This window comes from Mustela lutreola, chromosome 12 (genome assembly GCF_030435805.1).
Source record: "Mustela lutreola isolate mMusLut2 chromosome 12, mMusLut2.pri, whole genome shotgun sequence".
Lineage (NCBI taxonomy): Eukaryota > Metazoa > Chordata > Mammalia > Carnivora > Mustelidae > Mustela > Mustela lutreola.
The window spans coordinates 4,474,393-4,694,788 of NC_081301.1; the positions used below are offsets into that span (position 1 = coordinate 4,474,393).

At 54.0% G+C, this 220,396-nt stretch overlaps 4 protein-coding genes and 1 long non-coding RNA gene across 26 annotated transcripts; 3 read left to right on the forward strand and 2 right to left on the reverse strand.

Annotated features, from left to right (window-relative positions):
- Window positions 1-23,039: 23,039 nt before the first annotated feature.
- RAPGEF1 (Rap guanine nucleotide exchange factor 1) lies at window positions 23,040-157,890 on the forward strand. Of its 18 annotated transcripts, none has more exons than XM_059142361.1 (27): window positions 23,040-23,279; window positions 91,472-91,611; window positions 92,205-92,318; window positions 96,915-97,093; window positions 101,444-101,600; window positions 113,132-113,220; window positions 113,901-114,053; window positions 114,512-114,635; window positions 115,033-115,216; window positions 116,336-116,827; window positions 122,023-122,222; window positions 124,355-124,513; window positions 137,676-137,948; window positions 138,762-138,854; window positions 140,551-140,636; window positions 143,571-143,682; window positions 145,463-145,538; window positions 147,829-147,914; window positions 149,688-149,779; window positions 150,670-150,855; window positions 151,526-151,610; window positions 151,763-151,857; window positions 153,098-153,176; window positions 153,270-153,371; window positions 154,504-154,601; window positions 155,368-155,496; window positions 155,792-157,890. In XM_059142361.1, the coding sequence occupies exons 1-27, from the start codon at window positions 23,219-23,221 to the stop codon at window positions 155,940-155,942; spliced, it is 3,795 nt and encodes a 1,264-aa protein (XP_058998344.1). In that variant the 5' UTR covers window positions 23,040-23,218; the 3' UTR covers window positions 155,943-157,890. The 18 variants fall into 18 exon arrangements, with proteins under 18 accessions (XP_058998344.1, XP_058998350.1, XP_058998358.1 ...); XM_059142359.1 differs by lacking the exon at window positions 23,040-23,279 and adding an exon at window positions 45,757-46,164; XM_059142360.1 differs by lacking the exon at window positions 23,040-23,279 and adding an exon at window positions 45,757-46,164 and having other exon boundaries at window positions 124,358-124,513.
- A 14,709-nt stretch (window positions 157,891-172,599) lies between these two features.
- PRRT1B (proline rich transmembrane protein 1B) lies at window positions 172,600-188,364 on the reverse strand. Its single transcript, XM_059141571.1, has 4 exons — window positions 188,254-188,364; window positions 176,682-177,142; window positions 175,751-175,897; window positions 172,600-174,827 (listed from the first exon to the last, which is right to left on the reverse strand). The coding sequence occupies exons 1-4, from the start codon at window positions 188,261-188,263 to the stop codon at window positions 174,678-174,680; spliced, it is 768 nt and encodes a 255-aa protein (XP_058997554.1). The 5' UTR covers window positions 188,264-188,364; the 3' UTR covers window positions 172,600-174,677.
- On the forward strand, window positions 177,357-180,531 carry LOC131812274 (uncharacterized). The gene is made up of 4 exons (XR_009346297.1): window positions 177,357-178,043; window positions 178,207-179,173; window positions 179,386-179,461; window positions 179,976-180,531. It is a non-coding gene; the product is annotated as an uncharacterized LOC131812274 (long non-coding RNA).
- Window positions 188,365-194,794: 6,430 nt separating the features above from the next.
- Window positions 194,795-200,455, forward strand: UCK1 (uridine-cytidine kinase 1). Of its 3 annotated transcripts, none has more exons than XM_059141569.1 (7): window positions 194,796-195,005; window positions 195,365-195,524; window positions 196,293-196,389; window positions 196,593-196,735; window positions 196,815-196,977; window positions 198,618-198,666; window positions 199,171-199,310. In XM_059141569.1, the coding sequence occupies exons 1-6, from the start codon at window positions 194,898-194,900 to the stop codon at window positions 198,637-198,639; spliced, it is 693 nt and encodes a 230-aa protein (XP_058997552.1). In that variant the 5' UTR covers window positions 194,796-194,897; the 3' UTR covers window positions 198,640-198,666; window positions 199,171-199,310. The 3 variants fall into 3 exon arrangements, with proteins under 3 accessions (XP_058997553.1, XP_058997552.1, XP_058997550.1); XM_059141567.1 differs by having other exon boundaries at window positions 194,801-195,005; window positions 196,815-196,909; window positions 199,171-200,455; XM_059141570.1 differs by lacking the exon at window positions 196,815-196,977 and having other exon boundaries at window positions 194,795-195,005; window positions 199,171-200,455.
- POMT1 (protein O-mannosyltransferase 1) lies at window positions 200,451-217,281 on the reverse strand. 3 transcript variants are annotated; one of them, XM_059141564.1, is made up of 20 exons: window positions 217,103-217,281; window positions 216,129-216,280; window positions 214,806-214,912; window positions 214,214-214,264; window positions 213,568-213,714; window positions 212,923-213,034; window positions 212,248-212,313; window positions 212,067-212,160; window positions 211,685-211,840; window positions 210,353-210,483; window positions 209,890-209,985; window positions 208,375-208,467; window positions 206,760-206,856; window positions 205,162-205,254; window positions 204,724-204,844; window positions 204,294-204,391; window positions 203,546-203,659; window positions 202,760-202,886; window positions 201,659-201,836; window positions 200,451-201,215 (listed from the first exon to the last, which is right to left on the reverse strand). In XM_059141564.1, exons 2-20 carry the CDS (start codon window positions 216,248-216,250, stop codon window positions 201,041-201,043), a joined length of 2,178 nt encoding a protein of 725 aa, XP_058997547.1. In that variant the 5' UTR covers window positions 216,251-216,280; window positions 217,103-217,281; the 3' UTR covers window positions 200,451-201,040. The 3 variants fall into 3 exon arrangements, with proteins under 3 accessions (XP_058997547.1, XP_058997548.1, XP_058997549.1); XM_059141565.1 differs by lacking the exon at window positions 217,103-217,281 and having other exon boundaries at window positions 215,653-216,280; XM_059141566.1 differs by lacking the exons at window positions 214,214-214,264; window positions 214,806-214,912; window positions 216,129-216,280; window positions 217,103-217,281 and having other exon boundaries at window positions 212,923-213,014; window positions 213,568-213,699.
- Window positions 217,282-220,396: the final 3,115 nt, after the last annotated feature.

The following is a 220,396-nucleotide window of genomic DNA, read 5'->3' on the forward strand; positions in this document are numbered from 1 at the left end:
AAACTGGAAAGAGCATTTGCTTCAACCTCCTCCTCCTCCTCTTCTTTTGAAGCTCGGGCAGAGACGCACCCAGGCCGACAAGCTGGTCTGTGCCCACGGTACCCGGGAGCAGGTTTCCCGGGCCAGAGCCACATGTCTCACAATCCTGCCGGCCAGAGACAACACGGCCCCGTCCGTCACCTGCCACGGGCGACAGAGAAGGGGTGAGCAGAGCCTTCCCCTGCCACTCGTGCTGGCTCCCCGCAGCTGCTGGCTTCCAAACCTCATTTTTGTGACCTCGCTTTGGAGCATCGACTGTATTCCCTGCTGGCCTTCCTGTTTGTTACTCGGGCTTTTGTTCCGACGAGCCCTCCCCGAGGCAGCCTGGGTCACCTTCACATCCCGCCGGCCCTGCCAGAAGGTCTCCTGGCCACAGAGAAAAGCAGGGAAGAAAGGAAGGACCCTGGGGAGACCCCAATCGATAGGGGTCTTTCTTCCGGCCCTGCGGCAGCCCAGCAGCGGGCCTGGCTTCTGGGCAGAGGTGGGGAGGGGCTCGAACACCTCTGTGCACCTGGGACTCTGCAGGCCGAGGGGTGAAAGAGCCGGGCCCTGCAGTCGAGCCGAGCCAGGGCCCTGGAAATTTCCGCAGTGGCCAAGTGGGAGGGTCACAATGCCATGGGCCAGCGTCTGAAGGCCGGGGTGCCGGCCTCCGAGTCCTGTGTTGTACCCGACCAGGGCCCTCGGGGTAAAGCCACGCCCCTGCTACACCAGGCAGCGAATGGGCCCCAGTGGAGGCTATGAGCTCTGGAGTCAGACAAGCCTGGTGACATTCGGGGACAAGCTGCCACTCCACCCCGGTCCAGTGACCTCATCTGCAGAATGGGGCTGATAACAGTGCTTCCTCCGAGGCTGCGGGAGGAAGGAATCGAACGATAAGGTACTCGGCGCTTGGTGAGATCCACTGCTGTGGTTACCACAATCAATACAATGTCCAACGTGACTGCCGCCCCACGCACACCCCACCCTCCGGTCCTGAACTTCCCTCTGCTCGCAGAAGCTGCCACGGCCTCTCACACATCCAGGCTCACGCACGTGCTGTGGAATACTCTCCCTGCTCCTCTTACCCGGCCTCTGGGTCTCAATGTCGCCTGCTCCAGGAAGCTCTCCTGGGTTAGATGCTCTTGCTTTCGGCCCCGCCGTGTGCCCCGTGGCGCCTGTGATTCCTGCTTCTCAACGCTTCTCATGAGGGACTCATCGGTGTGGTTATCGGTCTCTCCCCAGGGCTGTGAGCTCCCCACGGGTGGGCGCATCTGTCTTGCGTGCCCCTGTAGCTCTGGCACCAGGTGCCCGAATGAATGACGTTGCGGATCACAAATGAATAAACTTGGCCGAGTGCGGAACTCCATCCCCGGTGTCGGGGCTGATTATGACCCAGGAGGGGCCCAAGAAAGTCCCTGATGCCTCGGGGAAGGGGTTGACAGCGATGGCTTATGTGCTTCAAGTTTTCAGGGGAAGGTGAGCTATTTCCTGGGAGAGTAGGTTGTTTCCCATGAGGCTCAAGAAGCTGCATCAGCCCCAGGGAAGGAGAGAGCTCTGAGCCCAGCACAGCGGGAGTCAAGTCCCACTTCCTCACCTCCTCCCTCAAGGTGGATGGGCTCCCCTGGCCAGGGAGGACTTTGGAGGGAATTAACTGATGCTCTAGTATCCAGCACAGCGTCTGCCGTGGAGCAGGTGATCAATTTTTTAAAAGCAACAATTGTTAATTTTTTAAAAGACACTGTAAATCAAAACCGAGCATTACATCTTCTCCTTAGACGTTTTTTTGCCGACCCCCAATACGCAGTTCATAATTCCTTCCCACGACTTTATCTGCAAAATAATGTGCTCAATTTATAATTTATTGGGAGTTTTTTCCCCCTGAGACAGACATCTTCAAGTTTTGATCTAAAGAATACAATCGACAAAATTAATATTTAAATCCAGAAAACTCCAACTTTGGTGACTGATCTCGGGGATTTGAATTGACAGCAAGATTCTTAGGCCTTCTGCGTTCTGCATGAGGCACTGGATTTTATATGACTCTTCCGGGCCAAGGAGGACAGGAAGACCGCCCCTCCGCGTTGCCCGCGGCTGGAGTGCTTGGCATGGAAGGGCGCAGTTAGTAATTAATGCGGGATGACAGCCGGGAGCCAGGATGGTCGTGGGCAAATGGGGAGCTCTGGTCCCCGTCTCGATGGCTGTCATCCCAGAAGAGTCCCGCCTTCTCCCCAGAGAGCCCCACTGGCCTCAGAATACTCTCTTACCCCAGGCACCTTCTAGCCCCGCTAGACAGGATGGCGCACGTGGTCCTCCGTTCTGCCCGTGTTGTTCGAAGCATGTCCCCAGAACGTGGCCTACAGCGATGCCTGGCCCGTGGTCGTGCTCAACGGATGCACGTTGGATAAGTGAGTGACTGAGAGTGGACTCGTGAGATGAAGCCTTACGCCAAACCTGCCGAAAACGGCGAGTTTGGTCTTACAGCTCTCATCACTTCTGGGGTGCCCGCGTGGCTCCGCCGGTTGAGCCCCCAACTGTTGGTCTCAGCTCCGGTCATGATCTCAGGGTCCTGGGATCGAGCTCCGCGTCGGGCTCCGTGCTGAGCCCAGCGTCTGCTTCCCCCTCTGCCCCTTCTCTCGCTCTCTCGTGCGCTCTCTCTAAAATAACCAAATCTTTACAAAATAAAAAATGAAAAAAAATAGAGTCATCGTTGCCTCTGACCCACGTGGTATCAGTATTTTCGCTCTCGGGTTTTCGTCCATTTCAAACGTATTTATGAAAACTGAGGTTTAAAAACAACAAACTCACAACAGCCAAGGGGGTCCTTCCGCGGATGCGCGGACAGACAGACTGTGGTCGGTCCAGCCCATGGAGCGTGCCCCGGGGCCACAGGGCGATGAAAGTGGGGTGCACATGACGGGGCGATGACGCCCACCCGGGAGGAGTACGGGTGATCGGACTCCAACCGCATGACATTCCGGAACGACGGCTCTGCGCGGACACGGAGACTCCTGGTGGCCAGGACGAGGGAAGAGGGGGACGAATTAGGGCAGGGAGACTGCTCTGAAGGATGTTATCAGGGTGGATTCGTGTCACTACACATTTGTCCAGACTCAGAGAATGTGCAGCGGCGAGAGTGACCCCTGATGTAGAGGATGGACTCCGGGCGATAATGACGTGTCACTGTCACTTCATCAATAGGACACATGTCCCTGCCACTCCAGAGGGGCACGTCCACAGTGGGGGAGGCGTGTGTGCGTGTGTGCGTGTGTGTGTGTGTGAGAGAGAGAGAGAGAGAGAGAGAGAGGGAGAAGGAGACGGGGTGTATGGGAAATCTCTGTACTTTCTGCTCAGTTTGGCTGCGAACCGAAAACCACTCTCGATAGAAAATAAACTCTAGGTTTTTTTAAAACGCAGTTCTTATTCTTATTTTCTAGCCAAAATAGGAAGGAGTAAGAACTCTTACTCCATCTGAACAGAGTACCTACGTCCCCTGCAGTTTGGGGGAAAGTGCTCCCCTGACCAGGGTGCCCTGCTGCTGTCCCGTTCCTCTGTGAAAGTGCTTCTCCCCCTTGAAAAATGAAGCATTTTTGGCTTCGTTCCCGTTCCGTGCCGTGGGTCCCCTCCCCCATCACAGCACGGATATTCGTCTAAGTGTGATATGTTTGTTTACTAGTTCTTCTAACAGCTTTGTTGGGGAATAATTGACATAGGCATATTTTAAGTGTTCCCTTTGATAACTTTCTGCGCCTGGGAAACCATCGCTACCAACAAGACAGCCAGCGCACCTGTTAGGGGTGAACCATGTCCTCCGAAAAGTCCTATGTTGGGAGTCCGAACCCCTGGGACCTCAGAATGTCACCACGTTTGGAGACCGAGGCTTTACGGAGGGGATTCCGTTAAAATGAGGTCACCAGGGTGGGTTGCAATGACAGGACTGGTGTCTTCATAAGGAGAGAAACTCAAGACACAGACACCGCCGAGGGATGACGGGTGACAGTATGGAGACACAGGGGGACGGCGTCACCCGGGTGCCCAGGCGAGGGGCCTTGGGGGAACCACTTCGTTGTTCAAGCCACCCAGGCTGTGGTGCTGAATTACAAATGGCCCAGCAAATGAATACAACAAAGCCCCCCACCCCGCCGCTGTGCCCCTTTGTGGTCCCTCTCAGGCCTCAACATCCCCAGAGAACCACTGACCTGCTCTCTGTCCCTCGGAGTTGTTATGTTATGTGTGTCAGTGGCTCATTCCCTTTCCTTGCTACGCGAATGTCCAGTGGACTGATACGCCATCTTTTGTAAATTCCCGACAGCCAAAACCTGGGAGAAAGTCCGGACGTCCACTAACAGATGAGTGGATATCTCTTTCCCACTTGGAGTGGACACTCTGTGAGAGCAGGACTTCGCCTATAGCTGTACCCACAGCATCCAGGAACCCGTGCCTGGCACAGAGTGGGCCCTCAATAAACAGTGGTTGTATTAAGGATTGAAAGGTTCATTGCCACGGACGGGGCAAGGCCAGACCCTGCAGCCAGGCGGATCCCTCTCCCCAGAACACAGTGGCAGCTGCTCCATCTCTAGCCACAACCTCCTTCTCCAGGTGGCAGCTCCTTGTCCCGCGTTCCCCCTGCCCACCGGTGTCCCCCCTACTCTGGGAGGACCTAGTCCTGGGTCAGATACAGGATTTACCTCCTGGGAAGCTTTCCTGGCAGTTTCTGCCCAGGAAGATTTCCCCTTCACCCCTGCCCTACCTCTGGGTCCGGTGGCTCAGTCAGCCCACTGGCTGACATTCTTATCTATTCAACGAACTTTCGCGGGACACCTATTGTGGGCACTGCCCTGGGGGGCTGGGGAGCAGACAGACATGGAGCTCATGGTCGGGGGGAAAACTAAATTAAATGGATACTGTATCCATCCCCCACTTAGATCTGCTATCCTGTGCCATGAAGGGCAGGGGTCCTGGGGGAGAAGCAGATCGTGGTGGAGGGACTTAGTTTCCTTTGGGGGCTGTCTGAGGGGTGGCATAAGGTTTGGGGAGAGACCAGACGCTATGGGACAGAGTTGGGGGGGAGGACTATACGCGTGTGCGGGGCTGGGAGGGTACAAGAGGTTGGCCCACTGTCGTGGCTGCGGGAGGGTCTGTGTGTGTGTGAGCACCGTGAGCATAGCAAAGGGCCACCAGGGAGGGCCAGGACAAAGATGGGGATTTTGTTCTAATAACCGCCTTCTCTCCTGGGTGACGCTGCACTCCTCAGCTGTGCCCAGAGCGGAGGCCCTGTCTCTGTCCAGCCCGGATTCCCTTTCGCGTGTTGGGACCGTTGATTTCCTTATGCCTGCCGTGACCCCAAGGCACCCACCACTACGTAGTCCACGTTGGGCCAATAATGGACATTTCTAGATGGATGGGTTGCTGATGTGGATTGATCGTCTCATTCTTATGCCAGGGAAGGGGAGACTTTTCGGGGAAGGGCGCAGTGTCCTTCAGGGCCAGTGGCGTCCGAAGAAGTTCCCACAGAGGGAGTGAGGCTCGCCTTCGGGGCTGGGCTGGCAGAGAGTTGACTTACAGGCAAAGTGCTGTTTCTGGCCGCCCCACTCTCTTCCCGCTGGAATAGGCGCTATTCAAAATGTTCCCGGTGCCAGGGTACAGTCTCACCCTCTGTGTCATACACCTTGAGAGTGGCTTAAAGTGGGGAATTTCTTCCTCTGCATTCAAAGGAGAGGGTTGGAAGCGTGGACCAGAAAAGGATCATGAAAACAACGTGCGTGTCTCTACGATGCTCACTCTCCTTTGTGTCGTGGGAGCGGCTCCTTCCGGTCTCGCTTGTTAATAACACATTCTCTCCCAGCACACCCCGGTGCCCCGTCCCCGAAACGGCATAGGGTCGCCTCGCTGCTGTGCTCTTTGAGAAATACCGTGGCTCTGGGCTAGGGAAGCGGTCGGTAATGTCACGGGGTGACCGTGTGGGCAGCTCCCCAGGGACAGGCAAGGCTGCCGCCCCAGAATGAGAAGAGACTTACGGAGAACCGGGGGTGCCAGAGCCAGATGTCGGAGTGGGGACTGCCTGAGACTCGAGAAAGGAAGTCTTAGGGTTAACGACAACAACAACAAGAAATCTGCACCTGATCGGGAAGAGGTAAATTGAACTTAATAGCTAAAAATACAAACAGCCTCAAGAAAGGTTTTCATAAAATATTTAAAACAAGAAGGGACCTCAGAAATGATGTAGTCTTGTGGTTTTCAACATTTGTTTGGCTAATTTTAGCATCAGGCATCTTTTTATAGAATAAAACACACAAAGCCCATGAGAGCTGCTTTGGAAGAAGTCGGGGAGAGGGCTTGAGACCACGGGACCCCATGGCCGCTGACCCTGACCCCCAAGGCCAGAAAGCACTGGTGTTCTTCTAGTCTCTCACACTCCAGGGGAAGAAGCGCAGGTTGGGGGGGTGAAGGGAGCCCCCCTGTGATGACATAGACATCACCGCTCTCCAGCATGGTGACGGCAGGTACAAAGGGCACCTTGGAGGAAGGGCTTCAGGCCTTCCAAGTGGCCGCTGAGCGTTGCCCTGCGACCCTGAGGGGGGCTCTGTGGCCAGACTGCCTGAAGTGGGGTAGGGGAACCCCAACCTGGCTCCCGAAACTGGGACGGATTGTCTTGCCTCTCCGTTTCCTCTCTGTCCAGTGGGGGTGATGACGGTGCCCACCGCGGAGGGCGACGGTGTGAAGGGAGGGCTCAGGGCACGCGGAGCCAAGAGCAGGACACCCAGCACGTGCTCAAGGGCCGACCCCTGGCCACAGGTGTCACTTTGGCCATCCTTCCCTTCTTCGGCTTCTCAGGGGCCAGCTGTGACGATCATATTGGAGAGAACGCTTCGGAAGCACCTGCCAGGTGTCCGGCACAATCTGTCACAGTTAGTGTCACAGCATTAGTGTCACCACCGCTAATGTCATTACGAGAACTCTCCAGTGACCCACAAACTGGGTGAGGCCTTATTGCCATTTTATAGGTGTGGAAACTGAGGCACAGGGGGTTGAATGGTTTTCCCCAAGTCTCAAAGGTGGTGAGTGAAAGAAGCCAAGTGGTCCTTGGACAGCCTCCCCAGGGCTCGGCCCACCACACCAGGGTCTGAGGTGGCAGGAAGAGTGGGCTCCGAGGGGTGAGAATGGAGATGGGCTGGCCCGTGTCCCCTCCGGTCCCTGCACACCACGGTGGGGCCGGCTGCACTGTCCTTCTGCAGGACTGTGCTGCCCTCTAGTGGCTTCACGTGCACGACTCTGGCCAGCAGAGGGGAGTCCAGAGGAGCGAAGGTCCCCGCTCATCCCGTCCTGGAGCTGGGGGCATGTGACCCAGCACTGTTGGGGGGGGGCACACAAAGACCCCGCTCAGAACCGATGTCAGCCACTGCCAGTGTGCAGCCTCCACGAGCTTGCTAGATGCTGGGACGGGTGGGGCTAGAAATCGGGCTGGGTCAAGGAGCGGCATGGCATCTTTGTTTAGGCGCCTGAGCTCAGGTGTGCAGGTGTGCAGGTGTGCGTGCGTGCGTGCGTGCGTGTGTGTGTGTGTGTCTGTGTGTCTGTGCCATGTAATGGCAGCGTAACAACGTGGGAAGGAAAACAGACAGCATTTCAGCCCACACCCTGCCCCTCCTCCCCTGCTGATTGAAATCAACACCGCAGTGGCGTTTCGGGAAATACTGGAACTCCTCCAGGTGTATCGTTCACAGCTGCCTGCATCGTCACCACACATTCCTGCGTCGTCACCACACATTCCAAAGCCAAGAGACCGGCAGGAGTGTGCATTGATACAACTACTTGGGGGAAATGCTTAAAAGTAGCGACACACACACACACTTGTGTCCACTGCAAGACGGACACAAGGATGTTCACGGCTGTTTTCGTGGGGGTACCCCACCCCCGGAAGCACCATGCACGTCTGTCAACAGCAGAACGGATGAGCAGGTTGCAGTCGCCGACTTTTCAGATGGCTGAGTCCCGCCCAGTAGCGAGGAACTTCGTGCAGAACAGAAGTGAATCAGAGCAATGGAAAGACCCAAACTTACTATTTCATCAAGTTCAAAGCCAGGCTAAGCGAATCTCTAGTGGGGGAGGTCAAAACAGTGACTTCCCTGGGGGACGGGAGGGTCTGATTAGAAGAGACACAAAGTGGGGGGGAGATGTTCACTAAAAATGTTCTAGCTTTTGTTCTGGACAGTGGCTGCGTAGGTGTACACACATGGAAAATTTCATCAAGCTGTACACTTAAGATTATCCTGCTTTAGGGGCACCTGGGTGGCTCAGTGGGTCAGGCCTCTGCCTTCAGCTCAGGTCATGATCTCAGGGTCCTGGGATAGAACCCTGCATCGGGATCTCTGCTCAGCAGGGAGCCTGCTTCCCCTCTCTGCCTGCCTCTCTGCCTACTTGTGATCTCTGTCTGTCAAATAAATAAATAAAGATCTTTAAAAGATCTTTATTGTATGTCTGTTAAACCTTAAAAACAATCTAGAAAGAAAATAAAGCCAAGATAGACTACAGGACAAGAGGGGTGGCAGGCTTGCTGGTCACTAGAACAGCAGAGTGGTTGTGGCCAGGACTCCGAGGACAAGTGGACCTGGTGACCATCGTGGGGCCTCACTGAGATAATTTGCATGCAGTGCGGGCCCAGAGAAGATCCCAAGCAGCTTGGCTTTTATTTGTTGTTTTCAAAACGCCGAGGATTCTCTGAGATGTCTTCTTTTCTTGAAATGTACTTAGCTGTTTTCCTAGTTCAGAGCTGTGGCAGGGGATTGTGTCTTCTTTGGTTGCCTCCCCCTTTTTTCTGCGTATCTGTATTTTTACATTTATTTCTACCATGAAAGCGTTATAGATTTTGTAATATGAAGAAGAGCAATAAAAGCTATTTTAATTAAAGGAAAAAAGCTGTGAGTGCAGATTCTGGTGTGTGCGTTTTGCAGAAACGTTTTGCTACATTTGGTAGCAAAGCCAGACTGAGAAGTTACAGTCGTCGGGGTGGGGGGGGCAGACATGGGGACTTGGAGCCTTTTGTCTAGAACTGCTCCTGCCTGCTTGGTCTGTCTAGAAGCAACCTTTGTATCGATACACCAGCAAAACCATAGCGTGACATCATGACTCACCACGCTATGTCATCCCTCCGGTGTTCACTCAACCAAGTAACTCTCCCTCCCTTGACTTTGTAACAAGTTAGCAGGCTCAGAGCAACTTCAGTGACAGTGGCTTAGACGGCCATGGGTGGGAGTCGGGAGCTCCGCCTTCCGGTCCGGCCTTTCCCTTGAGCAGGTTGTACTCTGCCAATCACTTCCTTTTGGCTTCCCTTTGTCTGGCCTTTCCTGCAAAGGCATTGAATTAGAGTATAAATATTTTCTCCCTGTCTCGTGTGAGCAGTCACTATTTTTATACTGATTATACATTCAAGGACACAGGTTTAAGAGTATTTAAATAACTTGACCCAAGCCATCCGACCTGTAACTGACAACACAGGGAGTCAGTGACCAGAAGGAAGTCCTCCATCACCCAGCTGATGCTTCCTCTGGCCCTGACTGTAGGGGTTCCCTTATTCTGCTGTTCTGCATGTGGTGGATGAAGGAAAAAAATCACCTTTTCCCGTCTAGGAAATGAGAGATTGCATAGTTTCTTTTTCCGAGCAGCAAAACTTAGGATAGAAAGGATTTCAAGAAAGCTTCTCAGATAAAGATGAAAGGAAATGTCATATCAAAACTAGGAAAGGCTGATCTTTTTTTAAGTCTAAAGCATTGACTTTTTGTTCTTAAAAAAAAAAAAAAAAAAAAGGCCGTCTAGGTGATGAGTTGATGTATTTGCCTCTCGGGAATTTGGTGAATAAGGAAGGCGTGTCTTTGTTTCTCATTCTGACAGCCTGGACTGTATGTAATAGAGAGGTTAGATTGTCCAGGGTTTTCACTGGCTGTGCCCTTTCTTCACTTAAAGTGTGGATGAGCGAAGAGAGAAAAGGATTGTTCAAGCCAGAGGACGAACCTGTCAGGGAAAGGTAAATTGATACACTCTTTCTCAAGAACAATATGGCAACATGTATCAACATTTCATATATGCATATTTCCTGACCCAGAAATGTCACTTCTGACAAAGATCCATACACCAGGACGCTCACAATAACGTGGCTCCTAACGATGACAATTAGAAAAGATGTGAGCTCTAACAATGTGGAATGGGTCCGATGAAACACGCACCCAGGGAAAGACGGCACAACTTTTATAAACAAAGATGCAGAAACTGATAATGGTGGTTCTCCCAGGGAGGGTGGCAAACCTACCTTCCATTCCTGAATACTTTAGGGATTTTTTAAAAAGTCTTATTTTGAGATCGTTGTAGATTTACACGCAGTTGTAAGAAAAATAGGAAGAGATGCCTAGTACCCTCTACCCAATGGTAACATCTTGGTAAAACCATATTGTTTTGCAACATCTTAACCATGATATTGACATTGACACAGTCAAGATACAGACATTCCTTTTGTAGCAACCATGGGTTGCTTGTTCTTTTGCTAATGTTGAGTGTGGAGAATACTGTGTGTATTCTAGATACTAGTCATTTATCAGATACGTGGTATCTGTAGCTGGTCTTTTCAATCTCTTAAAAGAGCCTTTAGAGCCAAGTGCTTTTTTCCCTCTTTCCCCTTCAACTGTTACACTTTTACGTTTAAGTCTGACCTATTGCAAGCTCATTTTTGTATAAGCAATGAGACTTAAGGCCTTCCTATTTTTGCCTGCGGGTGACTGGTTGCTTCAAGAACTTTTGTTAAAGAGGCTCTTTCCTTCTCTCAATTCTTCTGTGCTTTTGCTGAGCCTGGGTTGGTCATACTCTCAGGGATCTATCTCTGAGTTCTCTAGTCATATGTGCTATCTATCAAAAATTAATTTTAAAACTGCATTGCTTATATGGCTCCATATGCCCATACACATAGAGTAGGAAAAAAAAAAGTCTATTTAATAGAATCTGCTTTTTTGGTCAAACTTTTTTTTTTTTTTAAAGAGTGCATTTATACATGTGCATGAGGTCAATTCATAGGAGAGACCCTAAAATAGTGTTTTCCAAACTGCATTCCTGGGGACCCTCTGAAGGGCTTTAAGGCGGAAACTGGTTAAAGCAAAGCCAAGGGGCACCTGGGTGGCTCAGTGGATTAAGCCTCTGCCTTCAGCTCAGGTCATGGTCTCAGGGTCCTGGGATCGAGCCCTGCATTGGGCTCTCTGCTGAGTAGGGAGCCTGCTTCCTCCTCTCTCTCTATGCCTGCCTCTCTGCCTACTTGTGATCTCTCTGTCAAATAAATAAGTAAAATCTTAAAAAAAAAAAAAAAAAAAGCTGAATTTAGCAACTTTACCCTGCTGGTGAGCTATGATCTTTGGAAAGCAAAATGCAGCTCTTCCTGGGGACGTTTGACTGTGGAATCGCCATTTTCCCCTATGGAGCTTCTCACAGGGCTCATGTTCAAAGGGTTTACCTTTGGGAAACTGGTTTGAAAGGCTTATCTGCCAAAACATTAACAGTGGTTATCGCAGAAATTGCAAGATTTAGAGTGGTGTTTCCTTTTTCCTTTCTCCTTCTAACTTCTGTTAACTAAAAAAAAAAATTTTTTTTACAACAAACAGGTGTTCATTTGATAAATGAAAAGGGTGATAAAGATGTTTGGGGGTGTGTGTGGAGGGGGCCAAGCAGGTACCAGAGGACTAGAACGGAGAGGCAGATAGGAGCCAGACGCAGGAAAGAAAGCCAGGCTGGCAAGGATCCCTGGACAGCACCGCCAGTTCACCGACGGGAGGGAAGGAGAGAGATGGGGGCCGGAATTCCCACGGGCCTCCCCAGGGCTGCCTGGTGATGGTGGGCGTCGTCATGCCTCACACTCCCAGCGTGTCCTTGGGAAGACCTTGCTGTGCAGACAAGAGAGGAGCAGGGGCTGCTGGGAAGAGCAGATCCCGATGCCACCCACTTGGGGGAGGGGGCGAGAGTAGGAAGGCTAGCGGCTGTTCCATCTCTGAGACTTTGTAGAATAGTATTTTGATGAAGTCAGTTTGAAGAAGAGACTCCTGCTAATTATATCCACAGACCATTCTTTTTTCAATTTTTGCATTTATTTATTTTTACCCTGCCTTGTTCTGGGCAGGGGAAAAAATAACCTCAATTAAGAATGGCTCACAGGTTTCATAAAATAAGATAAGAGCAGAAAATTAAACACAGACGGGAGAAGAGAGCAGAGCAAGGATGGTGCCAAGCAGAGCAACAGGTGTTCTCGGCTCACTTCTCCTTATCCAGCAGAGCAAGATGGCCCCATGGACTTCCTTACCTGAGCTGGGGTTGTCAGAGACCACCGCACGTCCAAGGCCAACTCTGCAAGACGTACCTATTGAGTGAATATGCATTTGACATGAAAACACCAAAACTGCTTCAGGTTTGCACCAGGGACTCCCAGGCTGTGGAATTTCTGAGTGGACAGAGCTGAGGTTTCCCAGCATTGAGATCTGTATGGCTTGGAGACCAGGGTGTCCTAGGAGGAGAGTTTGGAGAGGGATAAAATCAATCCTCAGAAGGTGACTTGCCCTCATACCCATTAAAATGGCTATTACCGGGGCACCTGGGTGGCTCAGTCATTAAGCGTCTGCCTTCAGCTCAGGTCATGATCACGGGGTCCTGGGATCGAGCCCCACATGGAGCTCCCTGCTTGGTGGAAAGCCTGCTTCTCCCTCTCCCACTCCTGTTGCTTGTGTTCCTGCTCTCGCTGTCTCTCTCTGTCGAATAAATAAATTAAAACCTAAAAAAAAAAAAAAACCCACAGAAAATAACCAGTATTGGCCAAGATGTGGAGAAATTGGAACTCCCATGCCCCACGGTGGGAACGGAAACTGGTCCAGCCACGGTGGGAGGCAATATGGCGGCTCCTCAAACAAGTGTCTATAGAATTTCCATGTGGTTCCGCCATTCCACTTCCGGGTATATAGGTCTTCCTCACCTTATGCTGGGGTCACACTCTGATAAAGACACATAAGTTGAAAATATTGCAAGACGAAAATGCGTGTGATACGCCTCCCCTACCAGACATCGTAGCTTAGCCCGGCCTGCCTTTAACGTGCTCTGAATGCTTACATGAGCCTACAGTTGGGCAAAATCACCTAACACGGGGCCTGTTTTATAGTAAAATGTTGACGATTTCATGTAGTGCACAGAAAAGCGTACTGAAAGTGAAAAGCAGAATGGTTGCGTGGGTACGGAATGGCGGTCCTTGTTATCAGCTGCTGACTGTCATGATTTCAGGACTGACTGGGAGCTGCCCCTGCCCAGCGTCACGATGAGAAAGCATCGCGCTTCATATCACCGGCCCAGGAAAAGATCAAAATTCAAAATTCAAAGCATGGCTCTCTACTGCACGTGCCCTGCTTTCACAGCATGGTAAAGTCAAAAAACAGTAAGTCTAACCATTGTAAGTAGGGAAACATCTGTATACGCTCAAGAATCAAAAGCAGGATCTTGGAGAGATATTTGTACATCTGTGTTCAAAGCAGCACTATTCACAACACCCAAACAGTGGAAGTAACCCAGATGTCCTTCAAAGAATGGACGGATAAGCAAAATGGGAGATACACACATGCACGCACACTAGAATATTATTCAACCTTAAAAAGGAGGGAAATTGGGGTGCCTGAGCGGCTCAGTTGGTTAAGTGTCTGACTTCAGCTTGGGTCATGATCCTGGGGTCCTGGGATCAAGTCCTACGTCGGGCTCCCTGCTCCATGGGGAGTCGGCTTCTCCCTCACCCTCTGCTGCTCCCACCCCTGCTCATGCTCCGGCTCTCTTTCTCTCTCTCAAATGAATAAATTAAAAATCTTAAAAAAAAAAAAAAAGGAGGGGTATTTCTGACACCTGCTATAATGTGGATGAACCTGAGGACATATTGCTAAGTGCAATAAGCCAAACACAAAAAGACATGTACTATATGATTTCCAAGGCACCAAACACCTAGAGAAGTTGAATTCATAGAGAAAGAAAGTAGCCTGCAGAGTGCCGGGTGGGGGGGCTGGGGAAGGATGGGGATGGGGAGTTAGTGTTTAATGGACACAATGTTTCAGTTTTACAAGATGAAAGGGTTCTGGAGAGGGCTGGTGCTGAGGGCTGCCCAGCAACGTGAGTGCGTCCAGACCACTGAGCTGGGCACTTAAGAGTGGTTACGATGGTCAATTTCACGTCCTGTGTATTTTACCACAATTTTAAAATTTAAAGGAAAGAGGAATAACTTGACTTCCAAAAGGAAGCTGTGTGCTGGGAAAGGCGTGCCCACCCGCTGTCCAGAGATGAGGCAGGGAGCATGGGGTGCCGGAGAGGGTAGGTGTTCACTAGGCCCCCCAAAACAGAGGTATCCCAGAAGATAATTTTGTGCCAGCAAGCTCCCTGCCTTTTAGCTGGCTACAGAGAACAAAGATCTCCCTGATCCAAATAGCTCTTGCCCCAGAGACACTCCCCAAGGCATGCACTACCATGCACAAATTCACGTTGGTTTCCTCAACAAGTTTTCACTGAGCACCTATCACGTGCCGGGCCTCGGGCACAGTGCAGATTCACACGAGACACTCTCCCTGTGTGTCTGACATGCGGACCCCCAAAGCAAACAAGAAATTATAACATCGAGATAGTGCCAAGAAGTACACACCATATGATTCCATTATATAACATTCCAGAAAAGGGGTACCTGGGTGGGTCAGTCGGTTAAGCATCTGACTCAGGTCATGAGCTCAGGGTCGTGGGATTAAGTCCTGCATCAGGGTCTGCACTCGGCTTGGATTTTGCATGTCCCTTTCCCTCTGCTCCTCCCAGCTTGCTCTCTCCCTCCCTCTCCCTATCTCTAAAATAAATTAATTAATTAAATCTTTTTTAGAAATCCCAGAAAATACTAAGGAATCTAGAGTAACAGGAAGCAAAACAGTGGTTGCCTGCGGCTTGTGGTAGACGAATGGACCCATGGCCGGGACACAAGAAAACCTTTGGAAGTGATGGAAATGTGGAAATGTTCTATATCTTGATGGGGGGTGGTGATTTCACGGGTGTGTACATCTGTCAAAACCCATCACATTGTACACTTCAAAGGGATGCAGTTTACCATGCACAAATTCTATTTTGTTTGATAAAATATGGTTTTGGCTGAGTGATAAGCTAGGAACTGGTGGCTTTCATTTCAAGTGAGACCTGAAGGGTGAGAAGGGCCATCAGGACAAGGACGGAGGTAGGGGAGGACAGGGGAAGAGTGTCCTCGGCAAAAGGAACAGAATGTGCAAAGGTCCAGTGGTAGCAGGAGACCTAGTGCATCAGGAGAACCCAAGTGGTTGAGGCTGCCCAGAAGGTCCCGCACGAGCCTCGCTGCTTTTGGTGAAGGAGAGCCGAGGTTGAAGATGAGAAGGGCGGTTCTGCTTTGTGCCGAGGCGGGGGTGGCGGGGAGGATGTCCTCCACTGGCCCCATAACTTCTGCTTCCCATCTCTCGGAGGCCAGCTGCCATGTCCATAGTGCATCTTCCAGAAGACCCTATGCTATGAGAAACCCAAGCCACGCGGAGAAGCCCTGGGGAATGAGACGAGCTCTGGAAACAGAGAAGAGGTTACAGGAGAAAGAGAGAGGCCAAGAGAGGGGCCACAGAGGCCCCAGCGTGCTGGAAAAAGCCAACTTGCTCCACCCTGGCTGGTGGTGCCAGGGGCAGGCGTGGGCTGCCGGGGAGAACGCTTCCTGACCACAAAACTCACAGGTTTACACCACTAAGTTTGAAGGTACTTTGCAATTCAGTAATGAGCCAGTGTAGACAGCAGCAGGTGGGCTCATCTTGGGAAACAGGTGGAGGAATGGAGGGAGGGTCCACTCTCCGTCCTGAGAATCATCCCAGAGGCAGGAGAGAAGGGTTCCGAGCTCCGAGCGGTCAGCAGCACTGCCTCTTCTCCATTCCTACTCCCCTATTTCCTTCCAGCTAGCAGAGCTCCCCTGGGAAGGAGACGGGGCCTGAGCTGGTAGGTGAGTTGGGAAGGAAAAAGTGGGTCTGGGGGATGATGCCCTTTCCATCTCTTCCTCTGCAGCAGGCGGCCTCACAAGGCCTAGTCTGTGCTCTCGGCCCACACCACGCTTTAGAGAGCCTGAAGCTCTCCCGCACCTCCTTGCTCTGGCGCTCTGTCCTGTGAAGTCTGGCTGCTTTGGACGCCCCAGACTCACAGCTCTGTCTCCTGGACCTACGCTCTGCCTGGGTACCCCCTCCCTGCAAGGCAGCCTGGAAACTGTCTCCAGGAATTACGCTGGGATGTTTGCAAGGCTCATCCCATTCGTATCCAGCCCGCAAGGGTCACTGTGGTTTCTTCCTTCCCTCCCTGCTTAACCTCGATCACCTTATGGAGTAAGTGCTCGTGTCCTTATTTCTTATCCCCATTTTACAGACGGCAGCATCAACAGACGGCAGGCCCTAGCGCTACCCCCGTTCCACAGGTGAGTAAACGGAGGCCTGGAGAGGTTCAGTGGCTTGTACAAGGTTGCTTAGCAAGTAGCAGGACCAGAACTTGGACCTGGTTGTTTCTTTCTCCAAAGATTTCAAGCACTATACTCTTATTACCTCTCCAAATGCATGCCATAACCAAATGTAATTATTCCAGATCTTTCTCCAGTGCCCAGGTTGTTGTGTTCCCGGATCCTTATCAAAAATTATAGGAAATGGGGCACCTGGGTGGCTCAGTGGGTTAAGCCGCTGCCTTGGGCTCAGGTCATGATCCCAGGGTCCTGGGATCGAGCCCCGCATTGGGGCTCTCTGCTCAGCAGGGAGCCTGCTTCCTCCTCTCTTTCTGCCTGCCTCTCTGCCTGCTTGTGATCTCTGTCAAATAAATAAATAAATAAATTTTTTAAAATGATAGGAAATAAGAGCCCACCCTCCAGAAATACTGGCATGAATGCACACAAGCTATACCAACCTTGATATTCATCACAGTTTATGAGTTTTAAAAAGTGGAAACAACATAAGTGCCCATCAAGAAGGGAGTGATTAAATACCTTTTGACACATCCACACAATTGAATGTATGTTAGAGCTCTTAAAAAGTATCAGAGAGGGGCACCTGGGTGGCTCAGCAGGTTAGGTATTTGACTCTTGATTTCAGCTCGGGTCATGATCTCAGGGTCGTGAGCTCAAGCCCCACGTTGGGCACCATGTTGGGCGTGGACCCTACTTTAAGAACAAAATTATCTGTTAGATTCATCCGTATGGGCATGAAAAGTGTTCAATATATCTAGATGTATATAATTTAATGAAAAATGCAAGTCGTGGACTGCATGCCTCACTACTGAGGCAAATTCATTTCAGCTTTGTCTCTGACTCATGTCATAATCCTTCAATCCTACGCAGGTCTGAGGGCAGGGGCAACACCGTGTCGCAGTTCAGGGCCCCTCCCCTTTCATTGTCACTGTCAGAAAGAGAAGAGAGACCAGAGGATCAGGTGTGGGAGATTTTTATGGGCCGGGCATGGCAGCGGCAATCATTATTTCCACCGCTTTCCACTGCCTGGAGCTTGGACATGAGGCTACCCCTACCTGCAGGGGAAGGCTGGAAGAGCTCGTGCGGCTGTGTGCCCAGCAAATGGGCCTGGCGAGCATTTAGCTAGCCTCTGTCATGCACACTGAGATGCACCAGATAACCCCATTTGTGCAAAAAACCACAAAGGTGCCTGTGGAGGTATTTTTCAAAGGGAAAAGTCTGGAAGGATATACACTAAAACTGTTCCCTCTCCTGAGTAAAGGGGAGACTTTCGCTTTTGTTTTATTTGTCTCTGTTATCTTTTAAATGATAACACGTAATTTTCTGTGATTAACATTTAAAGACTCGTAAAATGATAGTAGATTGCTTTTCTTTAAAAAGGACTTTAAGCCAATGGAGTTTAGAATTCTAAACGTTCACTAGGGGGCAGGAGAGATGCACGTGAGTGTACGCGTGAGCCCGTGCCTGGGCTGTTTGCTAATAACTGTTTACTACATTTCTTGCACAATTTCCTCATTCAACAGGCCATCTGTAACATTCGCCGAATTGTTTAAGGACATGACAGCAGCCAGGCGTCACACTGGCAGGCTTCAGCTGCGGGCTCCACCGTCCCATTTTAACGCAATTCTCAAGGCTGTGGTTACCTTACGTGTCCTCAGAGAAGATGCCTCGGTTTCAGACCAGCTTTGGAGCACTGAGAGCGGGAAATCCGTTCACTGGCCCGAATCCCCACTGGTGAGAGAAAAAGCCAAAGGTAGCACGAAGCCAGTCGGTGTCTGCTCTGCCGGGGTCAGCCTGGGAGATGCCCGTTTAGATGTGGAGTAACGATCAGACATCTGTCCCTGCCTTTCTGAGGATGTCTGTCTGCGGCCATTTCCCCAGTTCCCTGAGCTCTGGCACCAGATCTTAAGATTAAACTCTTTGGAGTCCTGGGGCATGAGGGAGCGTGGGACCCTCATGCTCATATGAACAGATAATCAGAAAATCTCAATGAAAACAAAATCTCTGGTCCTTTAAAGTTACTAAAATATTTGTCTCTTCCATTTGAACGTTCCTAGTGCTCCAAACTGGCACGAATACTCCCGCACCCAGACAGCATGGTGGGCACTGCCTGCTGGAACGTTCGTCCTAGCCAGTCTCATGGGACCTGAGAGGCCCCCAGCCCCAACTCCCTCAAAGCTCCCAAAGACCAGAGCCCCAGTCTTGTTCATCTCCGTTTTCCTCATGAGGCCCAGCACACTGAGGACATATGGCACACACTGAGGACATATCTCTGGGACGGCATGGCACAGGGCGGCATTGCATGGCATCAGACGGGAAGGGGAGAACGGTATGGCATGAGATGGGTGTCATGGTGTCATGGTGTCAGGTGCGACGGAAAGAGGGTACAGCTGCGGTGGGAGGAACAGACAGAGCACCGCGCGAAACACCCGGGTAAGCCGGGTTCGGGAGGTTGTAGCCCAGTGGTGAACACGAGAGTCGGAGCAGGCTGACTGCTTACTAGAGACGGGTCCTTGTGTTACCCACTCAGCCGAGGGGATGGTTAATAATCACCATAGAAGACAGAGAACTGGACCCACAAAGGTAGACCCTAGCAGGTGTGTTTGTACCGTGGAACCCCACCAGCCTGCCCATCCCGACTGGATGGGCGGGGCCCTGACTGGAGCCGGGTCTGTCCACGGGCTGGGGTGGGAGAGAAGGGACGGGGAGGGGTGGGGGGTGGGGGAGCGACTGTGGGAGTGGGGTGCTTCCTGCCCTTCATTCCCACCCATGAGACCCCCCTCCGTGCTTTTCAGTAAACTCCTCTGTTTGCGAAGCCATGATTAAATGGGTACCTGTACCTTGTAAGCGAACACTCGCTGATCTACACCCCTAGCCTCCCAGGATTCCCGTGAGCACCACGGCGGAGCCAGAGCCCACGGCAGCCCAGGCAGCCCTTGCCCCCATCACTCCTCCCGCCACGCGCCCCGTCTCCTCCCTTGACCAGCGGTCAAGATGCCGTGAAAGGATCACCTCCGTCCTAGGCCCCCGCGAATGGACTGCCAACCGTCCCAGCTGAGCCCTGGAGCCAGCAGCCCCGCTTTGCCTGTTTTCTGCCTCAGTCTCCCTGAATTCCTCTTGTCCCAATGGCTAAAGCTTGTCTGCAGCCCCCAAGACGGGAATGAGACCCTTTCGGAAAGGGCTCTGCCTTGGCTAGGCTCTCAGCACATGAGCCAGATATGGTCCCTGGGCCAACGATGTTTCTTCGCGTTCTTTGTCTGATGTTCTGACATCTCAGAGTCTGCCGGCCTGGGAGAAACCGCCCTCCCCGCCAGTTCTCAGAGATGGGAAAGGGGGCACGCCTTTGTGCACCTCTCACACACCCAGCCAGGATTTCCCCTGCCCTAAATCGTCCCAGGGCCAAGCGACTGACCCCCCCCCCCCCCATTTCCCAGAGCCCGCTGGGCTTATTCAACCCTGAACTATAGACTTGGCCCTGCCTTGCCTTTCCTGAAGAAAACACAATAAAGGCTCGGGCCCCACCACACCGCTGCTTCTGCCCCCTGAGCCTCTGGGTGCTCCACACGCGGCCCTGCCTGGGGGGCTAGGCCCCTCCTCTTGGGAAACACGAGGAACACTTTCTTCCAATGGCATGGGCCTCCGCTTGTCACCACCAAGTCCCCTCTGTGAATTAAAATCCCATGGGTACAAATGAGCCTGCCCGCACCTGCGCGGATTCAGTGTCCTAAAGGGGCCAGGCATTAAACAGGTCCCAGAAACTGGAGAACTCCTGCGAGGTATGGTGTGTGGAGGAGAAACACAGGATGTGGCGAGCCTCTCAGCCACCTGAGATGGCACGCCGGTCGTCTGCGGGCTCTGCCCGTCAGCGTGCCTCCTCCCTCCGAGCCCCGCCCCAGGCCCCAGTACTGCTTTGAGCACCGCACCCCTCCTTCCCCTCTGCGGAGGTTGGTTCTACAGCACCCAGTGGGAGCTTTCTTGCACTTGGGCTGTCCCCAGGTCTGGCCAATTTACGTATTCTACCCCCTCCCCTGCGGTCATTGGCCCAGGACGACCCAGGATGAATCTGCCGGGTGCCCAGCTGGGCCACTGTGTGGAGAGAGACCGCCCCCCAGGGAAGAGAGCCAACCCAGAGGAGCAATGCCATGGTTCCAGAGCCTAGAGGTAGCCGTGTGGGTCCTTCCCTGCTTTGCCAGTTCCGGCTTCCCCCAAACTCCCTTTTGGTCCCTGAGCTGGGTTTCCGACACCCAAATCAGGCATCCTGACTAATGCAGAGTGCTGGCCCTGTTGGGAGTGGCTGGAAGGGGTCCCCGTGGAGATGACAGGTGCAGAGGGAAAGGTGAGTAGGAAGCATCCGGGCAGAGGGGAGAGAGAGCGCACTGGGCAGGAAGGGCAGCGTGGGAGAAGGCCCCCAGGTGGGTAGAGCTGGGCTTCTGGAGTTTGCCCGCGTCAGGACCCTATGCGTCTTCTGTTGTAACCGCTCATACCTTTGACGGATCATCTTTGTTAGGCGAGTTCCATCCCTAGAGAAACCTGTCATTTAGAAAATCCCCCTTGCCACTGGATATGTCATGATTTACTGGACAGATTTGGTTTTACACTCATTGGACCCCTGACTGGGCCTACGTATTTGTTCAGTCTCATTCTCTACGTTGCACCTAGGATTTGGGGCCTGAAATCCTGGCCGGTCTCAGCTCAGTCCCCGAGAAGGATCAAAGCGGCGCTGGGAGTGTCGGGAAGGTGGGTGTGGGACCAAAGGCCAGTTTTGCCTGGCGATGCGGCGGCAAGGGGAGCTGGTCGGTGCCACTCTGGCTCAGAGCAGCTGTTCATCAGCTCAAAAAAAGAAAAATGAATTTGTTCGTCTTTGGCTTTGCCTTTGACCCCCCGAGGGCCGAAACTGACAACTCTAGAAACGTGGCTGCCTTCAGGGACAGAATCAGTAAGCCCACCGGAGTAGGCAGGGAGATAGAACTGGGGATCTCTTACAATGTCAGCTACCCTCCTCCCTTTCCCTGGACCTTGCCCCAATCCTGTCCCCATCACGGATTATTTAATTTACCTATGTGGTGGGGGCGGCAGGGGCATGGGGAGAAAACTCGCTGAGTTGGTTTTGTGTTCCACTTTGGGCCAGGGACAGTGAGCAGGGGGCAGAGGAGTGTCCCACACACGAACATCCCTTGTGTCACTAACATTTGTTACTAAGATATACTTGCATTATAGAACTTAACTTTGATGCCCCAAGTTTGAATTCTTTGGAGGAGAGAATGGCCCATGCTTGCTTTCAGAGGACACACAGCACCCAACACAATGCCTAGCCCTACTAGGATCTCCGGTTCTTAAATCAGTGACTTTAAATTAACTAATCACCATGCCAGAAAACATCCACACCAGGGCTTCAGACTGGATGATGCATCAAAATCCCCATCTGGGGGTCAAATGCGTGGGGCAGGCAGGGGTCACTTATCCTAGTGGGCCGGGCCCAAGCCTTGGCATGGAGACTCTGAGGCTTTGGGGACACTGAATCCTGGGTGGGGTCAGGCCTAGGCCGGTGCAGGTGGCTCCTGACCTCAGGCTGTGCTGGGTGTCAGATGGGGAAGAACAGGGGAGGGTCTGGAGCCCCTGAGACGGCAGGGAACAGTGAGTGTGGAGTGGGTCAAGCCTAGGCTTGGCCAGGTGAGCTGCTGAGTCCCAGGTGATGGGAGGGGAGATTGGTCCTATGACTTGGCAGGGTGTGGGCCAGCATGGGGCTCTGTATCCCGGGTGGAGTCAATCACAGGTCCTGGTACGGAGGTGGAATTTGGAAAGGGGCAGTGTGTCCCATGTCAGGGGGTGTGCCAGGCTCTGGGCAAGGGAGGACACAGAACTCTGCGTTGGGGATGTCGGTCCCCCACCCTCGCTTGGAGACCAGGCCAGCAGGGAGTGCTGTGTCTCGGGTAGCAGAGTCAGGGGCTGAGAGGGGACTGCGATTTGGTTGGGGGCGTCATTCCCAGGCTCTGACGAGGAGCTTTCGTCCCGCAGAGGACTCTGAGTCCTGCGTGATGGGGGCAGGGATGTTAGACCCAAGCCCTGACTTGGACACTCTGGGTCGGCAGGGAAAGCTGTGCCTTCCGTGAGATGATCATGTTCCACAGGCAGAGGCCGCTGAGACCTGGTCGGGGTCCATCTCCGGCCTCCGTGCAGGCAGCAAGGAGGGCAGGGTTGCTGGTGCGGGTCAGTTCCCTCGCCCGGGCGTGGAGACTCCGGGCCGACAGGGGGCGCTGCGTCCCAGACCCGGGGCAGGAGGGGCGGCGGGCTCCCGATCGGCTCCGGGCCGGCAGGGGGCGCTGGGCTCGCGGCGGCGTGGCGGGCGCCCGGCAGGTGGCGCTCTGGCCGCGGCCGAGGCGGCCGAAGCGGGCGGCGGCAGCGGCGGCAGCGGCAGCGGCGGCGGCGCTGCGGCCGGCTCGCGGGCCCCGGGGAAGCGGCGGCGGCGGCGGCGGCGGAGGAGGAGGCGGAGCGGCGGCGGCGGCGGGCGGCGGGCGGCGGGAGCAGCGGCCCCGGGCGGGCGGGAGCGCCGCTGGCCGAGCGCACAGGCCGCGGCCCGCGGAGCCCGCCATGCCGGCGCGGGTCTGAGGCGCGGCGAGCCAGGGCCGAGGCGAGCGGCGGCCGCGCCGGCCTGTGGCCCCGCAGCGGCCCGGCCCGGGCCCCATGAGCGGCGGCCTCGGCCTCCGGCGCAGCCCGGAAATGTCCGGCAAGCTCGAGAAAGCAGGTGAGCGCGGGCCGCGGGCGGGGCGGGCCTGGGGGCGCGCGGGCGGCGGGGACGAGCCGCCGCCCAGGCCTGGGGCCCCGCCGCGGCCGCCTCGCCTCGGCGCGCCGGCCTGCTCGCGCTCCCGGGCCGGCGGGGTCGGCGGGGTCGGCGGGGCGGCGGGGCGGCGGGGCGGCGGGGCGGCGGGGCGGCGGGGCGGCGGGGCTCGGTCCCGCGGGGCGGCGGGCGGGAGTCCGGCCGCGCGGCTGCCGTGCCCGGTGGTCCGAGCTGAGCCCGACGAGGTGTCACTTCGGCCGCGCCCGTGTAGCCGGGAGGAGCCCCTGGGCTGGCGGCGGAGGGAGCGGGCGGGATGTGCCTGGGCGCCTTCGGGGCTCGCTCGCCTTCCCCTGCGGCGTCGAGCCGGGCTCCGCAAGCCGGGCCCCGGGGAGCCTGCGGCTTTGGGGGCGAGGACAGCCTCGTCTCTTTGTGTGTTCCTAGAAATCTCGGAGAGCTGCCTTCCGATTACCAGCTCGGAAAGCCCGTGCTGGGAGTGGAGTCCCCAAAGGCTCCGCGAGGGCGGATGCCTCCCGCGGGGCCCGGGGCGTCTCTCGCCGGCGACACCCCGCAGGGTGCATCCCTGGGTCCCGGGAGGCGGGCGGGCGGGCCAGGGCTCCTGGGCCGGGGAGGGGGATGGGGGACACCCGTTGCTTGTCATGGGCGCCGGCTTAGCTCGGCGCCCATGGGGGGCTGCAGGGGGTGGGGGCAGGTGGCATTGGTTTGGGAAGTTGCTCGCGCATCCCAGGTGGAACCGGGATACTCTTCTGAGATGGGCCCCGGGCCGGACTCAGAAGGCGGTGGGGACTTGCCGGCTGTGGTCGGATTCAGCACAGGAAGGAAATTTCTGTTGCCTTTACTGAGGGTTTTCTGTATATCCGGCGCGGTGCTGAGCACCTTATGTGTGTCGCCTGGTAAATCCTTGGAGGTTCTGGGTAGGAGAGGGTTTGAGCCTGGTTTTACGTGCTCCCCGGCAGGGGCAGTGAGTTCCTGCAGGCCACCCAGCGAGAGGGCAGCAGGCCGGCAGCAGGCCGAGGGGCTGGAAGCCTGGCTCCCTTCCTCAGGGGCAGGGCCGAGGGCTTCAGGGCGGGTTCTTGGGTCTTTTTCTCAGCTTTTCGCTCAGGGCCATGCCCGGTGACCACGAGCTGCCTCTCTGCCCACGTGCCAACCCAGAAATATCTTGGGTTAATTTGGGCAGCATTTCTCGGAAACTCCGTGAATAGCATCTCTAAAGGGAACTGTTGGGCAAGTTGGATTATTTAACATATAACGTTAATGGGGTTTTCTTTGATTCTAAGGATACATTTCTTACCAAAAACATGAACGTTGTGGCAAAGTCAAAAGCGAGCTGAAAAGCACCTGTCAATCCCATGAGCCGTTTGGCGCAGCTCCGCGCGCTCGGATGAGACGAGTTTTCATTTGTGTTCCGCCTCACCTGGAGCAGGGAGGCCCGAGGCCAGTGCACTGCAGCAGAGGCTCTCCCGTGGCCTTCTCCGGGCACCTCCTTCTGCCGGGGCTGCAGCAGATGCAAACACCATAAGTGCCTGCTTCAGAGAGGCTTGTCTGAGGCCAGGAGGGCCGGACCTAGCCTAACATCCTACGCCCAGGCCAGCAGAAATGCCCTGTGACAGGGGGCTGGGCCTGGGCACAGGAAAGGGGGGCTTCACTGGCGGGGCAAGGGGGAGGCCCTTTGTGGTTAGGCTCCAAAGAGAGGGTAGGGGGTCCCCGGGTGGAGTGCGGAGAGGGTAGACTCAAAGGAGCTGACCAGGGGCTGTGGGAAACTCAGGAGGCCAACCCACTGGGTGAGAGGCAGCGGGGCAAGCAAGCTCTGAGGCTGGCAAGAAGTCGGTCCTTGTGGTATAAGGCCTTTGGCGGTGATCCACACACAGCGTGGTCAGGGGACAACGTTCCAGGACACTCCTGGAACAAAGGGTACCTCTTCCTGGTGTTTCTGCTGGTCCTTGTAGGTGGATTTCCCTTTGCACTTCAACGAGATTTCTGTTGGAGTTTTCTAGCGGACCTGCTCCTCTTAAGTCACCAGCAGAGTATCTCATTCAAAGGAAAGGTCCTTGGGCGAAGCGGGGACTCCTGTTAGCAAGTGAGCAGTCTCTGGTAAGCTACAGAGCCTGACGCCCAGGAAGCAGTCGTTGTCGGCCTCTGGGCGAGGTTTTCTTGAGTCTGTTCTGCTGCTCTTCAGTACGCGCGGTGCCTGGCTGCGGGAGGGGGCTTCCATGCCACCTTCTGCCGAGTTTCTTAGGAACACAGAAAGGCAACCTCAGTTCATGCTTCCCTGGTCATCTCTGCTCCAGGCCTCACCTGGGATCAAGGCAGTCTGGGTTCCAGATGGCAGCAGAGGGTCAGCTTGCTGGCTGGTTGGGACCTGTCCAGTGAGGCTTAGAGGAAGAGGAGGACCCAGGAAGAAGCCTGGCGTGGAGGTTGATAGTTCAGGGAGCTCCCTGGGGTGAGCTTGTGGGTGGGCCTGGCAAAGAGAAGAGGCTCTTCACTAGGAGCTAAGAGGGACCTGTTTTGAAAGACCACGCTGGCAGGAGATGTGTGTAGCTGCTCCAGAGGCTGCTTTAGAGGAGTCAGTGACTGGTTCTGGTCGCGCACACAGGTACATTTTGTCCGTGCTTCTAAGAGACACGTCGCCTATGCACTACTGATGTTCCCTAGTGTTTCTGGAGCCTAAATGCCTCTTTATTTATTTATTTGACAGAGATCACAAGTAGGCAGAGAGGCAGGCAGAGAGAGAGAGGAGGAAGCAGGCTCCCTGCTGAGCACAGCGCCCCGATGTGAGGCTCCATCCCAGGACCCCAGGATCATGACCTGAGCCTAGGGCAGAGGCCTTAACCCACTGAGCCACCCAGGCGCCCCTTAAATGCCTCTTTAAATGCTGGTGGGTTCAATCCGTAGATGTGTTGTATTCGATCCACACCTGTTGAACAAAGGAGACTTGGTGGTCAGTATTTAAAAATCAGGAAATCACCCCTATATCTCAGATTTTTGGTTCTCTTGAAAAGTTAAAACGCCCTTGTACCTCTGAGGCCTTGTTTCCTACAAGGCCCCGTGGGTGGGGAGGGGATAGGGTGCTCTTCCCACTTGGGCTGTTGACATTTGAGTCTACATCCCCTTCCTTGGAGAAGCCATTTGTGTCTGTTTGCTTTTCCTCTGGACTTTGAAGTCCTTGCCTCATTCCTTCACCGATTCATTCCTCAGTCCCTCCATTCAGCACTAACGGGCTCCATCAGGCTCCGCACCAGGCTCTGGGGATGTGGCATTGAATTCGGCAGACATCACAGTGTAGCCCGGGCACCGGCTCTGGGAGTGGGGAGTCCTGGGGAACTTAGGAACGGTCCCATAGGACTTACGGTGCCGTGCTGGGAGGGGCCAGGGAGCCGGCTCTGTGAGGAACTGAGATTCAAGGTGAGCCTTGGAGGTGGAGTCGAGTTAGCAGGGCCAGGAGGGGTGGGGAAGAGAGCGGCTTCCGTTCTCCTCCCTGAGCTCTTCAGTCTCTTGCTGCTTCGCACATTCATCCCTTCATCAGATACTTCATCCATCATCTCCTGAGGGCCTGGAGTACCCTTGGAGTACAACAGAGATAGCTGCCTCCTGGGCCTTACCTTCTTCTTACGGGGGCAGCCAAAACAGACATCCTGAAGATGGACATTGTGCAGGTGTTTTTGGTTTTTTGTTTTTCTTAGATTCTCTTTCCCTGGCCTGTGTTCCCAGTAGACCTGTCTGTCTAGGAGTTTTATCACTCCGCAAACCCCTGGCCCGTTCGGTCCCCGTGCCCCCGAGCTGTTCACTGGGGCTGATGCGGCAGGCTCACCCGTGCACTGCCGGAGGACAGAATAATTTTGGTGTCTCAGACTCAAGTGTATGTGTTTCAGATATGTGAAGAGGCTTTTATTAAAAAGAAAATTGCCTGCTGACTGCATTCACAGTAACTTTCAGTTGTGTATTTTGTCAGAACAGAGAAAAATGCAGGTACTGTCGCATGAGGCTATAGGCTTTTTCGGCCAAGGAAAGAGTCCTTGCAGATCAGTAGTCACTGTACTTTTTTTTTTTTTTTTTTTAAGAGTTTATTTATTTATTTGACAGAGAGAGATCACAGGTAGGCAGAGAGGCAGGCAGAGAGAGAGGAGGAAGCAGGCTCTGAGATCATGACCTGAGCCGAAGGCAGAGGCTTTAACCCACTGAGCCATCCAGGTGCCCCCAGTAGTCCCTGTATTTTGATCCATTTTAAACTTCTTTCAAATTTAACACTAACCCCCCCCCCCAGCCCAATTAACAGTCTCTGTGGTCAAAATGAATCCAGTCAACAAATACAACGTTTTTATGGCCCCGATCGTCCTTCATTTACTCACACAGGCCACACTTACACGGAGTCCCTCCTTGTTGGCAAACACTGGGACGCCTCAGAGTGGCACAGAGTCCGCAGGAGGCCGGCCCTTCCAGGGTCACAGTCCAAAAGGAACATCAGAATGGGCTCACGCATTTCTGCGGCGTCCCATGGTTTTTGAGAACGCATCGAGAGCGCGCCTCAGTTCCCGCCTTCTTCAGGACCGTCCCGGGGTGGGGTCAGGGCCGGGCATATCCATTCTGCACCTGAGGGCAGCTGAGATCGGGGCGGCCTTGGCCACTTGCAGGGGGTGGCAGCTCCATTGCGGTGAAGTGGGGCGGGGCCTCCGGTCACCTTTCTGCCTTCACGGAGCACCGCTTAGAGCCTCTGTGGTGCTGGACACACAGCAGCTTTCCATCTCGATTCTTTTTTTTAAAATATTTATTTATTTATTTATTGGACAGAGAGATCACAAGTAGGCAGAGAGGCAGGCAGAGAGAGAGAGAGAGAAGCAGACTCCCTGCTGAGCAGAGAGCCCAACGCGGGACTCGATCCCAGGACCCCGAGATCATGACCTGAGCCGAAGGCAGCGGCTTAACCCACTGAGCCACCCAGGCGCCCCTCCATCTCGATTCTTGTTCATGTTTCTGCATTTCTTTTCTGATCTTACCAAAGTGGGGGCCCCTCGGTTAAATGAAGGCAGGCCCAGTGCAGTCTCCAGGGTGCACATCAGACCGACGGTACCGGCAGCATTGGCAGTCCTGTGAGGAGATGAGTAGCACGATGTGGCCGGCGCGGCACAGAATTAGCCACAGGAACCCCAAAGGTTTCCTGGTCTCCTGAGCAGCTGTTGGCAGCGGTGGTTTGAATGGGATTCCTTGCAGCCGACAGACCTGATAGGAGGCCTAGAAAGATGAGTCATGTGTGAGCTTGCAGAAGAATCCTTTCCCAAATTAGCCCGGCTTGGAGAATGTCTTGAGCATGGGGCCGGTCTTACCCCGGGCCAGCTGGATGTGTTCCCCGTTGCCATAATAAGATGACGCACTGTAAAGTGCAGCGGGCCCGGCAGCCCCGCCCGGGAAGCCTCCGGGCGCCGTGCTGCTGGGACAGGTGTTCCTCTACTTTGTCACTCACCTTGCCCCAAAGCCTCTTTTATGGTTAAAAAACAAAACCTGCAGTTTGGGAATTATTAAGGGATCTGTCATCTTCGTTGCTGGCTCTTTGTTCCAGGCCGTTTGACTAAAATCTGAGGCCCGTCATCGTGACCTTGGGGAACCCTTTTCCTTTTCTGGGTCTCATTTTCTCGGTCAGCGCTCGGAAGGGGTGGACTCGAGTTAGTGCTTCCTTGTTTTGCTTGAAAGCAGCAGGTCCTCTTCTGTACATAAGAGGGCCATTAGATAGTGGGTAATGGGGAGCCACTTTGAGGACAGTGAATCCTTCCTGCTCAGCCACGGCCTCCGAGGAGCCTCCTTGGTCCTCCGCCGAACAGTGTGAAAACCCGCCTCCTGCATGTGCGCGGCCTCCTCTACCGAAACCAGCTTCCTCTGGACGCCTGGTGCCGTCTCTTCCTCTGGCAGATCCTGAGTCCCATGGGAAGGCCCCAGATAAGCACTTGGGTAGAATGGTATTGTTCAGCTCATTCAGAAACCAGAGCTTCGCTTTCCTTCCTGAAAGTTAAAAATCAACAGAGAGTCTTGACTTGACTATTAGCTTCTTGAGGAAACGTACCTGTCTGGTCCACCACGGGCTTGCATGGCTGTGCCTGGAATGTAGGAGGTGCTCAGTAACTACTTGCTAGAACGATGAATGAGTTGAGGTGATACTATCCTAGAATGAACTTAGGTCTCTGATTCCAAGTCTCAGAAGTAGTCTTTTTTTTTTTTTTTTTTAAGAGAGGCAAGCAGAGAGAGAGAGAGGGAAGCAGGCTCCCTGCTGAGCAGAGAGCCCAACTCGGGGCTTGATCCCAGGACCCTGAGATCATGACCTGAGCCGAAGGCAAAGGCTTGAACCCACTGAGCCACCCAGGCGCCCCAAGATTTTATTTTTAGATCATCTCCACCCACTGTGGGGCTCGAACTCAACCCCGAGATCAGGAGTCACATGCTCCACCAGCTGAGCCAGCCTGGCATCCCAAAATTACTTTTAAGTGGAGCTTCTTCTGGGCTTTGAGTTTCCAGTTAGGATGTTTCTTGGGGGATTAGTAGGACCAGTAATCTGGCAGGGATCTGCTAATAGTTGGGGGTTTGTGTTAACCATGTACGTCGACGGCTGTTTAACTGTAGTTTCCTCAGAGCTGTCATGGTGGTGCTGAGATCAGAGTCCCAGAACATGGTTGAGAAAGCTCTGCGGTGTGTGGCGAGAGACTGAGCCACACTTGGCTGACTCCTAGACGCGGGTCTGCAGGACACACGGGGCCAAGGTGCTCTCTGGCAGCGTGCTCACCGACCCATCACGACTCCCTCTTCCGTTTACCGGCCCCTGGTTTATGCGGGTCCCGCTCAGCCTGCTGGCCATGGCCAGGCCCCGGTCAGAGGCTCTGTGCCTGCTTGTCTTTGTCACTTGGCCTCTGCATGTTATCTAGGACAGGCCGCCCGCACCGCCCGCACCACCCGCTCTGGTTCCCGAGCCCGCTCCCTGAGGGGGAGGGGAGGTGGGCTGGCCGCGTGTCCCGCTCCCGTCGCTTCTTTGGCATGGGGCTTTGGCAGAGTCTCTCGCGCCCTCTCCTCCTCTGTGGGCGAAGGCGTAGTGGAGAGACTTCCCTGCCGGACTGGAAGTCTGCTATCCGATGGCCACCGGTCCTCTTTCTCCGCATGGTTTTCTTCCAGGCTGTGGTTCAGAAGACAGTGATGGTTCTCTGAACTGGAGCCCTGGCTGGCGGTCCGGATGCATCTTCCTAAAATCCGGGGACTGCCTCTCAGCAGCTCAGACCCTCCGTTCTCAGCGGTTCCTCGCGGGTGACCTTTCCCCTTGTTTTTCACTCGCTTGCTGGCCCCACAGTCCTTTTACTGCCAATTAAGTTTTGCGATCAGGAGACACGGAGGTGTCGAGTGCCGGGTGGCGGGCGCTGCCTCCCAAGCCGGGAGACGAGGGTGTGGCGTTCAGGCATTTGCTTTCTGGCTTTTCAAAAATGTGTGCCATCAGCGTGGGCTTGAGAAACGTGGCCGCGAGCCGCACGCCCCAGTGCTGAGGAAGGCAGCCCGCCCGCGGCCTCCCTGAGCCGGCGACGGACACCGCCTGCCTCGCGGAGAAGGCCCGTGCAGATGTGCCACGGCAGAAGCCCACTGGACCGTGGGACAGGCTGGGTCCCAAGTGCCATGTAGTTGGCCCCAAACAGGCAAACAGAAACTCCAGAACTTGTTTGTTGGCAGTGGCTGTGCTCACTGCTGGCTCTGGATGCCCACGTGTGCCCTCTCCTTCACGCGGCTGCCTGTGCATGGAGAGGGGGTTGTACGTGCGTCGTGGACGGGCTGCCCTCAGCTCCTCCTCTCGGTGATGAACGCGGGTGACAGCAGCAGCTCACTTTCCCTGCGCACTTACCGCGATGCTGGTCCCAGGCTCTGTGCTGCGTGTGTTACACACTCGGTCGCATTTATCCGCAAGGAGGAGCTTCTCATTCTGCAGAGGACACTGAGACACACAGAGCTTTCCTTTTGTGTGTGGGGTCCAGAGGAGGAGAATAGCTGAGATTTGCCCCACGTCCCATGCAGAGTGGGGGCCGCGGCAGGACCTCAGCCCACAGGACTGCTTCCCATTTATCTGTGTTTTCATTGGCTGTGGGGACACGATTCTCCTGACTGCTGTGACTTGGGTAGAAAAGAGCCTCCAAAAAGAAAAGAAAAGAAAAGAGCCTCCACATTTCCAGGGACTCCTGTGCTGCTGAGCCAGTCGCTGCGCCAGAAGGGCCACTAGATAAGGCTGGTGGGGTTGCTGGAAGAGACTGCAGTCCCGGCTTCCGTGCTCCAGCTCCCGAGGGGGCCGGGTAGCCCGGCTTCATGCCGGGTGACCTGGGGCAGCTGGTTTACTCTTCCCGAGCCTCTGGCGCCCCTGATGTAACCGGATTGGGCAGGCGAACCCAGCTGAGAGCAGTTTCCAGTGCTGATGCCATGTGGGCCCCGTCTGCACTGTAAAGGGGGGAGTTGGACATATTGGGTTGTTTTGTCGGTTTTTAGCGATACAGATACTGCGAGGCACTTAACTGTCATCACAATAAAAATTTCATAACCCTTTATAGCTTTCAGAACACTTCTGAAGACGTGAGCATTTTTTGTTTGTTTGCTTTTGTTTTGGGTTTTGTTGTTTATTTGGTTGCGATAGCGTTCTGGGGTCCCTCGTGCTCGTGGACGACAGCCCACAGCTGCCGGATCCGTGTGTGCGGGGCACTGGGCAAAGAGCTCTCCCTTCAGAGAGCGCGTGGGTTTGTTATTCTGTTCTTACAAAGAGCAGAATTGCAGGTATCGTGTCCATTTGCCAGTTGAAGAAAGGGAGACGGCAGGGCGAGAAGTGACTGGCTGAGGTCACGTGCTGAGTGACAGGCTGAGCGGGTTGGGGACTCCGGGTTTCTCGCACTGCTTGTCTTCCCCTCCTCCTCTGCGTGTGCTCCATGGACCTTTAGTGCGGGTCCTCTCCAGGGCCACCAGGAGGCTGGCGTGGGGCCACCCTCTGGGACTTTTGTTTGGCGTCCCCTGGGTCTTTCCAGCCTCTCTGAGAACCGTGCAGGTGTGTCAGCATCTGTCTGCAGGGTTTTGAAGCAGCTTCTGGTTTCTCAGAGGTGGCTTAAAAAGTGAATTTGCAGAAAAGATTGTACGGGAATCTGCTTTGGATGTGTGCAGTGGGGACAGCCCCTTACCTAGAATAGCTCCAACCCGCCGTCCACCCGTCTCGGCGTCAATGGCTCAGTGCTCACTGGGTGCCAAGTCGTCCGCCGGGGCAGTGCGGGGTATTGAGAAGATCAGAGACATCTGTTGCCCGTTAGGGGTTTGACAGTCTGACTGCCACCTGTGCTGTGTGCAGGAGACTTTTGATTTAGGCTTTCGTACTTGTGGGAAGCATTGTGGGCCTGGGCCAGAGGTTGGAAGACCTGCCTCGTGGACCCTGGCTCTGCATGCCAGCCCCGATCGGTGCACCTCTGAGCTCTCAGGCTCCCCACCTGCAGAGAGAGAGAGGCTGGACTCAGTATGGATGGGTGGGGGGAGCCTGGGCCTCCTGGTCCCACACCTGCGGGTTGGCATCTAGCTCTCCCGTAGGGCGGTGGTGGGATCTTAGACAGTCACTTTGCCTGTGTAAGTCTCCGTTCCGTCATCTGTGAAATGAAGACAGACATCAACATGCCTGCCTTACGGTCTTGAGGGAGCATTAGATGAGATGATGGACGTAAAGCATATTAACGGAATCTTGACACGTAAGTGCTAGAGAACATTATTAGCTTTTGTTCTGCCCTAATAGCTCCTTGTGCTTTAAAATGACAGTTTCTTTGAAAAAGGTCATATGTAAGTGACATTCAGACCTCCACGTTCACAGAAGAAGGGGAGGTCTTTGGCTGTTGAGGTATTTCCTCCTAGGGTTTCTCTCTCTCTCTCTCTTTTTTTACATTTGGGGAAGCTGAATTCCAGGGAATAGGTTTTCATAACTAAGAAATAAACCTCCAAAAAGGTCATTCAAGGAGGAGTAGACGGGGTTTCATTTCAGCCGCACGTGGCCCCAGCACATGTGGGTAGATTGAGGAAGATCTGATAATGTTCCTACCTCTGTCTAGAAGGAACAGGCCAGCGTCAGGGGTGGGAGCTTTTCTCGGGGTCAGAGCCCCGCTAATGACCTGCAGGTGTAGCTTTGCTTCATCCCAAGAGACCCCACCTCAGTTTCTCCTTGCAGAGGTGACGCTCAAGGGTCATTAAACCGTCTTCGTTCAGCTTTGAAGGTGAAATGGTCACAGTATGGTGCTCTTGTCTTGGGCCGGTTAAAATGCTGCACGCCATTCAAGGCCCCCTTGTACAAGTCGCTTGCAAATTGTGCCGAATGCCGCAAGCAGGTGATTTCATACCCTTTATTTTTCCTCCTTGATAAATTTTCACAATGAGGATGAATTGAGAAATCCTCGTGTATTGTTCTGAGTCCTCCCTCCCCCGTGTTCCCCTGGGCGCCTGTGACAGGTGAGAGGGAATGTGGGTCGTCTCTGTGCAGGTTTGTCAGCACAGCTCGCTCCCAGCACGGGGCTGTTTACAAAGAGCCCAGAGACCAGTCAACCCTTTTCACTTTCTTTAATCACTGGGTCCTGGAGCTACAGGACCTCTCACTTAATTAGCGTAACCACACTAATCTGTGCTCCTGCCCCAGCTTGTCAGGAGTGCCTTACAAATATTAATTCTCTGAGCTCATCAGAAAACCGAAGGCGCAGATCAAAAGCATCGTTTCCTGCATGATCTCTCCTTGTTTTTTCTATTCATCGGGAGCTGTCTCTATTAATTACCTTAAATGTGCAAGGTTGTAAAATGCAGTTTTTAGATTTGACCAAGATAGTAATTGGGCTGGGGACCTGAAGCACATTCAGCCCTGTGTCGCCGGGAAGCCCCAAGTTCCCTGGCTCCAGCTTGGCAGGTGAAATGCACCTACCAGTGAGGAAATTGTGCGACCGAAACGCTGAAACCTCTGTGGGGAGCACATCACTAGGAACGCCTGGAGCTGTGGCGTCTTTGGGCGATGGAGAGAGAACTGGCCCGAGTTCTCTCTGCCACGCGCCTGCTGTGCCCTGTGGAGCATCCCTTCCTGGAACTTGGAAATGGAGTGGTGATTCCCCAATTTTTTAAGATCATTGAGTCCTGCTAAGGATCTGGCAGAAGGTCTGTAGGCCCGGTCCCAGGGGCAAAAGGGTTGCCCCAGGTTCTACCATGGTTCTACCCGCACTAACTTGCTGCCACTGTAGGAGAAATCATAGCCAGCAGCTGCTCCCCGCCTTGAAGAGCTCATGTGGGGTCTCATGTGTCCAAAGTAATCAGGGCTTAGTTCTTCTGGGGCGGTCAGACCTGGGTTCAGGTGACCATTAATAATGACACAGTCCCAGGGGTTTGTGAGGGTTCCGTGAGATGGTGCCTGTAAGCTGCTTTAGCATAACATCTGTGTGGGTAGGACAAACCCTTTTGCCCTCTGCGCGACAACTTCTTAATTTACATGCAGTTAAACGGGCCTTCTTTTAAAGGGGGTACAGTTTGCCGAGATCCCTCCCCGTCTGTGTAACCACTGCCACGGTCAAGGTTGAGACCCGTTCCATCTTGCTGTCCCTCCGTGGTCAGACCCTCTCCCCCACCCCTGACTGCCAGCAACCATCAGTCTGTTTTACATCTGTATGGTTTTGTTGTTGTTGTTTAAGATTTTATTATTTATTGGACACAGAGAGCACAAACAGGGGGAGCAGTAAGCAGAGGGAGAGGAAGGAGCAGGCTTCCTGACGAGCAAGGCACCTGACGTGGGGCTCAGTCCCAGGATCCCACGATCATGACCCTAGCTGAAAGCAGCCTCCCAACTGACAGAGCCACCCAGGTGCCCCTGCCAGTCCTTTAGTTTTGCCTTTTCCAGAATGTTACATTGTATGTAACTTTGGAGATCAGCTTCTTTTACTCAGTGTAGTGCCTTTGAGATTCATGAAGTTGTTTTCCTCAGTTTATTCCTTTTTATGGCTGAGTAGTATTCTATTGAATGCACATAGTCAGTGTTTATCTACTTAAAATTTGACCTTGATTAACTAGCTCTGTTTTTTGAAAATAGATAAAGATGACATTTGACCCACAAAAATCAAGCAACCCAATTAAAAAACGTGAGTAGATCTCTCCAAAGAAGACACACGAATGGCCAGTGCCAGTAAGCACTTGAAAAGGTGCTCAACATCATCAGTCATGAGGGACCTGTAGATCAAAACCACAGATACCATCTCACACCCACTTTCAAAAGAAAAAAAAAGCAAACAGGAAATAACAAGTGTTGGTGAGGATGTGTAGAAACGAGCCGTTGGGGTGGGCCACCATCCTTCCACATGCACAGCTCCAGAGGCGGACCTCTGACCCTGACTCGGGGACTCCCTGAGACCCCTCCTACCTCGGGTCCAAGGCGCCCTGGCACTCCAGTTTCGTTCTCCATGGGGCATTGTGGCCGCAGAGATAACAGAGACCACACGGAGAGGGGGGGCTCCGAGATGGCGTGGAGGAGAGGTAGGGACCGAGTTACCGACTAGAGCCTCATGAACCCATCCCAGCTCAGGGACAGTCATTGAGGAAAGAAGTTGTCTGGCTCATTCCATCCGAGTGGTTCTTCCTTACCCGAATAGAGTTTATATTGGACATCTCTGTGCGCAACTCCAGATCCTGTCAGGCTTACCTGTCGTCTAATCCGGACATTGCTCCCCAGATCAGTTCTGTCGGGGGGCCAGCCAGCTGCGCACGGTGTTCCCCCGGCCCCTCTCCCGGGCTTCTCTCTACTGCTGCAGCCTGCAAGACCGTAGAAATCTGCCCAGCCTGCACGACCTGGAAGTGCCAGGGACTTACAACTCTTTGAGGCAAACTTCGACCAGCGGAGATGAGCACCAGTGGACAGCTGCCTTCTCTTCCGTCCTCTCCGATCAGAAGTCCAAAGACAGAGTGCCTGCAACTTCTCAGAAGGTCTGTGGGGTTAAGGAACAGATTTTTTTTTTTTAAGTGGAGCCCAATGGGATGGAGGGAATTGAACTCACAACCCTGAGATCAAGACCTGAGCCGAGATCCAGAGTTGGATACTTAACCGACTGAGCCACCCACGCGCCCCAGGAGCAGATCTTTGATCATGCCTCCTTATGCTTCCCTGCGCCTCTTTCCTGCCCTGAGATCACGCTCTTCCACGCTTCAGTAGTGTGTGCGTGTTAAAGAAAGAAAGATATTGGAACCATTGTACACTATTGGTGGGAGTGTAAAACGGTACAGTTGCTATGGAAAACAGTATGGCAATTCCTCAAGAAATTAAAAATAGAATTACCATGTGATCCAACAGTTCTACTTCTGAGTATGTAGCCAAAAGAAATAAAAGGATCTCAGAAAGACATCCGTACACCCAGCTTCACAGCATCCAAAGGTGGAAGCAATGCAGGTGTCCCCTGACGGATAAATAGATACAGTGTGGTGTGTGCACCAGGCAGTATCATCCAGCCTTAGAAAGGAAGGAAAGTCTGACACGTTTCATCACAAATGAACCTTGAGGACATTATAGCCAGATGAAATATGCCAGTCACAAAAGGACAAATTCTGTAGGATTCCAGTAGTACAAGATACCTAAGAGTAATCAAAATTATAGAAACAGGAAGGAAGTGGAATGGTGGTTGCAGGGGCTGGGGGAAGGGAGAATGGGGAATTACTGGTTAACAGTGTTTAAGTTCAGTTTTGTAAGACAAAAAGAATGATGTGGCTGGATGGTGGTGAGAGTATGCAGGAGTGTGATTATACTTATTATCATTGAACCGTGCACTTAAAAATGGTTAAGAAGGGGGAGTGCCTGGGTGGCTCAGTCATTAAGCATCTGCCTTCAGCTCAGGTCCTGATCCCAGGGTAGGGTCCTGATTGGGATCGTGTCCCAAGTCCCGCATCGGGCTCCCTGCTTGGCAGGAAGCCTGCCTGTCCTCTTCCTCTGCCTGCTGCCCCGCTGTGCGCGCGCACACTCACACACACTCACACACTCACACTCACACACACACTCACACTCACACACACACTCACACACACTCACACACACTCTCACACACTCACTCACACACACACACTCACACACACTCACACACACTCACACACACTCTCCATTAAATAAATAAATTAAATCTTTTTTTTTTTTTAAGATTTTATTTATTTGACAGACAGAGATCACAAGTAGGCAGAGAGGCAGGCAGACAGAGAGGAGGACGCAGGCTCCCCGCTGAGCAGGGAGCCCGATGCGGGGCTCGGTCCCAGGATCTCGGGATCATGACCTGAGCTGAAGGCAGAGGCTTTAACCCACTGAGCCACCCAGGTGCCCCAATAAATTAAATTTTAAAAAAATGGTTAAGATGGTAAATTTCATGTTGTGTGTAATTTTGCCACAATTTATAAAAAAATGGCCATGGTTAACATATTTCTCAGTATTTATTTACATAATCATTTAATCTTAAATGTCTTTTTAAATTAAGACGTTAAAACCACTATGGTGTATGACAGCTGTATTACGGGGGCACAGTGCTCATAGTAAAAATGACTTCTTGTTTCATAATCGCATCTGCGCTGGGAGAAACTAGAAATAGTCTGTAAACTGGTGGGACGCCATACTTCGGGCTGCCCTGAGCGCAGCGACTCCTGCAACTGGGCATGTCCCTTGAGGACACCTGTGTGATTATGAGATGTTGGTTCCTATGGGGCAGGCGGCTTTTAAGCCGGGCTGGGTCCTGTACCCACTGAATGTGGGTCTCGTTGCCTTGTACCTGCATCTCTCAGCTGTGCTGGGCTCCTTCAAGGACCCCACAGACAGTACTGTCCAGTGCTGTCCGGGCAACCTCTTGTTCCCTCCCTGTGTCTGTCTGAGTAGACCGCTGCCAAGAGTGGCTGGCGGAAGCCCAGGGAGCCTGAACATCCGCTGGGACCCTGGAGCCTGGTGGGTGCTATAGACCAGCACATGGCGAGTGCTTAGCGCGTGTCAGCCCTTAACGAAGACTCTCACTGCCCATGGCTTCCATCCCCGCCTGCCTGGTTACCACTGTCGCCACGTACTCTGGGCTGACGACACAGATGGCGTCTACTCCAGCACCGTTTGGCAGGTTCCAGGCTCTTGTCCCCTTTCATGAGAGGGTAGCACTGACTTGACGGGGAGGGGAGGGTAATCTATGGAGAAGCAAGGTCAGGGCTTTCTTCAAGAATTTTCAGGCCAGGCAGACTCCATTTGGGAGCTGCCCCTTGAGTTGCTGCGACAGGGTCTCTGGTCCCGTGAGTATCAGTAACGTGTCTCTTTGAATCTGGGTTGATGGGCCGTTACTGTGTTGTTTGGATCCTGTGGCACCAACACCTGTAAGATACATTATTCATTTAATAACACTTCTGAGGGAAACGAAAACTCCCATCAGCAAGGTAGATTATGAAAGAGCACACCCTGGTTTCGGAAGTTAATTTGTGAAGAGATACACATCTGAGATTCAGGGAAATACAATGGGAAGCATTAATTCATTCTTTCAGCTGGTTTCTTGAGCACCTACTGTCTGCCGCCCGTGGTGGTCGATGCTGGGGAATGGTGACAGTAAGCCAGGGCTCCTGCTCTCATGGAGCTCCCTGCAACTGGTCCAGCCTCCGCCCTGCAGTCAGCACTTAGCCTTTGCTCGAAGAGGCAGACTCTGCAGCTAATAAATGTAGCTCTATTCTCGGCTCACGGTTAGCTGTCTGGACACCGGAGGAAAATTACTTTAAGGATCGCTGTGCTCATGTGGACTGTGACAGATGGGGTGACGATCACGCATTCCGGCTTACACCTGCTGTCCTGGCACAGTTATTAATAGCACCCTCCCTGTCACTCCCCAAAGTGTCCTGGTTTGGATGGGAAAACACTGGGGGAGGCCTCATTTACAACTGCTGAGCTCCACATTTGTGTCGGAGAGGGTCTTGGTTTGCAGTGAGAGAGCTATTTCAAAACTAGGGTCTGTTCCAACACAAGATCAAGCTCAGAGAAGCCACAGGAGGGTCAGCTGAATTTGGTTTGGGTCCCATTCTCCCTGTGGCATCTGCCACTTCATATGTTCCAGTCACTCAACTCATGGAAGCATCAAAATCTGGGACAATTTGGTTTAAAAAACAATAAACATGTACATACAACAATCAGAATGTGTTTTCCTTATGAAAATTAGGTTAACCAGATCTTAAATTCATATTCTTTGGAATGGCTAGAAGGGATATCAGTGTTTGTATCAGGCCTTACAGGGAAAGTTGAAAAATAATTATGTAGCAACACTAGTCGAGGTTGAGTTGGAAATTTTGTTTTCTGTGTTGTTATAGAAAGGAGTATAGGGATTGAATTTTTACAAGAAGTTTCATTTTTATTCCAGTAATAGATTTGACATTTAAAGAAAATAGTTGGAAAGACCGGAAGCTTTGCATTCATGGTAAATTGGTAACCCGCAGCCTGTGTGTTAGTAGGCACTGATCACAGAATCCTCTGGGGCCAGGTGGTCCCTGCCTGAGGACCTAGGAGTCCCCAAAATGCTGCCCACCTTTCGTAGTGGGTCTGAGAGTTTAGCACCTGAAAGTGCTGGGCTCTGGCCCCCAGAGTCTGATTCGCTAGGTCTGGAGTTGGGCTGAGAGTTGGTATTCTAACCCGTTCCGCGGTGATAATGCTCTCGCCGGAAGGGTGGGCGAGCAGGGAACGGCCTCTGGGATCACTGCTTACAGCCACGTATGGAGAAGACAGAAGGGGTCTCAGGAATTTGGTCTAAAATGTCCTCAAAATAGGAGGGGCGTGAGGAGGTCAGAGAGAACCTCTGGGCATTGATTCCAGAAGCTGCATGATGCATGATGCATTTAGCCATCTATTTTTTTTTTTTAAAGATTTTATTTATTTATTTGACAGACAGAGATCACAGAGCAGCAGGCAGAGAGAGGAAGAAGCAGGCTCCCTGCTGAGCAGAGAGCCTGATGCGGAGCTCTATCCCAGGACCCTGGGATCATGACCTGAGCCGAAGGCAGAAGCTTTAACCCACTGAGCCACCCAGGCGCCCCGAGTTTAACCATCCTGATGGCTCTGCTGGGAGGCAGTAGTGGCCTCCTGATACAGACGAGCAGCTGAGGCCCAGAAAGGTCTGTGGGGCTTGCCTGGCTGGCATGTGGGAGAGCTAGGCTGAAGCCGCTGCTCAGTAACAAAACCCTTACAAAACAAGGAAGTGTCAAAGGCATCAGAGAGTGAAGACGGTTCGAGTGAACAGCAAGAGAAGGACCAGGATGACACCAGCTTCTACTTGGCAGTCCATGCTTTTGTCCTCTGTATTAGGAGCTAATTCGCTCTGACAAGATGGTGAGAAGATTGGCAATGATGAAGAAACTCTTCGATGAATCTCACGCTAAGTGGATATTGTGCCTCGGAATATTCGCTAATTAATTAGGTTGACGTATTAGTCATCATTAGCAAGATGCTTTAAAACTACACATCTGGAACTTGAAGACCGAATCTAAAAATTTAAATGATGTTTGGAGTCCCCCAGCATTCAGTGTAGGACTGGAACCCAGGGCGGTAGGTGTCTCCAAGCTGCTCCTGACGGCCTCACCGTACATGCGCGTCCTAGTAACGTGAAGACACGCCCATCTCAGCCCTCCTTTCCCGGCGCCTCTCTTCCAAAATCAGTGTGAAATGTTCTAGGGCTGAGTCCTCTGATTTCTTTCTCAGCAGTCTTAGGCCCAGCTCTTTAAATGCCATCTGAATGCTGGTCGTTTCCCATAATGCCTGTTTCCGGCCCCGGACTCTCCCCCGAGCTGCAGACTGCCCACTTACCGTCCTCGCAGGGGTCTCGCAAGCTCCGAGCTCCCGCTTCTCCGCTTCACCCCCTGCCTCAATGGCTCCTCCTGGGGTGCCCGGGACAGTAAATAAGGCCCTTTTTGACCGAGTTGTTCAGGCTCAGCCATCTTGGAGTCGTCCCTGACTCCACCCCCAGCCCGCACCAGGGCACCTGGAAGTCCCCTCGGCTGCCTTTCGATGTGCCTGCCTCCTCCCTGCGGCTCCCTCCGGGCCACCACTGTCTCCCCTGGACCGCTGAGGCCCCTCCTCACTGGCTTCTTGGTTCCCGCTCCTGCCTCACAGCTGTCCAGTCCTTATTCAGCTGCCGGGGCGTTCGTTAGATCAAATCAAGCATGTTCGCAGTTGTTGAATGACTGCCTCTCGCGTGGGGAGGTCAGCCGTGGTCCTTACCAGGGCCGGTGGCACCCTGTCCTCTGGCCCCTGAGCAGGCTTTGAGCTTTCCTTCAAGTGATCCTGGAATATACCAAGTATGCTTCTGCCTCGGGGCCTTTGCACTAGCGGTTCACGGCCCCGGGTAGTGCGGCATGCCTCCTGAGAACCCTTGGTCGGCAGCCGTGTCCAAATGTGGCGTCTGTCATTCGCGGGCTGTGGGCCTTGGAGAGCGGCTCACCCCTCCTCCTAACATCCGTTTTCTCATCGGAAAAGTGGAGCCAGTGTTTGGGTCATGGTGCGTTCCCGACGGGAAGCACTTAGACCCTAAGTGCCGAGGAACCCAGGGCTTTTCTTGTGTGTGTGTCTGTGCCCCGACTCCTTCTGGCTCTTGTTTGCCTGTCACTCACAGGGGCCTGTCCTACCCCGGGGGGCCGAGGTCGCTCTCCTGTCACTGTCTCCTCAGCCCATCCTTTTCTTTCCTTTCTTCTAATGTGTCGCATGTGTTTGCTGCCTTTTGGTGATCTTTTCCCTCATTGGGAGGTGAGCTCCTGTTTCTCCAGGGCCCAGAGGGCGCCTGGCGTATAGCTGAAGCTCACTGGTGTTTGTTGAATGAGTGGTTAAAGGCACATGTTGGGTGTGGGCTCAGCCGCTTACTGGAGAGGGGTGTGCTTCTGGAAGAGCTCAGAAAGCCTGGCCAGGGCTGACTGTCCTGTGCCCACCCAGCTCAGGGTAGAGGCTGGAGAGAGTCAGCTGCTTAGTCAGGGGGTGACTCTGTCTCTGGAAGTCAGGAGCTGTTGAGGGCCGGAGGGAGGGCCGGGAGCCTTTCCGGGGTGAGGGCTTTGCCTCTTCTGCCACTGTCGTGGTCCAAGCAAAGCAGAGTCTGTGGGAGCCCGGTGTAGTTGCCCATCGAGGGTCTGTTGCTTAGCTGGAGAGGAAGGAGGTGAGGGACCGTGCCGGCAAGCAGGAGTGGGTTTGGGTGTGGAATTGAGTCCTTGGCCCAAGTGAAAGCCTCAGAGTGGGGAATGTCAGAGGTGGGAAAGGTCATTTGGGGGCCAGACTCCACAAGGCCTCGAATGCCAGTCCACGCACTTGAGAACTCTGGGACGCATCAAAAGTTTCAGAAGTGTTCTCCATACGTAGTTAGACTTTTCCCAAGTATTCCGTTTATCATGAAATAAGTGGCAGAGAGGAAAATTACTGTTGTTGACTTAAAAAAATAGTTTGTCTCAATTCCCAGCAGAATTATAGAATTAGGGGTGTGGGCTTTTTGCCTTTCATGTCCTGTGGGCTAGATTTTATCCCCGGCCCAGTCCTGACTTTGAAGAACAACAAAAGAACAGCTTCTTGAGAAGGCCGGGTGCTGGTTGAGCAGTCAGGGGTCTGCGTGATGGCCCTTCTTGTGGTTACCCAGCGGGCCCCGCTGAGCTCCTCAGAACCCACGCGGCTGTCTCATGAGGATGCCTTGGAACCAGAGGTTCTGACCCCTTGTATTTTGCAGGTTAGGTTAGCCCTGAAGAAAGGTGGAGCAGCCGACTTGACAGTTCGTTTCTGTGGAATGTCTCTGCCAGGCCTGCTGGGGCAGAAACCAAGCAGCCTTGTTTGGGATACAGTATCAGTATTCAGTGAGGGTTGATACTTTGTCGTTGTTGGCACACCGCTGCCAGAAATAAGACCGTGGCTCGATGTGGAAAAGCACCAGACTGGGAGAGTGATTTGGTTCTTTGCCCGTCTTTGGAAACCTTGGGGAAGTGTCTCCCTGTGTGGATCTCAGTTTCCTCATTTTGGAATGTGAGGGTTGGACTGACTTTGTGCTTCTTAACCTTCGGAAGTCTTTTTGTTTTTGAGAGACAGAACAAGAGCACGATGAGGGTTGGGGCGGGAGGAAGAAAGATCCAAGCGGACTCCCTGCTGAGCGTCACGACCTGAGCCCAAACCAAGAGTCTCACGCTTAACTGACTCTACCACCCAGACGCCCCTTAACCTTTGGGACTCGTTGAGGCTTTGATGAAATCTGTGGACTGAACACTCATGGTTTTGATGAAATCTGTGGACTGAACCAAACTGAACACTCATGGTTTTGCCAACACTTTAGGAACACCCTGAAGCTCATGAGATGACCTATAAGACCCTGCCCCAGCTGACCCCCACTTCTACCTCCCCACATTGGTCTACTTCCATGTACAGTAGGGCCTTTGCAGATGCCGCTGTACCCAAAACACTCTTCACGCCTTTGCTTGGGCATGTCCTGCTGATCCTCTGAGTCTCACCCTTCCCTGACCTCCCAGATTAGATTGGGTTACCCGGCTAGACGTGTGTCCCTTACCCTGAACTTCTCAGCCCTGATCACAGTGGTAACTAAGTGGGCCCTAGCATGTATATCTGGCTCTCTCTAAGTTTGGTGTTGGTAATTACTGGGTGAATCCCCTAGGTCTCTCTGGCCATGACATTCTGTGACTGATCTGTGACTATGTGAGTGTGTCAGAAGAAAATACCAATCTGTGCTTCCCATGACACACGGCACAAGATGTGCCTGTGCCGTGGATGGTTTCCTCTGGGGCTGGGTGGGGAAGGCACTTCAAAGCGGAGCCGAGAGGGCTCAGAAGCCTGGCTCCCAGACTTTGTGCCTTACTGCTCTGGTGGGCCTGACCTTAGGCTGGTCATTCCCCTTTGTTTATGTCCTAGACTGAGCTGGAACTCCCACTTGGAACCTTCCCACAGTGCTCGGCGCTTCCGCATATTGTTGTATTTTTCTCCAGAGAGGAAGTGACCAACACAGACTTTCCTCCTCACAGACAAAGTCCATGCACAAAGCCTTGCATCAGCTGGTGGGCACCTGCCTCTGCCTCCTTGCCGCTTGGGGGAGGTGGCTGTGCACACACAGTACAGCAGTACCTTGCTTTTCCCATGATTTCCCTCAAGAAGTGATCAGTGCCCTGCGGACTCCCCGACTTGGGTCCCTTCTGAACCAGTATGTCGTGTTCGGAGGGGAGTCTCATTCAGAACTTTGGTTGTCACAGTATTACCTCCCTGGTTTAGGCCACTTTCTGCAGTCGAAATGTGATTCTGCTGGTACAGATGTTGTAAATGAAACTTTATTTGCACTAAAGGAATGAGTTGTTTGCTAGAATATTGCAGCAGATCTTACCCTGATAAGGGGAAAAAAAAAATCCCTTGTGAGGGTGAGTAGTTTTTCTTCAACATATCTAGGGCTGGATGTTTACAGATAATAAAATAATAAAACCAGCAAGAGTAACTATTCTTTAAGAATGTCTGCTGTGTGCCGGGCACTTCTTCAATACCCTGTTTAACCTTTAACCTGCCCTCTGAAGCCGGCAGCGTAATTGTACACGTTACATAAGTGAATAAAATGAAGTCCAGAGAGGTTAAGTTCTTGTCCCAAAGTTGCCCAGCTGGGAAGTGCTTGCCGAGATTCAGATCAGGCCAGCTTCCCTCAGGGCCAGCACCTTTCCCCTGCTCTCCCACCTTCTCCTGTCACGAGGAAATGGGTGGTGGCTTTCCCAGCCAGGGATGAACGTGGAGCTAGAGCCAGCTGTCTCACCGGCTCGGTGGCCTTGATTCCCTCCCGCCCCATGGGTGGAATAGGGGAGGAGTCTGGGGGGCCTTGTCCTTCTGTGAGTGATCTGGGCTTGTGGTAGTGATACTTCAAGGAGGAACTGGTAACATGTGGCCAAGTAGGGTCTGCAGCATCCTTGAAGCACTCGTGCGAGTCATGACGTGTCAAATTGGCTGTGCCGTGAGCATCCTACTTCGGGTGGCGTTTCATTGTCGATTCATGTCATCCGGTAGAGTCCCAGGTTGCCTCCCTAATATGTGGACTGGAGATGGTCCCCCACCATATTCCTAACTGTGCTTTCATGAGAAAGTGCAACTCAAATTAGAAACAGTTGATTGACCATTGAACCTTACAAATGACTAGAAATTTACTTGAGAGAACACCGTTGAGGTAAGGACCGTGATTTAGCTGCTTCTCAAGGAGTCATGGCCTCCCAAAATGATTCAAATGTAAACTTTCTGGAGGTAGGTAAAGATAAGTGAACTAGCCTGTTCTTAACAACTCCTCACTAAATCTTGGGAAATGTTTCTCATGGCACACCCCAAACTGGTCCGTTTCTAGCTTTCAGCTCTCTGACCACCTGATTCCCCACTCCTCCCCAAGGAAAGGCAGCACTGAAAGTGTTTGGAAATGCAGTTCATTCTTAGGCGGCCGCTGTGCGGATGAGTAACAGTGTCAGAGGAAGAGCTTCCTAATATAGACGGACGGACGGATGGACGGGGACGGAGACCCACCCGTAGGGCGATAACAAGCCTTTTCTTCTGGCTTCCTCTCGGGAGTGAAGGGAGTTTGGAAGGCAGGAGGCAAGGGCCTCTGTGAGCAGAATTCAGGTTTTTCTTGGAGGGGGTTTGCCAGGGCTTGCTGCTGCTTGCTGATTGGGATGTGGGAGAGAGGAAGCCCCTTCCAGCCGGTGCCTCGGTCCTTACTCTGTTCAGCGAAGACACCTAGGCTCAGAAGGGGCCTTTGAGCTCCTGACTTTAGAATGGGCAATGCTGCTGAGAAACAGAAGCCCCGGAAACGAAGCCATCTGTGCCCCTGGAAGCAAGGTAAGCAGGCCCTGGGCTTCATCTCCAGAAAGAAGGGGGCAGCATTGGGATATTTTGGCTCAGAATCAAAGCTGGAACTGCTTGGGAAACACCTTTCATGCCAGAAAGCTCTGCAGGTCAGCATAGTGTAAAGAAAATGAACAGACAGCTCTCCCAAGGAATAAAATGATTCATACCTCAATGTGATAGCACAGCTTGGCTGAGAATGAAGTGTGGCTGGAGGCTTGTGTTCAGTGCAGCATGTATCTATTGGTTGAAAATTTTAAACTTTAAAAATATCCCAGGGGCTCCTGGGTGGCTCAGTGGGTTAAGCATCTGCCTTTGGCTCAGGTCATGGTCTCAGGGTCCTGGGATTGAGCCCTGTATCAGGCTCTCTGCTTAGCGGGGAGCCTCCTTCCCCGCCCCCCGCCTGCCTCTCTGCCTACTTGTGATCTCTCTCACTGTCAAATAAATAAATAAAATCTTTTAAAAAAGAGAGAGAGAGACAGAGAGAGAGAGAGAGAGAGGGGAAGAAAAATATTCCAAATAAAAATTTTGATATCCAGGAGTCTGAATTTTTTTTAACAGTTCGGTGAGAGGATGTTATTAATAGCTTTTAAATATATAGTGTCTTTCTTCCAAAGAATTCAGAGTCTTTTCTGTACGAAGTCTCATGGTCACCCAGCCTGGATGCCCCTGCTGCTGGCCAGCCTCCACCGACACCCGCTCTGTGTCTCGAGAGGGCTGTGAGTGTCCGTTCTGGAGAGGAGGACGCCAGTGGGACCCTGGGCACTGCCACGGGGCCCTTGCAACTGGGGGCCCATCTAACCGTGTCCCAGGGCAGTTTTGTCTTCCCACGCACCTGGCTGCCTTTTTCATGGTCATTAACCCCTCAGACCGACTTCAGGTCTTGGCTCTTTTACCTCCCGTTGCCACATTTAAAAGTAGAGCTGGCTCTCGACTGGCAGCCAGACAGTTTGATTGCAACTGTATATATGAGTGCGTGTTTACGTGGAAAATACAACCTGGAAGAGAACATAAGGAAATGTTAACTGTCGTTGTCTTTGGCGGTCCAGTTACGGGTAATTTATTTTTCTTTTTGAAAGGGAAAAGTAGGTAGGCTGCTAATTCCATGCCAGGTTCCTGTGCCTGTGACTTTCCATCATTCGTTCTATGTGTCCCGTGTTACTGTGAAACCGGCACTCCCTAGCAGTCTTTGATTGGGTCCTGGTTTGGACGAAACAGTGATAAAGACATTGGGGGATCGTTTAGGAAATTTGATGTGAACTGGGTAGTAGGTGATAATCTGGGGACTGTTGCTAATTTTATTATGTGCGATAATGGTGATGAGTCATGCAGAAGAATGTCCTTCTTTGGATAGTCATGCTGAAGTGTCTAGGGGTGAAGGGTTATACTGTCTGTAATTTTACTCCAAAATGGTTCAGGTGAATGAGTGCATACCTACACACAGAGAAGCAAAATAGGATAAGTTTAACAAGTAATAGATATATGAGGTTTGTTATACTTTCTTCAATGTATTTTTACTAAAGGGGGAACCATTAGAAAAAATGGTTGCTGGCTGCATCATTCTACCATCTCCTTCAGAAGAATGGATCTTAGTAGACATGGTTATTTACGGAGGTGGGTCAGGATCCAGCACTCTAATTCAGTGCCACATGGCTGGTATTTCTTGCCACCAATAAGCAAATCGTCGTAAAAATCTGGCAACTCAGAAGCACCACTTACTATAACAGGCATTTAATGTATTTATTTTCAGGTAGTCTCTGGTTTTCCTTAGAAAAATGTATAAGAGTTAAAACTTCTTGAAATTTCCATTGGAAGCAGCCGAGTTTACAAACAAAACTAGAGCCGGGGTCTGTGTTTTATTTTGCAGTTTGTGCATGTATGTTCACTAGTTCCAGCGAGAGGAGCTGTGGGAGCATGGTGAGTGGTGGTAGCCGGCCCTGCAGCAGGGTCCGCAGTGAGTTGGGGTAAAAGAAGGAGCAGCTCCCTGCCCTGATTTCTATGTCCACATGGATCCCTTTGACCAGGAGTGCGTCTTGGCCGGTGTCGTGTCAGGGTTGGTTGGTTGGTTTGTGCAGGGTTAGACCCGGGGACAGTTTGTCTCCCTGATCCAGGGTCCCGTGGAGCCCTGCCGGGGACCCACAGTCGCAAGGCTGTGAGGCAGTCCTCCGTATTATCTGTTTGTCTCTGTCTTTAAGGGTTGTTGATGTTTTGGAAATAGGATTTTAGAGTGGTATTTAGGAATCAGATTTAGTGCATCCCAGACTCCACAGTGACCTGATCTGTGCACACGCCAGCATGACTGAAATCTCAGTGTGTGACTGATGACTCCAGGCTCCAGGGCAGAACAACATGGTGTCAGTGGCTGCTTTGGGGGCAAGTGAACGGGAAACACATCTTTGCGTTTGATGCAAAGAGCTTAGGCCGCCCCTGACTTCTCCCTCCAGTCTGTTGCCCTGTAGTGGCAGGGGCTTCTGAGAATATAGACTTTAATCAGAGCCAGATATTTGTAATGAGGAAGGTCAAGCCCAGAATACATTCCGAAAGCAAGAAATCGTTATTTCCCCTTTAGGTCATTTACATTTCTGTTTCTAGGTTGTGTGCTTGGGAAGTTGAAAAATTTAAGTGACAGAATACTAGTTCGAGAAACATAAATCTTACCACCTCTGCTAGCTGTCTCCCTCAAGAGCATTTTATACCTGGTAGAGAAATGTCTCTGTAATGACTTTATTAATTTTATGTTTTTAAAACATAAAACAACGAGAGAGTGAACACAAGCAGGGGGCGGGACAGAGGGAGAAGCAGGCTTCCTGCTGAGCAGGGATCCTGAAGTGGGGCTCGGCTCCATGGGATCTTGACCTGAGCTGAAGGCAGATGCTTAACATCTGAGCCACCCAGGCGCCCCTGTAATGACTTTAAACAGTGTGCAGTGTAGTGTGCTCCCTTTGAGGGGACTGGCATTGTGCTCTCTCTTACTCTTACTTTTCTCATTGTTCTTGGAACCCAGAACATAAGGAGAAAACAGTGCTGCTCTTTTTGGTTTTACAATACCAGGTACTTGCAGTGGTTGATAAAGGTGTGAGTCATCTGTAATACCATAGGGCGCTCTAGCAGGCCCCCATACCAAAAAAAAAAAAAAAAAAAAAGAAGAAGAAGAAGAAGAAAGAAAAGGATGGAAGGTAGTCGAAGGCAGGGGCTTCCAGCGTGATCCTGGAACTTCCAGCCAGAGTTCTGCCCCACGCTTGCCGTCCAACCTTGAACATTTTGGATTTTGTAATCCCATTCCCAAACTGTGCCCACCTCCCACGGCTTCTCCAAATGACTGTGTTTTTCTGTGATTTTCTTATAGCCCTCACCACAGGCATTTTTTGTTGATCTGTTTATATGCTTATAGTTCTGTCTTTCACCCCAGCACAGGGCCTGTTGCTTGTTACCTGGGGCCTTCTGTGAGTGCGCTCGGTGACAGAACTCTGTGCTCCCAGGCTGGCTGTGCTACCACGGGTAAAAATGAGGTACGAACGGCAGAGCCTGGTTCTGGTGCATCTCAGGTGCTCACTAAATGCTAGCTACCAACGCTGGCTGGTGTGTGGTGGTTACGTGGACCTGGGAATGTCCTTTCTTCATCCTTCTCTGCTCCAGGGGGAGACATTGGTGTTGAAAATAGGTACATCTTCCTCTGTTCCGCAGCAGTTCTGAATTTACAAAGAGTAAATCTATTGATGATTATTCACGTTTGAAAGATTCACATTTGAAAGGAAAAGATTGCTTCACAAAAGCACTTAAATCATAGCGAACATTTAGATGCTGATTCATTGGCCCAGACACCTGGTGAAACCTTCCATTTAGAGCGAACTTGAACTCTGAAGACACCTACAATCCTGTCCCCTCAGAGCTCCTTCGTTTGTTCTTTTAGAGAATTCATTTGAAGGGTTGCTTACAATGGCTATTTTGGCTCTTGGGAGTATAACACAGGCAGAAGTTTCCTGGGGAATTAAAAATTGCAGGAGTAATTGCAAATCGAATTATCTCCTCCAGAAATCCCAGCAGCTTGGGGCCACAGCAGCCTGGTAAACGGAGATGTTGATGATTTCCATGTTTGTACACAGTTGGGCTTGAGCGCATGAAATTAACACCCTCCTGGAAGAGCTGATGGGGGCTGCCTGGGGAGAAGGAGATTGGCTCGCCGGGGTAGGGAGGGGAAGAGGGAGTCTGGGGTTCGCATGAATTCCTCCCATTCCCTGGTCCCCCTCTGCTGAAGGGGCAAAGACAGCGTTGTTTGGATTCCAGTCGGTGGTGGTGTTGAGACTTGCCACTGCAGAGTCAGGTGGTGAACAAGCACCCAGGGCTGCCGTATGCCTGTGTGCCAGGCAGTTAACACTGATGTCTTTTCTGGCCAAAGCTCAACCTGGCCCACCTCCCACCATCCATTTTCTGGTCTTTATTCCATGGCTTTGGGGCTCCAGGGGTGTCTGGTGTCAGCCTCTCAGCTAGTACACCAGAAAGCACAAGGGCTGGGTGCTGCCCTCGGGCCACCCAGCTCAGTGCCTTTAGCTGAGCCAGGTGAGCCACGTGACTGCTGCTGTTTCCAAACCGGTCTCCTGGTCTCTGTGGGAGATTAATAAGAACTGCTTTGAAGGGCTGTTGAGAGAATTAGATGAGATAATACAGCCTTTAGCGGACAGCAAGCACTTAATGAATGATAGTAATTCTTGTTATTATACATCCACGAATGTGGATCATGGGCCGGGCTCTGTTCCAGCCCCAACTCGCCATGTGAGTTTGCCTGATTCTGCCTGTTTCTGTCTCTCAGTGTAAGAGACCACATGTAGCTGATAGCAGAGGTGCTCGTGAGGTCTGTGAGTCAGTGACCATCTGCACTGGCCAGTGCTGTTCCTGCTGCAGCCACTCTGAGGGTTCAGCGTCTGGAGAAGGCATCAGTCATGCTGAGCACCCGGGACATGGGGGGATTTTTATGGCGTTGAAGTTCTTTGAAAATGATTATTGCAGGGCCCACCATCATTGAATTGTTCCTACTTTAACAAGGGTATTGAACTAATCAGGACCGTCCATTTTCCTGTTCTGCGTATTGTAGTATTGCCATCGTGATTAGGAGCCCGGATGCTGGGGTTGAATCTTTGCTCCTCCACTTGCTGGTTGGCTGATCTTGGGTGGGTGAGTTCGTTAACTTCCAGGCCTCAGTTTTCTTGTAAGTACCGGTAAAGTGCTTAAGACAGCTCCTGGCACATAGTAAGTGTCCCTTAAGTATTTATGACTGGTGTTATTTTTAGGTTACATACAGAAGAATCCCATTTCCTTTTAATTGAAAAGATGGTACTTTATTAAAGATTCGGGAAAATGGACAGACGCAAAGAAGAAAATGCACGTTGAGTGTCTAAATCTAAAGGGCCCAAAACGTAGTGAGGAAGTCGAGTTCGCTGCTACTGTTTGATCTTCTCCAGGGCTGCACATGGTGCGCGTCTTTCAGAGTTGGGATCATGTGCAAGTTGTTTTTTTAATTTCATGCTTCTGTGTGGTCTTCATAGCTACTGTGATGACTGTAACATTTCCATTATGTCAATATTCCATAACTTATTAAACCATTCACCTGCCACTGACTATTGAAATTATTTCCCCTTTTCACTATTATTATAGGTGAGGCAACGATAAGTAGCTTCATTCATATATTTTGTGATTACATTGCATGACTTCCTTAGGAAAGACCCTAGTGTAACATTCCTAAGCCAGGAAGGTAGGAATAGCTTTAAGTCCCTAAGGGACGTATCTGTATTTTCATGAGTGATCAGGTTATCTGTTAGCCACAAGCACATCAGCATTGAATATTATCATTTTAAAATTGTTAATCTTGTAAAACTTACATTTACTAATGTCGTTTTGATGAGTTATCTAATGGCATGAGACTCAGAGATGGGCATGGGCAGTTCAAAACTCAGTATCAGTGTTAAGAATCTGGTTTTGATTTAAGATTCTGTTTTTCTCATAGTCCTTTGCATGGGATTTGGCTCAACCTCATTCAGGTGCTGAGTTTCACAGAAGAGAAGCATGAGATTTTATTTAAGAATAGGCATTTACCATCACAACTTTTTTCTTCTGCCTCCCAGGGAGCAGTGAGTATTAAATAATACCCATATGAAAGGTACAGAGTGAGGCCCCAAGAGTTGTTCACATTGTTGCTGTGATGACTGCCCTTAGTGTGACTAATGAGCAGTTCTTCCTCTCAGCTCCTGTAGGGCTCTCTCCCCTGCCATCCTCCCCAGCTGCTTGCGTGTGACAGGCTGCCAGCTCAGGCGGTGTTCAATTTTTTTTTTTTTTTAAGATTTTTTATTTTTTATTTGAGGGGGATCACAAGTAGGCAGAGAGGCAGGCGGGGGGGGGGGGCAGGCTCCCTGCCGAGCAGAGAGGCCAGTGCAGGGGCCCAATCCCAGGACTCTGCAATTATGACCTGAGCTGAAGGCAGCAGCTTAACCCACTGAGCCACCCAGGCACCCCTCAGGTGTTGTTAAAATCGGCACATTGCTATTAAACAGCGTGCTGCCGACATGGTTTGGATCAACGGATGCAGCATCAGGGCTGGGGTAAATAATCATGGATGAAGGCGATGTCTAAGCCTGTCCCTCAGTGGGGCTTGGCCATGGTTGGATGGGACCTCCTTCAGGTGGCAGGAGGTGGTTCTGAAGCCGCATCTGTTTACCACGCTAATGGAATCACAGATGCCTTGAGCTAGAAGAGAATGATAAAACAATTTCTAAAATGATTCCTTGGTTTAACCAATGAGGAAATTGAGGCTTAGAGAAATGAGGTAACTTGTGTGAAGTCGATGTGGAGTTTGTGGCTAGTGCCCCCTGTGTCGGGATAGTCACAGACTGTGGTATAATATGGATGTGCCAAGGGTACAGAGCGGCGCCATGCATTGTGTGTCTCATGATTGCATATCTTAGGCCTGTGTTCCATATTTCCATGCTGTAAAATATCATAACGTGTTCAATACATTATACATGTGATGCATTGCTGTGTCACATCTATGCACACGATATGCCACAGTAACATTTGTAATAATAACGCGGTGGTACTACGTTGGGATGTAATGTTGCAGTAACGCTGCCGGCTTCCTGTCTAAAAGATCTGTATACATAATGGACTTCCATAAATTGGATTTTGTTAAGCGAACGATCAGATGTAGGAAATGGAGACATAAGTGTGAGGAATTTTTCTCATGAGAAGTGTGGGGTGGTGTTTTGGGTGGGGTAAGAAAAGGGAAGGAAACTTCGCTCTGTCATCAGATGTTTCCAAATTTAGAACAATATCTGTCCCTAGCCTTTGGCTTTTGTGTATGCTTCACCCTGGGAACACGCGTACATTTCCGGGTTCAGCTCCTTTCCCAGCTGTGGGGAAGGTGTCACCATTACCCTGGGTCGGAGCAGCGGCCGGGGCCACAATATATCTAACTCCATTTCGGCAAGTGCTTCTAGGGCCCTTGATTTCAGAAGTCACTTCATACTGAAATCCCAGATGACTATTTCTGGAGGCGTTGTGGACCACAGCTGAAGGGCACCAAGGTCAGGGATGGGTCCGTTTTGCAAAAGGTCACATAGTGACTGTTGTGGACCTTGCAGGGTCAAGAGGCACAATCGGGCCGACTACGGAGGCACTTACATAACCAGCAGGAATGAAACCAGCTCCAAGTGTGGGGACTGGTGTGGGGACCGGTCTTCACCTCGCAGCTGGTAAACAAGCAGCCCAGAACAACCGCCAGGAGGCTGTGGGCTTCGGGCTGCAGGAGAAGTTTGCCAGCCCCTTCTCTGTGGGGTCCTTTTCTGTCTGCAGTCATTATTATGAGTCGAGCTCTGAAATAGGTCACTCATCAGTTAGGAAAAAAAAAAATCTAAGTTTTCAGGCCAGAAGACGACTTAAGTATCATCTTCTGGCTGTCTCATTGTGATAATCGGGATTACTTAGCTGAGCCTTCTGGCTTCTAGTCTAACACAAACACATTCAGGTCTTTATTTTTTTTTTTTTTTTTAAAGGATTTTTTTTTTTTTTAAAGATTTTATTTATTTATTTGACAGAGAGAGATCACAAGTAGGCAGAGAGGCAGGCAGAGAGAGAGGAGGAAGCAGGCTCCCCACTGAGCAGAGAGCCCGATGCGGGACCCGATCCCAGGACCCTGAGATCATGACCTGAGCCGAAGGCAGCGGCTTAACCCACTGAGCCACCCAGGCGCCCATTCAGGTCTTTATTGATAAAAATAGTCGTCCGCATCACTACAGGCATGAGAAGATAGATGACAGGTTTGAAGAACCCGGCGCTATTGAATGTAGATGCCTTAAGTAGGCTTCCTTTACTGGAAAATGGGACACGTATTAAAAAAAACTCCGTTTTCTATAGTCATTCATTCCTTGATTGATGGATGTTTGCTCACTCAACTAGTACTTACGGAATAGGGCCTGCGTCAGGCATAGTTTTAGACACAGGAGAATGCCTGATGAGAAAATGAGAACTCGCTGCCCTCTGGATTTTATAGTATATACATAAACAAGTAAAACGCAGAGTCTCGTTGGATGACAGGCATTATATAGAGAAGGAGGGAAGTGGGTAGGAAGTCCCGGCCAGGGGAGTGGTCCTCCATTCAGGAGGCTGGAGCCAGGGAGGGGAAGCTGCTACTGGGGAGACGGGCAGCAGGTGCAGAGAGCCCGAGGGGAGCACAGGCCGCGCGGCTGGAGTGGAGTTGCCTCAGAGAGTGGGGAGAGCTGAGGTCAGGGAGTAGAAAATCATGTAGGGTGGGCCCTGCCGCAGGCCTGAGCATTCTGTCTGCTGTGAACACTAGGTCACCAGCAGAGCAGATGGGGCACGGGACCAGAGACCAGGAGCTGCGTGTGGAATCATTTGAGATAGTTCGAGCGGAGTTTGAGATGTCTTTAGAGAGCTGAAGGAGATGGCTGTTAGACAGTTGAGTGTAAGCCTCGAGAGGTCAGAAATGCCCAGGCTTGGAGTCTTTGACATAAAGATGTTGTTTAAAGCCGCTCGACTGGAAGAGATTACCAAGGAAGTAAGTGAGAGAGGAGGAGGGGCCGTGCGCTGGAGAGCCCCAAAGCGCTCCAGCATTAGGAGGGTGAGGAGAAAGACCCTCTGGGAAGGTGGGAGGAAATGCTGGAGGTTGTGGTGTCCCAGGAGCCAAGGACAGGAAGTGTGCTAGGACGGAGCAAGGGGGACAGGTCCTGCTGATTGGAGTCCTGTCCCATGAGGACCGAGACTGGACCATGGTGGTCACTGGGAACCTGGACATGAGGACATGAGGACATTAGAAGAGAAGGGGCAGAGAGGAATTAGACACCGAGCACAGCCAGTTCTATACGGGGTTTTGCTGCAAGGGGGAGCCAAGGTGGTAGTGGCTGAACATAGTGGGGCCAAGGGAAAGCTTTTTTTTTTTTGGTAAGATTTTATTTATTTATTTATTTGGAAGAGAGAATGAGAACATGAGCATGGGGCAGGGCAGAGGGAGAGGCAGACCCCCTGCTGAGCCCCCCCCATTCATGACCTAGCGGAAGGCAGATGCTGGGGAGTGAACCACCCAGGCGCCCCCACCAAGGGAAAGCGGTTTTAAAAGGGAAGAATAATGGCATGATTGAATAGTGGCGGGAAAGTCCCCGTGGAGAAGGAGAGCCTGGTGGAGAACTGCTGGGCAAGAGAGAAGTCCCCATGGTCTCAGCTCCTTGTCCTGGAGCTCTGCTCCCACAGGTGGTCAGCATGGACACATCCTCCCGGTATTTAGTGGGTAAAAACGACTGGTTATTTAGTTCATGCTTCTGCAGATGGCGGTTGAGGTCGGGGTTCCTCGTGTGTCTGCAGTCAGCTCTGGGAGGGCTCACGTCTGGGCCTCTGGCAGGCTTGGCCGGGTCACTCGCTGGGCATCCGGCAGGTTTCCTAGGAGGGACATACACAAGGCCTCTTGAGGTCCGGGGTCAGAACTGGCCCAGTGTCACCACCAGCTCCTGTCACTGGTGGAAACAAGTCCTAAGGCCAGTCCAGACTCAAGGATAGGGAAGAGGGACCTCACTTCTTGATGGGAGGTGCCTCAGGTCACGTTGCAAAAAGATGTGGATGCGAGGCAGAGACTCCTTTGGCTCTTGTTTGTGAACAGTCCCCTCCAGCCGTCTGTGAGCAAAGCACGTGCACTGGATCCCCACAGGGTTGGTGTGTGGCGGGTGCACTTCTCTTCCTTTCGCAGGTGGGGAAGTGGCCTCGCTGCGTGTTCAGGATCGCACAGCTACTGAGTGGCAGAGCTGGGGCCCAAACCTTTGTCCTTAGTCTCTCTGATGGCAAAGCCCCTTCCTTCTCTGTTTGCCTTCCTGACAGTGTTGGTTTACCAGAGCAGACGAGAGTGTCAAGTCTTCTCTTTTCTTTTTTGGCAAGGGGGTATTTTTGTAAATGATTATTATCTCAGAACGGACTGAGGGTGGTGGTTATCTTATGGGATTTATGTGTTTACTGTGCGGAGAATAGACTACGTGTTTATTAGAATCTCATTGAGGACACCATGGTGGGCTAAGTTGGTCTTTCATTGACAGGGTTCCTGTCCCCACTCTCAGCTGGACCCTCCATGTCCTTTGACAGTCTTTTCTCTTGTCTTTGGTTCGCTGGCCCTCCTCTTCCTCTTGGCAGCCTGTCTAGACAGTCACCGCTGTCTACAAGGCCTCCTTCAAACCCCCTTTTGCCTCGAGGACTTCTGACTGTATGTCTGCCTTTATCCCTGACTCTTTCTGTCCTTGACATTGGGACCCCAGCCTCTAACCCAGGGTTAGCCGCCTCTGTTCAGGTCCTTCTCCTGCCAGAACAAGTCCTAACCAGTATCTGTCTCCTCACCCCGCTGGACTTCCAGTTCTGAGACCAAACTCCAAAAAAAACAAAACAAATTGCCTCTGCCTCAGGGAACTTGGACTCTGTCACTGGTTGAGTAGCCTTGGGCAGGTCACCGTCCCTCAAGTTCACGAATCTGAGGATCCTGAACAGTCCACTTAGGGAGAAGAGGGTCTGCTTGTGTCTGCGTAGGAAACCCTCCGCCAGGGTGCATTTCTGTGTTCAGTGGCTTCCTGTGTGTCGTGGGTCCCGACCCTGTGTGCGTGTGGGACAGCTGTGCAGCCCACAACAGCCCTTGTCACTCCAGCGCCAGAACTTTGTGGGCTGTGGGGCTGGAGAGGCCGCTCTGCCCGTAGTGCCCTGGGAAAGCTGCTGGACGGGGGGCTGGGCTGGGCGCTGGGGCTGCAATCTCGGAAAAGATGCTGTTTGGTTAGAAAGTAAAAACCACAGTGCAGATATTTTTTTAAAGCTCTCTGGTTAAAGGGAACAGATAAGCGAGTCATTAGATGAAATCAAGCATTTCTAGTCTCTCTGACCTTGCTTATTGGGAGCCTGGGAGCTTTGCCCTTGTTTAAAGCCCCTGGTTAGGATCCCACGGCACAGAGGGGCAGTGGGGCTTCTGTCGGCCTGCTGAGCTCCCAGAGCTGGTGCAGGTGTGCGGGACTGCCGACGCCGAGGGTCTTTCTTCTGATAGACTTTGCTGGGAGAGTAAATAGTCCCGCTACTTACTTATCATGTAACCTCGGGGAAATTACTTAATTTCTGTCCGGTTCGGTATGCTTGTCTGTAAAAGGAAGGCAACTAATGACGCCTGCCCAACAGTGTGAGCGGCGAGGGAGGGAGGACTTGGTGGAGAGCTAGCCCCCCGCACGTCTCCCCTGTGACTGTGCTTACTGTGGAAGACCACGTCTTGTTTACGTGGTAAATCATTTGTTGAAGATTTGTCACACTGCCATGATTACTCTCTGCTTTCAAGACGTGTCCTGTAGCTCTTACTCATTTAGTCGTTCATTCACTGCGTTTGTGTTCATCAAGCACCTACTCACGGCAGGGTGCTGTAGATTATTTTCTTAGTGCTCAGGTTCATTTCTGACATTGTGTACCCAGAGCTATGGCTTGGTGAGTACCTGCGTCAGTAGAATTGATTACCTGCGGGCTAGTTTCTAAGATCAGGGTATAAAAGGGAACATTGTGTCTAGTCAAAATTACCCTTGAAACCCCTTAAATCTGTAATATATCAGGGGGTGATCAAACCTTTTCTCTGCAGAGTCGTATGCGAAATATTGGCTTTGTAGGCCGCACATTGCCCCTATCACGTATTCTTCATTTTCTGAGCCTTCCAGAAACAAGCCTTGGTCTGCATGAACAGCCTGTGGGGGCAGGTTCCAAGACAGCCCAGCGTTGCCTGCTTTGTGGACATACAGGAGCCCAGATGCAGTCCCTCCCCTGCATCTTGTCTTGGGTTGATCTTGTGACCGCGTGACCACGGCAGAGACCGTGCCTGGTGTGTGATTTCTGACTGTGGCTGGGCTCTGACTCCTCGCCTTGGATCCTCTGCTCTGGGGAAGGGCAGCTGCTAGGTGGAAGGGAGAGGCTCAGGGGGTGAGGAGCCCAGGCTCCCTGCTAACAGCACGGGGATGGGTACTGAGCTTGGAAACAGCTCCTCCGGTCCTGGGTAAGGCTTCGGTGACACAGCCCTGGCCAGGACCTGAGCCAGGACCTGCCAGCTCATTGAAATCATCCCGTCTGTGGGTGATTATCAAATCTTCAGCAGTGAAAAGGGAACAGCATTCTTTTTTTTTTTTAAAGATTTTATTTATTTATTTATTTATTTATTTATTTGACAGAGATCACAAGTAGGCAAAGAGGCAGGCAGAGAGAGAAGAGGAAGCAGGCTCCCCGCCGAGCAGAGAGCCCAATGTGGGGCTTGATCCCAGGACCCTGGGATCATGACCTGAGCTGAAGGCAGAGGCTTAACCCACTGAGCCACCCAGGCTACCCCAACAGTGAGGCATTCTAAAGAACGCCTGCTTGCCTGCGAAGGTGATCAATTCAGTCAATCACAAATGCAGTCAGTTCCTCTGGTACTAAGTATCTGTACCAGTTCACCGTGTCACCAAGTCTGTTAAGGAGTGGGAGTGTTCACGTGACCTGAGAGGAAGATGCAGCCGTTCCGGGTGGGCCAGCCGCTGCAGAACAGCACTCACTACCACAGCCCCCCGCCAAGGTCAGCACTGGGGGCTCAGTGTCTAGTTTGATGGCTCGCGCTCTAACACAGCAGTGCGCTTGTCTGTGGAGAGCTTGCGCCCCCCCTCCCCGAATGGCTCCAGATGGCCATGCTCTTTTTCGGTCTCACCCCGAGGACCCTCTGTACTTAATGGCTCTTCCCCGGGCAGCTGGCGGCTGACCTGTGTCCTGTGGCCTGCCTCGGAAAGACGAGCTGTGCCAATTGGTTCTGGCGCAGGAGTTTGATCCAGGCGTTAGACTGTGTGATCACTGGCTGGCACTTGAGCTGAAGAGGCTTTCAGAACTGGAGGCAGGCAACCATGCTCTCGTCCCAAATAATGAGGAGGTAAGGTAGTAGTTCAGGAGCGTCTCGTGCATGTGGTTAACATACTGGTTCGAGCACCGGCTGTGCGCTGGGCCTTGTTTCAGTCACTTAGGTTATGGGCCTCCATCCTCGTGGCCCATGGGTTTCTGGTAGAACAAGAGGAGTCAAGGGCGACCCTACGGGTTTTGGCCTGAGCAGCCGGCTGTAAGGATGGAGCTGCCATCAGCTCATTCAAGGGGCGAGGCAGTGGAGGAAGGCTGGAGGGCAGTTAGCAGTGCCTCCTGGGTATCCGAGTGGAGGTACCGAGTGCATTAGCTAGGCAAAGAAGTCTTGAAAGGAGGGAGATCTGTACTAGAGATACACACTTAGGTGTACTAGAGATACACACTTAGGAGTCTTGGCAGAAAGATTGTTTTTAAAGCTGTAGGATCGAGGAAGCTCCCTCTGGGAGTGGGCTTCTGGGGAGAAGGGAGGCAGGTGCAGAGAGACATCAGCAAGAAAATGAGGCCTGCTGGTTCTCGGGGCCGCCTGCTTTCTTCGTTCCCGGCCTTCCGGACAGCTGGCTGGTTCGCTGTCCTTGGATTCCCAGCAGTCTCCTTGCGTCTTCTTTATCCTAAACCTTTCTTTTTACTTGAACATGTTCATTGGGTTTCTGTTCCTTGCTACGGAGAAGCCGTGGCTAAAATGGTGGTATCATCCCCATTTTCAGGTAGGAAACAGTTTTGGAATTAAATTTACTGAGGGTTATCCCAAGTGGCCTAGCTGGAACGGGTATCCACCCCCCTCCGGCTCCAAAGCTTGTGCAAAGTGTCCTGGGATCCATTGTTCCTGAGCCGTGGGTGGCCGCTGTGTGTGGTGTGTGGTGTCGTGTGAGTGGTTTCAGGTGTCTCCTGCGGATAAGGAGGTGTGGGCGGCGGTGCCCAGCTGGAGAGCTCATTGGCTTGAGCTTGAAATTTCAGGGGTCCCAGTGCAGTGAAAGGAAGCATTGAGCAGGTAGTTCATTGATTAATCTTTTTTCATTTTCAGTCAACAACTATTTCAGTACCTCCTCCGTGTCCGATCCCATTAGGCACAAATCTTTCTGAACCTGAGTTCTTCATCGGGACCACAGAACACAGAACTGAGAAACTGTTCTCAGATCTTCCCGGGGGCGGGCCGGGTCATTCTAGTTGCAGCAGAGAGAGTTCATTCATTACACCCGACAGGTACCTGCCTTAGCGTCTCAGGCTTCATTCTCTCCTGTTAGGGTCCTTAGTTGAGAAAGGCAGAAACCCAAATAGCCCCAAGGTGGTTCAGAATTGTAGATGAGTAACTTCTATGACAGGTCAGAGCCGAGATGTGAAGAGTTAAGTCAGGGTTAACCAGGCAGAGTGAGGGAGGGTGGGTTGGGGACTGTCTAGATGAGGAAACCTTGTGTAAAGGTCCTGAGGCAAAACGGTGGGAGGGGGGAGGAGCCCTCAGTGGGGATGACCAGAGCCTTTGTTGACAAGCTGAAAAGCCATAGAAGTTTTTTTGTGTTTTATTTTATTTATTTATTTATTTATTTATTTTGAAGATTTTACTTATTTGAGAGAGAGCGAGAGCATGAGAATGGGGTGAGGGACAGAGGGAGAAGCAGGCTTCCTGCTGAGCAGGGAGCCCGATGTGGGACTCAGCAACTGAGCCACCCAGGCACCACCAGTGTTTTAAGTGGGCCGCTAGTGCGTGCATTTGTGAAAGCTTGATTGAGGTCGGATGTCAGATTCGTGCTCTAATGAGATTACCCCAGCTTCAGTGGGAGAATGCCCCGGAGCAGCAGGAGCCATCCCGGCAGCTGATGCAGTGTGGACGGGGTGGCCGCGGTGGGCAGGTTCACTGGTATTTGGAGGCGAATGGGCAGGACTTGCTGACAGTGGGGTTCGAAGGACAACAGGAAGTGAGCTGGGTCAGGGATGGCAGCCGGATTTCTAGCTTGTGTTCACGGGTGGCTCAGTGCCTCGAAGTAGGGGAGGAAACCCCCTTGTTTCTTTGGTTTAAATATGAACGGTAAAGTATGGTTCCTTTAGGGCTCTCCCTGTTTTTGTTGACCTTGTTGCAGGTGTGTGCAGGTTAGTTCTCCTTGAAGTTCTTAACTTGTGGGATTTGAGGGGCTGCTCGAGGGAGCAGTTTGGAGGGACAGTGCTCCAAGTCCATGTTGAGAGAGCATCCCTGAGCCTGGCATGACCTCTCTGGGGCAGCTTGTCTATGGGGCTCCGCTCGGGGATAACTGCGCACGTCCTGACCCTCAGAAAGTACCAGAGACCTGGCTGAGGCTCATTATATTTCTTTTTCATGGGCAGTTGGGCTCCTAATGAGAGTGTTTTCTATTAGGAGGTCCCAGGAAACCTCCATTCATGAGTGAGATTTATTGGAAGAACTGCTGTGTCCCGTGCTCCTGTGGGTAACTCATGCTTGCTACAGGCAGCCTCCAGGGTGTTGCCATCCAGTGAATGGGACCCATGGTGCTGCTGTATCAAGGCTGACAAGTTGATTTTTCTATTTATATGAAAATGAACTTCTTTTAAGGCATGTGGGTGGAGACCCTGGATAGGTAGCATGAAGGGCGGGAGGATGGGAGCTCTGCCTTGGCCTTAAGAATTTGCCCACTACAGGGGCGCCTGGGTGGCTCAGTGGATTAAGCCGCTGCCTTCGGCTCAGGTCATGATCTCAGGGTCCTGGGATCGAGTCCTGCATCGGGCTCTCTGCTCAGTGGGGAGCCTGCTTCCTCCTCTCTCTGTCTGCCTCTCTGCCTACTTGTGATCTCTCTCTGTCAAATAAATAAATAAAATCTTTAAAAAAAAAAAAAAAAAGAATTTGCCCACTACATTTACACCTGTCATCCTTGGTCGCCTCCCGGGAGCTGGGCACCTCTGAGTTCTACAGAGGATCACTGGAAGCTGGTGGTACAAATTGGCTAATGTCCTTCCATGTCTCCTTTACTTCTTCCAATTAAGAAAGCGGAAGACCACCGTACACTTAACTCTTGAGACTTTTTTTTAAAAAGATTGATCTTTTGGGACGCCTGGGTCGCTCAGTGGGTTAAGCCTCTGCCTTCGGCTCAGGTCGTGATCTCAGGGTCCTGGGATGGAGCCCCACATCGGAGTCTCTGCTCGGGGGGGAGCCTGCTTCTTCCTCCCCATCTGCCTGCCTCTCTGCCTGCTTGTGATCTCTGTCAAATAAATAAATAAAATCTTTAAAAAAAATAAAGATCAATCTATTGATTTGTCAGAGAGAGTGAGAGAGAGCACGAGCACAAGCAGGGGGAGCGGCAGGCAGAGAGATGAGCAGACTCCCCATTGAGCAAGGAGCTGGATTTGCACCTGGATCCTAGGACCCAGGGATCATGACCTGAGCTGAAGGCAGGCGCTTAACTAACTGAGCTTCCCAGGCGCCCCGAGATGTTTTTTTAAAAAATGAAACCGAAGGGGAATGTACTCAGCTGAGAACGGGCATGAGGGGAGGGTGAAGAGAATTCCCTGGGTAGGTTACTTGATTGGCCACTAAAAAATTGATTATTAATTGAACCCATTGCTTGGGCTTGCCTTCTCCAATTTTCCAGTCTTGCTGAGAAGCCAGTGGTTAATAGTTTGACTTAACGTGTTAAACAAAATCCAGCTGAGTAAATGAAGATCTGATTGGCTTTTTTGAACATTCATGAATTGGGCAGCATCCCATCTAGCAAGTAGAAAGGAGCTCGGAGAAGAGGTGTGAAATGGGGGCGTCTGAGTGGCTCAGGGGGTTGAGCAACTGCCTTCGGCTCAGGTCATGATGGTGGAGTCCCGGGATCGAGTCCCACAGCGGGCTCATCTTGTGAAGCCCGTTTGTGAAGCAAACTCCCCTCTCATGCTTTCTCTCTCTCTCTCTCTCTCTCTCAAATATGTAAATAAAATCTTTAAAAAAAAGAATGTGTGAAATGGAAGGGCTTTATAGGCAGAAGTAGGGCGGGAAGCTATTAGTAAAAGGAAAGAAAGGATCCCTTTGGGTTTGGTCGCCTTCCTTTGGGGGCTGGGTGGGGGTCTGTCATGCAGATTACCTTTCCAGGGCAGATCTGGAAATGCAGACTGAGTGGGTTAATGGTCACGTTCCTGATGTCAGCCCTTGGTTTGCTGTTATGGGGGCCCTTGACTCCATTTGAGGCCTGTTTTCTTTTTCTATCTTCCTTCCTTCCTTTCTTTCTTTTTAAAATAAACTGACTGATTTTATTATTTTTGTATAGTCTTGAACTTCAACAGTTGAAATGTTCAGCTTCTTTTGTATCTTCCTTTGTAGCAGAACCTGCTCCTAGACTAAGTATCGCGTGCCCTTGCAGTGCCATTTAAGCGCCAAGAATGAAGAGTTTCTGGGGGCCGAGAAAGCATGTTATGGGACCCAATCTTCTACTTCATTCAGCAGATATTAATGAGGACTTTCTATGTGTCTAGCACTATGCCGGGCACTGGGGATACAATAGTGAGCAAAATAGACATAGCCAAGCCTCTCACCGCCCAGTGGAAAACAGAGGCCATCAGCCCAACCAGCAGCACAGTGGGATGGTCACAGGATCTCTGGCCCAGTCAGTGACCAGCCCAGGGGGTCAGCAAAGGTGTCCGAGATGAAGCAGTTGCTTAAGCAGTAGGAGCTGAGCAGATCCTAGATGGTCTGGACGGCAGCTTCACAGTGGTTCCAGGGCTGATTTGACAGCGGTCTGCGTCGGTGCCAGGCTGTGTGGTGGAGCTGTACTTGATATAGGCGGAGGGGCTGGGTTTGAATAAATGTACACAAGGCGGTAATTGTGCATAGTCACAATTACTCTTAAAAATCCCAGTGGAAGACTAGCAAAGTCAGTTATCCTTTCAGAACTAAAAGGATGCTGTCTCTTTAGAGCAGGGCTCAGCACCCTTTTCCCCCTCCAAGGCCCCAATGCACTTGGTTCCCTGAATTTGTAAATAAAGTTTTTTGTTTTTGTTTTTTTTTTTTTTTTAAAGATTTTATTTATTTATTTGACAGAGAGAAATCACAAGTAGATGGAGAGGCAGGCAGAGAGAGAGAGAGAAGCAGGCTCCCTGCTGAGCAGAGAGCCCGATGCGGGACTCGATCCCAGGACCCTGAGATCATGACCTGAGCCAAAGGCAGTGGCTTAACCCACTGAGCCACCCAGGCGCCCTGTAAATAAAGTTTTATTGGAACACAGCCACACCCATTTATTCACAAATCAGCTGAACTGTTTTCCTACTAAAATGTCAGAGTCCAGTAGTTTAAAGACTGTGTGCCCCACAAAGCTAAAGATCTTTACTCTCTTGCCTTTTAAAGAAGACATTTGCTGACTCCTCCTTTGAGCAAATGTAAGAATTTGTTTTATATTTAGGCACCATATTCTAAAAAGAAAATTGTTTTCTTTAAACACAGAATCCTGTTAGTGAGGTGAGACTTTCACACCACGGAAGGCGAGAAGGAGCGGCGCAATCAGTCTCCGTGCCTCTCTTGCCCGACTGTCACCCGGGGTCATATGCTTATTAACGGAAGAGAGAGTGACTTGCCCAAAATATTTATCCTTCCCCTCTCCCTTCCTTCCTTCCCGTTCTGCGTGTCCCTCTGTTTTTTCAAGTGCACATAATGGGGTTGGCTGAGGTCAGTGGAATGCATCATATACTCTTCGTACTTCAGGTGGAGGGCTGGTGAAGAAAAGAACAGCGAGATGTTGGTCTTAATTTGCAGACGATGTGGTTCTACTACCGGGAAGCTAAAATGTCCTAGTGATGCAGGAGAGAAAAGTGGGAGAGAGCGAGAACCCAGAACACTGCCTTGCGGCTCTCCACTGCATTGTGCCTGGCGGCGCAGTCTCAGGAGGTCATTGGCCCTACGCTGGGCCAGTATTGTTCACCTCAGCACTGGGAAGGTTTTAGTTTCATTTGCATTGAACTATAAACATGTTTTGATTCGATAGTTGTAGAGAAACTAATCATGTGGCAGGCGGACCTTCAGGTGGCTTCCTCATGTTCCCGCCGTTGTCTGTTGAGCTGAAGGGACCTGTGAGCAGGGCCAACCCAGAGAGTATGGCAGAGGTGATGGGGTGTCACTCCCTAATTGTGTTTTGTTACGTGAGACTCTTGCTAGCAGACACACTCTGGAGACATCGCCCTTTGTGTTGGACAAGTAAGGCGTTCCATGTCGCAGGGAGCTGAGGGTGGCCTCCATCCTCCAACCAGCAAGAAGCCGAGCCCTTACCCTTCTGTCTCCGAGGAAATTAATTCTGCCGGCCACGTGAGGGAGCTTGGACATGGGCCTTCCCTGGTTAAGCACCATGTGAGACCTCAGCCCTGCCAGCACCTTGACCGAAGCCTTGCAGAGGTCCCATTTAAAGGCACATCGTCGGGCCCTGACCCACAGAGAGTGTGACATAATAAATGCACATGTTTTTTGTCACACAGCAATAGAAAAATAGCACAAGGCATAAAGAGTTTACCCCAGTTGTTATTGGTTCATATTCAACATTATAAAAATCCAAGCTAATTCCAGGAATCTGGGGTAGGTTGGGCTTCGCCCCCCACCCCTTGAGAGTTGACCTTAAATCCTTCAGTTATCAGTCACTTGGCCGAAGTGGACTGAGTGGAAGCTTCCATGAAAGTGTCGCACGATGTTTGGTGGGTTGACGGCCGCACCGCAGTGAGCCGGAGAGTACCCGTGTTTGTGGGAAGTGCTCACGGAGGAACTCGAAGGAACACAGCGTGCTCGGTGTGGAACTGACCTCGCATGGTTCCGGAGAACAGGAGTACACGCGCCGTCCGTCCGTCTGCACGGCTGTGTGTCCGTGGTGGTTAGCCCGGGCCGTAGAAGAGCAGTCAGAGAGGTCGAGAAGGTTTTTCCCCGTGCAGTAGAGCGTCTTACCTTTTGCTTTTACTTTTCGTCTCTATACCTCCTGGAGCAAAGGGGGGGGGGGGAGGGCTAAAAGTAGCCCTTGGTGTTTGTTATTTTGTGCCGAAGCAGAAGAGGCCAGCAGAGGGAGGACCCCTGTCTGCTGCGGGTGCTCGTGTGAAAAAGCTTGGTTCTTGGGTAAATGTTTTCTCATTCGCTGCTCACAGCAGCCTGTGTTGTGGGTGTTGTTGCTTGTCGCCTTGCTGCTGGCCGAGGGGGAAAGCTGATCAGCCCGGTTTCCTGAGCTGTAGCGGTCCAGCCGGGCCTCACCTCGAGCTGTTCCCCTTCTAAGGAACTGGCCTCCAGGAAGAGGCCGAACTGCCCGGGAGACGCTGAGCCCGCATCCTGCCTTCCGATGGGCGCTCAGCTCACAGCCCTGGTGAGCCTGTAGGCCTTCGTGCGCCCTGTCTCGTCTGGCCGGCAGATCCCCCGGGGGCTCCTGCCGCTGTTTCCGTGGCGCCGACAAGGGACTGCTGATGAGCCCCTGCTAGCAGGCGCCTTGCTCCTGGCCTGCTGATGGCCGCCCCCTGGCACGAGGTGGGCGCCGCACACCAGCCAGCCCAGCGTGCTCCCGCGAAGCGCACGTGGAGGGTAGGGCCCGTGCTTGTGCCTGGTGCCCCCGAAGTCAGCCCGAGCTGCCACGCTGGTCATCCCTCCTCCTCCATGCAGGTCCGCCTGTCCCCTTCTTGTCCACACCGAGTTCCCCTTTTGGGCCTGCTTCACTGGAGCTTCAAAGCAGGGGGGTGCCCGTTCCAGCATTTGGGGGCCATACCGACTGTGGCTTTCTCGTTCACCCTGTTCTGCCCGTGACCCTCCTCCAGGCTGAAGAGTTCCTGACCTTGTGGTTTGTCGTGAGCCTGCTGGTCTGTTTGGTCTGGCTGCTGCCTTCCTGGACCTCATCCACTTTTCCTTAAGCTGTGGGAAATGGTCCAGCCCCCCTGCAGCCTCCCTCTAATCCTGCCTGCCGGACTGAGCATCAGGCTCCTTGAAGAGGAAGCGGGCTCCTGGTTCTCCCACCCCAGTCCCCCACCTTCTGTAGCTGTGAGGGCTGGCCCCCAGGGGGCCGTCCACTTGGGCTTTCTTCTGCTTGCTGAGGTTCTGGTGGTACCGGAGGGCGCCCCGTTCCTGTGGGCGAAGAGCACGTCGGGCCTGAGTGGCCAGCGCTTTAACCACACCAAGTTCAGGCCTCAGAACTCAATGTCGAGGTGACTGACATCTCACTTCTGCCAAAAATAGGTGGGGAAAGCCCCAGTTATTTTAGTTCTTTAAGGGCGGATTCTATATTTACTTGGGGCTCCTGGAAACAAAAGACAGGATCATATTAATAATTGAGGTTAAACCTAAGAAATGTATTCACAAATAGTATTTGGGCTATTGATTTGTTTAATAGAGAACAGGTATTAAGTGGCTACTTGAAGAGCATTGTAGATCGTGTAAAACCAAGATTGAAGACCAAATTCATGGTGTTACTTTATATCCTCCCTGAAATTTCTTCTGGAGTGTCGTACCAGGGAAAAGTTTCCCTCTTCTGTTGAGTTCATATATTTTCTTTGGAAGGTCAAATTAATTCCTTTTTACCTTTGCTACTAGGAAACTCAGAACCAACTATCCATGGCTCAGTTGCAGTAAATCTTTAGTTTCAAGCTTCTGATTCTCTTCTCTTTTAAACCCTCTTGTTTTGTGGTTAGTGTTGCCTAAAGAAATCCCTGCATGGGGGGGGGGGGTTGCTTTGTCACTTTGTGCCTTAATTCTGTGGTTTGCCTTGGCTGCCCGGCCCCCCTTCTGGGTAGAAGCAGCTGTATGTTATGTCAGTGATGAGGTACATGTTTTAACCAACGTAGACAAGAGCTTGTTGACCTGTGCACTGGGGGAGAACTCTGATGTCCACGTCTCCTCTAAGGAGTCCAGTCCCATGGCACAGTACCGACTGAGGAGGATTTTGTTCGGACCGAGACAGTGTCTGTGGGACCCATAGCGACCGGAGGCTCTCTGCCCAGGTGTGTTAAGGACCGGTGGCTACAGCTACGCCCGGGGCTTGCCTTCTGGCTGCGTTTCCTTTGCCCACCTTGCTCACCGGACAGAGGGGAGAGGAGGAAGATTCTTGGCAGATGCTTTTAGCAGGACCCCTGAGGCGTGACGGAGGAAGCGAAGTTTAGTTCCATTTTTAACGTTAAGGTAGTTTGGTTGCGTCTTTCCTCTTAGGGTAGAGCATTTGCGCTTTTGTTTTTGATTTTGCATTTCCTGTGTGTACCTCCCAAAGCAAAATGGACTGCTAAAAATGTCACTTGGTGTTTTATTTTTTGCCTAGAATAACATTCAAGACTTGTGAACACTGTGAGCCACAAGATAGTTTTAGGAGAAAAGAAATGTTATTTGTGTTTGTATTTCCTTCTAGAAATTTTCCAGTTGATTTTGTATGCTTATTTAATTGGACATATATGGGGGCGCCTGGGTGGCTTAGTCATTAAGCATCTTCCTTCAGCTCAGATCATGATCCCCAGAGTCCTGGTGTTGGACCCTGCATCGGCTCCCTACTCAGTGGGAGGCCTGCTTCTCCCTCTCCCACTCCCCCTGCTTGTGTTCCCTCTCTCGCTGTGTCTCTCTCTGTCAAATAAATAAATGAAATCTTTAAAAAAATGATTGGACGTATATAATCTATTTCTTTCATCAGTAGCAATATAATAATGTTTTATTTGCTGGTACCTTGCATCTCTCCTTGTATGCTGAACAGCCTATTTTTAAAAGTAGAGTAAGTTTTGTAGGAAGACAGTTAGGAAGGTAGCTGGAAAACAGGCCCTGTGCATGTCCATCATCTTCAGAGCTTTCCCATGGGCCTGCCACCAAGTGGGCTTGGGGTTGTGCCCCTGGAGTCCCCAGTGTCTGGCACGGTGTAGACACTTTGTCAATGCTCGTTGGAAAGTGAAGTCAGTAGCAGTACAGGCAGGGAAGGGTTAAAGAAGAATGGCTTTCTGAGACTAAGTAGGTAGGGAAATTAGCCAGGCCAGTGGGTCTCAGACTTAGAGTGTGTCCGAGTCACCTGGAGGGCTGGTGAGAGCGGATGGCCAGCCCCACCTGCAGAGCTTCTGATCCAGCGGGTACGGCCTGGGGCGCAGGAGATCCCGATTCTACCCGTTCCGTAAGTGAGGCCGCTGTTGCCACTGCTGTTTCAGGACGAGACTTTTGAGAACCACTGATCTATGCTTATTGCCCTTCTTTTCCAGAGGAGAAAAGAGGCCAAGAGGAAGTGTGCTTTGTCTGTTTAACCAAACCAGTTAGTGGCAGAACCTACATGAAAAGCCAGCCTCCCACTCCCTAACTTCCAGGAGAGAGGAATGTGTTCTGGTGTCCCTAAATGGGCAAACTGCTGTGGTAACCACATGCTCTGGTTTCTTTCTTGGGAATGAATCCCAGATCGCTGCCCACTTTGGGCCAGGACAAGAGGGGTGGTTCCAGATGTTTGTTATTTAATCCTACAGACATGCTTTGTACCAGCTGCCCGTTTGTGACCAGATGACGTCCACCACCCATCAAAGGAGGTGGTTTGTTTGGAAGCCGATTAAAGCCCTCTCAATGTGGCCAGTTGTGTTTCTGAAGTGTCTTGCCCATCTTGGAGATCTTAGCACAGCCCTCAGGCTTGGTCAGCTGTGGACGGACACACTGCCCCGGGGCCAAGCCAGCCCCTACCCAGCTCATTTCTCCGCAGCATGGTAGGCACCAAGGTTGGGGAGGGAGGTGCGCTCCCGACAGACCCCTGGGCTTCTCAGGATCTCTTCGCCTGGGTGAGACGCTGAGAATCTGGTGGGCAGGCAGCCTTGGAGCGCAAGCTGTTCGGTCTGGACAGAGGGAGGTTATTGTCGGCATTTCCTGCTCACACCTTTATCTTTCATTTCCCATGCGTCGTGCGTACTGTTGGCACCCAGGACCGCGCCTGCACATTCGGATCTCACCTGGAGGAGCTTGCTGTTAAGACAAGGTTAGGGGAGTTCATTTGGTCTCAATGTCACCAGCACACTGGGGAAACGATCTTGTTGGAAGGAGGAGGACTTCAGGGTGGCTGCTTTCTCACCCTGTGGATAGCGTGTTGAGATCTCCTCAGAGCAGGAGAAGGTGTGCTGGGACCCCTGTGCTCTGTCCCCCTCTGTAGAGCGCACTGCCCGGGAGCACCTCTGGGAGGCAGGCGGGCTCCTGGGTCCCGAGGACTCACCCTGCTGGCACAGGCTGGCCTGCCGCCTCTCCCCACTCCCTCCCTCTGCCATACTGACCAGGTCTCCTGACTCACCTCTAGCCAGCTGGGCCAGGGCCTTCCAGACATGCTGGTCCCTCTACCAGAAACACTTTCCCTCAGTCCACATCCCCCACACACCCCCTATAGAAAAGGAAAATCTGGGCAGTTGTCGTGAATCTTTCTGGCTTCAGTTTAAACCAGTTTCCTTGCAGGGTTCATGGTGGTTGCCTGCGTGAAAGATGGCTTCAGAGCACCCTCTCCTGCCTTCCTACTGCCCCCATCAGTGTTCCTGCACTTTGCACGTAAGCGGCTTGCACTAGAAGCCCGGCTCTGTCTGCCTCTGGGGGCACCGAGCTGAGGTCCTTCAGCACTCGATCTCCAGCTGGGTGAGGGGCCTCGGCCTACTCTGGAAGCATTCGGCCCACTTGGGATGGTGTGTTTCGTTCAGGTCTCTTCCCTGGTCCTCCTAAGCCTTGGGGTCATGTCTGCCTGACTCTCCACTGCACCCTGGGCACTGAGCACGAGGGGCTTGAGAAATGCTTTGGGCCCTGTGACCTCGTACAGTCATCCTCACGAGTTTCCCTTTGGTCCAAAGAGAGAGGGAATGGGACAGGATCTTCTTGGTGCACAACAGCCAGCTCAGACCGGACTTGACTTGTAGGAGCCTCTTCACTTGGGGCCATGTGGAGGCCATCCTGGCCCGGGCAGGTGGGACCAGTGCTGGGGACACCGACCTTCACCAGACTGGATGTCATCAAAGGCCTTGCACTTCTCCAAGCTCGGCGACCCCTCAACTGGCAGTTACCTCGCCGCCACGTGCCACTCATGACCACAGCCCTGGAAGGAGAAAAAAATTTGTCCTAAATTAAGTGTGGGGCTCTAGATTTCTTTGTACCGGGGGAGAGGCCTGAGTAGGGGCCCCTTATACTTTGGGGAGTTGGCTCTGGGTCAGCTGTAGAGCACAGAGGTGTGAGCTCAGTCTTCCCAGATTGCCCTCTTTGGGTAAGAGATCAGAATTTAAACCCCAGCAGCGCTCTAGTACATCGGTCGGAAGAGGAGATTTGAGCATTTCAGAGCAGGCCTCTCCGCGGATGGGCTCAGGCTCACCGCCCCCAGGAGTGAGTGTTGACGGCAGAGCGGCCAGCCTGCCGGGGGCAGCCAGGCTGTAACCGAGCTTCAGGACACGCCGTTCTGGGCTAATGTTTTTGTTTTGATGAAAAATTTTAAAACACCGCTCAACCTCCATCACAAAGAATATGAAAATATTATTATAAAGAAACTAAATCTATTTCAGTCCCTGCTTTGTGGTGATACTCAATTTGTAAGGAGAGTTGGAACCAAAATACTTTGAAAGGTCACCTTCAAACATGTGCCGGACTTCTGCAGAGGGTAGACCCGTTTATATTTTCAATCCACTGATTTTCATGCATTTTTCAAGCACAGCCGCTAGCTTTCTGGCAGCTGCGTATTTTTATTATTAAGGCGCCCTTAGTTCTCAGGACACTGGGGCCAGCAGAACAAAACCTTCTTTGGGGGATTTTGGTCAGGGTGGGTACAAAGGGCCCAGGCGTCCTGGAAGAAAATGAAGTGACACGGTTTTCTCCATGGTCATTTGGTGGCTCTTAGACATTTTCAGCTGGACCCCATGAGACTTTCCCCTGCCATTGCTCCTCCTTCCTAAGGAAGGGTTCCACAGACCCCCGCCACAGCCCACGTAACGGGAACCTGTGCTTGGGAATGCTGGGTCCTTGGCAGGTTCCTTGCCTTCCCAGTCGACTTTGTTTTCCTGTCTAGAAAATTCAGGGCTTTCCATCTTAAATATAAAAATATGGTTATCAGCTTAGAATGTGTTTTGAGGACTATAAATACTTTTGTTTTCCATTAAGAAAACCATTAATTCGTGGGTTGGGGTCAGCGTGGAATAAGGACCCAGCAGAGTTCAGGCCAGGTCCCCAGCCTTAATCTTGGACACTCTGACACCTCAGCCCCTCTGCTTCTCGCTTCTGTGTATTTTGTCCAGGTTTGCTTTCTTCCTTTTTTTTTTTTTAAAGAGGGAAAGACTGGTGTGAGCTGGGGCTTGGGGGGAAGAGAGAGAGGAGAGAGAATCTTTTTTTTTTTTTTTTTAAGATTTTATTTATTTATTTGACAGACAGAGATCACAAGTCGGGGCAGAGAGGCAGGCGGAGAGAGGAGGAAGCAGGCTCCCTGCTGAGCAGAGAGCCCGATGCAGGGCTTGATCCCAGGACCCTGGAATCATGACCTGAGCCGAAGCAGAGGCTTTAACCACTGAGCCACCCAGGTGCCCCGGGGAGCGAGAGAATCTTAACCAGGCTCCTGACCTCATGACCCTAAGATCATGACCAGAGCCAAAATTGAGAGTCGGATACTTAACCAACTGAGCGACCCAGGCGCCCCGGGTTTGCTTTCTTCTGATTGCAAATATGACTGTGTATAGTTGCCTTGTGTATGCTTTTGGCAGACACCGTGCCATTGACCCACTCTCTTCCCGCGTGAGAATCATTGCCTTAGAGCAATGGCTTGAGGACAGAAACCACGTTTTTCCAGCACAAAGTAGATGCTAAGCAAATACTGTAGCCAGGTATAAATATGCATGGCCTAAAGCAGAAGGGAAAGCAATGAGTGATCACTTTGGTCCCACTTCTGGATGAAGTTTGTTGTCCGAAGCACTCACGCACACAGTAGGTCTTGAGAAATACTGACCGGCTTACCTGCACTCTGGGCCTTGTACTAAAGAGACGCGTTTCGGCCAAATATCTTCGCTTGGGGTGGCTGGTTAGTTGGAAGTCGGTGACTGGGATCGGTGACTAGGGCCGTCCCTTCCCCTCAACCCCATGGCTTGGCTCAGGCAGTCCTGTTCCAGGCACAGTGTTTCTAGCCTCTCTCCCCATCAGAAGGGGCTTGTCCGGAGGAATGTTTTGATGTGAAATTTGAACTTCCCTGTTGGAGTCCAAGGACCCACCTGCCCGTCACTTTGCGCACTAGGCTCTGCTGATTTTGCAGCTTGCCCATCTTCCGCTCAAGATTTGGAATTTCGTCACAGTTTCTCCCCCCTGCCCCGCCCCCCCAGTCCTCTGTTCCCCTGGAGGACTAGTTAAAACCCGGGTCCTGGGTCCCTCCCCCGGAGGTCTTGATTCATGAGGTCTGGGTTGGGGGTTGGGATGGAACTGGCATGCTGACCAGCACCAGCTCATGCCAGTGCTGCTGGTGGGACCCAGACCCTTCCCTCCCCTGCCCTCCCCTTCACCCTCAGTTGGGGAAAGGATTAAGACACCGTTTGGTCAGAGAATTGATTCATAGGACCTCAAAGTGAAATTGAATTTCAGTCGAAATCGAATTTTTAGATTTTTGATACATTTGTGTATGTGATTATAGTATTTCTTACTGTGGTTGGTGGTCAAGAGAGGCCAGAAAGCCACCGATCGCCTCCACCTTGGAAACGGCCCACCTGCTGGCGCTATGCCCATGCATGGTCCTTGGTTCCAGACCCAGAGCAGGACGCTCAGCCAGGGTCCTTGTGACTCTGGGAAAGGACTGGATTTGTGGTCTCGATTGCCCCTACAGGCCCCTCCCCTGCAGCAGTTCCTCATTGTCCTAGTGAGAAAATCCTCTGTGCCACACTTCCCAAGGAGAAGGGTCTTCAGGTGAGTGGTAATGGAAATAAATTGCATGAAGGTGATATTTAGCCTTAGTCCCTTCTGATCAATTCTGTTCTGTTTCATGTTTTAATCCACAGAATTGGTTTGGGGACCTGATACTATGTCCGTGTGAGCAGGAGGAATAGACCAGGCGTCGCCCACTAACCCTTTCTGCTGGGGCTCACTCGGTTCCGTCTGTCAGAGATGCTGAGATGCCTGTCTTACCCAAGGCAACCCCGTCTCTTCACACGTTTCGTGGTCCTTTCCCGTAATGTCTGCTTGGCTTACAGCCTTGGGGCTTTCTTCATGAACTTTCCCATATCTTTCTGGAAGGAAATGCTTTATTTCTTCAGCATTTGACTTGCTCTGCTGCGTGTTGGAGCGCTGGGTGTATGGCTTTACTTCTCGGTTAGCTTATAAACCGTGCAAGGGCAGGCTCTGCTTTCCCGTTCAGCCACGGACCGGGCCAGGTCTTCTGTGGCACCAAATGCCCAGCATGTGGCTGGCGGAAGGAGCTCAGCCAAGTTGTGCTGCATTGTATCAGGGGCCGCAGGGCCCAGATTCGGTTTCTAAGCTTGTTTAACTGAGGAAGTGTATTCTGATTCCGAGGAACGGAGTTGGAGAACATGAGTCTCTGCTTTCTTCGTTCTCCAGTGTGTGTGGCCTGTGCTTATTCTTGCTCCTTGGCGTGCTGAGACAGAGACCGCCTCCTGTGGAAAGATTCGGTCCTCTACAAAGAACTTCAGTTCTAGGGGATGCAAAGGCTACAGCTGCCCAGAGAGAACAAGGGAAAACTAGGTTCCCTCTTGAAAAATGTACATAGTGTCCTGCTCTGAGGATTCCAGAATGAAGCATCTGGGTTTTTCATAAAGGTACTCTTTGAGGTGGGTGGTTTTCTGGAGGGTTCTAACAAGAGAGAGACTTCGGAGAGAGTTAAAGGATGTTACTTGGCTGAGTGTAAGACCCAGGAAGGGAGATGGCCAGCCCCTGAAGAACTGTCTTTTAGAAGCACACATTGTGACGCCGGTTTGTTATTAGTCATAGACTGTAAAGGTATAAATTCATGAGAACTGGGAGGCCTTTTTGACTTTGGAAAGCCCCTTATTAATGCTTCCTAGCCAAACGGCAACTCCAGCTGTCACTCAACTACACTTTCTTCCGCAACCTGTTGTTTTTGGAGTTGTTTAAAAAGAGCATCTGGGTTCCAGCTATAATCCACCTCCCGAGTTGAGAGGCTCAGACTGTCACTTTGGCCTCCCCCGTGGGCTAAGAGACTGCTTGAGATCTCACCAGCAGGCGTATTTTTAGCCCGGGAGCTAGCACGGCAAGGAAGTCTTTGATGTGCTGCTGCCGTGAGTGAGCCATCTTGGTCTTGGACTTTTCCAGAAGGGTGTGATTCACTTTTATAAGCAGTACTGGCCTGAAAGTCTTGTCTTCTACTCTTGTTTTGACCTGCTTACCCGTGCATCAAAGTTGTGAACACATCTAATAAACAGCGTATTGGCTGGGCTTTCATTTTGAAAGGAGGAAGAGGGAGCCTACCCTGAGATGCGAGGTCTGAGTGGGAGGCTGGGGTGGGGGCAGGGCCGCAGTGCGCGCAGCCAGGCCTAGAGCTGGTTTCTTAGAAGTGAGCCCTGACCTGGAGACAACAGGCTGTTCGTTCAGGGGACAGAGTGTGCGTGAGTCGGCCTTCCCCCGAGCCCGTATTCTGCTTGACCCACCTTTAGGGTATTTCTCCCTTCCACCCGAGAAGACTGTGGCTGGCATGTAAGCTGGGCTCAGACCCAGAGTGTCTCTCCTCTCAGCCTCAGTTTCCCTACCAGGAAACTGAGAGTCACCATGAGAATTGAATGCGTAAGGCCTATGAGGTGCCTGGGGTGGTGCTGGACACGGTCCCTGCTGTCGTTATGTGGTCACTTGGTACCTAATGCGTTCTGCACGTGGAGCTGGTACATCTGACTGGAGGTGAATTGGTTTGGATGTCAGGCTCTAAGCCGGTGAAATTCTGGCTTTGACCAAACCAGCGTGTCTTCTGACTTTAGTCCCAGAGTGTCAAGGGCCCTCAGAGCCTCTCGTGGGTGGTGAGACCTCCTGTGGCTGCAGGTTTCGAAGAGAACAGCTGGGTGTCCCCGGTCCTGGAGTGGGCTTTTTTTCCTGGCCCTCTGCATGTGTTTACTTATGACTCTGAAGTTGTCTCATGAAGAGGAGAAATGTGTGGGAGAGGTTGGTTGATACATCTTCAGCCATTACGGAGGAAGGAGCCCGGGACTGGCCTGGTTCAGGATGACTGGGTCCCAGGATGGGGGCACCTCCAATCCCAGGGCCTCCGCCGCCTCCTTGGTAGGCAGACTCCGGATCCTTTCCGGTGCTCACGGTGCAACGCCAAGAGCCCCGCCACTCACCTGGTACCTGCCCGGGTGCCACCTTGGCCGTGACTGTGGAGGAATGGGATTGATCAGCACTTGCTTCTGAAAGTGAAGAGCACAGTGTGTGTCTGGACCATCATACATAATCAATATTTCTGCCAGAACAGGCCTCCTGCCCCAAACATCTTTGTGAGACAGGAACAAGGGGTCAGGGTCCAGGAAGAAACTCGTGTTGAAGAACAGCTGAGAAGACCCTTTCCTTGTTTTGCTCCAGAGAAAAATTCGCTGCCCCTGGTTGGGTGAGACTAAAGGCTCCCCCTCCCTCACCCCCTGCCCTTTCTGCCCTCCACCCATGTGACTGGGAAGCCAGAAGTTTGCTTTGGAGAACTGGTCATTTTCAGATCCCTCTGTGGTCCGCAGAGACTCCTGTGGCCATTTCCAAGTCGGCACCTGTTTGCTGACTCTGATGCTTTTTGTGGGTCCCTGCATGAAAGGAAGCCTGGAGTTGTTCCTGTAAGCCGAGCCCAGCCCTTCCTCCTGCCCTGAAGAGCAGGCAGGGCTGTCTTTCAAGGCCGCTGGGCCTCAGAGCCCTTCCACAGCCCCCCACCCCACCCCCACCGCCCGTCCTCCTGCCGAATGGCTCTGCAAGCGGCTTGAGCAGCTGAAAAGCCGCTGCGTTTGCTGGTCAAGTCTCCTTTGTGGGACTCCTCATCTGTGTCCTGACGGAGGACTTTTCCCAGCGCCCCCCACCCCTACCCCCCCCCCCCCCGCGCCGGGATTAGGAGGTGCTCCGTGGAGGGAGGAGCTGTGTCTTGGTCTTTCTTGACCCTGGCTCTTTGCACATATTTGGCGTGTAGAGATGGAGGGAGTGCATGAGGGATGGGTGAACGGGATGCCCAGGGGCTGCTGTGGGCTGTGGGGGGGCACCCTGTTTCCCCAGGTGACAGGGGAGGGGACGGACTCTCCAGGCGGCCCTTGGCCTTTCACTTTCTTCCTTCTCTGCCCAGTAAGCACCTCTTACAGTATCCCAGGGGCTGCTGGGGCCCGTGGCTCGCCTCTCCTTCCCCTGCTGCCTGGGAAAGAAAGAAAGAACATACTTGCTGACAAATGAAAATTTTTTTCCTCTGGAGGTCCAGAAGGTAGCCTGACAAATAATGGGTTCTTTGGATCCCTGAGCAGGGCCAAGTGCACTGAGGCCGGCCCAGGCACCTCAGCCTGCACTGTTGCGGGGCCCCTGCCTGAGCCCCGTCACCGTGGCCCAGCCCCAAATACACGGGCCTTCCTGCCCCAACTTGGGCTGCTTTGCTGGTGACATGATGTGAAAAAATATGCTGTGAGGCCCTGGAGGAGCATTGTTTGAATTCTGAACTGGCACCGGTCCCAACGTGCAAGTTCCTCTGAGGGACAGAGGCGGCTCCAGACAGCTCCACCCCAGGGACAGAGGTCAGGGCGGACTCCGCTTCTTCCTGTGGTCGTGAGCCTGGACCGTGCTCTGCTTTGGCCCTGTCTGCTTTCTGCTGGTGCGGGGTGGGGTGGGGGGGGCTCACTCAGAATGCACCGTTACTCCGCCCCGGCTCCGTCCCCCACTCCCCACTCTCTCTTGCTCTCTGTGACTCTCATCTCTAGAAATAAAACTCTGGAGAAAGGGACAAATTTGCATCTAGGGATGTCTATAGAGTCTGTGGCTTTAAGAATCTCTAGGCCACTCTATCTGTCAAATAAATAAAATCTTAAAAAAAAAGAAAGAAAGAGGAAGGAAGGAAGGAAAGAAGAAAGGAAGAAACAAAGGAAGGAAGGAAGAAAGAAAAGAAAAAAGAATCTCTAGGCCATTGGCTTTAAGAATCTCTAGGCCACTTTATCTGTCAAATAAAGAAATAAAATCTTAAAAATAAAGAAAGAAAGGAAGGAAAGAAAGAAAAGAAAGAAAGAAAAGAAAGAATCTATCTCTAGGCCATTGCCAAACGGTGATGAGAAAAAAATACTTTCTTGGGAGGAGACGTTGAGGCCTCCCTGGGCGGGCTGACCTTGAACACTCACCACAGGAGCCAGCGCGCTGGGGTTGCCTCGGCTGTGCTGTGTGCTGTGGCTGTGCTGTGTGCTGTGCGTGCTGCCTGTGGGGTTGGGGGATGGTGCTGGGGCCCTGGGACTTGGTTTCCTCATGTGTCTAAGGGCAGTGAAAGCCCTTTCCTTGCAGTGTTAGTGTGAGGGTAGGGGTGACCGCGGGCTCCCTGCACAGTGCTCGGCCTATAGCGGTTGTTTGAAGCGAGAGCTGCTGATGGCGCCTCACCAGGAGAGAAGCAGTTCTCAAGCTGGAGGCTCCGCTTTCCTCTCCTCTGGAATACTTGTCGATATTTGATGAATGTTTGCTAAAAGGAGTAAGTCTTGGGGAAACTTCCGTGTGTGGATTTGTTCGGATCCCTCTGCGACGGTGTGCGCGAGGGACTGTGGGCCTCTGAAGGGCTTTGCTTTTTTCTCTGAGGGAGAAGAGATGCTGCAGGAGGGCTTTGGGCAGCGAGGCGGTGGAACAGGACTTGACCCTTTACAGGGTCGCCCTGGTTACTGGGTGGAAAAGACTAGAAAGGCAAGGAGCAGGGGTTCTTGGACAGCTGTGGTGGCGGGTTAGGCACAGAGTGGCTGTGGTTTGGGTCAGGGTGTCAGTGCTGCCACTCGCTGCAGTGGTGAGACTTGGGATGGACGGCTGAGGCAGGATGGATGTGCGGAGTTGGCTGCAGGACTGGAAGGTGGGTGTGAGCCAAAGAACAGAGTCAGAAATTTTGACCTGAGCCGCTGGGAGGGTAAACTTTCCTGTTTCACCAGGATGTAGTGGCAGCAGGTTTGGGAGGGAGTCTCGGGCAAAGTTTTGTGCTTGTGCTGCCTGATCTTGACATCCAGGACAATGAACAGGAGCTTGTGTGTAGGAAGAGACCACTCTCACCTCCAAGGTGCCGACCTCTTCTCTGCGCCGGGCTCTGGGGTTCCCATCTGGCTTCCTGGCGTCCTGTGTCTTCTCTGTGCCACCGGTGTGCTCACGTGGATGCCTCCAGCCTCCATCTGCCTCCTTGACTCAGACTCCTCCATCCAACTGGTGAAACCAAGTTCCCTGGGGTCTCTGCAGAGGAGAGTTCCTCTGTCTCCATCCAGGGCCTGATCCAGATGAGAGGCTCAGGTATTTGTCAAGCTTGAATATTGTCTATTTCTTAGACTAACCTCATGTATAGGTGCTGTTATTATCTTACAAAATACATTGATTCAACTCTTGGTTAAAAGCGAACTGTAGGACACAGATGTATGTACATTTAGTTCTTTGAATTTTCCATACAATAAGGGAAAGGAAATTAGAAAACACGTATTTACTGGTGATTTAAGATCATAAAAATATTTGTATAGGTTCTTTTATTATTTTTATGAAGATGAAACGGAAACTTCCTAAGATATCCGTAGATTCTTCCTGAGATATGTGGTGTCGAGTTACTTGGGGAGACACTAATTCTGGGTTAAACATGTTTGTTTGTTCCAGCGACTAGGATTTCCTTGAATTGTTACATGATCTGTCAATCTGACCCATGTAAAGATCAAATGGACCCTTTTAAAACAACTTTAGATCCTTGTGTCTACTTTCTTCCAGGTTTTTATTGATGTGTACCAGGAGTCAGGAAGGTACATCTGGCATGCAGCTTCAAGACTTTTCACAAGTCTAACACAAGAATGCAAGCAGCTCCGGTCAAGAAATAGACTAGGGCGCCTGGGGGGCTCAGCTGGTTAAGCATTCGACTTTTGGTTTCAGCTCAGGTCACTATCTCAGGGTTGTTGGATCAAGCCCTACGTCAGGTTCCAAGCTCAGCGCGGGGTCTCCCTGAGATTCTCTCTCCCTCTGCCCTTCCACGTGTACACGCGTGTGCAGTCTCTCTCTAAAAAAAAATAAAAAATCTTAAAAAAAAAAAAACAAAAAAAGAAATAGGCCATAGCTCCCTCCTGCCCCCTGCAGCTTACTCCCCCACCCCAAGCCTAACTGCTATCTTCACTTCTAAAATCATAGATTAATTTGGCTTGTTTTTGTATTTGTATAAATGGAATCATACAAAAATGTACTTTTTTGTGTGTGTCTTCTTTCTACATTTATAGGAAGCACCCGTGTTTCTGTGTGTAGGTGTAGGTTACGCGTTCTTACTGCTGCATAGTGTTCCACACGTGCAGGGGTCTGTGTCGGCGGGCATTCGGGTCTTGCTGCTTTGCATATTCCGGTACCTGTCTTCTGGTGACTTCACAAGGGCACACACCTGGGAGTGGGATGGTGGGGCCCCCAGGGAAATGGGTGTCAGATGCCTTCCAGATTCTCTGTCTCCGCGGCGGCGGTGCACACCGCCCTTTGCTCGCCATCCTCCTTAGTGCTTAACGTTCTCCATTTCCTATTTTCTACTTTGATCTATTTATCTATTCTGTTTGATCTTTTTATGCATTCGAGTGTGTGTGTAATGGTATCGCTTTGTGGTTTTAATTGATTGTTTCTTGGTGCCTGTTGGAGTGGAGCACTTTGTCATCTGTCTCTTGGCCGTTTGGACATCATCTTCTGTGACGTGTCCGTTCCATGCTGAGTCTATTTTTCATCCTTACCGGGTATGTAAGAGAACCAGAACCAGTGGCTCTGTCAGATCTGAGCCCACATCCAAGGTGGAGCTTGGTCTCTTCCATCAGTAGCGGGCCCGGCCTCCTCTTGCACCCTGGCCCTTCTGCTTCTGCCCCGAGCCTCTCTCTTTGGCTCAGTCCCTGCTGGTCTGCCCCCAGCTCAGGCATCTGGAAGGTATCTTACCTTTGACCTAACAATTCCATTTCTAGGGGCCCGTCTCATTATTGCAGGTGCCTAGAAAGGAAACATGAGCGTGTTCATCAATTTAGCATTGTTTCATCAATTTAGCATAACTTGAAGCAAAAGTTAAAAAACCATCAGCCAGGAGTCTGGTTAAATAGGTTTCAGCAGAACATTGTTCAACATTAGCTGTGCTCATGGGAAAAAATGCCCACAACATATTAAGTTGAAAAATATTTCAGCTCTGCCATATGGAGAGTTATGAGGGATTTTTCACTTTCTGTGTTATGTATTCGGTGTTTTTTGCAAGGCTTGGATTTTTTTTTTAATTGTATCTATTTATTTGACAGAGAGATAGAGATCACAAGTAGGCAGAGCAGCAGACAGAGAGAGAGAGGAAAGCAGGCTCCCCAACGAGCAGAGAGCCCGACGCGGGGCTTGATTCCAGTACCCTGAGATCATGACCTGAGCTGAACACAAAGGTTTAACTCAGGCGCCCCAGGGCTTGGATTTTTATAACAAGTTTTTTAAATTTTGTTGCTGGGGGATAAAATGATCTATGTACTGCTTCCAGCATCAGCCACCGCAGCTCAGAGTTACCTGTAGATCGCCTGAACGCCTGGGTGATACGAGCGACTTTCATGGCAGAAAGGCGGGTTTTGGTGTTGCAAGACTCCAAATAGTATTTTCCCTCTGTTTGAACATGAATAGTTCTATAGTAAGTAAGACAGAGGATCTTTTAATATGGAAATTGTTGGAAAAAATGAAACATCAGGTTGCTCCTAGGCTGTGGCTGTTTTTAGCTCAGGGTTGGCAGGGGTCTGGCCACGAGATCAGATAACAGTAATGGCCTCCATTTACTGAGCATTTGCTATAGGTCATGTCCATGGCTACGTGCTTGTCATAGAGGATCCTGTTCAGCCCTGAGGTTATGCTTTTCTGTAGGTGAGGAACCTGTGGCTTGGAGAGATACACAGTTTGCCCGTGTCTGCTCCTGAGCTTGGGTTAGAACAGAGACGGCCAGACCCCAGAGCCCCTGTGTTGCCTGCCGTGGCCACTCAGCCCAAACTCTTGGCTTTAGCTTTTCTTTAGTCTGTAACATTTTAAATAAGTAATAATCTAAAATGATAGCTTTAAAAAAGTTCTTCCGGGGCCCCTGGGTGGCTCAGTGGGTTAAAGCCTCTGCCTTCGGCTCAGGTCATGATCCCAGGGTCCTGGGATTGAGCCCCGCATCTCTCTGCTCGGCAGGGAGCCTGCTTCCTCCTCTCTCTGCCTGCCTCTCTGCCTACTTGTGATCTCTGTCTGTCAAATAAATAAATAAAACCTTTAAATAAATAAAAAAGTTCTTCCTGGGGCGCCTAGCTGGCTTAGTCCGTAGAGCATATGATTCTTGATCTTGGGGTTGTGAGCTCGATCCCCATGTTGGGTGTAGAGATTACTTAAAAAAATAAAAGTCTTTAGGGGCGCCTGGGTGGCTCAGTGGGTTAAGCCTCTGCCTTCTGCTCAAGTCATGGTCTCAGGGTCCTGGGATCAAGCCTTGCATTGGGCTCTCTGCTCAGTGGGGAGCCTGCTTCCTCCTCTCTCTGCCTGCCTCTCTGCCTACTTGTGATCTCTGTCTGTCAAATAAATAAAATCTTTAAAAAGAAAAAGTCTTAAAAAAGTTCTTTCTAATGTCCTCAAGCCACTTCTCCACTATAGTTGTTCTTTTTACATGTTTGGAAAATGGGGGAGTGTGGCTTGGGTAGGTAGTTTTAGAGGGAACTCGTGTAAGCGGACACATGGAGGTCCTTCCTGGTTGTGCCACGGTTCTGAACCCAGTACGCTGTAGGGAACAAGAAATTGATAGCCACGCTGTTTCTCAAGATCAGTTGCAGTAATTTTGGAACTGCCTCAAAGTGTTACCCACCCTGACCCTGACGTTGTGTTCCCTTATGTGGCTGATATTTAGAGACTGCCCTTATCCAGAGTGAAATTAAGCCGTGACAGAAACCGCTGCTAAGTTGGGATCCCAGCTGCTGCCACAAGTGACATTGGAAACGCCAGTTGATATGTACATGTGTAGGCACCAGGCAGAGACTGTTGTTAGCCTTGACTGAGGAGCAAATTGAAAACCTGTGAATGAAATATTGGTCCCTGGCAGACTGCTCAGGAAAAAATTGGTGAGACTTTCGGGGCTTGGGGGTTTGTTGAGATTTGCTTCTGTGAGCAGGCTGCACGCCTCTCTTCCAGCCTATGCTTCCTCTGACGTTCGTCTGACAGCTGGGTCAGCGTCCTGCCGTGGTTGCCCAAGAAAGTGCCTGCTCTTAGTAACACCGTGGCCGTTTATACAGAAATCATGAGGCTACGTAAGCCACCCTTCCTCTGGAAGAAATGACTAGCAGATTAGTCACTGGGAGTTTCTGACCTTTCCGTGCTGTAAATGCCGCAATGAACAGTGGTCTGAGGCTCTGTTCTCTTAAATTTTCTCAGTGACCTTTGAAGCTGCTCTCAAAGATTTGATAAAGTACCATAAAATAGCAGCTTATGGCGTTTCCTTCTTGAGTGGAGGAGGGTTTTTTGTTTCCTTTGGTGAAGTAAGGCCGTAAAGAAAGCAGACCAGTCTGGCAGTCCCACGTGTTGGTGGGGATAAGGAGCAGCTGGGACCTTGATAGTGGAACTGCAAAGTGGCGAAGCCATTTAGAAAATCATTTGGCAAAATCCACAAAATTAAATACAGTATATACTCTGTAGTTAAGCAGTCTGTTCACAGAGAGCGCTTGCATGTGTTCCAGGAGCAGGTATGAGAATGTTCATAGCAGTGTTGTTTCTAGAAGCTGGAAACAGCCCCGTGTCCATGGAAAGTGAAAGCGTGTACATATATTCCAGTGTGCTTAGATTCAGACCTACCTCTGAGTGAAAAAGCAAAAACATGAGAATATGTACAGTATATTTCCATTTATGTAAAATTCACAAAGCTGTAAATTAAGCTATACTTATAAACTGTCAAAAAAAGTAAGTGCTGATAAACACAAAAATCAGAATCGTGGGGAGGAGGGGGTGCCTGGGGGCTCAGTTAGATGAGCAGCCAGCTCTTGGTTTCCACTCCGCTCATGATCTTAGGGTCATGGGATTAAGTCCTGCACTGAGCTCCATGCTTACGGCGGAGTCTGCTTGGGACTCATTCTCTCTTTCTCACTCTCTCTCACAAGTAAGTTAATCTTTAAAAAAAAAAAAATCAGAGTCACAGTTACCCGTTTTGGGGTCGAAAGGTGTGATCATGAAGGGGCATGTGGTAGCATCAGTGGACTTGAAAACTTTCTGCTTCTAGAGCCATGTTGTCTGATACAGCAGCCACCATCTCAAGTACTCAGTAGACATAGGGGCCATCATGTGGGACGGTGCGGATACAGAACATTTCCATCATTGCTGAAAGTTCTGTTTGATAGAGGCCAGGTCAGTGGATGGATGCGTTTAATTCTAAGGGCTGTGTGTGTGGACTTTTTCAAAATTTTGTTTTAATTTCAGTATGAGAAGATCTCTAAAAACGCACGTGTACAAAATCGGAAGTGTAACTAAGTAAGAAGTCAGGGACTAATAAGAGAGTGGTTGATGAAGCGACATGAGACCCCCGCAGTGTGGGAGCTTGGCTTTGGCCTCTCGGCCAGGTGATTGATACACTTGAGGGACTCAAGAAGAGGGACAGGAAGTGGGTGTGTGCACGTGTGCGTGTCTGGTGCCGTTGGCAAGATTACCCTAGCAGAGACGTCACCCGTTGCTTCCTCCCGCCCTGCCAGCTCCGGTCATTATAGTACTCTGTCAGCTCGCAGATGCAGTTTGCGTGACCTTGCAGGCCACCCGAAATCTGTGTTGTTGACCCATTGTTTCAAGGAAAAGATGACAAGCAGCCTCCCAGTCAGAATCTGTCCTAGTTAGTGCTGTCTTCTATTTCCAGAGTTGAGGAGGTCCGTCACCATTACGAAGAACCAGCTTTCTCCACTTGATTTAACACCTTGAGTGTTAAAGGTCCGTCTTTCTAGGCTATTAAATACTCCCAGGAGAGACATTTATTGGTGGATGCAGTTCTTTCTTGAAATGCTGATAGGGATTGCCAGCTGTGCCTCAAGACGGACTAGAATTTCAGGCTGAGGTTGAGAAAGTGCTGTAAGACACTTCTTGCCTCCAGGAGGTGCCCTTGATTGCTTTTGGGTCCTGATCAGGGCTGGCTCTGTGAGTGCAGGAACCTGAGAGGTTTTTAGGGGCCCACCGTGCGTTGCTGTTCTGCCCGGTTGTGATGGCACGTGGTGAATCTGGCCTGTTCATACAGCAGCTCAGGGTCGCAGACGGGCAAAGCGGAAGTTGGCTCGGGCAGCCCAGGTCTCTGGAGGTCTTTGACCGGTGGAGAAACCATGCATCCTGCCTAGACTTCCCCATTTGTGTCTGCTTTTCTGGGTCTGCTTTCAGTCTTAGTTGCATGGGTGGAAGTCCCACGGATTAGGACATTACCATCGCCCCTGGCTCGGGAACCGGCCTGGTTAGCACTGTGACAGTAGGGACATTGAGGCAGGCAGTGGAGACGTGCAGCCACAGAGGGAAACAGATTGAGACTTCTGGCCCATGCTAGAGGAAGAGGAGGATGGCATTTCTAAGGCCCTCAATTACTTAGAGTTGTTAAGTTAAAAAAGTTCAATGCTGCAGAATAACCTGATTGCTACGGGAGATGAGAATTCATCTTAAGTTTGGTCAGCCTCGCTGCCCCTTCCAGGTAGTCCCGTCTGGCCAGCTCCCAGCACGGAGGCACCATGTGCCCGGTACCTGGGTAAGACCCTCCCAGGCAGTGCCTCGCTTATTCTACATCACGTTGGCCATCTCAAGGACAGGGCCATCAGCCTTGTTTTCCAGAAAAAGGAACCTAAGACTTGGAAGGTGATTTTGAAGTATTTTAACCCAGATAGTCTGACTTGAGAGCTTACCCTTTTAACTCCTGCGTGTATGATCGGACCGGTGACATCATTCTGAAGTATGAAGAAGGAGGCACAGACTGTATGGGGGGCGCACCTGCTTGGGGAGAAGAGGCAAGGTACAGGAGGACGGCGGAGCCGCACCATGCCGGTCCCTGCTGTGACTCCCAGGGATGACTGTGACGTGTAAGGGCAGCTGCCGAGAACCCCTCCTTACACTGTACTGAGCTGTTCCGTGTGCGGGGAGAGGTGCACCAGCTTCCTGTGGATCTCTCTACACCTTTGGGGTCCAAGAAGGGCTTCCTGCCAGCAGACAGCTGCAAAACCGTGTTTGGCTTGCCCGCATATGAACGAAGGTCAGGCTCTGGCTTTTCTCTTTGGTCCAGAGTGCAGTGGGCTTCTAGATAGTTGGTAAAGAGCAGGTAGTTTACCTGATCCTGCCTGCCACCTGGAAAGTCTTTGTCTCTCTGAAGCCACAGGCAGTAACAGACATGGTGACAGACCTGTAGCACAAGGTCCTATGTCATTTATTTGGAAGGGTGTTTTAATAGTAAACCGTTGGAAAAATGGAAAGGGGGGGGGGTGCCTGGGACACCTGGGTGGCTCAGTCAGTTAAGCATCTGCCTTTGGCTCAGGTCATGATCCCAGGGTCCTCAGATCAAGTCCCACATGGGGTTCTCTGCTTGGTGGGGAGTCTGCTTCTCCTTCTCCATCTGCTTGTGTGCTTGCTCGGTCTCTCTCTCTCTCTCTCTCTGATGTTTAAGTAAAATCTTTAAAATAAAAAAGGGCGGTGCCTTGTAGTTTTAAAACTACAAAGCATTTATTTTTCTATTGCACAGGATCATGTTCTGTCCCCTAATTTTCAACTACTTTCAAATATTTTCTGTGAATTTCAGGTAGTATCAAAAGAAGTGGTCTGGGGCGCCTGGGTGGCTCAGTGGGTTAAGCCGCTGCCTTCGGCCCAGGTCATGATCTCAGGGTCCTGGGATCGAGTCCCGCATCGGGCTCTCTGCTCAGCAGGGAGCCTGCTTCCCTCTCTCTCTCTGCCTGCCTCTCCGACTACTTGTGATTTCTCTCTGTCAAATAAATAAATAAAATCTAAAAAAAAAAAAATTAAAAAAAAAAAAAAAAAAAGAAGCGGTCTGTTTTGTGGGATAGTTCCTGATTGGTTGGTTGAATGTTTACTGAGCATCTTCTATGGGCCTGGTACCATGTTAGCACGGGGGATGCAGGCATGCACAGCTATGGTCCTCAGGTGAGTTTGCATTCTTGTGAGGAGACAGGCACATAAATAAATCACTTAATAAGATGGTTTCAGACCTGGACAGCACTGAGGTAAATGGTGAGGTGAAGGAAGTACTCAGTGGGTTTTTGCTTTTTATAAAAACAGCTTCATTGAGATATAATTCACATATACAGTTGGCTCAAAGTGTGGAATTACGTGTGTGTGTGTGTGTGTGTGTAGTAATTTACTGGGGTTTGGTACAACTGTCACCAGATTCTAATTTTAGAACATTTATGTCTGCCCCAGAAGAAAACTCATTAGCAACCTCTCTCCTTCCCTCTCCCATTCCCTCATTCTTAGCCACGAACCTACTTTCTGTCCCTATAAATTTGCCTATTCTGGACATTTCAAATCAATGGAAGATCCTTCAAGTGGTCTTTTGTGACTGGCTTCTCTCACTTTGCATAATTTTATCAAATTTGTCTATGTTGTAGCAGGTCTCACTCAGGATTTCATTTCTTTTTATTGCCAGGCAATACTCTGTTGTATGGGTATGCCACATTTTATGTGTTTGTTCATGGACATTTGAGTTATTTCCATCTGTCGAATCTTATGAGTAATGCTCCTGTGACCTTTTGTGTACGAATCACGTGGATGTGTATTTTCATTTCTCTTGGGCATGTGCCTAGGAATAGAATTGCTGGGTCGTCCGGTAACCGTGTTTGATCTTATGAGGAACTGCCAGATATTTTCCACAGCTGCTGCCCCATTTTACATTTCCAGCAGGAGTGTAGGAGGGTTCCAGCTCCCCAGCCATCACACGCTTGGTTACTACGTGTCTTTTACTCTGCACCGTGGGTTTGAAGGAGTAACTTGTGTCGGTTTCGGCATTTCCCTGATTTCTAATGATGTTGAGCATCTTTTTGTATGGTCATTCCTCATTTGTGTATCTTATTCGGAGAAATGGTTTTTGAGTCCCTGGGTCATTTTTAATTGGATTATTTGTCTTTTGTTGTTGAATTGTAAGAGTTGTTTGTTTTCTCTATGCAGGGCCTTATCAGGTGTAGGAGTGCAAACATCTTCTCCCATTCTGTAGTTTGTCTGTTCATTTTCTTGTGGTATCATTTGCAGCACAAATGTTTTAATTGATAGGTAATATCCTGTTAGTTTCAGGTGTACAACTTAATGATTTGATATTCGTAGGTGCAAAACAGCGACCCAGTAAGTCTAGTTTAAATTTTACCTTTCAGTGAAGTCCAATTCATTTGATTTTTCTTTTGTCACTTGTGCTTTTGGCATTCTAAGAAACCATCACCAAATCAAAGGTCACAAAAAGTTTATCCCTAGGTTTTATTCTAAAAGTTAATAGTTTTAACACTTACATTCAGGTCTTTGATCCAATTTGAATTAATTTTTGTATATGGTGTGAGGTAAGAGCCCAGATTCGTTCTCGTTCTTTTGTATGTGAAATGTCCAGTTGTGCCTGCATCACTTGTTGAAAAGAACATTCATTCCTCCATTGGATAGCCTGCATCCTTGTTAAGAATTGATTGGCCGTAGACACGTGGCCAATTTATTCTGGACTCTCAATTCTATTCCATTCTATATGCCTGTCCTTATGTGAGTACCATGCTATCTTGATTACTATAACTTCTGAATAGGAAGTTTTAAAGTCAGGAAGATGAGTCTTCTCATTTTATTCTTTTTTCCACATTGTTTTGGCTATTCTGTGTCTCTTATATTTCCATGCTTATTTTAGGATTAGATTATCATTTTCTGCAAAAAGCCATCTGGGATTCTCCAAGGGATTATATTGAATCTGTAGATCAGTTTGGGGAATATTGACATTTTAATATTAGTCTTAATTTGTGAACGCGGTATGCTTTTGCATTTATTTAGATTGTCTTTCTTTCCACCACGTTTTATAGTTTTTAGTGTGCATCTTGCACTTTTTGTGTTAAATTTATGCCTAGCATTTTATTCTTTCTTTTTTCTTCAAGATTTTATTTATTTATTTATTTGACAAACAGAGATCTCAAATAGGCAGAGGGGCAGGCAGAGAGAGAGAGAGAAGAGGAAGCAGGCTCTCTGCTGAGCAGAGAGCCCCATGTGGGGCTCGATCACAGGACCCTGGGATCATGACCTGAGCTGAAGACAGAGGCTTTAACCCACTGAGCCACCCAGGTGCCCCTAAGTATTTTATTCTTTTTGATGATATTGTCAGCGGGAACTCTTTGTTTTTGTTTTGTTTTTGTCAAAGTGTAATTGATACACAGTGTTACACTGGTTGCAGGTGTAGGACACAGTAAGCCAGCATCTCCACATGTTAGGCTGGGCTTACCACAAGTGTAGCTACTATCTGTCCCTGGACAGCGCTGGTACAATATCATTGTTATGTTCCCTATGCTGTACTTCTAACTCCAATGATTTATTCGCTCCGTAACTGGAAACCTGTGTCTCCCACTCCCTTTCTCCCATTTTGTCCGTCTTCCCAACCCCTTCCCTCTGCAACCATCATTTCCCTGTAGTATAAATGGAAGCTTTTTTGAAGATCTTATTTTATTTTATTTGTTTATTTATTTTTGAAAGACCCTTGAGAGAGTGTTTAAAAATTTTATTTGACTGAGAGAGTGTGTGTACACAAGCAAGGGGAGCAGCAGAGGAAGAGGGGGAAGCAGGCTCCCCATGGAGCAAGGAACCCAATGCAGGCTCGATCCCAGGACTCTGGGATCATGACTGAGCCGAAGGCAGACTCTTAACTGACTGAGCCACCCAGGCACCCCAAGATCTTATTTATTTATTTTAGAGAGAGAGGGAGAAAGAGAACCCCGTGTAGACTCCACACTGTGTGGGGAGCCTTCCATGGGGCTCTGTCTCACGACCCTGAAGATCATGACCTGAGCCAAAATCAAGAGTTGGGCACTTAACCAGCTGAGCTACTCAGGTGCCCCTAAATGGAAGCTTGGTAAAATTTCATTTTGGAACATTCATTTCTACTGTACAGAAACCCAACAGACTTTTGTATATTGATCCTGTGGTTTATTAGTGCTAATAGTTTTTTAGTGAATTGCTTGGGATTTTCCATACACAGGGTCATCTACAAATAGTTTTATGTCCTCCTTCCCAAGCTAGACGACTTTTGTTAGGTACTGGAGTACGATACTGAGTAAGAATGGTGAGAATGGGCACGCTGGGCTTGTTCCTGACCTTGGAGAGAAACCGTCCAGTCTCGCACTCTGTTCCGGGGGTTTGGGCACCTCAGTGCTGTTTCAGTCTCTAGTGCCGACTCTGAGGCCGTGCCTGTGACACTTGCTGCTGTTCCCTAAACCAACAGAAACGAGGACGTTGACTCAAAACCTCAAAAGGAGGTTGACTCAAAAATGTATGACTTTCATTCCAGTTCATACATTCTGCACATCCATGATTCTGCTTTGGTATTCTTGCTTCTTAGCCAGTTCCCTTAGACTCAGCTCATCAGACAGAGTAAAGAGGATGCTAGAATACTGGCAGATTCTTTTTCCATAGCCATTCTGACTGCCTTTGACTTCCACAATTCTGAACAGCCTAATTTAGATGGAAATTGCAGAAATTAAAACACGTGAGCAGAAGTGTTTCAGTCGATCCGTCTTTCCTTTCCTTTGTAACTAAACAGCCAGGGAAGAAGATTTGTCTAGGGACGATGCTCATTTCTGCGGAAGGTCCGCGGAGCACAGCTTCTTCCTACCCTGCTTCTAACCATTCACCCCTCCTTGTTTCCAGACTCCCAGCGCTCCCATCTCTCCTCCTTCACCATGAAGCTGAAGGACAAATTCCACTCGCCCAAAATCAAGAGGACGCCGTCCAAGAAGGGAAAACCAGCCGAGGCGTCTGTGAAAACCCCGGAGAAGCCCGTGAGCAAAGTAAGCCGACTCTCTCTAGGTGTTCCTCCCGGCCTTCGCCTCCTTCGAGCAGTAGGAGTTTGTGCTGTTTTTAAGTTCATTCCCTGGGGATTCAGCTTTCCGTGCCAAACACCTGCTCCATACCTACTCCACAGCGTTCGTGCTGCCAGGCAGGGACGGCCAGCGTCCTTGCGCAGTGTGAGCCTGTAGGATGGTGACTGTTTGTCCTGTTAATCAGAGTCGAGCTCAGTCGGCTAGAACAGTTCCCCTCTTCCAGATGTGTCATCCTCTGGGCACGTAAAACAGCTCGGCCCACCGTGTCTACACCCCGTGGTGCTGCCTCCCTGCCCCAGATGGCCCCGTGTTGCCCTACACACGCACACTTAGAGGGAGGCGTGTGACGTCCAGAACATCCTTCATTAGGCTTCAGGGCCCATGCTCTGAAACATGCCAAATTCTTAAAGCCCGGCCAAGGATGTCCTCAAGCACTGGCAACCTGAGCAGGGCTGGCTGGGCCGGCCGTGTCGGAACAGCGGTAGACGTTCACCTCCCCCCCCTGCAGCCTCAAATGGCCATTTCAAGCTCTGTAGGAATCCAGGTTTCCTCTCTTCCAGGAGGCAACAGACAGATTTCTACCAGAGGGCTACCCTCTCCCCTTGGATCTGGAGCAGCAGGCAGTAGAATTTATGTCCACCAGTGCTGTGGCTTCCAGGTCTCAGAGGCAGAAGGTCAGTGTGACGCTAAGAACAATTGGGTTTGCCTTGCCTTCTACTGCAGAATCCTGGGCCGTGGTTTTGGGGCTGGAAGGAAAAAGCTACTGCAATATCCTTGTGTTCAGTTGGGTGGCAGCTGTGGGCTTCACTGTTCAGGAAACAGTCCAAGGGGCCTTGGGTGAAATGAAGTTTATCCAAGCCCCTGTGGTCTTTGGAGAGAGCTCAGCATTCCGTGACGAAAGCTTGGGGGTCCTTTCTGGGGTTGTTTGGGTATACTGCTTGGGTCCGGCGGGTTCTGGGGGAGGTGGGTGAGTCTCAGCTCTTCAGACCCGCTCTTCTTTCCTTGAGCTGCTCAGGGAATGGGACTCATTAGGGAGGAGCGTCTGCTGGGACAGGCGCCGGGTTACACATGTGCGAGACTGTGTGCGGTGAGAACGCACAGAACCAAGTACTGAGAACCGGGGACACCTTTTGTGCTGCTAACATTTGTCCAGACTTGCCTGAGCCCCCCTGCTCGGTGCTTTGCACTTACTCTCTCACTGAACACTCACAGCGACCCTGGGAGGTGGAAACTTACCTTGCAGAAGTGGAAACCGAGGCTGTAGAGGTAGGAAGCCTTAGCCACTGTCGCGCAGGAAGAGGTAGTGGAGCTGAGGTGAGCTCGGGCCGCCTGACACCCTCGTCAGTGCTGGCGGGGCACCGCGCTTCCTCTTTATGAGAGCCGGAATTGATGTTGGGATGTCCTACAAATCCAGATGGCGACTCACACACGAAACAGAGAAGCAGAATTAACCGTAGTAATGTAAAATAAAAGGAAGCCCATAGACAAATGCATCCAAACACTCCGGTGCATGTCACACCTGCACTTGGACACCGCTGGCAGATGCTGCCCCATTACGTAGACACGTAGGCCTTGACTCGTGGAGTGTACCTATATTTTTGTTTTTGTTTTGACCAGAATATCGTAAAATTCTAGTTAAAAGTGGAGAACATTGAAGTCTGAAGTCCAAAAGTCTCTTGTTGAATAACCTTTTTCCCAAAGGAGGCTGAAGAAGGTCAAGTGTTGGTTGTGTGACAGATTGATGAAACCCTGGACCGCAGCAGAGTAGGAAAGTAGAACACTTGGTGTGCAGCACAGTCATTTTCTGGTTCAGTCTGTTCAGCAACCTCTTGGAGCTGAGTTTGGTTAAAAAACAAACCAAAAACAACAACCCCAAGCAGTGTCCTTGGCTGGGTAGAGTAGCGCTGGCAGCCCGGGGTAGAGCGGCTGTGTCCTGCTGGTCCCCTCTGATAAGAGACTGTCACTCCACTCCGTTCTTGGAGCGGTTCCCCCTTTCTGCATCTCTCCAAGAGATGGCACAGGGGCACGTGAGTATGAAAGTGTCCTTCACCCAGGGTGAGTTCCTGCAAATCCCAGGGGACATTGGCAGTGTCTAGAGACATTTTTGGTTGTCAGCACTAGGCTGGTAAAGCAGGTGCTGCTGGGTCTGGTGGGTAGAAGCCGGGGATGCTGGTGAACATCCCACACAGTCCAGCCCCCTGCAGCAGTGGGTTATCCCCTGCAAGATATCCATAATGCTGCGGCTGAGAGCCCGTCCTGTGGCAGGGGCTGTAGGTACAATCTTCACCCGGGGAAGAGAGTTCCTCCAGTTGTTGGTTGTCATCCTTTAAGAAGGGTTGAATCAACCTGTTCTGCCCCAAGTCAGCTGCCCAGGACTGTGAGTACACACCTGATTAGCAGAAGCCCACAGGCAGAAGTGGAAGTGTTGGCGAGTCTGCCAACACGTGTGAACTTACAAGATGCTGTTGGAGAAATCTGAAAATACTTTTGTCACTGGCTCTCATCATTATTGATTACTTACTAGCTCTCTTACCTCTTAGAGAATATCTCCATTTATGTTCTCATTTTAATCCCAGTTTATATGCATGGCATTCTGTGTTGATTTTATTTTTACTTTTTTTAAACTAGATTCTACACCCAATGTGGGGCTTGAACTCATGACCCTGAGATCATGAGTCACATGCCCTACTGCCCGGGCCAGCTGGGCGCCCCAGCATTCCCTGTTTAAATACCGGGGAACTGCAGCTCAGGAGGTCACAGATTCGGATTCATCTGCAGCTTCCCGGGGGTCTCTCATTGCCCAGGCCCTGTCCTGGGTGATTCTACACGCTGTCCTGTTTACTCCTCACTGTAACTATGTGCAAAAGCTTCTTTATTGCTCATATACAGAGTCTGGGCTCTGGCCCAAGTTTTCTCCATCAAAATCTGGTTTTATTTTATGAACTACTTCCACGTGCTTTCTCACTCACTGCCCCACATCAGGCTCTGTAGGTCACCCAGGTTAGGGATTAGCCTCCCTGTTTTGCAGATGAGCCTGAAGCCAGTGGACCTCAAGCCCAGTGGTGGCTTCGGGTCTAGGCCCTCCCCCAGCACCATGACCCTCAGGCAGTTGCCGGGTTTGTGGACGGACAGTGGCGTCATCCCCCAGAGCAGGAGGGGATGCCCCGGTACAGCCAGGTGACATCAGCGGAGCCAAGGCTTTGGGTTCCCAGCTCTAGCACGAGCTCCGTCCGGGAGTCTCCCTGTAAACTCTCTGACCGCTGGCTGCGTTTGCGAGGCGCGGAGCTGTTCAGAAGCAGAGGGGCTGCGGGCAGACCCTGCTCGGAGGCCGATCGTTCTGGGAGCACAGCTGGCTGGATGCCCAGCGGGTGGGACCTGACGCTGCTAAGTTGTCAGCTCCCTTAGCAGGAGTGCGGCGCAGGCTGGCGCTTCAGTGGCTCATTTGATCTCTGCAAAGCACCGGAAGATTCTTTGTGCTCAGAAGTGCCCTCCTGCCCCTTTTGGGTGCCCCCATCTCCAGGTCAGCCCCTTTCTCCCTGGCAAACCTGACGACACATTTTCTCATGATGTTTGCTGCCTCCTCCTCATCTTTCACCATCCCTGGCCGCGGACATGTCCTGCTGTGCTGAGATGGGCAGGGCTGAGGCCAGGGCCCTCTAGCTAGACTGGCCAGCCGGGGTTTCAGTCACACTGCTGTCTGGGTGTGATTCCTTCATAGTCACGTCCTTCCCGGCCCCGGCGGGCAGTGGCAGAGCAGAAAGCTCCTATCTCCATGAGGTCCGTGAGGTGGGAAACAAGAGCCTGAATTCTTGGAAACATACAGTGAATAAATGTGTCCGATTGTTAAAAAAAGAAAAAAAGGAGAAAAGGTGAGGGTAAAGTGGCCAGTGATGGGGGTGGGGAAGGGGTGCCCCTCCCCTTAGAAAACATCATCCTTGGGGTCTACAGACCACCTTTGGGGAAGTACCCTACTGAGGGTGGAAGTTGCCTCAACGAAGAAGCTGTTTACTTCTTGATCCCATTTGTCTATTTGTCTTTTGATATTCCCATTCATTAAACATGGCAACTTAAATAAATTTACACTGACATTCCCCATCGTTTAAGAAGAGAGCTAGTGTTCCGAATCATAATTACTTCTTGTTATATGTGACTCATCTATTTACAGATTATTGTTTAAATCAGCTTTTTCTAGGATGTTCTTCTTGCCCTTAGTTGCTTTTATTAATGTAGTCACTGGACGCCAAAGAGCCCACAGGTGGCAGTTTTCCTCCTATACAGCCGTCGTAATTTGCACTGAGCATGTAACCCGTTTCACTCGGCTAGGGCTTCTGTTTTCTAGACGGCCCTGATCTCCCTTCCCTGCCAGCCAGCCGGGACCTGGGTTGCTGACATTAGGGCCAATAGAGAGGGAGGCTGGGGAAAGGAACCGAGGTGCGTGTGTGCCCACTGACTGTGGACTCGAGGTATCCTGTAGTCGTAGAGAAAAGATTTGGGCATGAGAATTTGAATGCTGGTTAGCGTAGGGCTCTGTATGTGGTTTTCCTCTTCGCTGGGCTTTCTGCAGGAGCAGAGGGGCCGAGTGCTGTTCGCGTCTGCCGCCCGGGCAGTGCCTGTGTCACCGCCGCCTGCTCAGACTCCTTTGCCTTTTCACCTCAGCGCGTCCGCCCCTTCTAACCCCGGGCTTTCTAGACCCTTTGAGAGAGCCGCGTCATGTCCTCGAGAGGGGGCTGTCTCTTTGGGTTGAATGTGGGACTCCAGTGAGGGGTCCTGGGAAGACGGGTTTTGAACACAAATGCCTCTGCCCATCTTGCATCGTCCCTCAGGTCTTTGAAAGGCCTGGGACCTCTGGATTTGATTTACTGGATAGATAAGCACCGGGAGGAGCTCTAACTGTTGGTTCTCTAAGCTTCTACAGCTGTGAGCAAATTAGTCCTCCCTACACGTAATGAGATGAGTGGCGATATCTCAGTGAGGTAGAGCAGGAGAAGCCATTTTTAAGACCTCAGGCCATGTCAGTCTGTACTGGGGAGGGAATGCAGGAGGATCTCGGTGAACTTTCTTGGGGCAAGCTCCCTTTTCCTTCCTTCAAGCCTAGCCTCTGTATCCTGATTGCAATCCTTAGAAGGTGATTTGGCTTGGTTTCTGCAGCAAGAAGCCTTTTCTGTTTGCACCAGTGTCAAGCTAGTTTATAGGAAATCATACTTTATTTTTCTCAAAATAGCTCCCTTTAATCTCTCTCCTCCCTCCTTATGCTTAACATTTCCTTTCAGAACCTGAGCTGGCTGGAAGAGAAAGAGAAGGAAGTTGTTAGTGCCTTGCGCTACTTTAAGACTATTGTGGACAAAATGGCTATTGATAAGAAGGTCCTGGAGATGCTTCCAGGGTCAGCCAGCAAGGTGCTGGAGGCCATCTTACCGCTGGTGCAGAGCGATCCTCGAACTCAGCACAGGTAAGTTGTGCCAAAGTCCTTGGCTGTGTCAGAGCGAGGGAGGCCTACGGGCGTCTTGGTGTGGGGACACTTCAAACTCCAGGCTTCTGGGGATTGGGGAGAATGTTGGGAGGGAAAGGGGGCCCTCTCCCCGCCCTCCACAGCTATGACTTGATGCTCTCCCAAGGTTGAGGTGGTTGTGGCTCATGAGGCCTTGACACTGAGGGAGATCTCTTGCCTTGGGAGGGATGTAGCCGCAGGTAAGTGTGTGGTGGTTTCTTTGCCTCGCGTCATTGGCAGTAATCACGCTGAGACTTGGACACAACACATAGCTAGTACCCTTCCTTGGGTTTATGGGAGCATGAAATCTTACTAATACCTAGCCTGGTAGAAACCTCGACTGCTTAGCTGCTTAGGCCAAAAGAGAGAAGAATCCCATTTGAGCATGGATTCATGAGACATTCCATTGTGTCAAGCTAGGATCTCCTAGACAGCGCCCGGAGCCCCTGGAAGCCAGGTGTGTGGCGTGGAGTCTGCCTTCTTCCCAGGGAGCTTTCGTGGAGGAACGCTTCTCCTGCTAGAGGGCATTTTCCTCTTAAAGGCTGGGAGCAGCTTGCTCCCGTCTCTGTTGTTAGGAAAGGAATATTAAATGTGATCGTATGTGAGAGCCTCACAGGCGCTTTTCCTTTGAGAGGCTGTCAGATGCCTGCTGGCTTTGTTTCTTTTCTGGTACCTGCTCAGGATCAACGCATCTCTGTTTTCAGCTCCTTGAGATGGTTTCCTGTTCATAGAGCCCAGTGAGACTGAGCTTTTATGAACCCCTTTCAGAACTTGGTAGTTTCTTCTTCTGGGAGATAGTGCAAACAGTGTCTTTATTTCCAAGAAGCTCTCTGCCCTGGGGCTTCGGCCCTGGGGTCCCAGCTGCCCCCTGCAGATTATACTCCTCGGGCCAGCTGGTGGCAGAGAAAACATTGGTATGGCTTTGCCTTCCTGCTATTCTCACTTCTCCAGGCCTTGCTGCTGTCCCCGAGGAGGAGCCTGAGGGTCTCGGCATGCCCTGCTCAGTTGCCACACACACACACACACACACACACACACACAGTGCTTTGTGTGCTGGCCTCCAGACAGAGGACTGTGTCTCCCTGGTAGTGAGCCCTGTGCCCAGCTCATAGAGGGCCCCACACGGCTCTCCTCTGAGGCAGTAGATGGCTTTGCTTTCTATGCCCTGTTCTCCTGCACCTCTACCCGTGAGGTGGTCCCTACCACGGGAGAGTTAGAATCCTGTGGAAAAAATCAACTTTCCCACAGGTGATAAGGTGCTAATTTTATGGTACCAAATGGAAGGTCTGTTGGGATTTGAAAGAGGGAGAGTTAGAGGAGAGCCCGTGGTCCAGTGGAACTTGCCAGAGCAGGAGATGCTGGGGCAGGGCCTGAAGGAAAGGTAGGAATTGGACAGGCCTTCGGGGCAGGGGAGCAGGAAAGGCAAGGGCCTGAGGATGATGGGCACAGGTAGGAGACACGGCAGTCGTGTAGCGCACAGCATGGCCACTCTGGGGCCTGACGAAGGGGCTGTGGGCAATCGGGGCTCAGGCGTTGAGCCTCTCCGGGGGGGTCGAGCGAACCGTGCTGAGCGTGTGCGGTTGCTGGGGCTGTTGCTCCGGGACCCGGGCGGTTCCCTTCTGGACGCGCCAACACGGGAGAAATGGATCAAGCGATGGCACGCTGGTTTGGAGGCTTTTTTTTTTTTTTTTGTCTATGGGGATTTTTGTAGGTATTTTGTAATTGACGAACTAGCAATAAAATGTCTAGAACCGTTTCCTAGAGGGAAGCAAACGCCTGGATGTGGCGTGATAAGCGAGGACTTTCCTCAGGTAGTCCTGGGCTGATCCCACTTCCAGGACTTTTCCTCCTGAAATTCTTGTAAAACCAACTGATATTTTTCTTGGTCGCCTTGATAGCTTCTCTTCGAAGTTTCCTCTTCGATTTCTTCCATCCTGTCATTCCTCTCAGTGCAGTTTATAACCTGAGAACGTGCTTTCCTGGCTTCTTCCCCGAGCTTTCTCCGTGGGGCGGGTCCTAGCTGGCAGGGTCTCGGTCGCCCTCCCCTAGGGCGCTGGGACAGTGGTGGACCAACCTTGGAACAGGCCCCTGGGCCGCTGAGTGAGAGCAGCGCCCGGAGGCTTCTCCCGCGCGGTGGGGCGTCCGGATCGGTGCTGGCCTTCAGTGTGCGTGGCTCCGCTCTGTTTCCGAAGTAGACTGGCCGCGGGTCCACTGGACATGGTCACAGTCCAGGACCCCCCTTTCTGAGTATCTTAGCCCCTAACACAGGAATATTCTGCTTCCAAGGTAACACAGTTGCCAGATTCGTCAGATGCTTTCAGGGAAGTGTTGCCATTCGGTGCAGCTAGAAGTTGTTACGGAAGAGTGTCTCTCTGCCTCCTTTTCGGCTTATCCTGGCCAGTAGTTCAGCAGTGTGGTTGGTGCTTTGGTGGGATTCCCCCAGGGGCGCTTTGGCAGAAGGCGGCAGTCTTTGTTCACAGAGCCCTCACCTGGCCCTGCCTGAAGCGAGGAGGAGTGCTGGCTGTGCACGCGCGCGCACACGCACACACACACACACACACACACCCCACCCCCGCAGGATGCTGCCACCTCACGTCCCACCCCAGGGAAGACTGAGTTCTCGTCTCCCTCCCACCACCCTCCTTCCCAAGAGAGTGGGTCCAGCAAACACTTGTTACTCCTGTTATTCTGTGAGGCAGCCAAGCCCCGGCTCTCTCGGGCCCTTTGGTAAACTGTTCTCGGTCCTGATGGGACCCGAGGAGCTGCCTTTCATTCTTTCTGGCTGTTGGGTTTCTCCTGTTGGAACATGCACCGAGTGGAATGCGGGGCCAGATAGAAGTTGTCGTTTGATACTGACCTCGCCAGAGCCTTGTTCGGTTCAGGTTTTTGTTTGAAATAGCTTTGTTTTTACAACCTGTTTGGGGTTTTTTGGTTTTGGGTTTGTTTTTTGTGGGTTTTTTTTTTTTTTTTGAGATTTTATTTATTTATTTGAGAGTGTAAGCACGGGGGGGGGTAGGAGGTGGGCAGGGAAGAGGAGAAGCAGGGAGCCCGACGCGGGGCTGGACCCCAGGACCCTGGGACCATGACCGGAGCCGAAGGCAGAAGCTTGACCTGCTGAGCCACCTGCGTGCACTTTTAGAACCTTTTAGAACCTGTTTTAATCATATCTTACAATATTGTATCTTTTTCTCAAAATTCTGTCTTTGGCTTCTAAATGTCTACCTCATTCTTTTTCTCCCCCTGCTGCTTTTTTAAGTGGAGAAAGGGGCCTCCCCCAAATCTTCCATAGTTTTGCTCTTCCTCTCTTATAATATATAATATTTAAAATGGAAAAATAATCCTTTCCATATTCCTAGAGAAAATTATCTTTAGTTACCTAAAAATGTGTAGGAGATCTGGGGTGCCTGGGTGGCTCAGTTGTTAAGCGTCTGCCTTTGGCTCAGGTCATGATCCCAGGGTTCTGGGGTCAAGCCCCACAATGGACTCCCTGCTCGGCGGGGAGCCTGCTTCTCCCTCTCCCGCCCCCCCTGCTTGTGTTCCCTCTCTCGCTGTGTCTCTCTGTGTCAAGTAAATAAAAACTTTAAAAAAATGCGTAGGAGATCTAAAAAGTCTACATTGGGGCCTCCCCTCCCCAATCATTGAGGCGTCCAGGAGTCTCCGGGCCCTGCGCTCCATGTGAGGGCTAATCGCAGTGTGCAGTCGACGCCTCCCCCACCACGGGCCTCCTCGCCTCTCATCTGCCGTCTTGAAACGCTCTTAGTGCGCTGCTCTGGTGTGTCTGCCGCAGAGTAACTGCAGGGGTGATGGGGCTGAGCCCGGTGAGGGAGTTCTAGTGACGTACAGACCTGTCGGAGCTCGCGTCTAGAGGCCGCTGCAGTAACGGATCCTGCCTGTGGGCTCCCTGTGACACATTTAACGTGTTAGTCTGATGGAAAACAAGACTCCTACAGTGCTTTGACCAGTGATTAGCCGCGAGGAGGAGCGGAGGAGGGGGCGCTCTTTGACAGAGACCGGACTCTCTTGGGGTGTGAAGTTTGAAGTACAAAAACTCATGGTCGAATTTTCATATGTTCCATTTGGGAAGTGAAAAAATTTTATAACAGACTAGAACATCAAGCTCCGTATGGCATTTGTGGGATGTAAGGGCCTAGGTCCCCGGGGGTAGGGGGTGTTACTAAAAAGGGGGTGTGGCTCTTAAAGACAGATGGAGAAACATGCCCTCGTCCCCGAGAAACTGGATTAAACAGTTGCTTCAGGTGAGGGTTGCTTTAGACGTTTAATTTTCTTTACAAACTCTTCTCTGCCCCCCAGCTCAGCCCTCTCCTCCTGCCATAGCCGAGTGTACCAAAGTCTCGCCAACCTCATCCGTTGGTCTGACCAAGTGATGCTAGAAGGTGTGAACTCAGAAGATAAAGAGGCGGTGACAACCGTGAAGGGAGTCATCAAGGCTGTGCTGGACGGAGTAAAGGTAGGATGCAAGCGCCGGGTAGCCTCCCTGCTGGCGTCTGTCACACAAGACCTTGTTCCCGAACCGAACACCTTGGAACCACATCTCCCTGCATCTCCGGTGTGGGTGTACTGCTCTGTCCCATAGCCGTTCACTTCTCTCTGGTACAGATGGCTCACACAGCAATGTAAGTGCTAATGGAGTGCTCGTCTCCATAGCTGGAAAGGCTGCCGGAAGCAGTCAGACTTTATTGAGCACATATTAAATCTTCAGTGAGTCTTTATATTACAGCTCTGGCTGTGCGTGCTTGCTGGCTAGACAAAAGGCAGAGGAAATTGTTTTTGCAAAATTCTCAGCAAGTCAGTCACTATCTTTTCATGTTATAAGAACTTCTGGGATTCTTGTTAGAAAAGCGGGAGTAAGAAGTGAAACTGTCTGGATTTGAAATCCTTGATGCAGTTTGTGACTTTACTAGCCAGGGAAGTCAGAAACAGCATGGTGGGAAATTGTGAATTACAGTTAAGGTGGGAGGTGAAGGCCGGAGAGGGTCTGGAATTGGGGTCCGTGGGACAAACTCTGATTTAGAGATAATAAGTCCTAGTGGGTGAGGAGCAAGGCAGGATATTAAGCATGAAGTGGGTGAGGGCCTTTGGGTCAGGATTAGGGCTGTGAGCAGTGGGAAAGTAGAGACCCTGCTATCTTGTGAGGCCATATTATGTAGTGGAAAGAGAGCTAGTCTAGGGCCTGGCTGGGTTTGAATCCCAAGTTCACTCCTTACTAGTCTGTGAAGTTGAGCGATTTACTCAAAGACTTGTACCTTAATTAACTCGTCTATAAAATGGGTATAATAATAGTGCCTTATATCCTAGGGTTGTGGGAAGTATTAAATTAGTTTCTACATATAAAGCTTTTAGAACAAAGACTGGCACACACTAAGCACTCAGACTGTAACTGCTTTCTTTTTTTTTTTTTTCTTTTTACTAATTTTGTGGTGCTGAGTGTATGCTTTAGAAACAAATCTCTTGGCGTGGGGGAATTAAAAAAAAAAAGTAGCCGTGTCATCCTCCTTTCTACACCCTTCAGTCCCAAACTGTAGCTGAGGTCCGTAAGAAGTGCTTTCTCCGCCCAACCCTGCTATCAGATTCCCGAAAGCTGCCTCCTCTGGTTCTGGAGCGTGGACTAGGGGCCCCACACATGGTAAAAACGGTAGAGGAAAGGCTAAGAAAGCATTGCTTAATGTTTCGAATTGCTCCAGAGTGAACCGTGTCAACTGGGGAGGTCTTGGTGGCTCCCTGCCTCCAGCTCTAGGGAAGGAGCTGCCACGTCAGCTGGGAGCGTCATGGAGTTCACCTAGAGGGAGGCTTGATTGGGTGGCAGCAAGTCTCCTCTGATGGCTCCAGGCCCTCTTCTTTCCCCGAGGTTTATGAGGTCCCACGTCGTCTGTTTTGGCCAGTGAGACTTCAGGGTATAGCCCATTGTGGCTGTTGTGCAAGACCTTTGTCACCGTCCAGATTTTGGAGTGCATTCAGACATAGTGATCCACGGAATCTTCCCCGCAGCTCTCGGAGGCCGGCAGGGCAGAAGGAGACGTGACCTGGGTCCATGCTTCCTCAGAGTCTGTAGAGATCTGGCTCGCCCAGCCCTGGCTCTTCCTGTCCAGGCTTCTGGAAATGCTGTTATTGAAAGTTGTTGTTCTGCAGGTGACATGGTTCCGGTTTCCTACTGCCGCATGATAATGAGATGTGCAGAACCAGTCAGAATGCCCGAAACAGAGGAGGTGGAGTTTCCGTGTGTAGAGCTTTGTCACGTTCCCACGTCAGTTTCTGTTATGGAATCATTAAACCACCACAGTGTCCATTGAAAGACATGTCTAAAAGACACATTCCTGATTTCTTAAATTAACCAATGAGAGCAGGAGAGAGAGAAACTGACAGATTGTGAACGCATCTGTGTCTGGAAACAAGTAACTTTTCCTCAGTTGTTTTTAAAATACTTAACCCAGAAGGAAGACTCTGTAGGTGATGAGCTCTGTGAATTCAGTTCCGTTTCATTTACTCAGGAAGCATTTATCGAAAACCGCCTGTGCGCAGGCCGTGTGATGGCGTTGGGCATGTAGTGGTAAAACGGGTGCAGTCCCGGCCCTGACGCCGCGTCTGTCGGAAGAGGGGAGGGGGCAGCAGAGGTCGTAATCTGGGATTGTAACTAGGATGAGTGTTATAAAAGCAAAAATGGCACAGGGTCTTACTTGGCTTTTGGGGAGACCTTCCTTTTTTAGGGTGGTCAGTGACTCTTCCCAGAGGGAGAGACAGGCCAAAGGCAGAGGGCTGTGCAGGAGTCGGCTTAGTCCTGGAGGCTTTAGGGGTTCAGATCAGTTCAGGCCACAGCGACAGTCCAGACACTGTGCTGTTGGCGTGCGTTGCCGGGGCCTCATAGTACCGGCAGCGGACACTTTTTCCCTCCTCACGCTCATGACCATTCTGAACGTGGGCCTCTTTCCCCTTCACAGGCGTGGGAGCAGGCTCGGGCCGACAGTGGTCAGGGGCAAGGTCCTGCCTCATGCCGGGGCCTGCTGGACCCCAGGCCCTGGGCTCTCCCCATCACCCTCGGCTGCCTCCCACGTGCCCTGCCTCCACACTGGCTGGCCTTCGGCTTCTCTGCCGGTGTCCCATCAGGCTGAGCACACCGTATAAGCCTGTGTCCTGGTGCTGTGAGAGCCTCAGTTGGCTGGGAGGGTCAGGGCCCTGCAGAAACGAAACAGATTTCTGAGGATGTCTTTATCCTACTTGTAGAAGTGCTGGCACGTTCCTTTAAACTGAGTCACCGCCTTTTAAGTAACTCATTCAGTTGGTAAATGGAATCCTTTTTTTTTTTTAAAGGTTAAATAAGTGTTTTACAGGATTACTTTGTTTAGTTTACTATTTATATTATTTATTACATATTATTATATTTATGTTATATAGTATATTTAGTTTATTGTTTAAATGTCACTTGTTAGCCCTGTAAGCTTGGGCAAGATACTTCTGTGAGTTTCCGGTAGGTTTTTAAATATTTACCCTGAAGAACTAAAGAAGGATTGAGTAAGACAGTGTACATCAAGTAGCTGGTAAGTGCGAGGTGTCCAGTGAACGGTGGTGAGTACTGTTAGCCGTGGAAACGATAGTACCCAGGATGGCTCACGTTTACCAGTTCTTCACAGTGGGTGTGGCTCTTCTCCACGCGTCTCACGTCAAGAGGCAGAGCCGTTATTATCCGACCTAGCCCAGGCAGGTGCTCTGCTCGCGGCCCGGGGCTCAGAGAGGATGGTGACTCCCCGAGGAAGCAAGGTGAAGGCCCGAGCTTTCCCTGGCACTGGCTGTTGGGAGCCGAGCTCCTCAGACTCCAGCAGGAGACCCGGGTCTTCCTTTTGCAGCCAGCGCCCCAGCTCTCCCTACCTTTGCCATCTGTCAGCTTCTCCTCTCTTCTCTGGAGCACAGTCTCTTACCCACCGCCCTGCGCTCCCCTTTGTCCTCTCTGCAGACCTCCCAGGGACGTCGGTTCTCAGACGGAGGGCCTCTTCCCCTGACCTCCAGCTCCCCCCAACACACACACCACTTACGCTCACACTTTTTTTTTTTAACCCTTCTAATGCTGACAGCCTTGGAGGAAAATGTGGAACACCTGCAGTTCCGCCGTCTAATTGTCACTCCCAAAACTGGACTTGTGTACCACGCCAGACTCCCTTCGCATATGTTAACCTTAAAAAATAAAAATTATTTTACTAGCAGAATGGGTTTAGTTGAGAAGAGCAGAGAATTGCAGTTTGGGACATGCAAGCTATGGCAAAACCACAGGCAAGTCCAACAAAGAAAGGAGGGAGCGTGGCTTTATGGACAGGACTTTGGGAGCGGCTGTCCTGGACCGAAGTCCCCTGGAGAAGCAGGACTTCAGGGCAAGGGCGGTTCCTCACTGGCTGAGCTGCTGGGGTAGTGGATTTCTCTTCGGAGAAGCGTCCGTCCTTCCCTGTTGAGTCTGTAGCCATGATTCCCTCCTGTGGCGGGGGCCTCTGCTGGGGTCTCTGAGTGATGGTTCTTCCTGAAATCGTTGGCAGTGGTGTGGTTCCCCTTTCTAGCCAGCCAGCTCCACTTCAGTGAGGTTTCTCTGTATTAGAATTTTCACCTACAACAGGAATACTTCAAAAGAAATATTTTTCTGACTGTATCAGTTAGGATTAGGTTTGACTACAAGAAAATCCAAAATAATTCTGGTTTTTAAAAGATAAAACTGTGTTTCTCCTTCGTGTACAAAATGTTCACAGTCTGCTAAGTAGTCTGAGGTTAAATAACATTTTCATACGATGATCAGGGATGTGGTCCTCTCCTCTCTTGCTTTCTTGCCTGCCATCCTTAGCACGTGGATTCCACCTCGTGGTCCAGAATGACTGCTCAGTCTCCATCCATCATGACTATATTCCAGCCAACGAGGAGGAAGAGAGAGTAAGGTGTGTCTTCTCCATTTAAGGGTGCTTCCTCAAAGGCCTTAGGAAATTCACTCACATTTTATTGACCAGAATTTGGTGACATGTCCGGCTGAAATTCTGTTAATAAGGAAGAACAGGTAGCAGGGGCAACTAGCTGTCACTACCACACTGACATCTCAAATAAGCCATCTCTTTTATTCCTCATTCAGCCCATTTTACATTTTTTGATGAAAAACTACAAGCATTTGCAGAGGAAAAGACAGGACAGTGAAGGCCCGTCCCAGAGCTTCCACAGTTGTCTGCTCACGGCCAGTCTTCTGTACCTCAGCCCACTCCCCTGCGCCATGGGAAGCAAATCCCAGCTGTCTGTCCTTACGTCTGTAAATGCCTTCGTGTGTAGCTCCAGGCCAAGGCAGGCTCTTCTGCGAGGGGCCAGGTAGTACATATTTGAAGCCTCTCAGGCTACAGTGATTTCTGCTGTATTTTGGTCTCTGTTACACATTCTTTGGTGTTTGTTCATTTTGACTTTTTAAAGATTTTGTTTATTTGAGAGAGAGAGAGAGAATGTGCAGGGGGAGGGGCAGAGGGCAAGGGCCAAAAGCAGACTCCCTGCCAAGTGTGGCGCCTGAAAGGGGTGGGGTGGGGGGCTGTGATCCCGGACTCAGACCATGACTCGAGCCAAAATCAAGAGCCAGACCCTTAACCAGCTGAGCCACCCAGGCCCCCCCTTAAAGCGTTCTTACCTTGAGGGCCTCACAGGAAGCAAGCCCTGAGCTGGACCTGGCCTGCACACAGCATGTAGTTTCCTATGTAGTAAAGCTCGCGCACATCAGGTGCCTGGATGGCACAGGTGGTGAAGCGGGTGGTGAAGCCTCTGCCTTGGGCTCTGGTCATAATCCCAGGGTCCTGGGATAAAGTCCCGCATTGGGCTCCCTGCTCAGTGGGGAGCCTGCTTCTCCCTCTCCCTGTTCCTCTGTGCTCTCTCAAATAAATAAATAAAATCTTTTAGAAAAAAATAAAGCTCATATACTTACTAGTTTATTAAAATGTGTCTAAAGATCCCTTTTCTCTTTGTTTTTGTCCTTGTAACTTAACTTATTTTTAGAAGGGTTTGGTTGCTGCTGCTGAAAGTCTCCCACATTCTGGGTTGTGCTGGTGGCACCTGTGCCGTGTTGTTCAGCATGTGCCTCTGTCCCTAGAACTGAGGCTGAATCAGATTCAGGTTTTCGTATTTTGAATCCTTCCTAGGCCTCCCTGCATCTCCATCAGAAGGCATCTTTCCCTTTTCAATGTTAGCAGCCATTGATGGTTATCGTCTAGATCCATTAATTGATTAGGAGTTGCAAAATGATGACTTTCTAATTCTTTGTGCCGTTAATCCATCATCACTCAGCTGGGACACACTTAAATGGCAGACTTCCTGTGTCAATTTGTAGTTATTCTGAGTTCTAATTCTCAGAGGAAAGGCAGGATCAGACCTCAGTTCCTTCCCTTATTTACCAGTTATCAAAATAGTGAGTGTTTCTAGCATCCTTTTTTTTTTTTTTAAGATTTTATTTATTTATTTGACAGACAGAAATCACAAGTAGGCAGAGAGGCAGGCAACGGGAGAGGGGGAAGCAGGCTCCCTGCCGAGCAGAGAGCCCGATGTGGGGCTCGATCCCAGGACCCTGAGATCATGATCTGAGCTGAAGGCAGAGGCTTTAACCCACTGAGCCACCCAGGTGCCCTCCTAGCATCCTTTAACACAACCAGTCAACCGAGCTTTTTCAGATACGATCTTGAACTCATGGCTGTGCCTGTGCTGGTCGTGCTCCAGTCCACTGTGGTTGTCACTCTTCCTGGTGCCCAGGCCTCATCTTGGGCCGCTGAAGACATCTTCGGGCTGTTTCCTGAGTTCCCTGTGGCATGACCCTAGAGGTCTTTGAGAGTTTTCTTACATTTTCATATGAAAAGATATTCGAGGCTCCTCTGATAGTTATTTTCTTTGGGCGTGGCGGTGGCGCAGGAAATGCCTTATTGAGATCTCATTCCCAGACCATAGAATTCGCTCACTTACAATGTACAATACAGTGATTTTGGGAGGGGTATGTTCACAGTTTGTACAACCATCACCGTAATCAATTTTACATGTTTATCCCCTCAGGAAGGAACCTCATATCCTTTATGTTCTCCCCAGACCCGCTCTCCATTCCTTGCCGTCCCCCCGGCCTTGGGTAGCCTCTGGACTACTTTCTGTCTCTGTAGATTTGCCTGTCAAGGGAGTCGGATCCTCTGTGGCCTTGTGTGACTAGCTCCTGTCTGTGTTATGGTTTCAGAGTTCACCCATGTGAGAGCGTGTGTTCTTTTTATTGCCAAATAATACCCCATTGTGTGGCTGTCCCACGTCTTGTTTATTTGTGGACATCTGGATGGCTGTGTTGTTTCTACCTTTTGGTGATAAGGAGTAATGCTACCACGAGCACTCCCGTACCCGGCTTTTTGTGGATGTGTATCATCCTTTCCCTTGGTTACACACCTCGGAGCACAGTCACCAGGTGACACGGTGACTCCCGCGTTGCTTCCTGTGTCTTCTAAAGCAGCTGCGTCAGCTCTCTGCCCCGCCAGCAGTATCTGCGGGTTCCAGCGGCTCCAGCTTCTCCGCATCCTCTTGGTTCCCGCTTGTCCCTTGATGTGGCCGTCTCGGTGGGCTTGAAGTGGGACCGCACGGTGGCTTTGATCTGCAGTTCCCTGGCTAATGATGTTGGGTCTGTTTCGTGTGCTTCTTGGTCATTTATATATCTCTCTGGAGAAATGTCTGCTCAAATCCTTTGAGATTCAGTTTTTCATTGGCTTATCTTTTTATTATTGAGTTATAAGTCATCTTGTCCATTTCTTACACAGACCTGGAGTCAGCCATTCCTTGAAGGAGCTGGGGTGCCCTTTGCTGGGCGATGGAGGTGGAGACCTCCATCTGTTCTCATTGCTGCTGCCTGGTCACATGGTTTCTCTGAGACAAAACATCTGGAGATTTTACTGGTACTTCCAACTCACCTTCACAACCACCGGGGTTTTCACTTACCCTCATCAACACGGTGTCTTCATTTTCTTTCCTCTCACACTGAATTTGAGGTCTCCTCTGGCTGCCTCGTCTTTAGACTGTTTGAGGAATGCCAGCCAGTGCCTTGTGGCTGGACTGAACCCCTGAGAGCCGACACCAGGAGTCACTGACCACCCAGCCCCCGCGTGCACCTTGCCTGCGGAGGACCGCCTGTTCCTGACTGCATGGGCGAGGGAGGACACTGGTTTGGCTCTGTTGCTGCCTCACACCCCTCACACCTAGGATGTGGGTGGAAAGGTCCCTTTTTGTCAGCATAAAAAACCTGGACACCCTGTGATTGCATTCTGCTGCTTCAGTGCAGGAAGTCCCGCTGGTGGCGCTTCCAGTGGACTCAGTGAAGGACTTGTCCTAGAGCAAGCTCATCAGTAGAGGCCCCGTGTCATGACCTGAACCTAGAGTTCTCGCAGAGCCAGAGAGTGATGGAGGATAGACAACAAGGGGACAGGGTGAGGGTGACAGCGAGAGGACAGGGTCAGCACAGCAGGCCACTGATGGCAGGGTGGCACTTTTTGGTGACAGCATATGGAAACTTGGAGGGCATCAGCCACGGTCTGGTGTCCTCATGGTGGGGGCAGCACGGCAGTGAGTCGTACGATGTGAGCGGTGCCCATGGGCACGTCTCCTAAGGAGCCCTTTTGTGTGCGGCCTGTGTCTGCTCTGGCCGGCAGGAGCCCTGTCTTAGTGCCAGAGAGAAGACGGGAGCAGCTGGGATCGATCACTCCTCTCTTCCGCGGGCACCGCAGCTCATACTTGGAATTGATGAAGGTCATTTGAGATAGAAGCAGCCCTGTGATCAGTTTCAGCGTGAATAAAATAAGCACCAAAGTAGGTACGATACACTTAGAAAGACATCTCTGCAAATGCCTTTTGGCTTTTGAAAACCACTTTTCAGTGACTGGGTAGCCGTCTGCTTCCAGTCACCGGCTATGGACACAGTTTGGTACCGCCTTCCCCGTCCTTTCAAACCGTGCCTCACGAGGACTGCAAAGTCTGACATCCTGCTCAGAAATTCTGCCATTAGCTTGAGGTGTCAGGCTCTTGCCAAGTAACGGACGGTCAGCTTTGAGTGTGAGCTTAGGGTCGTTGCCCCAGGAGCCAGGGACGTGCACCTTCTTAGGGCTGTCCTTTGTCTCACTGTTCGGCCCGGAAGGTTGGTGGGGTAGAAAGGCTGCCTGCGCCTTCCGCATCCTCTGCAGGCCGAGGCCAGCAAACCGGAGTGAGGGAGCTCCTGCCATCCGTGTCGTCCTCTTGGAACTCGGGTGCGCGCCTGCACATTCGTGCCCGTCATTCCGGGGCTCTTGTGCCATTGCTTATTAGTGGACTTCACACAGCTGCCTCCCCAGAAAGATGACATTCTAATTATAATTGTTTGTGAATCAATGAAGAATTAGTGGAATTTTTTTCCTACATCAGCAGATGCAAGTATGCAGGCTTCTCCCTGTTCTCTCGCCCTGTTTGTGGAGAAGAGGGAGAGCGGACGCGCGTCTTTCGGGACTCGGGCCTGGCCCTGCGAGCCCTCTGACTCTGTGATCTCGGCCGTGCAGCCCGCCGACGAGCCGCCTCTCCCGTCCTCTCGCTGCCTGCTCGCTCCTCGGCGCGCCGTCTGTCCGCCCTCTCTCTGTCCTAGCCTGTCCGTGCTCACCAGCTAGGTAGCTGGTCTTCACCATCCGTGAGATCGCGTTCAGCTCCTAAGTTGTGGTAACAGGAACATTCTTTCTTCCTCCAGCCCTCGACTCTTAGAGCTCTTGCTCCTGTTTCCCCAAGAACGGGCTCCGGCTGTCACAGGCCGGGCCGTGTAGCTTCCAGCCGTGTGTGCCGTTGGCTGCGTTTTTCTTTTTTTAATTAGCATTTCTGAAGTAATACATACTCACTGTAGAACATTGACAAGATGTAAAGAAACAAAACAAGAAAATAAGGGCTGTTTTGGGGTGCCTGGGTGGCTCAATGGATTAAGCTTCTGCCTTCGGCTCAAGTCATGATCTTGGGGTCCTGCAATCAAGCCCCTCGTCAGGCTCTCTGCTCAGCAGGGAGCTTGCTTCCCCCTCTCTCTCTGCCTGCCTCTCTCTCTACTCATGGTTCCTCTCTCTGTCAAATAAATAAATAAAATCTTTTTAAAAAGGGGGGGCTATTTTGGGGTGCCTGGGTGGCTCAGTGGGTTAAGCTTCTGCCTTCAGCTCAGGTCATCACCTTGGGGTCCTGGGATTGAGCGCCGCATCGGGTTCCCCGCTCAGCCAGAGGCCTGCTTCTTCCTCTCCCACTCCCTTGGCTTGTGTTCCTTCTCTGTCAAATAAATAAATAAAATCTTTAAAAAAAAAAAAAAAAAAAAGAACCCTTGCTCTAGGGAGGATATTAACTCTGTTGTTACTGTCTACGTTGTGATTCCTGCGTGTGGCGGTTTGAGTGTAGAGAGGCTTTGCAGGCTGATTTAGAGACATGTTGCCCATTTACGCCCCTTGCTGCCGCCTCCATAACTTCAGCAGCTGGAACCGCCCCCCTCCCCTACACAAGTAGGTCCTATCCAGATGCCCGTCAACGGGAGAGTGGATAAGGAAAGGGAGGTCTGTCCCTGCATTGGAATACAACTCAGCAACAAAAAGGAATGGCGCGCTCGTGCACACACAAACACAGGTCGTCACGCTGAGCAGGAGGGGGAAGGGAATTGTGACACGGAGTAGGGCTGCGGAGGCTGGGGGAAGTGAGGAGGGGCTGTAGCGGGTACAGTGTCTTCTGTCGGGGTGCGAAGTCATAAAAGCAGTGCTGGTGGGCTCAGCCCCATGAGCAGACAAAAAACTGTCGGATTGTCCCCGGTCAGTGGCTGGATTTTAAGGCATGGGAACTGGATTCCATAAGGCTGTTCAGAAACTGATGGGCGCCGAAGAGGACTAGAACTTTTGTTCTAGGCAAGAGTATTCTGAGAAATAGTGAAATTGGGGCACCTGGGTGGCTCAGTGGGTTAAGCCTCTGCCTTTAGCTCAGGTCATGATCTCAGGGTCCTGGGATCGAGCCCCGCATCGGGCTCTGTGCTCAGCAGGGAGCCTGCTTCCCCCCCACCCCCGTGATCTCTCTGTCAAATAAATAAATAAAATCTTAGAAAAAAAAAAAAAAGAAAGAAAGAAAGAGTGGACCGGGGAGAGTGGCGGAAATGCTCAGGATTTGTGATCATCAGAACCTATCACACTGGGGGAAACTGCATTCTAATTGGGGAAAAAAGTAAGTCCTGATCTTTTTTCTTTTATCTTCTATTAAAATATTTTTTCCTGGGCGCGGGGTGGCTCAGGTCACGATCTCAGGGTCCTGGGATCGAGCCCCACATCGGGCTCTCTGCTCAGCTGGGAGCCTGCTTCCCTCTCTCTCTCTGCCTGCCCCTCTGCCTACTTGTGACCTCTCTCTCTCTGTCACATAAATAAATAAAATCTTTAAAAATATATATATTTTTTCCTAAGTCACGTCTCTGCTGGGTGATACACTGTTAATTTTCTGTCCCTCGACAAAGACGCCAGCCGGTCACCCCCGTGCACCAGCTGCCACCATGCCCAGCGGCAGTTCACTTTGGGAAACCACCTTCCCGGTGCCAGAGGTTTGCTCCTCAGCACAGGCGGCGTCCTGCACATTACAGAATGCAGTGATTTTCAAGACCTAAAAAGGAGCTCTCCCCCACCACAAGCTGACTGGGAATTGGGATTTAATTTGTGTATTGAACGTAGTCATTCTGAGACCATGGGGTTCGTCATTTCCCCCTTCCAAGAGGAAGTGGCATTATGCGTTTGAAACTTCTCAACATGCTCTGAAGGTATTTTTGGAGGCTAGGGGACATTTTGGGAAGTCATGCAGCTTACCTAAGTCAAATAGTACTTGCATTTCTAGTATGCGGAAAATGTGTAGGCACGGAAAGAGACTAGGCGGCGGAGGACACACCAGTGACCTACCTTGTGGGGGAAACCAAGCAGCAAGGAGCTTTCTTAGCGCCTCATGACTTCTCTCTTGTGCGGGGTTTAGGAGCTGGTCAGACTTACCATCGAGAAGCAGGGGCATCCGTCTCCAACCAGTCCAGTGAAACCCAGTTCCCCAGCCTGCAAACCCGACGGGTGAGTTCTGACTAAACCCTCCAGTCGCTGGGGAGAGAGTGGGAGCCGGAGTAGGCCGGCTGTTTGAGGCCTGTACTCCTTTCTCGACGACCTTGGGGTGGGCACCCGTATCACTTCAAAGTGTGCATAGCTCACATGCACTTTGAATTGTTGCCTGATTTTGAGGCTAACAGTCCACGTGACTCGGGATACCATGCAAGTGTCACGTGACCCACGCCTGTGCTTTTCTGGAGGAGCTTCCTTTCATCACTGGAGTGAACTTGGAAGGTTTGGGTTTGGGGGATTTGGCTTGAGAGCATTTAGCTTTATCAGGAAGGTAAACTGAGGGCCATGTGGACTGTTTTAAGGCCTTGCAACAGGTTCTAGCATAAGTGCCTAAAAAAATATAAAAGATCAATTTGGAGCATTTGGAGAGCCTTTAGGTCACGTAGTCTGAGGTTTCTTCCTACAGACAAGGAAACTGAGATGCGGTCAGGGGGACTTGGCCAGGCTCCTGCTGTGTGTGTTGGTGATCAAACCAGACTTGAAACCCCGCCTCTGCCATGGAGCTCCAGGCACAGTGTCCAGGGCTCCTGGTCCTCGGCCTGGTGGCTTGCATTATTTCCACGCCCTTCTGCCCCTCCCAGGACCTGTGTGTGCTCTGTAACCTTCTGTGATCCCAGATGTTTCTCATTCTCCAGCCAGTCTGAGCTCCCCCTGACAGATCGAGAGATGGAGATCCTAAACAAGACAACTGGCCTGTCCCAGTCGACCGAGCTTCTCCCAGACTCTACGGATGAGGAGGTTGCACCCCCCAAGCCCCCGTTACCTGGCATTCGGGTGGTTGATAACAGGTAATTTTTATATTTCTGGCACCCTCTGTACCTAAGGCATAATCTGATGAAAAGATGTAGGAGTGAAGGTGGTGCCATGAGGGTGAGAACTTGGAACCCAGCCCCTCGCTCCTTAGAAGCCTTGGAATCTTCATCTTCCTTGGGAAGGCATCTGTGGAGGACGTGAGCCTGGCCGCAGAGCCTTCTCTTGCCACACACTCCAAGAACTCCCAGTGGAGTGCCTTGTAGCCTTAGTACAACTTATGATGGACGGAAAAGAAAGGATTTTTCTAATTTTAGGTTTTTTGGCATTGATAGGTTTATTTTGGCAGCGGTGGAGTGGGACAGGAGGTGGAAGTGTGAGAAGTAGACGGGAAGTGTCTGATAATGAAACATTCCCACGTTCTGCATCCTCACGTCTTCGTAAAGAGCTTTCGTTTGGGTTATCCGGTTTGATCGGATCTCTTGATCTGTTTCAGTCCTCCACCAGCGTTGCCGCCAAAGAAAAGACAGTCGGCTCCATCCCCGACCCGAGTGGCTGTCGTTGCCCCCATGAGTCGAGCCACCAGCGGCTCCAGTTTGCCTGTTGGGATTAATAGGCAGGTAATGTAGCCCTGTCTTGCAAGGCAGAGGAAGGCTTCGGGTTTGGGAGCCCTGATTATGCTGGTCTTCGGCCTCAGCAGGACTGCAGGACCTTGTCGCGGTTCCCTCGTCGGGGAGGGGGCAGGGGTGGAGAGGCTGGAGCTAGGAGTGTCTCCTGAGGGCATCTGAGGAGATGGGCCCCAGGGTGCTTGCTTGCTACACAGACCCAGCACTCAGCAGGGCTCCTTTCTCGGAAGTCACAGACCTGGCTTTTTACTGTTTACATCAAAGATGGGCTGTTGCGTCCGGTTTCGGAGTGTGGCAGTCTCCTCTAACTAAACGTGCTGACCCCTCTCCCCTGGGCCCTGCCACCGTTTCTCAGAAGTGACTTGCGCTTGTCTTTCTTTCTCCACACGAGGATTTTGACGTGGACTGTTACACACAGAGGCGACTCTCAGGAGGCAGCCACTCGTACGGCGGGGAGTCGCCCCGCCTGTCCCCCTGCAGCAGCATAGGCAAGCTCAGCAAGTCGGACGAGCAGCTGTCCTCTCTGGACAGGGACAGCGGCCAGTGCTCCCGGAACACAAGCTGTGAAACACTCGGTGAGCGCCAGGCATCCTGGTCACGCCTCCTTGTCTCATCGTTGCTTGATGGCTGCTTTGGGGTCACACAGGGAGGCCAGGCAGTGGTCGTACTGCCCTGGCCATTTCAGTCAGTCTGCTTCCTTGTCTGCAGAGTGAGGCTACCGACATCCACCTCTCTCAAGGAGGTGAGGCGTTTGAGTGCAATAACCATGTGCCTCAACGGAGGAGATGCTCAGGTGGTAGCCGTCATCACAGTCCATCTGCAGTGTGCAGTCTGGTTCCCTTTGCCCACATGGGAGTCACCTGTGCTCAGAGCTCTGGGTGGTGAAGGGGATGGTGAAGGGGAGAGCCCCTGACGACTTCGGATGGAGGGCGAAGGCAAGCGAGCAGCGCGTGCTGACCTCCTGGTGGGCGTGGGGGGGGCAGGATATCGGGGACGGGGCAGAGGCAAGTCCAGAACCCAGCTGGGCAAGCGGTGTCCGGAGCTGTTTGTGTCCCGTGAGCTTGACGTTCCACTTGGAGAGTTTGTCTTCGAGATCTGTGGCAGGATTTCGATCCAAGGACATTAATGTCAGCATCATTGGGAGGAGTGGTAGACCAGAAACTCAGTGGTAGGAAAGCAGAGGAGTTGTGCGTGTGTGTGGTGGGATAACACGCGAGTCTGAGAAGTCAGTCACGATACACTGATCAACGGACAAAATCCAAGACCACCCACATGGTATTTTCTCAGTTGGGTTTTTTAAAAAAAGAATCCTAGGGGGAAAAAAGACTTTTAAGGAAATACAGTAAAATGTAAACAGATTATAGTTAAATTATGGGATTGTGCATGATTTTTTTTTTTCTATTTTGGCCACATATTCTACAGTGGTCACGCATTTTTCTTTCTTTTTTAAATAAGAAATTAAAAAAATACAGGAAAATACAAAGAACAGGGTAGCAAACAGTCATTTTCCTGCTTGCTTTTATGTGTTCAAGCAGGGAGAAGAATGAGGAATATAAAATACAGGGTAGAGATGAGACAGAAATCGTGTTTGTGTCGCGCACGAGTGAATGGGATCGGATAAAGCAGAGAGCTGGATCGCTGCTTTTTGCAGGGCCCTGTGGCTGACAGTCATGTTTTTCCTGTTGTGAATGCAGATCACTACGATCCGGACTATGAGTTCCTTCAGCAAGACCTCTCTAACGCAGACCAGATACCTCAGCAAGTGGCCTGTAACCTTAGCCCGTTGCCGGAGTCCTTGGGAGAGTCTGGGTCTCCTTTTCCCGGCCATCCTCTTCAGTTGCCTCCAGCACCTCTGGAGGGGCCGTCGGCCGCGGGACAGCAGATGGACATGCCGCCCGCCCTCCCCGAGAAGAAGCGCAGGAGTGCGGCCTCTCAGACCACGGACAGTTCTGGCTGCCGAGTGTCCTATGAGCGGCACCCCTCCCAGTACGACAACATCTCCGAGGACGACCTGCCGAACCCAGCCTCGGTCCCGTCCGTCCCCTTCACGCCCTTTGCTGCTATTCTCCCCTTTCAGCAAGGAGGGTCCTCAGCCTCCGTCGAGTTTGTGGGTGATTTCACTGCTCCTGAGTCAACAGGTGACCCGGAAAAACCGCCTCCTCTACCGGAGAAGAAAAACAAACACAGTAAGCTTTAGTCGAGATGTTGTCAGGAAGCATACTCTGTGACCTAAAATGCGGGCGCGTTTGATCTGAGCATGTAAGCGTGAGGCCAGAATCAAATGAGCGGCCTCATAATTTCATAAAAGATGGGGCCTGTGGTATGTGGACACTTCTGGGAGCCTTGTTTTGTCGGTCCTGGTGATGGTTTGTAGAGCTTGTTAGGCTGACCTCTCTTAGGGCCTCTCTCAGCTCTCAGGCCGCCAAAGAGCCCTGAGTGTCTGGCCTGAACACCCAGCGCCAGAGAAGTCAGTGAGGGTCACAGCTTCAGGACAGCATTACGGCAACATCCGGGTAAAGCGGGACGAACATTTGAATTGAGTTAGAGCTCACCGCGCCCACAGACGGGTTTCCAAGGAGCCCTGAGAGTGTGCAGCGTTGCTGTTCAGAGAGGTCGCTGGTGCGCCCCGCCCTTATCCCGTCCCCTGCCTGCCTTCTGTTTGCAGACAGGGACTGTCACAGAATGAGAACCCGAGGCTGTTTGGTCAGAGCTGCTGAGGACGTTTCTTAGACTGCATATTTGTAATTATGCTGTTACCAGGGTCCGGGGGTGGAGCTGAAATTTTAGATGTTTGTAGTTGGAATATTTTCCGACTGTCGCTTTGCCATCAAATTCCCAAGTAGAGATTGTTTTCCTGCTGGCGTCCAGCTCTCTCTGCCCCGCCCCGTCCCCCATTCCACCGGCCCACTGCTCCATCTGTCTGGCGGACTGGCCGTCACCATTTGGATGTATGTGTGGTCACCTGGGCCACACAGCCCCGGGCTCCCTGGCCTCAGCTGACGCGCCCAGCAGAGAACGTCCACCAACTAGGAACTGACTCTCCTTTCCAGATTCCCAAGTGAGAGCATCTAATTGGCCCCAGCTGGCATGGGGTCCACCCTCGAAGAAGGGGGGAGCGGTTAATGCGGCGGGGACGGCCCCGAGGGCGGCTGGGTGGGCCTTGTCTCCCAGCTCCTTGCTGGGTGTCGCCCAGGCTGCGTCCTGGCCTAGGGTGGTCTCGGCCCCCAGCTGGAGGGAGAGCTGGCTCTGCAGGGCTGGGGAGGTCATTCCCATCTGCCATTCACTTGTGAGAAACAGGGGACCGCCGCTGCTAGCGGGAGACCGCCAGCGGCAGCGCCGGGAATGTTCCCCTCAGTGTCTCTCCCTCTGCGCTGGCAGGCGTCTGGAGAGCTGTTGGCCTTTCCCCTCCACCCCGCTTACCTGGACTCAAGCAGTGTGCCGCCCTGGGTGCACACCCTTTCCTCTCCCCGGAATCCTCTGAACCCAGAACGCAGGGCGCGAGTGATCGTGCACACTGCAGCAGGTGCCTGGTGTGGCCTGGCCATGGAGCCAGGGGCCTCACCTTCTCGGCTTTCAGAGCAGGTGTGGGCCACGGCCCATGTGGGGCTGCGGAGAGGAGCAGGAGGGGAGGTAGCCGCTCTTCCCTTTCCAACAGCCTCAAGTCTCCAGTGGCTAAAAATATTTTCTATTTAGACATCTATTTTTAGGCTTTATCTCTTCCATCACTGTCTGTAGCACTGGTGTCTGCAAACCGAAAAACTACTAAGAGCTTAAGGTGTGGCACGCCCTGGGCTAAAGCTTCACACACCATCGTGTTTAGTCTTCGCTGGCTTCAGGCAGTGATACTAGCGTGGTTCATAGAAGAAACCGGAGCGCAAAGGAACTGAGCCTTGCTGGCGACAGCTGGCAGCTGGGTGGCAGATCTGGGTCTTCCTAGCCCACGGCGGAGGAAGGGATCCAGCCCTCCTTTGTGGAGACCGTGTGGGTTTCAGTAGTAACTTCCAGGCAGCAGGAGGCCTTTTTTTCTGCCCCATGAAAAGACCCCCAAACTTGAGGCCTGGTCCTAGTCTCCAGTCCACTCTTCACTCCCCGTGGGAACCCGTGAGGAGTTCTGTCTTCGGCCTGGTGGAAGACTTGCAAAGTCACTTGGTGGGAAAGGAGGGAGCGAGTCATCATCTCTTGTATTTGGCTGATGCTGGACAAAGGTCAGACGTACACAGTCCTGATATCATAGTGTCCTTCTCCTTTGGGTTGCACTGATGTCCTGAGGGTCCTCTTGCTGAGGGCAGCCCTCCTAGCCCGTTGTGCCCGACCAGCTTCCTGATCGCTGCCCGCAGTCCTCGGTGCCAGCTGGCACGCCAGCCTGCCGAGCTTGCCCGGTGACACCTGCTGCTCTCTTCTCGGAGCTCCCGTGCTACCTTTGAAACGGACCCAGTCTTACTTATTTCTTGAAGGTCGTGAACCTCACTGCTGTCTCTGTGCTTGGGAGCAGGTCCCAGCAAGCGCTTAGACATCCGGAAGGTCAGTTCTTACTGAAACTTCCTGTTTTAGTCAGGAAGTTTAGTCTTTTTAGGGAGCACTCGGTGGGCATTTGGGATCCCCTTCTAAGGCTCGCACCTTCCTCTAGAACCTCATGGTGTCAGTCGTGCAGCACGCCAGAAGAGCATCACGGGGCTCGAGGGGGTGGCGAGCTACACTTGCCTTCAGGCAGCGGTGCCCTCCTGGGCGAGACCACCATTTCCTACCCGCCAGGACAGCCACGCTCTGCTCTGCGCTCACTGGAGTGAAGACTTTCTTATTGATTCTTTGAAATAAAGGAGATACTTTGCACCCTCTCCTCCAGTGAAGGGCACCAGAAAGACACTGCAGAGAAGGGTGTTCCCTGTCTACCTTGACCCCAGCTGAGGGTCTCCAGTTAAGCCCCCAGCCTCAGGCCATGTGAAAATACAGAATGAATCTGTGCGGAATTGTACTGGACACTTTTTCTGGGTGTCCAGCAGGTGCTCCTTCCCAGCACTTGTGACGTGACCCAGGAGGAAGCACCCGGCTCTGGACGGTACCGTCGACCGCCGCCGTTCCTGTGCCGGCCCATACACGCACCGAAGTTCCTTTGCCTCCAAACCTGGGACCCTTTGTCTTCCCAGCTCCCTTCGTCACTAGCTCCCTCCTAGTGTGTGTGCCGCAGCCCTGCAAGGGAACTCCTCAGCCCTCATTCCTCACTCACGGATCAAGTGGTCATAACCGCATTTTCCCTGCAAACACGGACATGTTCGTGCTTATAGGGAGTTCCCTCACTCTCGGACGCTCCCTCCACCTCCAAGACAACGGGAGGGCGGTCCCGCACTTCAGGCCAGCCTTGACCTGGACTTCGCTGTGGGGAGGGTCAGATGTGGGTTCCCGTCCCACAGAGAGAGGGGGATTAGAAAAGGCTTGCTCCCACCCAGCCTCCCGGCTTCATGAGGGGCCAAAGGGCCGGACACAGTCAACTCCGAGCTATCACTTGCCCCGAACCTATAGAGCGTGTAGAAGGGCCTGGCTCTGGAGTTGGGGCTCCCATTGCTAACCCCAGGTGGGAGTGAGGTGCACACTGATGCCCCCATGCAACGGCTGAGGGCTCCGCGCCTGCCTCAGGACAGGGTGCCTGCGAGGCGGGGTCCTTGAGATGTTTTGCCTCCCCGGGCAGTCAAGGCCCCTGCTGGCATCTGTGGCTGGGCTCCCTGGCCGTGAGGGTGCCCGGCTGAGTCAGGGAGCCTGCCCCTGGGCGGCCTTGAAGCTATGGGCAGAGCTACCCCAGGGAAGCAGGAGGGTGGCAAGGGCCAGGCTTTCTGAAAGAGGTTTAGGGGGGAGAGGGTGCACGTGTTTTCCTCACGGGCTGTGCCTTCCACCAGGATGTTCTGTAGCCTCTGGGCTCGAAGGGAGAGCGGGACTTAGTGGCTGTCACTTTATGTTTACCCGGTGGGGGCTTCACAAGACCCACCCAGGGCCATTGCCTGGTTTGGCAAGTCACGTGGTCGGGATAGATGAGGTGTGTTTCGTTCACTCATTCATTCTAGAGATATCTGTGGACCCTGCTGTGTGTCGGGCGCCGGTGGGGCAGCGGCAGACATGGGCCGGCCCTGTCCTCCGGTAGCTTCAACTCTCCAGGAACAGGCAGTGAATCCTGTTTTATCTGCTTTGAACATGTATCCTGAGTCACATCAACCTCACCACCTCCAGCCACACCATAATCTGTCACCTAAACAACCGCATGGCCCCAGAGTTGTTTTCTCAAGACAAAGCAGCTCCAGGCCAGCCTGGAGGGGAACCCTTCGTAGGTTCCCACTGGTATGGCAGCAGGTCGGCCTCGTTGCCCCGTTCCCACGACCTCTCCTGACCCTCCCAAGTGATTGCCTCACTCCTTCCAGTCTCCCCTCTCTGGCTGTGCCCTGCTTTCTGGGCCCCTGGCCCGGCCTTTGCCATTGCCCGGTCTGCAGCCTCAGTGTGGAAGGCCTCAGGTAGCTTCTCCGTGTTCTGGAGCCCCCAGCACCGAACCACTTCACTCTCTGTCCCCAGCATTCACACCTGGTCTGTTTTCTGTCTCCTGGGAGGGGGTGAGCCTCACACGAACAGAAGACTTGCTTGCTGGTCCCGGTGTGATCCCAGCCCCTGAGCTGGTGCCCAACACGTAGGTGCCCGGTAAAATCACATATGTGGGACAGTCCCACAGGTGCCTCAGGACTATGGGAAGGGCTAAGAGGATGCCATGGAGAGACAAGGAGGGGCTGCTGGGCGGACGGTTGGTGCGGAGCCTCTGGGGAAGCCAAGCCACAGGCAGGGGAGAGCCTGCTCGGCAGGACACATGCACCCATCCCTGATTGTTCCCAAGAGGGGAGGAAGACCACGCATCTGGGGTCAGAGGAGTGGGAAGTGGTGCCTAGCCTCGGGTGCGACCACAGGGTGCCAGGAAACCCCAGGGCTTTTGGGGGAGTGTGGGGGGTCCCCACAAGCTTTTAAAAAAACAGACTACTTTTTAAAGCAGTTAAAGAGGTTTTTTGAGTGGTTTTAGGTTCAGGGCACCACTGAGTGGAAAGTACAGAGATTTCCCGCAGGTCCTGGCCTCCCCCATTGTCCCCTCTCCGCCACAGTGCTGTGTGTGAGTCACCCAGCCTGCACCGATGCGTCCCTGTCGGCCAGAGCCACAGCCTGCGTGGGGCTCACCCTTGCTGTGTGGCCGTGGGTTTTGGTTGGGCAGCATGGTGGGGGCGGGGTGCTCTGTGGGCTTGGCCATGGCTTGGCCGGGCAGGGAGGGGCCCTCTTGGGGCTGGCGGGGGGTTCAGCCGTGTGCCCCGCAGCTGCCCCCAGTAATGCTGGGCTGCCCCCCCCCGCCCCGTGTACCCCGCAGTGCTGGCCTACATGCAGCTGCTGGAGGACTACTCGGAGCCGCAGCCGTCCGTGTTCTACCAGACGCCGCAGAACGAGCACATCTACCAGCAGAAGAACAAGCTCCTCATGGAGGTGTACGGTTTCAACGACTCGTTCAGCACCGAGGCCCCGCAGGAGCTGGCGCCGCCCCCCGCCCTGCCCCCCAAGCAGCGGCAGCTGGTAAGCCGCCCTCCGCCGGGGGACCCTCTGCTGCTGGGACCGCGCGGCTTCCCACGCGGGCGCTCTGCTTCCTCCGCCGGGCTCCCCCGACACCCCACCCCGGGAGTGGCGGCGCCTTTCTCTCCCAGAGCAGCCCCGGGCAGCTGGGCCTGGCTGGTGCTCAGAATGTCTGCTTTCTCTGCTGACAGTCTCTTCTATTTTCCCTCTCTTCTCTGGCTCCAATATAGACCTCCCAGAAAGGAGGGACTCAATCAGGGCACAGGGCCTGGTCTGTGTAGGCCCATCTGTGGACTTGATTTACATAATGGCCCAACTACGCGGAGTGACTGACACCCCACCCTGGCCAGGGATGGCCCCGTGGAAACAAGCTCTATTGAAGCACGATGGCCTTACACAGAGCCGTTCTGTGTTCCCGGCGTGGCACCCGAGCTCCTCTGAAAAACCCCCTGTGCGAGGAGCCCCTGTAGGGGCTGTAGGTAACGAAGCCTAAGTCAGCACAGAGGGTGGGCTGTCCTGCCCGGGACAGGCAGATCACGTGTGCCTGCTGCGTCCCTCCGGAACCTTGTCCCTACGGCTCCCAGTTTACCAACCAGGGGGACTGTGGTCAGATGGTCGAGTCCGAGCAACTCACCGGGAGGAGTGCAGAGGGATTCTTGACCCGTTCCGAGCTGTACGTGCCGTCAACGCTCATCGGCCGGGCCAGCCTGGTAGTGTTCCCACTGCAGAGGGGCCTGGCCATCTTTCATCCTTTGTGAGAGGACACAGAGGTGCTGGCCTGCCTTTTCTGACCCTGGGTTACTCCTCAAGCCCCTGCCCCGCCCCAGGGGCCCCTGAGCTTTCCCGCATTTGGTGAGCTCGGGCTGACCGGGCAGAGCCCGGGCCTAGCTGTGTCTCAGGACTTGCACTCAGGGCAAGTCACCCACCTCAGGTCTTCACCCATTCCATGAACACCTGAATATGCCCCAGTATGAATCTACGTGGCTGTGAAAATGTTTCAGAAAACCATCTTTATCATGGAAATAGAAACACCTGCCCCAGGGACCCCGACCTAAAATGTATGGTTGAACAGTCAAATTAGATCTCATTGAGATCTGAAACATCTCAGGTCCTCCTGCCAGTGTCCACAGGTGCCCATCGGTCATCCTCGGACATCTCCGCACCATGGAGCCCCCGGCCTTCACACAGACCCCTAGGGAGCACTCAGAGTCAGAGCCTGAGTCGGGGAGCCCACCGAGCCCCCCCCTTGCTGCAGGGCAGTAGCGAGGGGCCCAGGAGTGGGGCCAACGCCCTTCTGAGCGCCCCCTGTGTCCGCACTGCGGCTTCTCTTTGGCTTTGTGTGGTGCTCCCCATGGCCTCTGTCACACACACCCCCACCCCCCGTTAAGTCAGCTGAGGCTAAGGGAGCCAGAGAGACTTCACTGGAGCCCACCGGCCACGGGAAGTAGAAGATGGGGACCAAGCCCAGCTCTGGCTGCAGCCCGGCGCGGCTCGTGACGTGGGCTGTGCCTGCTGTGTGGCTGCCCTCGCGCGGACACAGACGCAGGAAGGCTTGTGCTCCATTTCACCAGCAAAAATAGTAGTTCTCATTGTGCCCGTTGGCCTGGTGCCGTGTGGCGGGCCTGGCTCTGAGCGCTTTACACACGGACGGGCCTAGACAGTTGTCCCCATTTTGCAGATGCAGAGCCTGAGGCACACGGAGCTTTAAATAATGCCGGAGGCCAAACAGGTCCCAAATGGTGAGACCCAGGTTCAAAGCCAGGCGACCCGGCTCCAGTAGCACCCTCTGTGGAAGCAGGAATAACCCCAGGGTCTGCTCCCCAGGGGAGGATCATGAGGCCCCAAGTCCGTGCCAGAGCTGGATCCCGAGCCCCCCTGGCCTCCCTTCCACATTGCCACCACTTCCAGTGGTAGGACGGTTAGCTTTCTAGATCCCTCGCAGGGGGTGAAGGAGCGCACCCTCTCGTCCGGGTAGACTCAGGCGGGCATCTTGGATTCCTCTGCTGAGCCAAGAAGCCGTCCCTCTCCAGAACGTCCAAGCAGAGTTAGGCAGCAGCCTGTGAGACTGTGTGTGCCCGCCTGACCGTTCTCCGCTTCTCTCCCTCCTTCCCTGTCTTCTCTCGTCCTCTGTCCAGCAGGCCTCCTGTGCTGCTGCTTCCTTCTCCTCTGTCTCCTACTGTGTCCAGCAAACTAAAGTGGCCTTCACCCCCGAGGACAGCAGTGCCACTCAGGGCATCAGTGTGTCCATCTCTAACTCCTTTCTCAGCCGGCACGGCACCTTGCCTGTGCCCTCGGTGAGTCGCTCCCTGCTGTTCTTTGCTTGGCAACGTGAGTGTGAGCGTTCATTTGTCGCCTGTGCCTCCTGACTTGTGTGCCGCTGCCCAGCCCTGACTCTGTCCCCTTGCAGACCCTGCACTAGATGGGAAGGGGCATGCGCAGTTGGTCCTCTGTGGCCCGGGGGACTGTGTGAAGTGGTGGGGTAGGCAGGGTGGGGTTGGGGACCGGGAAACGTTAGTGGGTCGCTCTCAGCATCACCACTCAGGTGTTAGCTGGCAGAAATACTTTGGCCTTTTTACCCTGGTTTCCCATTGGGCTGTGCGTCAGCCCTGTAAGTGTTCTGTATTGAAAGAGAAGTCCTCCTCCCGTAGGAAGCAAGGCCAGGGAGAGCAGGCCTTACCAGGGAAGGGCGGAGTGTGAGTCTGAGTCTACGCGCCTTGCCGGTTAACTTCTGCTGTGTAGTAAGGCACTGCAAACTCTGCGGCTTAAAATGGCAGCAACTGTTTGTCAGTACTTAGGACACAGGCTGGTGGGGTGATGGATGGCCCGTCTGGCTCTAGCTGTCCTCACCGACATCTCTGGGACCTCTGCTGGGACTGCCAGCCGCAGTGGCTGTGGCTGTGCCCCTCTGGACCCACCGGCCTCTGTGAGGCCAGCCCGGGCTTGCTGCGGCCCCAGGAACGGATGGGAGCATGCGGGGGTCTTTGGGCCTAGGCTCAGAACTGGCCCACTGTCTGTCACTTCCTGGCATTCTCTCGCTTGAATCACAAGGCTGATCTGGGATTCCAGGAGTAGGGAACTGGGCTCTGCCACTCGCCGGGAGCTACTGCCCAGTCACCTTGCCGAGGAACATGGCTGCGGGAGGGGAACGGGCGCTGCTGTTTCTGTAAACAGTTTCCTTCCGACACATAGCGGGCACTAACCCTTGGAGAGGCAAGTACTGGTCTGTTACCTTCTGCTGAAATCCGCGTCTGTCCAGACACCCGAACAGCCACGTTCTTCCTTCAGTGTATTGAGATGAGACTGAGCAGCCCGGGAAGAGCTTGGCTGAGGCCGTGTTTGAGTTCTGCTTGAGATCGGCTTTGCCGTTGGGTAGTTTGTTTATGCCTCCTGCCTCCGTTTCATTCCTTTGAGATCACACGTGTCTTTTATTTGGTGATTGTGGGGATTGAGTAAAATCACACAGGAAAGTTTTATTATTACAGCTCTTGCTCTCAGAGTTCTGGGTTCTGGGCTCGGCTCCGTCCTTGTTCTGCACGTGAGAGCTGGGCCATGGGGCTTCATCTGCCTGGACTTCCTTTTCAGAACTCTACAGCCTGGTGACTCAGAGACCTCGCCAAGCTCGGGCTCCCAGTGTGGTGTTGTCCGGTTTCTGTCTTTGGGAACCATCCATCCGTGGCCCAAGTTAAAACAGTCCTGCCTGCAGTGAGGAATGCACTGCTCCTTTGGGAGCTAGGGCCTACCTTTTTAGAGCCCTGAGCAACTGTGCGCTTGCCGTAGAAAGGCTAAACGCCCGTTCCTCCACACTCCTGGCCCTACCCTGGCACACAGACACCCTCTGTTTCCTCAGCAGGCATTTCTGGCAAGCTCCTTTCACAAATCCTGCAAAACTTGGCCTTTACACAATCCAGCTCTTGACTGTTTTTCCCACTCTGAACAGAAAGTAAGTGTGAGTTATCCTAAGAAAGTATCTACAATGTCCCTTTTGAACAGTTTGGGGTTGGAGGGCTGTCAGTGATCAGAACTGTTTGCTACAGAGTTGATGAAAGTTTGAGGGTATTTCAGTGAAGTTGGGGCGTGACTGTGTCATGGTTTTCATCCCTTGGGACGCAGGGGAGAGTCAGGCCACCTTGTGCTGGAAAGACGGCATCCTCCGTCCCAGTGCTGCAGTGCAGCCCCAGGGAGTGAGCTACTGAAGGGCTTGCTTTCTTTTTTTTTTTTTTTAAGATTTTATTTATTTATTTGAGAGAGAGAGAGAGAGAGTATGAGAGGATAGAGGTGAGAGGGAGACGCAGACTCCTTGCCAAGCAGGGAGCCCCATGTGGGACTTGATCCCGGGACTCCAGGATCATGACCTGTGTCAAAGGCAGTTGCTTAACCAACTGAGCCACCCGGGAAGGGGCTTTATTTCTTAAAAGGAAAGTCCCCCAGCCCCCAGAGCTATTAGTAATGGCCTGAATGTTTGGGACATTTGACATCTGATGTGCTGACACCCCAGAGAAGTGGTTTAGTGCCATGCCAGCATATTCTTCGTGTGTTCTCTGCTTGCATTCTGAGATGAGCCCCAGATGGAGGGTTTTGGGTTGTTCTCAGAGCAGCTCTGTATTCCTGAATCTCATCGTTCTGTCCTTCTGGGGCCTGTGTCATCCTTCCAACATGGAATTCTGAAGGGGGGCCCCTTGGGAGTATAGCTGTTGTCAGATGTGATGATGCCTCACCCTCTCGGCGACCTGTTCCTTCTGCTGGGGAAGATTCTAACCATTGAATACCTCCCGGGAACCTCCTGGCTCAGTCAGTCAAGTGTCCGACTCTTGATTTCAGCTTAGGTCATGATCTCAGGGTTGTGGGATCGGGCCTGGCTTCGGGCTCTGTGCTGAGTGTGGTGCCTGCTTAAGATATTCTCTCTCTCTCTCTCTCTCTGTCTGCCCCTCCACCCCCTCGTGCGTGCAGTCACACTCTCTCTTTAAAAAAAAAAAGAAAACAAAACAAAATCTCTTGAATTAGAGCAGGAAAGCTGCATTGACCAAGCTTAATTGAAGTAGGGGCTGAAAACACGTCTTTTTCCGTCATCCCGGAACACCGGGTTACACAGCAAGCACAGGGATTCCCCCCCCCCTCCCCCCGTGCAGGTCGTGTAGCAGGAGGGATCCTGAGGCAGCGTGTGAGTAAGGCCAGGAGAGTCACAGGCTGTCCGTGGGAACACCCTGGGTTGCAGAGCCAGCACAAGGTCAGGCAGAGCTCTGCAGGGGAGGTGGCTGTGGCCTGAAGGACGGTTAGGATTTCAGGTAGGTAAGGGGTAAAGGTCCGGGAGAACGAGTCCGAGATGTTCCACACAAAAACACCTGCCTGGAGGATGGGAGCCAGAAAGCCTAATGTGCATTCTGGAAGGGGCCTCAGGGGTGAGTGCTCGGGGATCAAGGTTATGGGGAGCTGGCTGAAGGGTGGTGCCCCTCGTCAGCCCTTCCGCGTGTCCTCAGGGTCAGCACTCCTTAACTGAAGCAGACCGCTTCCCCAGCCGCTCCCTCCTGTGCATGGCCCTTGAGGGTCAGGCCGAGGGTGCCCCCTGCCCAGCATCTTCCACTGCGTCTGCTCTGCTCTGCTCAGCTGACTCATCCCACGGGTGTTCACTTGCAGTCCGTGGACTGTCTGTCCTGCCCGGCTCATGCCGCATCCCAGGGAAGTGGAGCATCCATGCAGACAGGCGTCCACACCCGACGTGTGGTCTCTGGGCCATTACGCCCTGTTCAGTAAAGTGTTTAGGGAAACTAGGACTGAGTGAGAGCAGGAAAGATGTGGAGAGCCATGGGCAGCCTCCGAGAGGCCCAGGGAGGCTGGGCCCATGTTCCCAGCCTAATCCCATTGGGCCTTGGCCACGTACGTGCCTGGCCCTGGGGGCGCTGGGAGGTGCTTCAGTGATGGGACTTCCTGCAGACGGCTCTCTGCCATGTCCCAAGGGTCCTCTCTTTCTGTCCCCAGACTCTCCTGGTCAGTGCTCCCCCCGGAGCTGCCCCTGCATTCTCCCCGCAGCCCTGCCATGTTGGCTGCCTGCCTTCTGCTTCCACTCCAGGTCCGGTCACTCGGCTGTGAGCCCTCTCCCTCCACACTGAATTCCCACGTGCTGTCTCCTCTCCTTGGTACTTCTTTGGCTTGCATTGGCTCTGCTTCTGAATCCTGGTCTTGTGAATCTAAAAAGAATCTTAAAAGTTGGATGGGGTCTACGTTCACTTTACTCTTGACCAAGGTAGTGAGACTTTCTCCTGGGGGCCTGAGTGGCTCAGCCAGTGAAGCATCTGGGGCTTCAGCTCAGGTCCTGATCCCAGGGCCCTGGGATCCAGCCCCGCGTTAGGCTTTCTGCTCAGTGGGCAGTGTGCTTCTCCTGCTCCCCCTCTGCCCCTCTCCACCTCTGTCTCCCTCTCTCTCTCTCAAATAAAATACTTTTTTACAAGTTAAGAAGAGACAAAGAAAATCTCTCAGTAACCATTAAGGTTGCCAGTGCTGTTCAGGTATTGAAGTGTTGCTGTCGGAGAAATCCCCTTCCTCCATCCCCAGACTGTCTTCTGGTGCATCTTTCTTTGGCTGACGGCAGGTGCAGGTTTGTACTGTCACCGAGAGGTCTGTTCGGGTACTAGGAATCTGTGGAAATACCCTTTACCATCGTGGCCTCCAGAATGATTCTGAATAGGAAAAGCCACTGGAAGACCCAGGTTTTGTGAAGCTTGAACAGGATCCACAGCAACAGTCATTTTTTAAAAACAAAAAAAGCTCTTCAGGGTCAGGAAGTCAAGTGTGTATCATTTTGAGGAGTTCAGTTACCAAGGGCAGTTTGGGGGGGGGGGGTGTCTCTAGAGCTGCCAGTGTCCCATTCTGAGCAGATGGTGACTCTCTAGGTGTGGAACCCAGGTTTTTGGACGGCAGCACGCATGCTGTCACCAGAGCGCCCGTTCGCAGGCGGTGTCTCTGCCATGCCGTCCCCCCACAGTGCCGCAGTGAGGGCCCACTCCCTCAGACCCGGGGTAGCTCCTGAAGGCCCGCTGCTGCATCTGTCCCTCGCGGTGACCAGCAGCTGCCGTGGGGACTGCCGTGGGCGGAAACCCTGGTGTAATGGCCGCGCGGGGAGAGAAGGAGTGAAGGACAGACCGCAGGGCAGGGCGGGGGGAAGAGAACCACCCGGATGCAGCAGTCCTCAGGCTCGGCTTGCTTGGCACAGCACCCTGTGTGTCTTCTGGAAGAAAGAAGGCCCCGCCTTCCTCGCCTCTGTCCCTTGCTTCCTCCTGAGGTCACCTTATCTTTATGGCTCCCTGCCCTGCTTGGAGCTCACTCTCTTGGAGAGAGGAGAGCAGGGGAGTGTCCGTGGACAGCACTTGCCCAGGGAGGGGACTATTTCTCCAAGCTCCAGCTCTCCCCGGGGAGGGGCTTTGTTCCATGGGCCTTCCAGACAGTCGGGCGCGGGGGAGAGAGCCACGCTGCATGGGAGCCTTGGGAGCCAGGGGCGTTCCGGGTCCTGGGAGTTGTAGAGACTTGCGCTCTGCCCCATTTGGGGGGCTCACCACTGAGTGTACTCTGCAGCCACGGGTGCAGCCGTCTCACGAGACTCCGGGCTCCCCGCAGTAGGAAATTAGATCCCACACCCCTAAGCCGTGACAGGAGCAGCACCCTTCTGCTCCCATCCTGCTGATGATTTGTTTCTTCTTCGCCTTCTCCTTCTTCTTTTTCTTCCCCCTTTTTTAAAGATTTTATTTATTTATTTATTTTGAAAGAGAGAGAGCATGAGAGGGGGAGGGCCAGAGGGAGAAGCAGGGAGCCCAATGCGGGGACTCAATCCTGGGATTCCAGGATCATGACCTGAGCTGAAGGCAGGTGCTTAACCAACTGAGCCATGCAGGTACCCCTTTTTCTTTTATTTTTAAGATTTCTTTATTTAGAGAGCACATGTGCAGTTGGGGGGTGAGGGAGAAAGAGACTCTCAAGCAGACCCCGTCAGTGGAGAGCCCTGTGTGGGGCTCGGTCCCACAACCCTTAGACCATGACCTGAGCCAGCTAGGCGCCCTGCATCCTTGTTATTTCTGTGAACGTCTCCACCGTCCACTGAGTTGCCGGAGCAAGGCAATGAGTTATTGTCGTCCCTCCCGTCCACCACGGCCACACGCACACAGCAGGTTTACACGTGACCTGCACGCCCAGGCACCAGGCCCCGCCGCACTTCTGAGTACATGCCCTCAGCTGGTCCTCTGCTCCAGCCTTGTCAGCGCTCCCCTGTCCCCGCCCCCGGCGTGGCCTCTGGCCTCCTTGCTGGCCTTCCTGCTGCCACGCGCCCTTCTCAGCACCAGGCTCCGGTGTCCCCTCAGCGCTGCAGAGCCTTCTGTGGCCTCGCCAGCTCCTTCTGCCCACCTCCATGCCCAGGTCTCCCTACCCCCTGTTCTCCTGGCCCCAACTCCTCAGCACCCCGCACAGACTTGCTTCTGTCTTCCGTCCCGCCCTCCTCATGGCCCAGCTGTGTGGACCTGAGCATGCTGTCCCCAAATCAAGTGGGGTGTCCCCTCCACTTCCTCTTCTTGATGGGAGCCTGGAATTGTCCTGACGTAAAGCATGTAACAGTGTAAGACACACAACTGACGTTTAATAAGAACGGAGGCATTTTAATATATAATCACACTGGGAAAGTGTTTCTTTCTTTCGTAATGTTCACGTTCTTTTTTTCTCAAAGTCGTAAATCCCCTTGAGGGTAAGGACTGGGCTTATGGTGTGCTCATGGCCTCAGTATGCAGCTCAGGGCCGAGCCAGCAAGTGGCAAGCGCTTTGTGACGCCAAACTGACTAGAAGGATCTTAATTCACCCAAAAGGGACCAAGGAGGCACCTAGCTCTCTTCGGCCACCTGTCACCACATCCAACTTCCCCACTTCCCCACATTTCATTACGACAGCATGATGCTGACTCATCCACTTCCAGGCGTCAGACACACTGGTCCCAGACTGGGGCCAAGAACCCAGCTTCTTTCTTGTTTTCCTTCTCTGCTAACCCATAAGGCCGTGGCTGCTGGCTGGCTGGCCCGAGACCAGAGCTCAGAGACCATCAGCCTCGGAGACTCGCAAAGCAGCCACTGTGACTCAGCCATTTCTGCCCCTCATTTTGAAGACTTCTTTCTGCTTTTTTGTTGGTGCTTGTGGTATCTTGGAGGGTCATTGCTCTTGGACCAGCTTTAGACCCAGGACATAGCTGTAGCCCCTTGTGCAGACGTGCTCTGACTCCATCTGTGACAGTCCAGCTGGTCTGGCACCAAAAGGACCTGCCTGGTCCTTGTGAAGGTCCTGTGGTGACATGAACCCTAAGGATGCCGTCCTCACACCCGGACTCTCGCCTGGACCTTCACGGTCCAGGCCACTTGTCACTGCTCAGGGACTGCGTGCTTATCCCCTCTAGCGGTGGGGAAACTGGAGGAGAAGAACCGAACCGTGTCATCCACTCGGAGTCTCAGAGCTGAGATGAAGAAGCCAGATCGCCACTGGGAGGAATGGTGCTCGTCTGATATTTAGGAACTGCGTGATTGCTGGTCAATAGTGGAGACCGGACAAGACGTCTTGAAAAGCCCCTGTGTCGGCTGGACGGCAGGAAGAGGGTTTTCATCCTTCGTGTCGTGACACCTCAGAGTGTAGCTACTGCTCTAAATAGACTTCTGAGAAGGAGTGTAAATCAGAGTCCCCGGCATGCTGGTTAAGTCCAAGTGGAGCAGAAATAGTTCAGTCAGATTTCTAGAACGGAATTTTTTTTTTTTAAAGATTTTATTTATTTATTTGACAGAGAGAAATCACAGGTAGATGGAGAGGCAGGCAGAGAGAGAGAGGGAAGCAGGCTCCCTGCTGAGCAGAGAGCCCGATGCGGGACTCGATCCCAGGACCCTGAGATCATGACCTGAGCCAAAGGCAGCGGCTTAACCCACTGAGCCACCCAGGCGCCCTCTAGAATGGAATTTAAATCATTTTTTAGTCCGTACTAAACGTTTCTGTAAAGAGTCGATGTTCTCAAGGTCAGTATTTAGTGAACGTACAGAGCGTCCTATAATGTGTTGGAGATTTTTGCAAGAATATTACTAGCCATGAAATCATTAGCCCAAAATCTGGTGTTTTCAAGAAGGATCTTGTGATTCAGCTTGCAAAAATATGTCACGTAAGAGGAAATGTAATACGTTTCTTTCTTTCTTTCTTTTTAAGATTTATTTATTTATTTATTTGACAGAGAAACAGAGAGGGAACATAAGCAGGGGAACTGGGAGAGGGAGAAGCAGACCTCCCGCTGAGTGGGGAGCCCGATGCGGGGCTCCATCCCAGGACCCTGGGATTATGATCTGAGCCGAAGGCAGATAGTTAATGACTGAGCCACCTAGGGGTCCCTGCAATATGTTTCTACTTTCACCAGTCCTACTACCTAAAACTCTCCCAAGAAACATTTTGGGTTTGGTGTTTTTTTGTTTGTTTGTTTTACATCCTTTATTGTAAAATAGTAATTAGAATGTTCAAATTGTTTTTAAAAATAGATTCCACCAAGAAGTTTATTCAAAAAGAAGCTATTTTTTGGATCCAGGGTGATGCTGGTGTTGCCTTTCTTTGATGAGATGAATACTGTCCCATCACCCCTCCCAGCAGGTTCAACACAAGTGGCTCTCCTTGCCAGGAGCAGAGAGCGGCCTCTGGGGCAGGTGCTGGTGGCATCAGCCTCAGAATCTGCTGCTTGGCTTTGGAAACTTACCCTTGACGTTATGTGAAACATAGTTGTTATAAATTAACACAAAGACATCAAAGAAGGAAGTTGCTTCTGGGCATAAAGGGCACCCCCGCACCCCCCAGTCAAAGAAGGCTTCAGTAAAGAGGGAGTTGCCTGGGACCGGGGAAGGAGAGAGGAGACACATGGAACACACTTCTTCCAGTGTGCCGCCCAGTGACGAGGGATGTTATTGAGGGTCCTTCCTGGTGACTTTCCTTCTCGTAAGAGCCAGACCAAGTGCGCTTCTCTGCAGAAGATCCATCCCCCAGAGATGGCAGAGGGGCTGTGCAGTGGTTAAAAGCTTGACTTCGTTCCAAGAGAAATCGCTTAGCCCTGTGTCGTGTTGACACTTGCAGTCTCTGGTTTAAGGGGAGCCTGAGCCCAGGACCAGTGCTGAGCTGTGGTTCCCGGTGATACTCTGTGCGGGAAGGAAGCCCAAACCACACTGTAGCAGCAGCCGCCCTGGGGTGTGTTTTCTCACAAATGATGGAGCCAGACGTAAGCCTGCAAACCAGCCGTCCAGTAGCCTGTCTGTGTTGGTAAGCAGCATTCAGAAACACTGAAGTCAGAAGCCTTGCTTGAGCCAAGAGAAGGCAGTAATGGCCAATCTCTGGCAACTTCTGTGCTTCCCAGACACTTTGCGACTGTGAGTCCATTCACTTGAATGATTGCGTCGCCTGTGATCGGGAGGGTTGAAAGCCTCAAAGCTCATAGCTCCAGGCGCGGCCGCTGTAGGCCCGGCAGGGTTGCTGGCCCGTGGCTCTGGCCCACAGCTGCTGGCATGCTCTCTGCCCCCCTCCCGACGGTCACAGGAATTAAACGGAATGACTGTTGGAGTGAGGGATTAGAATTTTGCATTTCAAGGTCTCCACTCCTGCTTTCTTGCCAGCACAGGGCTCGTCCCTAGTCATTTTTCAGGCCAAACCAGAGAGGAGATAACAGTGTCCTTGCAAACCGCCACCTGCCCAGCTCTAGGTGGCTCTGCGTTCTCGTGCGCGCGCTCACAGGTCAGCACACATGTCCTCAGCCATCATTCCTCCACCCAGAAGGCTCACGGCGGTTCGTTCACGTGTCTGTTTGCAAAAGAGCAGATTGCTTGTTCCTGCATCTTCTTTCGGGAGGGCAGGTGTTGTCTCTGCATCCCTGGCTTGCAGACCAAGCCTGAGCTCCCAGCCAGGTCGTAGGAGTCCCACAGAGCTGTAGGGTTACACGGCTGGGGCCTGTCCCGTGCCCAGAGTGTTCCGTGACTAGGACATCCCTTGCCCATCTCCTGGGATCCAGGCTGTGTGTTGTGAGGTGTGGCCCGCTCTGTCACCCTGCTTCTCCATCTTTGTGATAAGGATCCCAATAGCCCTTCGTGTCAATGATGTGAGATGATTCCTGCCAACCCTTAGCCCCTCATCTGACCAGCAGGCATCGTCCTCCCCAGATGGTCCTTGCTGGCACTTGAGCTAATGGTGTGATCGTAACTGACGTTGGGGGCCAGGCAGCCCCTCCTAACTGCTTCTTTCCTGGGAACTTGCTCTGGCACTCCCAGATCTTCTGCAGAAATCTGCAGTCTCCAGCCACGCAGCCTCCCCTCCCCCACTCCCGGTGGTATGGCGTCCTCAGCGTGGTCTCACTCTGGCTATAAATAAAGATTCCCGCCACAGAGAGCAGCAGCTCTGTCAGAAGCACAGCCGGGCACCAGGCAGGTCCCAGAATAAACTCAAGGCGGTGATGCAGGGGCGTTTCTGCTCAGCGGCCCCCTGCCTTTCTCCCTGCCGTGATGAGGAAATGTGGTCTTGGAGGCCGGGAAGTACTTCTCGGGGGAATCTGCAGAGACGGACCTTGTCCACGGTGGTGCGACGATGCGCCTCAACATGGCCCTCCCCTCCCGAGCTGCAGGAGGGGCACTGAGGGTGCTCGGTGGCGCTCAGAGAGCAGTGCCTTGTCTCTCCCCGCTCTGTTGAAGGTATTGTTCAAGCTTGGCTCCTGGCCCAGCAGGACTGCATAGCTGAAATACCGGAGGCTAGGGCTGCAGGGGGTCGGGGGGAAGGGCAGCTGGCCAGGAGGCTTTGTCCTGGCCTCCTCCAAGGTGGCCCGCTGCTCCTCTGGGGCACACATCCTTGGGGCAGCCGTCCTGGGACGTCCGTAGCCTCCCCTACCCCTGCCCCCAGCAGTGTCCCACTGTGGTGGGGACAGCTTGTCCACTGCCCTTCCACCCTCAGAGCCAAGCCACCGCTGTGAGGCAGGCGCTGTTCTGGACACTTCAGTTGCAATCTCAGTCAGTGCGTCCGTGTCCCTTCTTGGGTAGATACGTGGTGGACCCTGTGACCAGCCCAGCCCTGGTGCCTGGAGGGTTCCCAGACTGGGGCTTCAGAAGGCGAAGGGGGAGAGCAGACACCGTCACAGGCTGGCTCTGTGCTGCCACCCTGAGCTCGTCCGGTCAGACCTGATGCACCATGAGATTGCGCAGGCCTAGCTTCTGTAGGCACGTCGGCTGCCGGGTCGCCACAGGGCCTGCTCGAGTGCTGAGTGAGCTCGTGTGGGCCAGGGGCCGTCTGTGAGGAACTCCCGAAAGGACTGGCATCTGCCCTAGTCTGTTCATGCTGTCTGACACAGTCGCACAGATGGGGTGGTTACACACAGCATGGGCCTGGAGGCTGCAGGTCCAAGGTCAGGCCTCCAGCACGGCTGGTGCCCCCTTTCGGTCCCAGTCTTCTCCTTGTGTTCTCACGTGGTGAGTGACATCATCAGCTTCTGAGCCTGGTGGCCCCTGGTCTCCCCACCTCCTAATACCACCATCTGTGGGAGTTAGGATTTCAGCATATGAATTTGGGAGGCACAAACCCTAAGCAACATTGATCTTTAAGTAGTTGGATTTGTGCACGAATCAGCAGAGCACAGCAGCACTACCCTTGAGGTTGCGCAGACTAGAGATCTGAGAGCTGGGCTCCCGAGTGAGACCAGAGCCACTGCCTGAAGCGGCGGTGTGGGCGTCCCTCGGGGTGGCCTCCTGTCCGCTGGCCATTGAGAGAGCCTCACAGTGGGGAACGTTGACCAAGGATTCACTGGAGAGTCCCAGAACCCAAATCCTATATCCCACTGCCATCCCCAGCAAGGCCTACGTTGGGTTGGCCTGGGTGGCCACTGGGAGAGGCCAGTGCAACGTGGCACCTGGCTGGTGAGAGCACAGTGGGCGCTTGGCATCTCCGCCCCCCCACCCCTGTCTGAGAGCTACGGAGCTGGGGTTGCCCACGTGCAGCTCATTCAGAAAGAAAGGATGGACACAGAGCTTCTTACGAGGCAGCTGAACACCCTCAGTGTGTCTCTCAGAACGTGGACAGCTCTCCCCACTGATGTGTTTGGCCATGTACAGGTTAGTCTTGATCTGAGGAGTCAGGTGGAGAAGAAGAATGTGCAGGAGGGAGGAGGCACCCCAGGCAGGTGGCCTGGGTCTGATGGAGACCGGCCGTGCTGGGGGCTTTGATCAGCCCAGCCGGGGAGGGGCCGGGGCCAGGGCCAGCAGCAGGCGGGATGGAGGGGAGCGTGTGCCTGTCACTTGAGTTGTGGCCACTCTCAGTCCAGGGCAAAGTGTAACTTCACAAAACACTTAAGGAGATGAGTGGCTTTAATCTCCTGTTTAAAATTTGATTTCTTTCTCCTTTTCCTTGTCCTGGGTTCCGAAAACCCAGTGGGAAAATGGAGAGAACATCTGAGTGAGCATTTATGTTGAGCTCAGCTCTTGCCAGATTCTGACGTTTACAGCGGGCGGTGGGCCCGGCAAGGACTTCTGATAAAGACCCTCCCACATGTCCCTCTCCCATTAGCCTGTGACAGCATCGGGTTGTCAGGCCCTTTGTCGGAAATGGTGACATCGTCAGGTTCTGAGCCTGGTGGCCCCTGGTCCCAGAGCTCCTCTCTCCCTCCTCCCACAGCGGAGCCCAGGCCCGGACAGCGCTTGTTGACTCTGAGATGCTGCAGTCCACTGTCCCCACCACCACTGCCCCCCAGCCCGACTTCAGACTTGGTTTTGATGAGAGTTTGAGAGAGTGTGGCCTTGCAGCTCTAGGCTGGTATCAGAAGCACTGCAAGACCCTGTCATTTGTTTCAAAAAGAAAAGATTGTATAGGAAAGGACATGAAGTCAGAAATTTTTAGCATTTTGATAATACGGTCCTTCCAACCATTTTTAAGGCCTAATCTTTCCCTCCTCAAAAGCATTTCCAGGCGGGTTATGGTATTTGAAAGGCTGCAGTGTTGGACTTTCAAGGGATAAAACCAAGGAGTTTCATGCAAAAGGTTCAAAATGACTAAATATGACCCAGGTATATGAGTCCACATTCTGAATTTAGCCAGGAGGTTCCTGAAGACGTCGCAGGGTTTGGGTTTGGCAGGTTGGGTTCTCGGACAGGACAGAGTGGGATTGCCGGTGCAGCGTGGGGGCTGGCTTTTCTTTGGGGGTGCCCGCGTCCCACTGTTCAGACATGGAAGATGGCGCTGGTCGGTCCTTGGGCCCTTCTCAAGAGAGGATGTGCCTGGGTTGGGCCACCTTGGCCAGAGGAATGCGGGGGTTGGTTTGGCCTGATCGGTGGTCCTCGTTCGAATCACTGTGCACAGCCCGTGCAGCTCAGCGGAGTTAATCTAATGACTTTTTCTCTCGTCTGTTTTCTTCCTCCTGTCTTCCCGTGTTTGTGTCTGTCTTCCGCTTTGCTTCCGTAGTCTAGATCTGTGTTTAGGTCCTTCTCCCAGGATTGCGTGCCTCACAGCCCGGCTTCCGTTCAGCCTTTCCTTCCGCCTACCTCCTCTTCCTCTCCACACTTCCCCCCCGTCCACCAGTCTCAGAGCTCTGACTTAGCGGGGCCAACGGTAGCCAGTCTGCCTCCCAGCACCGTGGACGGGCCTCTCTCATCTTCTCAGGAGAGCAACTTTCATGGGAACACTGTCTGCCTTCCTTCCGAAACCTCTTTCACTGACTCGCCCCAGACGCCTTCGGTGAGAACTCCGCGCACACCCCCTCCACGTGGGGCTGCCCGTTTTGAGAGACCGGTGTGGCTGTTCCCGCAGCCAGGCCCGTTGCCGGTGCACGCCCCGGTGACAGTGGGGCACGATCCGGGTCCCTGGAAGGTCACAAGGTGCCATAGTAGCTTGTTTCCAGAACAGCAGTGGGAACCTTTTGTACAGAGTTCCTGTAAGGTGGGGAATCTGATTTTCCAAAAACAATTGGTGACCGTTTGGAGACCGTCCTCATAAGGCTGAGACGGAGAGTGCTCCCGCTTTTCTGTGGGGTCATGTGTTAGGGAAAGCTGCCGACGCGCTGGGAAGACAGCTGCCGACGGAGGGCTCTGACAGCGGTCGGGGCCAGTTGCATGTGCGGTTGTGTGTGGTGCTGGTGGAGGGCCTGCTGCCGGGCCGTGTCACTCGTGGGGCCGTGGACGGGCTGGCAGGTGTCGACTGGGCGGTGTGGCCTCTGCCCCCGCGGCCCTCCTCCCGCCGCGCCGGGAAGCCCGCAGGCCCCGCGGCCGCAGTGCCTCCTGGGGGCAGTTTGAATGGCTCTCAACCTCTTTGGAGAAGGTCCTGCAGGAAACTTGTGTTCCCCGTAACGCAGAGGCAAGGGGTGACCGAAGCGCAGCCTTCTCGGGCCTGGGAGAAGCTTCCGGGAGCAGCGAGGGCGGCTGCCGCCATCCGCTCCTCCTCCCCAGCGTCCCGTCCCGCTCAGGGCCGGCCCAGCAGGCCGCTCTCTCTGAGCCGTGCGGGGTGGCTGCAGGCCTGTCACATGTGCATTTCCTCTCATCCTGTCTCCCCCAGAGTGAAAACACCAGTGAGGAGGCTGGTGAGGGTGAATACGTCAATCTGTATTCCTCTGGCCAGAGCAGCGAGGAGCTGGCTCGCTCTCGAGGCGTAAGTAACGTCAGGGCGGCCTCGTGCATGCGGCCGGGCCGGGCCCCGCTCCTGCCTGGCCGGGAGCCTGCATGGCTCCGCGGGGAGAAGACGAGGCTCCCAGAGCAGCTCCCCCCCCCCCGCCGCTTGCGGTACGTGTGGTGCGCTTCAGGCCGGGCCGAGGAGTCTTCTGGACATCCGCAGAGGCAGCATGTTATAGGCCTGGCCACACATCGGTTGCTCTCCGGGGTTTCTTTCTAGCCCGCCCTGCCAGCGTTGAAGTCCGTCTTCTGTCCCCGACTCTCCCACACCGCCAGGGCCCCCGGGCCTTCGCCCCCTCACACTTCCCCCAGCTCGCCCCTTCCCCCCCGACAGGAACGGCTTTCTCAGAAGCTGGGCAGGTCTGGCCGGGAGCCCCCACTGTATCAACACACCTGCCGCCTGAGAGTGTAGAGAAACACCTGGTGTGGCCCCCCCCGGTCGACTTCTGTCCCAGCTCTGTATGGCCGTTCTGCTGAGCGGTCAACTTCCCAGGTTTTGCTGCAGCAAAACGTGAGCAAGTTCAAAAGCTTCCAAAATAATGAGTCCCTTGAGAGGAGGCGCCATGAGGACTCAAGTTTTCCCTGGTGACCAGCTCACAGGGCCAAGCCTGTCTAGTCACTCCTGGTGACACGAAGGCCACCAGGGGCACCCCCACTGGAGATGTTTGCAAGTCCTAGAACTCTGGATTTTCACTCCAGTGTGATTCTGTCCACCGGGGACAGGGACCCAGTCCCTGAAAGCTGCTTCTCCCCTGGTGTTTCCTCCTCCCCGTCTCCTCTGGTGACCTGTGCCCCTATGTCACCCAGGTCAGCCTCCACACAAGGAAGCTGTTCCCTAGCTGGCCTTCCGTGGCTCTCCCTTCACCCGGGACCACGTTCAGTGCTGACTTCTCCGAGGGGAAGGATGATCTCTCTGAGGATGATCTGTGTGTTCTTGCCACCCTGCTTTCTCTTGTGGCCTCAGTGGCAGTCCAGGGGTGCCAGATTGCCGTGTTGTCACCGAGTGGGGTGGGCCCAGATTCCCAGGGCCTGGCCGCTGGAGAAGAGGGGGTTGCAGTCATGCACTTGAGCAGCTAGACCCCTTGGAACCATAACTGGGAGGCACTTGAACCTGGCAGTCCTGAGGACTGGTTTAACTAGGACGTCAGTTGAGGCTTGCTGCACACTGGCAGGGCACACAGGTTTTGGGGGCAGACAACCCTTGGTTTGAATGCAGGCTGCAGCCTTCTAGCCGTGCCTTGGGCAGGGCCTTTGACCTCTCCCAGCCTGTGGCGGGGGTGGGAGGGGCCGCTGTGATGCCAGTGAATGGACAGGGTCTTGGTCAGGGCCAGGCAAGAAGAGGTACTCGAAGCCCTTAGTGCAGTGCCTGGCTGAGCTTGGCTGAGTGGCGGCGACCCTGGCTGTCCTTTCTTCTAAGAGGTGCTTGCGATGGCTTTTCTAGGTTGGCAGCTGACAGAGGTCCTAGGCAGGGGTACCTGTTATGTCCGCAGAGGTGCGATGTGAGGCCGAAGAGGGCCTTCCCCTCCTGTGTCGTTGACTGCACTCACAGTTACCCTGCTCACAGCTTGGATTGCTCTGTAGGAACTTGCACTTGGGGCCGCTTACAGGCGGAATGCTGGGAAGCAGATCCGCCCGGTGTGCGCCACCTGTCACAAACCCAGCACTTCTGTTTTCAGGAATCACCAGCTATGAAAGACGGTCATCCTAGAGATCCGTCGTCGGCCAGCAGCGCGGCGGGGAAGGAGAGCAGAGGCGGCGACAGGTAGGGAGTGGCCGCAGAGTGAGGTTCCCTGAGAGCCGCAGGCTGGGCTGGGGAGGGCGGCCCCCTGCCTGCCAGCACGCCAGGCCTGTGGGAGCTGGCGGGGTACCTCCTTCCCTTTCCTTCTGACTCGCAAAATTCTGCATGTTCAGGGTAGAAAACATGGCAGGTACAGAAATGTGCAGTTCAGCCAGAAAAATCACTAGCAATCGCACCCTTTAAAGCGTCCGTTCTGGCGTGCGTCTGCCTTCCTGATTACGGCTCACATACCGCTGACTCTGCAGATGACTCAGGATAGTCTCCTCAATCCCAGGCCAACCTTCCTTGGCCACTTCCAAGTTCAGGCGCACTAAAGGGGTGTCAGAGACCCCCCACACCCAAAAAATTTTGTGAGTTACTAGATGTGTATATTGTGTTAAACCATTTGAAAGTAAGTTACAGACGTGACAGTCAGCTTCTAACTTCTTCAGTGTGTCTTCTAGAAGATTTTAATTTTCTTGAAAGACTTATTTGAGAGAGAGGGCAAGTGAGCATGTGGGGGTAAGGGAGGGTGGGCAAGAGGGAGAGAGTTAGAATCTCAAGCAGACTCGCTGCCCAGCACAGAGCCCGCCTGACACAGAGCTTGATCTCATGACCCTGAGATCCTAACCTGAGCCGAAATCAAGATCTGGATGCTTAGGGGCGCCTGGGGGCCTCAATCAATTATGGGTCTGCCTTCGGTTCAGGTCATGATCTCAGGGTCCTGGGATCCAGCCCCACATCGGGCTCCCTGCTCAGCGGGGGGTCTGCTTCCCCCTCTCTCTGTACCCCTCCCCTGCTCATGTTCATTCTCACGCTCTCTCTCAAGTAAATATCTTAAAAAACAAAAAAGGAGTTGGACACTTAACTGGCTGAGCCACCCAGGTGCTCCTCCTCCTAAAATATTTTAAAAGTCTACCAGATTATACCATTATCACACCTAAGAAAATTAATAATAAGCTCCCTCGTATCATCTGACATGTAAACCATCTTCCATTTGCCCAACTCTCCCTAAAATTAACTTGTATAGCTTATTTGGGGGGACCAGGATCATTCAGGAGTCAGTACACTTAGTTGTACGTCTCTTTAATCTTTTATAACATTTTTCAGTATTAGCACAAGTCACACTTGACCAGGTTCAGAAATATGGAGTGAGTTTCTCCACATGTAGGACCCACAGACCCTCTCTGCCGTCGGCGACTTCACGAGGACATTGCCTTCTTCGTGAACTGTTACACAAGTTCAAGCTTTTCCTCCCTCTCCAGGCCAAGGTTCAGCTACCTCTGGGTTCTGGGCACAGAGCGAGGCAGTACGCACTTGTCAGGCCTCAGCATAAATGGCTGAAGAGGTGGCGAAAATAAAATGAGATAAATCAAGCGAGAGACAGGAGGAAAAACCAACTCCGCTCATTCTGCAGGGGCTTGCTGGAGAGGGCTGCCTGCCCAGCCTGCTCGTGGCCCCTCCAAGGAGCTACCTGTGTGGAATCCATCTGGTCCGCCTGCCTGGGCTGAGATCTCCCCGTGGATTAAGCAGGGGATGATGGGTTTTCTAGTTGAACACCTAGTAGCAAACGGCATCTGTGCCAAGCAGCAGAAGCCCACGGGTCCTGCCTCCAGCTGCACTGAACCCAAGAGCACCATTTTCCAGAATTGCAGATGGCCCTTGGAAAAAAAAAAAAAAAAAAAAAAAGCAGGAGGAGGAGCACATTCACTGCTCAGAAGCAATTACAAAAATGGTCTCTTTCCACAGAGGCCAGACCGCGGACCTGACACTGAAGGCACACGTAGCAGATGGTTCTTCCCAGGACCGTGTGTGATTTTGCTCTGGGCCATCCTTGTCTTACTGAAGGCACAAATTTTTATGTCTCACATACTTAGGGTTAAAAATGTGGCCCGTGACCATAAGGCCAGCCTGGGCCTCACAGGCTCCATGGTAGAACTCATCAGAATAAAATGGGAATATGAGAGAAGATGCCGGGGCAGGCAGGGCGCCTGCAGACCCAGGGTCTGTCTGCTCCCGGAATGCCCCCTCTCCACCCCATACGTCCCCTCCGCTGGTGGTTCTCTCCTCCTCCTCCCTCACCAGCAAATTCCTGCTCTGCTCAGTGCTGCGGGGCTCGGCTCGGCTGTCCTGCCACAGGGGCCTGTGGTCGTTCACACTGGCCTGGGTCTTCCTGCTCAGGCTGGTGCCCCTGCTGATTGTTTTAAAGTCAGTCTCTCCTGCTACACACCCAGCATCCCAAGGACAAGGGCCGGTCTGCCTGGTTCATGCTTCTGTCCTGCAGGAATGTGGCCTTTGGAAAAGACTTGAGGGAGGACGCTAATAGCCATGTGAGCTCTCTTCCAACCTACTTGCCCTTTTGCTCTTCCTGTCCTTGGATACCCACTGTGCATAGGGTGGCCTTGACAGTGACTGATCCCATCACTTATGTAAATAGCTCAGGGAAACCTTGATCGTTTTTTTCCTTTTCGTTTTTTTTTTTCTTCTTTTTTTTTTTTTTTTAAGTAGGCTCCACGTTGAGCATGGAGCCCCACACAGGACTTGAACTTGTGACCCTGAGATCAAGAACTGAGCTGAGATCAAGAGTCAGATGCTTAACCAATGAGCCCTGTAGGCTCTCCAGGCTCCTGCTTAATCCCTTCTATTGACAGAGCATCCACAGAGAGCAGGAAATGTCCCAAGGTCACACAGGTCATCAGTAGCGGTGTTGGCAGTCCAGTCTGCAGCCCAGCTTCCAGCCCCCACTCAGGCCCCCATGCTGGGTGTGGGGAGCGCCGTGGCCTGCACACGAGAGCTGCAGTTCCAGAAGAACCTGTCAGGAGTAATCGTAAATCGGAGTCTTGCAGAGAGCTACAGCCCCCTGGTGTCCTGGACCCCGGGGCCTGCTGGACTCTTACAACACAAACCACTTCCCTCTAGGGCCTCCAGGTCACCAGATGGTTCAGAGTTGGCGCGGTCAGAGGAGGAAGTGGACGAGCTGTCCCTCATCGACCACAGTGAGATTATGGCCAGGCTGACACTCAAGCAAGAGGTGAGTACAGGCCGTGTGCGGCGCGGTCCGTGTAGGGGAGAGGGGGCTGTGAGGACAGCGTAACCTGGAGGTGTCTCAGAGAGAAGGACCCAAGCAAGGCAGTGACAGGGGAGGTTGGCACCCTCCCCACTTCGTGACCTCTGCACTCAGCATTTATCCTGGGCACGTGGATGGCCTCCTGGAGAGAGTGCGCTGCCCCTTCTCTGACACTTCCGGTCAGTCTTCTTGCAAGTCACGTACGATCTCTAAGCCCCAGAGGACAGGACTCTGGAGGACACTGTAACAGTGGAGCCTGCGTAGGGTGCTCAGCACGGAAGCCGAGTGCAGTGAGCCCTCAGTAGCATAAGCTGCCTTCCCGTCGGTATCAACTGAATCAGCCCCTGTAGTTTTGGTGGGAGCCTCAGACTGATTGAGAAGTCTCGGGCCTGCAGCCGCCTCTGTCCTGTGCCTTGCAAGGAGGACCTGGGCGATTCTGGAAACCAGAGGAACGTCTTGATGTGCTCACCTGACCCGGCCCTGCGGGGTGACTGTGTTTCTGGGCTCTGGCTGCGCGGCGGCGCACACACAGAACAGGCAGGGTGGGGCTGGCGGGTCCCTGGGGCAGCCAGCTTCTCTGCAGAGAGAAGTGACGCTTCGTGACCCTGGCCAGAAAAGTTCTGAACAATTGGGTCATGGGCCGCTGCCCTCAGCCTTAGCTGGAAATCCAAGATGCTCTCGGGACTCTGGAATCCAGGGGTGAAAACATGGACACCCTGGAGAGGCAGGTGCATCTCCGAAATAGAGGGTCTCGGGGGCTCGAGGGGCGGTTTCCATCAGAACCAGAGGTGGAGGGACGCCTGGGTGGCTCAGTTGGTTGGACAACTGCCTTCGGCTCAGGTCATGATCCCGGAGTCCTGGGATCGAGTCCTGCATCGGGCTCCCAGCTCCATGGGGAGTCTGCTTCTCCCTCTGACCTTCTCCTCGCTCATGCTCTCTCTCACTGTCTCTCTCTCAAATAAATAAATAAAATCTTTAAAAAAAAAAAAAAAGAACCAGAGGTGGAGGGGCAGGGGCCGGCTGTCAGGCAGGCCTGCCGGATGACTGCTGTCTCGGGCTTTGGGCAGGTTCATGGGCTAAAGCCTCTGTTTGCCACCTGCAAGTATGACTTTTTCCTTGATTGGCAGAGGGCGGCCGATATCCTGTTAGCAACATCTGGGACAATTAAACATCTTTGTGACGCTTTAAACTCCTTTGCGGGCTCCCTGTACAAGAACCTGTAACACGATAAGCGACTCTTCCTTCCACCTGGGGAAACGGACGGAAGCGTGCGGCGGCTTGCTGCGGTCGTAGGAACACGACCGTGCTCGGGCTTAGCTCTGCCGCCCCTGTGGTCTTGTTGGGAGTGGCTGGTGCGGCTCTGCCTGCCTGCATGGGAGGGTCCCACCGTTCCCAGCGTGAGAACGGCCCTCCTCGTGTCCCTGGCCCCGGCTTGGTGAAGAGGGAGAGATCTGTCGGCGCCGTCGTCCCTCAGCTCCGCTGTGACCCAGCGCAATGTGCCCTGCTGTCTGGCCAGCTCCCAGGATCGTCCACCTCCCAGATGAGCTCTGGTCTGTCCTGTCTTTGGAGTGCAGAGTGGCCTCTGTGCTCGGTCATGCTGCTCCCAGGCAGGGGAGGGCGGGGGCGGTGCGGCCCAGGGTCTCTGCGGTGCCGCGGCTTGGTCGTTCTGTTCCACCTCGGCATTCCGGACCGGAGCCCGACGGCCGGATTCTGCTGCATGCTCTCCTTCGCTTTGTCTTCGCAGGGTGACGACGGGCCAGACGTCCGTGGCGGGTCCGGAGATATCCTACTGGTGCATGCTACTGAGACAGACAGGAAAGGTGCGGCAACGCCCTGGGCAGGGGCCTTGGTCCTTGTTACTGCCCTTGGGGTGGGCTGGCCCCACAGACCTCGGGGGGGGGGGGGGTCAGAACGTGGTCCTGGTGACCCGCAGTCATTGTGCAGAGAGCCTACCCCTGGGGATGGGACCAGCTCTCTCAGGGTACACCCTCCGTGGGTGAAGGCCAATGATGACCCCCCTGGGGCTGCAGAGAGCGAGCTTCAAGGGCAGAGCTCAGCACCTCGGGTAACAACACGTCCCATATTGTTCACCTTCCAGCAGCGTGTAGGTGTAGCTGTTTCTACTTTTCCTGCTGTCTGACCCATTATGTTATTCTAGACACCAGTCAGAGTTTCACTTGTGGCCTCCACGAGGAGACCCCGGCCCGTGTTCTGTCCGGAGCTCAGTCTCAGAACAGTGGTGGCAGTGTCTAGGACAGAGTTCTGACCCCTCAGCACACGGCCACCCCATTCAGCGTCCTGATCCCGTTAGCAGGGCTGGGAAGGCAGGGGACCTAGCGTTGGGCGGACTCCGTGCTAGCAGAGGAGTGCTCACTCCGCATCGGGTCCGGCAGGGAGGGGAGAGGAAGGGCTGTGACCTTGACCTCGAGTGCTGCCTGTCCTAACGTGGGCCCCCTACACACTCCTTTTCCTACTATGTCTTTGAAAGTTAGTAAAAAGGGGATGTGACAACAGTATTAAAGCCAGTTGTGCTAAAAGTTAAAATGCCCCAATCCAGAAACCCTCACCCACCAGTTTTATTTTTATATATGACCATGTCCCATGTTTTTGTAGTAAATTTCCCCAGGTAGAGTACACAGAATGATTTGAGGAATTTTTAAATTACAAAAACAGTACAGAAATGGTCACATTGCAGAAAATTTGAATAATAGGGAAAAAGAAGAAATGACCGAAAATTTGAATAATAGGGAAAAAGAAGAAATGACCCCAACAAACTTACCATAGCCATTATTTTGCCCTTTGGGGCTTCTTCACCCCTGGTTTCTTTGGACTGGGGCAACAGCCCGGTGCTGGGAACTGAGCTCAAAGCCAGGCACGTCCATCCCTTCCCGGCCTCAGCAGACCCTCAGCAGACCTGCCTGTTGGAAGAGGTCCCGGTGGGCAGGGAGAGGCGCAGAGCTGACGGGAGGCCACACGGCACAGGCCATTCAGGAAGCAGCGAGCGTGCTCCAAAGCAGCCCTCGCTCTCCTCCGCAGCACCCCACCCCCATGCCTGCCTGAGCAACAGCCTCAGCTGGGCAAGAGGAACAGCTGTCATTTCCATCCAGAGGGCTCAAGGGGGAGCTGGCTCCATCCTCGGCTCGGGGCACCAAGCTCTGCAGTCCTGTAGGGGCAGCCGGCTGCAGCCCTGGCCAGAGGGAGCCCTGGGGGCAGGGCAGTCCAGAGCCTTCCAGGTGGCCAGCAGTGCCCAGGACAGGAGGTGCTGCTGCCAGCAGGGACCTCCACTTGACTTCAGTCATGGAGAGATATTGAGGCTACAGGGAAACAAAGACCCGTGCACATGGATGGATGGTGGAGGCTGAGGCCCCGGGCCACACTGCACATTCCTTGGGCAGGTGGTTCCCTGTGGACCAGAGACCACCCCGGTGGTTCTCCACTGGATCGCCCACAGCTCAGGGCATGCAGACTTGGATCTGGTCTTCCAGAAGCAGGCCCTGGCCTGTGCTGGGCCCATCTCTGCCTCCTTACCCAGCCCATCTCTGAACAAAAGCCCCAGTGGGTGGTGAGCTGGTGAGTTGAGGGGTCCGGAGAGGAGGGGCCTGAGCAGGATGCTGTCAGGCCATGCTGTGTGTTCCCGGCCCAGGAGCCTCCTTCCCAACACCTGCTCTGCCGGCCAGGCCCACCCCAGCCAGGCCTCGGATGCCGGAGCAGGTGTTGCTTTTGCTTTCATTTGTCCTGGAGGTGACCAGGCAGGCCAGGGCACAGGAGCCAAGATTCAGCTGAGCCTGCGCTGCTCTGCTGGGGAAGCAGGGATCCTCTTGATTCCTCCACTTGGCAAGCTGGGGGATAAGTGAGAGAAGATGGGAGAAGGGGGTCTGTGCCAGAGAAGACCAGCCTTATCTTGGTCTCGCAGTACGTGGAAATTCCCAAGATTTTTGTCCCTGGGTCCTGCCATCTAAAGTATTCCCTGTGATTTAGCTTCGTAATGCTGCGGATGAGTTTGAATTATTTCCTCTGTGCCCACAGTCTTAGGTACATGCAGCAGGCGTGCTGCCCGTCTTTGTCCCCTGCCAGCAGCAGGCGCCACTGATCAGTTGTTCTTTGCTCTAGATTTGGTCCTGTACTGTGAGGCCTTCTTGACCACCTACAGGACCTTCATCACCCCGGAGGAGCTCATCAAGAAGCTGCAGTACAGATATCCTTCCCCGCGGTGGCCCTGCCCTGGCCCCATGCCTCTGCCGGCGCAGAGCCTTCAGAGGCAGCCAGGAGAGAGAGGCCCTAGCTTCGGGGCCTCGGACCAGGCTTTCTCTTGCAGTCCCCTTCCTTGTCTGAGTGCTGAGTGAGAGACGTGTGGTGCCGGGTCATGGGTGTGCTGACGGCAGCTGCCGTCACCAGGGAGTCCTGAAGAGGAGGTCGGAGCAGCTGACTCACCCCAGAGGGAGTGCCAGCACAGGCCCCTGCAGCTTCTGAGCCCCAGGTCACTGAGGTGACGGGTCCCAAGTGTGCAGGGCTTAGGGGAGTCAAGACTCACATGAGCAGCCTCGGGGGAAGGCACAGCCACCCTGCCTGGTGGCAGACCCCGCAGTGGACAGACCGCGTCCCGACAGAATCGGCCCCTACCCCTCAGCCGTCTCTGGCTCGCCCTTTCCAGGGGGACTCTGCAGTAGCGGTAGAGGAAGACCCCGGGCCCTAGGACCCAGTGTCCTGGACTTTCTCTCAAACCTGCTCCTCCTGCAGAGGCTAACCAGAGCCCGGAGGCTAACCAGAGCCCAGAGGCTAACCAGAGCCCCGCCCCCTCCCCGTGTCACAGCCCACGACTGCCATCTGCCGGACAGCTGCTGCTGCTGCTCAGGCCAGGAAGTCCTGAGGGAGGCTGCCTGCCTCCCTTTCCTGTGTGCCCTGAGGCTCGGGTCATGTCTCCCCCACACCCTGTCGTTCCTTTCACTGTCCCTGTGCCCCAGCCCTAGAGGACCTGGTCCCTCAAGATGGAAGGAGACGGTCCTCGCGGCAGAAACATGTTCCTTCGAGCCTCACGCGTTCACTTGCTCCCAGGCCTGGCTCAGCAAGTGACAGTAACTCCCACTTGTTGAGAACTTCTAGTGTTGGGCAGAATGCTAAGCTCGTGCGCGCGGAGGCTTATTGAGCTATGAAACTACTTGCTTTTTTATAAAACCACTAGCACATTACTTATGCTGTTATGGTACTACTTATCACGTGACTCGGGAAGCAGCCTTGGAGAGCCTAAGTGACCCACATGGCAGCTCAGTGGGCGAGGGGCCACCCCATGCCCCCACGCCCCTGAGCTCCAGTCCCGGCACCTGCCCTGCGTAGCTGCTGCAGGCATCCGTGGGGACGTCGCAGCACCAAGGTCCTGGGCACAGCTGCCTAGCGAGCCCTGTGCGGCAGGCTCTGGGGCCAGCGCTGGGAGGCTCCTTCTTGAGCACTTGTGGGTCCCTGGAGAGCGGCAAGGAGAGCCTGGCAGGGCCTGGAGAGTCGACGGTGAACATGAGGGGATGGCGAAAGTCTGCTCCTCCAGGCAGAAACCATGACCTTGGGGAGGAACTGGAGGTGGTTGGGTGCGTGGCTGCTGAGGGGAAGGGGTGTCTGAAGCTCCAGAGAGGACTGGGAGGGAGCTCGGGGCAAGAGTGCAGGAGGCGGCTGTGGGCCACGCACCCCGCCCAGTCGCGTGGAGAGGGTGTTCGGGGCATGTGGATTGTGGCCACCTTTTACCACCCGAGGCCCAGCCAGACGGCCTGCAGCGTCTCAGTAAGTCCCACGGGAAGCTTGGGGGCCCGGGGAGACCTGACGGAAGGGTAGTGGAAGCTGTCCTACGGGCATAGCTCCTGGGGGCAGGGGCCTCGCTCCCAGGACCCCTGCGCATATGCGCCCTGTCAGCGGCAGCGGGGACAAGGTAGCCCCCCCCCAGCCCTGCCTGTGTGAGAATGACTTTCCTTAACCCACACTCCACGTACGAGAAGTTCTCTCCCTTTGCCGACACATTCAAGAAGCGTGTCAGCAAGAACACGTTCTTCGTGCTGGTGCGGGTGGTGGACGAGCTCTGGTGAGTGCTTGTGCCCAGGAGGTGGCAGGGAGCCCGGCAGGCCTGGGGCACCCCAGGGTTTCCCAGCGGGGGTAGGCTTCCTTGCTTAGACTGGGACATCCTGTCCCGTTCATCTGCTTCCCCCAAGCTGTGTGCCCACAGAGGCCCCCCCATGCAGCTCTGGGTCGGGCTTGTGCTTGCCCACCTGAGCAGGACTCTGGAGAAGAATGACCCAGCCACCCAGACCAGGCACGGGCCACACCGATCTCCTCGTGGGGCCATCCCTTGCACGTGCAGCTTAGGCCTGGTCCCCAGCAGCCACAGGGTCAGTGGGCAGGGGCAGCCTCCTGCTCTAACCCAGCACCGCCCACCCTGACTCAGTACTCACTTAACAAGCGCATGTCCAGCTGCTCCGGAGAGCCGGAGAGAAGGAAGCCGCGGGCCCTGCCTTCAAGGCATTTCCGTCCTGCAGAGAGAATGGCCTCCACCCCGGACGGCACCAAAACTGACCACCGAGCACAGAACCGTGCAGAGGGAGTGCAGGAGCGTCCTGCGGGCGGGGGCCTCAATGACTCACCACCCAGGGGACCAGGGGCTGCCTCAGGGTCTGGGCTGGAGTGGGACGGTCTCCCTGACCCAGGCCTGCACGTGGGTGCTGGAGCTTGTCCCATGCCAACAAGCATTTGCTGAGAGTGGCCGTTCTGTGTCACCCGTGGGACCGCTCCCAGTGCTTCTGAGGTGGCCGTCTCCACGCCTTTTCTTGCTCTCTTCCCTGAAGAGGTTTCCAAGCCCTGCTGGTCGCTGCCACATGATCCTTCAGTATTCTGAGGTGGATTGTGGGCGCTGTGGTAGCCGTCCTCTTCCTGGGCAGTGACACAGGGCCCCTCACTGTGTGGCCCTTGGTCCTCTAGCCTTGTGGAGTTGACAGAAGAGATCTTGAAGCTGCTGATGGAGCTGGTCTTCCGCTTGGTGTGCAGCGGGGAGCTCAGCCTGGCCCGCGTGCTCCGGAAGAACATTCTGGACAAGGTGGACCAGAAGAAGCTGCTCAGGTGTGCCAACTCCGACCAGCCCCTGGCAGCCCGGGGCGTAGCCGCCAGGTGAGCCGCCAGCTGTCCTCTTCTGGCAGGAGTGGTGCCTGGTAGCCACCTCCCAGCCCTAGAGCCCCACGTCCTGGTTCTGCCCAGACCCTGTGACAGGAGGTCTTCTGGACAGCCCCGTGGCTTCCCCAGGGCTGGGCTTCTTCTCCAGGGGGTCATGATGGGTGATTTTTTAAATTCCCCTTTTTAACCAGGAAGCGGGGGTGGCACTTACTGGGACAGGAGACAGGTGCATGCATTTCTGCTGTGGTCGGCTCTTGTCTTCCTGGCACTGATGGGCAGCTGTGCGTTCCCAACCGTCCCTACCCCCGCCCGCCCTCTGGGCCCTGCTGAACCTTCCTATGAACCTCCATGACCTACTCCGTTGCCGGTGGCCTGGCCAGCAAGCATTTCAGCCTTCATCCCTGTGACACCGTCTGTCCCCGCTGGGCCCCGGCTGTGGAGTCCGGCCGAGTTCTCGTGCAGCACAGTTGTCTGTGCTAAGCCATGGGACCCACCCAGCAGAGGTGCCATGGTCCCCAGCAAGAGTGCGATCTGGTGCTGCCCTGCTGGGGGCCAGGCTTGGGGCGGCTGCTGGCTCTGGCCGCCCAGCCGTGAGGCCGCAGGACGGCGCCCAGCCGGCTCCGGTCATCCCCGTCCCCACTGCTCATCTCGAGTCTCTGTCTTCTAGGCCAGGGACTTTGCATGACTTTCACAGCCATGAAATAGCCGAGCAGCTGACCCTGCTGGATGCTGAGCTCTTTTATAAAATAGAGGTATGCAGTGAAGTGGGGGGGGGGGGGGCTGGGGGCTGCGGAGAAGGCTGTCCCCTGCCCCGGGATGAGCAGCTGCTGCTGGTCCCTCAGCAGGAGAAACTCGCCAGGAAGCCAGAGGGCTCTAGTTCCATCCAGTCTACTTCCTTTTCCAGATTCCTGAGGTTTTGCTTTGGGCAAAAGAGCAGAATGAGGAGAAGAGCCCAAACTTGACCCAGTTCACAGAGCACTTCAACAACATGTCCTACTGGTAAGAAGGGGTGGCTGTGCGAAGCCCTGGTTCTCTCTGGCAGCACGTCTGGCCGGGTCCCCGTGCTCTCCCTCCCACAGGAGGAGGTGCCCTATTCTTCCCAGCTCCTTCCGAGGCCCTGGGCATTACTTGGGAACTGCAGGCAGCAGAGAGCCCACTGGCTGAGGGGGCGGCTGCAAGGAGTGCCAGGATCGATTGGTAATGTCTGCCATAGGCGGTGGCAGGGACAGGGGTGTCTGCGGTGCCATTCCGCGCTCGTCACTGCCCAGCTCCCCCACTGCCAGGCAGCCTCAGGGCTGAGCCTCACAGGCTGCTGCCTGAAGAGAACAGCAAAGGTGTACGTTCTAGTAATACTTTAATTAGGCCTGAATTCTTAAAGCAAAATGAAGCCAAAGATGTGTTTATACTACAACATGTAACAGAATGGTTAGCTTTTCAAGACGTGACCTGAAGGTGCCCCCTGAGCGGGGGTAGCCACGCAGCCAGCACTGCGCCCACTGCCGGAACATCTATGAGTTGTTAAACGTGGTGAGGACTGCTTGTTGGAGGGGACCTGGGTCATGTCCCACTTTGCCAGCTTTGCTCCGCTCCCCAGCAACGTGAGCTGAGCCGTAGCAAGCCGCCCTGGGAGGCGGTGGTGTGTAGGCAGGCGGACGCTGCACAGAGCCCTGAGTACCGCCTCTGCCATAGCCCTCGGGGACTTCCGAGGAGGTGGCGCAGGGCCCCCCAGAGCCATAGTCCTCAGGGTGTGCCCTGGATCCAAAGACACAGCAGAGGCGGCGCTTGCTCCAGATGCCCTGGCAGTGGCCCCCCGTGAATCCACAGGGTCTCCAGGCCACGGTGAAGTCCTCGTGCGAGGCTGGGCTTGTGGTGGCCGCCGAGGTTCTCAAGGTACCCTCCTAACGCCATGCTCTCGTCTCCTAAGGGAGTCCCAAGGCCATAGGAGGAGCATTTCCAGATCCAAGAGTGCTGGGGTCAGCGCTCATCAGGAAAGTCTACTTGGATGCTCCAAAGTGTCCATCAGCACACATGGCCCAAGGTCCCTGTCACACTGTGTGTGACCTCTCGGCCTGTCCCTGGGATGCTGTGAGCTCCTCGAGAGCACAGATCGGGGGCTGTGCTTGGTGTCTTGGAAGCCCCGGGCATGTGGTGCGGGTGTCTCTCCCTCCTCCAGGACCACCTAGGGGTCTAAAAGGAGACCAGTCAGCTCAGCCAGCTCTTCTGCCCTTTGGTCTTACAGGGTCCGGTCAATAATCATGTTACAAGAAAAAGCCCAGGACCGGGAGCGGCTGCTGTTGAAGTTCATCAAGATCATGAAGGTAGCGGCGGCCGCCATCCCCGGAGTCGGCTCCTTCGGACCCCGCCCAGGAGTCCTGGGCCTGCCTCATGGCCGCCTCTCCCTCTCTCTGCAGCACTTACGGAAGCTGAACAACTTTAACTCCTACCTGGCCATCCTCTCAGCACTGGACTCGGCTCCCATCCGCAGGCTGGAGTGGCAGAAGCAGACCTCGGAGGTGAGTGGCTGGGAGGGAGGCAGGCTGGCCCTGGGGACCCGCCATGGGGGAAGGCACTCAGGTGTCCGCTTGGCCGCCAGCCACCCCGCCGCCCCTTGGCTTGCTGTGGCTTATGTCCGACCTTTGGGTCCAGAGGGGCTGCGTGGTTGGTGCTGGGGTTGTCCCCTCACAGGGTCCTGCTGCCTGGCTGCGGGCCCGTACCTGGGTCCCTGCTTCACTGCTTGCTTCCTTCTGGAGGGGCTGCTCCGGGCTGGCGGCAGCACTCGTCCTTGGGGACATACTGTGAACAGGCCAGACCTATTGATTTCTTTAGGGTAATGCCAAAAGGGCAGGGACGGGTTGGTGTGGCCCATTCGGGCGTCAGGGAGGTCCCTGAGGAAGGGTCAGTCATACCAAGACCGAAACAGGGAGAGTTTTCCGAGAGGGAAGGGAAGCCCCGGGCAGAGGGACAGAAGCGTGTAGAGACTGGCAAGCGCAAGCAGCAGGACAGAGGCCGGCCCGTGTCACTCGGGAGGGGACCTGCTCTGGACCATGAGGGCCTTGGGGAGGCCCGGTGAGGACCTCGATCCTTGTGTGGGGAGGCTCCGTGAGAAGAAAGGCAGAGCCCACGGGGGCTGGATGTCAGCTGGGCCACCCAGGTGTTCCCTCAAGGGGTGACACTAAGGGACAGTTGTAAGTCTGGTTTGGAGAAGTGTGGGACCTTCACCGTGGCTGCCACAGAAACAGCCAGGAGGTCCCGAAGAGGTGACGCATCAGGGTGCAAGGTAGCTAACAGGTGAAGAGGCGAGCGGGGTGGGTGGGCCAGAAGCGCCTGCTGTGTGCGGGGGGCGCTCAGGTCGCCTGCTAAGCCTCGGCAGCTCTGTCTTGAGTGCAGCAAGGAGCCAAGACCGGCTCGGAGCCGGGGATGGCACCGTTCCCTGTGTGCTCGAGAATTCCCCTCGGGTTACAGTGCGGGGCGGCCCCCAGCAGGAGGCCCGGCGCCAGGCCCCGTACACGCCACGGGCAGTGGGGGCTTGGAGCCAGGGTTCTGCAGCGGGTACACACGGGCCTGGGAGCCCGTTCCCACAGTAGGCCCGGTCTCCCTGCAGCCGAGGCAGGCCCCAGGGTCTCACACACGGTCCCTCCCACCCAGGGCCTGGCTGAGTACTGCACACTGATCGACAGCTCGTCCTCCTTCCGTGCCTACCGGGCTGCCCTCTCCGAGGTGGAGCCCCCGTGCATCCCCTACCTGTGAGTAGAGCCCCCCGCAGCTTTGCCCTGCTGGCTGCTCCCCAGGGAGGGGGGGAACCTACCGGGAGAGAGAGAAACCCTCCCTTCAGGGTTTCCAGCTCAGACGTTGGACTTCTGTTTTAAACTGTAACACGGAGGTGTTTTGAACAGAAAGGAAGGGTCCAGTCTCCCGTCTCCCAGCCCACTGATGCTTCCTTCCGGGAACAGGACTTCTCTTCCCCCGCCCTGCCGCCAAGGGTCCTCAGCCTTGGCTTCACCTTACAGTAGCCGGAGGGCTTTATAGTCAGTCACCCAGGAGCCCCGAGAGCGTTTCCCCACGGTGAGCCAAGGCATGGAGGAAACGCGGAAACAGCCCTCGTCACATAAGCTGAAGGCAATAGTGGAAAAAGTCAAAGCTAGACCAGTTTGTCGCCAGAGCCCTTACTAAGCGGGTAGACGCGGGGAACCTCTTCATGAGGGAGCAGAAGACTCCGCAATGGCCTCGGGCGGGGGCTGCTACCGTGCTCTCCCTGGGGGGTGGCGGCTGGGCTCCCAGCTGTGTGTCACCTGGGCCCCATCACTCACCTTACGGCTTCACGTTCTCTCGTGGGCTTTGGGTTTGCTATTTTTTTTCCTGTTCATGTATTAATTTTACGAGGCTCCTCCCATACCCGAGCTGGCTTTCCCACGGACCCAGAGTTTCTGGGTCAGGAGTTCACGCAGGAAGAGACCAACACAGGCCAGACATGCTCTCCGGAGCAGTAACCGGGCCTCTCCGTCCTCCCAGGGGGCTTATCCTGCAGGACCTCACCTTTGTTCACTTGGGCAACCCAGACTATATTGACGGGAAGGTGAATTTTTCCAAACGGTGGCAGCAGTTCAACATTCTGGATAGCATGCGGTGCTTCCAGCAGGCGTGAGTACCGGGGCGCTCGCGCTGGGCCCCCCAAGGCGCGAGGGGGGCGGGGATGAAGGAACACCAGGGTCTGCACCGAGGTGGGGGCTCGCCGCACCCAGGGAGACTGCAGCACGGGGGCCCGAGGAATGGGGGGGTCCCCAGGGCAGCGTGCAGAAGGGCAAGCGGGCTCCTGCCACCAGCCCTCCCTCCGCCTGTGGGGTGCTCGGGTGCCGGGACCATGCGCACGGCCCCTCCAGGAGGCCATGCTGGCCTGCTGGCCCCACGCCGGTCCTGACTGGAGGCCCCCCCACAGGCACTATGATATCCGAAGAAATGAGGACATCATAAACTTCTTCAATGACTTCAGCGACCACTTGGCGGAGGAGGCCCTGTGGGAACTCTCTCTGAAAATCAAACCTAGGAACATCACGAGGAGAAAAACAGACCGGGAGGAGAAGACCTAGGAGCAGGTGCCGTGAGCGAGGAGAGCGCTCGAGAGAGGCTCTGAGGGCTGCCCAGACCGGGAGGGACCTTGGACCTGGCCCCGGGCAGGCTGCACGTGTCCCGGCCCCAGGGCTCAGCCAGCCCTCTGCTGTGCCAGGCAGGAGCCCCAGCAGCTTCCGGCTCCTCTTCTCCACGGGAGCGGACGCCAGGCCCACCGTGGAGCCAGCAGGCAGGTCTCGTTCCTGGTTTGTGAGCCCGTGGTTTGGTTTTGGTTCCGGTTTCTGCTTTCACTTCCGTCTTCCTCACCCCTCCCACCCCCTGGCCTGGGAGCCGCACGGGAGAGCGGCAGGCCAAGGCACACTGGCACTCTCTTCACCCCTCCCTTCCGTTTGAGGCTCCCGAATCGGCTGCAGTGACTAATGAGTGGACGCTGAGAGGTGGGGGCTGTACCCCAGGGACTGTCAGTCGGGTCGGCAGGAAGCAGAGAAGACCCGGGAGGCTCCTTGTACTTTCCTTGCCCTGCTGCTTCATGCAAGATGGTGTGAGCTTTTGACGTGGCCCGGAAAGGTTCACCAGGTGGCCTTTCAGCAGCGCCGGGGCCGGGGCTCCCGTCACGGTACCGGCCCTTCGCCTCCCCGACCGCCCGGCACTTGGGGGAGCTGGGGCAGACGATGGAGCAAGGGAGGGTGGAGGTTTAGCGAGCGGGGCCGGACGTCCTCCCGGGTGAATGAAGTCGGAGAGCGGAGGGGCGGTTCTGTCCGGGGAAGGCCCAGGTCCCTCCTCTGTTGCTTGCTGTGTGCCTTAAACTCCCGTCTCCTGTCTCCCGGCCCCCGGGGGCTCCCTTCCCACCTTGCTCCATCCTGGTGGGGCCCAGGGGTGCCTCTCCGACCTCCCCCCCCCCGGTGCGCAGCGATTCTGCCCGGTTTAGGACGGGGCGGCCGTGGCTCTGGAGGTGCCTGTTGAGGCTGACTGGCCCGGCTCCTACCCCCTGTCCCGGGGACCGCTCGCTCTCCCCGTCTTCCTGGTTGGAAGCCGCACTCACTGGTGAGGTGGACTGTCGGAGGCAGGTCCGCCGGGCGGTCCCCGCACACGGAGGGGCCGCTGTCCCCCTGCCCCTCGGGTCCTGATTGGCTGACTGAGTGCTGGCTTCTCCAAGGCTTCACCTGCCTTCACTTGGTCAAGCAAATGCCAGGGTCGAACTTCTTAAACAACCGTGTCACTTTGAGTCTTTCCTGGGTTCTGAGCAGCTTTCTCCGCTCTCGTTTTGGGGTCCTGGACCTAGAGGGGAGAACGTGTGAAATGCCAGCGGCGCGCCCTCGGGCAGTGCTCTGGCTGCCTCGGGCCCAACGTGTCACTTTCCTATTTAAAGCGTGTGGTCGCTGTTCTTCAGTGCGGGGGCAGGAGTCCCCTCACTGAGGTCGCGTCCTCCCCCTTCCCGTCTTGACCTGCCTAGCCCAGCGCTGCCAGAGGCTGCTGCGTGCGGGGGGCGGCCGCTGCGGCCCAAATACTCATGCCGGGTCGGTCTGCACCTCACACGCCCGTCCGCGGATGGGGATGGGGGCTTTACCTTCCGGCCCCTCCCCTCTGGGAGCCCTGCCAGGCAGAGGGAGGCAGTGTGGGGGACGGGGGTCCCTGCGTGAGGACCGCAGGGGCCGTGTGCGTTTAATTCCTGGCTGGCAGGCTTCCCACCCCGTGCCAGCCACTCATCTGGGCTCTGATCGGTCTGGGGGACCAGTACCCAGTGTTCCCTGTGGGGCAGTGCTGGAGCCAGGGAAGGGCGGCCGCACGCCAGGTCAGAAGGAACCCAACCTTTCAGAAGCACCTCCCTCTCCCCCCACTCCACGCCTCCCCCTATTACATTGTAATATATATGTATCCCCACTAACCTGGCTGATGGTGGTATCTTCCTGCAGACATTTCAAACCTGTAACTTTTATACGAAAGGAGAATAAACACGGATGAAAGCTGCGTCCGCGTGACCATAGAGCTGCCCCCCCCATGGGGGGGCTTCTGCCCTTTGGGGAGGGTGGGACCGAGGCCACCAGCCCATCTGGAATTTTCTCTCCCCGTCTTGTGCCCCGTAAGTGATTAGTGCACGTCCCCTACTGCTCCCCAGCCTGCTGGTCAAAGCTGAAATTTCTAGGGTAGAATTCTGGGGGCACAGAGGTACCTGGAGCTACTTTCCAAAGCCCCTAAGGCAGGGGCTGTGAAGGCATGCCTTCTGTACCATTCTGTGTCCCGCCTGCCCCGAGGCAGCATGCACAGGTTTGGAAACAGCCCCACACGTTCCGGTTTCTGTGCTCTGACGGGGCTACATCTCCTGCTGTGCCGAGCCCTTGGACTTCAACCCAGCCTGTGTGTCACCCCCAGCATCTGAGAGAGAGGCGGTCAGCTGCTGAGTCCTCTACTAGCCGCCAGTACCAAGAACCACCTGGGCTGGCCCCTCTCCTGCAGGTGACCAGGAGGTCACAGGCCGGGTGCAGACATCTGTGCTGAACCTGCCACCCAGAACCGCAGGGCACGCCGCTGCCCTCAGCCTGGAGAAGCACCTGGGTCCCACCGCCACCCCCACACGGCACAAGCAACCTGCGTGCTTAATCCAGCAGCTCAGGAGCAGAGGACCTGGGAGTGACACCTCCCTACCCCCCCCCACCCACGCTCAGACCTCGGATCCGTGTCCGGCCCTGGGAGGGGTGCAGGGGCTCCGCACAGCTCCCTCCAGCAGCGGGAGAGGCAGACCCCGCACATTCCCGGAAACCACCCCTCCTTCGTTAGTTTGTCTTACCCACTAGGGGCGCGTGACTTAGGAACCCAGTCAGGCAGGGCATGGGTCATTCTGGTTCCGCATTTGCTGGGGACACCCTGGAGGAACTTCACCCTTGGCTAAGACGGGCTCCGGTCCTGGGTCTGTAGTGAGAGGCCGTGTGACGCTAGGTAAGTGGCCCCCGCTCTGCTGCCCAGGCTTCCCAGCTGGGGCTGGGGTGGTGACAGCTTTTACCCCCCAGGTCTCTGAAGGCACAGTGAGTTAATACCTGGAACGGGGTCTGGTACGATCACTTCTCCGCGCACACACAGAGGTGTGGGTCCCAAGCACTCCGCAGACCCCTTCCTTCATTCACGCTCTTAACTAAATTACCCCCCACCCCACCGAACCATGACAGCCATGGTAAATGCCACATGAGGAGGTACCTGAACTCCGCTCACAGACCTCCGGTCCACACAGGCTCACCAACAATTCATGCCAAACAAGTCGCTTTAGTCTTAAGCACACGCGCCTGGGAACAAAAAGGGGAACACTTCCCAACTCATCGAGTAGAACATAGTCTTGACATCAAACCCAGACAACCATCCGAGAAAATTACAGGCAAATACTTGCACAAAACTTCTAAAATAATCTTAGCAACCCCAAGCCAGGAGCATATAGAAGTCCATACCCCCTGACCACGCTGGGCTTACCCTTAAATGTAAGGACGGAATGTCAGTGAGCTGGCGACCATTCCAGACCTTCGTGCTCCATAGCTTATCCGGGTGCCCCCACCTGGTGAACCTCTGCTTCCTGGGCACCGGGGAGATGTGCTTCCCAGATCCGCCACAGGGAGGTCCATGAGACCCAAGGGGCGAGACATGTCACTTGGGCCTGGGAACTCGGCATGGGTGCCCCCTTCATGCGCACTCTTTCCCCACCCGGACACACTTCGAGTCCAGATGCTGAGATGGCAGAGCTCTAAACGGAGGGAACCAGACAGGGACCACCCCCACCATCCCCAACTCAACTTCACATAAGAAGTGACCCTGTGCGAGCGAACCCACCGAGATTGCTGGGTTTATAAACGTTCACAACATGGCCTAGCTCCTCCTGAGTGTACCATATGAACAAACTGAAGGAAGAATACATATAATCACCTCGGCCTTTGTTAGAAATGCAACACCCATAATTTTCATTTAAAACTCTTAGAAATCAAAAACTTAATTGATCAAAGTCCCCTTCCAGAAATTCCATGCAAACGTTATACTTAATGTTAAAATACTCAGAGCATTCCCGTTAAAATCAGAACAAACTAAGGACCTGCTGTCACTTTGTCCACCGCTCTCTTGGAGAAGCTAGCCAACGCAGCAGGGAAAAGGAAAAATCGAGATTACTAAGGAAAGCTACCAGGCTGGGCTGGCTGGGACAGTAGAGCGTGTGACTCTCCATCTCACAGTCTTGACTTCAAGTCCCATGTTGGGCTTTTATTTTTTTTTTTTTTAAGATTTTATTTATTTATTTGTTAGAGAGAGAGAGTGGGAGAACACAAGCAGGCAGAGAGGCAGGCAGAGGCAGAGAGAGAAGCAGGCTCCCCACTGAGCAAGGAGCCCGATGCGGGACTCGATCCCAGGACCCTGGGATCATGACCTGAGCCGAAGGTAGTGGCTTAACCAACTGAGCCACCCAGGCATCCCCCATGTTGGGCTTTTAAAAAAAAAAAAAATTAGGGGTGCCTGGGTGGCTTAGTTAAGCATTCAACTCTTGATTTCAGCTCAGGTCATGATCTCAGGGTCTTGAGACTTGAGTCCTTCCCTGGGCTCCATTCCCACACTGGGCATGGAGCCTGCTTGGGATTCTCTCTGCCTGCCCCCCCCACCTCAACTTGTGCCCTGTCTCTCGAAAAAATAATAATAATAAAAGAATCCTCGAAGGTAGGTAGCTGTGCAGTCAGGGGGAAAAAAAAAAATTGAATATGTTCCAATATACAACCAACAACTAAAAACCAATTCTTGAAGGCTCCCACTTATGCTGGCATCATAAGCCTTAAGTGAAACCATTATCCTCCGAAAAAGAGGATGGAGCAATTGTAAACACTTTTGTACCAACATAAGAACCAACACAAGAACACCTTTATACACAGCAAATAGTAATAGACCTAGAGGGGGAAAGGGACAGCAATAGAATAATAGAGGACTTAAGTACGCCGCTCCCATCAGTGGGCAGATCATCCAAACAGAAAATCAACTAGGAACCGTCTGCCTTAAAGGACAGATTAGACTAGATGGACTTGATGGAACATTCCATCCCAAAGCAACAGAATACACATCCCCAAACACACATGGAGACTCCTCCATGGAACATACATGTCAGGCCACAAAACAAGTCTTAAGGATTTTTAAGAAGTCTGACATCACATGAAGCATCTTTCCTAACCAGAATTATATGAAACCAAAAACCAGTTACAAAAAGAAAACTGGACAAGCGTTATGTGGAGAGTGAGCAACCAGTGGGCCAAAGGGGACATCAGAATACCCTGAACAGGGCGCTGGGCGGCTCAGTTGGTTGAGCGACTGCCTTTGGCTCAGGTTGTGATCCTGGACTGCCAGGATGGAGTCCCGTATCCGGCTCCCTGCTCAGCAGGGCGTCTGCTTCTCCCTCTGACTCGCTCCCCTCTCTTGCACTCTCTGTCTCTCATTCTCTCTCTCTCAAATAAAATCTTAAAGAAAAGAAAATTCTTTGAACAGGGCACTGGGTGGCTCAGTCAGTTAAGTGTCTGCCTTTGGCTCAAGTCATGATCCTGGAGGAGCCCCAGGATCAAGTCCCTTGCTGGGCTCCCTACTCAGTGAGGAGCCTGCTTCTTCCTCTGACCCTCCACCCCCATGCTGTGTCTCTTATTCTCTCTCAAATAAATAAAATCTTTTTTAAAAAGGTGGGGGGCACCTGGGTGGCTCAGTGGGTTAAGCCTCTGCCTTCGGCTCAGGTCATGATCTCAAGGTCCTGGGATCGAGCCCCACATCAGGCTCTCTGCTCAGCAGGGGCCTGCTTCCTCCTCTCCCTCTCTCTCTGCCTGCCTCTCTGCCTACTTGTGATCTCTCTCCCTCTGTCAAATACATAAATAATCTTTAAAAAAAAAAAAAACCCTTGAAAAAATGAAAATGGAAACAACGTACCAAACGTACAGGGTGCTGTAAAAGCAGTTCTGAGGGGCAAGGTGATGGGAGAAAAGTAAGATCAACAACCTGATTTGTGAACAACCTCAGCCACTAGGAAGAACAAATGAAGCCCAAAGCTAGGAGAAGAAAGGAAATAACAAAGATGGGAAATAGAGACTAAAAAGAAACAAAATTAACAAATCTGTAGCTAGACTCCCCAAGAGACTCCTCAAAAATGAAAATGATGTTACAGCTAAAAAGGGGAGAGAAGGAGCACCTGGCTGGCTCTGTCAGTAGAACATGGGACCTTGGATCTCAGGGTCATGAGTTCGAGCCCCACATTGGGCTTAGAGCTTGCTTAAAAAGATACAAAATTGATGTTACAACAGATACCACAGAAATATAAAGAATCATAAAGAGACACTATGAACAATTATGTAACAATGACCGGGCAACCTGGAAGAGATCAACAAAGTCCTACAAACATACAAGACAGAATTGTGAAAATACAACAAAGCCAAACAGACCAGTGAATGGAGCAGATGGAGTCCGTCCATTAAGAACCTCACAACAAACCAAAGTTCAGAAGCACGTGGCCTCACTGGTGAATTCTACCGAACAGCCGACCTCCTCCAACACTTCCACAAACAGAAGCAGAGGGAACACGTCCACACTCTGTTGACGAGGCATCCCGCTGATAGCAAAACCAGACGAGGATGCCACAGAAGAGAAAAATCACAGGCCGGGGCGCCTGGGTGGCTCAGTTGGTTACGTGTCTGCCTTCAGCTCAGGCTGTGATCCCAGAGTCCTGGGATTGAGCCCCACATCAGGCTCCCTGCTCAGCGGGGGGGCCTGCTTCCTCTGCCTGCCACTCCCTGGCTTGTGTGTGCTCGCTCTGTCAAATAAATAAAATCTTAAGAAAAAAGAAAATCACAGGCCAACAGCCTTGATTGACACAAATGCAAACATCCTCAGTAAATGAGAGCAAACCAAATTCAACAATACATTGAAAGTGTCGCGCACACGATGACCCAAGCGGAATGGATTCCAGGGACGGGTCAACGTACACGAGAGTCAATGTGATCCGCTCACTGCACTAACAAAAGGAAGGAATAAAGTCATAGAATCATCCCAATAGATGCAGAAAAAGTGACAGAAGTCAACATCCATTTATGATAAAAACACAACAAAGTGGGTGTAGAGGGAACATACCTCAGTATAAGAAAGGCCACCAAATCGGACAAGTCCGCACCTGGCAGCATTCTCACTGGTGAAAAGCTGAGTCTTCCCTCCAAGCTTGGGAACAAGCCAAGGGTACCCATTCTCGCCAGGTTTTTTCAACTTAGTGCTAAAGTCCTCGCCGCAGCAATTAGGCAACAAAAAGAAACAGAAAGCATCCGCGTTGAAAAGGAAGAAGTACAACTCATTTGCAGATGGCATGATATTATATATAGAAAACCCTAAAAGATTTTTTTCTGCCAAAAAAAACTTGAAGCTAATGAATGAATTCAATGAAGTTGCAAGATACAAAACCAACACACAAAAAAACGATTGCATTTCTAGTCACTAATGACCTATCAAAAAGGGACATTAATAACACATTTACATTGCATCAAAAAGAAAGTACCTAGGATTGAAATACACTGTTCAAATGTCCATTCTAGGGGCACCTGGGTGGCTCAGTTGGTTAGGCTTCTGCTTTTGGCTCAGGTCATGATCTCAGAGTCCTGGGATCAAGCCCTGCATTGGGCTCCCTGCTCAGCAGGAAGCCAGTTTCTCCCTCTCCCACTCCCCCTGCTTGTGGTCCCTCTCTCGCTGTGTCTCTGTCAAATAAATAAAATCTTTTTTTTTTAATGTCCATTCTACCCAAAACAATGCACAGATTATTGCTATCAAAATCCTAATGGCATTTTCCACAGAAATACGGGGATCCTAATATTTGTACAGAACCAGAAAAGACCCTGAATAGCCAAAGCAATCTTAAGAAAGAACAAACCATCACACTCCCTGATTTCATACTATATCTCAAAGAGACTGTAAATAAACACACACCCATCAGTGAAACAGAGAGCCCAGAAATAAACCCATGCATATATGGCTGATTAATTTACAGCAGAGGAGCCAAGAACAGACAGTGGAGAAAAGAGAGTCTTTCATTAATAGTTCTGGGAAGGCTGACCAGCCACATACAAAGGAATGGAGCTGAATGTGGGCTCCTGGGTGGCTCAGTCAGTTAGGCATCCAACTCTTTCTCTCCAGTCAGATCTTCAATCTCAGGGTCATGAGTTCAAGCCCCACATTGGGCTCCACACTGCATGTGGAGGCTACTTAAGAAAAAAAATGGAACTGGACCCTTTCTTCCACTATACACAAAAATTAACTCAAAATAGAGTAAAGACCTGAATTGAAGACCTGAAACCATAAAGCTGCTAGGGGAAAACATAGGCAGAAAACTCCCTGACATCAGCCTTGGCAATGATTTTTTGGATTTAACACCAAAAGCAAAAGCAACAAGAGTAAAAATAAACAAGCGGGACTATATCAAACTAAAAAGCTTCTACAGGAAAAGAAACCATCAACAAAATGAAAAGGCACCGTACTGAATGTGAGAAAATATTTGCAAATCATACCTAATGTGGGGCTAATATCCAAACTACACAAGGACTTCTACAGCTTCATGGCAAAAACCGATGTAATGAGGGTGCCTGGGTGGCTCAGTCGGTTAGGCGTCTACCTTCGTCAGGTCATGATCCCAGCCAGGGTCCTGGGATCGAGCCCCACACTGGGCTCCCTGCTCAGCCTGCTTCTCCCTCTGCCCCTCCCTGCTGCTTGTGCCCTGTCTCTGTCAAATAATACTTAACTATTTTAAAAATAATAATAATAAATCAGGGGCACCTGGGTGGCTCAGTCGGTGAAGCAGCTGCCTTCAGCTCAAGTCATGATCCCAGGGTCCCAGGATCGAGCCCCGCATTCGGCTCCCCACTCAGCAGGAAGCCGGCGTCTCCCTCTCCTACTCCCCCTGCTTGTGTTCCCTCTCTCATTGTCTCTGTCCAATAAATTATTTTTAAATCTTAAAAAAAAAAAATCCGATGAGCTCTCCCCTCACGCTGGTTAGGACGGCTAGGATGAAAAGCAACAAGTGTTGGCAAGGGTCGAGAAAAAGGAGCCCTGGTGCAGAGCCGGGAGCGTCAACCGGCGTCAGCCCCATGGAAGCCAGTGTGGAGGTTCCCAGAAATACTGAAAGCAGAACTACCCCATGGCCAGCGAGTCAGCCCACACTTAGTTATCCAGAGGTGAAGAAAGCACCAACTCAAGAAGATACACGCATCGCCGAGTTCGCTGCTTGCTCCGGGGGGCCAGAGGCAGAGGATGGAGGCAGGCAGAACGGTGGGGGGGGCGGGATCAAAAGGGACAGACACCCAAACCTCTGGCTCTGAGCCACGGCGAGAGGACCGGCCATGTGAGGAATCCACGCTGTACGGCGCTTGAAAGTCACTGGCAGAGTAGATCTCCAAAGTCATCATCTAACTTCGTATGGTGACCCGTTAACCAGACTCACCGTGGTGATCATTTCACAGGAGACACAAGTGTCGGACGCTTCCCTGTACACCTGAAACATGTCATTTGTCCAGTAAACCTCAGTGTGTACATTAAAAATGATAAGATTTTATTTAAAAATACACTGAGAGGGGGACATCTTCTGTGGGTGGGAAGATTAACTTTCTCAAAGATGTCATTCATTTCCCAGTTAATGTGTACATCAGAAGCATCCAGAGAAATTCCAAAAAGATGTCATATGGTCCTTGACAAGTTTATTCTAAAAATGTGTAAGAATTTCTACTTCTGGTAGATGCAGACTTGGTGATTCAGACCAGCCCTCCTGCGAGGAAAGCTGTACGGAATATTTTCAGTCACTGCCCGAATTTGTCGGAAAGCCAGCCAATGAACGGATCATTGGTCCTGGCTTCAGCAGGAGACAGAAACCCAGAGATGTAAGCTTGACCCTCGGGGCCACATAGTAAACGCACCTGCCAGTTCCACCGGAGGAAGCTGGTAGTTCTGCAGCGCTTCTGATAGCAGGTATTTAAAATAAGAGTCTGGAACGCCCGCTCTGCGCGAAGGGAGAGACCACGAGTACACTGCCCTGAGGGACTGAGCCCGTGTCAAATCCTCTCTGTCCCTGAAAGCGGACGCCTGGCATCCCCGGCACCTGCCAGAAGCAGGTGACGACGAAGCCTCACGGGGCGGGAGGCAGCAGCATCCCAGGCCTCCGGTCAGTTCCAGTTTTTCACATACGATGGAAACCAGGGACTCAAGGAGACACGCAGCATGAACAGAGGAAGCCCCAGGACGGGACGCCTAAGTGGCCCCGGTGGTTGAGCGTCTGACTCCTGGGTCAGGACGTGTGCCACCCGGCTAGCATGCAGCTTCCCAACTGCTCACGCACCAGCTCACCCACCAGCGTTGGTCCGTCTGTACCGCCGAGGATCCGTCCTGCTCACCCCGCCCCGGCCCCGCTCTGGTCTGGGCAACACCGTGAGTTTCTGTTTAACCACATCTTCTCCGGGGACTTCTGGATCCCGGCCCTGGGGACTGGGCCCTCCTACCATCGGCTTCCGCAGGAATTCACCCTCAGCCCCGGGGTCCCTCTCCTCATTCTCCTTCAACCTTCCTAGTTCTCTCCTGTCCTAGTTCACAGTCCTTTCTGTTAACCTTTCTCTGTTCAAATTATTCCATCATTTCTGTCTCCTGATTGGTCCTTGGGTAGAAAAATCAAACCCTAGATTCAGGAAGCCTTATCCCAAGCAGGATAATTAAAAAGAAACAGTATCTAAGCACAGCACAGTTAAACTTCTGAAAACCAAAGGCAGAACATATTAAAGCAGACAGAGAAGCAAGAACAGGGTGCGTTAGCTTCAAAGGTACAATGATTGACTCAGCAAAAGCAAGGGACAGAAGTCGTCGGAATGAGATCTCCAAGTGCTGAAAGCAAGCAACCCGCCGACATCCTACACCCACTCCAGGTATCTTTCAAGAATGAAGGTAAAAAGCAAGACATCATCGGACAAAAACAGGATGCGTCCTCAGACCAACACAAGAAAAACCAAAATCATGTTTCCAGGCAGAAGGAAAATAATGCCAAACGGAAGGTTGGACGTACAGGAAGGAATAAACAAAAAGCAGCCAATGTGCGGACCGACCTAAACGAGCATTAAGTGTGTAAGACAACAACACTGTCTCATCTTAGAGGTTTAAAGTACAGAGACTCAACACTCCTAACGATGCTGGGGGCTCAGGAAGGAGACGCATGGAGGTGTTCGAGAATTAGCTCTCAAATGGTCTAGGAAGAAGATACAAGTGCTAAGAACGCTTGGCGTTGAGAAGAGAAGGCAATACGTACTCTCTAGGGGACCACCAGAGCTGCAAAAGGAGGTCTGATTTCCAAGCTAACAAGAAGAAATGGAGTAACACCAGCTGATCTAGAAGGAGCCAGGAAAGGAGAGAGAACGAACTGTGACACAGGTAGAACCAGGACAAAGCAAAGACATGGTGGTGGGATTCAATCCCAACACGTTTTGTTCGAAGTAGGCTCCACACCCAGCAAGGAGCCCAACACAGGGCTTGAACTCACGACCCTGACATTAAGCCCAGAGCAGAATGGGGCACCTGGGTGGCTCAGCTTGTTAACCATCTGCCTTTGGCTCTCATCACCATCCCAGGGTCCTGGGATCAAGCCCCACAACAGGCTCGGCAGGGAGTCTGCTCCTCCCTCTGCCTCTGCCTGCCACTTCCCATGCCTGTGCTCGTGCTCTCTGTCAAATAAATAAAATCTTTAAAAAAAAAAAAAAGACCTGAGCTGAGATCGAGAGTCAGACTCTTAACTGACTGAGCCACCCAGGTGCCCCCAAACACATTTTTTAAAGATTTACTTATTTGAGGGGCACCTGGGTGGCTCAGTGGGTTAAAGCCTCTGCCTTCTGCTCAGGTCATGATCTCAGGGTCCTGGGATCAAGCCCCACATCGGGCTCCCTGCTCAGGGGGAGGCTGCTTCCCCCTCCCTCTGCCTGTCTCTCTGCCTACTTGTGATCTCTCTCTCTGTGTCAAATGAATAAATCTTTCAAAAGAATAAGATTTACTTATTTGAGAAAGAGACAGCATGTGCGTGCACGTGGGGGGGACGCAGAGGAATAGCATCTTCAAGCAGGGTCCCCACTGCCATCCGACCAAGACTTGGACAGCTCAACCTGAGCCGTCCAGATGCACCAAACACGTTTTTTGTTGCTCCTGGGTGGTGCAGTCGGTTACGGGTCCCACTCTTGGTTTCGCTCAGGTCATGCCCTCACAGCCATGGGATCGAGCCCCGAGCTGCGGAGTCCGCTTCAGTCTTTTTCCCTCGCTGCTCCTCCTACTTGCACACACCCACTCTCTCTAAAATAAATAAATACAATCTTTAAATAAGTAAACAAACAAAACACATTAAACAGGGGCACCTGGCTGGTTCCGTCAGTGCAGCATGTGACTCTTGCTCTTGGGGGGGGGGGTGAGTTCGAGCCCTACGCTGGGTAGAGAGTAGACTTTAAAAACATCTTTAAAAAAAACAAAAACCAAAAACTAAATGGACTGAATTCTCCAGTTGAAAGGCTATCAGACTTTTTTTTTTTTTAACATGTATGCTGTTAACATGATGTATTTATCTAAAATGTAATGGTAGGGGCACCTGGGGGGCCTTAGTCATTAAGCATCTGCCTTCAGCTCGGGTCATGATCCCAGGGTCCTGGGATCGAGCCCCGCATCGGGCTTCTTGCTCAGCGGGGAGCCTGCTTCCCCCCTCCCACTCCCCCTGCTTGTGTTCCCTCTCTCACTGTGTCTCTCTCTCTGTGGAATAAATAAAATGTAATGGTACAGAAACGTTGAAAGTAAAAATTGGAAAGATACACCCCACAAATACAGCCCCCCCAAAAGTTAGCATAGCTGGTATTAATACCAGAAGTAGCCTTTACGGCAAAAGGTCTTACTAGAGTTATAAAGATATACTCGACAATACATGAGTATTGGTATCTTCAACCCTAAGCCTACATGCAACTCATTACACAGTCTCAAAATATCGAAAGCAAAAGCCAACAGAACCGTGAGAGCGAACAGACAGAGGAGATCCCAGTGGGCGGTTTCAGCGCTCCTCTCCCGGGACGCGTGAGGAAGGACTGCGATCTTACACGACACTTCCCGAAACAAGAAGAAAGTGAGAAGCATGTCTGAACTCTCGTAATGAGGCCAGCAAAACTCTTTAAATTTAAAAAAAAAATTTTTTTAAAGATTTTGTTTGACAGAGAGAAATCACAAGTAGGCAGAGAGGCAGGCAGAGAGAGAGAGGGGGAAGCAGGGTCCCTGCAGAGCAGAGAGCCCGACGCGGGGCTCGATCCCAGGACCCCGGGATCATGATCTGAGCCAAACGCAGAGGCTTTAACCCACTGAGCCACCCGGGCGCCCCAAGGCCAGCAAAACTCTTGATACCAAAACCATAGCAGGAATGAAATCACAGTCTGTCTCACTCATGGACACAGATGCAAAACTCCTACACAAACCACACTGAATCTGGTGACACGCAGAAAGGATAATACATCGTATCGAGATGGGCTTATTCTAGAAGTGAGAAGCTGCTCTAACATTTGAAAATCAATATCAGGGGCGCCTGGGTGGCTCAGTGGGTTAAGCCGCTGCCTTCGGCTCAGGTCATGATCTCAGGGTCCTGGGATCGAGGCCCGCGTCGGGCTCTCTGCTCAGTGGAGAGCCTGCTTCCCCCTCTCTCTCTCTGTCTGCCTCTCTGCCTACTTGTGATCTCTGTCTGTAAAATAAATAAATAAAATCTTTAAAAAAAAAAAAAAAAAATGAAAATCAATATCAGTTCATAACATTAACAGAATAAATCAGAATTTTCTCAGAGGATACATGAAAGTAATTTAGTAAAAATGCAATGTCCATGCACAGTTTTTTTAACTTTGAGGAAACTAATTAATTAATTAATAATCTTAAAAAAAGAAAGGTAAGACTGCCATTGTCGGGACCTTTTCCCAGGATTGTCCTAGAGGTCCAGACCAGTGCAGGAGAGCAAACACACAAACGCACAAAGGGGTAAGTCTTGGGAAGGGAGACAACTCGTTATGCAGATAATACTGTATAAACAGAAAATTCAGTAGAACCTACAGATAAATTATCAGAATAAGTGAATTTAGAACGCTTGCTGGATACAAAGTCAACAATCAAGAATCAATTGTATTTCTGTATACTAGCAAATAACAAAAATATTAAACTGATATTCATAGTAGCATCAAAGCAAATATTCAGGGAGACTAAAATATACACAATATTTCTACACAGAAAACTATAAGATCAAGGGGAAAATGTTTTAAACACCTAAACAGGGGCACCTGGGTGGCTCAGTCATTAAGCATCTGCCTTTGGCTCGGGTCATGATCCCAGGGTCCTGGTATCAAGCCCCTCGTCTGGCTCCTGCTCAGTGGGGAGCCTGCTTCTCCCTCTGCCTGCTGCTTCCTCTACTCATGGTCTATCTCTGTCAAATAAATAATATCTTAAAGAAAAAAAAAAAAAAAACACCTAAACAGATAAGGAGATTTACCGTTTTTGTTGGAAAAGTTAGCACTGTAAAGATATCAACTGTTCCCAAATTAATCCACAGATTTAAAACAATCTTAGTCAAAATCCCAATCTTGATTTTGGTGAAAATTGACAAGTTAATTCTAAAGTTCATTAAAAATACAATTGGTTTTATGGGCACCTGGGTGGCTCAGTAGGTTAGGCCTCTGCCTTTGGCTTGGGTCATGATCTCAGGGACAAATGGTTTTAAAGATTTATTTATTTATTTATTTGCCAGAGAGAGAGAGAGAGACAGGGAGAGAAGGAACATAAGCAGGGGAAATCAGGGAGGGGGAAGCAGGATTCCCGCTGTGCAGAGAGCCTGATGCAGGGCTGGGTCGTCCCAGGACTCTAGGATGACCTGAGCCGAAGGCAGAGGCTTAACAACGGAGCCCCCCAGGCGCACAATACAAATGATTTTAAATGGCCAAGACCCGTAAAGATGGTGGGAGGGCTTGATGTTCCCAACTTCAAGACTTAGCCGTCCACTGCAGTCACGAAGTGTGACACAGAACAACACTAGACGGACACAGCCCTCTGGGGTCTACTCCGGGGAGCTGACAGGTCCGGATGTGCAAATCCGCCACCAGTGAACCCAGAGCTAGAAGACCACAGAAGAGAATAGCTTCATGACCTCGGAATAGGGGAATTTTTCCTAAGCCACAAGAAGCTCATCCACGAAGGAAAAGACATATGTGCACCTCGCAACCGAGAACTCGCTTGCGTCAGGCGACCGCAGGGAGAACACATCAGGAGCCGCTTCCCTCCGTCGGCAGCTGCAGGTGCCGCGGCCTGGGCGCGGGCTCACTACCACCCGAGCCACGACTTAGACGGTCGCGGGCTTCAGGACGGAGGACAGCCGCTGGCCCCTCCGCTGCTGGGGGGCTGCAGGACAGCCCGCTGGGGTGCGGCCGGCAGCATCTCCTTGCACGTTTCAGCGGGGACGGACGGACGGACACACACACACACACACACACACACACACACACACACACACACACACACACACCCCCCACCCCCCCCCCCCCCCCCGACCGCAGGAAAGCCTCTCCTCAGCACGCCCAGGGCGAACCCCTCGACACCAGGCGACCGCAACCTCTCTGCTGTCACACCCGAACCCGCTCCGCCTCGGTTCCACCCGACATTTAGGACTTGCATCTCCTTGCACGTTTCAGCGGGGGGACACACACACACACACACACACACACACACACACACACACACACACACACACACACACCACCCCCCCCCCCCCCGACCGCAGGAAAGCCTCTCCTCAGCACGCCCAGGGCGAACCCCTCGACACCAGGCGACCGCAACCTCTCTGCTGTCACACCCGAACCCGCTCCGCCTCGGTTCCACCCGACATTTAGGACTTGCCCAGCGCCCTCCCTTGGGGTGCTCTGGTGACTACAGGGTCTGATAAAAGTCTCCCAGGCCGGACTGGAAGCTTCGGGAAACAGACTCCTCCCTCCCCGCTGCAAACCCTAAAGCTGGAGCTGCCCGGTCAAAGGCGCACGCCTTTCTGGGTCCTTTCAGGGACACAACGCACCAGCCCACCCGTTGGAAAGCGCAGCAACGGACCGCGCAAGCCCTCCTCGCCCGCCCCCTCCCAGGGCAGCTGCTGTCAGCCGCCGAGAAGGTACCCTTCTAGACTGTTCTTTGCGCGTACACGCATGTGAGCACGTGGTGCGTGCATTCTGCAAGGAGGCCACAAACACCGGGACAGCGCACACCGGCAGTGAGAGAGTCCGAGTTGAGTCCCTCGCCAGCTCCCGGCGCATCCCGTCCGGTCGGCCCCAGGCTGACGGCAGAAGCCACCTCGCGGTCCACATCCGTACTCGCCCGGACACGCCGTCCTCCCCGTGGCTTTCCAGGGTAAGCAGCCTCCCCTCTCGCCCAGCGCCCCGAGCTGCAGACCTCCCCCGCCATCCTCTGTCGCCAGTGGAGGGCTGTTTTACACTTAGCTCTTTAACCCGTCTCGGAGTTGTTTTTGCATGTAATTATAAAGAATTATTTTTTCCGACCAGATAACCAACTCTGTAGTAAGAGCGTTCCTTGACTCTCCCAATACTTAAAAAATGCCATTTCGATCAGATATTAACACACAGATCTACACACTCAGAATGTTTTCTGGGCTTTCTATTATTTTTCACTGACCCATCTCTGTGGCAAAGCCATGCCGTCCTGATTTTTTTTAAAAGATTTTATTTATTTGAGAGAGAGAGAGCACAAGTGGGAGAGGAAGGGAGGTGCAGAGGGAGAAGCAGGCTCCCCACTGGGCAGGGAGCCTGACTTGGGGCTCGACCCCAGGACCCCAGGACCAGGACCTGAGCCAAAGGCAGAGGATTAACAAGCTGAGCCCCCAGGCGCCCCGAGCGGTCCTGACTACGGCAGCTCCCGGGGCGGCTGCAGGCTGTGAGCGCGCACGGTCACACGGTCGGGGCACAGTTGATCTCACTCGATCAGTCTTTCTGGTGTGGCTCAGTGGGGTTGGGTGGGGGACTTCCTCCTCGCTATGCGGATGGGTTTTTATCTCGAGTCACAGGCCCCTTTGAGGATCTGGACACCTTCCCAGGAAAACGCCATGAATGGCTTTTCCTCCCTGGTTGGGAAGCTCCGGGCTGTGCTTCAGCCCATGGTGAGGGCCTGCTCCCTGCTCTCTCAAAACCTCTGGCTGTGGGAGACCCTACAGAAGTCCCCACCGTCCGTACGCAGCTGGTCCAGGCTCTGTGCGGGACACCCGTGGGGTCCCCACGAGTCTGCCCACCACTCCCAGATCAGCTTGCACCGCTGCCACCCCATTTTACAGATGGGGAAATCCCAATTTTCTCAAGAAACCAGAAACTCCAGGGCCTGGGTGGCTCCGTGGGTTAGCGCCTGCCTTTGGCTCAGGTCGTGATCTGGGGGTCCTGGGATCGAGCCCCGCATCGGGCTCCTGACTTGGCGGGGTGCCTGCTTCTCCCTCTGCCTGCTTGTGCTCTGTGCCAAATAAATAAAATTCATAAAACAGAAAAGAAAAGAAGGAAGGAAGGAAGGGGGAGGAGAAGAGAAGAAAGGGAAGGACCGGGGAAGGGAGGGAAGAGCTTCTCTGAAGGCAGGGACCGGGGCCGGGGCCTAGACAAGTGGGAAGGTCAAGGGCTGGGAAGCTGCAGGAGACCTCCACGCCCCACTCCCCAAGCCCCCTTCCTCTGCAGACGGCTCTGAGCCTTGCTAGCGCGGAAGGCCATTCTCAGGACCACAGCTGACCGGGGGGTACCAGGCACGAAGCGGAGACACACACGTGCACCGCTACAGGCCACCAGCAGCCTCTGGGGCGACCTGAGTGCTCCCCGGCCAGGGTGGCCCTCGCCACACAGGGGACCCCCAGGGGAGCCTCCATGGGTGGGCAATAAAGTCAGGGCCCGGAGGAGTAGGAGTGGGGCTGACCGGAGACTGCAGGCGGCGAGAGTCAGCAGGAGGCGGGACGGAGGGGAGAAGCCGCCCCCTGAGAAACGGGTCACATCGCAGAGGGGCCACGCAACAGGAGCAACCAACAGACCCGGCCAGAGCTGCCTTCCCCAGACAGTGTCTCAGTGACCGCAGCCAGGACAGCCCCAGAGCCCGGCGGGGCACAGACGCCGCCGCTCACCCCGCCCGGGAGCCGGGAAGCAGCAGGCGAAGCTCGGCCCGGGGCTGGCTTCTTGTTTATTGACCAGACGCGGGGGCCCTGGTTCCTGCACCGGAGTCGGCATGAGAGCGCGGGGCTCCGGAGTCGGGGCAGGGGCTCACAACCATCCGCCGGGAGCTACTGAGGAGAGCGGACGCCGCTCGGCTCCCCACAGGGAAGAAGAAACACCAGCGGCTCTGCCTTCGGTCACCAGGCCGGGCTGCAGGTGGCTGGGGCCGGAGTCGGCTCGGGTGGGACGGGGAGGCAAGGGCCCTGGGGGCCGCCTGGGGGCTGAGCCAGCGCGGCCCCCGAAAGACCTCGGGAGGAAGCACGGAGGCCGGGGGCTGCGGCGGGCCCGGGCCCCGCAGCAGGTCAGTTAGGGCGCGGCCGGGGGGCCACCGGGAGGGGTGAGGCCCCGCCGCGGCTGTGCCGAGGGCGCCACACCCCAGCTGTTCCTGCCCCCGGGGCCCCTCTGTAGGCGACAGGTGGCCACCAGCAGGGCTCAGAGTCCACAGAGTCCGTGCGGCTTGGGTGTCCCTGTGCGTCGCCGCGGCCCTCAGGGCAGGTAGAGCGCCACCAGCACGTAGACGACCCAGCCGGCGGACACGAACACCCCGAAGAGCAGGCTGAAGAGCACGAGCGAGCGGGCCTTGCGGGACGCCTCCTCCGCCTGCGCCAGGTCCCCCCTGCTCAGGGCCGCGCGTGTCTGCAACGAGACGGAGGCGGGTGTGGACACGGAGCCCCGCGCTCCCCACGCCCGGCCCGCGGTACCGGCGCCCTGACATGCCTGCGACCTGCCCGCGCCACTGCGCGGGACGTGGCCGCGGCCACGGAGGCCACGGCCACCGGCCCCTGGGCCCCTGCCATGGGCCCTGCCCCCGAGCCACAGCCTGGGCCACCGTCACACCGACCCCAGCCTAGGGCACTGTCGCCCCCACTCTGCAGCGGCGGAAGCAAAGGCTCAGCCGGGGCCATGCGGCTAGTGGGGGAGCCAGAGCTCACAGGTGGCTGGGTGGTGGCCTCCCGAGTCCCCTCCGAGCAGTCCCCAGAGCCGCCCTCCCCCCACCCCCCAGCTCTAGGATGGGGGGAGCCTGACCGGCGCACGGGCCAGCTCTGCCCCACGCAGAAGCCCTGGGGCCTCGCCTACTTGGTTTCCCAGAACATCCTCATCACCGGGTCCCCAGGGACCAAGCCCGTGCCCGGTCAGGAACGTCAGGATGAAGGAAGGAAGCTATGCAGGGGATGGACAGATGGACGGACAGACGGATGGACAGATGGTGGACAGACAGGGACAGCGACTGAGTTCACAGATAACGGAGGGGTGAGTGGGTGACGGAGGGAGAGCAGAGACCAGGGAGGCGGGCAGCTGGGCAGGGGGCGGACGAGGAGACGGGAAGGGGGCGGCGGGCAGAACCGGGCGGACGGACGAACGGCGGCCTCCAGCCCGTGAAACACAAGCCCCCACCGAGGCCGAGGCCGGTCCGGGCCTCCTCAGTCATTCACACCTTCGTTACAAACTGGTTTAGCCGCATTTTCTAGAGCGGCTCTCCAGGGGTGTGGCGCGGAGACAGGAGGGCTGAGGACCCCCCAGGTCCCCCGCCCGGCGCCCGCCTGCCCACCCCCGCCTACCTCGTGCGAGTACACGACGGCGATGAGCCCCGTGAGCAGGCAGCAGAAGAGCGTCACCAGCACCGACTCCATCATGTGGTCCTTGGGCAGTGGCCTGTGCTCGGCGGCGGTGGCGGGGGCTGATATGCCGGCCACAGGGCCGTTGTACTGCGGGGACGGAAGCCACGACCCCGCGATGAGGGGACAGTCATCCGGGGACACCGCCCACCCCCCCACCCCCACAGGTGAGGCTGCAGGTCACCAAGGGGCCAGGCGAGGGCCCCCCTCTGCCTTCTCGGGCCACAACCGCGCCTGTCACCAGCCCCCAGGAGTCCCCTCGCTTCTGTGCTCTGCAGACTGCACAGCCAGGGGCCCGTCTCCGTCTCTCCCGGCCCTGACTGGGTTCCTACCACAGGTCCTCTAAGCTCTCCCCGACAGGCACCCTGGGGTCCCTCGGTGTTTCTAAAAGCCTAATCAAGTCACCTGCCACTCAAAGGCCCTGGGGCCTGCACTAGAGACCCCACCCTCCTACCCTGTCTCCTCACGAAGCTGAACTGACCCCCATCATCCCCAGAACAGGGGGGGCCTGGCCATCCCCCAGGCCTGTGCCCAGAGAGCCCCTCCTCCTCCTCCCCGCTGCCTGAAAGCTCCTCTTCAGCCCTCAGAACACAGCTCAAACGCCCCCACCTCTGGGAAGCCTTCCAGGCTTGCCCACCCCCTCAAGCTGCGGAGTCCTTTGCAAGTCCCTCATCTGCAGGGGTCGCGGACAGTGACTTTCCGTCTCTCCATCTCCCAAGCTCTCCCCGGAGAAGGAGGCTGCGGCGAGTGGGGGGCGGCAAGGGGGCTTCCTGGGAGGTAAGTGCGTGTGTACAAGGGGACTGCACGGGAAATAAGTGGCCCTGGCGCAGGGGTCCCAGGGTGGGGAGGGAGGCGGGGGGCCGGGCCCACTCACCACCGGGAAGGGTGCGAAGAGCGGCGGCGCAGCGGGCGCGGGGTACAGGGGCGCGGCCGGCGGCGGTGGGTACAGGGCCTGGGGCGAGGGCCCGGGCTGGAAGAGGACCGGCCCCTGTGGGAAGGGCGGGTACAGCAGGTGCACGGCCTTGGGGTCCGGTGGCGCGTAGGGCGGGGGCTCGCCCACGAAGCCGATGTTGGGCACCCCGCCGGCTGCCACCTTGGGGCCCTGCTGGGCCTCGCCCACAGGCTCAGCCTGGGCGGGGGAAGCGGCCACGGCCTCGGCCTCGGCATCGGCCGGAGGTTCCTCCGCAGCGGGGGCGCTGCCCCCATCCACGGCCACCTCCTTGCTGGGCCCTCCGTCCTCATCCAGGAGCCGCGGGCGACACGGGAGCTGCGGGAGCGCGGGGCTCCGGGGGTCCTCGGAGGCTGCGGGGCCACTGCCCCCTTCTGCATCGGCTCCTGGAAAGAAACCCCAGGTGCTGTGAGCCCCAAGTGCCCCCCAGCCAGGTGGGACTCCTCCTGCCTCCCTGCTGCAAATCACGGCCCCTCCAGGGAGAAAGTTCCATTGGCGCTGCCCATCCCCATCCGCCCGCATCCCGCACTCGGGCCTCTCCCCGCGGCGGGCGCTGGAACAATCTACCCAAAGCGCAAATGTGGGACAAGAGGGCAGGGGGCTTGCTGGCGTCACTCGGCCAGCGCGTCACCAGGCTGAGCTGGAACACAGGCCTTGCCCCTGCTGGCTGCTGCTGGGCACTTGTCCTGCGCCCGTGGCCCTGTTGCTGGCCAACTGGACCAGGCAAGGATCTGTCCAGGGCAGCCCCTGAGATCTGCTCTGAGAAGAGCTGAGCCAAAGCGATTCCTGGCTTGAGAGCCAGGGAAGATGGGGACCACCGGGGTAGCAGACCCTGGCCAATGGGCTGACCTCAAAGAGCCAGGAGGTCACTACAGGCCAAATGCCCACTGAGGCACAGAGGAAACAGGAGCCTGAATGGGGGTGGAGAAGGGGCAGAGAGCAGAGCAGCAGGTGGGGAAAAGCCCACCAGCAGCGGGTCGGTGGGTGAGAGCTCAGAGGCCCCCAGGCGCCCAGCTGCCCTCCAGCCCTGACCCTCCAGCCCTGACCCTGGCCTGCAGCATCCATGCTCTCATTCCTGGGGAAACCCATACAGGGAAAACTCACTAACACAGAGACAGGAGGCCAGATGGGAGAACTGTCCCCTCAGCGTCAATTCCAGGAAGAACCATCACTCAGACACCCCAGCAGAGGCCCCGGCCACAGGAGGGAGTCATGACGACAGACCCAATGGGGAAGGACGGACGCTGCTTCTCCCATGAGAAATCCGCCGCCCCAGCAGCTCAGCCGGTGAGAAACCGTTCGCCCTCTCCATAAAGCCACGCTCCTCTCCTTTCTTTGTTGGACTTTTGCCTGTGATTTTGCCGCAGCTTACCCGCCCCGAATTGCAAGTCTCTGCTCTTCCTGAATAAACCCGTTTGTGCTGGTAAAGTAACAGACTCTTCTTGCCCAGGGTGTCTCTCCGGAGATACCCAAGCAGGTTCTACAAGTCCTGAAGGGCACCCTGACCAGCTGAGTACCTCTGAGTATCAGGAAGGCCCTGCAAGCGAGACGTGGGTGGGCGTGCAAGGCCTCGCGGCAGGGTGGGCGGCCCAGGGCCTGGCTTTGGACGTTTACTACCCAAACGCTCGTACAGGTTGTAAGAGGCAGAGAGAGAAGTGAACAGCTGTAGCGGCAGCAGGAGAGGAGGGAGGAGCCTTGCTGAGCCAGCCCCTCCCATCCCTGGCCTCCTTCTCCCCTCCCAGACCCCCGCCAACACCGTCCCCCACTGGAACTGGTAGGCAGAGTCCGAGGCCAGGGATCCTCAACAGAAGGGGTCCCCAAGAGCAAGGAGTGCTGAACCCCAGCGAACGCCCCAGCCTCCCACTCCCAGCAGCCAGGGTGTCACTCCCAGACCTGCGGGGGCGGGGAGGGGGGTGGTTTATGCTCCACACTGTCACCTGTGGCGACTCCCTAGCCCTGTGTCCCTTGAATGTGGACGGGGCATGTGACACGCTTTGGCCAACAGAACACTGATAAACACCTTCCAGGGGTGCCTGGGGGGTCCGGACGGTGAAGTGTCCGACTCCGGATTTTGGCTCAGGTCATGACCTCAGTGTCGTGGGATCGAGCCCCACGGCGGGTTCCACGCTCAGTCCGGAGCCCGCTCGGCCCTCTCCTGTGCTCCTCCCCCACTCGCTCAAACTCACACTCGCTCTCTCTCAAGTAAATCGATAAAATATTCTTAAAAACAACTTCCAAGCAGAGGCTTCAAAAACCTCTCCCCACCGCCGGTTACCACAGGCCGGAGAGCAAGGGCGAGGCAGCGTGAGACGGAGGCGGATTTCAGGCGGGGAAGACCGACGCTTTCGGAGAACGGACGGCCGGCGGCAGTGGCCACACGGCAGTGTGGACGTGCTCGGTGCCCCCGAACTGTGCAGGTAACAGGGGTGAAGACGGGGCACCCAGGGGGCTCGGCTGGTGAAGCGGCTTCCCTCAGCTCGGGTCGGGATCCCGGGGTCCTGGGATCGAGCCCCGCATGGGGCTCCCTGCTCGGTGGGGAGCCTGGCTCTCCCTCTGCCCCTCCCCCAGCTCATGCTCACTTTCTCTCTCTCTCTCTCTCCCTCTCTGACAAATAAATAAAATACAAAAGGAAACTACCTGAAAACACTGAAAGTGACCCAAAGTGGACAGACGGTGGAGTTGAAACAGAAGAGCGACCGTCAAAGGTGTGGGTTCCCACAGACTTTCTCTCATTTCCCTCCAGCTCCGGGGGCCACCCCGAGCGACATGATGGGGCAGGACAGGGGACTGAAGCCGCTCCAGAAACCCCGTCACGTCCTGACGGAAGGAAGCCAGAAAGGGCCCCGCAGTGGGAAGAGTGAGGAAATTCTTGGGTTGGGGGAGGCCATGGAGGGGATGTGAGCATAGATAACCCAGTAGCTGGGCCCCAGCATTCGGAGGCTCCTCACCCCCCTCCTGTCCTGGGAACGTGGGTCCCCACTCGCTTCCCCAACCCCCAGCCCCGCAGGCTTCCCCCAGGTCACAACCCACAGCCCCAGTGCTGACACCACCCAGACAGGATCTGTGACTGAGCCCAGTTAAGGCCACTCTACAGACTCGTTTAAGATGTGGCAGTGGTGACCCGCCAACCCTGTGGCCCCCACGAGGAGCCTCTTCTGTGTGTCCCCTTGCTCACGAACCCCGCCACCTGCCCATCTGGACCCCCTCCCTGCCTTCCAGAGCAAGGGGGCAGCTTCGGATCACACCAGAGAAGCCAACGAGGAGCAGAAAGACCAACGCCTGGAAAGGGAGGGCGGCAGAGGGGGCGCCCCTGCTTGTGTACGTGAACGGGGGCGACCAGTGGGTCTGCTTCCCCAAGACTCTCAGACGACCAGAAATCACACATCCTGTGAAAACCCTTAGTCTCAAACAAACCGGGACGATTAGTCACCCGAGACCGGATCCACACGGGTTGTGGGACTCAGCCCCGAGCTGCATTTGTAGGGGACAGACCCAGACCGGCATAAAGGACCACCAGATGACCACCAAGCCGGGGCAGAAGTATACACCTATCAATTAATTAAATGCCAATGTCCCCTACAAAGCCTGGGGGGGCTCAGCAGGGGGTCTGCATCTCCCTCTGACCCACACCCCCCATGTGCTCTCTCTCAAATCCATTAAAAAATAAAAGCTTAAAAAAAAACTGCTCAGCAGGGAGCCTGCCTCTCCCTCTGCCCCTCCTCTTGCTGGTTCTCTCTCACTCTCAAATAAATAAATAAAAATCTTAAAAAAATAATTAAGTGTCAATGGCATAAATTCTCCAGTCAAAAGACACTGAGTGTCTGGGGGGAAAAAAAAAAAAAGACCCATTTCTATGCTGCCTCCAAGAGACTGACTTCAGACGGAAGGACACACACACTTTAATTGAAGAGATGGAAAAAGGTATCCCGTGCAAATGCAAACCAAAAAAAAGGCGAGTGTAGCTGTGTTTATATCAAAGTAAACTTTAAAACAAAGACTGTGGGGTGCTTGGGTGGCTCAGTTGGTTCAGCATCCGACTCTGTCTCGGCTCAGGTCTCGATCTCAGGGTCGTGAGACGGAGCCCGTGCACTCAGCATGGAGTCTGCTGAAGGTTCTCTCCCTCTCCCTCTGCCTCTCCCCTACCCATGCACGCATACGCCCACTAGCTCTTGCTCTCTCTCTATAACTAACTAACTAAATTGAACAAACAAAAACTGTAATAAGAGACAAGGGTATTACATAAGGATACAGAGGTCCAACAGGAGGATACAGCAATTATAACCATGTTTGCTGCCAGCACAGCAGTACCCAGTATACAAGCAAATATTAACAGATCAAAAGGAAGAAACAGAGACGGCAACATTGTAATAGCACGAACTTCAATGCCCGCATACATCAATGGACAGAATGTCCAGACAGAATTATCAATAAGGAAACACCAGTCTTAAACATGTCAGACCAGATAGACCTAGAACTACACAGGACATCTTACCCAAGCCCAAGGAAATACACACTGTTCCAGGGCACAAGAGCATCACCAGTACAGAACACATGTGAGGCCACAAGCAAGTCTTAATAAATTCAAGACTGAAACCTTCCCAAAGATCTTCTCGAGCCACAGTGATAAAAACAAAACAAAAGAAGAACCTAAAAAGCAGAGGGGCCTGGGTGGCTCAGTTGTTAAGCATCTGTACTTGGCTCAGGTCATGATGCCAGGGTCCTGGGATCAAGCTCCGCATCGGGCTCTCTGCTCGGTGGGAAGCCTGCTTCTCCCTCTCCCACCCACCCTCCCCACCCTGGCTTGTGTTCCCTCTCTCGCTGTCTCTCTCCCTCTGTCACAAATGCAATCTTAAAACAAAACAAAAAAAACCTAAAAAGTAATTACAGGAAGAAAACTAGAAAAATCACAGGTATGTGGAAAATCAACACTTGCTGCTGACCAACCACAGAGTCAAAGATGGAATCAAAAGGCAAATTAAAAAACAAAATGCCTCATGACTAATGAATATGGAAATACAACATCCCAAATGTATGGGACGCAGCCAAAGCAGCTCCAGGAGGGAAGTTTGTAGTAATCCATGCTTGACCGAAGAACAATAAAGTCTCAAATCAACAACCTGACTTTACACCTCAAGAAATCAGGGGGAAATGCTGCCCAAAGTTAGGAGAAGGAAGGAAATAACAAAGATGAGAGCACAAATAGAGACTAAAGAGAGAAAAGAAATCAATGAAACTAAGCGCTAGTTCTTTGAAAAGATAAAATTGACAAACCTACAGATTTGTCACAAAGGGAAAAAGAAACAAAAACACAAGATGTTTCAACAGAGACCACAGAAATACAAAGAATCATAAAAAGACTATGAACAATTATGTAACAATGACGGGGCAACCCAAAAGAGATCAACAAAGTCCTAGAAACATACAAAACAGAATTGTGAAAATACAACAAAACCAAACAGACCCATGAGAGGAGGAGACAGAGTCCGTCCATCAAGAGTCTCCCAACAAACCGAAGTTCAGAGGCACGGGGCCTCACTGGTGAATTCTACCAAACAGCTGTCCTCCTCCAACACTTCCACAAATGAAGCAGAGGGGACACGTCCACACTCCATTGATGAGGCCAGCGTTCCCGAGAGCAAAACCAGACGAGGATGCCACAGAAGAGAAAAATCAGGGCAGGGCACCTGGGTGGCTTAGTCAGTTACGTGTCTGCCTTCAGCTCAGGTCATGATCCCAGAGTCAGGGGATCAAGCCCCACATTGGTCTCCCAGGGAGCCTGTTTCCTCTGCCTGCTGTTCCTCCGCTTCTGTGCACACATGCTCTTGCTCTTTTTATTTATTTGTCAGAGAGAGAGAGTACAAGTGCATAGGCACCCAGAGTGGCAGGAAAAGGCAGAAGAAGAAGTAGGCTCCCTGCTGAGCAAGGATCCTGATGCCCAACCGACTGAGCCACCCAGATGCCCATAAGCACACTTTTTAAAAAGATTTTTTTTTTTTATTTATTTATTTATTTATTTATTTTTATTTATTTGACAGAGCGATCCCAGGACCCTGAGATCATGACCTGAGGTGAAAGCAGAGGCTTTAACCCACTGAGCCACCCAGGCGCCCCCCTCAAGCACATTTTAAACAGAAAGATACAGAAAGATTGAAAGTACATGGGTGGGAAAGATATACCACAGAAATAGTAAGCAAAAAGGTTAAAGTGGATTTCAATATCAGATAAAATAGTTTTCAAGACAGAGCATTATCAGTAATAAAGAGGAACCCTTGATAATGATAAAAGGGACAAATCACCAGGAAGGCAGAATAGTTATAAATGTATGTGTGCCTAATCACAGAGCTTCAATATTCAATATACATGAAATGAAAATTTACAGAAATACACAAACAAAATATACCATAGTAACAAAAGACTCTAATATCCGTCCTATAGCAATTGATACAATAACTAGACAAGCCATCAGTTAGGACATAATTGATCTGAGCAAAGTTATAAACCATCTTAACCCAACTGATGTTTACCGAATCCTACATCCAACAACTTTTCTCAAGCACATAAGGTACAGTCACCAAGGACCACGTGCCAGGCCACGGAACAAGTCTCAGTGTTATAGGGATTAAAATAATCCAGACTGTCCTCTCTGACTAACCACAACAGAAATAAGTTAGAAACCAAGAACAACAATCTGTGTAGAATCAAATACCTGAAAATTAAATGACATACTTCTAAAGAATTTATGGATCAAAAATAAAATCATGCAGTAAATTAGAAAACATCTTGAACTGAAGGACAATGAAAAAACAACACATCAAAATGTGGGAGATGTGGGGCACCTGGGTGGCTCAGTGGGTTAAAGCCTCTGCCCTTGGCTCAGGTCATGATCCCAGTGTCCTGGGATCGAGCCCCACATCCGGCTCTCTGCTCTGCAGGAAGCTTGATTTCCCCTCTCTCTCTCTACCTGCCTCTCTGCCTACTGTGGTCTCTCTCTTTCTCTCTCTCTCTGTCAAAAAAAAAAAAAAATGTGGGAGATGCAGCTAAAGCTGTTTATAGAGGGAAACACAGAGCTTTAAATGATTATATTAGAAAAGAAGGCAGGGGCGCCTGGGTGGCTCAGTGGGCTAAAGCCTCTGCCTTCAGCTTGGGTCATGATCTCAGGGTCCTGGGATCCTGCAGGACCCCCGCATTGGGCTCTCTGCTCAGCAGAGAGCCTGCTTCCTCCTCTCTCTCTTTCTGCCTGCCTCTCCATCTACTTGTGATCTCTGTCAAATAAATAAATAAAATCTTTACAAAAAAAAAAAAAAGAAGAAGAAAAGAAGGAAGATCTCAAATCAAGGACATAAGAGTCCACCCAGGGATCTTGCTAGAAAAGGAAGAGCAAAGTAAACACAATGTAGATAAAAGGATGAAAATAATAAAGAACAAAAATCAATAAAATAGGGACACCTGGCTGGTGCCTGGTTGAGGAGTGTGTGACTCCTGATCTCAGGGTCATGAGTTCAAGCCTCATGCTGGGTAGAGAGAATACTTAAAAAAATAAAATATTTTTACAAAAATTAATGAAATAGAAAACAGACAATAGAAAAATTAACAAAGTCAGGGCGCCTGGGTAAGCATCTGCCTTCAGCTTCCATCATGATCCCAGGACCCTAGGATCGAGTCCCACATCAGGCTCCTGCTTCACCCTCTCCCTGCTGGTCCCCCTGCTCATACGCATGGGCTCTTGTAGTCTCTTTTTAAAAAGAAAAGAGGGGCGCCTGGGTGGCTCAGTCGTTAAGCCTCTGCCTTCGACTCAGGTCGTGATCCCAGGGTCCTGGGATTGGACTCCCTGCTTGACGGGAAATCTGATTCTCCCTCTTCCACTTCCCCTGCTTGTGCTCCCTCTGTGTGTGTGTCTCTCTGTCGAATAAATAAAGTCTTTTAAAAAAAGAAAAGAAAAGAAAAATTAACAAAGTCAAAGTTCGTTGTTTGAAAAGATCAAAACTGACAAACCTCTAGATGTATCAAGAAATAAACCATAAATAACCATGTTGGGAATGAAAAAGGGGCTATCATCACAGATCCTACAGATACTAAAAGAAGATCAGGAGAATACCATGAACAACTTTGTGCCCACAAATCTGACAACACAGATGAAAGAAATTTCTCTCTCCAACTCTCTAAAACTAACACAAGAAGAAACAGGAACTCTGAATACTTGTGAATTCACTAAAAAATTAAATTTGTTACCCAAAACAGAAAAGTTCTGTGCTTGGATGGTTTCACTGCTAAAGTCTATCAAACACTCAAAGAAGAAGATAACACTAATATCACAGATTTTTTTTTTAAATAGAGGAGCTAAGATCACTACCCAACTCATCCGATGAGGCCAGCATAAGCCTGATACCAAAAGCCAAAATGTTACAAAAAAGGAAAATTAGAGACCAATATCCCTCATGAATATAAGCACAAAAATAGCCTTAATAAAACAGCAAATTAATCTGGGACACCTGGGTGGCTCAGCCAGTTAAGTGTCTGCCTTTGCCTCAGGTCATGATCCCAGGGTCCTGGGTGAAGGACCCTGCTCGGCGGGAAGCCTGCTTCTCCCTCTCCCACTCCCACTCCCCCTGCTTGTGTTCTATCTCTCACTGTGTCACTCTCTGTCAAATAAATCAATAAAATCTTTTTAAAATAAATAAATAAATAAGTAAAATCTTAAAAAAAAAAAAAAGAATGAAATCGTGCCATTTTCAACGACATGGGTAGAGCTAGAGGACATAATGGTAAGCGAAATATGTCAGAGAAAGACAAATACCCTATGATTTCACTCAAACGTGGAATGTGAGAGAGTTTTAACTACAGACAACAAACAGATGGTTAGCAGCGGTGGGGAGGGGGCATGGGTGAACGGGATGGGGATTGAGAGGACACGTATCTCGATGGGGATTGAGAGGACACCTAGTTATGAAATTGTTGAATCACTATATCGTGCACCTGAGATTAATAACACTGTGTGTTAAGAACACTAGGATTTGTTTTTGAAAAGCCAATATTTAAAGAAGAAAACCATCACTAAGAACATACACAGGCAAGTCACAGAACGGGAGGAAAATATTCGTAACACACGTATCAGGCAAAGCAGTTGTAGTAACTGCATAAAAAACTCTCACAATTCAGTAGGTCAAACATCCCAGGAGAAAACAGATGACAGGTGTGTGAACACTTTACCAAAGAGGATATCCAAATCATCCGTAGGCACACAAAGGATGCTCGGCGTCAGTAGGCACCAGAAATGCCATGAAAATTAGAAATGCCAACTAAAACCAGGTGGTATCACTACACCCTCCTGAGAATGGCTGGAATTAACCACTGACAACCCTGACCCGAGTGAGCTCTGGCGTGTGTGAAACATCCCAGCTCTTGGGAAAGGAAGACTGTGCAACCACCTCGGGCAACACTGAGCTGTTTCTCTAAAAGTTCAGCATATGCCGACCATAGGGTCCAACTACTCAACTCACAGGTATTAACCCAAGAGAAATAAAATATAGGACCACATACAGACTTGTTCACAAATATTTGTAGCAGGGGTGCCTGGGTGGGTCAGTCGATTATGCTGCTGTGGTCAGCTCAGGTCATGATCCCGGGGTCCTGGGATCAAGCCCTACACAGTGCTCAGTGGGGAGCCTGTTTCTCCCTCTGCCTCTCTCCTCTGCTTGTGCACGTTCTCTCTCTCAAAAAATAAAATCTTAAAAAATAAATGTAAATGCTCATGATAATTTAAAAAACAAAAGAACAAATATTTGCAGCAGCTTGAGAAACATGACATGCCTCTTGTGTGACGTTGCTCATTTGGGGCTGCTTTATTACACGGCAGAAGCCAATGGATAACGGAGAGAGGTTTCCTCTGGCAGCCGGAACCGGGGCATGGGAAGGGGCCGTAAGGAGCACAGGAGAGCTGGAAGGAAGCGAGGGGGACAGAGGGAGAGGGGACAGTGGCCTGAGCAGAAGGGAGGGATGTGGGCGAGCAGCCTCCTTAGATGCTCTTGAGAATTCCAGGGCCCCAACCTCACTGCCCCCCACCCCCACCACCAAGGGCTGGGGCTCTTGAACAACCAAGTCCACAACAACAGACATAATACACGCGAACGGAGTTAAGTCCCATCTGCTGTCTACACGGGAGGCTTCCTCTCAGCCCAGAGCCACCACCCTGCCACAGGGAGCCCCCAAACCGCCTTCTGCTTAGGTGACCCACCGAGGCGCCCAGCCAGCCAGCCACTCAATCCTGCACGCTGGTGATGGGCACTAACTGCTGTCTGGTGTTGGGGGCTCAGAAACACAACTCCGCACACCAACCCTATGAAAAGATCACGCTTTCAGCAGGTTCGGGCGCGGGGGGGGGGGGGGTCGCCTCTGAGCAGATGGAGCTTTGCAGGTAAGACACTAACAGCGATGCCAGGAACAGCAGCGACCGTGACGGAATATCTATGAGATGCCGGGCCCTGCGCCCCGCGACAGTCCACCCGTATGACCGCGGACGGGGTCCAGCAAACGCGAGGCCCCTGACACGCCCCCCACCCCTCAGGTGCCTCTGTGCCATGAGAAGAGTAACAATCACTCCAAAGCAAGACCCGTGAAGCTCTGGCCAGCTCTGTTCTAGGCATCTCAGGTCACGGTCAGGTGCACCTGTCCCGTTTCACAGGTGCGCGAAGCGAGGCGGCCGGCCGCCCCCGGGGTCCGCCAGGTGCAGGTGCTCTCGGGAAGCCGGGCCCCCGCAGAGGCCCGCCCGGCAGCGCCCCAGTTATCGTAACAAAAACCGCAGCTTCCCGGGGCCCCGCCGGGGCAAATACCTGGCCCGATGGCGCGGAGATACGGCCGCTGAGTAAATAAATTTGCTGGCGGCCTCGGGTTCTCGACACCCGAGCCTCCTCCGCGGACATTCCAGCCGAGAGCGGGGCGGGAGGCGGGCGGCGCGGGGCGCACCCCCCACCCGGAGCTCCGGGCCCGCCGCCCTCAGCTCCCCCCCACCGCGCCCCGCTCCGCCAGCCTGGGGCTCCCGAGGGCAGGGCCCGGGCCCGCGCTGGGGGCGGTCTGGGGGGCCGTCGGAGCTCCCAGAACGAGGCTCTCCCGGCCCCACCCCTGCTGCCCATCTCTCTGCTCCGTCTCCGCACCCCGTTCCGTCCCGCAGCGCCTCCCTCCCCGGCCGGGTCCCCCTGCCCTAACTCTTAAGAACTTCAGCGTGGCCGGAGGGGCGGGCAAAGTCCCCAGGGGAAGGACGGGGAGTGGGACAGAAGAGGGAGACATGCCCCGCAAACGGCCCGGCGCGGGGCACCTGTTGCCGGCCCTCCCCCGCCCCTCCCGCAGGGGCGCCCCGGGAGCCGGAGGGAGGCACCGCCTAAGCTGCCCGAACTTTCCCCAGCATCTTCCCGGGGTCCCGGCTTCCGGAGGAGGGGTCCCAGGGCCAGGTTGGGGCCCCCGCGGGAGAAGCGGCCGGGCGCCGGGACCCACCAGGAGCCCTCACCTGCGTCCATGGCGCGCGCCGCCCGCAGCCCGCGCCCCGCCTCCCGCCGCCGTCGGGCCGGGCTCGCCTGGCGCCGCGGGCTCGGGTTTCCCGGCGGCGGCTGCGCGGCCGGTTAATGATTGACGCCGGGAGGGCCCGCGGCTGCGCCGGCAGGTGGCCCCGCGCGCGCCGAGCGGGGGCGGGGAGGGGCCGGGGGGGGGGTCCTCGCGGGCGCCCCGCCCCCGCCCCGAGGGCCGGAAGCCGGGGGAGGGGGAGTCGCGGCTGCCGGACCGGCCTCGCCCCCTCCCGCAGCAGGAGGGCCCAGAGATGAAGAGTTTCGCGGGAAATCGGAGTTTGGGAAGGACGCGAGCGCGTCTACGCCCTGCAGCTGGGCGGGCGGGGCGGCTCGGAGCGGGTCCGCGCGCAAACACCCGGGAAGGCCAGAGGCGCGCACCGAGCGGCCACACGTCTTCTTCCATTCCGAGCCGAGCTCCCCAGAGCTGAAGGGGGGTCCCCGGGGACCCGAGGGGAAGCGCCTGGGAGGCCCGGAGGCGAGCACCGCCCCGGGGGTGGTGAGCCGTGGTGGGCCGCGGCCCCGGCGGGCAGGGCTGGAGTCCCGCACCCCGGTGTGGACGGGAGAGAAGCCGCGTGGGTGCGGCGACGAGGGGCAGCGTTGGAGGGGACTTCAGGACACTGAGAGGGACGCCAGGTCGCTCTGCTTTTCATCAGCGCCCGCAGTGATTCCAAACGCGGTCAGGGACAAAACGCTCCCCCCGAAAGAGGGAGTTGCTTGGCCCGAGTTCTGCACAACTGCTGTGGTTCCCGCGGGCTCGCACCGTCCTGGCGGGGACAGAAGAATCCTCTCCTGGGAGGACGACCAGCCCGAGAGAAAACATACAGGCAGACCAGGGTTGGGGCGCCTGGGGGGCTCAGTCCAGAAACATCTGCCTTCGCCTCAGGTCAGGATCCCAGCGTCGTGCGATCGAGCCCCGCACCCGGCTCCCTGCTCAGCGGGAAGCCTGCTTGTCCCTCTCCCACTCCCCCTGCTTGTGGTCCCTCCCTTGCTGGGTGTGTCTCCCTCTCTGTCAAACAAATAAATAAAATCTTGAAAGAAAAGAAGGAAAGAAATACCAGGGCTTCCTGCATGAAAATACTCAGCCTAGGAAACGCCCCCCACACGCTCAGAATTTCCAACCATCTGGCGGGTCGCCCCTGCTCTTAGACGTCATCAGAGAGGCGAGGGCCCCCCCGGGGGGGGGGATCTGAAGACAGCAGCTCGGGTCACAGAAGCTTCTTCAACACAGGAAGAAACTGGGGTACACGGCACAGAGAGAAGAAAACTTAGAACCTGTCTTCAGGATCCTCAGAGATTCGGGGAGACCTCCAGGAAACAAGAACAGGACGCTCTAAAAAAAGGAATTATTCACTAAACAAAACAGAAACACCCCTGAGAACTCAAAAGAAATAAACCGAGGGAACTGATTCAGGGAGAAGAACTAAGACATCGGACTGAAACACGACTCTACACAGAGAAGTGTGGCGATGGAAAATTCAGTACAGTAAAAAATGACTTTAGTCTTAATAGTGCAGAGGTAACTAAGGCAAAAAAAAAAAAAAAAAAAGGCTCTTTATCAAAGTTTCTAGTACATTTTTAAAGTGAGCTCTAGGGGCGCCTGGGTGGCTCAGTGGGTTAAAGCCTCTGCCTTTGGCTCAGGTCATGATCCCAGCGTCCTGGGATCGAGCCCCGCATCGGGCTCTCTGCTCAGCGAGGAGCCTGCTTCCTCCTCTCTCTCTCTGCCTGCCTCTCTGCCTACTTGTGATCTCTCTCTATCAAATAAAATGAGTAAAATCTTTAAAAAATAAATAAATAAAATAAATAAAGTGAGCTCTGTCCCCAGGGTGGGTCTTGAACTCAAGGTCCTGAGATCAAGAGTCACATGTGTTACTGACTGAGTCAGCCAGGTGCCCCCGCTTTTAGCACATTTAAAAGTCAATTGTATGGGTGCCTGGGTGGCGCAGTTGATTAAGCATCCCTCTGCCTCTGCCTGCCTCTCTGTCTGCCTGTGCTCGCTCACTCTCTCTCTGACAAATAAATAAATAAAATCTTAAAAAAAAAAAAATTGGGGTACAGATGGCCCTTCTTTTCACTACATCTGTATCTTTGGGGTAAATACCTAGGAGTGCAATTGCAGGGTCCGAGAGAGTCGATTATCATACGGTTTCACTTATGTGTGGAGCATAACAAATATCATGGAGGACATGGGGAGTTAGAGAGGAGAAATTGGGGGAAATTGGAAGGGGAGGTGAACCATGAGAGACTATGGACTCTGAAAAACAATCTGAGGGGTTGGAAGTGGCGGGGGGTGGGAGGTTGGGGTACCAGGTGGTGGGTATTAGAGAGGGCCCGGATTGCATGGAGCACTGGGTTTGGTGAAAAAGTAATGAATACTGTTATGCTGAAAATAAATAAATTTAATTTTTTTAAAAAATCACCATTAGAACCTCAGGGTAATCATTGCCACAGGCAAGACCCACCAACAGATGCTAAGCCTGGCAGGCGAGGCAGAAACAATACGTGGGTCTTCTTGAAGTACCTCCTGCAGAATACTTTCCAAGTACAAAGAGAAGGTCAGTTTACAGCGGGAACCCTGGCAGACATCCCCGTGGCCAGGGGATCAACATGAGCATCGGTACTGACACCCGAGGATGTCACGCGCCCGGGTGTGATGCTCGCTCACCTGTGGTTCCCCTCCCAAGGACGCGTAAATTCCATCATACCCAGAAAAAGCCTTCAGGGGTGCCTGGCTGGCTCAGCTGGTGGAGTGTGTGACTCTTGATCTCGGGTTGTGGGTTCGAGACCCACGTCGGCTATAGATGTTGCTTTTAAAATTTTAAGGAAAAAACCTCAGACAAATCCCTCAGAGGAGCATTCTAGAAAATACTTTTATGGGGCACCTGGGTGGCTCAGTGGGTTAATCCTCTGCCTTCGGCTCAGGTCATGATCTCAGGGTCCTAGGATCGAGCCCCACGTCGGGCTCTCTGCTCAGCAGGGAGCCTGCTTCCCCCTCTCTCTGCCTGCCTACCTGTGATCTCTGTCAAATAAATAAATAAAATCTTTAAAAAATATATTTTTATGTCTTCACACAATGAGCATTTCCATTTGTGCTTTTTTTGTTGTTTTTGTTTTTTTGTTTGGAAAATTTTATCTTCATGTCATCTCTACACCCCATGTGGGGCTCAAACTCACAACCCTGAGATCAAGCGTCACATGCCCCACCGACCGAGCCAGACGAGGGCTCCCCTTTCCCATCTGTTTCTTTCAAACTCTACAGTTCTTTCCTGTATCTTTTCTGCGGTCGCACACATTATTCCGAGCACTTTCCTCTCAAGTGGTTCTTAACCTTTTCATTTGACAGGAGTTTCAGGCCCAGAGACAGGCTGCCGGGGGGGCAGCACGGTGCCGGTTCCTGGCGACCACTGCCGGCGGGGCGTCCCCGTTCGGGACTGGCTGCTGCATCTGGTCATGCTCTTCTTAAACTCTTTCCAAATCGGGGTATTGTCATGAGGTCCTCGGGTGTGACTGGGCGCCTGTGCCACATCGGTTGCCCGTTCCAACATGCGGCAGATTTCCTCAGGGCCTTCGTCAACTCGTGAGTTCACCTGCAGCACGATGCACCTGCTCCAGGCGCCCTGCACCTGCCCTGGCCTGTGCCCTGGGAGGCAAGACAGTTCCGCATCTGTCTCTACAGACCCTTTCGGAAGTCGCCAGCTGCTGGCGCGCTGTGTCAGCTTCTCGGGCTGGGGCTGGGGCTGGGGCTTCTGTGCCATGTCGGTGGCTCCCGTGCGATGCGCGCCCAGGGTTCCTCTTGGGCTGGCTCCACCTGGAGCCATGGGTATCCTCGTGGGCTCAGGCTCACCAGAGGGCAGCCCATTTCAGGTTCCCGCCGTCTGCAAAGCCACCGGCTTTGGTTCCCGCCCCCAGGGCTGCTCCTGGCTCCCTTCATGAGCAGCTTGGCTTCCTCGGTCAAGGACCTAGGTATTGTATTTCCCTTTCTTGTCTTGAAACAGAGAGATTGTGCACTTCTCGGTGTTGGGGGGGGGGCGTGAGTGTGAACGTGGCTGTGTTGACTTCCTATTAGCTATCTTGAATGGAAGCCTTGGGCCAGCCAGGTGAGCTCTCTGCTCCTCGATTGGCCCACCAGGAAAATGGGATAATAACGGGACCCATAGCCTAGGGCCGGTGTGTGGCTTCGCTGCTAGTTAAGATACGGAACCGGACCTTGTTTGTCATCCCGCTGTCTTGCCGTAGCCCTAGCGGACCAGAGAGCCGACACTGGATACGGAACTGCTGCTTTCCCTGGGTGAGGGGTCATGGGTGATTTTAGTTTTCCTTGGGTGTGTGCGCGCGCTCTGCAATGAGCACGGCTTGAATCTGAGATTAGGAAAAATGGCACCAAACACTACTGAGCACACGGACACCGGGAGCACCTGGGTAGCTCAGCTGGTTAAGCAGGCGCTCTTGATTTTGGCTCAGGTCATGATCTCAGGGTCCTGGGACGGAGCTCTACGCTCCATGGGAGTCTGCTTCAGGATTCTCTCTCTCCCTCTCCCCCAGCTTGTGTGCGTGCTCTTTCTCTCTCTCTCTCCAATAAATAAATCTTTAAAAAGCAAAACAAGGGGCGCCTGGGTGGCTCAATGGTTTAAAGCCTCTGCTTTTGGCTCCGGTCCTAATCCCAGGGTCCTGGGATCGAGCCCCGCATCGGGCTCTCTGCTCAGCAGGGAGCCTGCTTCCCCCCACCCCAACTCCGCCTGCCTCTCTGCCTATTTGTGATCTCTCTCTGTCAAATAAATAAAATCTTAAAAAAGAATGTCATTTAAAACAAAACAAAAAACAAAACAAAACACTGACACTTGGTCAGCCCTTCAAGTGGCCAGCCTGTATTCCATAAAAGTTTAAAGACGTACTTGGAACGAACAGACATTTTTGCAGGTGATTGGGGCTGCTGAAGGGGGTGGGGAAGGAGAGCAGCCTTGGAGGGCTGGGCCGGGGGATGGTGAGGACAGTAGCAGAGGATCCCTGAGGGATATCACCATTCACTTTTACCAGTCCTGCCTCATTGCTTCTGAGAAACCCAACGGCTGGGCAGCTCTGTGCCCCATTGAGCAACAACAAATGTTTACCGTGCATAGGGGAGGCTCAGCCCAGCAAGCCAGACGGGGCCTGCCCTCACCAGGCTTCTCCTCTCCAGACAAGCATCAGTCAGGAGGTTGCAGAATCCATAGCTTACCTGCCAGAGGCCTCCCAGGAGAAATGCCCGGGCCACTGAGGACCTAGACTGGCCTCGCCCAGTCCAGCTGGGGAGGGATGCTGGGAAGAGTCAGCCCTCCAAAGGGAAGGATGGGTCGGACAGTGGGGAGGAAGGGCCCAGGCCTGGGGCACTCTGCCTTGACTTCCCTGGGAGGCCCCTGAAGGCCGGACCTGTGCCTAATAAACATCTCTATGGCAACTTTTCTGTGGTCTAACTGAAATTCTACTTTTCAGCACCCAAGCTCCACTTACATGCTCAGTTTAAAAAGTCATGGCATGGCCCCATTTGGGAGAACAGAAATACAGAGTAATCACATAGCTGCCAGCGGTCACTCAGCAGAAGCCAAGGGCTGAGCGCTCTCTCAGCCCGCATCCGGGCTCCTAACCCCACCCTCCATCAGGAGAAGCTGCCTGTGACCCAGCGGCTTGGCCCCGGTCTGCATGTTACTGAACTCTCACCGGCTTCACACCTCATCAAGTATTCATGCGGGGCTCACAGTGCATTAGGAGCGCGCCGTCCACAGAGTCTTGATGCCTTGGGGGAAACAGACAGTTGGAATCGATCAGCATTTGCCTTCTCTGTGCCAGGCCCCGGGGGTTCAGGGGTACCCAGCTGACTCGGGCTCGGCTTTCTTGGCTCACAGCCTGCCTAATGCAGAGGTCGAAAGTCACCGTCACGTGACTGGGGGCTTGAGGAGACACGCTGGCTGCAGAGGCAGTGGTTAGGCGGGTTTGGGGGGACCAGCGGCACGACCCGGGCCGTGGTAGGAAACTCGGATGGCTCCTGTGGAGGACCGGCTGCAGGGGTCGGGGAGGCTGGGCTAAGCGGCTGTGCGCTGGCAAGGAGGGCCGGACCGGTCGGCTGAAGGCAGGCCGCGCTCGGGGGTGACGGCCACGAGGCTGTAAGGTCGGTAAGTTTCCGACTCCGGGCTCGGGAGGCTGACTTGGGGCCCTGCAGTCTCAGGGGTGGGATCACCGCCGACGCCGCTAGGTAGGGGGCGCGGATGGAGGTGGTCACCGCTTCTGCTGGGGAGGCGGCCACCCGTCTAGAGACTCCTGCAGCCAGAGGCGCTACGCAGGGGCTTTCACCTTTTGCAGCAAACTCGCAGCACAAGAGGGGCTGTGGGCAACCTGGCGGCAGGGGAGCCGGCCCGCCTCGCGCAGGCGCAGTGTCCTCGGTCCCCTCGGACTACAACTCCCGCCGCGCCCCGCGCGCCCCCCCCCCCCGCCGCGCCGCGCGCCTCCCGGAAGTGGAGCCCCGGGGGGCGTCTCCGACCTTCGCGCGGAGGCGGGCGGGCGGGCTGGTTCGGGGAGGCGGCGGGAGCCGGGAACCCGATGCGAGCCAGCGGAGCCCGGGATGGCTTCGGCTGGCGGCGGCGACTGCCAGGGCGCCGCGCCGGAGGCGGACCGCCCTCATCACCGGCCCTTCCTGATCGGGGTGAGCGGCGGCACCGCGAGCGGGAAGGTAAGGGGCTGGGCGGCCCGGCGGGGCCTGCTTGTGCCACCTCGACCCCCGACCCTCGGAGACTCGGGGCGGGCCGATCCGGCCTCCAGCCGGCGAAGAGACCCCCGGCTCCTGGTTGCCGAGGCGCCCCCTCCGGGGCGGGGCGTGGAGGGGCGAGGGGTGGAGGGGCGACGGCCAGGGTGCAGGCAGGGCCTGGGGCGCTTGCCCTCGGGCTCCTCGCAACCTCCCCGCGGCCTTCCCCCAAGGCCAGCCCCACCTGTCGCTGGCCTGGTGGGCAGGCCTCCGGGGGCGGGTGGGTCAGGGTCTGCTGACCCTGCGGGAGCAGGTCCAGGCGGGAATCCTGTCTGTGTATTTTCCAGTCCACTGTGTGTGAGAAGATCATGGAGCTGCTGGGCCAGAACGAAGTGGACCACCGGCAGCGGAAGCTGGTCATCCTGAGTCAAGACAGGTTCTACAAGGTCCTGACCCCAGAACAGAAGGCCAAGGCGTTGAAGGGACAGTACAATTTCGACCACCCAGGTGCAGCTGAAGACCCTGAGGGGAGGGGTGGGGAGGACAGACCAAGGGGACTGGCTCTGGGGTCGGCAGGTGATGCAGAGACACCCCAGTGGTTCCATGAGATTTCTGAGTAGCCTGAGCCGGAGCAGGCTGTGTGATTAAGTCAGAAGAACTTTGCCTCATTCTGCGCCCCAGATGGCCCAGCAGGAGCTGCCGGCTCCCTCATTTGGAGCCAGTCAGGAAGTCTTTGCTTCCGTGGCGCCTTGGGGACCATTGCTATGCCAAGATTTTGGTCAGGGACAAATCCCCCCACCTTGCTGCTGTGTGGGGTCCTGCCCTGGGGCAAAGGCCTTGAGAGGCTAGCAGGGCAAGCAGCAGGTAAATGAGAGGGCCGTGTCTGTTCTGCTCGGGTGCTAATGGGGTGGACAGATGAGAGGAGAGAGCCAGCCTGCCCTTCCCTGCCACCGCTAGATCCCACCCTGTGGCTTGCTCCCAGTGGGAGGAAGGCCTAAGCGGCCTCGGTCGGTGGTTATTTCCCAGAAATAGAAGCAGATGCCTAACCCACCTGCCTCCCAGTGTTGGTTGATCAGGAAATCCGGGTCTAACTTCTGTGTGGGACAGCAGCCTGCGAATGTAAACTGTGGGGGTGGGGCCTAGTCCAGATGTTCCCGAGGCCGCAGGGAACTGGAGCACCCAGCTGTGGCCACCCGCCCACCAGGCAGAGGAGGGTGGCCCCATCCCCAGCACAAGGACGCCTGGAGAGTCTTGCCTTTTGTTCGGTCCCTGCAGATGCTTTCGATAACGATTTGATGCACAGGACTCTGAAAAACATCGTGGAGGGCAAAACTGTCGAGGTCCCAACTTATGATTTTGTGACCCATTCAAGGTGAGCAAGGTGGCTCCTGGGAGGTGACCCGCGTGCAGGGGGTGCCAGCTAGCATGCCCCCGTGGGGTCCACAGATGGCCCTGCATCAGCCTGGGCCTGTTGGTTTCTGGGCATACCCCTGTCTCCTGGGGATCCGAGCCGTCTGTGCCTGGGCCCAGGTCCCGTAGCTCCAGCAGGGCCCGTGTCCTGGTCTCGTCTCCCAGGTTAGCAGAGACCACGGTGGTCTACCCCGCAGACGTGGTCCTGTTCGAGGGCATCCTGGTGTTCTACAGTCAGGAGGTCCGGGACATGTTCCACCTGCGCCTTTTTGTGGACACGGACTCTGACGTCAGGCTGTCAAGAAGAGGTAAGGCGGATGCAGGCCTCTCTCTGCCTCTGGCTGAGGCCAGCCGCGCGTCCTGACTGCTTTACTCCTCCTGCCTCAGTTCTCCGGGACGTGCAGCGCGGGAGGGACCTGGAGCAGATCCTGACCCAGTACACCACCTTCGTCAAACCGGCCTTCGAGGAGTTCTGCCTGCCGGTACCCCTCCCGCTTGCTTGGGGACCTCCTTTTCTCCCTTTTCAAGAGGACCCCTGGCGCCCTGTACCGTGAGAGCTGAATCGTGGGGGAGCAGGGGCTTATGAAGGGCGAAGTTAGCTCGTTATACCTCGTCCCAGGGACTCTTCTCCGCTCTAAAAGCATTGTCTGTGCAGATGCCTTCCTCTGCCTGCAAGAGGCCCTCGGCCCACGGCTCCACGCAGCTCCTCCTGCTTCAGGCCTTCCCCTGCGCCGCCTGCGTGACCCTCCTGGTGTCACCCCGAGGACCCTCTGCTCCCGCCCGGCCCCCTGCTGTCTGTTGTCCAGGGCGTCTCTGGCTGGCTGAGCTCGCTGTGCCTGGCTTGGCCCCCTCGGAACGGGTTGCTGCACGGAGGGCAGGGATTCGTGCCTGTCCCCCGCCCAGACAGGCGCATCGCTGCCATGGTGTGGGCGCTGGCTGGCCCCACCCATGCCTCCTGTCCCTCCAGGCCGCTGTTGGCCGGTGCTCAGAGGCCTGCGGCTGTGTGTCTTTCTCTCCACTTTCCAGCTCTTACGGGATGGGATTTATAGGTAGTTTGAAAGGGAAACTTAACACGTTGCTTCTTAAAAGTAAAATATGGCGCAAAGAAAACCGAGCCGGGATCCCCACTTGTGCTGAGTAGACAGATGGGCTCTGTCAGCTGCTGGTGGAAGAGAACCTTATTTTACGTTTGTGTTCTCCGAAGCACCTGGCAAGTGGTGAGAAAAGTAAATTGATAATTGTATTCTCTGTCATTCACAGAAGGAAAGGCATTTGGCAGAGCAGGTAGTTAATGGGAAAAGTGTGGACACCCAGTGCCACCAGGTGACCCTATGTGGAGGCTGCGCCCCAGCACAGTCCTTGAACTTCCCGCTCCCCTTATGTGCAGCCACACCCTGAGTCTGGCCAGGGTGACCGTGTCCCTCCCTTGCCCCTGCAGTACGACCTTCCTCAGCTCTTCTGCACCCCACATTGAGCACCCCCCGTGAAGCCAGCCTGGCCCTCCTGTGCTCATGGCTTCCGTGGGTCCCCACAGCCTGCAGACACCGCTGCCCCAGGACGTGGCCCATGTCTACATGCCCACCACACGGAACGGTCCGCGGGGCTGTCCCGCAGCTCAGAAGGCTTCCTTTTCCTCTCCCTCTGCTCTGCCTGCTTGGGGTGTGTCCCTCTTAGCAACACCTGGCTGGGGTCCCTCGGTGGCCGGGTTCCTCCTGGTGTCTCTGTCCCTGCCCTGACCTGCAGAGCACCTGGCAGGGAGCCGGTGTTAGCACAGGGACAGGTAGCGCGGAGGGCTTTGCACGCGCCAGCCGGGGGGTGTGCCGCGACCTTCCTTGCTCCCTACCCCGGGCAGCTGCAGAAGGGTTCCTGGTTCCAGAGGAAGAGGGTCACGAGTGGCAGAAGGATGCCGCAGGTCCCGTGGCTCAGGGACCTCTTCCCACAGTGGTGTTCCCAGGAAAATGCACGAGCGTATCAGAGACGCCAGGAGAGGAACGTGTGTCTTCTCCATGCCTCAGCCTTTCCTCCTGCCTCTGGCGCCTGCCTAACACCCAAGTCCCAGCCCCCCACCTGCCACACCCCCGGTCCCCGCCACGCCCCCCCACGGCTGCTCTCCTGCCGTGGAGTCTGGTGTCGAACAACCAGAAGTCCTTGGAGGGACAGAGCTTCTGAGATCTGCTTTTTGCCTTGCAGACCAAGAAGTACGCAGACGTGATAATCCCTCGAGGGGTCGACAACATGGGTAAGAACCAGGCCTGACGGCTGCCCTGACTCCCCAGTCCACTGCCCCAGGCCCTGCCCGGTCCTGGTGGTCACAGTGAAGTGATGAGGGTTCCCGTCCACGTATGTGTATTGCACAGATCCAAAGAATACTTTAAAAATCTGTTTAACACGTTGGACAGCGGAAACGGACCCGCCTTGCTTGTCAGTTCCAGCTCAGTGAGGCTGGAAACAGATCTTTCTGTTGATGGGGACTCGCGCCATAGCAGGAAGTATTTTTTCTCTGGGCTCTTGGTGAACCGAAACCCCCACAGACGGGCCAGGCCGTGTTACTGTGCTCCTTCCGACCAAGCGCTTCTCTGTCTGCCGAGACTCAGGGCACTGCCACGAAGCCTCGGCGGGAGGCCTGTGCTCTCGGCGCCTGAGCCGCCGCGGGGCTGGGTGGCTCAGGGAACCGGTGGCAGCCCGAGCCTGGCCTCGAGGCGTCGAGGGGGCGGACGGGCTGAGCGCGCTGTTTCTGCCACAGTGGCCATCAACCTGATCGTGCAGCACATCCAGGACATCCTGAGCGGCGACCTCTGCAAATGGCAGCGAGGGTCCAATGGGCGGAGCTACAAGAGGACATTTCCTGAGCCGGGAGACCGTCCTGGGGTGCTGACCGCTGGCAAGCGATCGCACCTGGAGTCCAGCAGCAGACCCCACTGAGGAGCAGGGTGCTCAGCCTCCTGGGCAGGACCCCTGGCAGACTGTGTTCAGGGTTAGGCCCAGAGATACCCGCCCACCCGCCCCTCTAAACGCCACCACTGCTTCCTCTGGGCGCCATACGGTACGGACAGGATGGGCGGGGAGCGCGGTGGCCCTCACCGCACCTGTCGCACTCGACGGGATGTTGGCACGCCCTCGACATCTTCACCTGCTTCCGCACATTAGAGGGTTAAAAGTCCAAGTTACTGAGAAATGCTCTGGAACGTGTGGTGAGCCAGTCATGTCCTTTGGGAACACGGAACACACGGCCAGGATGCTGTGGCTGTCCCAGCGTATGTTTGACAGGAACCCATGGCGAGAGGGACTGTCTCTAGGACGATCCGGTTCCCGCGCACACAAGACTGAAACAGGTCGAGAAAAGAGTACTTCCCCTCTCTAGGTGTTACATGTGTGACTGTTTTCGTTATTTATTCTGCCATGTGAGTCGTGACCCAGTAACCGAGTTTCATGCTCCACCCACCCTGCCGCAGTGGGGTGCGATCCAGCGGGGCACACCCCCTTCTAGGAGCCAGAGAGCTTTCCTTCCTCCTGGGATGTGCGCCAAGGAAGGAGCCCCGGGAACAAGCCTTTCCTTAACCAGCAGCCAACACAGGAGACGACACATGCTCACCCAGGCCCAGCCCGGCTCCACAGGTGGGGTGGGGGGCAGGCTGGTGCCCCGTGTCTCCACACCACCCTGCTCAGGAGCCACCTGGGGCCCCGGTGCTGAGTGGACAGGCCTTCCCTGGGGTAGCCCGGGGCCCCATCCAGGGCCCAGCGTCCAATGCCAGCCAGTCTCCTCGCATACGCCCCACCTCCCCCGGCTGCATGATGCCTGTGGCCGGAGTCGTCCTGGTTTGTCTTCCCTTCCGTTTGTTTAGAAGTGACGCCTTCCCCTGGCCACGGGCTAAGCTGCACGGACACTCCTGGTTTCCTTCCATCAAGCACTGAGTGTAGCTACACAGGACCCCAGTTGAGCTTGGCCGTGGCTACTTCCTGATGACCGTGTGACAGTCGTCAAGCTTACTGTGCCCTTTTGGAGAATCAATAAAGAATACCAAATGCCAGTGTGTCCCTTTTTAATTGTACACAGAAGGCAAACTCAGGGTGGGGGTACCTGTGGGGGACACGAGGCTCAGCGTGCCGGTGGTGCTGCTGGCCCGTGTGTCCCCGTCACGTCGGCAGCAGTGAGGGGTCCCAGGGTCTCTGCTGCAGTGGCCAGAGTCCGGGGCCCGTCCTTCAGTAGCTTGTTTGGCGTGGACGTGATGCAGGCTGGTACCTCGTGGCCCCGCTGGGGACGAGGCGGAAGGGCCGCCGCTTCGCAGGCCCGGGACCTTGGCTGCTTTGACCCTAACTCTCCCCACCGTGGCCCGCTCCCCTCCTGTGGCCGCTCCCCTCCTGCGGCTGCTCCCTCACGAGGCCCCGCCAGCCACTCACTGTTAGCTCAGGGGGCCCAGAGGCGCCGGTAGACGCCTTGGGCATGTTCTGTGTTGCCTGTAAAGCAGAAACTCGGCTCAAAACTAACCATCATCAACCATCTGGAGAACGGGACACCATAGCCCGGCCTGGGCTCTTCTGTCAAAGACACCCACGGTTCTCGATGACAGTCCTTCCTGCCTGAGCCCAGTCCAGACGTTCACTGTGCACGCGTCCTAGTATTTTCGGATCAGAATGTCCCAACTGTCTTTCCAGCGAAGGGCCCGGAGTTCGCCCGGCGAGAGAGACTTGTCCCCGTAGGTGAGCGGGCGCAGCGTGTTGAACACGTGACAGGCGCAGGAGTACCACGCCACCACCAGGCTGCCGAAGACGCTCCTCAGGAGAGGGGACCTGTGGGGACCGGGGCACGGGCACGAGGCTCTTCCTGACTGTGAGGCGCACCGGGCCCCCTGGACAGCCTGTCCCTCCTTCTCTAACTCCCTGCCCCAGGCGCTGGACGTGACCCCCGCCTCGTGCATGTTCCAGAGTCTCCCATCTACGCTCCAGCGCTGGAGCAGCGTCCCCACTCCCGGCGTGATCGAACCACAGCCCTCCCGAGAGGCTGTGCAGCTCCCGACCCCCGAAAACACTGAGTCCATGCCCTCTGGCCCCGCTTCCAGAACTCACTGGGGTTCCGCTCCACTGCACACCGTGCGACCCGGCCCGCATCCCCCTCACAGCCGGCCACACCTGCCTCCCATGGTGCCCCCAACCCTTCCCACGCCACCCGAAGTCCTCCCTTGGGACACCCCCGGACCTGGAGCCCGGGGGGCACAGCCGCCGAGGCCCTGTACCTGCACAGGTGGTCGGCGACGTGCTGCAGGACCACAGGGAGCAGGAGGATCTGGAAGGTGAGCGCGGGGAGGTAGTGGTAGAGGAAGAGCGTCTTCTCCATCAGGAAGAAGGGGAGGTAGTTCACGGCCCAGCCGCCGGCACACAGAGCCCCAGCCAGTACCCAGCGCAGCCAGCAATCTGCGGGGCAAGAGGCTGCCCTGAGCCAGCGCTGCTGACCCGGGCCCCGCGTGCAAAGGCTCTCCGCTAGTCCCACGAGCTGCCTTCCTCGTCTTCAAGGTACACACGCTCTCTGTTTCCCACCCCCCAACCCTTCCCATGATCTCTGGAGAAAGAACAATGTCCCAAGAACCTCCTGTACCTTTCTGCGGGGTCCTCACCATCCCGACCCCCCGAGCCACACCTGCCCCCCTGGGGCCCCGGCTCCTCCAGGATCACCGGCAGGCAGGTCGGACTCTCGGCAGCCAGAGCTGTGAGGGGCTGTATTTGGGTACCTGCCCTGCCCCCGGGGCAGCAGTCAGCGGAAAGACTGTGGACGCTGCCACACTGCTGAGGCCTTTGGGGCTCCCCCTGTCCTTGTCTGTTTTAAGATGGTCCACAGCAGTTTCTGTTATGCAAACCACCCACCCCCGAGTGACTCAGGGCCTGCTGACCACTCCGTGCCGTCCGCCATCCCTGAGCAAGCAAACACTGAGGCAGGGCTCACATGCTGGGGAGAGGGCCACTCCTGCCTGGCCCCTGCATTTCCCTGCACGAGCCTCTAACACAACATGGGACGCTCAACTGCAACATTTTATCTCTAGGAAGACAGAACACAGGGCGCCTAGGGGGCTCAGTCGTTAAGTGTCTGCCTTCGGCTCAGGTCACGATCCCGGGGTCCTGGGATCGAGCACCGCCTCGGGCTCCCTTATCGGCAGGAGCCTGCTTCCCCCTCTCCCTCTGCCCCGCTGATGTTCCCTCTCTTGGGTCTTTCTCTGTGTCAAATTAAGTACAATCTTCTTAAAAAGATACATTTGAGCCCCTTCCACGAAGAAACAAGGAGATCGCCTTAAGACCCAGGTTGCTGGTGAGGCTGGCTGTCACCAGGAGCAAGACACACTGACCCTCGGGCAGGTCCCGGATGCACCTTCGGCGTCTAAGCAGGTACCAGAAGAAGAGCAGCGCGTAGACCGCTGTGGCGAGGCCAGCCGAGGCCCAGATCACGACGTTCCCAAGCAGGTGGATCTGGGCCTGTGAGGGCACAGGGGACCCCATCAGCCACCAGCCGCTTGGAGGGACCCAGCCCCGAGAGCACCCGCGTGCCCGCCAGCCTGCAGCCAAAACCCGGGCGGAAGCTGGAACTGCAGCCCTCTGCTGCAGGAAGGGCGCAAAGCAGCGAGGCAACCAGAGAGGCCGACACTCCTGCTCTGACAACGGCTCCCCGCAGAGGGTGAACCCGGGGCCACGCGCAGCTAAGGACCCCACTTCACAGCAAGTGGCCACTCGTCTCCACGCCGAGGAGGAGGAAGGGGAGCGTTTTCAGCGTGAACTCTTTTGGAAGGTGTTTGGAGCTCGGGGTGCCAGCTCCCGGGCTGCTCGTCCTACGGCGTGAGGAGGGACAGCACGGATGCCGAGCCCACCCGTGCTCTGTACAGGACAGCGCGGGAGTACTTTAAAAGCCACTCTCAACGCGCTCCCACAAAAGCAGTAAAGCCTGGTTTCCTCCAATGTGCAGCCATGCCGGGACCTCACCCCCACGGCTGACGCAAGCACCGGCCCCGCGCCGCCGGCGCCCCGCAGGAGGCCCCACACCGAGCCAGGCCTGCGCAGGAGGCAGTGGCTGCTCTCCCCGCCCCCCGGGGAGCCCCGAGTGACCGCCCCGCCCGCCGCCTGCCCGCGCGCCTGCGTACACTGGTCCTGGGGTGCAGCCAGTAGGCGATGCTGGTGTCCAGGGTGACCCAGTCCAGCGGCGAGGAGCTGTACTTGTGCTCCGAGTCGTCGCTCTTCACCGTCAGCATCCTCCACTGCAAGGGGGCCAGAGGCCAGAGTCGAGCACAGCGCCAGAGCCACCCTCGCTCGGAGGCCTGTCTGAGGGGCTGGCGTGTCCCTTCCACGTTCACCTGGACCACCCAGCACAGGCGGTGCTGAGGTCCTACCCCAAGGCCCCCGTCAGCCTGTCTGTCAGGGGAAGGGACTCAACTTGGTGCTAAGGACACTTTTAGATTCAGGTTTCTGGTTCTGACGTTTCAGGACCCCGGGTTTCTGGTTCTGACGTTTCAGGACCCCGGGTTTCTGGTTCTGACGTTTCAGGACCCCGGGTTTCTGGTTCTGACGTTTCAGGACCCCGGGTTTCTGATTCTGACGTCACTAGGGCTCTCCATGTTGACCTTGGGCCACACTGACATGACCATGGGGGACTCCAAGCATACTCTGGCCGTGTGACTGCCTGGTTCCTGGCTATTCCTGCCCACAAGGCCACAGGCCCAGGGCCGACCATGTGGCCTCCACCACTTACGGCCAAGACCCAGGAACCCTTCCTGCTCAGCCAGGCCCCAGGTGAAGGAAGACAAGGGGAAGGGTGCAGCTCTCCCCAGCACTGCGCTCCTGTCGGTGAGAAGCCCGTGCCCCAGGGAGATCCGGGCCACCCCCGCCGGTCACCTGCAGCTCCAAGAACCTGGCCATGAAGCTCAGGTTCCTGCTGACGTCCATCTGGGTGGGCGAGTGCAGCTCCAACTCCCTCTCCTTCTGCTCCTGGCCTGGCACGACACACAGGAGAAGGTCAGGGGGCTCACCACACACTGGCAGCCTGGAGAAAAGCCCACGTCCCTCTTCTCAGACAGCCCACGGCATCGCTCCGCTTGGCCTTCCCGGCCATCTGCGGGAGCCCCATCAAATCCAGATCTTTCCACTCAAAAGGCTCAGCTTGCACTGCCCCTGGGCGCTACCTCAGAGTGACAGGTGGCTTGTTCAGGGCTTGGCTCAGCAGGGAGTGCGCATGGCGTCCTGTCCCCGAGTGAACTCGAGCCCCTGGCAGGGGGCAAGAGGGGTGTCTTGTTAAAGTGACAGGAAGCCCGCAGGCCAGACTCACTTTTGCCGTATCGGTGCTCCTCCACGTTCCACACCATGCTCTCGTGGTAGCCCCGGGACAGCTTCTCCCCGACGACCTCCAGCTGCCGGAACCCCCAGTCCGGGAGGTGGGCCCCGCTCAGCTAGCGAAACAGTGGGTTGTGGGGGAGACGGGGCATGACGCGCCGGCCCGGGGACCCCGCTCATCCCCACCAGCCCTGCCACCTGGTCACTCTATCCACAGCCGCCAAGGGCGGCAGCCTCCCCCCCCGTACACCCGCCACGTCAGGATTCAGTCTGAGAAGCCGGAATCCTGCCCCTGCCATGTGCGTGTAACACAGCAAAGGCTTTAGCCAGGCGTCCTGCCCGTGAAGAGCCCGTTCAGCCCGGAGGGTCCGGTAATCTGTGCCATGAGCCGCCCCCAGCCGGGATGGGTGAGCCAAAGCCGGAGCCCCTTTACCTTCAGGACCGCAGAGGTGTTCACGTGCACCAGGCGGACCTCGGACAAGATGGTCTTCCAAACCTCCGTGTCGGATTCTCGGTTCACGATGTCCTGTAAGAGCAGGTCCTGTCAATGAGCTCGTTCCTTCCCCGATTTCCTGACCTGTCAAGTGAGCACTGATCACCGACGACACTGAGACTAGGGGCCAAGCTCCAGGGAGCTAACAGGATGCTGCCCCGACCTTGCTCCCGCCCATGCAGCAAGCCCTTGGCCGGGCCGGGGGGCTCACTGCCCTGCTGCAGAGTTGAGAGAGCCCCACACTCGGCCTTCTCGCTCGGGCAAATGCACAGACGGCTCAGGTAAGGGTTGGAGATGGTCCCTGAGGTGTCCTCAGCGGGGCGCGAGGGGCTGCTGGCAGGTATCAGAACCTCTAACATCGTGACAGCACTTGGCCTTGTATCTTATCGCAGCCCCGTGACGGCCCGTGCAGGCGTGTGGCTGTCAGGGAGGACCGGAGGACCCAAGGGCTCTGCGGGAGCGGGGAGGAGCCGGGCTGACGGTACACCCCGCGTCGGCTGCCCTCCCTCCTGGCCACATGAGCCGCAGTCCCTGGACATGTGGGCACGGCAGGGTGAAGGTGCTGCCGGCGGGAACGGGAGAGGAGGGGGCTTGGCCGTTAGCTGTCCAAGGCCTGGTAGAAGGGCAGTGGGTGGGCCCCTGGGAGAAGGTCCACCAGGAGGCCTCCCAGTGACGGGGCCTGGGTGCAGAGTGCTCCCATCCCGTGGGAACAGCCCAGGGGAGGAGGGAGAAGCAGAAGGTAGGCGGACACATGCAGCACCAAGAAGGCGAGGCGGGGAACGGAGGGACGCTGCTGACACACCGACACACACACACACACCGACACACACACACACACGGCAGCCCTGAAGCCCCTGGCTCTGCCGGGAGGGCCTGCCAGCGGCACGGCACCCAGCACGTCCTGCCGGTCACACCTGCGAGCCCAGAACAGAGGGCGGGAGACCGGTGCTCGGCGGGCGGCTGCTGCTGCAGGGGATTAGCGTGCACACGGGACTAAAACCGTTTTTGAGCATGTCCTTGAACTCACAGCAGCGCAAGGACCCGGGGACACAACTGTCTCTTCCTGCCACCGTTTCCAGCAGGCCGCGTGCAGCCCTGGAGAGGGACTCTGGAGGGGGTCAGCCCGTGTTCCTGGATGCTCAGAGGCCCGGCCAGAGCCCCAGTTGTCCCCAGGGAAACCCTGTGACCAGGGTGTTCCTTCACACCAGGCGAGGCTCAATGAAAGAGGCTCGCCTCTTGGTCAAGGGAGGGTGGCTGGGGAGGCCCGACCCTGTGCATCCATGGCCTGGTCTTGAGGCTGGAGAGGCCGCCAAGGCCACCTTCACCTGGCAGGGCCCCGAGAGCCACACGGCCAGCACAGACCATAGACCACCTGCTCAGCCAGCTCGTCCCTCCCATGGAGACGTCTCCCTTCCCACAAAAACACCTGGGTCTTTTTATAGGGCTAAAAATTTCACATCTGAATCAGTTACTCTAAAGGGCGCTTTTGAAAGGACACGTTCCTGATGGCCACGGAGGGGTTTCCAGCTGGGACTCACCAGTCGCCAGAGGTTCTGGGAGGGCATGGAGATGTTGTAGTCCACGTAGCAGGAGACCTCCTGCGAGTGGGGGCTCAGGGGTGCCGCCACGTCGTGCCTGGAAAACACACCGTGCTGTGGAGGGGGCTTCTCCTGCCCATGGTGACGCCTCAAAGGGCAAAAACTCACTTCCGGACACAAACCCAACTCCGCCTGAAGGAGCAGCGGCCCCGAGGGGAACCGTCTGAGGGCTTGCGGATCACGAGACAGACGGCAGCCCTTCTCCTGGGGAGAAGTACACGAGAGGCGGGGTCAGACAGACAGCAGCCCAGGCCACACGGGTGTCACCACTCCACCACGGGCGACAAAGCCAGTCTGGGAAATGGTTGCGGGACTAGGAACATGTGGGGGGTTGAGACGCCCTCAGGGACGGCGACCTCCAATGTCCAGAAAGAGCCACCTTCCTCATCTGTGTGGTTCTCACACTTCATCCTACGTTGCGCCGGGCGCTCCGGAGGACCCGAACCTCCCTCGCACCCGGAGGAGGCAGACCTTCACACGCACGGCCAAGAGTACCAGGCTGTGGGGCGCTACCGACAAAACCGAGAGAGCAGGAGCGCCTGGGAAAGGCTTTGAGGAGGCGACATTTCAGCTGACGCATGACCACAGCGAGCGGGCCAAGAACATTCCAGGCAGAGAGCAGGTGTGAAGGTCTCAAGGGTGCTGCGGTTGGTCATCTGGGGACAGCAGGGAAGCCCGGGGACTGCAGTAAAGTTCACCTGGGAGTCACCAGGGGCTGGATCCCAAGAGGCCCGTGGCCAGGGAGAAGTAGGGACATTATTCTGAACGTGACGGCCACGTGGTGGGAGTCACTGGAAGGCTTCTGGCCAAGAAGTGAGGCCGGGCCAGTAGACGGTGTGGGCTCACAGGGCACCACCGGTGGTGGGGGGTAGGGGTGGGGAGGCAGGAGATCAGGGCACCGGCCCCGACAGCACAGGGATCAGGCCTCGACTGGGCCATGGCGGGAGCGGAAGGAAGAGAAGCAGCCGGGGCGGTGGCTGAAGCGCTGGCTTCTTCCAGGGAGAAGCAGGCCAGAGGCCAGGAGCCTGGGGGAAACAGGGACTCGAGGCACCATCTGGGAGGCATGAGGAGCCCGGAGAGACCTGAGAAGCTGGTGGAGGTAGGAAGAGAGGAGACCAGGGCACGCTGGTTTGCAGAGACTGCGCGGGTCAAGTCAGGAAAGGGCCGAGCACCGAAACGCAGGGACCATTCTGGACCTTGCATGGCCGGATTCCAACGCCTCTTGAACTCACGCGTACTTTAAGCCATTCAACTTCAGGGAAGTGGCCGCGCTTGGCTCTATATGGGAAGCCCTCCCGTGCTCTCCCTCACCTGTCTTTCGAAGCACTCCCCGCTGCAGGGTCCAGGGCGGCCCGGGGTCTGCGGGCTCCCCTGCTGAGCTCCATTCCCCCCCACCCCTCCGTGCGCCGTCATCACCACCACCGGGGGCGCCTCCTAACACGGAGTGCGGGCTACACGCGGGGCTGCCCCGAGGGAGCCAGACACGGCGTGGGGGCAGTGGGGCAGCAGGGGGCTGAGCCGAGAAGCGCGGGGAGGGCCGACCGTGGGCACTCACGTGTTGAGAAAGCGGGTGGTCATGCCGTGGACCAGCTGTACTACGTCCCCGTGACGCACGGGCCGCGGCGGGCTACTCACCACCAGCGGATGCCTGTGGACACAGAGAGCCGGCTGGTTCGTCAGGGGGCCTCCCTTGTCCCCGTGCCCCACGTACGCACCCCGAAGGCCCAGCAGGGTGATGGCGGGCGCGGTGGAGCAGCCAGACATGGCCGACCGCCTCACAGGGCTGCAGCAAGCGGCCAACCCAGCAGCCATCCCGGCTGCGCCACTAGGGGTACCGGGACGCCGACGTGCCTGTGACCAGAGGACGGTGGTCAAGGCAGCCTCCCAGAGGAGCGACAGTCAGGTTTTAAGAAAAAGCCGGCTAGGGGCGCCTGGGTGGCTCAGTGCGTTAAGCCTCTGCCTTCAGTTCGGGTCATGATCCCAGGTCAGGGGATCAAGCCCCGCATCGGGCTCTCTGCTCGGCAGGGAGCCTGCTTCCTCCTCTCTCTCTCTCTCTGCCTGCCTCTCTGCCTACTTGTGATCTCTGTCTGTCAAATAAATTAATAAAATCTTTAAAAAAAAAAAAAAAAGAAAGAAAGTAAAAGCCGGCTAGGCTGCCTGGGTGGCTCAGTCGTTAAGCATCTGCCTTGGGCTCAGGTCATGATCCCAAGTCCTGGGATCGAGCCCTGCATCGGGCTCCCTGCTCCTCAAGACTGTTTCTCCTTCTCCCTCTGCTTGTGTTACCTCTCTCACTCTCTCTCTGTCAAATATACAAATAAAATCTTTAAAAAAAAAAAAAAAGGAGGCCCCGGCACAAGGCGGGACAGAGGCCAGGCACTGTAGGCCACCGTCAGGGGTCTGGATGGCCCTGGGTGGCCCTGGAGGGACAACAGAAGCTAGGAAGGGTTTCAGCACGACCGTGATCTGCCATGAGTGACATTTTAAAAGCCCACGTGATGGGGTGCCTGGGTGGCTCAGTGGGTTAAAGCCTTTGCCTTCCACTCCGGTCATGATCCCGGGGTCCTGGGATCGATCCCCACATCGGGTTCTCTGCTCAGCAAGGAGCCTGCTTCCCAACCCCCCAACCTACTGTGATCTCTGTCAAATAAATAAAAATAAAATCTTTAAAAAAAAAAAAAAAAAAAAAGATTTAAAAGCCCACGTGGGGCAGCTAGAACTGGAGCAGGAGACGGCTGGGGGAGACCGAGGCCAGGATGGTTCGGGACCGCGTTTGCAGAAGTCCACGGACGGGCTGCTGGACTGGACGGGGCAGGGGGACAAGGGAGTCCTCCGTCCGTGAGGCCTGAGCAAGGGAATGCCGTGGGGAGCACAGGTGGTGCTGGCAGAGAGCTTGGGGAGCTCCCGGGGAGACACTGGGCGGGGCGGGGGGCAGTTCCCTGAGGAAGCGTCCAACCCCTGGACCGCGGGCTCAGCACCACGGAGCTGCTCTCGAAGCTTCGCGGGAGGAAGCAACCACGGAGAGGGCGCCACGAGGGACGCCCCACCCTGGGGTCCCAGCACCCGCACGCACCTCCCGGGATCCTTCACGATCCACCAGTTGTTGATGTCTTTGAAGGGGTAACAGGTCACCTGCTGCTGGTGTGAGCTGCCTCGGCCGTTCTCGTATCTGCGAGAAGGAACCAACACAACCACGTGTCCGCAGGGGGCCGCCATCAGCCTTTCTCTCGAGGTTCCCGCCGACGCCACCGGCAGGGTGTCCGGGCGGAAACAAGGATGAGACGTGTAAGCGTCCGTCCGAGAGGGACAGGACGCGCCCGGTGTGCACGCCACGCAGCAGGTGTAGGAGAGCCCGGGCCTTCTGCCCCGAGTCCCTCTGCTCCATACACAGAAATGACAAGGTTTGTTGATAAACAGAACCCGAGAGCTCAACGTCTTCCTCGGAAATTTCATTTCGAGTCAAAGCTGGTAACAGCAGAAACGTGAAAAAGCCAAACACGTTACAACCTCCGGTTTACAACGCTCGCCTTCCTTACATCATGGGGTAGGTGCTCTGGTGGGAGTGAAGCCAGCAGGGCACGGGTTTGCCAAAGACGTTCTTCAGAGTGACCTGGGAGCCGTAGGCCACCTCCAGGGGCTGGCCCTGCGTGATCCGAGCTAGGCCGCCCTAAGACAAAAGCAAGAGGGGGCCCGTGAGCAAGAGAGCCTCTGGACGGCCACACCTCCTCCGGGCGGGGGCGTATTCGGGCGGTGGCAGTCGTTGTTGAGTCACAGAACTAGCTATGAGGACCGGGACCTACTCCGACCCCTCCACACAGCCTCCCGCTTAGCGGCCACAGGCGTCCTCCGAGAAGTGCAACCCTGTCCATTTGAAAGGTGAGACCCTCTCAAGTAAATAAATCTTTAAAGAAGAAGAAAAAAAAAAAAGGCTCCCTGGGTGGCTCAGTGGGTCAGGTGTCCCACTCTTGTGTTTCGGCTCAGATTGTGATCTCAGGGTCCTGGGATCGAGCCCCAGGACGGGCTCTGCACTCAGCGGGAAGCCTGCTTCTCCCTCTCCCTCTGCCCCTGCTTGTGTCCTCTGTCAAATAAATAAATCTTTTTTTTTTTTTTAAGACTTTATTATTTATTTGACACAGAGAGAGAGCAGGAGAAGGAACACAAGCAGGGGCAGAGGGAGAGGGAGAAGCAGGCTTCCCGCTGAGCAGGAAGGCTGACACCGAAAACTAAACTGCCCAGGCTCCCCTCAAACAAATAAATCTTAAAAAAAAAAAAAAAGGCGAGAAGCCGAGCACTTGGATGAGCTAAGAAATTTGCCCAAACACACATGCCTGGGTGTCAGGAGTGGGTCCCATCGGACTCTCCAGTCCTCACCACCCCCCAACTGGTATGTCTCACTCTCTCTGCAAAGTCAGCAGGAAGGAATGCCAGAGCCGAGCTTGTCCTGTGACGTGTGGGCATCTGCCCCGCATCTGTGGGACTTTGCCATGTCCTCAGGCAGGCCACACTGAAGAGCTGATCCATCGCCCGTTTCCACGCTGCCCACACATGCACAGCTTGTTTAGAAAAACTAAAGTGGCTTCTTCATGTCTTGATTGGGTTTTCCCCCCTAACGCCTGACAGTGTTTACATAAGAAACTCAGAGTCCAGGGGCTCCTGGGTGGCTCAGTCGGTTAAGTGTTTGCCTTCGGCTCAGGTCATGATCCCAGGGTCCTGGGATGAAGCCCCACATCGGGCTCCCTGCTCCGTGGGGAGCCTGCTTCCCCCTCTCCCTCTGCTCATGCTCTTGCTCTCAAAAAAAAAAAAAAAGAAAGAAAACCCTGAGCCTAGTCTTGTCCCCTCTCCGAGGCAGCCGTGGAGCCCCTCCTTACCTCCAGGCTGGCCTGGAAAGCGCTGGACATGATCTGGTCGTGGGGCCCGGAGCGGCAGAGCAGAGTCAAGTGGACGTAGAAGAACGACAAGTACATGAGGGCCGGGACGACCAGCAGCGCTGCCGCTCGGGCAAGCAGGTGACACAGCACACGGACCTGCCGCCACACAGAGGACAGGTCATGTCCAGCCGCTCGGGAAGGTGCGCCCTCCAGACAGGCAGGCCCGGAGGAAGCAGGCAGCAGAGCTCCAGGCTTCCCACAGCCTCTGGCCAGAGGCTCACAAAGCCTGTCTTCTAGAGAAGACTTTCTCCCCAGATGCTCACATCACACCAACCTCCGCCCACCCCGGGACGGCCACTCGCCCCACTCCATGGGCACCTACATGCGACAGAGTCCGGTCTCCGATCAGGTGCCAGGCATGGACGCCGGCCACTGCGAGCACCAGCAGGTACGTGAAAACACCCACATATTTGACGCTGAAAAGACCCAAGGAGAAATCGTTCCAACAAGGCACTGAACGAGGAGGCGGCCACGGCTGCCTGAGGCCCGCAGCCCGGACTCACCCCACTGCGCAGGAGCAGGCCATTCCGGTCAGCGTCAGCCAAAACCACCAGCGCAGGGAGAAGGGCCTGGGGTCAAAGCAGAAGAACACAGCTGGGAACGGATCACAAGACACAGCCCGAGGGGGCGCACCCCCCAGAGCTCTCGGGATCAGAGGGCTGTCCTGAGCTCCACGACGAGAAAGACGCACTGTCGTCTCTCAAATCTCAGTCCCGACAGAAATTTTTTCTTTTTGGCCAGAACATTTTAGTTTAGTTTAGTTAGTTCCAGTTAGTTTAAATTATACAGAAGTCAGAGGCGCCTGGGTGGCTCCCTCGGCTAAGTGGCTGACTTTGGCTCAGGTCATGATCTCGGGGTCCTGGGTTTGAGCCCCACGTCAGGTTCCCTGCTCAGCAGGGAGCCTGCTTCTCCCTCCCCCTCGGCTGCTCCCCCGCCTCATGCTCTCTCCTGCTCACTCTGCTCTCTCTCTCAAATAAATAATCTTAAAAAAAAATAAATTACACAAAAATGAGAATGTATTTGTGAAGTCAGGAGCCAAGGGCCAGTCTTGAAGGCGAAAGACACAAAGTCCCCAAGCGGCTCCCCCAAATGAAAAGGCATCAGACCCTTTCAGGTCAACAAGCCACCCGGACTCTTCCCTCCCGTTCACTAGGAAGGGCGTGCCCCCCGCTGCATACCTCTGCTTTTGGGAGTTGGCAAACTTCAGGTAGGACAGCACAGCCAACAGGTTGAAAAATATCAACACTGACTCCAAAAGCATGAGCCTTGCCTGAGTGATGAGAGCGTTCTCTGTTAGAAAGAGGACACGTACGTCAGCTGTCAGGGAGTAAGGGCAGACACAGGGAGACGGGTGCACCCACAGAAAGGACACCCTCTACAGGCCACAGAACGTGGCCATGGGAAGTTCAGGATTGGGTGGCTGGAGGAGATGGGCTCCAGAACCACAGAAGCGAGTTCTGAGGTGTGAATCATACCTAGCAAGGCCTGTGTGACCTCGGGCAAGTCACCAAACCTTTCTGAGTCTTTATCCTCGTCATGTACAGAAGGAATACCAACTTTATGGTACGTGGATGTATGCGGCTTCACAAGTCTGACCACACAGTTCTCCCGGCCCACACCCTGGGAGGAGGGCCACGGAGCCCTCCCAGAGTCAAATCTGGGCAGACTGGGCACACTTCCTTTCATCCTGTGAGGAGGAGGCCCTGCGGGGGCACATCTACTAAACCCACGAGCTCTCCTGGGCTGCACGCTGTGACCTAACCAGGGCCAACGCTGGGGGCTTCCCTGAGCAGCACCAGAGCAGGCAGAGGCCTGGGTCTCACCGATAAGTATCAGCAGAGCGGCCCCCGTGGCGGCGCAATGAGAGAAGCCAAGCTCCAGCAGGATCTGGTAGGCCATGGGCACCAACAGAGCCCCGGTGAGGGCCGGCAGCAGGCGCAAAGACCACACGGGCACGTTGCTGCTGTATTCTGGAAAAGCAACCACAGCAGAGCTGACCACAAGGGGCACACACCACCTTCCTACGCCGCAGGTGTGTTTTCAAACATGGAGTCACGTTCACAGATCCCAAAATACAAGTTTGCCAAACTAGGCACCATGTCAGAAGGGCATGTGTAAGTTGCGGATAAAAGCCTTGACCTTGGCCGTGTGCAGTAATGCCTCATAACTCTGAAAGTAGTTAGTGCTTTACTCGTTTATAAATCTGCCCTGCCTTTTCCCCAAAACACTGAGGCAAGAGACAAAACTTCCATGGAAAAAAGATAACTGCGATCAGATGCCACACACAGACGCTGCCCCATGGACCGAAAACCGAGGACAGAGTACGCGCTGTGAGAATACACTAAGATGTTTGCCGGGCCTTTCACAAGCCTTCCACGTGTACCGAATTTATCATTCGCTGGACGGATTAATAAACCCTCTCCATCATAATATTCCAAAGTCACAAGGGACGTGAAAATGACCTATTACCTGCTCCGATCCTGTTCCACAGAAAGTTACCATCAAATCCTCCTAAATAACCTGAAACAAAAGACAAGTCAGAAACTACCCCAAGCAGCAAGAGTTGGGGAGTACCAAACCCTGACAGCCGCAGGGTAACACTGATGACTAATTAGACACAGTTTCTGCCTTCAAGAAATTCCACTTACGAGTTTAATGATTTCTTAAACAAATGACCACAATTTAACTTATTTATTTAGGTGTTATAAATACGCTTTATTTATTAACTTATTTTAAAATAATCTTTACACCCAATGTGGGGCTTGAACTCACGACCTTGAGATCAAGAGTCACGTGCTCCACCAACTGAGCCAGCCGGGAGCCCCTCACTTAGAAGTTTTAAAGGGCTACTTCTAGGGGTGCCTGGGTGGCTCAGTAGGTTAAAGCCTCTGCCTTCCCAGGGTCCTGGGATCGAGCCCCGCATCGGGCTCTCTGCTCAGTGGGGAGCCTGCTTCTCCCTCTCTCTCTGCCTACTTGTGATCTGTCAAATAAATAAAATCTTTAAAGAATAAAAAATTAAAAAAAAAAATAAATGGCTACTTCTCTTGCTAACGAATCCTACCTCCTAAGGCCAGCAGCATGTGGCCAAATGGTGGTCCACTGCCGTCCAGAAAGAAGATCCGCTTCATGTAGAAAGAGATGTACTGCCCGTAGTACACTTCATCAAAGCTGCAAAGCAAACACGCGCGACAGTCACTAGAAGCGGATGCCCTCGCACAGGTGGGGGGTAAATGTATCCCTGTTTCCAAACAACGTGTGCTCATTTGACTGCACCTGCACTCAGTCCCCAAATATTCAGACAGCGGCACAGCGCCATGCATCCACAAGGACAGGAGGGAAAACTCGCCGACAACAGCCACACACCCAGGTGTCTACCCTACACAGACTCGATTCACCCTCCCCGGGTCCGCTGAGGGACGTGCGAGCAGGCCGTCTACTGAGAGGCCTCCCAGACCCGGGGCTGCGTCTGTGACTAAGGGTCAGAATCACACCTGGTAACCAGAGGCAGGGGTCATGGGGGGACATGCAGAAACCAACTGCAACTGTTTTCAGACAGTTGGGGACATTCAAGGATACCGTCAACATTGCTGTCAATTTCTTTTTTTTTTTTTTTTTTTTTAAAGATTTTATTTATTTGTCAGAGAGAGTGAGTGAGAGTGAGCACAGGCAGACAGAGTGGAAGGAAGAGTCAGAGGGAGAAGCAGGCTCCCTGCGGAGCAAGGAGCCCGATGTGGGACTCGATCCCAGGACGCCGGGATCATGACCTGAGCCGAAGGCAGCTGCTTAACCAACTGAGCCACCCAGGCGTCCCTGCTGTCAATTTCTTAGGCGTGATAACGTTAATACAGTTTTTTAAGTTCTCATCTTTTAGAAAGATACCAAATTACTGAAACATGCTTATGACTTGCCTCAAAAAAGTCCACTGAAGCTGAGTGATGAACACATGGGGAGGGGGTTATACTATTCTCCCTACTTTTGTGTGTGTTTAATGGGTTCCACAATGTATGTTCTTCTCTGACCACACGTTAGCCAGACCGCAAGTGGCCCTGTCATGCCACCAGCCGTCATCGGTCCTTAGAGCACCACAATTGGAGGTCAGTGGAGACTCGGTTCCAAACCCATCGATCCTCTACCCCTGATTTTAAATGGGTACCACCTGTTTCAGGGGCACCTGTTTCAGAGAACTACAGGGCAAATGTGACAGGTGGACTCAGCAGGTGCCGTCCTGAGGACCCACTGTCCTCTCCTCTGCCCCAAACACCCATCACCGAGAAGCCCTGAATTCCACTCTCTGGCTTCTGCTGTTCAGAAGGGCAGTGCCGCTCCCCAGCGCATGAACACATCACAATTTCCGATCCGTCCTGAATGGGGTTGTCTGGCTTACACCACAGCCCTTGGATAGGCGAGCTGCCACAGGCGGCTCAGTAACCCCACTGCAGTCAGAGCCACTACGTTCAAATTGATGTCAGCCGTCACCACCACAGGGCGCTCCAAAAATCCCAACATCGCGTAGAGAAGCGGGTCCTGCAGGATGCCCTGGAGAAGGACAGAGACGCATCGGTAAAGCAGCAGCAACCAGAAGCTCACAGACTCGAGGAAGAGCTCGGCAGCCACCGCAGCTCTCAGGTGCACCGCGAAGAACCAGGCGTTGTTGGGGGGGGGTGGGGGGGGTCCTTGGGAGAAAGTCCGGAGGACACCAGCAGTCACCTAAGGTGAGAACTCGGGCGCCTCAGGACTGAACAGTCACTCGACAAGCCACCCCGCGACCACCACCTGAGCGCTTCCCGGAGAGGAGCTGCTTATTAGGGAAGACCCCGGGCCTCGCCAACCTCGCCCTCCTGGGCCCCAGAAGGCTCCTCATCTGCGTTAGTGCTCCCCCACCCCGCTCGCTGCTGCAGCGCATCCCCTGGGCGCCCCCCTTCGCACCCCGAGGGTGCGTCTGTACCCAGGAGCTCCCGTTTCCTCCCTGAGGCGTCATCTTCCCTTGAGCGCCACTTGTCTTCGCTGGGCGCTCCTTCTCGCACCGAACAAAGCTGCATCGGGCCTGCGGCGGTCCCCGCCTCTGCAGAGACCTCAGGGGCCCGGGGCGGCCCCCACTCCTCTTCCAGGCATTCCCTGTCTCTCTCGGGCTGCACCTTCCCGCAGGTTTCATTCGCCCCGGAGCACTCCCTCCTCTCCCAAGCCTGCACCTGCCCGGGCGCCCCCCTCCCTCCAGGGGCGCACCTGCCCTCGGCCCCGCCCCCCTGTCCCGCCGGACGCCGACGCCCCCGCCCCAGGTCGTCTGCAAGCCGCGCACGCGCGGCCCGCGCCGACTCTCGGCTCTCAACGGGTCGCTCGTCCCCGGCGCCTCAAACGTACTCTCTTTCCGTCGAGTTCCCGCAGAGCTGCTCCCCGCGTTCGACCCCGCCTCGGATCCGCCGGCCGGGGGGCGGGGGGGCGCCCACCGTTAGGGCTTCTGGTCGCGCGCCGGGGCGAGACCGCTCGGCACTCTGCGCCGCGCACGCACCGCCTGCTCGACGCTCGACTCGCCTGGCCTGCGGAGCCCTTAGCGGGAGCGGCGCGCGTGCGCCCTGGGTCAGAGCGCCGCGCGTGCGCCGCCGGGGCCCTTAGGGTCCGGAGCGGCGCGGAGACCCGCCTCTGTAGTGCGCGGTTGACAGCTTGGTGTTTCCGGAGCCCCGTGGCCGCTGGACCCTCCAGTGTTTTTAAAAAAACGAGACGGTTGGGTCTTAGCCGTGTGCATCACAGTGCAGTCCGGCGAGCAGCTCGCGTGCGGGGGTCTGCCCGGGGCCCGCGGGCCCGCTCGCGCGCAGGGAGGGCGGGCGGGGTCGGTGCTGCCGCCGCTTCCCCGCCCCCCGCCCCGGCTGCCTCGGGCTCCCGCACGGCGCGCGGCTCCCCCGGCCCCGGCCCACCGCTCCTCGGGCTCCCTCGCGGCCCTGCCTCCCCCCGCCGCCGCTCTTCGGTCCCCCGCTGGCGGGGCGGGACGGCTCACCTACGGGACCACCACCCTCGTCCCCAGTGTTCCCCTTCCCGGTCCTCTCGTGTATGTGTTCATCTCACGGGTGGGTACTGCAGGGTGAAGAGCTACAGTGCTGGTGGTTCGCGAACCATCTCTCTGCCCCGCGAATGTTGGTCAGCCCAGCGTTAGAGGACACCGGTGGAGAATGTGAGGTTACTTCGGACTTACCCGTGCCTCGCCCACGGCTGTGGAGAGGGAGGGAGCTGGGGCTCACCCCGCCTGAGGCCGGGGGCTCCCTGGGCCCCCGGAGCAGTGGGGCTGGCTGACTCCTGAAGTTCCGGGAACCCCCTGTCCCTGGCAGTGAATCCAGGGAACCGTTTGGCCGCTAGAGCCGAGACAGCCGGTGCCCAGGTCCCTGTTCTTCCCTAGTCAAGAGGCGCTGGAGGAAACTGCAGTCTTTCCTCATGGAAGGTGTTCTATGCAGGGGTGATTTAGAAGTCTCCTACATTCTTAACTGGTGCCCATGACCTCTTTGAGGCCACACTACCCCGGACGTTAGGTACTGTTAAATCGGCATTTTACAGTTGGGACTCCAGGGGGTGAAGTGTTCTTCCAAGTCATGCAGCTGGGGTGGTTGGGGGCAGACCCGACATTCACTGCTGGGACTCAAACCCAAGCACTTGATCTCTCACTTCCCCATGACTGGAGCATTCCTCTTTCCTACCAAAGTGCAGCAAAAGCCTCTCCTCCTTATCCAAAAGATAAGGGTCACTCAGAAGTGGCAAAAGCAAACAAAAACCACGACAGAGCATAAAATGGCTCACACAACTCAGCCTGGCTGGCTCAGTTGGTAAAGCACGCAACTCTTGATCTTGGGGTCAGATGCTTACTTAAAAATTAAAAAAATAAACCATAACAAATCAGATGCTTTCTCCTCTGACATGCCCAATTCTAGGGGGAAGTCGGGAGAGGGCAAAGGGCAGGCAGATGTCCTGCACACCCGGAGATCACCCACCAGGGGCATGGGCACGAACGTCCACCCATTTGGAATATTAACCCTTGTCTAGAGGTTTTAATCCCTTCTCTCCCCCACCGTGCTTTAAAGCATTTCGGCCAAGTCACTCCCGATTTCCACAGAAGATGTCCCTAAAAACCCTTCCGTCTCTCTCCTCAAATGAAGATCGAGGGACACACAGCCTGAGAAAGCATGTTCAGCTTTAGGGCTTTTTCTTTTTCTTTTTTTTTTTTTAATTTTTTTATTTAAATAAGGAGAATTCTTTCATATGGAAAGAGCTAGTACAATCACATATTTGAAAGGAGAAACAACAGGTAGTGATCTGGAGGGAAGGGCAAAGGGTGAGTGTGCCACCATGGCCTGCTGAATCCATGATTCCATTTCCCATCCCAGGCAAAAGCTTACCAAAAAATATATAAACAAGCTGCACAAGACACCTTTAGCCATCGTCTGCCCTTTCAAATATCTGGTCTACATGAAAAGACAAAGAGGAAAGGCCAAACTAAAAGCAAAAGGGAACAAAAACAAAACCACCCTCAAGAACAAAAACCCAAACCCTTTTTACTATGCAAGGCATGAGGTCAACAGCTTAAGAGTACAGAATCCCCTTTAAACAATGGAAGAAAGTCACCCACACAGAGCCTTCATAGAAATTTCCACTCTAAAGCTTCATAACATGCTGAAGACAGGGTCCTAGGGACACTGCCACGCAGCCAGGGTGGGGAAATGGTTAACGGCATGGTCAGATGCGCCTGGAAGACCACTAGCCAAGTATGCACTGGTGGTCCTGACAGAGGGCATGGCTAGGGGACAGTGCCTGGCCCCAACACTGAAACACCCTGTCCCAGGTGATCTCTTGGGTCCATCTCACATTTTCAAGCAGGAAGAGCTCGTTTTCTGGAAGTCTGCATTTCCCATTCAGCACAGAACATGACACAGCACACACTGGTGTCCTTGGTCGTCAAAGGCCATTTCCCACAGACCTAACCCAGGCTTGCTCTGCAAGCAGTGAAAAGGGACAAATACAGACTGGAGAGGCAACATGCAGCTACTTGGTGGAAAGGAACTGAACAGCTGGGAGGGAGGGGCTGTACCAGTCTACCACACACTGCCTCAGTGGGCCATTTCTGACCACGGCTGTGCACCCACGTGCACATCCTCAGCCTCCTTGGCTCTGAGCGTCAGTCACAAACCTCATCACCCATCCAGAGGGCAGATCCAGAAGACAGGAGGGCAAGGGCAGAGCTGGGGGGACCCGAGGTCAGTATTTCACAGGATTCCCCAATATCCCCAGAGGTGGCTGGAACGGCCACAGCTTTGGAACTCAACCGATTTCTGAATGTCTAAGTCATCCTCTGGTTTCCCTCATAAGGAACCCAGAGCTAGAAGTGTATGAATTCCAAGTCTGAAAATAGTAATGGTGTGGATTAAAAAGGGGGAAGCAATAGTTAAGAAAACGAGACCAAATATAACTGGCAGAGAAGTTTCTGGCGGCGGGTGTGTGTGGGGGGTAATGCCTCTTGGACACTTGACCCCACACTCCAGGACTTCCCCCACTGAGTAGTTGACACTGCAGGGACACTATTGCGGGGGTCACTGGTTGCCAAGCAATGAGTTGCACCATCAATGGCCAGGGCCAAGCTGCCAGCATCAGGAGGCAGCAAAGGTGCAGTGAGGGGTC

What these genes read in the sequence shown, in the direction of transcription:
- PRRT1B (XM_059141571.1), bottom strand. An exon ending in TCTTCGCACCCTTCCCGGTG is followed by an intron (nt 175,898 to 176,681) that starts GTGAGTGGGCCC and finishes CCGTCCCCGCAG; the next exon opens with TACAACGGCCCTGTGGCCGG. An exon ending in CCGTCGTGTACTCGCACGAG is followed by an intron (nt 174,828 to 175,750) that starts GTAGGCGGGGGT and finishes GTCTCGTTGCAG; the next exon opens with ACACGCGCGGCCCTGAGCAG.
- RAPGEF1 (XM_059142359.1), top strand. Translation starts at nt 46,101, where the DNA reads ATGGGCAATGCTGCTGAGAAACAGAAGCCCCGGAAACGAAGCCATCTG. An exon ending in CGGAGAAGCCCGTGAGCAAA is followed by an intron (nt 91,612 to 92,204) that starts GTAAGCCGACTC and finishes CCTCTCTTCCAG; the next exon opens with GAGGCAACAGACAGATTTCT. An exon ending in GCCCGGGGCGTAGCCGCCAG is followed by an intron (nt 150,856 to 151,525) that starts GTGAGCCGCCAG and finishes TCTGTCTTCTAG; the next exon opens with GCCAGGGACTTTGCATGACT.
- POMT1 (XM_059141564.1), bottom strand. Translation starts at nt 216,250, where the DNA reads ATGTTGGGATTTTTGGAGCGCCCTGTGGTGGTGACGGCTGACATCAAT. An exon ending in CATGCTGCTGGCCTTAGGAG is followed by an intron (nt 214,265 to 214,805) that starts GTAGGATTCGTT and finishes CTTTTGTTTCAG; the next exon opens with GTTATTTAGGAGGATTTGAT. An exon ending in CCAGGTTCTTGGAGCTGCAG is followed by an intron (nt 203,660 to 204,293) that starts GTGACCGGCGGG and finishes GCCCCCTTGCAG; the next exon opens with TGGAGGATGCTGACGGTGAA.
- UCK1 (XM_059141567.1), top strand. Translation starts at nt 194,898, where the DNA reads ATGGCTTCGGCTGGCGGCGGCGACTGCCAGGGCGCCGCGCCGGAGGCG. An exon ending in GCGGCACCGCGAGCGGGAAG is followed by an intron (nt 195,006 to 195,364) that starts GTAAGGGGCTGG and finishes TGTATTTTCCAG; the next exon opens with TCCACTGTGTGTGAGAAGAT. An exon ending in TCGAGGAGTTCTGCCTGCCG is followed by an intron (nt 196,910 to 198,617) that starts GTACCCCTCCCG and finishes TTTGCCTTGCAG; the next exon opens with ACCAAGAAGTACGCAGACGT.